The 273,192-nt window shown below is 44.2% G+C and overlaps 1 protein-coding gene across 1 annotated transcript; it reads left to right on the plus strand.

The window, feature by feature from the left end:
* Window positions 1-21,038: 21,038 nt before the first annotated feature.
* LOC121283872 (protocadherin Fat 4) lies at window positions 21,039-189,184 on the plus strand. The gene is made up of 16 exons (XM_041198674.1): window positions 21,039-21,101; window positions 23,006-23,237; window positions 24,611-24,958; window positions 32,708-33,618; window positions 42,219-42,393; window positions 69,534-69,714; window positions 81,727-81,977; window positions 84,866-88,990; window positions 90,706-90,810; window positions 92,064-92,371; window positions 109,969-110,054; window positions 110,191-110,370; window positions 136,299-136,423; window positions 151,922-152,145; window positions 162,157-162,418; window positions 187,401-189,184. The coding sequence occupies exons 1-16, from the start codon at window positions 21,039-21,041 to the stop codon at window positions 189,182-189,184; spliced, it is 9,360 nt and encodes a 3,119-aa protein (XP_041054608.1).
* The last annotated feature ends 84,008 nt before the right edge of the window (window positions 189,185-273,192 follow it).

Here is a 273,192-nt window from a genome sequence, read left to right on the forward strand (position 1 = left end):
TGTGCCCAGTGAACACCATTTAGAGCTCTAAGGATACCTGCGGTGCTCAAAGTACAGGCGCAAATCAGCCCAATTCCTCACAGGATGAGTTTAATGTCAAATTTCATCTGACTGAAACAGCTCAAGGACTTTTATCCGATAATGCTTTCACTGCATTTTAACCCATGATGTGCACATTCTAGTACTTGATAGCATCTGCCGATTGGTATTCTTTAAAAACAATTTGAAAAATCAGCTGACTGCTTTCTCCTATTGAATAAATCCACGCACAACCAACAGCCTATAAAATAGCAGGAATTCAAACTGTGCATTGTCCAACCTTATCAGAATTTGGGATTTGTATTACAGAAGTTGTGACAGAAATTTGCATTAGAATATAGGCAGAACATTAATCAAAGGGAGTTCCCATGGTCCAGACTGGTCTTGTGATTATCAGTGCAGATCAACCAAGTGAATAAGAAAAAAATGTTCCATAGACCACAGATAGCAAAACAGATAAGAGCTTTTTTCCAAAATCCAGTGAGTAGAGGTTTTGCCTGTTTAGTGTGGAGTAGTAACCTCCTCAAGTATACCCGAATGTGTGCAGCACTCAAATCCATTTGGTGATTATTTTTCAGACCTAAAAACTTCTGTGCTCTGAATAGCATCCTGATCACGCATCTGTTCAGTAGTGAATACTCGAATATGTAAATAAAGTGTCTGCATTCGTGGGAGGTATGCCATTCACTGAAAGAACTGTAACTGGACCCATGGATGCTGAATTCCTGTTACTGCTCACTATTACTGCCGTAGGATTGCATAGTCAGAGCAAACAGTTTATTTACTTTGGATTTACAGTGCGTTGTGCCTTGTGCCTTACTCTTTCAGCTATTACACAGGCTTATTCAGAACCACACCACTTGGCAGGATTAGACCCAGTGCAGAAGGAAATGGCACTCTCTGTAATAGTTCTGTATAATGACAGAAATTTTTAAGTGCACCGGAAAGCATGGTAGAGATGAACGGCTAGCTTGGAGCTTTGAACACAATCCTGTGTTCGTTCAACAGAACTAATGGATAGCTGGAGATGCTGTAGCATTAGTCTGTTAATTCTCATTCTAATGCTTTGCAAGGTGGGTACCCTCTTTATACATTGAAACAGCAGATTGCTTATTAGAAAACATTGGTAGAACTAAATTCTTATCTGTTAATGTCCTCCACCAATATATATAAATACCTTACCAATATGACAGGTACCTCTGCACACTAGCCCAGTTGTCTTAGCTCTTTTGTTTATTTTGTATCAGGCAGTTTTGTGCTTTGTCTGTTTAACTATAATTATTTACCATAAGCTGTTCATCAGGTCTGGTACAATCTTGCTATTAGTTGCAGGGAGCAGCTAATGAAGACCAAATATTTTTAAAGTGATTAAATGTTAAACTACTCTGGGGGCCTTGTTTTCAGAGTAAAGTGGTGCCTTAATTGTTCAAGCAATCTCCTTCGGATTTTGAATGTTTTGATGTATGAATATTTCAGATAAACGTTGTTGCAATAACTTTGGATAAAATTGAAGTAGATTGTAAACTGAAATACAAAAGAGAATGGGAATAATAAGAAGTTTTACATAGTCACACTTCATGTATGCTGTGATGATAGTTTTACTGTAGTTTCATGTTTGTTGATTCTCTTTGTCTCATTGCTGCCTTTTGTAGAAATTCAATTTGTTGATGGTTGCCATGGCTATCAAGCAGAATAAAATTAGCTGCTGTTATATAATGCTCATCAAACCCTGACCTGTTGGAACTAGTAAAATAATTTGGTCAAGCCTTAACACTTTGAGAGCTGCTAGCCTTCCACAGCTGATAGCAGAGCAACGCTAAGTTAAAATATTAGTTTAAAATATTGAAGATAATACCTTGCTAAAAGAATCAGGATAGTTCAAAGTGAATAGAATACATGTAACGATATTAGTAATATTATATGTATTATTTCTTTTTTAAATGGCTTTCAATTAAATAACCCTATATTAAAACCAATTCCAATTCCTGGATTGAAATAATAATGCTGGTTTTTAATGTTTTCTTTAAATGTATGTTTGTGTGGGGGGTATTTGAGGTAAGGCATGGGTGGTGCATATATGTTTAACTATGATAACACATACAATAATTAAAGGACAACCACAACCACAATTTCCCAAAAGGTAGTTTCTCAATATATATACGTGTTCTATAAAATCACTACACTCGTCCTGATAAAAATATAGAAAAAATAATTTGATGCTTTATCTCCATACTAACATTAATGGTGCTGAGAATTCTCAGAAAAATGTCATGCTCTGAAAGAAAATCTAATGATGTCGACTAATTGTTGCACAAAAACAGTAACTTCTCCTTTCTCACCAACTATAATTTCTGCTTGTAAACAGCGGCAAATGTCTCATAGCCATAAAGTTAGTTGAATGCAAACTTGATAGATAGCTGCAGGATGCCATTCCCGATAGTAAAACTCTGGATTTGGCTGGCTGATTAAACACATAACTCAAAGAGCTGCATAGCTTTACGAGTTTGTACCAATCCATGTTTATTGGAAGCTCAGATTAAGAAGTTTAGGAAAAGAGCTGTCTTTTAAAATATTCTGGCATTTATAAACTTTGAATGCAATAACCTCCCTTTTAGTCTGATTCAGTGAATAGTCGTCTTTTTTTATTATAAGACAAACAACATGACTCGGCTGGTTGATTAAAGGTGGCTATTTTCAGTTGATCTAAAGCTGCTGTGTTCCGTGCTTTCAGTTCAGACCAGGGAAAGGTCAATCCCATCATGGGGATGCTGATGTGGGCAAAAATGAGCCAATTTCAGGATTACAATCTTCTTTCACTGTTGGAATAACCTTTCTAATTAAATTCAAATGACCCTGCATTTAATTCAGTGGGGGTTCCAATTCTAAACAGTTCTGTTCTGCTGCTCGAAGAGATACCAATAATAATGTCGTGTTTGCTTCCTACAATGAATTAATATTAAATGCAGTGCTCAGTGTGGAACTGAGCTACACTGATGTGAAAGGTGCCAGATTTGATCCCAGTTTGCACTGAACTAGTTTATCTCAACCAAGGAGATAGCAAGGTGCTACAATCCCATCCTAGCCTAGAGAGGAAAAAACATGAATTTACCTACTCCATTTCACTGTCTAGTGACTGCTGGAAACTGAGGACACTGGGAGGTGACAATAATGGATTTAGTTGTGATGACTTTAATTATTGAACAGCTTTCAGGCGTTCAGTGATAAAGCACCCATGCAAACAAACCTCATCAGGAATCTGTATCATCAGGAAAGAAAGACAAGAATTGGAAGAAGGAAAAGTATTCTTAACTGAATGGGAGACTTCACTGAGAGACTAGCTGAAAAATGGACTGAATTTGAAACTGATGTTGATTTTAACCCTGAGCAGTTTTAGGGTAGGTGGGAGGTGAAGAGGGGCAAGTATGAAATGTGATCACTGGACCAAGTTTAAGGCTTAGGATATTTTAATTCACAATCCTCACTTAAATGTTCTGGTCAGGAAGAGGGGGGAGAACAGTTTCCAGCAGGGAAACATCAGGCTGTCCTTTGCCATACTCTGGCTTGCAGCTAACTGGCGAGGATGGCCTTTGGAAGGATACTGTGGGAGACAAGGAGGACAGGAGGTGCCCAATTTCTTTCAGAGGCCCAGGGGGAACTTTTGCTCCACCTGAACCTCGAAGGAAACTTTTACACCTTCACTGGTCATCCACTTCATCCTTCCCATGAATTGCCAACCTGCTTTAGCCTGTTGCAGCTTCCCTCTGCCTCCAGTTAAAATGCTTAGTGGCTAGAGGTAAGGTAGCATATATTACTGAACTAGAAATCCAGAGACCTGGACTATTTATCTGGAGATATGAATCCAAATTCTATTATGGCAACTGGCAAAAATATCATTCATTTGCAGCCTTCCATCTAAATGATGGTTTGCGTAATGCTGGTCAACTCTACATTAAGCATCTCCTGGGGGACTCAGGAGCTCCACTCTGGCATGGCAGTCTTTGTTGCAATTGCTGCAGATGAAGACAGTGGGCTGAGAGAGTGCATGATTTGTTGGCCTCTGTTTTTTCTGGACCCTCTTTTCGGCCAGCTGAGCTTTTCGTTTCTGTTCGTCTCTTCTTATGCCCTTCTAAACAGTCAGCCTCCAGAGGTCACAGCCCTCAGCGATTGTCTCTCAGTGTCAATATCTGCCATCTTGATATCTCGCTTGCAGGTATCCTTATAGTGGAGGTATGGTTGCGCAGCAGGTTGTGATGCAGTTCACCATACAGAAGGGTATATGGCTGTCATCTATCCAATGAATGGGGCCAAACCAGCGCAGATGTCATTGGCTTAGCAATGAATGTATGCTTATGGAATTAGCACACTCCAGGACCTCTGAGTTGGTCACCTTGTTCTGCCAAGAGAATCCCGTGACATCTTTGAGACAGCAAAGGTGCACACTGTTCAGCCTTTTCTCCTGCCTAGCATATGTTGTCCAGGTCTCACCCACTGTAAAGGAGTGCACTGAGGATGCAGGTTGGTAGACTCACAGTTTGGTGCTCTCAGTCAGGTTACTATTGTTCCACACCCCCTTACTCAGCTTGGACATAGCAGCTGCAAACTTTGTGAATAAATATATCTAAATAAAAAGCTAGTATCAGTAATAATGAAACTATTGGAATATCATAAAAACTTATCTAGTTCATAAATGTCCGTTAGCAAAGGAAAGCTACTGTCCTTGCTTGGTCTGACCTACATGTGACTCCAAATCCACAATGTGGTTGACTTTTAACTGCCCTCTGTAATGGCCTAGCAAGCCACTGAGTTGTATTTAAGAAAGCAGCTCACCACCACCTTCTCAAAGGCAGTTAGGGATGGTCAGCGTATGTTGGCCTTGCCAGTGACACCCATATCCCATGACTGAATAAGAATTGACATCTTTGGACACTGATCAACATTTAAGCAAAAGTCCGTTGGGCACCTGAGCTTCAGGCAAAAGCAACAGCATTAAAATCGAAGATTGATGAGAAGAAAGCACAAAGTAAACTCCCTCCATTTTAACTGTGAACTGGGAGAGTTAAAATCCCCTACATCAGTTGGAATCTTCTGGGCAAAATCATTGCACTTATCCAATCATTGAGATGAAGACTTGAGAACAGTAGTCAGTGACCTTCATGATAAATACCTTTTCTTGCATATCAGACAAAATTGAGCAATGAGCAATTGATATTTGACTTTTTTCCCCTTTCAACTGCAAGCAGTGCATGTTAGGTTTGAGTAAATTATTGGAAGTGCAGTGAGTGTTTAGATATAATTTATTTAAGATACCATCGTCTGTGGTACTTTGTGTGATGATATGTTTAACTCAGAATGGCTATACCTTCTAATTGGATTTCCTTCTTTGTCGAGTGGATTGAGGTCAAAGAAAATAAAATAGAATTTCACATTACTAATATATCCTTGCAAAAAGGCAGATCTTTTGTATTGCTCAGGTAAAGCCTGCTGACTAACACAGATAAAACAGGATTATCAGAACAGTAATGGTGTCCTTTTATGGCTGCACCCATAATGGTTAGTTACTGGAGGTGCAGCTCCCTGGAGAAATAGGGTATAATCAAATCTTGTCATAACCTAATTCTGTGGTTATGGTTCTTGATTACAGGCAATTGATAATGATCAGACAATGAACAAAATTAAGGATTTGTTGATAAGAAATGATGAAAAAAACTAGGCAGCTCCCTTGAGGCATTACAATCGCACAATTTGAAACAGAAAACGTTTAATTAGTCCACCATTGATTTATGAAATATCTAAAAATATATTTCACTAAGTCCTTTCTCCTTCAGTCACCATTTTTGCACAATTTATAAACTCTATTGTCATTCCTGAAGAGGAATTGACTTAGGCCTATTGAAACAAATGCAGGTCACCAACAAAAAGGTGTTTGCAATAAAATAATTACCTGAATGTGGAGACGAGCTGAGCCGCAGTCCTCCTCCCGAATCCATGATAAAACTTCGGGGTCACAGCTGGCCATCTCCAAAAGCACCCCATCCCCACTCTCTACCACCACTCAACAACCTCCCAACCTTCCCCTCATCTCCTCCCAACCTTCACCTCACACCCTCCCAACCTTCACCTCACACCCTCCCAACATTCACCTCACACCCTCCCAACCTTCACCTCACAACCTCCCAACCTTCACCTCATCCCCTCTGACACTTCACCTCATCCCCTCTCACACTTCACCTCACACCCTCCCAAACTTCACCTCACACCCTCCCAAACTTCACCTCGCACCCTCCCAAACTTCACCTCACCCCCTCCCAACCTTCCCCTCACCCATCCTAACCATCAGCTCACACCCTCCCAAACTTCACCTCATCCCCTCCCAACCTTCACCTCATCCCCGCTCACACTTCACCTCACACCCTCCCAAACTTCACCTCACCCCCTCCCAACTTTCACCTCATCCCCTCTGAACCTTCACCTTATCCCCTCACAACCTTCACCTCATCCCTTCTCAACTTTCACCTCATCCCCTCCCAACCTTTACCTCATCTCCTCCCAACCTTCACCTCATCCCTTCTCAACTTTCACCTCATCCCCTCTCAACCTTCACCTCATCTCCTCCCAACTACCTCCTCACCCCCTCCCAACCTTCACCTCATCCCCTCCCAACCTTCCCCTCACCCCCTCCCAACCTACACCTCACACCCTCCCAACCTTCACCTCACCCCCTCCCAAACTTCCCCTCACACCCTCCCAACCTTCCCCTCATACCCTCCCAACCTGCACCTCATCACCTCTCAAAATTCACCTCATCCCCTCCAACCTTCACCTCATCTGCTAAAAACCTTCACCTCAGCTCCTCTCAAACACCTTCTCATCCTCTCTCAAGCTACACTTCATCCCCTCCCAACATTCACCTCATCCCCTCCCAACATTCCCATCATCCCCTCCCAACATTCACCTCACCCCCTCCCAACACTCCCATCATCCCATCCCAACATTCCCCTCATAGCCTCCCAACCTTCACCTCATCCCCTCTCAACCACCTCCTCATCCTCTCCCAAACTTAACCTCATCCCTTCCCAACAATCACCTCACCCCCAACCAACTAGCTCCTCATCCCCTCCCAACCTTACCCTCACCACCCAACTTTCCCCCATTCCCTCCCAACCTTCACCCCATCCCCTAGCAACCTTCTCCTCATTGTCTCCCAACCTTCACCTCATCCCCTCCCAATCTTCCCCTCACCCCTCCCAAACTTCACCTCACATCCTCCCAACCTTCACCTCATCCCCTCTCAATCATCACCTCATCCCCTCTCAACCTTCACCTCATCTATTCCCAACATTCAACTCATCCCCTATCAACATTCACCTCATCCCCTCCAAACCTTCACCTCATCCCCTCCCAACCTTCACCTCATCCCTTCTCAACCTTCACCTCATCCCCTCCCAACCTTCACCTCATCCCCTATCAACCTTCACCTCATCCCCTCCAAACCTTCACCTCATCCCCCTCAACCTTCACCTCATCTCCTCCCAACAACCTCCTCATCCCCTCCCAACCTTCACTTCACCTCACTGCCTCCCAACTTTCACCTCACCCCCTCCCAACCTTCACCTCACCCCCTCCCAACCTTCCCCACACCCGCTCCCAACTTCCCCCTCATCCCCTATCAACCTTTACCTCATCTGCTATCAACATTCACCTCAACTCCTCTCAACCAACTCCTCATCCTCTCTCAACCTACACCTCATCCCCTCCCAACCTTCACCTCACCCCCTCCCAACATTCCCCTCATACCCTCCCAACCTTCACCTCATCCCCTCTCAACCTTCACCTCATCCCCTCCCAACCTACACCTCACCCCCTCCCAACATTCCCATCATCACTTCCCAACATTCCCCTCATACCCTCCCAACCTTCACCTCATACCCTCCCAACCTTCACCTCATCCCCTATCAACCTTCACCTCATTCCCTCTCAACCTTCACCTCATCCCCTCCCAACCTACACCTCATCCCCTCCCAACCTTCACCTCATCCCCTATTAAACTTCACCTCATCCCCTATCAACCTTCACCTCATACCCTCCCAACCTTCACCTCATCCCCTATCAACCTTCACCTCATCCCCTCTCACACTTCACCTCACACCCTCCCAAACTTCACCTCACACCCTCCCAAACTTCACCTCGCACCCTCCCAAACTTCACCTCACCCCCTCCCAACCTTCCCCTCACCCATCCTAACCATCAGCTCACACCCTCCCAAACTTCACCTCATCCCCTCCCAACCTTCACCTCATCCCCGCTCACACTTCACCTCACACCCTCCCAAACTTCACCTCACCCCCTCCCAACTTTCACCTCATCCCCTCTGAACCTTCACCTTATCCCCTCACAACCTTCACCTCATCCCTTCTCAACTTTCACCTCATCCCCTCCCAACCTTTACCTCATCTCCTCCCAACCTTCACCTCATCCCTTCTCAACTTTCACCTCATCCCCTCTCAACCTTCACCTCATCTCCTCCCAACTACCTCCTCACCCCCTCCCAACCTTCACCTCATCCCCTCCCAACCTTCCCCTCACCCCCTCCCAACCTACACCTCACACCCTCCCAACCTTCACCTCACCCCCTCCCAAACTTCCCCTCACACCCTCCCAACCTTCCCCTCATACCCTCCCAACCTGCACCTCATCACCTCTCAAAATTCACCTCATCCCCTCCAACCTTCACCTCATCTGCTAAAAACCTTCACCTCAGCTCCTCTCAAACACCTTCTCATCCTCTCTCAAGCTACACTTCATCCCCTCCCAACATTCACCTCATCCCCTCCCAACATTCCCATCATCCCCTCCCAACATTCACCTCACCCCCTCCCAACACTCCCATCATCCCATCCCAACATTCCCCTCATAGCCTCCCAACCTTCACCTCATCCCCTCTCAACCACCTCCTCATCCTCTCCCAAACTTAACCTCATCCCTTCCCAACAATCACCTCACCCCCAACCAACTAGCTCCTCATCCCCTCCCAACCTTACCCTCACCACCCAACTTTCCCCCATTCCCTCCCAACCTTCACCCCATCCCCTAGCAACCTTCTCCTCATTGTCTCCCAACCTTCACCTCATCCCCTCCCAATCTTCCCCTCACCCCTCCCAAACTTCACCTCACATCCTCCCAACCTTCACCTCATCCCCTCTCAATCATCACCTCATCCCCTCTCAACCTTCACCTCATCTATTCCCAACATTCAACTCATCCCCTATCAACATTCACCTCATCCCCTCCAAACCTTCACCTCATCCCCTCCCAACCTTCACCTCATCCCTTCTCAACCTTCACCTCATCCCCTCCCAACCTTCACCTCATCCCCTATCAACCTTCACCTCATCCCCTCCAAACCTTCACCTCATCCCCCTCAACCTTCACCTCATCTCCTCCCAACAACCTCCTCATCCCCTCCCAACCTTCACTTCACCTCACTGCCTCCCAACTTTCACCTCACCCCCTCCCAACCTTCACCTCACCCCCTCCCAACCTTCCCCACACCCGCTCCCAACTTCCCCCTCATCCCCTATCAACCTTTACCTCATCTGCTATCAACATTCACCTCAACTCCTCTCAACCAACTCCTCATCCTCTCTCAACCTACACCTCATCCCCTCCCAACCTTCACCTCACCCCCTCCCAACATTCCCCTCATACCCTCCCAACCTTCACCTCATCCCCTCTCAACCTTCACCTCATCCCCTCCCAACCTACACCTCACCCCCTCCCAACATTCCCATCATCACTTCCCAACATTCCCCTCATACCCTCCCAACCTTCACCTCATACCCTCCCAACCTTCACCTCATCCCCTATCAACCTTCACCTCATTCCCTCTCAACCTTCACCTCATCCCCTCCCAACCTACACCTCATCCCCTCCCAACCTTCACCTCATCCCCTATTAAACTTCACCTCATCCCCTATCAACCTTCACCTCATACCCTCCCAACCTTCACCTCATCCCCTATCAACCTTCACCTCATACCCTCCCAACCTTCACCTCATCCCCTATCAACCTTCACCTCATCCCCTATCAACCTTCACCTCATCCCCTCCCAACCTTCACCTCATCTCTTCCCAACTACCACCTCATCCCTTCCCAACAATCACCTCACCCCCACCCAACTACCTCCTCATCCCCTCCCAACCTTCACCTCACCCCCTCTCAACCTCCAACTCATCCCCTCTCAACCTTCGCCTCATCCCGTCCCAATCTTCCCCTCACCCCTCCCAACCTTCGCCTCAAACCCTCCCAAACTTCACCTTACCTCCTCCCAATCTTGCCCTCATCCCCTCCCAACATTCAACTCATCCCATCTCAACCATCACCTCAACCCCTCCTAACCTTCACCTCATCCCCTCCCAACATTCCCCTCACCCCTTCACAACCTTCACCTCACACCCTCCCAACCTTCCCCTCATCCCCTCCCAACCTTCACCTCATCCCCTGTCAACCTTCACCTCATCCTCTCCCAACCTTCACCTCATCCCCTCCCAACCTTCTCCACATCCCTTATCAACTTTCACCTAATCTCCTCTCAAACACCTCCTCATCCTCTCCCATACTTCACCTCATCCCCTCCGAACCTTCACCACATCCCCTCAACCTTCACCTCATCTCCTCCCAACTACCTCCTCATCCCGTCCCAACCTTCACCTCAGCCCCCTCCCAATCACCAGCGCATCACCTCCCAACCTTAACCTCATACCCTCCCAACTACTGCCTCATCCCCTCCCAACCTTCACCTCATCCCCTCCCAACTTTCACCTCATTCCCTCTCAGCCTTCACCTCATCCCCCCGAACCTTCACCTCATCCCCTCCCAACCTTCACCTCATCACCTCCCAACCAACACCTCATCCCCTCCCAACCTTCACCACATCCCCTATCAACCTTGACCTCATCTCGTCCCAACTACCTCCTCATCCCCTCCCAACCTTCACCTCATCTCCTCTCCACCACCTCCTTATCCCCTCCCAAACTTTACCTCATCCCCTCTCAACCTTCACCTCATCCCCTCTCAACCTTCACCTCATCTCCTCCCAACTACCTCCTCATCCCCTCCCGACCACCTCATCCCCTCTCAACCTTCACCTCATCCCCTCTCAACCTTCACCTCATCTCCTCCCAACTACCTCCTCATCCCCTCCCAAACACCACCACATCCCTTCCCAACAATCACCTCACATCCTCCCAACTACCTCCTCATCCCCTTTCAACCTTCATCTCATCCCCTCCCAACATTCACCTCATCCCCTCTCAACCTACACCTCACCCCTTCTCAACCTTCACCTCATCCCCTCCCAACCTTCACCTCATCCCCTCCCAAACTTCTCCTCATCCCCTATCAACTTTCACCTAATCTGCTCTCAAACACCTCCTCATCTCCTCCCAACCACCACCTCATCCCCTCCCAACCTTCACCTCATCCCCTATCAACCTTCACCTCATCTTGTCCCAACTACCTCCTCATCCCTTCCCAACCTTCACCTCATCTCCTCTCCACCATCTCCTTATCCCCTCCCAAACTTCACCTCATCCCCTCTCAACCTTCACCTCATCCCCTCTCAACCTTCACCTCATCTCCTCCCAACTACCTCCTCATCCCCTCCCAACCACCACCTCATCCCCTCCCAATCTTCACCTCACACCGTCCCAACTACCGCCTCATCCCTTCCCAACTAATTCCTCATCCCCTTTCAACCTTCACCTCATCCCCTCCAAACCTTCACCTCACCCCCTCCCAACATTCCCCTCATCTCCTCCCAACCTTCCCCTCATCCCCTCCCAACTTTCCCATCATCCCATCCCAACCTTCACCTCATCCTCTCCCAACCTTCTCCTCATCCCCTCCCCAACCTTCTACCCATCCTCTCCCAAACTTCATTTCACACGCACCCATCCTTCCCTTCATCCCCTCCCAACCTTCCCCTCATCCCCTCCCAACTTTCCCCTCATCCCCTCCCAACTTTCCCCTCATCCCCTCCCAACCTTCACCTCATCCCCTCCCAACCTTCACCTCATCTCCTATCAACTTTCACCTAATCTCCTCTCAAGCACCTCCTCATCCTCTCCCAACCTTCACCTCATCCCCTCCCAACATTCACCTCATCCCCCTCCCAACCACCACCTCATCCACTCCCAACATTCACCTCAGCCCCCTCCCAACCACCACCTCATCCACTCCCAACCTTCACCTCACCCCCTCCCAACTACTTCCTCATCCCCTCCCAACCTTCACCTCATCACCTCCCAACCTTCCCCTTACCCGCTCCCAACTTTCCCCTTATCCCCTCCCAACCTTCACCTCAACCCCTCACAACCTTCACCTCATCCCATATCAACCTTCACCTCATCACCTCCCAACCTTTTCCTCATCCCCTATCAACTTTCACCTAATCTCCTCTCAAACACCTCCTCATCCTCTCCCAACCTTCACCTCATCCCCTCCCAACCTTTAGCACATCCCCTCAACCTTCACCTCATCTCCTCCCAACTACCTCCTCATCCTCTCCCAACCTTCACCTCATACCCTCCCAACTACCCCCTCATCCCCTCCCTACCTTCACCTCATCCCCTCCCAACCTTCACCTCATTCCCTCTCAGCCTTCACCTCATCCCCTCCCAACCTTCCCCTCACCTGCCCCCAACCTGCACCTCACACCCTCCGAACCTTCACCTCATCCCCTCCCAACCTTCCCATCATCCCTCCCAACTTTCACCTCATCCCATCCCAACTACCTCCTCATCCCCTCCCAACCTTCACCTCATCTCCTCTCCACCATCTCCTTATCCCCTCCCAAACTTCACCTCATCCCCTCTCAACCTTCACCTCATCTCCTCCCAACTACCTCCTCATCCCCTCCCAACCACCACCTCATCCCCTCCCAATCTTCACCTCACACCATCCCAACTAGCGCCTCATCCCTTCCCAACAACCACCTCACCCCCTCCCAACTACTTCCTCATCCCCTTTCAACCTTCATCTCATCCCCTCCAAACCTTCACCTCACCCCCTCCCAAGATTCCCCTCATCTCCTCCCAACCTTCCCCTCATCCCCTCCCAACTTTCCCATCATCCCATCCCAACCTTCACCTCATCCTCTCCCAACCTTCTCCTCATCCCCTCCCCAACCTTCTACTCATCCCCTCCCAACCTTCATTTCACACGCACCCATCCTTCCCTTCATCCCCTCCCAACCTTCCCCTCATCCCCTCCCAACTTTCCCCTCATCCCCTCCCAACTTTCCCCTCATCCCCTCCCAACCTTCACCTCATCCCCTCCCAACCTTCACCTCATCTCCTATCAACTTTCACCTAATCTCCTCTCAAGCACCTCCTCATCCTCTCCCAACCTTCACCTCATCCCCTCCCAACATTCACCTCATCCCTCTCCCAACCACCACCTCATCCACTCCCAACCTTCACCTCAGCCCCCCCCCAACCACCACCTCATCCACTCCCAACCTTCACCTCACCCCCTCCCAACTACTTCCTCATCCCCTCCCAACCTTCACCTCATCACCTCCCAACCTTCCCCTTACCCGCTCCCAACTTTCCCCTTATCCTCTCCCAACCTTTTCCTCATCCCCTATTATCTTTCACCTAATCTCCTCTCAAACACCTCCTCATCCTCTCCCAACATTCACCTCATCCCCTCCCAACCTTTAGCACATCCCCTCAACCTTCACCTCATCTCCTCCCAACTACCTCCTCATCCTCTCCCAACCTTCACCTCATACCCTCCCAACTACCCCCTCATCCCCTCCCTACCTTCACCTCATCCCCTCCCAACCTTCCCCTCACCTGCCCCCAAACTGCACCTCACACCCTCCCAACCTTCCCATCATCCCTCCCAACTTTCACCTCATCCATCCCAACTACCTCCTCATCCCCTCCCAACCTTCACCTCATCTCCTCTCCACCACCTCCTTATCACCTCCCAAACTTCACCTCATCCCCTCTCAACCACTCATCCCCTCTCAACCTTCACCTCATCTCCTCCCAACTACCTCCTCATCCCCTCCCAACCACCACCTCATCCACTCCCAATCTTCACCTCACACCGTCCCAACTACTGCCTCATCCCTTCCCAACAATCACCTCACCCCCTCCCAACTACTTCCTCATCCCCTTTCAACCTTCACCTCACCCCTCCAAACCTTCACCTCACCCCCTCCCAACATTCCCCTCATCCCCTCCCAACTTTTCCCTCATCCCCTCCCAACCTTCACCTCATCCTCTCCCCAACGTTCTCCTCAACCCCTCCCCAACTTCTACTCATCCCCTCCCAAACTTCACTCCACATGCACCCATCCTTCCCCTCATCCCCACCCAACCTTCACCTCATCCTCTCCCAACCTTCACCTCATCCCCTCTCAACCTTTACCTCATCCCCTCCCAACCTTCACCTCATCCCCTCCCAACCTTCACCTCATCCCCTCAACCTTCACCTCATCACCTCCAAACTACCTCCTCATCCCCTCCCAACCTTCACCTCACCCCCTCCCAACTACTTCCTCATCCCCTCCCAACCTTCACCTCATCACCTCCCAACCTTCCCCTTACCTGGTCCCAACTTTCCCCTTATCACCTCCCAACCTTCACTTCATTCCCTCCCAACGTTCACCTCATCCCCTCTCGGCCTTCACCTAATCCCCTCCCAACCTTCCCCTCACCCCCTCCCATTTTCCCATCATCCCTTCCCAACATTCCCCTCATCCCTCCCAAACTTCACCTCATCGCCTCTCAACCTTCACCTCCCCTCCCAACTTTCACCTCATCCCCTATCAACTTTCACCTAATCTCCTCCCAACTACCTCCTCATCCCCTCCCAACCTTCCCCTCACCCGCTCCCAACCTTCCCCTCATCACCTCCCAACCTTCACCTCATTGCCTCCCAACATTCACCTCATCCCCTCTCAACCTTCACATCATCCCCACTCAACCTTCACCTCATCCCCTCCCAACCTTCACCTCATCCCCTCCCAACCTTCACCTCATCCCCTCTCGGCTTACACCTCATCCCCTCCCAACCTTCACCTCACACCCTCCGAACCTTCACCTCATCCCCTCTCAACCTTCACCTCATCCCCTCCCAACCTTCACCTCACCCCCTCCCATCTTCCCATCATCCCTTCCCAACCTTCACCTCATCCCCTCTCAACCTTCACCTCATCCCCTCCCAACCTTCACCTCACCCCCTCCCATCTTCCCATCATCCCTTCCCAACCTTCACCTCATCTCCTCTCAACCTTCACCTCATCTCCTCCCAACTACCTCCTCATCCCCTCCCAACCACCACCTCATCCCCTCCCAACCTTCACCTCACACCCTCCCAACTACCGCCTCATCCCTTCCCAACAATCACCTCACCCCCTCCCAACTACCTCCTCATCTCCTTTCAACCTTCACCTCACCCCATCCCAACTTTCCCCTCACCCCCTCCCAACCTTCACCTCATCCCCTCCCAACTTTCTCCTCATCCCCTCCCAACCTTCACCTCATCCCCTCCCAACCTTCTCCTCATCCCCTCCCTAACCTTCCCCTCATCCCCTCCCAACCTTCACCTTATCCTCTCCCAAACATCTCCTCATCCCCTCCCCAACCTTCTCCTCACCCCATCACAACCTTCACTTCACACGTCCCTACCTTCTCCTCATCCCCTCCCAACCTTCACTTCACACGCTCCCATCCTTCCCCTCATCCCCTCCCAACTTTCCCCTCATCCCCTCCCAACCTTCACCTCACCCCCTCCCAACAATCGCCTCATCTCATCTCATCCATCACCTCATCCCCTCCTAACCACCACTTCATTCCCTCCCAATCACCAGCTCATCCCCCCCCACCCCCAACTATCTCCTGGTCCCTGCCCATCTGTCTGTTTGGGTGGAATCTTATCAGCCGTTGTGGATGGCAGGGATTTCAGGAAATCCTGCATTGGAGTGACTCCCCAGTATGTCCCCCCACTTTGAGCACCATTCCTGTAGGTGTGACCTGAACTGCCCAGCAGCAGCAGTTAGCTAATTATCAGCAATTAAGTGGCCACTTAAGAGCAAAGTGGTGATGTCGCTGCGGGTCTTAAAGAAGCAGACCAGCACTGCACTCCACCCTCGCGCCCCTCCCCACCATTCCCCCACTGAGACCGAAGCCTGCTGGCTTTGCTGGTAGCCCATGGCATTTGGCATCCAAATTATCTGCCCCTTGCCTTTGGATGGGCTGCCCAAAAGGGGCCTGTAATTGGATGCCTCTGGAAAAATCATGCAAGCTGGTGAAAATGGTCCCAACCTTCATTTAAAACCTAAGGCATTAAGATTCTGCCCTTCAACCCCTCCCACCTGCTACCTTGTCTCTGCTGTAGCCACCAACTCAACTCCCCTGACAACCCTCTTCCAAATACCTGTGTGGCTGAGTGGCAGGAAGCAGAGGATGATGGTCGAGGGATGTTTTTGTGACTGGATGCCTATGTCCAGTGGGGTTCCACAGGGATCGATGTTGGGTCCCTTGCTGTTTGTGGTATATATAAACAATTTAGACTTGAATGTAAGAGGGTTGATCAGTAACTTCATGGATAACACAAAAATTGGTGGGGTGGTAAATAGTGAGGAGAATAGCCTTAGATTATAGGAGGATATAGATGGGCTGGTCAGATGGGCTGATCAGTGGCAAATGGAATTTAATCTGGATAAGTGTGAGGTGATGCACTTGGGCAGGACAAACAAGGCACGGGAATACACGATGAATGGCAGGACCCTGGAAAGTGCCAAGGATCAGTGAGACCATGGTGTGCATTTCCATCGGTTCCTTAAGGTAGCGGGACAGGTAGATAAGGTGGTTTAAGAAGGCATATGGGATACTTGCCTTTATTAGCCGAGGCATAAAATATAAGAGCAGGGAGGTTATGCTGGAACTGAATAAAATGCTGTTTAGGCCACAGTTCTGGAATCTGCATTATAGGAAGGATGTGATTGCACTAGAGAGAGTGCAGAGGAGATTTACCAGGATGTTGCCTGGGTTGGAGAATTTTAGTTATGAGGAGAGATTGGATAGACTGGGGTTATTTTCCCTGGAGCAGAGGAGATTGAGGGGGGACATGATTGAGGTGTATAAAATTATGAGGGGCATAGATAGGGTAGACAGGAAGGAACTTTTCTCCTTGGTGGAGGGATCAATAACCAGGGTGCATAGATTTAAGGTAAGGGGCAGGAGGTTTGGAGGGGATGTGAGGAAGAATTTTTTCACCCAGAGGGCGTTGGGAATCTGGAACTCACTGCCTGAAAGGGTGGTAGAGGCAGAAACCCTCATAACATTTAAGAAGTATTTGGATGTGCATTTGCGATGCCATTCCATACAAGGCTGGAAAATGGCCTAGTGCTAGAAAATGGTTAGAATAGTTAGGTACTTGTTTGACTGGTGCAGACTCGATGGGCTGAAGGGCCTTTTTCTATGACCCTATGACTGTATGACACCATCTAGACCACCTTGCCAACTGTCAACATGACCTCCCTTACAACCACCAGCTTGACCTCCTTCACAACCATGACCATAAGACCATAAGATATAGGAGGAGAAATTAGGCCATTCAGCCCATCAAGTCTGCTCCGCCATTCAATCATGGCTGATAAGTTTCTCACTCCCATTCTCCCACCTTCTCCCCATAACCTTTGATCCCCTTACCAATCAAGAACCTATCTATCTCGGTCTTAAATACACTCAATGACCTGGCCTCCACAGCCTTCTGTGGCAATGAATTCCATAGATTCACCACTCTCTGGCTAAAGAAGTTTCTCCTCATCTCTGTTCTAAAAGGTCTTCCCTTTACTCTGAGGCTGTTCCCTCGGGTCCTGGTCTCTCCTACCAATGGAAACATCTTCCCCAAGTCCACTCTATCCAGGCCTTTCAGTATTCTGTAAGTTTCAATCAGACCCCGCCCTCATCCTTCTAAATTCCATCGAGTATAGACCCAGAGTCCTCAAACGTTCCTCATACGTTAAGCCTTTCATTCCTGGGATCGTTCTTGTGAACCTCCTCTGGACCCTCTCCAGGGCCAGAACATCCTTCCTGAGATACGGGGCCCAACATTGCTCACAATATTCTAAATGTGGTCTGACCAGAGCCTTATAAAGCCTCAGCAGCACATCCCTGCTTTTATATTCTAGTCCTCTCGAAATAAATGCCAACATTGCATTTGCCTTCCTAACTACCAATTCAACCTGCAAGTTAACCTTAAGAGAATCCTGGACTAGGACTCACGAGTCCCTTTGCACTCCAAATTTCTGAATTCTCTACCCATTTAGAAAATAGTCTATGCCTCTATTCTTCCTACCAAAGTGCATGACCTCACACTTGCCCACGTTGTATTCCATGTGCCACTTCTTTACCCATTCTCCTAACCTGTCCAAATCCTTCTGCAGCCTCCCCACCTCCTCAATACTACCTGTCCCTCCACTTATCTTTGTATCATCTGCAAACTTAGCCAGGATACCCTCAGTTCCTTCATCTAGATCATTAATGTATAAGTGAAAAGTTGTGGTCCCTACACTGATCCCTGCGGAACTCCACTAGTCACCGGCCGCCATCCTGAGAAGGACCCCCTTATCCCCACTCTCTGCCTCCTGCCAGACAGCCAATCTTCTATCCATGCTAGCACCTTGCCTCTAACACCATGGGCTCTTATCTTACTGAGCAGCTTCCTGTGCGGCACCTTGTCAAAGGCCTTCTGGAAGTCCAAGTAGGTAACATCCATTGGCTCTCCTTTGTCTAACCTACTCATTACCTCCTCAAAGAATTCTAACAGATTTGTCAGGCATAACCTCCCCTTGATGAAACCATACTGACTTTGCCCGATTTTACCATGCATTTCCAAGTATTCTGAAATCTCATCCTTAATAATGGACTCTAAATTCTTACCAACGACCGAAGTCAGGCTAATCGGCCTGTAATTTCCCGTCTTTTGCCTCACTCCCTTCTTAAACAGGGGGGTTACATTAGTGATTTTCCAGTCCTCTGGGACCCTCCCTGACTCCAGTGATTCCTGAAAGATCACCACTAACACCTCCACTATCTCTTCAGCTATCTCCTTCAGAACTCTGGGGTGTAATCCATCTGGTCCAGGTGATTTATCCACTTTCAGACGTTTCAGTTTTCCTAGCACCTTCTCCTTGGTAATGGCCCCCCGACTCTCTTGAACTTTGGGGATGTCATTCGTGTCTTCCACTGTGAAGACTGAAGCAAAGTACCTATTCAGTTCCTCTGCCATTTCTTTGTTCCCCACTGCTACTTCTCCAGCGTCATTTTCCAGCGGCCCAATATCCTCTTTTGCCTCTCTCTTACCCTTTATATATCTAAAAAAACTCTTGCAATCTTCTTTTATATTACTGGCTAGTTTACACTCATATTTAATCTTCTCCTTCCTTATTTCTTTTTTAGTTGTCCTTGACCCCTTCCAACCATTATGTAGATCCCCTACTGAAGTCCTTATCCAACTCCATACCTAACTCCATCCCATTGGTCCCACCCCACACCAGATTCCCTGCATCTCATCCCAGGTGCATGAGTACCTTCTGGCCCAATTCCCGATTGCTTCCTATCTGGGTCACCCTCATTTTCTCACTTGCCTTCACTTTCATTATATCTCTCCCTTTCCCAGTCACAAATCCTCCCAATTACAACCCTTTTCCCATTAAGAACCTACCTGAGCTCCGTTGCCCAAAATTCAAAGCCTGTTGAGCAGTGTGCTGCCTTGAGGTGTCTGCAGCTCATTGACATTGTTTGAATGAGACAAAAGGCCCAATATCAGGTGCACCTTGGGTCTCCCCATTCAGGTACAGGGATTACTTCTGCCAGCTTGCAAGTTTCTAGTTCCATGATTTCTCCCAAGGCATAATACATTTACTAGCAAGGCCTGTTACTTCTGTCCATTGTTGCACTACATATATAAAATATAATTTTTCCTCTTCATATAAACTGTAGCATGGTTGTTAAGGGCCTGGATGATGCCACCAATGAGACCATACCCTTTTGGGAAAGCTAACCTTGGATGAAAGCACTGTCCTGTCTCATGTTACTGCCTCCTTTCCACGGGGGAAGTAGTGAAAGGGCTTCTCTACTGACAAAGCAAGTTTCAGCCATTTTTGATGCATGAGTGAAGATTGATCAAACTAGCAAAAATCCCCGTTAGTGTTGAAGGATCCAATCTCTTGGAAATATTATGCTGGAACTCAGGTGAAATCACAACTGTTTTGCTTTACTTGAAATAAAGTCTTTTTTGTTTTTCAAATCCACGTTGCCATGGTAATGCTCAAAGAAATTCCAGTGCTAAAAACTTGTTGACTGTCAGGGAAATAGTGTCTGTTAGTAAGACTGTTGTGGACATAGGATCATGAAAAACCAATTTTGTAATGCAAAAAGAAAGCTCCAACCAACTATAGTGTGATTGGGGAGCCATGTTCACAAGGTGCATGGGGTTGGTGATAGGGCCTAACCACCATATCACCAATTCTTGGACCTGCACTCATGATGCCCACTTGGATTGTGGAACTGCCCTTGAATAAATAAACTCCCAAAGGACAGAGATGCAAGTCCTAGAAACATCTGTTTTATACAGGCAAACAATGCAACATAAATGAGGTGAAAAAACAAAATCACTGACTTTGCCATGGTATCAATTTATATCATATGGTATAACATTTGAGTCCATAAAGAGGTTCCTCCACATCATTGTGAGGCTTCCAAAAGTGAAACTCGAAGTTTTGTTGAATGTGGAGTCTTGTAATTCCAGCATTCAGTCTTTCTCACCAGACTCAGTCAGGGATGTTTTTGGAATGCATGACTCTGCTCCCACAGAGCATCAGCTGAATCAAGCCTGTTGAATATTCCTAGGCACCCATGGAAATTTTCTTCTCCAATGTTTCTGTGACATAGTCTGAACTGTTCCTTTCATTTACCAAAATGTCAGATTGCGCCTTTGGTGTGAAGATCAAGAGCTGGATTTATCATCTGTTCATAGTTGATGTAAATAGCAGCATTGTTCCTTTGTGCTGAAGGAACTGTTTTTTTTTCTGGTTTAGGAATTCTTCCCAATACTTTTGTTTTGAGCTCATGGCAAGAAAACAGTTTTCATTAACACAACCAAGTTCTCTATAAACTGAAAGCTCTGCCTTTCTATGTATTGTGAGTGGGATAGCACACCATGGGATAACAATTACCCACTGGCTTTTCATATATCGTGCACCAGAGTTTGCGATGGATAAAAGGTCTGTCATAATTAAAATCATAAAGCATATATATTTTAATATCTGCAAGATGTGCTGGATCACTATATACAAGAGGGCATCCTGCCCCTAATCAACATTTTGTTTTTGCCAATTTATGCATTAAAAAAATGGGAATTTCTGACTTTGACATGATACAGTCCTTCCAATACTTTAATGAGAAAATACATCTTTCAGTGTGTGTTGAATTAAATGTGAACTGCGGTGGCCAATTGCTAATCAGCCACCAGATGCTCACCAGAAAACTCAGCTACTTCACATAAGTAGCTTTCAAATTGTAACCTCCACCACCATGAACAAGCCAGGGCAGCAGATACATGCAAACACCACCAACTGCAGGGTCCCCTCCAATTCACACACCATCCTGACTTGGAAATATATCACCATTCTTTCACTGTCACTGGGTCAAAATCCTGAACTCCCTCCCTATCAGCACTGTGGCTATACCTACATCATGTGGACTATAGTGGTTCAAGAAGACAGCTCACCACCACCTTCTCAAGGGCAATTAAGCATGGGCAAAAACTGGTGGCCAAGCCAGTTATACTCACATCCTATGAGTGGGGTTTCCATCAATCCTCCACTGGAGAACTCAGGAGAACCCTCAAGAAAATTCCCATTCATGGTTCCTGCTCCTGATCACTATCCTGTGGCCTGCTGGAAATCACATGTGAGCATGTCTGGTGAGGGCTTAGTTATGATGCTTTATACGAATAAATTGCCAGTAAGCACTCATTTGTTTGTGCACACACATGAAAAATGGTTGCTTGCACGAGGCATCAGAGGTCTGCACGCACTGGTGGAACCATTTCCCGGCAAGTGTCAGGTCCTACTCACCTATTTGCCCGGACGCTAATCAGGTGGAACACACCCTAAATGTGCTCTGTCCACCAAGAATTAAACACACCTGCATTTCTGGGGCAACTGTTTGCATCCACTGAGGCATTCCATTGTTGTAGGCTTGCTCTCTGGCAGGGCTTAGCTTCTGAAAATGGGGAAAGAAGTTTAACTGTTACTGTAGGCCTCAGAGGCCTGCAGCAATAATAATGACTGCTCAGTTCAGGGTTTTCCGAACTCAGTCCAAAACCAACAGTGAGGTGGTGTTCAGTCCCATTTCTCTGCCAGCACTTGACAAAGGAATTGCTTAACTTCAGCATCATCCCAACAGATGGCACTCAGGTTCTGTTCAGATCCTCCAACTTGCTCGGGACAGGCTCATTCCTCTCGGATGCTTTTCCAAATGAGTGTCTTCCCAGAGTCCCAAAACCCAAATGAGGTAGGAGACTTCTTTAGGGGTCTCCTGCCTCTTTTGCATTGGATGACCTGCTTATCCTGATGTGAATGTAGTGGTACTCAATACCTTAAGGAACTAAGAAGAAATCACTGTGCAATGCAAAGGGTGCAATGTACTGGGCCTCGGTTCCATTCTCCTTGTTTTCACCTCAGGCGTACAGCTGAAAAAATATTACCCTTATGTCTTCAAGGAAAGAGGAAAGAAAGAGGGATAAAAGTGTAGATAAATTGTGTAAAGCAACTAGGTTACAAGAATTGTTTTACAATGATGGTGGAGCATAACACACAAGATGAAGTGATATTGTTTTACAGAAGATAAACTATAATTGATAAATTATATATTTTAACCAGAGTTTGAATGTAGGTATAACAGTGGATGATAAAGCAGATGACATCTACACTGATTTTGCCAGTAAGGAAGATTTGGGAATCGCAGATCAAAACCAAGAACCTTATTCTGCCAACACCCACGTTGAGTCTTCACAAGCAGCGTCAAGCAATAACCTTGGGAATATCCATGACAACAGGCTGGTCTTTTCAAAAAGTGTTTACAGCTTTGACATCCCGGAAGATGTAACACCAGGTAATGCGATTAATTCCTCATGATTAGAGCTCTCTTCGATGAAATACTAATTTACTAACTTTTGCAGGGCATGAAATTGAAAACTCTCAGCAGAATTGTCCTGGATTTATTTGTTTCCTCAGCTCATGAAATAAATTTGTTTGAATATAAGTGAGAACATATTCAATTTACCCAGGTAGTATGGAAATGTTTGACTATTCTTCTTACTTTTCCATGGCTTATTCTTTCTCCCACTATACCCTTTCAGCTGCACTTACTATTAACTTTTATATGAAGCTGGTGAACCTTCATTGATCAATGATCTGGAGGAAAGTTCTAATACAGACTTGTGGTTTGGCTTCACTGTCTCCTGATTAGATGTAGACTAAGATGTAGTCTGTATGCATAAGAAATGAATTGCATTACCTGTAATTACTGACTATTACATATTTCAAATGATGATGGTGGAACCACATTTGAAATATTGAGTGAAGGATATCAATGTATTGGTGGGGAGTTCAGCAAAGAATGATGAAAATAACTCCAGGACCTAGGCTTTAAATTATTAAAGTAGATTAATTGAACTACACTTATTTTCATTAGAGAATGGACAATTGAGAGAGGACATATTCAGTTTGCCAGTAACGCTAAGAAAGAAATTCCAAATAAAGTAAGGAAACTATTAGACAAATTTATTAAAGGTCACAAGAATAAAATTAGCTAACTTCAAACAAGACTAAACATGAGAAGAATGCTGTTTTTCTAGAGTGATTGAAATGGACGCCCAGTAGCTAATAATGTCTGCTTCATAATGACTTATAAATCTGGTCAGATGCAATTGAAGGTTTTAGGGATAAGCAGAGGCAAAGAAAATCAAATACTCCAAGGAATGCAATGGTTCCCATATAGCTGTGGCCAAAGAATGTCACGTGTGAAAAGCACTTAGTCAGATTTTAATAATGGAGCTGATTGATGGACATTATGGAATTTTGCTCCATTTCTTTAATCCTGAGGGTGAAGAGTTGTATTCAGACAGTCATTTTATACAAGATTCCCTTAAGTGATTGATTACATATGTGCAACAGACTCCATTATATACCTGATTGTGCATGGCCTGTGGAAGGAGACTGTGGAATGCTTTTTGTCATTCCACAAATATTGCAATTTTCTGTCAATCCTAGCAGTATTTTGCAATTTACAGAAAGTATTAATAAAAAAAGGTTCAGATTTAATTTCAATTTTATATTAGGTTAAAATAGCGCTTACAAATGTAATCAATAATATGTGTGAAGCTCTTCAGTGTTTTGCTCAAATATGGGCTTTCGTAGTGAAGCAGATGAATGACTCTGTATCAGATGAAAGTATACATAACATTTTTCTTTTATTCAAACCAGGCACTGTGGTGGGCTTAGTAACAGCTTCTGCTCCAAATCAGGGAGTCGATGACAAGGTGTATGCAATACAAGAAGATGATGGGAATGGTCTCTTTGTTATTAATCCAGCTACCGGAAATTTTACACTGACACGTTCTTTAGACTTTGAGTCTGCAAAGTATTACATTCTCACTGTGAAAGCTGCTAATACAGATGGGCAATTCAGTGTGATTCGGGTTTACTTCAATGTGCTGGATATCAATGACAACCCTCCAGTGTTCAATCCTGATTCCTACAGTATTAACATAATGGAAAATGTCCCCATTGGCACCAGTGTTTTAACCCTGAATGTGACTGATGCTGATGAAGGTGAGATGTAGAGGTGTCTTTCCCAAAATGCTTAGTCTTTCTGATACATTTGCAATTAATATTTGTACCAGTATATCAAGGCAAATTTTACATGATGGTTGCAGCAAAGTTATTGAGGGAGGTCAATAACAGTAATATGTAATTGATGACACTTAAAAATATGCAGCATGTTTTGGATAATAAAAGTTAATGCACTGTCTTTCCACATGCACTGTGGTATGAATTAGATTCTATTTCACATTCCAAGGAGATGCCCATGCCCTCGTCTTCTGTTGAATTATTCACACGAGACATGTTAGACAGCGTGACAGGAGGAATTTCAGAAAAAGGCACACAAAGCAAATGAAACAATGTAACTTCTGTCCAACATATCTCCAGGAAATCACATAGAAATCCAGATGTTCATTGTACAAGACTCCCTTTGATTAATTAATTGGACTTTATTTGTCACACTGTGCTGTTTTGATGTCACACATTTAGTGATTGATCAATCAGTAAATGCGCAACATTCAGAGTCCACCTCAGAATGATTCTAACCAGTCAATCACATTTCCTTGTTTGAGAATACCATAATGGTAATATGTTAAACATTTACCCTCCTAAGCCTGCCTAGCAGTCCTGTAGAATTCTCTTCATATCGTGACATTACTTGATACATGGCTTTGAGGAAAGGTTTGTGCTTTCTTTTATTTTGTTAGATGGAAAATACAATTATTGCTGCGATGGAGCCATTTCCAGTGGATTCCATGGCAAAATAGAAAACATGTTCAGTGAAGTATGAGGGATGACTATTGACTATATCAGCACATCAAAAATCACATGGGCTGTGTCTTTTCTATTAAAGCAGTAATGCTTTATAATAATAGAGTAATAATTAAAACATGTGCAAAATGCATAACACATATACACTAGATAGTAATATAAGAAAAGTCAAATTAAACATGCTTACATTCTAAATTTACCTATTTCTTTAATTTTGTGGTAACAACCTTAAACATTGAGGAACATATTGAGATAGTGGCCTGAAAGATCCAGGAGGGTATAATATCAACATTTATGCCACGATTGTGCCCACCGTGGAATTCAGCTACTGACCCTGTTCAACCCTGTTAGTGGGTTTGTGTTCCACCTACTCCATTGGGAGAATGTTGTTGGTGACCAAACGCCCTCCTTTAAAGCTTCTTGGCCTCTTCAACAACAACAACAATAACTTGCATTTACATAGTGCCTTCAGCATAGTAAAAGGTCCCAACATTCTAGACAGGAGCAATAGCAAACAAAATATAAGGAGACACTGGGAGCGATAACAAAAAACCTGGTCAAAATGACAGATTCTAAGGAGCGCCTTAAATGTGGAATTCCAGTGCTTGAGGCCCAGGCAGCATAAGGCATTGCTGCCATTTGTGATGCAATTAAAATCAGAAATGCTTAAAAGACTAGAATTGAAGGAGCGTAGAGATCTCACAGGGTTGGGGAGCTGAAGGAAATTACAGAGATAGGATGGGTCAGACCAAGGAGGGATTTGAAAAAGAGCATGAGAATTTTAAAATCAAGGCATTGTTGGACATCAAGCCAATATAGGTCAGTGATCAAAGGGGTGATAGGAGAACAGGACTTGGTGAGAGTAAGGACATGGATGGCAGAGTTTTGGATGATGGAGATGGAGATAGGCAGTTTTGGTGATGGAGCGGACATTTTGACAGAAGCTGATCGCGAGGTCAAATACGGCACCAATATTGTGAACAATCTGGAGTTCAAACACTAACCCCAGACTAGATCCTACCGAATTCTGCAGGTGAGACCATGTGCACATGCGCAAATTACCAAGTCCTGACAGAGTGCCAGGGTGCAGGATCGCCTGACTTAGACAATCCTTAGTCACAGCCCTGTCTTGTTATGTAGAAGACCTTGTCAAGGAGGGTAGAGACATCCTAGAAACCTACTGGGCCCTGACGAAGTTTGCAGTGTTAGCTCAGTCCAATAGTAACACTGGGAAGAATTTTCTGGTCGGCGAGCGGGTGTGGGGCCAGCTTGCCAACACATAAAATGACAAGTGGTGATGTTGGCCAGGCGTCCCGACATCACCGCGTGTCATTTCGATTTTCAGTTCGACGGGTGTGCAGCCAACTCGGCTGCACGCCTGCCGAACTGTCTAGGGCCAGTTAAGATCTGTTAAAAGCTATTTAAAATAGTTAATTGAGCTGCCATCCAACCTTAAGGCCCTGACGGCCTTCGCATTTTTCATGAAACCTCATCCACAGGTTTCATGAAGTTTTTATAAATTAAATAAAGTTTTCCATTAATGTTCCTTGACATGTCCCCTCATGTGACCTGTCTCATGAGGGGACATGTCTTATAATATTTTCTTCTCTGTATTTAGCTTTTAAAAACTTTAACTAATTCCCCTGAGGCACCTCTGTCAGGGGCGCCGATCAGGTTCGTGCTCTCTCCCGCCCACCCCTGCACAACCCCCCCAACGGGTGGAAAATTCAGCCCACTGTCAAATTTGAATTGAACAATTCACTGGAGGGGTGAGAATACATTTTAGTGCAGCGCTGAGAGAATGCAGCTTGGTCAAAGTGCAAACCTTTGGATAAGACTTTAAACAATGGCATTACCTGCCTATTCAGGGGGGACTTAAAAGATCCCACGACACTATTCAAAGTACGATCATGAAATTTTCCCTGTGTCCTGGCCTATATTTATCCCTTAACCTGCACTTCCAGGATAGATTAACTGTTCATTTATCTCACTGCTGTCTGTGAGAGCTTGCTGTGCTTAAATCTGGCTGACATGTTTGGCTAAAAACCAATAGTGGCTTCAAAACCAATTTATTTGGTGCAAATGTCATGTCCTGAAGATGCAGAAGTTATTTTATAGAAGTGCAAGTTCTTCTGTTAAAGGCTGTGTGACTTTGGGGTCAAAGAGAAAGGCTGTGAATATTAAAAATCTGAACTGAAAATAGAAAATGCTGCAATATCTCAGCAGGATAGACAGCATCTGAAAGGGAAAGAGAGGTTAACATTTTGAATGTGAACTTTCACTGGAATTGGTGTGGTTGGAGCAGGAACAATGTTTTTAAGAGCAACGTGGAGAGAGGAGAGTAACAGACAGTGATTAAGAGTATAGGTACCACTTTGTAAATAGACAGGCACTGGGTTTAATAAACTGTCAATAGATTTTTAAAATGCAGGAAGGATTTATGAAGGAAAGTTAAATGGTTATGTCTGTCATGCAAGTGAAAAACCATGTAAAAAAAATGGTTTAATATCGATAAGCCCCTTTTAATTGTCTGCAAAAAAAAACTAGCTTTGTTCATTATGAACACTTACTTAAATTTTGTTTATATTTTTAAATATAAACTATTTATGTTAAAAATTAAACTATGAAACTAAATAGCTTCATAGTTTAATTAATTGAGTTTGTTTTTTAAAGTGAGTTTACCAGTGAATAGCTGAGTCAAAAACACAATAAAGGCCTGGGGTTTATGCTGAGCAAGTTGGCCTTCACTGAGGTAGCAGCAGAAGGGGTGTTATAATTGGCTACTTGCACGCTAGGTGAGGGAGTGAAACCCAACTAGGCTTTCCAATCCTGCCCTAATCCAATCACCACTGTTGGAAGAGCTTGTGTATCGATATAAGAACATAAGAATATAAGACATATGAGCAGGAGTAGAGCATGTGGCCCATTGAGCCTGCTTTGCCATTCTATACAAACATGGCTAATCTCGTATGAGGACGGTGCACTGGGCTCCATTGTGAATGTCCCTGCATATAAATACTGAAGCCTGCTGAGGCTCAATGTCAAAGCTTGATAATGGTCATTTGGCCAAGAAAGCCTACATCACTGGAATTGTACTCCAGCAAATATTTCATTAGTCTGAATTTTACGGGCCATCCACAGGCAGAAAAATAACCAGCCGGACCTGTAAATGAGGGCATGTGCTATTGCTGGCATATCGGCCATCAGTCTACCTGCCCCGCACCACCCCGCCCCCACCATGATTTTACGGGTGGCCAGGGAGGCATTGGGTGGGTTGCCCACTCGTGACCTAATTGAGGTCCTTAAGTGGGCAATTAATGACAAATTAAGAGCCGTCCCACTGATATAATAGGTGGTGGGAGAGATCTGTGCCCAACAAATGGCCAGTAAGTTTAACCCTGCAGGCTGAAAGGGAGGAGCCTTCTTCTCCATCCCCCTGTGTCAATCGGACGGCCCCCTCTCACAGTTTTGCTACCCTCAGCCCTTGCCCTGTCCAACATGCCCATACCTCCCATCCCCACCTCACCCCCACCAACCCCCGCACCTCAATGGGGCCTGTTAGCCTGGCCCCAGCAAGACCCCAGACTTCCCTGAAAGCCTGGTTCAATCACTGAACCTCCTTGGCCTACCTGCAGCACCAGCAGTGGCCACCAGTCCGACGCTGCCAGTGTGCATAGTTGCTGGTCCCCAAATGGCCTCATACTAGTTAAAAGGCTGTTGACCAAAAAATTAAAGTGGGTCGAGCTAGCTAAGCAGAGGCGGACTCACCCCCAACGTTTATGCTTGGGAGCCCGCCCTCAGTGTAAGCTCAAGCCCATTGTCTTCAGAAAAGGAAAGGGCAGAAAATTGGCAAGAGGAATTTTAATATTGTCATCCAACATGTTTAAAATTTAAATCCATTTAAAACACAGATTTTTTTCACTCAGGATCGTGGGCCTTTGGAGCTCTCTTCATGAAAAGGTGGTGGAAGCAGAGTCTGAATATTTTTAAGGCAGAGGTGGATAGACTCTTGGGAAGCAAGGGGGTGATAGATTATCAGGGATAGGCGGGATGCAGATTTCAGGTTACTATCAGATTAGCCATGATCTTATCCAATGGTGGAGCAGGCTCGAGGGGCTGAATGGCCTACTCCTGCTTCTTGTTCATATGTTCGTAACGTGGAACACCACATGATCTTGTCCCAGGGCCTGCCATTGTCGTTTTTGAGCTGGTCACTGAAAGGAACATAAGGATGATGCAGCAATGATTTTGTATTTTAATACTCTGGTGCATAGTCTGGCCTCTGCTCAGGCCTGCCCAACCCCCAACCCGCCCCCCTCTCTCTCATATTACATGGCAGTTCAGATTGGGTACTGGGCGGAATCACAGGCATTAAGCTGCTTTCTATCACTGTATGGTACAGCAGTTCAGTCTATTCCTGACCGCAGCATTAGTGCACCCATCTGTCCACTTCTTCAATTAAACAGTGAACTTTCCTCCCTCCAGAATAAGACTTTGGGAAACTGAAACATTTAGCAGGAGTATGCTCCCTTCACACTGACCTTAAAATGTATCAACTGAAATGGATAACAATGTCAATGCCTCCAACTCCTTTTCATGCTATTCCTATGAATGTTTAATGCTGCTATTGTTGCCTGTGCAGAGAGAACAAAATCTTTAACAGCATGTTGTGTCTTTCACTTTGGTTTATTCATGCTTGGATACTGCAATGAGTAACTCTATTCATTCAAGTTAAAAGGAAATCTGGCTTGCCTGACAGCTGCTGCTCTGACTCACTCCTCCTCCCTGGTCTTTGTACACTATTTTTACTGCAACTTTACGCATATTTTACGCATACACCTTCTAAGTGACATCATCACCATCACCATTTGCGCATGGAAATAATTGACTTGGGAAGAAAGAGTTGACTGCTATTGCTGTACTGCAGTAGTAAGGCATCAGTCAACAATGCAACCTAGTCACTTGGAAACAAGAGATGTGGAAATCATAGGGATGTACCTATATCTATTCTATAATGTGTCTAATTGGAATCTTTTCATACTTAATTTAATTTATTAAAAATTTCTACCATAGCCACAGAAGCACCAATTTTGCAAACATCTGAAATGAATCTTCCTGTTTTCAATTCAGATCTTACATATTGACCTACTTTTCTGCATGCCAGTGGAGCTGCTTACCAACGTGTATCTTAGGGATATATAACGTCCTGGAAAAACAATGAAAGTGTCCAATAAGTAGGAAACAAAACAGATGAAGGATAATTATAGTGAAAGCTGAACAGTCATTTTGAAAAGCCTGAGATTCAGTGTCTTGACCTGTAAAACAAAGTCTGAGCGAAATCCTTGTTTTCTCTTCATTTATTAAAATTTACGTCAGACTGTATCTAATCGATAGATTGAATGCAGCTGTTGTAGTCAAGCTTAAACTTGAGAAAAACAGTTTAATCATAATGGGATCAGGTTTTACAAAGTTCCATCAGTCATTATGTCATCGTAATGGTGATTTCAAAAGCACTTTAGCATTCCAATATCTATTAGTTGCTGTAAACGTTTTGAATTCACAAGGCACACATTGGGGAGAAAGCTAGGAATGCCTTTTTCACACTAACTTTAAAGCTCTACTGTACTTATTTATTCTGAATTACTTCCCAACTCCAGCCTACTTTCATAAATTAAAAATGAACTGACCAGTTATCTTTGAGCATGATATTAGAGCTGGTTTAGTAAACCATTAATAACTAGAGATTAAACAGTGAGAAACCATGTTAATTGTCTTTTTGACATGTGTTGAACTTATGCCAAAGTCTCGGAGTAAAGAGAACAGCATGTACTTAATTGTCCAAGGTAATTTTCAGACTGAGCAAGCTGATCAAAGCATTCAGGGTGAACATTCTGTAAGGTGTCAAATAGTTGTATAGAACAATCTATCATGTACAGAGAAATAATCTTCAAATCTTAGTATAGAGGTTACTTCCCTTGCATGGGGTTACCTGAACTTACCATAGCAACAAATATATTTTAAAACTGCTCAAAGGGCACTTGTCGAAGACTGCAATTTATAAAATTGGAGTAATCAACCCTCTATATGGCTTGATGGGTATTGCATTGCCCAATATCTTGCTAAATCCTGCAGAATATAAAGTTTCCAGTTTCTATCCCAGGTTTCTGCTGATTTAACTGATTTTAGCCAAAGTGGCAGTAAGGATGCTACACTGAAAGGGGGAAAAATTAATCAAAGTTCCCACTTCTAATTGATACTCAATGATTTATTCTGAGAAGTGGGTAAATTAGGACAGATTAGGACTTTCCTGTGATGTCCCATCATCAACCCTCATTTATTAGACTCACAACACTCACTGTCTAGATTGAAACATGATAAGTGGCCATCTGAGCTAAGTCCGGCTGGCACCCATGGAGATAAACATTAGCATGTGTTGTGTCTTCAAAAACAACAACTTACATTTATAAATCAAATGAGGTTACTTATTTTCCAAAGAGAGGAAGAAAATTTATTAAGATGAGAATAAAAGGTTGGGAAAAGTACTCTGATTCAGATTATAATGAAGTTCAATCTTGTCAGAACGGTGAATACTGTTTACTTTCTGAAGGAACTCCAGGATTATTGGGGGGAAAAAAGAGTGTAATTGTCTTTGGATTCATTTAACAGTTGGACAATGACAAACTCTCACTTTCCTATGTAAATGTTAATCAGTCATTCATATCTCATCTAGGGCCAGGGTTTTCCAGCCCCTGCCGCCGCTGGGATCTTCCGGTCCCGCTGAAAGTCCACGGCGGGCCTCACAATGACAGGGCCAGAAAATCCCGGCCAAGGAAATGACAAGAGTGGCATCAGTTGAGCAGAGACTGTTTGTGATGCTGATCTGCTGACTGTCTTGCAGGGAAAGTTGGCATAGATAGGAAATGCTCTGTGTAAGTCATGTATAAATGACCAAACATTATTTAATCTTGTGATTTGTCTGTTGTCCAGGTCTGACTGCTGCTTTGACATTCAAGATAATCTCAGGGGACCGCAATGGGCAGTTTACAGTTGACAGAAATGCTGTGCTTAGGGTCCAAAAGGCATTAGATCTGGAACACCAGTCTGTTTATACTTTAATTGTTCAAGCTACTGACCAAGCTCAATGTGATTCAGTACGTTTCACAAGTAGTACATGGATTACAGTGAAGCTCAATGATGTGAATGATAATGCCCCTGAGTTCAGAATTGCAAATACTGTCTACCTTCCAGAAGATACTTCCATTGCCACGGTGATAATGACAGTTAAAGCTGTGGATCTGGATAGTGGACTTAATGGCCACGTTGAATATTCTCTGCAGCAATTTACAAGGAACAAGTTTAGCATCAATGCAACAAGTGGGGATCTTAGTGTCATTGGAGATCTTGACAGAGAACTAGCGGAATGGGTTCCAATAGATGTGATTGCTTCAGACAAAGGACAGCCATCATTATCTTCTTCAATAAGCATTACAGTAATCATTACTGACATAAATGACAACAGTCCTGCCTTCACACAAAACACTTATAATGTCACAGTGGATGAAAATATACCTCGTGGTTCAGATTTACTCACAGTTTCAGCTACTGACCCCGATGAAGATAAAAACGGACAAGTTCGATATACTATTAACAGCAAGGACTTTTACATAGATTCAGTCACTGGATTAATCTCAGTGTCTGGAAATTTGGATCGTGAAAAAATCCCAGTGTATACTTTTGTGGTGTTTGCATTGGATGGTGGAGAGAGTCCCAGGTCAGGAACAGCCACTGTCAATGTTATACTCAGAGATTTCAATGACTTTGCACCAATCATCCAGCCCATGAGAATGACTTTACATCTCTTGGAGAACATAAATACAGTTCCACAAATTATATATCAGGTATTTAGGAGATTTGCTTTTTATTATATCTTCTCTACATGCTTTGACAGTTATTTTAATTGTTAATATACTTGACTTTTTTTCTATTTGATCAAGCCAGTGAAGAAGGTATGTAAGCTATGTAAAATCTACTTTATCATGGATTCTCAAGCAAATTTCTGTATTTCTGTGACCAACCCCATATCTTCCTTTGCTTCAAATGTCAGCCTGCTCTTCCTTTCAAAGATGCAGTGCGAGCTGCCTTAACTATTCCTTGTGGTAAAGCATTACATGCTCTAGCATCTCTGCAAAAAGAACTTTCTCCTTATGCTGAAAAAAGAGACATGTCAAAGCTTTTTGTCTTGCACTCATCAGGACTCTTTGCAATACCAATATACTATTTTGGATGAAACAAAAGTCAATTAATTAAAAAGAAATCAATAAATCATAGGCGGTAAACAGCCCCTGATGGGGAACTGTAACTAAAATAAACTGTCAAAGGAAACTTACAAAATCAAATTAAAAGAATACCAATATAAGAGGAAAACAATTTATACTGTATGAGAGAAGAATGCTGATTGGTTAGCAAGTGGACTCTGATTGGTAGAGTCATTGCCATGGAGGATGCACCAGTTGAAGGTGACTGACAGTTAACTGCCAAGCATTGTTTGAAATTTAAACCAGGCGGCTTGACCCTGATTGGTCAAGGCATTGTCCTGAAGAATGAATCCATGAATGGCCGTCACTTATTTTGTTTAGCTGAAACAGGTGCAACGTGTGCACATGTTCTTTCTGTCTGTAAAGAACAGGGCCCTGTGTATTAATATATGTAGCTTCCACTACTGGGCAACTTCTAATATTTTGTGGGTAGCTATTCTTCTAAGAGAATCAAAACCATCCAAACTGTCCGATTTAAATCAGAGTTTCGGCGGTGGGGGGGGGGTGGTTTCCAGGTGCAGGGTGATTGCCCATTGGAAATTGAAGCTTCCCGTGCAATTCCCGTGCAGTCCTTGTGTGGGCACTTCCGGGGGTCCCCCAGCACATCTTCTGGGGATGTCTTAGGTACGATACTCTGGGGAATGGAAGTTCTGGGCCTAAGTATCCATAAGTAACAATACTGAAGCAGGATTTCTAGAGGTCTTTAGGGTGACTGAAGATGGCTGTAAAAGGATAGAAAGGGTTATTTGGGTGAAAGTGTGAAAACAGGCACTAAATAGTGCGTTGTGTTAATAAGTGTGTTAGTAAGACACACTTGTTTGAAAGTCTGGTTTTAGCATGCAATTCTGGTCCTAATTGCTGATTACCATAATTTAAACTTGCCAGGTGGTGAACACTTGCTCTCAAGCATTTATTAATCACAGCGTTTGTGGAGCAGTATGTGTGGTATCCACACATTCACTCCAATGGAGCTGTGGAGTACACTGGCTGGATCACAACAGTAGGGTTCAGAATGGATCAAGCACCAAGTGAGCACATGTCCTTGGAGGTTCTGGTGGCCGGGAAGTCCAGAGGAGATCTTCAGGGGAGGAAGAGTTCTCCTTATGCTCTTGTCCTTCCACTCCCTCTCTCCAGCAGCTGGCGCTGCTCTTCCTACTCATGTCCTCCTCCCATTTCTCTTGCAGACCAAGAGGGACCCCTAGCAAGATGTAAATGACCAAGCACTTTTGTTCTCTTGGTGACTCCTATTAGGCATCAGTAGCACAGCACTCACTCTTTGTAGGTGAAGTCCTCAGAGAATTCCTGGAATAAATGTTGATAGTGTTGAAGCCTTGACAAAATTTCCCAGAAAATTTCCTGAAATGTTTAAAAAGTCAACTTCTACCCCCCAGCAGCACATGAACAGTAAATGGTGATATATTTTTAAGTAGCACTCGAAATCCGCAGCAACGCCTTATTTATTCCTGTCAGCTGGTCGCTGCTGGAAAGGGTCTTAGGTCAAGTACTATTCACTAAAATGCCATGCAGTCTCTTTCATGAGTGCTAGCAGGCAATTTAAGTGGCAACCAATCCCTTAATGATTCCTTGGATGGTCGTTCCGAGCACAAGCTTCAATGCCTTTACTAAAGTGGCACCTGGGGCTAAACTGATGTTTCAGACTAAGAGCCACCTTGGTCAACTTGGAGGCTTGTTAGCACCTGAAGGAGCTGTTGAAATTTTCCCCCTTGATGACAGGTTCTCATACTTTAATGAGGTGTGAACAACAGCTTTAATTGGCCAAAATAATCAATGCTTAATATGATTACTGTTGTAATATGCCTTTAAGGGATAGCAGCATGACATCACTAGCAGGGAAATGTGTCATGTGGTCCAGTCTTAGTTTCACTCTTGCTCCAAAGAGTACACACAGCTCTTATGTCTTCAAGCTTTATACCTACGTATAACCTGAAAACAGGTTATACATAGGTATAAATGAAACCACAGTGTGTTTACCCAATCCTTTATGAGCGATTGATGCCTGTGTCTCATACAACAAATAAGCCAAGGACTTATATCATTATCAGAACACAACAATTACCATCATTTCCTCTCTGTAAATGGGTGTAAGTGGTGGATTTATGTATGAGAAATGATAGTAATCACATTAAGCACTGACTATTTTGGCCAATTCAAGCTGCTATTTACTCCTCATTAAAATGTAAATACCTGTTATTAAGGGGGGCAATTTTCAACAGCTCCTTCAAGTGCTAAAGAAGCTTGGCCTAAATAGCCAAGTGGTTATGGTACTGGGCTTGCAACGCCAAGATCAAGAGTTCAAGTGCTAAAGAGTCTCCAAGGTGACCAAGCTGGGTCTTGAGCTGAAACATCTGTTTCATAAAGGGAGCTGTACCCCAAGTTTCTCTTCATAGCTACAGTTTCTTATAATGAAAAGAAATGCTTCCAGTTATGTAGCACCTTTTGTAATCTCAGAACATCCCAAAGTGCTTTACAGCCAATTGAGAACTTTTGAAGCATAGTCACTGCTGTAATGTAGAAAACATGGCAGCCAATTTAGCCCATAGCAAATTCCCACGTACAGCAATAAGATTTGTGACCAAATAATCTTTTAAGATGTTGCTTGACAATAAATCTTGGCTTGGACACAAGCTTTTCTTTGAATAGTGGGATTTTTTACATCCACCAGGGAGGGCAGATGGAGGCTTAGTTTACTGTCTCATCTGAAAGATGGCACAACTGACTGCACAGTGCTCCCTCAGTACTGAATGGATAGGCCAGCACAGAATGTCTGTACAAGTCTGGGAATGCTATTTGAACTTACAAGCTTCTGACAGAAATGAGCGCTACAATGGAACTAAGCTTGGTGAACACTGTATGCTCTTTATAGCTTTAACATCCTTTCTTTAATAAGACACCCAAAAAAGCACAAAGGACTCTATGATATAACCGTTGCCTTGTACAAGCCTTTTTATTTGACAGCTGTTAATTTTCAGCAAATGTCAACATCATGCTCCCTATATCCAACTCTAATTCAAAAGTGACTTCTGGAGACATTGGGTATTTTTAACCACCAAGAACGGGTGAGGTGAGATGTAAACATTTTTAAAACCCCAACCAGTCTCCAACATATCCAATTCCAGATTGAGTGGAGATTAGGCAGGAGGCAGGCATCCAATCCGTTCCCAGGAAGTGGATGAGGGTAGGACCTCACACTTAACCTGTGTTGCTGGACTAACCCTGGACAACCGGGTTTCCAGGGCCTCGAGAAACTCGGTAGTTCAAGGGAGGCGAGGAGAGCTTCAGGAGAATGGTGATTTACAGCACTGCTTCTGAGCCAAGAGGAATAGGAGTGCTTCCAACCAGCTCACATAGCTACTTTCTTCCCTCCTGTCAGACCACCCACAGCTCCGCTGCATCCCACTCCTATCCAAAGAGCCCCTCCCCAGAATGGGAATCGGATCTTCTTGGGATCATGGATCATGTTGCCACCTTGAAATCTGAACCCACCCCCTCGGGTTGGATCTCCAAATCTGAGGGCGGAATCATCACAGATTTGCACTAAGTGTGGTAGTTGGGGGGTAAAAGGACGTTTTACCTGCCAGCCGCAATGGTGATTTCTCATACCGTAACATCCCAATCCCAACATATTAATTATGCTTTCCTGTGAAACACACCATTTTGATGGCAGGCAGGCTCTCATTCACCCGCCACGCCATCACCTCGCCGCTTCATCACACCGGGGACCATATTCAAAGTGTAGCCGTGCACACACCTCTTAGTGCTTCCAGCCCAGGACTGCTGCATAGAAGACATGGCCCTGAAGGACGAAAAGACTGCAGCCCTTGGTTTAATGATGCATCCATCGACTGTCTTTTGGATGCAGTGGAGGCCCACCATGAAGTCCTCTACCCTCGCTTTGGCTGCAGGATGGCCAGCAACATTACCAATCCAGTGGTAATCAGTACTAATGTCCTGCAAAAGAGGACATCCAGCCAGTATCGCAAGAGGATGAATGACCTCCTCTGTTCCGCCAAGGTAAGCCACTCTTCTCATCACTCTCAACTCACACACTAACAAACCCATCACACATCCACACGGCCCTCACTCACTACCAGTGCAAGGGACATCACCATTCACTCTCTCACATACACCTTCATTGTCCTCATCCTGTCCATGGGGCCGCTCACCACCCACACAGGCCAGGCATACAAATCATCCGGCCTGACCAGCGAGGATCTGGACCGGTCCTGTGCTGATGGTGAGGTGGGCGCTGCTCTACCAAATGAGCAGTACAACATCCAACAAACAACCATGCTGTGAGTGATGTGTCCTCTTTCAAAGGCCACTGCCATTGCATTAATTATCTCTCCTTGCTTTTGCAGGGAAATCTGAGAAACAGCTGATGTTGTCCACAAACCAAGGCCTCTAATCAAGCCCTGAAAAAACTTCTGAAGAGGAATCTGAAGGCATCCTCCTTGAAGTCCCGTCACAGCGCTCACCCACACCCTCCATCAGCGCAGAGACATGCACCTCGGTGGGATCTAGCTTTAGAGTAGCCTCAGGATCACAATCTGGTGAACACATCACACTTTCTGATCCACAGCAGGCGGCAGCAGGGACTTCCCAGGTATCCGGCACTTGGAGGACTGTTGGAGGCCAGAAATTTGCTGAGTCCAAGTCAGATGACGATCCTCTGGACTCGGCCATGTGTCAGTTGCTGAAGCTGCAAAGCCAAGCTTGGGAACATCAGGATGGGATGTCCGCAGCACTCCTCAGATTACAAAGCACGATGGAGGAGTCCACCACCTTCAATCTGAGGTGATAGCACCGGCATGCCAGTGCACTGAGGCCAAAACTGGTAGGATGGCAGCCACCATGTCACTCAGATGTGAAACCTTTCTGCACAAGATAAAGGCAGGTGTCTCAGTCCAGGGCCTCTTCCCTGTGCTCTGTGCAGCCTTCAGACCAAAGTGATGGTCCAGCCTCACACTCTCTGGACACATCACTGATGCCTCTACCTCAATGGTGCTGGTCATTGCTGCCAGAATGTTGTGGGCAGGCACCACAGAGTTCCATCATTCTCTCTGTGTGCTCTCAACACCTTTAAGGTGGGGCTGGCCCCCATCTCGTCAGCATCTGTGACCATTGAGGCTGTGCTCCTGAAGGAGTCGGTGCTGAAGGCTGACAAAGCATCAGGTGCATTTAAAGTTTCACGGCTGCATTTCAATGATATGACCTTGATTACATATTACAAGCGAGCTGCCCTCAGCCAGAACGAGTCAGGCGTCCACAGAGGCTATGTGAAGATCTATGGAGTGTCCTCACTGCATGTCATCACCATCCTCCTGGAATTGAGTGACTATTAGTGCCTTCACTGCATCTCCATGACAGGACCATTCTCTCAGAGGGTATTTGCACTGCCATAAGCCAGACAGGAGTCAAATGTTCACAGATGCAAGGTGAGGATCTATGGTGTCTCCTCACTGCATGTTGTCATCATCCTCCTCAAATCTAATAGTTATGAGGGTCTCCCGAGTGCACCTGCCTCATCTGGCCAATGCGAGGGCCTCATTGCCATCATCATCGCCTTTGAGGACCTCCTCACCCCTGACATAGTTGACTGCTTGTTGTGATGGAGATCTGAGCGCCACGCGAGTGCAATTGTTGGCACCCTGCAGCCGTAGGAAACCCGAGATCAGGGCAAATCCAATCACTCTTACATCCTGGTTGTCCTGGTCCTGGGTGAAATGCACAAAGTTGTGTGTCTCATGAAGATGGCGTCTGTGACTTGATGGATGCATTTGTGGGTGGAGGCCCATATAGGTCACCTGTGGAGCCCTGAAAGGAGCCACTGGTGTAAAAATTGAGCACCGTGGTCACAATCATGGCCATTGGTAGTGGATGCCCTCCATGTCCCCATGGAATCCTGCAATGTGACCGACTAGTTCCCTTACATGCGCAGCCTTCGGCGACTCTGGTTCTTGGTCATCTGCAGCAGTGAAAGGCGTGTCTATAGACCCTGGATCTAGCTAGGCTCTGGCCAGCGACAGCTCACTGTGGCTCTCCAGCGGCGTGTGCAGGAGCCCCAGCTGCCCCTTCTTCCTGAGGGCACTGCTCCTCCCTCTGCGCAGTCACTCTCTTCTCTGTCGTCTTTGCTCTCTGTACACCATGAGGCATACAGTTAGTTCACCAGGCTCCATGCTCCTTATGCACTCCTCTTGCAGGATGAAAGAGAGAGCTGTGCAGCTTAGCATGGGTGTACTAAGAACCTCTCTTGGTTAAGCCTGAAAGCCCCTTAACACATCCTGGAGAGTGGTGGCCACCACTTGGATGGCCAGAGTTTAGTGTGCAGCATGGCTGCCCGAAACCCCACCCTCCTCTGCCTCAGTCCACCAGACTGATTGACAGCCATTGGACTGCATGCTGTGCTCTCAGTTCAGGTGCAGGCATTCTCCTAACCCGCACTGTAAGGCTGCACTGTTAGCTTGAACCATGGAGGAGACTGGTCCAAACCGGAATGATGACTTTGCAAGGAGTTGTGAGCGCCTCCACTAGTGAATGATGCATGGCCAGCTTTTGCAAGGAGATTGTACAATGTGCACAATTGTCCAACTGTTCTGCAGTCCACTAAAACACTCATTGGTTTGTAGTCTGTGGCTGAGGGATGAAAATCTCTGGAGCACTTCGTGGCACTTTCATGTCTCTGTGTTGCGTGAACGAGCAGAGGCCCGACTCCACACATGTTAATGTGGCTGTGCCTGAACTGTCTCAGCTGCAGAGGAATGGTTACTTTATACAAGGTTTCACTAATGCGTGGCCACTTCCTTCACCCCACCCTGCACATGCTTGTGCACTGCCTTCAACCATAGGACAGCCCTTGACCCGCACCCACCCCCCACACTCCCCAACTCGCCTCAAACACAGGGCAGGTGTTGCATCCCTCCCCACCAAATGGCCTCAATCTTGAAGTCCAACAGGAGATCCTTGCGAGCGCTGTATGTTAGTGTGCACTCACCTCTGAGTTCTCCTGAAAGTGCAGCCTGCCAAGTGTACGCCTTATATATGCTGTTGTGAAGCACGTCTGTGTGATTAGCAGATGATCCAGTGTGATGGGATGATTCAGGCAGGCTGGCCTTGTAACGAAATGCTGTTGTGTTACAGTAAGGCTCCCAATGTCCAACGGCAGGAAACGCAGACCGCCATTGACAGGCTGAGTGAACGATCGCAAACTGGCTTCATGACGTTGTGAAACCGATTTCTGGCCTTCTCATCATATTGCCCGCTTACGCCGCCGAACACACCCTACACTATCAGGCACGGAACATTCCACCCAAGGCCCCCCATTCCCACTCTCCCACAGACACAACAGCTAGTTCTTACCTGCTCCTGTAGCTGCAGCTCCCTCCAGAATGTTCGTCACACAACAGGGAGCCAAGCCTGCCAATCAGGTTGGCTTCCAGGTTGGAAAACCTGCTAAAAAAAAAGGTGCAACTATGGAGTCAAAATTCCATGGCATGTGGGGAAATATGATTCAGCGTATTTCTCAAGCAGTGCATGAAACCCTTTGAGGTGGATAATAATGTCGGGGTTCAGAGCTGAGTACTGTCAATCTTGCTATGGTTCATCCTCTGCCAGGGAACACAGCCATTTCTGAAATGAATTTATAACATAGGCATTACCCTGTTGAAAACTTTGCTGAATGAAGTGATTTTTAAATAGAAATTTTTTAATTCGCTTTTTTGTTGTTATTTTTGTTAAGGGAACAGGAAGAGGCTAAAGACTGATGTGTCATCTTGGTCACAATGACATTATCAACAGTACTTGATGTACCGGGACTTAGGTCAACACACCGTGTATTCAGTAGCAAATAAGATAAAGTTTGCACAACACTTTATATAAAGACACCTCCCCTTTAAAGGAGTCTTAGACCTATCAAAATACCACGAAATTAGCAGGATTGTCCAGTTACTCCAAATTAATTCAGTGCAATTCATCTTGAAACTGATATTCTAACACTAAACATTTTCTGATTAAACAGTAGATGGAAGGAACACAGCAATTCAAAATATTCAGAAAAATATTATAAGCAGTGGGTTTTCAAGATAAGTATATTGATCATGTGAAGAAACATTTATAAAATATTATAGGAAAACTATTACTTAGTTTGACCCTGCTGTGATTCCTAGGTACTGGGGCGTGATGATGACCTGGGTTCCAACAGTAAGCTGACCTATGAGATTAACCGTGGAAATGAAGATGGCAAGTTCTCAATCTCAGCAAATGGAGGAATCAGCCTAGTGCAGAGTCTAGACAGAGAAACTCGGGGAGAATACATGCTGTTGGTAACTGTCACAGATGCAGGTAATGCAGGGATACTTAGTGAAACATCTTAAAATGGAGATTTATGATTTATGCAATCAAAAACTTCTTAAAAAAATGTTTTTTACTTCAATCCCCCTATCGTCATGATTTTAACCACACCATCTTTCAGCTGCCTCTGGCAGAGTGGATCAGCAGCTATAGTTTAACCTGATATAAATCCAAGGCACAAAAGACGAAACTCAGGCCCACATTACTCTTCCTGCGATTAATTTTTGTTTCAGCCGCTGCTCGGACATTAGACAAGCGCTCAGTGAATTCAAGATATGGCCTGAACCATTTTGATGGTCAGCCCCCATCTGAAACCCATGGGTGAGTTTCCCACAGATTTCCAGTATTGACAGGAAGGTCGCTCAAAAGGAGGATGCGAATTTCTGGTGGACCCAGAGCCTATTTGAAGCGTTGAGGGGGGGTTTGATTGGTGAGCTGTGTGGTTGCTGCGACTGAACAGTCAGCGAGAGATGGTACTTGCAAGGGCAACCAGGATTTTAGATGCAATGGTGGAGGTCTTGCTGTGCCAGGTGACCCAGGGCAGTCACAGCCTCCTCTGCTGGAGTGCAGCATATTTCCTTGCACTAGAGAAGCTATTAAAATCAGCCCCATTGTTCTGTATTAAAGCACAAAACTACATTACTGAATGCTGCACACACATTCAGGGTTGAAGCACATTGTGGCCAGTACATAGAAATTGAAATAAAAGCAAAAAACTGCGGATGCTGGAAATCCAAAACAAAAACAAAAATACCCGGAAAAACTCAGCAGGTCTGGCAGCATCTGCGGAGAGGAGCACAGTTAACGTTTTGAGTCCGAATGACCCTTCAACAGAACTGAGTAAAAATAGAAGAGAGGTGAAACATAAGCCCCAAACCTCCCTGTCGCTTGCCATTTTAACACTCCACCCTGCTCTCTTGCCCACATGTCTGTCCTTGGCTTGCTGCATTGTTCCAGTGAAGCCCAACGCAAACTGGAGGAACAACACCTCATCTTCCGACTAGGGACTTTACAGCCTTCCGGACTGAATATTGAATTCAACAACTTTAGGTCGTGAGCTCCCTCCCCCATCCCCACCGCCTTTCTATTTCCCCCTTCCTTTTTTTTCCAATAAATTATAAAGATTTTCCTTTTCCCACCTATTTCCATTATTTAAAAAAAAAACCCCACTAGAGCTATACCTTGAGTGCCCTACCATCCATTCTTAATTAGCACATTTGTTTAGATAATATCACCAACTTTAACTTTAACACGTATGTGTTCTATTGTACTATTGTCGTTGACATCTTTTGCTTCTATCACTGCTTGTTTGTCCCTACAACCACACCCCCCCCTCCACCTCTCTCTCTCTCTATCTCTCTGCCCCCCACACACACACCTTAAACCAGCTTATATTTCAACTCTTTCTTGGACTCGAACTCAAGTTCTGTCGAAGGGTCATGAGGACTCGAAACGTCAACTCTTTTCTTCTCCGCCGATGCTGCCAGACCTGCTGAGTTTTTCCAGGTAATTCTGTTTTTGTTCTGGTTTAAGGGGGGTTGGGACAAGTAGAGCTGGATAGAGGGCCAGTGATAGGCGGAGATAACCAAAAGATGTCACAGACAAAAGGACAAAGAGGTGTTGAAGGTGGTGATATTATCTAAGGAATGTGCTAATTAAGGGTAGAAAGCAGAACAAGCAAGGTACAGATAGCCCTAGTTGGGGTGGGGTGGGGTGAAGGAATCAAAAAGGGCTAAAAGGTAGAGATAAAACAATGGATGGAAATACATTTAAAAATAATGGAAGTGGGTGGGAAAAGAAAAATCTATATAAATTATTGAAAAAAGTGGGGGGGGGAATCAGAAAGGGGTTGGGGATGGAGGAGAGAGTTCATGATCTAAAATTGTTGAACTCAATATTCAATCCAGAAGGCTGTAAAGTGCCTAGTCGGAAGATGAGGTGCTGTTCCTCCAGATTGCATTGAGCTTCACTGGAACAATGCAGCAAGCCAAGGACGGACATGTGGGCATGAGAGCAGGGTGAAGTGTTGAAATGGCAAGCGACAGGGAGGTCAGGATCATGCTTGTGGACAGACCGAAGGTGTTCTGCAAAGCGGTCACCCAGTCTGCATTTGGTCTCTCCAATATAGAGGAAACCGCATTGGGAGCAACGACTGCAGTAGACTAAATTGAGAGAAGTGCAAGTGAAATGCTGCTTCACTTGAAAGGAGTGTTTGGGCCCTTGGACGTGAGGAGAGGGGAAGTAAAGGGGCAGGTGTTGCACCTTCTGCGGTTGCATGGGAAGGTGCCATGGGAGGGGGCTGAGGTGTAGGGGGTGATGGAAGAGTGGAACATGGTGTCCCGGAGGGAACGATCCTTGCGGAATGCCGCCAGGAGGGTGAAGGAAGATGTGTTTGGTGGTGGCATCATGCTGGAGTTGGTGGAAATGGCGGAGGATGATCCTTTGAATGCGGAGGCTGGTGGGGTGATAAGTGAGGAAAAGGCGGACCCTGTCATGTTTCTGGGAGGGAGAAGAAGGTGTGAGGGCAGGAGATGGGCCGGACACGGTTGAGGGCCCTGTCAACCACCGTTGGTGGAAAACCTTGGTTAAGGAAGAAGGAGGACATGTCAGAAGAACTGTTTTTGAAAGTGGCATCATCAGAACAGATGCGACAGAGGCGAAGGAACTGAGAGAATGGGATGGAGTCCTTACAGGAAGCCGGGTGTGAGGAGCTGTAGTTGAGGTAGCTGTGGGAGTCGTAGGCTTGTAATGGATATTGGTGGACAGCCTATCACCAGAAATTGAGACAGAGAGGTCAAGAAAGGGAAGGGAAATGTCAGAGATGGACCATGTGAAAATGATGGCGGGGTGGAAATTGGAAGCAAAATTAATACATTTTTCCAGGTCCAGATGAGAGCATGAAGAATTTGAACCTATGACGATAATTTTTTGACTTTGACACCGGGGTGTCACCCGCTTCTTGTTCCATTGATATCAGGTGGGTGAGAAATCCACTTCACCAGATTACTTCCTAAGCAATAAAACCATGCACTGGATTTAATGCTTCTTCTACCAGTGGGTTTGAAGGCAGGGGGCACGTTAAATACAGTGGGGACCAGGCCCAACTGCCTGCCTCTGACGCCACCAAAACTTTACCAGTGGCCGGGGGGAGGCATTGATCTGTCCATGGGCCAATTGAGGCCCGTAAGTGGGCAATTAATACCCACTTGAGGGCCTCATCCCATTGTCACTGGTATTTAGCCACCAGGAGTAGAGGCCCACGCCAACTTTCCTTGAGCAGGCTGGTGGTGGACAAGGAGGGTGTACCCCCATTAACATGCCCCTCAGACCCATTGGAGGGCCCCACCCAAGATGCCAGCCCAGCCCAGCCCAGTTCCCCTCTGCACCCCACCACCCCCCCCCCAGACCTTTTTACCCTGGTCCCTAGCCCTCTCAGAAACATCCAACCCTAGTCCCCTATTGCCAGGACTTGCAAACTTGGCCCCAGTGAGATGCCGACACTTACTTCAAATCTCAGATCCAGTGCAGCGCACCTTCTCATGTATCTCACCGTAGTACCAGCAGTGGCCACCATTGCAGTGATGCTACCAGTGCGTTGAGCTGCTGGTCATTGATTGCCTGGCAGCTCCCTGAGGTGGGACATCCTGGTGATGGGGACGGAAGTCATTAAATGGCTGTTGGGGAGGTGTCCAGAGTGGGGATGGGCACCCACTGACTTTTAAAACTAGGGGCTAGAGGTGGGGTCTATGGTGCCCAATTAAATCAAGACCCATGGCTCTTGCAACTTAGGGCAGAATCATCCCAGATTTGCACTAAGTGCTGTAGCAGATGTTTTACCCGCCAGCTGCAATGGCGGCTTTTCACGTTGTGTCATCCCAAACCCACCATATTCTTTATGCAGTCCCAAGAAACACGCTGTTTCAATGGTGGGCGGGCTCTGATTCGCCTGCCATGCCATTGCCTTGTTGCTTCATCATGCTGGGCACCATATTTAAAGTCCAGCTACACGCACACATCTCAGTGCTTCCAGCCCACGACTGCTGCACAAAAGATAGGATGGCCCTGAAAGGCGAAAAGACTGCAGCCACCAGGTTTAGAGACGTGTCCCTCAAGCACCTTTTGGATGCTGTGGAGTCCCGCTGTGATGTCCTCTACCCCCGCTCTGGCCACAGGAGGGACAGTGGCATCACCAATCCAGCATGGGAGGCAGTGGCAATGGTGGTCAGCACCAATGCCCTGCAAAAGAGGACAGCCACCCAGTGCCACTGCAAGATGAAAGGTCTCATTCGTTCTGCCAAGATAACTCACTCTCCTGATCACTCTCAACTCACACACTCACAAACCCATCACACATCCACAGGGATCTCACAACTCCAGGGTCAACACCACTAACTCTCACATATACCTTCACATCTCCATCAGACTCATAACCTCTGGGGTTCGAGTCCTTATCCTGTCCATGGCTCCACTCACCACACAAACATTCCACACAGGGCCATGTGTCCTGTTCACACTCTTCATCTGTTTTCATGAAGGAGCAACTGGCTCACAACAGCAGGAAGAGGTCCCAGACCAGGGGTGGAGTGGCCCCCATTAGGCTCCTCACTCAGTTTGAGGAGTGTACTATCGCACTGACTGGTGAGAACGTGGACCGTGCCTGCGGTGACAGTGAGGTTGGCAGCAAACACCCAGGTGATTATTGTGCACCACATCATCCCTCTCTCAACGCAACTGTGAGTGCTCTCTCTCCTGCTTTTGACTTTCCTGCCATGCACTAATTATCTCTACTTTGGTTCACAGGGAGCTCTGCCAAGCGACTGACACCCTCAGCCAGCCAGTCTCTCAGCTCCATCCATGTCCTCACCTCCAATCAAGAGAACACCTCCTCCATTGAAGAGCTGGAAATGAGCAGCCTGGAAGACCCATCACAGTGCTTACCCACACCCTGCACCAGCACAGAGACACACACCTCAGTGGGACCTAGACCTAGAGCAGGTTTGGATTCACAATCTGGTGGTCTCCGCTCTGACACATGTCTGCAGCAGGAGGAGGAAGCTTTGGCCAAGCTCCCTCACTCGGACAACTGCTGGGGAAGAGGCATCTGTGAGATCCGAGAAATCCTGGAGAGTCAATGGAAGGCGTGGGAACATCATGCAGACCTGTTGGAAGCCCTCAAGAAGAGGCATACGAGTCTGAGGAGTGTGTTCTCCTGCTCTCTGATGAAATGGTGCCCACATGTGCATGTATGGAGGTCTCCATGGAGAGCAGAGCGAACTCCATGGAAATCCTGGGCCAGTAGAAATCAGAGGTGTGTAAAGACCTGCACTCCATTGCGGGAGCCATGGGTGAGTTCCTGCAGTGTCAACACAAGAGGGAAACAGGGCACCTCAACATCCCTCCAGGTGCTCCTTCCCCTCAAGGAGTCAGGCCGGGGCCCCCGGAAACCTAAAGAGAGAAGGAGCAGCAGCTGGACACCCCTGGGTCATCCATTCAGGAATCTCAGAGGCTGTCCGCTCTTTCCAAGTCCCCTATGTCTGTGACCTTTTCAACCCCGTCCTCTGTCACCGCAGAGGGAGCTGGCCAACGAGTGATTCTGGAGGGAGAAGTGTGTATGTGGCAGGACCTTTCGGAGCCTCGTGCAAGCACTCTCCCATGCACGTAGATCCTTCACTTATCACACCCACCTCAATGTCCTGAGCATTTTCAATGCTGCCTGCTGGGGTTTGCTTTCAGTTGTCCATCTGAGCTGACCTGCATCTCCATCCACACAATGATCACACTCCTATGCAGTACCTGATCTCGCCCACAATAACTGTCATTTAACTTTTGATTTGGACAGCATGGTCTCATTCACTTCTTCGTAAGCTCTCCCATCTTTTCCCCTCCCCCAGTCACCCATTTCCCTTGCTCCCATCACAGTTGACCCCCCTGGCATGACTTTCTACCTCCCCTCTGTGACCTACAGCCACAACCCTTTCCCTTCAGGGATGTCCAGGTGAACGTGGACATTCCCTTCATTCCCGAAAATCCCACCCCCATCCACACTCACCTTCAAGTCCCCACCAACCACCCTCACTGTCCCTTCTCCCACTACCGTCAAACCCTCACCCTCCCACTCTACCGCCTCACTCTGCCCTCAGTCATTCTCACCATTCCCTTATAACATGCCCACCCTCAGTTCACTCCTCAAGACGCAGTCATGGACACATCTGACCTTCCCTTGCATGTTCAGCTGGAGACCGCCCCACCAGACCCCTTCCCCCTCCAACCCCTCCCCTCCCACTGGAATCCCTTCCCCCTCTAGACCCCTTCCTCCCAGAACCCCTTCCCATCTCTGGACCCCTTTCCCCACCAAAACCCCTTCCCTCACTTAGTCCTCCCACCCCCTTTGCTTAGTCCTTCCCCCTTCCTGATTCCCTCAGAAACCCTTACTTCTTCCACCACCCTTATTCCTTCCCCCTCGCGACTCCTTCCTCCATGGTTACCTCTACCTCCAGCCTCACTTCTTCCTCCAGCCTTAACCCTACCCCCTTCCTGACACCCTCAGAGACCCTCACTTCTTCCTCCAGCTTTACCCCTTTCCCCTTCCTGACTCCTTCCTTCACCTTTACTTCCTCCTCCATCCTTACATCTTCCTCCACACTTACTCCTTCCCCTCAACGCACTCCTCCCTGCTCCAATCTCCATCGCTTATGATGTCGATGGTATAGTGATGTTGTCACTGGACTATTAACCCAGAGACCCTGGATAATCCTCTGGGGAAGGTTGTTCGAATCCCACCATGGCAGATGGTAGAATTTAAATTTAATAAAATTCTGGAATTAAAAAGCCTAATGATGACCATGAAACCATTGTTGATTGTTGTAAAAACCCATCTGGTTCATTAATGTCCTTTAGGGAAGGAAATCTGCCATCCTTACCTGGTCTGGCCTACATGTGACTCCAGACCCACAGCAATGTGGTTGACTCTTAAATGCCCTCTGAAATAGCCCAACAAGCCATTCAGTTGTATCAAACTGCTACAAAGTCTCAAAAAAGGAATGAAACTGGACAAACCAGCCAACATCAACCTTAGCACCTGAAACGATAACAGCAATCACAGCCCTGTCAGCCTTGCAAAATTCTCGTTACTAACAAGAGCTAGTACCAAAATTGGGACAGCTACCTCACAGACTAGTCAAGCAACAACCTGACATAATCATCCTCACGGGATCATATCTTACAGATAATGTCCCAGACACCACCATCACCATCCCTGGGTATGTCCTGTTCCATCGGCGAGACAGACCCAGCAGAGATGGTATACAGTCGGGAGGGAATTCCTCTGGGAGTCCTCAACATCAACTCCGGACCCCATGAAATCTCATGGCTTCAGTTCAAACATGGGCAAGGAAACTTCCTGCTTGATTACCATGTACCGCCCTCCCTCAGTTGATGAACCAGTGCTCCTCCATGTTGAACACCACTTGGAGGAAGCACTAGGGTGACAAGGGTGCAGACTGTACTCTGGATGGGGGACTTCATGTCCATCACCAAGAGTGGCTCAATAGCACCACTACAGACCAAGCTGGCCGGTTCCCAAAGGACATAGGTGCTAGGCTGGGTCTGTGGTAGATGGTGAGGGAACCAACAAGAGGGAAAATCATACTTGACCTCACCCTCACCAACCTGCCTGCCACAGATGCATCCGTCCATGACAGTATTGGTAGGAATGGCCATCGCACAGCCCTTGTGGAGACCAAGTCCCGCCCTCACACTGAGGATATCCTCCATCATGTTGTGTGGCACTACCACCATGCTAAATGGGATAGATTTCAAACAAATCTAGCAACTCAAGACTGGGCATCCATGAGGCGCTTGGGCCATCACCAGCAGCAGAATTGAACTCAAACACAATCTGTAACCGCATGGCCCGGCATATCCCGCACTCTACCATTACCATCAAGCCAGGGGATCAACCCTGATTCAATGATGAGTGCAGGAGGGCATGCCAGGAGCGGCATCAGGCATAGCTAAAAATGAGGTGTCAACCTGGTGAAGCTATTACACAGAACTAATTGTGTGTCAAACAGCATAAGCAACAAGTGATAGACAGAGCTAAGCGATCCCATGACCAATGGATCAGATCTAAACTCTGCAGTCCTGCCATATCCAGTCATGAATGGTGGTGGACAATTAAACAACACACTGGAGGAGGAGACTCCACAAATATCCCCAACCTCAGTGATGAGGGAGCCCAGCACATCCGTGGAAAAGATAAGGCTGAAGCATTTGCTAAAATCTTCAGCCAGAAGTGCCAAGTGGATGATCCATCTTGGCCTACTCCAGAGGTCCCCAGCATCACAGATGCCAGCCTTCAGCCAATCCAACTCACTCCACTTGCTGAAGGCACTGGATACTGCGAAGTCTGTGGGCCTGACAATATTCCAGTAATAGTACTGAAAACTTGTGCTCCAGAACTTGCCGTTTCCCTAGCCAAGCTGTTCCAGTACAGCTACAATACTGGCATCTACCCAGCTTTATGGAAAATTGCCCAGGTGTGTCCTGTACACAAAAAGTGACCAATTACTACTCAGCCAATTACTGCCCCATCAGTCTACTCTCAATCATCAGTAAAGTGATGGAAGACATCATCAACAGTGTTATCAAGCACCACTTGCTTAGCAATAACCTGCTCACTGATGCCCAATTTGGGTTCCGCCTGGGCCACTCAGCTCCTGACCTCATGACAGCCCTGGTCCAAACATGGACAAAAGAGCTGAACTCCAGAGATGAGATGAGAGTCACTGCCTTTGACCTCAAAGAGCCCTAGCAAAACTGGAGTCAATGGGAATCAGGGGAAAAACACTCCACTGGTTGAAGTCATACCTAGCATGAAGTAAGGTGGTTGCGGTTGTTGAGGTCAGTCATCTCAGCTCCAACCATCTTCAGCCGCTTCATCCATGACCTTCCTTCCATTATAGGGTCAGAAGTAGGGGTAAAAACAAAAAAACTGCGGATGCTGGAAATCCAAAACAAAAACAGAATTACCTGGAAAAACTCAGCAGGTCTGGCAGCATCGGTGGAGAAGAAAAGAGTTGACGTTTCAAGTCCTCATGAGCCTTCAACAGAACTTGAGTGAGTCCAAGAAAGGGGTGGAATATAAGCTGGTTTAAGGTGTGTGTGTGTGTGTGTGTGTGTGTGTGCGGCCAGGGGGCGTGGGGGGGGGTGGGGGGGGGTGCGGTTTGGGTTGGGGAAGAGAGAGAATCAGTGATGAGGGAGCCCAGCACATCCGTGGAAAAGATAAGGCTGAAGCATTTGCTACAATCTTCAGCCAGAAGTGCCAAGTGGATGATCCATCTTGGTCTACTCCAGAGGTCCCCAGCATCACAGATGCCAGCCTTCAGCCAATTCAACTCACTCCACTTGCTGAAGGCACTGGGTGCTGCAAAGTCTGTGGGCCTGACAATATTCCAGTAATAGTACTGAACTCTCTCTCTCTCCCCCCACCCAACACCACCCCCCCCAACACAACCTTAAACCAGCTTATATTTCACCCCTTTCTTGGACTCACTCAAGTTCTGTCGAAGGGTCATGAGGACTTGAAACGTCAACTCTTTTCTTCTCCGCCGATGCTGCTAGACCTGCTGAGTTTTTCCAGGTAATTCTGTCAGAAGTAGGGGTGTTCACTGATGATTGCACAATATTTAGCACCATTCATGACTCCTCAGATACTGAAGTGGTTCATGTCCAAATGCAGAAAGATTTGGACAGTATCCAGGCTTGGGCTGATAAGTGGCAAGTAACATTCACACCACACAAGTGTCAGGCAATGACCATCTCCAACAAGAGATTATCTAACCATCACCTCATGATGTTCAATGGCACTACCATCCCTGAATCGCCACTATCAACATCCTGAGGGTTGCCATTGACCAGAAACTGAGCTGGACTAGCCATATAAATACTGTGGCCACAAGAGCAGGTCAAAGACTAGGAATCCTGCGATGAGTAACTCATCTCTTGACTCCCCAAAGCCTGTCTACCACCTGCAAGACACAAGTCAGGATTGTGATGGAATACTCCCCACTTTCCTGGATATGTGTAGCTCCAACAACACTCAAGAAGCTTGACACCATCCAGGACAAAGCAATCCACTTGATTGGTGCCACATCCACAAATATTCCTCCATCACTCACACACAGTAGCAGCAGTGTGTACCACCTACAAGATGCACTGCAGGAATTCACCAAGGCTCCTTAGACAGCATCTTCCAAACCCACAACCACTACCATTTAGAAGGACAAGGGCAGCAGATTCTTGGGAACACCACCACCTGGAAGTTCCCCTCCAGGTCACTCACCACCCTGACTTGGAAACATATCACTGTCACTGGGCCAAAATCCTGGAACTCCCTCCCTAACAGCACTGCAGGTGTACCTACACCACATGGACTGCAGCGGTTCAAGAAGGCAGCTCACCAACACCTTCTCAAGGGCAATTAGGGATGGGCAATAAATGCTGACCTAGCCAGCGATCCCCACATCCTGTGAATGAACAAAATAAACAAAGCTTCACCTACATCCCCAGTTGCCATCTTCTCCCCCGTTACCTTCTCCTCTCCCCGTACTCCCTCCCCCCTCCCAACCTCACCCCCCCGACACCTTCATTCGCCTCCTCCCAACCTTAAGCCCACCTCAACACCATCATTACCCCCCTCCCAATCTCAACACCCCCCGCCCCCCAACACCTCTTCCTCTCCCAGTCGATCCTAGACCTTCTTCTCTCACCCCTCAACCATTATCCATTGTGACTTTCTAACTTCCGTGCGCTGCTTCGCAGCAGAGCCATGTCTATGAGAATCCACCTAGCACGCCATGGACATTCCGCCGGTGTGCCATTGCTGTCCAGTATCTTCTGCTCCTTGGATATCCGAGTTCTGAGCAAGGCCTTGGTGTTAAGTCCCGACTTCTGCACTCACAGTTGTTAAAATGTGTTCTGCACCGGTGTGTTTTCCTACCGACCTGGGCGGATGATCCGGGGCTGGGTGGGATGAGTCTGGAAGGCTGGCCTTATAATGATACGCTGATGTATTACAATGAAGTCCCTGACGTCCGATGGTGGGGAATGTGGTCTGCCATCAATGGGCTGAGTGGATGATCGCAAACTGGTTTCACAATGTCATGAAACCAATTTTTGGCCCTCTCGCAATATTGTCTGCTCACGTCACCGAACCGCCTGATGTCAGCAGGCACTGACGATTCGGCCCTTAGATAGGTTTTAGACATCACTGCTACCTTTGCTCCTAAACAGGGCAGGGGCCACATATCACTGCAGCCCTGTACCAAGGCGTCAGGGCTACAGAGCTGAGAAAGTTGTTTGGAAAAACTTAAACAAAGAGCGAGTCGTTCAAAAGTCCATTCAATTCAGAGGACTGTAAAATCCCCCCAATGTAAAATTCCGGTGAAAGTGTTTTTGTTTCTTGCAAATCTTCAGTAAAATTTTAGTTTAATCCCCAGACCTTTATAATTCTGGACACACATTTGTAGCATGTCTGAAAATATTAATATTCCATTAGAATACTTGTCCCATGTGTCCCTCAATGTTCCAGGAATAGGTACCTAAACTATGCTTAGGACAATTAACTAATTTGTTTTCCTGAAAAGACTAATTCAAAATGGAGTCTGCAGGCCTATCTCATCACCAGATTGCAGAAGATATAAAGGGACAGCTGTTTTGATGTGCCAGATACAAATGTGAACTAGCAGCTGCCATCTTGGTAGAGTATTGATGTTATCTGTTTACAGCCAATATACTCAGGAATTCACCAGCTCCTTTTCCTTCTTGGTGTTGAGGCAGCTCCACCCATCCCTCTGTCTGTGCCTCAGTCCTCACCTATTTCCCTGGATTAGGATTTATTAGGAATGCACATTGATGTTCCAGCTGTCAAGCAGGATGCTAGTCAGGAAACACCAGTGGCGGTGGAAGAACTGGTGAGAAACTTAACGTGATAACGTTGCCATTGAAGTTTGGTATGAGGACAGGGCCAGCTGCAGAGATATCTCCCTACTGTTTGCGTATATACAGCTGTCTCTCAGGGGCTCCTCCCATTCCAACATCACAACCTGAGGGAGTAGCAGCAGCGGTTGACAGAGAGAAGGGAATCCTGCTGGGCTCTGAGCCATGTCCTGCACCTCCCCGATTTGGCAGATAGGAAAGAAGCAGATCACAGTGTGGACAGGGGAATGGTAATCCCAGCTGGGCAATGAGGCTGTGATAGCTCCCATCAACCAAACAGAGTCGTAGGCTGGGATTTCCTGGCTCTGTCGTGTGACAGGACCCATCACAGGAAATGCAGCTGCCCAGCCAAACGTCCACTGACTTTCGATGGGACTGGATGATCCCGGTGGTGGGCAGGGCCGGAAAATTCCGCCCATAGTTATTGAGTTATCACAACACTATAGGAGACCATTCTGCCCATCAAGTCCAACACAAGCCTCTATATATAAATCCAAGCAGTCATGTTCCCCCTCTTTATCACTGGAGGCTCATCCAGTGTCCTTTTGAAATCATTCATCATCTCTGTTTACACCACCTCGTTTTCTGACACTTCCTGTTATGATCCTGCTTGATTTTGGGTGGGATAATGGGAGAGAATTCCCCCATTATGTCGGGAAATGTGAAGCTTATACTATCATTCCATGGATATTGCTACATTTGAGCCAACTTGTTGCCCGAGGGCATATATTTTATTATTTTTATCCCTTTAATTTTGACCCCTTCTCCAATGTGTTGATTCTTGCTGAGGTAGGGATCCACACACATCAGCTGCCCTCTGGTGCCTTTCCTAATAATTGTGCATGATCTTATACCAGGCGCATGGGCAGGCTAGTTGGTTATGGGGTGGTGGTGTGGGTTGGAATGGGGAATGGGAATAGTTTGCTGCTCCTTTTTAATTCTTTGTGCAGCCTCTAGTCACTCAAAAAGGGAGTTCACAAGGTATGGAGAAAGGGATCACAAAGGCAATCTGTGCACAAACATCTGTGAGCAGCCTCTGGAACATGAACCACTTCAGCCCTGAATGTGATTAGTTCCAAGACTATAATAATTAATTACCCAGTTAACTGGAATAACTTTGAAACCCCTAATCAGCAAATATGTATATCCTTGCAATGTAATTAATGGAAGCAAATAGAAACAAATCTACAGGGCGTCATCAGGAAGGTTTAATGTGTTGAAAGCCATTCAACTTGCAACCAAACACATTAAAATTTGCATAAAATACAATTTCATGGGTGAGGAAAAATTCATCAGGGAAGCAGATACTGATATTGGGGTCTTAAGTGCATTGCATTAAGGATAGGCTGTGATAATGGATCTAAAGTGTGTGCGTTCAGGGTAAACACCAGCACTTAATGATCCGTCTCAGCATTTGGGATCATTTTATTTTAAAAGCAGTATTGGTTCTGAAATGCAACTTCAGAACAGCTCCTGACAACTATGCCAGTGTTAGTACTCATTTCAATGCACACAGAAGAGTTAATTTGGATAACCCACCACCCCCCCACACACCACCCCCCGCCCACCCACACACCACCACCCCACCCCCGCCCCCACCACCACCCCCCCCCCACCCCACCCCCACTCCATCCCCCCCCGCCCCACAAAACAGGCGCGGAGACCGTGATGCAAGATTAACTCAAGTCCATTTATTGCAATGGAGACAGCAAGCCAAATTTGTGCTGCCTCCATTTTAAATGATTGCTGTGTATAGCTAGTATTCCTGTGCTGCATAAGAACATAGGACAGAGGAATATAGGAACAGGAGTAGGCCATTTAGCCCCTTCAGCCTGTTCTGCCATTCAATGAGATAGTAGCTGATCTGTGACCTACCCCCATATCCCTTAATAACTTTGGAGAACAAAAAGCTATTAATCTCAGGTTTAAAATTTAATTATAAAATATATGCCCTAGTGCGGTCGAGTAGCGCAGTACATCGATGAAGCAGCATCTTGCTTCAAGGAATATTCGTACTAAGCTTCACTTTCCCTACATAATGGGAACAGTTCCCATCAAGAATCAGGCAGGATCATGACAGAAAATGACATAAGATTTTGGCGATGAGGATCTAGAGATAGAGAGTTCCAAACTTCTGATGCTCTTTCTGTGCAGAAATCTTTCCTAATTTCACTCCTGAAGGGTCTGGCTCTAATTTTTAGAAAATGCTTTGGTCTTAAACCCCCCAGCCAGTGGAAATAGTTTCTCTCTAAGCACCCTATCGGTTTTCCTTAACATCTTGAAAATGTCTTTCAAATCACTCCTTTCTAAATTCCAGGAAATACTAGTTTGCGTAATCTTTCCTTGTAATTTATCCCTTGGAGCTCATGTTGCATCATCTGATATCATGAATGCCTAAACTAAAAGCAAAATTCTGTGGATGCTGGAGAATTGAAATAAAAACAGAACAGGGTTCCGAAGAAGAAACATACTGGACTTGAAACGTTAACTCTGTTTCTCCCTCCACAGATGCTGTCAGACCGGCTGAGTTTTTCCAACATTTTCTGTTTTTAATTAAAGAATGTCTAACTCTACTTAATGTCATCTTGTACATCATAAAGAGGAGGCATATTGTGGCTGGAATTGGTGCGAGAAGTCCTTTCAGAAGTGAAATTCTCTTATAAAGAGTGAAGAATAGCACCATGCTAGAGAGTGTGCACCAAAGCTTTCTGATAATGCACTGGAGGCCTTGATGGATGAGGTGGAATAAAGGAGAGAGATTCTGTGTCTGCAGGGCATGAGGCCCTCCAGGAACATACTCAGGATGCAGAATGTAGAAAAAGCAGTGGCATCAATACTAGGAATGTCACATGTCACTCCTTAAACATGAATGCAGTGCAGGAAGAAGATTAAAAATCAGACACAAATTGTCAAGGCGAGTGAGCTTAACTTCAAATGGCAACTGCAACATTAACCTCACCCACTGTTCAATTCACTATACCCACATCACTCACCTACCAACAATCTCTATCAATCAGGACTCATGTAACCTGCACACACTTGGAACTGCAATAAGCCTTGCAACCACAACTCACAGCTTGTGCACACTAGTAGAAATTAACCATGATAGTCACATCAACCAAATATATTGCACAACACTCACTGATACACTTCCCTCTATCTTGCAGGAGAAGGTGGCACATAACAGAAAGCAGTAGGAAAGGACTGAAGCATGGCTGCATATTGTAACCCGCTCCCCATGGAGGTGACAGTGTTGGTAATCATGGGAAGGGGACACGACTGAGGCTGTGGCCACTAGCAGCATTGAAGCAATCAATAATGAGGATATCTGCTACCAAACCCTCCTTCTCTCATTCCAATTCCCCTCATCTCTCAATCTCTGAATGAAAAGCCTCATTTCTTACTTTCTTCCGCACCCTCACCACAATCCAACCCTTAACCCATTTTCATTTCATATATCCAAAAACTGGAATCTCCAAAATTAATGGAGGAAGAGGAAGAAGAAAGTGAAGATGAAGAGACACTGTCACTTGCTCTTACACTGCAAGTCACCAGTTCAGATATTGATACTGCACGTATTTTAGAGGCTAGGATGGTCTATGGTGAGATACTAGGTTCCAGTGCACAGGTGCTGGCTTACCAGAGGGCGAGGTCACATACTAGTTCTGCTGTGGAAGACTCAGGTGAGACCTCTGATGGGCCAGGCTACAGAAGAAGGCTGTATGCCTGGTGCACTGAGAAGCCTGTCAGAAAGCCTGTGCTCAATGTTGAGGAGCATGCATGAGTCCAGCACTAACTTGGCCCAAGCCTTTCCAGTCTAGAATGAGTGGCTACTTCCATCAGCATGCCTGTGGAACCCATCATTCTTTTTTATTCTTTCATGGGATATGAGAATCGCTGGCAAGGCTAGCATTTGTTGCCTATCTCTAATAGTTCTTGAGAAGGTGGTGGTGAGTCACCTGCTTCAACTGCTGCAGTGTAGGCACACCCACAGTGCTGTTGGGGAGAGAGTTCCAAGATTTTATCCCAGCGACAGTGAAGGAATGGTGATATATTTCCAAGTCAGGATGGTGAGTGGCTTGGAGGAGAACTTCTAGGTGGTGGTGTTCCCATGTGTCAGCTGCCCTTGTCCTTTTAGATGGTGGAGGTCATCAGTTTGGAAGGTGCTGTCTAAGGGACCTTGATGAGTTGCTGCAGTGCACCTTGTAAATGGCAAACACTCCTGCCACTGTGCATTGGAGGTGGAGGGAGTGAATGTTTAAGGTGGTAGATGGAGTACTGAACAAGCGTGTTGCTTTGTCCTAGTTGGTTTCGAGCTTCTTGACAGTTGTTGGAGCTGCACTCAAACAGACAAGTAGAGAGTATTCCATCACATTCCTGACTTGTGCCTTGTAGGTGGTAGAGAGCTCTGGGGAGCCAGGAAGTGCAGTATTCTGAGCTACTGACTTGCTATTGCAGTCACTGTATTTATGTGGCTGGTCTAATTCAGTTTCTGGATAATGGTGACTCCAGGATGTTGATGGCGTAGTTTCAGCTATGATGTTATTCACTGTCAAAGGAGGTGGTTAGACTTGTGCTTATTGGACATGGTCATTACCTGGCACTTGACCAGTACAAAGGATACTTGCCACACTTATCGCCCAAGCCTGAATATTGTCCAGTTCTTGCTGCATGTGGGCATGGACTGCTTCGTTATCTGAGGATATGCAAATGATACCGAGCACTGTGCAATCATCAGCAAACATCCCCACTTCTGACTTTATGATGGAGGGAAGGTCATTGATATAACAGCTGAAGATGGTTGGGCCTAGGACACTACCCTGAGGAACTCCTGCAGTGATGTCCTGGGGCTGAGTTGATTGGCATTTAACAACCACAATAATCTTCCATTTGCAAGGTATGACTCCAACAAGAGGAGATTTCCTCCCCTTATTATGTTGCTGGGGTTCCTTGATGCCACACTTGGTCAAATGCAGCCTTGATATCAAAGGCAATCCCTCTCGTCTCATCTCTGGAATTCAGCTCCTATATCCTTATTTGGACCAAGGCTGTAATGAGACCTGGAGCCAAGATATTCTGGCAGAACCCAAACTGAGCATTGTGAGCATGTTAATTGTGAGTAAATGCTACTTGATAGCACTGATCCATTCCTTCATTTTGCATATGATTAAGCATAAGCTGATAGGCAATAATTAACTCGAATGGATTGTTTTTTTGTGGACAGGACATGCCTAGTCAATCTTCCACTTTGTCAGATTAATACCAGTGTTGTAGCTGTATTGGATCATCTTGGCTATGGGTGCCACCAGTTCTAGAGTACAAGTCTTCAGCACCACAGCAAGGATATTATCAGGGCCAAAGCCTTTAATACCTCCTGTGTGCTCAACCTTATCTTGATATCACACAAAGTGAATTGAATTGGCTGAAGACTGGCATCTGTAATGCTGGGGACCTCAATAGGAGGCAGTTCAAGAAGGCAGCTCACCACCACCTTCTCAAGGACAATTAGGGATGGGCAACAAATGCTGGCCAACGAACACCCACATCCTGTGAAAAGATTTTTTTTTTAAATGGATCATCCACTCAGCACTTCTGGCTGAAGATGGCTGCAAACACTTTGGCCTTGACTTATGCACTCATGTGCTGGGCTCTGTCATATTGAAGTTGGGGAGTTTTGGAGCCTCTTTCCTTTGGTTGCTTAATGATCCACCACCATTCACAACTGCATGTGGCAGAGCTTTGTTCTGATTCTTTGGCTGTGGGTTAGCTCTGTCTATAGCATGCTGCTTCCACTGCTTCATGTGAGATCATTGAACATTTTGCGGTGCTGCATTCAGGTTATTGGGCGAGACGCCTGACACTGACCACAGCAAATTTGTCTGTGACTCTTCTTGTCTCCCTGTGGATAGATGGCATCTTTTCTCCCCTTCACTTCCTGCACCAAGGCTTTCCAGTGCTGCCCGTTCTCACAATGGGCACAGGGTCATCCCACGTTGCAATCTTGCACCTGTTCTCAGGTCCTGTCTAATTTCACGATGGGGATTGTAGCAGAGGTAATCCACAGTTATGTGGTCCTGAGAAACAACAGTTAGAATGTTCTGCTCCCTTTCTGTATGCACACTTGTGCAGGCAAATGCGACCTGGAAGCAATCTGAGTGTTTTGAGTCTTCACGCACGCTGTGCACAAGGCTCATTAATGCAAACAAACACTCATTCCAATGCAAATGAAGCAGGACCCCACAAGACAATTTTCACACCAAACTGTGCCAGATACACAACATGCCCACATCAAACAGATGCACCATTAACTCTGAAGCTCCCCAAGGATCTATCTTTGGCCCTCCCTATTTTTTATCTACATGCTGACCGTCAGCAACATTAACAAAAAATACAATGCCAGTTTCCACATGTACACTGACAGCACCCTGTTCTACCTTACTGCCACCTCTCTCAACATTTCCACTGTCTCTAAATTGTCACACTGCTTGTATGACACTCAGTACTGGATGAGCAGAAATTTCCTCCAGCTAAATATTGGGAAGACCAAAGCCTTTGCTTTCAGTCCCTGCCACAAAATCTGTTCTCCAGCCATCAGCTCCAAGACTCTCCCTGGCAACTCTCTAAACCACACTATCTGCACGCTGGTGTGTATTTGATACTGAGATGAGCTTCCAACCATATATCTGTGCCATCACTAAGACCACCTACTTCCAGCTCAGAAACAGCACCCAATCCAACCCTGCTTGGCTCATCTGCTGCTGAAGTCTTCGCCCATGTCTTTTCTGCCTCTAGATTTGACTATTCCAATTCTGGCTGACCTTCCACATTCTACCCTTTGTAAATTTGAGGTCATTCAAAACTCTGCTGCCCATATTCTTACCAACACCAAGTCATCCACCACCGCAGTACTCGCTGAACTGCATTGGCTCCTGGTTGAGCAATATCTCGATTTCAAAGTTTTTATCCTTGTGTTCAAATCCTTCCATGGTTGCACTTCTTTCTATCTCTGTAATCTCCTCCAGCCTTGCAACCCTCTGAGATATAGGCATTCCTCCTGTTCTGGACTTTTGTGCATCCACTATTTTAATCACTTCACCATTTGTAGTCTTGCCTACAGCTACCCTCTGTCCTAAGTTCTGGGTCGGGATTTTACATGTGGAAACCGGAACTGCTGCTGTCCCGTGCATGAGTAAAATCCAGCATGAGGACATCAGGTCATGAATCTGATGGCAGCACACTGATTTCATGTATGGTGTCGAAATCGACAACTCACCTGCCATTTTTTAAAAGATCACTAACAGGCCATTAAACTTGTTAACAATTAAGCCAATTGCCCCAAATGTTACGCTGTCCACACCATAATGCAGTTAGTGTGGGCAGGTGGGCGAGAAGGGGGGTCCACTTTTTCACCATCGGAGGTGAAAAAGTGGGAAGGAGCTTGGTACATCCTTTGTGGGGTGTGCCCTATACACATTACAGGTAGCCCCCCTCACCCACCCAGAAGATACCCCCACACTTTTCAGTTCCCCACCTGGCCTCCTAACCACAACCTCCCTTTGCCCTCGCCACCTCCCTAGGGTGGTCGATCACTCCCAGCCCAAAAGTCCCAGACTTACATGAGTCCAGTATCCATTGCTGTCTTCATCATGGGATTGCTTGTAGTCTCAGCAGCACCCACTACTGAAATCTGGTGCTGTTGGGACTGCTAGAGCTGTTGACTAATCAAATGGCCCACGGCTCTTGAAGGCAGGACTTCCTGAAAATCCTACTAAGATCCCACTCTCTGGTTGTTTAGGCTGCCCGCTGCATGTTATTGCTGTGGGACGGCCTTTTTTAAAAGTTGGTTGGTTCGTGGCCTAATGGGGGGTTGTGATCAATAACCACCCTGTAAAATCCAGACCCTGGAATTCTTCCCGAAACCCACTTCTTTTTAAGAGGCTCCTTAAATTTACCTCTTTGACCAAGCTTTTGGTCATCTGCCTTAAAATCTCCATATGTTGCTTGGTGTCAAAATTGCTTGATAAACCTCCTGACAACACTCATGAAGAGATTTCAGAATAATTATTGATCAACAATTTCTACTTTGCTGAAAAAGGAGAATGCTGTTGAAGCTTTTTGTCTTGAACTCATCAGGACAGAATTCGCAAGAATACCAAATGTAAAGGAAGCAACAATTTATTTTGCCTGAGAAGAGAGTGCTGATTGGTTGACAAGTGGCAGGAGGTTTCTGTCAGGGACAGTCCCCAGTAATTGGGAAGGGACTAGACTTCAGATTAGATTCGAGGGAGAGGTCAGTGATAGCGATATTGGCCAAAGAGTGGCCACAATTGGCAGAACAAAGAACAAAGAACAAAGAAAAGCATAGCACAGGAACAGGCCCTTCGGCCCTCCAAGCCTGCGCCGATCATATTGCCCGTCAACTAAAACATTTTGCACTTCCGGTGTCCGTATCCCTCTATTCCCATCCTATTCATGTATTTGTCAAGCTGCCTCTTAAACACCACTATTGTACCTGCTTCCACCACCTCCTCTGGCAACGAATTCCAGACACTCACTACCCTCTGCATAAAAAACTTGCCCCGCACATCTCCTCTATAGTTTTCTCCTCTCACCTTAAATCTATGTCCCCTAGTAATTGACTCTTCCATCCTGGGAAAAAGCTTCTGACTATCTACTCTGTCCATGCCACTCATAATTTTGTAAACTTTTATCAGGTTGCCCCTCAATCTCCGTCACTCTAGTGAGAACAATCCAAGTTTCTCCAACCTCTCCTCATAGCTAATAACCTCCAGACCAGGCAGCATCCTGGTAAACCTCCTCTGCACGCTCTCCAACGCCTCCATATCCTTCTGATAATGTAGCGACCAGAATTGCATGCAATATTCCAAGTGTGGCCTAACCAAGGTTCTGTACAGCTGCAGCATGACTTCCCAGCTTTTATACTCAATACCCCTGCCAATGAAGGCAAGCATGCCATATGCCTTCCTGACTACCTTATCCACCTACGTTGCCACTTTCAGTGAACTGTGGACCTGTACACCCAGATCCCTCTGCCTGTCAATGCACTTAAGGGTTCTGCCATTTACTGTATAATTCCTGCCTGTATTAGACCTTCCAAAATGCATTACCTTGCATTTGTCCGGATTAAACTCCATCTGCCATTTCTCCACCCAAGTCCCCAACCGATCTATATCCCGTTGTACCCTTTGACAATCCTCTTCACTATCTTCAACTCTTCCAACCTTAGTGTCATCTGCAAACTTACTAATTAGCCCTGTTACATTTTCCTCCAAATCATTTTTGTATACTACAAACAGCAAAGGTCCCAGCACTGATCCCTGCGGAACTCCACAAGTCACAGCTCTCCATTCAGAAAAGCACACTTCCACTGCTACCCTCTGTCTTCTATGATCAAACCAATTCAGTATCCATCTTGCCAGCTCACCTCTGACCCTGTGCAACTTTACCTTCTGTACCAGTCTGCCATGAGGGATCTTGTCAAAGGCCTTACTGAAATCCATGTATATAACATCCATTGCCCTTCCATCGTCGATCATCTTTGTCACTTCCTCGAAAAACTCGATCAAGTTAGTGAGACACGACCTCCCCTTCACAAAACCATTCTGCCTCTCACTAATTCACCCATTTGCTTCCAAATGGTAGTAAATCCTGTCACGAAGAATCTTCTCCAATAATTTCCCTACCACTGAAGTAAGGCTCACCGGCCTGTAATTTCCTGGGTTATCCCGGCTACCCTTTTTAAACAATGGAACAACATTGGCCATTCTCCAGTCCTCTGGGACCTCACACGTAGCCAGTGAGGATACAAAGATTTCTGTCAAGAAGGGAGACAAAAGGCTGGCTTGAGAAACTGGAGGGAGCATTCTTGCTCCTCCAGACCGATGAGAAGTGTTATAAAAATCACTATCTCTCAGAAGCTTGCATCTTCCACCTCCCTGTTCCTGAACCCTGTGAAACTCAGGGCCAGAATTTTAAGTCCCATGGGCAGGTGTGAACCTAACCTGTCCAGCCGTGGAATAAGGTGAGATGGCGTCAGGTGGGCATCCCAATGTCATCGTGCACTCGCACGATATCTCGCTCGGTGGGCATGTGCGACAGTTGGAAGCGTGTCCACCAATAATTAAGCAGGCAATTAAGCCCATTAAGGAGGCACTTGAAAGCAATTTTTCATGGCTCGTCCACTTTGACAGGTGGCGGACGGGCCAATCGGCCAAGCTGCCTTTACATTTTTGCTCAAACCTCGATCCGGGGCGGGATGAAATCTCTGTGAGGAAATAATATAAAAAGAGATATCTGGGGATTTTTTTTATGAGGTATGCTATCAGGTGCTTGATTGTACTGCATAGACATATTTTGCAGCATTTTTGTGTTTCTTTTATTCTATGGAGGTCTGTAGCCCTCTGAGGCAGCTGTCTGCCTTCAGAGAGCTCACTGGAAGCGTTCACCAACACCGGTGGTGATGTCAGCGCCCGTTCTCTTCCCGCCCCCACCCCGGCAGTGCTGAGTCTTTCTCAGGGCGTGTGTCGTGCTGGCTAGCCATTAATTGGCCAGCCAGTGTGAAATCGCGGTTGGGGGCCTGTTTCCCATCTGTTCCCGGGCCTGCCAATCGTGACCGCCTGACGAACGACATGTTCAGGCTCAGGTGGCAGCAGTCACATTGAAATAAAGCTCCCTGTTGCACGGTGTTAGCCTGATTTTGATATGGTCATGAAGTATCCCACTTTTCCAAGACAGGGCACTCGCAAGCCTCACTTCTCCCTGATGCAAGAATAATGGGAGTCGCATATGTAGTGGATTGAGTTTATGTTTCCTTTTTTTTAGGGTTTAATTTCCCCTGACATCCTCCCACCCATCATGGGGATGATTACCATTGTGACCAATGACATTACCATAATGAACAATGTAATACTGCTTTGAGCGAAACCTTGGGCGAAAGCAAAGCATTTGTGAACATCTGAAGAAGCGAGGTGAATTATGTGGAATACACTCCCTCTACTAAAGGGAGAACAGCTGAGAAAAAGAATTAGGTTATTATTTAAAATTCTGTGGCTCTTTAGACTGTCTTTGATAAAATGATAGACTGACTAAAATGTTAAAAGGATTTGGCAGTTTAAAGGAATACAAAACCAAATGCCAGAAGTTCTCATTGTCATAGGTTCAAACTGTATTCACAATGCTTGTTCTTATCAATATAAATCTATAGACAGAGTATGAAACAAAATGAACTTGCGAGAAGGTAGAATCAGTAGATGGGAATTTCTTTTGGAAATGTAAACACTAAAAATTAAATTATTTACAGACAAAAATGGAAGAGGCTGGGCACAGTCTGTTGGTGAAAGTCCACGATATGGTGACCCCCTGACAGGAAGAGAAAATAATGTTATTGGAATTCATTGTAAAATAGTGGTATCTGTTTCTATATACATGTGTGTGTGTGCGTGTGTGTATGTGTGACTTAATTGGATTAAAGACAGCTGGTCCGAATGGCTTTGATGTGTCAGGAGGTAAGCTAGGTTTGAAATGTTTAGTAGGTAGATGTAAGAGGTAAAGTGAACATTTTCATTTTTAAGTAAACCAAACTAGATTGTGGATTGTGAGCAGCAGCGCTGAGCACTATCTGTACGGGCAGGGAGAGGAGGAAGAGTCGGGTCCATGCACGCGAAAGAGCACTTCAATCTCCCTGAGGCTCCCTGACTGTGTCACATCAGATGGGACATGTTTTTATTTTTCAAAGACACTTTTTATTTAATTCGTATCAGCTTTAGGAAACCTCATCCCGCTCGTGGATGAGGTCTCCCAAAAAATGTAAAAGCAGCTTGGCCTTTTCTCCTGCCCGCCAGCTGTAGGGTTGGATGGGCAGGGTAAAGTTATGGTTAATTACCTAGTTAATGGCCTTAATAGGCCTTTCAATTATCGGCAGGCACACAGCAAGATGGTGCAATGACATCGGGACACATGCTAGACGTCATCACGCATCATTTTACGTTCCAGCTTGTCAGGCCCGCCCCCACATGCTGAATGTAAAATTCTGGCCAGTGTGTTTATTTTTCCCAAAGTTACTGATAAAATTAGTGCTATGAGAGATTTTTATTATTAGAAAGATAAAGTCCAAAGGCATGAGGCAGAAATTTTTGCTCTGTGGGCGAGCGCACAACCCACCCACTCAAGCATGAAATGGCGCGAGGTGATGTCGGCTGAGTGTGCGGACTTCAAAGCGCGGTCGCGCAATAGTTCGGTCGGCGGGCAGATGGGATGAGGTTTCCAAAAGCAAATAAAAATAAAGTAAAATCTTTAATTTTTTCATTATTTACATGTCACTGCTCATGTGTTCATGCTCAGCCCATTCGCACTCCTCCCCACCCCGCACAGGCAGCGCCCAGTGCGGCCACTCGCGTTTCATGCTGGGTGGGCCTAAATTGGCCAGTTATCGTGAAATCGCGGTGTGGTGCCGATCGGGGGCAGTGGCTGGCTTCCCGACACCCCCGGTGAGCACCGTGGCCAAGGACAAAATTCTGCCCATAGTGAAACAATGGAAATTTGCATTCAAAGGGGAAATATGTATAAAAGAGTGAAGGCTGCGTGCAAGGATAGGCATTTTAAAATCTAAAAGATGTGAAAAGCCTTCAGCATTTACACCTCATACCGCTGCCTACAAAGAACTGAAGTTAAGGAAACTCACTTTGAATTGCTTGTTCAGGGTATCATGTTTCTTTGCCTGGGTCTTTTGAAATCTATATGTCTTAACTGTTGTCTTAACGGAGGTGTAACTAGGAGTTAAATTAATTAGGGGATTTAGAAGTTATTATAGTTTTAATTTGTAGACATATGTATGTCCTTAAAATCATTTCTCATATTAATAAATGTTCAATCTAGTTTTGTAAAAACCTATAATACTTGGTGGTCTTATTACTGAATTCAAAGCCTGCATCTTGAAACATACAAATTGAAAAATAGTTGTGGCAGTTGTCTCACGTTTCCCTCTGGGATTTGAACAACTCAGCATTTACCATCGGCTGTGCCATAACACGCCATCCTAGAAAGTTGTGAGTTTTAGGTTTGGAGCAACTTGTTTCTTTACCATGACTTTAAGCACTGGTTAAATAGTTCAAGCTTGTCATTTATCATTTTGACTTTTCATGGTTTACTTTGAGATTTAAAGTTTTTTTTATCTCAGTTGGTAGATGATACCGACAATGTCACATTTATTGTTCACCTTTATCTCCATTAAAAAGATGATGCTGGGCCTTCTCCTTGCCGCACTGTAATACTTATGCTGCTGATGGTGGTCCCAGCAGTGCTGTTAGGTGGAGAATTCCAGGATTTTGAAACTGTACTAAATAACTAATGGCGACTTAATTAAATGCTCTTTTATTTGTCTCAGCTTCAAAAGAACAATGGCCCATTTTGTCGACCCAGGCGTGTGTTTCAGAAGTCAAGATTGGCATTTTTGTCTCTGAGAGACAAGGGTGGGGAGGAGTCGAGTTTTACAAACCATGATGCAGTGCTTAAGGAATGTGGGTATGGAGGCAGGCTGGTTAGAAGGCCCACCTCGGTTCTCAGGGACATCAGTCCAGCTCCCTGTATACCCTCTATATGCCCTGTAAGCCCTCTATACTTCACCATTCACCCTCCCGCCCAACCCCCATGACCTCTCCATGCCTGCTCATACATCCCCATGCCCCCTCTATGTTCCCCATAACCCCCATTCTTTCTGATACTCCCTGTGCATCCTCCATAGCCGCTCAATGGCCCCATATGTCTTCCAAAGCAGACCTATGGGCAGACCTCAGGTGCCATGTCTTTGAAGTGTGTATTAAAAAATAAACCAACAATCTAATAGAGCTGTCAATTAAACACAACTCAGATTGAAAAAACTCTCATTCATAAAAGCCACTCAAAAAGATTTACATCCCAAGTTCTAAAAACAAACACTTATTCGCTTGCCACATCAAAACAGATAATCCTTGAATAGCTCCTTAAAACTGTCAATCAAATAGTGGACACAGCCCCTGCTTAAGTAAGTGGTTCTGGAGCTTTTGAGCCTCAGCCAAGCATTCATAATAACTCCAGCAATCAAATGTAAACAATGGACTTCATTGAAACTGAAAACCAGGTGATCTTTTTTCCATAAGCTACAGGTAATGTTTTTTCAATTTCAAATCAGATAGCCTGTCAATCAAGGGAGTTGAACAAATGGTTAGTCTTTTTTAGCTTTCAACATCAGGGCAATTTTTTTCAAAGCTGTAAATCTCTAGACATTAAAATCAGAAATCCTGAACCTTACAGGAGAGTTTCCCAGCACATTTTTGTACAGTTTTGAATGCATTATGGCATTTTTTTCAAAGAGAAAAGTACTCTAATGCATCTCAACAATTGAGCAATGCTGATCAAGGTAATGGTCAACTTAACTTTTCACTACAGAACCCTATGATGAATCACCAGAGTTTAAACACATCTACTTAAATGCAGCATCTAATAGTGGTCTCTAACCTGGCATAATATCACCTTATCAACTTTCTCTTAATCATCAGCAAAGTGATGGAAGGTGTCGTTAATAAAGCAATCAAATGAGACCTGCTCACCAGTAAATTGCTCACTGACATTCTGCTCAGGGTCCATGGGAACATCTCAATTCCAGATCTCACTGATCCAAGTCAGAGCTGTTTGGTTCAGTGGTATGATTTCCATCGGACCCAATATCCATCCCTCCCTTAGTACATTGTGGCTACAGTAGATACCTTCGGCAAGAGGCACTGCCCCAACTCACCTAGTTTACTTCAAGATCAGCTTCCTCCTCTCTGATCCCTAACACCAAATAGGATGAAAGGCACAATGTTAAGAGAACATAGTAATCTCCAATTTCCCTTCCAAGTCACATACCATCTTGACTTGGACATATATCATTGTTCCTTCAACATCGTTGGCTCAGAATGCTGAAATTCCATCAGCAGTTTGAGAAGAGGACCAAATCAAGACAATTAATTCTGAGAACAATTCTTTAAAAATTCAAAAATGGCAATTGTATTTGCTAATTATTTCTATACGTTAATATGTTTATTATCAGTAATGGGGTAATATATTGTATTCTTGATCCATATTTTTGAATTTTCTAGGTGTTCCACCACTTACTGGCTCTGGAACAATTAAAATCATTGTTGATGACCTCAACGATAACAGTCCTGCCTTTGAACAAAGTCAGTACACTGTAACAGTCAGTGAAGCTTCCCCCATTGGACTAACACTTTTAACAATCCATGCTGTTGATCCAGATGCTGGAGAGAATGGACAAATCAGGTACGATGCCATCACAGATTTGCTAACTGACACACAGATCCACCTGAGAAATATTTTCTGTTTGTTAAAATCTAAACTGTTCACATTATGTTACCTTCCATTCATCTTTCCATCCATTTGTTCATGTGTCAATATTAACTTCAATAATTAAAAAATCTTGAATGCTTTCTGCTTGTTAGAGGCTGGCAGCAGGATTTTACCCCTCCGATGGGGGTGAGCACAAAGGCAGGAGGGCCCGGAAGTCCATGCTGTCAGCTGGACTGATGGTTTGCTTGCTCCATCCTGGATTGGAGACAGCAGGGCTGCCTGCCCACAAGTGAAGGGTACCCACTTAATAATAGTTGAAAGCCAGTTAAGGTCTGTTGTTACTGGCAGCCCAGAATTTTCTAATTGGCCTCCATTGAGGCTCTCTCTCTCACCTGGAAAGGCAAGCTTTTGGTTCTGCAGTGTTGGAGGGCCTCCTATTGACCCTCCAGCCGCCCTCCGTCTGTAATTAGACAGCAAGCCACCCTCTGGCCACTTAATGGTCAACATGGGGAAGATCACTGCCAGGTTACTGTTTCCCCTGTTTGACCCTGACTTCAGGTTTTCAGAGCCCATGAGTAGAATATTATGCTGGGCATGTACCCGCACGCCCAACATGCCCTAGTTTAAATGATGCATGATGATGTCAGGCGTGCGTCCCGGCATTATTGCACAGTCTCGCGATATTTCATTCGGCGGGTGTGTGCCGGAGTTGGCTGCGCACCCACCAATAATTAGAAGGCCTATTAAGGCCATTAACAATCTAATTAAATTCAAATTTACGCTGCCCATCCAGCCTTACAATTGACGAGCAAAAAAGCCAAGCAGCCTTTACATTTTTTAGGAAACCTCATCCACTTGCGGGATGTAGTTTCCTAAACATTAAATAAAAACTAATATTTTTGAAATAAAAACATGTCCCATGTTTTATTAAATTCTTACTATCCTTATTAATTTTTTTAAAAAAACGTTTCAATCTCCCTGTGTCAGCTCTGTGCCTCAGGGAGACTGAAGTGCTCTTTCTCGCGCATAAGCGAACTGCACACTAGGCCCGGCTCCCCCTCCTCCCCCCCCCGCCCACACAGGCAGCGCTCACGCTGCCGCTCATGATTCATGCAGGTTGGGCCTTAATTGGTGCGCCTGTGTGAAATCACAGTGCAGAGCCAATCACGGGCGGCTTCCCAACCATCGATGCCCACTCCCGCTGAGCCTGCCCGACAAGGGAATAATTCTAGCCCATAGGCAAAATCCTGTCCTGGGTTTCATCTCAACAATTAACATAAGAAGCATTGTACCACCTTAAAATTATCGAAACACATCATTAGTTTTATATTTAAACAAGGGATGTGTCCTGACCCCATCTGCATCTGTCCAAAATATAAAACTACATGGAATCACCTACATATCTCACTGACGAATCTGTTAGAGGAGACATTTTGGAATTTTCATCAAGCTTAACATATGAGGCTGTATTTTATGTGCCCCTGCGGGGTGTGTTTTTGATGGGGGTTGGGGGTGGGGGGGGTGGGGGGGGGGTCATGTAAAATAGGATGGGTGCCCAGCCCACCACCTTCGCTCTCACCCTTGAGCTCACCCCCAGAACATGGTAGGTGGGTGGGCACCAATATCAGCAGCCAACCCGTCATATGTAGATAAATAATTGAAGGTCAATTGAGTTTGTTAACACGTCAGGTGGGAGTAGGCAGGCCATTTTTATAAAAATGTTTTTTAAAGGGCATGTAGGAAGTGGGTAGATACTATGTATAGGAGGTGCCCTTTACATATCAGGGGGAAGCCCCGCTAAGATAGTACCCCACTTTCTTCCTACCCACCTGCTCTCCAAAACCCACCACCCCCACCCTACTGCTCCCATCCCCCCCTCCCTAAGCTGGCCAAACACTCCCCACCCAATACGCCAGACATAGCTCACTCCAGTATCCATTGGGCCTTCTTCTTGGGCCTGCTTGCAGTCCTGGCAGTGGCCGTCAATGAGCTCTTGATGCTGCTGGAACTGCTGGATCTGATTGGCTGGCAGCTTCCAAGGGCGGGACCTCCTCCAGTGAGGGGTGGAAGCCCACTCTCCACCAATCTAGCCTACCCGTTGTTTCTTATGGCTGTGGGGCGAGCTGGCATGGAGCGACTGGCATCCAGCCAACTTTCCTTCCAGGGTTGACGGGGATGTTGGGGGGTGGGCCATCTGCCCCCCACACCCCCACCATAAAATGCAGTCTGTGGTTCCACTTCATAGCCCCTGGGCTCCTTTGGAAAGCTGAGCACCTGAGGAATACTATCTGTAAACACTTCCTAGTTGAGAAACAACTCGCATTCTAAATGCATGGGACAGAAAATTGCGCTCGTTGGGCAGGCATGCGCCTGAACTGAATGAGCATAAAATGACGCACGATGATGTTGGGCAAGTGCCCCAACATCATCGCGCAGTGGCACGATATTTCGGTCAGCGGGTGCCTGTGGGAGTCAGCAACGTGCCCGCCGACAATTAACAGGCCTGTTAAGGCCATTAAAGATCTAATTAAATGAAATTTTTCGCTGCCTATCCAACCTTCCAGTTGGTGAGCAGGCCAAAAGGCCAAATGGCCTTTGGATTTTTTGTGAAACCTCATCCACGGGCTGGTTGAGGCTTCGATCAGTGCTTTTTTTAAAAAATGAAAAATTTTCAAACTAATTTGTAACATGTCCCTGCTCAACAGAATCACATGAGGGGACCTGTTAGTAACATTCTTAAATTATTTGGGCTGAATTTTCCCCCCACTGGGGGGGAAGTTGATGGGTGGACGCGTTTGGGCACACTTCCGATCGGCGCCCCCAATTGGAGGTGCAGCGCCATTTTATGTGGGCCGGCCAGTTAAGGCCCACCCAGCGTGATGTCCGCACGGAAGTGCTATGCGCTCCTTGTGCAGGCAGGGGGGGATCCCAAAATCGAGAGTACGCTCTTTCACGTATGCGCACGCAAGAGCGCATTCATCTCCCTGAGGGAGATCGGCTGCACATGTAAAAAAGACAAAAATAGAAAAATAAAATTTCCCTTACATGGCCCCTCATGTGAACATGAGTTGGCACATGTCCATAATTTTTACAAAATCTTTATTAAAATTTTTTAAAGCCTACATGAAACCTCATCCCTGTGGATGAGGTTTCATGTTTTTTCTCATGCCCGCCGGGGCTCCTGGCCTGCTCGCCAACCTTAAGGTTGGATGGGCAGATCCTTTAATTACTTAATTGATCCTGTCAATGGGCTCAGTTGGCCACTGACAGGTCGGCGGGCAAGCAGCTGATTTTGCTGCGCCTCCGCCTTCCTGAAAATTTAAATCAGGCACAGTGACGTCAGGAGTTCCCCCTGACGTCACCGCACATCATTTTACGCATCAGCGAGCTGGCCCCACCCCCCGCTCACAGACTTGTAAAATTCTGCCTTTTATCTTTCATGTTCAAAAAGCGTCAACTCCCTGAAGCAGCTCTGTGCCTCAGGGAGCTTTTACTTCTTGCACCTGCGCGCAAGTGCAAACTTCCACGCTTGCCCTCTTCCCCCCCAATTAATTGGCCAGCCAGTGTGTGAAATGGCAGTAGTGGCCCAATCATGGGTGGCGGTCCGATTCACAGCCGCTCCGCTTGCCCCCACCAAGCCCGCCTGACAAGGCCAAAATTCTGCCCATAAAGAAGAAAGGAATAGAAGATAAAGCTGAGAGGGTGAGATCAAGAAGGGTGCAAAGAAACATGTTGGAGCATAAACACTGGTATATGGACCAGCTGGGCTGAATGGTTTCTGTGCTGTACATTCTATGTAGTTTTATGTAGTCACTTAAATATCAGACTTTGACTAAGCTTAATAGTGCACTTAGTATTGATAAGAATCCAATAGATTTTGATATTAAGGAAGCTGTTTCAATAAATTTATTTCTATAATTTTAGTCCAATTGAACTCTTATCATACTCCACATCTCAGCATTATTTCCTTTCAGTTGGTTGCTTAGCACATTTTTCAATGTTGTTTTGTTCAAGCCAACAAAAGATGTGCTTTGGAACTGGTCTCTTTGTTCATTTCTAAAGTGCGCACACACATGTACACACACTCCCTCAACCACATTCACTTAGCCTTTAATCCTTTTAGATTCAATCAACTGATTCAACTGTTCAACCTTCTGCTTACAGGCACCTGCTTTTTGTTGACTACTGCTTATTCATATTAAGAAAACATCTATTAATTCATGTAGTTAAATGTATCATTATTTTCTTAGGTAAAATTATGGTTTCATTACTTATGTTATATGAAAACATCACACATTGGGTGAATTTGCCATTTTGGAGACTAAGTGTTTTGGCGGGAACTCACGCCCGATTTCAAGCTTGGAAGCTAATTAATTATGCATCGGCGAGTAGCTCTCCAAATCATATGGTGGGGCAGGCAGTGATTTGTCCCTCCTGCTTAATGGGGTTGAAGGTTAGGGTGCCATATTTAAATGCCACCTGAACACACACATTCACTTTCTCCAGCCCAGCTGTGTGCAGGAAACTTCTTCATATGGTTACACCCAAGAAAAAAGCTGCTCCAGGGTTCAGCAATGGCTCCCTTGAGGCCCTCCTCAGTGGAGTCTGCCAGCACCTGGATCTCCTCTACCCGAGGGATGGCTCCAGGAGGCCCACCAGCCTCACCTCACCGGCCTGGGAGCAATTGCAAGGAAGGCCAGCTCATCAGGCACCGGCCTGAGAAACGCCATTGAGTGCAGGAAGAGGTGAAATGATTTCATCTGCTCAAACAGGGTAAGTCAACCTTCAGCTCACTCCAATCTCACACTCTCATAATGGCATCATGCACTCAAAGGGTTGGTTACACTGCTCAGGGATCTCGCACAATATTAGCAGAGGAGACATTAGCACTGACTGTCTCACGGACACTTTAACATCACTAGCATCTCATCTATTACGCTGCACAAACCCCACCTTCAACCCATACTGGGGAGGGCTCAGCACACAGAGTAGGCCTGCATGCTTCCCAATGCCTGCTCCAGCCACTCTCATCACATTTATCTTCCTGCAGGCCAAGCTTGCCCACAAGAGGGAGAGATCCCAGACTGGAGGAGGGACGGCCAACATCCAGTAGCACTCCAAATTCAAGGAGGATGCCACTGAGTTGGCAGGGGAGGACAGAGATCACTCCTGTGGTGAAGGCGAGATCAGCCTCTCCCAGCAAGCCAGTATGGATGAGCCCTCCTTGAGTTGGTCACATCCTGACGTTCACAGTGAGTGACATGCAGTGTTGTATTCAGCCTGTTCATGGACTAAATCTACCTTCTCTCTCTTACAGGCACCAACAGGTCCAGACAGACCTCAGAGACAACATAAGCCTCAGCCCCCAGCCCACCTCAGAGGAGGAAGCTGAAGAGCTATTGAAAGAAGACACATCACTGCTTTCACCTGCACCCTCCACCAGCACACAGTTCATGGTTCTAGATTAAGCTCAGGACATATTCTAGAAAATACCTCACAGACATATCTCCATAGCAGTCGAAGGCAATGACAGCCCAGGTCCCTGGCACTCGGAGGACTACTGGAGAACAAGCATCCTCTGAGTCCGAGTCAGATGCAAGCAGCTATCTCTAACATGCTTGAGATGCAACTACTAGCAGCAAAAAATCAGGTAGAATTGTGAGACGCCGTCAACAGATTAGAGTGAAGGATGGGGGAGTCTGCCTGCATCCTGACCAGTGCCATGGCTCCAACATGTGAGCACAACGGGAGACCCAAAGCAGGCTGGAGGCCTCCAGTTCTCAGGCCTTGAGAGGACGCACGCCAAAGTCATCAAAGACAGCAGGGTGTAGCAGTCAGCAGGCTACCTCCACCTCTTCTGTGGATGTCAGGGATGCACCTAGGCTTAGCAGTAGGGTTAGAAAAATTAAGAAACTTTGACATAACTCCTGGATCACAGATGTTTAGTCACCGTATATGTCATTCACCTTTGTAAATACATTTGTTGTTCATGACAATGACCTCATCATTTGAAAGTGTCAGGCATATGTATCTACATGTCCTCTTCATGCGAGGATGAGCCATGCTCCCACTCAGTGATCACCTCCCTTTCTGAGCCTCACATTCATGTGATGTGTAGCTTAGTCATGATAGTTACTCAATCCTTGTGTTGTCATGGAAATGTGTCAAACTCTTTACTGGAAGTGTTTGTAAAATGTGTTAATATCCTCTACTTCTTACAAAACAACATGGAGTTAGGCATTCTCAGTAGCCTTGGGGGGGTTAGCTGTACTTGTTTCTCTAAATGAGATGGCTGCCAACATTGGTGGTGCCAAAGCACAAGACCTGCAGCGATGATGCTCTCTCCAGCCATGCACGCATCTCAGTGTCTGCTAAAAGTTTCTCATTAAGGTGGTGATGACTGCCACAAGTCCTTTGATGCAGTGTTTGCACTGTTGTGCCGACTTTCACTTCCTAGAGCGCACGGATATGGGATTCGCTGCTGACATTTCCAAAGATTAGGGCCCAGTGAACCATGAGGGTTGAAGGGGCAAGTTCAAATGCTGAACTTGCTCTTGATGTCACTGGTTGTAAAGGCTTTTCAGTGCACTGGCATGGCACTAAGGGACAGGAGGAATGTGGCCGTGTCCCATTGCCTGTACCTTACCCGTCCTGGAATCATGTGGCTATCAGTGTGGCACGGGCACATCTTCCACGTTGTGCTCATTCGATGGCATCCTCATGTGGAAGCTGACCCTCATCTCCCAATTCAGATTCCTGTCCTCCCTGCTCTTCATCATCTGAGGAGCTCTCAGCCTCCTCCATGTCTCCCTCTGACAAGGGATTCCCCTGTTGAAGCACCAGGTTGTGAAGGGAGTAACAGACCATGATGATGCGTGGTCTGTGCACCCTCTGTGGAGAGTATTGCAGAGTCCCATCTGAGCGATCCAAACATCAGAAGCGCATGGTCAGGATGCCAATGGTCCACTTGATGGTGAATCATGTCGAGCTATGTGCCGCCTTGGAACTCTCCTCTGAGGCTCTCAGAGGACAATTGGTGTCATGAGCCATCGCTTGAGCAAGTCCCCCTTATACCCAAGCAGCCAGCCCTGTAATCACTGAGGCCCTTCGAATATGTGAGGCACCTGAGAGTGACTCAGGATGTAGGAGTCATGGGAACTCCCAGGGTACCTGGCACAAACGTGCACGATGTGCTTCTGAATATCACACACCAGTTAAACACTCAGGGAGTGGAACCCTTTCCTGTTAATGAACATCAGGGGCTGCTGCCATCGAGATCTCAAGGCCACACGTGTGCATACGATTGCACCCTGAACTCTAGGGAAGCCTGAGAGAGCTGCAAGCCCCAGAAATCTAGCAGCCTGGCTAGTTTCATCGAGTGTGAACTTTACATAATGACGAGCCTTACTGTAGAGGGCATCTGTCACCTCCCTGATCCATTTATATTTTGAGGACTGTGAGGTGCTACATAGGTCCCCTGTGGATACCCGGAACACAGGCAAAATAATTGAGCGCAGCAGTGACCTTCAGGGCCATGGGCAAGGGGTGTCCTCCCAGTCCACGGGGTGTTAGATCCTCCTGCAGAATGTGGCAGATACGATCCACCACATCTCTTGACAAGTGCAGACATGCACAGCACTGTCATTCGCTGATCTCCATATAGGAAAGTCTTCTTCAGTCGACCCTTGTTCATGCGAGTCGCCTCTGTGGTCTAACCTTCTCACCCTCTGAGTGTTGCTGGACTTCCCTGGACAATGGACCTCAGGCTGGGCCTCCTCTTGAATCTGTGCTAGGTGGTGCCGGGCCCTTCCTCTCCTCCTCAGTTGGATCACTGCCACCAAGAAGGCAGCATTGAGCACAGGCTCCATTATTCAATCCTCCTTCTCCCTGTGGACTGATAGAATCAACAAATTAATGAATACTGGGTAAATATAGTCAACCTCCCATTCACAAACAGAAAGCCACTGCCGTGCCCTAGAGCTGCATCTGCATTATTAGCTTTTCACTGATACAGCCTTGTAGCTGAGGCACACACTCACAGATCTAGGTGACCAAGACACCAACCCTGATACCTGACATCTCAATCCCACAGAGGCTGGAAGAGGTTTTGACACATTCCTGAAAAGTGCCACCTTACCAAAGGCTCTCCGGCAATCTCTGATCTGGTTTACTGATTAAACTCAACTTGTACTTTAGCAATGACTGGATGCCCTTTGGCCTGTTATCCACACCAATTGACGAAAGCACATTAGAGGCTTTCATTGATGATGTGGCAGAGATCCAGCAGCTGCTTCCTTAACAGTTGTCTGCATTTTCCATCCTCACATACCTCTCTGTTAAAGCTCAGATGGAGGGGCTGTATTGTGAAGCCTCTTGTTAAAGCACACCAAAAGGCAGTGGCTTCAATTGCATCTTCTCAAGGAAGTCTTGCCTTTTTCTCTCAGCTCTGACTCTATTTCAGTGCTGTGACTCTAAGCCCCCTGAAAGGGCCCCTTAGCCCTCCCGCATTGTCTCAGAACACTATTGTGCAGATTCTTTTCCAATTTCAATTTTAAACTGCACAATAACTTTGGGGTTTCAAGGTGGTGATGCTGCATTTTTATTTTGAGATCAGCTTCGACCCTCCCCCTCAATGTTCAGGTCCCTCCAATCTTCCTGGAACTCCGCAATGTGCAGGTAGAGCTCCCTTCGGTGATTCTCCAGCTTCCCCCAGTAACCCTGGATCCCATTGTTATTGTTGTGGACATTCCAGCCCTCCCCCCAGAATCCATCACTGTTGATGTCCCCATGCTCCATGTGGACCTCACCCCTCCCCAACTTGAGCTGTGTGCACAGTCACATGCAGAGAAGAACCCTCTTCCACCAACCGCACCCCCCCATTCCCCAGAGAGCTTCGAGTACCTCCCTCTTTATTACCTATTAACAGGCTGCAGATGCCTCCATTAACCATGACCATCCCACCTGTAGCCAGTACCGAGCCAGACAAGCCCAATGCCACTGACTAAGACCATGACCACACCCTGCACACCAAGCTATGCCTTGTCTCAGTTGAGCACACAGGCATTCCCCCTCCCTGGAGCGGGAATGTGCAAGCAATGAATAGCCCTGTTGCATTGCCCAGAAAGGCCAGGACTGCCTTTAATCTGACTGATGACAACACAGCTCCCCTTCCCCTCCTATCCAAGAGTCCATCTGCAACCCATCCCTCTAGTGCCACACTAACACAACGCCACCCCCACCCCGCCTTATATTCTGGATTTCGCCTCCTCTCCTCCCATTTATACATTTCAATTCCCATCCAACACCTCCTGTGTCTGTGTTCTAGTCTTCCATGTCAGACTCCAGCTCCCCCAGCCTCGGTCTCCCCTCTGCCTGCCATCGTCCCCCGAAGCCCCCAACAACTCCACCATACCCCATTGTCCCCCATGTCTCCGGCATCCTTCACCCTCCACCATCGTTCCCCCACCCCTTCCAACCCCACTGTACCTCATTGACCCTCATCTCTGTCATCCTTCCCCCACCACCCTGGTCGCAATGCTGGTCTCTGCTTCAGGGTGCAGCCCTGTCTGAGACCCGGACCACACACTAAGTATTGTCTTCCCGGAGTAAGGAGGTACCCACCGTCAGCAGACCAACCCTACACCCCAACCAGTGTGGCGTCACACTGCCATTGCTGAGAAATTGGAGCAGCAGTGTTGCACGAAGGCTTCGAATGTTGCCTTCACCTCGAAGTCATAAGCAAAGTGAGGGTGGACAGCTGCAGGCCACTTATATCCGAACATGATTTAGACTGGTCTAATTTTCTGCTGGTGCTACACAAGTCTGGGGCGGTGGTGGGGTGGGGTGGGAGGGAACATGATTCCAGCAAGTTGCATTTTTAATGAGTTTTCATGACATGGTAATGCATGCAAATTGCGTTCCCGACATGGATCAGCAGAAAACCCGACCTGCCATCAGCTGCCATGAAAGTGATGAGGGGGAAATTCTGAACTGATTTCCCACTGGCGGGAATCGATCTTTCACTTCTCTCTGAATCTTCTACTCCCACCAGCCACGACATCTACCGCTGGCAGAACCGGAAAATTCTGCCCATTGTGTCTTTACTGTGAAACCAAACTATGTGTTCTCCATGCATATAAACTGTGCTATTGTTGCTTTGATATCTTTTGTATAATGCTCTGTAATCCTACAGCTAACCCAAGCTTTCTATTCCCAACCGCAAATTTTAATAATGGCCAGGATTTTACGCTCCCTCTCCCAGTGGATTCTGTAGCATTGGGGTGGTGGGGGTGTGTGGGGGGAGCATAAAATTGCATGGATGTAATTCCCTCCGAGTTCCCTGACTTCACAGTAATGTTATGCTAGGGTGGGCAGGGCCTCGGACATGAAGCCTGCCCTTGCCCCAAATGAGACCCTTAAGTGGCCAATTACTGTCCCCTTTTGATTGAGGGCATCTTCCCCTAAGGCCTGGTGACCTCCGGACCTTCCTCCTACCCGGCCTATCCCCCAGACCCCAATCTCCCCCTTCGTGAACCCCCAGGCTTTCCCTACCTGGACCCCTGACACACCAGAGATAAAAACAAAAAACTGCGGATGCTGGAAATCCAAAACAAAAACAGAATTACCTGGAAAAACTCAGCAGGTCTGGCAGCATCGGCGGAGAAGAAAAGAGTTGACGTTTCGAGGCCTCATGACCCTTCGACAGAACTGCAGAGGACTCGAAACGTCAACTCTTTTCTTCTCTGCCGATGCTGCCAGACCTGCTGTGTTTTTCCAGGTAATTCTTTTTTTGCCCTGACACACCAGTTTCACTCAGTCTCAGGGAGCTCCGTGCAGTGCCTCTTCCAGCTGGAGGGACTGGAGAGCTGCCAGCCAATCAGGTTAGCTGGCAGCTCTCCAAGGCAGCACTTCCTCCTGAGTGAGAGGCGGAAGTCCCACCTTATGCCAATCAACACTCATTAGAGCATATAATGACATCAGGGCTGTCGGAGTCGGCGGGGATGTGTTCCCCGCCAACTCTTTGGATGGCGGGGGCTCGGCCAATGTAAATCCAGAGAGCAGACATGGAAAGTGAGCAGGAATTCTACTCTGCCAGAGCTCCATCCAATTTTTTACTCAGCCTGTTTTCCAACATCATTTTCCATTGGCTAGTGAAGCACCTGTGGCAGCTAAAGGCAAATTTGATATTTAATGGCATGATGATATCTTACATCAGATTTTCCATCTCACCTGCTTCAATTACATGTAGTCATACCTTGACCTACATAAACCCTGATGTCTAGACTATCTAGGCTCTAGATAAAAGGCAGAAATGAATTTAAATCACCCGCTTCTAGATTGGAATGGTTTTAGAATCCCTAAAGCTGTTTTAAGTTTGTTGTTTTCTTCTTGGGGTCATTAATCTTTAGCCTAGCACTGAGTTAACGCTTATGGGTAATTCGTTTGGCACTCATTGCCCTGATTACCCTCTGCTAGTGACCATCTCTCTTAGTTTCTTTTGTCAGTTCAAAAATGTTCTCCCTCCTCTCCCTAATCTCCTTAAGTAGCAGATTGGAATCTGCAAAGCAGGGGGTCTTTTCCCCATTAGCCTTGCTTCCCTGTATGTGGCTAGGAATCATAAAGATTCCTGCACTTAAAACAAATCAAGGATGCCTGGCCCTTTAAATCCATTCCTTATCCACCAATGATCAGGTTCTAAATCAGAGACAGTTACAATGCCTGCAGCAATTCCAAATTCCTTTGGACCACTGACTGTATGACAGACTTGAAATCAGTCCTGCCGTTCTCAGAACCCGCCCCACCCCCGCCCCCCCCCAATAATATCAGTGGGAATCATCCGCAGTAGAAAATCCAGGTGGTTACCTACAGGATATAAATTTGTATGAAAGTGTAACTTCTACTGAACACTTTAAGAGAACAGAAAAGCTATTTTAAATTGTAAATGTTACAGCTCATTTGTTCAGATTGTACTCATTTCTTTTCTAGTTACTCAATGGAAAGTGGAGAGTCTCCATTCTCTATTGAACCCATCAGTGGGCGAATTGTCACTACTTCTGATTTGGACAGAGAAGTCCAGGCAAGTTATACACTGATTATTCTAGCTACCGACAGAAATTACATAAAGCCATTGTCCAGTTCAACCTCAGTGTTCGTCATAATAGAGGATGTAAATGATGAGCCACCTCAATTCCTGAATGACCCATATGTCGCCAATGTCCCCGCAATTCTAAATGAAGGTAAGTTCCTGAAGTCAATCTACATATTCATATGAAACAAACATTTCCACAACTGATAGTTCCTTAATGATGCTTATGTGTGGCTTTGTGATATTAATCTCTTCCCAAAAGGAAATTAAGAATGAAAACTTGGATTTGTGTGATGATGCCTTTAACATAGAAAAAACTCATTTTAAGACATTTCCAAGACGTATAGTGAGAAACGAATGCTGACCCAAGAGAAACCAAGATCTAAAGGAAAGAGGGAGGTTTCTTAAAGGAGGAGCGGAAGATGAAGAGGCAGAGCAATTAGGGAGGGACTTCCAAAGATCAGGACCTAGCTGACTGAAACTGGGGTGGAAATGCTGTGGGGCTGGGTGCCCTGGTGGGTGGGTGGCAGAAAAAGTCAGAGAAAGAGAATCAGAGAACTCAGAAGCAATTGTAAGATGCAGGTAAGTCTATGGGGGACTTAAAAACATGGACACAAATTTTAAATTTGAGACATTTGTGGATTGAATACTGATTTATGTTAACAGGCATGGGATTGATGGGAGAGTGGAATATGGTACACCAGAGGATAAGAGACCAAAAGGAGAGCAATAAAGTAGTCAGGTCTGGAGATGACAAAGACAGCAGATAGACTGAGACAGGGTTGGCGATAAGAGATGTACATAGGTGGAAGTAGGCTTTCTTTTTAGTAGAGCAGATATGGGACAGAAGCACAGATCTAAGCCAAGTAGAACTCCAAGATCACAGCCTGGTTAAACTGAAACAATGGCCAGGGAAGTTGATAATCAGTGATTAGGTAATGGAGTTCATGGCAAGGGTCAAAGGCATATTTAGCTGGAGGATGTTAGTATCATTCAGAATAGGATGTAAGACAGAAAGTCTGACAGAATAGAGTCAGTGAGGGATCGCGATGTCATGGAGAGGTAAAAGTCGCTGATATCAGTCATCAGTGTGCATATAGAAGCTGCCCTCCATGACTTTAGATGATGTCACCAAGGGACATCATGTAGATAAGGAAAAGAAGCAATATAAATATGGATCCTTACGGCTCTCTGGATGTGACAGTGTACAGGTGAAAAGAGAAGCCATTTTTCAATATGTTTTGGCTACAAATGGATAATTAAGAATGGAGCCAAGAGAAAACATCCACGCTAAGAGAAATAATGGAGAAAAAGTGTTGGTGGACAATAATGTGGTTAACCATATTGAATGTTGAAGAGGGCTAGTAGAAATGTGCTTTAGTCATGGTCATTGACAATGGTTGGGATTTTCTGGCCCCATCATGGCGGGACCCGCCTCTGGAGATTTGGCGGCCCAGTCAAAAGTCCATTGACTTTCGGCAGGACTGGTCAAATCTGGCTGGGATGGGGGGAGGTGTGTGGGGGAATCCCACCCAATGTGATTCATGACTTGGCATAGGAGGAACAGGATTATGATTGAACCAATTTAAACAAGGGGTATACTCACACATGGGCTGCAGCAATTCAAGAAGGCAGCTCACCAGCACCTTCGTAAGGACAACTAGGGATAGAGAATAAATCTGAAAACACTGACTTGCTAAAGTTCATAGTGCCAGGATGAGATTCCGTGATTTGAAGTTTCACTCGAAATTGTAGCTAAACAATTCTATGTGAGGATATTGCCAAATTTGTTCCAGAAGAAAAAAAATTACCTTATTATGGGAGATACTTCAAAAATATTACAACAAAAAATCGTCCAGATCTAGAAGCCTGAACAAATACTCCAGACACATGGAGCTGTATACAATGGCTACAGCAGTTGCCCTTTACGTTGGCCAGACTAGAGCCAGTGAATACCCTGACATGGCCATTTACGGGAGCCTGATGGGATTAAACCCCATTGAGGCACTTACCTGCCCGCAGTCAGGGTTCCTGGGGCCTTCAGGACAAGGATCCCATCTCCAAGTGCCATAGGCCAGTCAGATGGCTGGTATCTCCTCAGACCCAGCAGTGTTACTGGAGCCGTGGCCTCTGCTAAAGGTGCAGAAGGCCCAGGACAAGGAGCAGCCATGGACTCCCCTGAGTGCAGGTGATTGGGGCAGCTTTGCTGGGGCCAGTCAGGCAGGCGCCAGTGAGGGGTGGGATGGGAGTTAGTGTGGAGGGCAGGGGGTGCCTAACTACAGGGTCAACCATGTTGGATGAAGGGTCAGTGGCGCTGTCCATGGGGCACAGGGTGCACAAACAGGAGACAACCCCCACACCCACCATGATCCCACATGCATGCCGTAGCATGGGCCTCTTCCTATGTTAGTAGGATAGTGGGAGCCGTGGGAAGAGGCCCTTAAGTGATCACTTAAGGGCTTCAATTGGCCTAGAGGGGCAGCGAGGCCAGCCTCGACCTTCCCCACCCTGACTTAATCAAGTGGAGTCGGGAAGGTAACAGGCTCTCCACCCTGTGCCTTCCTGCTCTGTTAAATAGCCCCTGCCTCACAGTCCACTCCCTGAGGGGTGGGTAGCATTACATTCTGCCCAGGAGTTCAAATCCCACCATGGCAGCTGGGGGCATTTAAATTCAATTAATAAATCTGGAATAAAATACTAGTCTCATTAATAATAATCATGTAACCACCCAATTATTGTAAAAACCCATTAGTTCACTATTACCCTTCCTTCAGGAGAGGACATCCTTTCCTCTTTCAGGGGAGGAAATCTGCTGTCACTACTTGGTTTAGCCTACAGGTGACTCCAGACCCACAGCAATGTGTTTGACTATTAACTGCCCCCTGATATGACCTAGCAAGCCACTTAGTTCAAGGGCAATTAGGGATGGACAATAAATGGTAGCCTTGCCAGCGATCTTCACATCCCAAGAATGAGTAATAAGAAATCATTATTATGGATATATTTTTACCGAATCTCTGCCTTTAACACTCTCCACAGGTTCCATTGTTTATGCCGTAACAGCAAAGGATGGAGATGCCGGGTTAAACGCCGACCTGCGCTTTTCTTTATCTGGTCCAAATGCAAACAAATTTGTTATCGATCCACTTAGGGGTGTGGTTTTTGCACAACAGTTATTGAAAGGACCAATGGATTTTACAATAAATGTTCATGTAACCGATATTGGAGAAGATCCTAAAATGGACAGCACGACTATTACAGTGCGGTTTCAGAGCACCAATGACTTCCCACAATTACTTGTCGATAAAAAAGTGCATGTCTACCCTGAAGATCAAGCAATAAATACTGTGATTTCTAAGGTCAGTGCTTTAGGCAAAGTGAAAGGAAATGCCAGATCTATTCTCTTTTATCTTGCAGCAGGCAACTTTGAAGATGTGTTTCAAGTCAACCAACTAACAGGAGAGTTGATTATAAAAAAAGCACTGGATTTTGAGATTGTAAAACATTACCAGCTTTGGATTGAAGCCAGGGATTCAGGTTCACCACCATTTTCTTCCTTTGCAAGAATAGACGTCAATGTTACAGATGTAAATGATAATTTTCCTATATTCAAGCAGAGCATCTACAGATGTGAAATATATGAGAATGTTTCAGCCAGAAAAGTTTGTAATGTGTCTGCAGCTGATCTGGATTCTGGTCTGAATGGATTCTTAGAATATAGTATTTTTGACGGAAATGCCAATGATGCATTTAAGATCAATAGTTCCAGTGGAGTCATAAGAACTGCTCGGATGTTAGACAGGGAACAGATGGCAATTTACACTTTAATTGTTGAAGCAAAAGACAAAGGAAGCAACTCTAAAACAGGCACAGCAACAGTCATCATCTCTGTTCTAGACAAAAATGACAATGCTCCTCGGTTTTTCCAAATCTTCCTTGCACACGTTGTAGAAAACGCTCCAGTGGGTTTTACCATTGTACAAATTACAACCACAGATGAAGATATTGGCATAAATGCTATTAGTACTTACAGTATTTCAGATCAGACAGCAAGTCTGCCATTTGGTGTGAATCAAAGTACTGGAGATTTAATTGTGACAAGGCCATTGGATAGAGAGACAACAGATTGGTACATTTTAAAGGTACATGCCAATGATTCAGCATGGGATGTAAACACAGATGTCACCATATTTGTCATTGATACAAATGACAATACACCACAGTTTACTGAGTCATTTTACAGTCTAACTATTCCAGAACCTAAAGAGAAAGAAATGTTTGTTCTGCAAGTATCTGCCACTGACCCTGACTTGGAAAGCAATGGAAACGTTTTCTACATCCTTCAGTCCCCAAATGAGTTCTTCAGAGTGAATGCAACTACTGGCGAGATCTTCACTAAGCAGTTCATTCCATTTAAAAATTCAGATAACCCTAGCTCTGACCAAAACAAAATTAAGTTTACTGTAATTGCCTCTGACCATGGTGAGCAACCAAATCTAGTTGAGACATCTGTGGCAATTACTATTGTAGCTCATAATGATTATTCACCTATGTTTTTGCCACACAAACAGTTGACTCCAGTTCCTGTGAATTTAGCATTTGGCACCAAGGTGGCCAAATTAACTGCAGTTGATGAAGATTTGTATTCAAATGGAAAAGTAGAATATTATATCACTGAAAATAATAGCTCATTTCTTTTTGGCATTGAGCAGAGTAGTGGTTGGATTTTTGTTGCTAACTCATTAGCTTCAAATCTGAATAAAATATTCACTGTGTCAGTAACAGCAATTGATGAAGGCACACCACCTCTTTCCTCCAATACGATAGCCAACTTTGTGATCACTGAAGAAAATAGATTTACCCCACAATTTTCTGCCCTACAAGTGAGCTTTTCTATTCCTGAAGACTGGCCTTCTGGTTCTGTTATTGGTGGCCTTACTGCCTCTGACGCTGACCGTGGGATAAATGGCCACATAACGTACTCTATAGTAGTGGGCAATGAGGGAGCATATTTTACTATTGGAAACACTTCTGGTGTGTTAACTTTAATTAGGAGTTTAGATTTTGAAATGGATTCTATTTACAGTCTTCTGATTTACGCCCAAGATGGTGGATGGATTTCGAAGACTGGTTCCATTAATGTTGTTATACAAGTTGAAGATGTCAATGACAATCCTCCAGCATTTTCTGGCAATGTGTTTTTTGCAACTGTGGCAGAGAACTCGCCATGTGGCACCACAGTCTTTAAAGTGAATGCAACAGACAATGACTCTGGAATCCATGCTGAGATAAATTATGCCATTGAGGATGGGCATACCGAAGTATTTTTTATAGATTCACAGACTGGAATAATAACTGTGCAAGAAATTTTAAATTTTGAGCTGCATCATTTGTATGAAGTTACAGTCAGAGCATTTAACACCCATGACGTTGATCAATTCAGTCTAGCTAAAGTGTATGTTAATGTCACAGGAGTGAATGAATACATTCCACGATTTGCTAAAACACTGTATAATTTTTCCATTTCAGAGAATGCGCTTGAAGGAACTATTGTAGGCTGCGTGACTGCAACTGATTGCGATCTTGGTTCAGATGGCATGGTCAACTACTTACTTATAGGAAAAAGCAAAGAGAGAGGCTTTCAGATTAATGAAAACACTGGGGAGCTGGTTGTCTCTGGTAACACCAAACAGCACAGGGGCAGTCATGTTCTTCTTCGAGTGCTTGCTAAAAATGCTGGGAGAATACGTGGCTTTGATGTGGATGAAGCAATAATTAATATTACTGTCCTTGATGATAATGCTGTCCCAATTTTTAAATCTGCTGTCTATCAGACCCATGTTAGAGAAGATGCACTTGTTGGCACTTCAATCATAGCTCTGATGGCTGATGACTCAGGCACTATTCCAGAATGGAATCAGTTTGAGATTAAAATTAAAGATGGAAATAAAAATAACTCATTTTCTATAAATTCTCGAACCAGTGAAGTATTTGTTGCATCTGCACTTGACAGGGAGGCCATACCATTTTATAACATGACCATCATTGCATTTGATAGTGGGGCCAGCCCAGCAATAGGTAACACACAATTGGTTATCACAGTTGATGATGTTAATGATAATGGTCCCACTCTTGTTAATACTGAAGGATATGTAATGGAGAACCAACCTCCTGGCACACAATTTATTTTCCTTAATGCCACAGATCTGGACTTACCCCCCAATCAGGGGCCATTCAGTTACCAGCTAGCAGACAATAATGCCAGTAGTTTTGTTACATTGTCTCCAGCTGGTGTTTTGTCCACTAAGAAAATGATTGACAGAGAAGTTATTAGTGAGTTTCATTTATCTATAATCGTGCATGATTCTGGAACCCCATCAATGTCTTCAATGAGTATTTTTCATGTCCTTATTCTGGATCAAAATGACAACCCTCCTCAGCCTAGAAACCTTTATATTCAAGTCAATTACTATGGTAAATATTTTCCTGGTGGCAGGGTAGGTAGTGTGAAGCCAGAAGATCCAGATGTGTCAGGTATATTCAACTGCAGCATAGTAACCAATTCCACCACCAGTTTTACTATAGCAGCAGGAACCTGTGAACTGCAATCTGGAAAACAGCTACATGAAGAGGACTTCAATCTCACAGTTAAGGCAAATGATGGTGTTCACAGTACTGTCTCCAGCAATATTTATATAAAATACAGACATTTTAACAATGCCACAATTGACAACAGTATCCTTCTTCTAATCACTCTCTCCATTAAGGAGTTTCTAGATAAAAAGTATCTACATTTGGTCAAGACTATTGATGACCTCCTAAGCAAAAATTCCACAAAACTACATATATTTGAAATGATGCCAATGAGTGACCACGTTCTCTTGATGACAGCTATTAAAAATAATGATGGGCAGCATCTACCTAGAAGCACTCTAATAGACTTTTTCACAGCTCATAAAGAATGGCTTAGGACTCATATTGGAATCACAATTTCTGCAGTTGCTTATGATCCTTGTGCAACAAACCCTTGTCACCATGGTGCTGTCTGCACAAAGCAAACTGGCGTCAAATCAGAGACTATAGTTCTAGAAGGTTCATCTGTCATTTTTCTGAGTCACAGTCCAATGAGGCCTTTCAACTGTATCTGCCCAAATGGATACATTGGTCAGTTGTGTGCGTTGGACATTGATGAATGTCAAGCTGTCCTTTGTAGTAATTACAGAATCTGCTTGAACTACCCAGGAAGATTCTTTTGCTCTTGTCCTGAAGGTAGAGCTGGCCCCCTTTGTGGAACAGATATAAATGAATGCCAACAAAATCTGTGCCAGAATGGAGCTACTTGCCTGAATTTGCCTGGAGCCTTTCTATGTACATGTCCTCCAGGTTATACAGGTAATAATCACAATAACTTAGCTTTTTTAAATAAAGACAACCAAAGCTATATACACAAAATAATTACTGATGAAATTATGTGATATGATAATTTTGTTTATGGAATATAATTTTGCACAGTGGTAAGTTCAGGCTTTGACCATAATGAAATATATTCAAATCTGATTATATTATATTATATTATATTCAAACATGATATTTTTCTATTGTGCCTCTTTCTTTGCATGTACAATTTCATCCTATTGTGCTTAATTTAACATTATGCTCAGATGCAAATAGTATATAAATGTCACATAGATTATCTCGGATCACTTCCTTAACTTTCCCTCCACCTACATCCACCTTCTCTCCTTGTACTCCAATGGAAAACACTCTCCCCAGGTGCTTTGCAACCTCATGCCTGGATTATTAATTCCTTCATCTTGTAATGGTACCTCCACTGTTGTTGACTTACTCAAGTACTTCCTCGTCTATGTATTCAAAGCCTCTGTTCCCAGTGAAACAATCACTGTTGCTCTATTCTATTATGTCCCTGGTACCCTCATCTTCACTCTCTCAAGTCACAGCAAACTCAAACATGCCTGTCACACAACTGACCTTGCCATTCATTGCCAGGTCTGGCTTGACCATGTTAAAAGCTGCTCTACCCCATTCTTCCTGTTCATATTCATATGCTATTTCAGGATCACACTGAGCAAGCTCTTTGCTCTATGACACACAATATAAATCTCTCTCTCTTTTGTTCATCCATCTTCACCACAAATACAAAGTGTGAGGGGCTAATGAATTCCTTCATTATCAAGATAGAGACCATACATACAGATCACTCAATTTTGTTTGTTCCTTTATCTTGTCCTAAGCCCCTGGCTCATCTCCCAACCACTTCAGTGCTGACATCCTATCTTCCTATACTTTCTCCCCCATCTGACCCTACCTTCAGAAAGGTCATGGGATTCATCTCTGAGTCTCTTTATGCTCTTGTCAAGCAATTCCCGATCAATCAGTTTGCCTTCCTGGCCCTAATTTCAGTTGATGTTTTCAATGATTCCCCATTTTTAGCCACTGTCAATCTCCTCTTTAAAAACAAAATCTTCAACTCTTTTTCTTCATAAATGCAATTCCCCATCCAAGAAGGTCGGCCTTAATGCTACTCTTGAGCTACCCGCTATGAATTCTGAAAGTGTGGTCTGAGCATTTGTTTTCTGGGCTTCTTTTCCCTTTCTTTATACATTCTCATCTTCCATCAACAATTGTGAGGAGGTTTATCCTGACCAGAAATTTAGTGTATGGTGTTTCATAGTCATGAACTTATATCTTATAACTTCCACGCACCGCACATTAGTGTTTCACAATAGTTCTGTAGTTTCAAGAAGGTTCACTTTCGATATTGTATTCTCGTCAACATGTTAAAGTTATTTAAGAAAAATGTATTTAGTGAATTGGACTATATTGTACTACAATAATAATATAACAGAGGTTTGTTACAGGTAAATTGTGCCAAATCACTTTGAACTACTGTATAAAGTCACCTTGCCTGAACCATGGAACGTGTGTCAACCTTCCCAATGGATATAGTTGCAGATGCCCATTTGGTAAGTGCTGTCTTACACCAAAATTATCTTCATCTGAAATTGTAAAGCAATGAGTTGTAGATATTGTCAGAAGTAACATTATCACACATGACAGAAGGTCATTCAGCCCATTATGCTTCTTTTAGCCCACAGGCTGGAATTAACTCCAGAAGACATTGTTCCATTTCCTGTCTGAGTGAGATTTCAAACAAAGTGTCAGTCTTATATTGTGGGTTACTGGGAAGTGGTTAAAAAGCCCCAAACTCATTTTCAGTAGAATCCTCATTTTTATGTTGTGGGAAGTAGTGCACTGGTAAAACAGTATTTATTGCTCAATCCTATTTGTCTTGAGGTCATGAAGATTCAGTCACATAGCCTGAGACTGGAGTCATACATAGGCCAAATCATATAGGATATTAGTGAATAAGTTGATTTTTTACAGTAATCCATCAGCATTCATGGTCACCACTGCTAATGTACAAATTATTGGATTTAATTCCACAAGTACTATGATGGTTACGCCAATTTAACCATGGCCTTCTAATTTTGGTTAGAGCAGACTATTATCTTACCTGGCTGAGTTGGTTTTGAACCCTGTACCCTGAACTGATGGGCAAGTATTTGACACATTCATCACCCAATGTGCTATATAGCTACGAAAGTTCCTGAAACATTTGGTTAATTACTTAATTGAGATATCGATTGATACTTCAAGAGATACGTCAAGTGAAAGACATTTCTACTTGAACTGCATGATGTTGGCACACTGTTATGAATTTCACTAAACACTGTTGAACACCAAAATGTTTTGTTACAGAGTACTTATATGACCAGCTTCCAGTCTCGGTGCTGCACAGCCCAGCCTGTATACATTGAAAGTTGCATTATACAGCAGCCAATTCCACTGTAAAATAACTGAGCATATAGGCAGTTCCACAAAATTTCAACTCGAATGGGATGGTAAAATCATCATCACAATATATTTGTGCCATACAATTTTGTGCATGACAGCATTCAAGATTATTTACTTATTGGTACCAAGCCTTTAACAAATGCTTGGGGTCTGTAGAGGCCAATCACACCAAACCACTTAGCCTATATTGGTAGGTTATTGTTTTCAAGTTCCAAGCCAAGATTGCTTAAGCATTAAAAACCCACTATATATTGAAATACTTGTGTTTCCAATACATCAACATAAACATTTGCCCATTACCAATGTAAATAATTGGATGGCTTTGTCCTTCTATATATTTTTCCCCTCTATTCCCATACAGGTACAAGTGGGAATGAATGTGACGGGAGCAGCCTTGGGTTTGAAGAGCTCTCCTACATGGAACTCCCTTCTCTTGATCCTAGAAACAATATGATTTATGTCGAATTTGCCACAATGAAAGAAAATTCCCTGCTCCTATATAACTACGACAACAAAGAAGGTGCAGGGGGTGATTTTCTTGCACTGGAAATAGTAAATGGCAAAATAGAATTTTCTTATAATCTTGGAAGTGGAATTGTTCGGCTGGTAACTGATCAGCAAGTAGCAGATGGAGAGTTTCACAAGATTTTTGCAACTAGAATGGGGACGGTAAGAATATTTTCACAATATGATACATCTATCTACCTCTATCTTACCAAAACAATCTTACCTCTGCACTTGCTTCCTGTATGAACCTCTTGACTGCAGTTCTCAGGTTTATGTCATACCTCTTCGGACCATTTTCCCCATTATATATCCCTACATGTACATGTATAATGAGGCTTTAAATATATAAATTATCACGCTGTAATTGTACAATTTGGCTACTGAGTGAATTTGTTGGTAATACCTGAACTATTCCTCTGAGATTTGAGGGTTTGAGAGATTTTGCACCTCACTTAAGTGTGTTCTCAACTTTAAAGTTTTAATTTTCTATTTTAAATATTTACAATTAGTTTATTTCTTTCCTTCTTTTTAGGCTCTAGACACCTTTCAGCTTCCCCTGTAAAATTTAACATGACTATGGCATCCAGCCTGCTCCTGCTGATGCTGATCTTGGCCCATTTCCTGGAGCCACATGTAGCTGTGATTGACCATAATATATTTTGTGCTGCATTGACATGACTACCATCAAAATGAGTTGTTGTATTGCAAAAGAATTATACCATCAATGTAAAGAAAATTCCGGTAACAAAAACAATGCTTCTGTTCAACTGTCTTCTCCGCAGTTCCTGGTTATATATTCCAATTTTTGTTGTTTACTCAAAATTACACAAAACAGGATGAGCACCAAAGTCAAGTTTTGAATTTATTTAATTTTGGAGAAATACAAGTGGCTGGTGTCAAATGAAGAGGATGGGAATTTATTTTCAATCCTGATGTTACTCTTGCTGGTGGAGTTGTTGTCTAGCTTTCCAGCTAGAAAGAATGCCCCCAAAGTTCAGCTTGGTCTGATGTAAAGTGTGATGAGTTTCTTGATCTCTAGCGGTTGAGGAATTCAAAATCTCAAACCCAGATTAATCCAAATTTTGGCTTTAAATTGTATTGTGGCTAATAGTTGAACAAAGGGCTATATCAATACTTGAACTGACTTAAGCTTTTGTGTTGCTGATTCCCAGAAGCGATGAATGGGTTTAATTGCAAACAAACAGATTATTTAAAAAAAAACAGAAAGAGGTGAAAACCAATGGATGGCTTACAATGGTCACCTCAGTTATGGGGTGGTGAAAAAGCACTCAAAGAACAAAAAGGTATAAAAATATTGAGAAGAACTGATGAACAAAAAAAATGGCAAAAATAGACAACAACAAAAAGAAAATGATCAAGGAAGAAACGGATTAAAAAGTGGGAGACAGCAAAAATTTGAAGTAGGTAAAGTCAGTATTCAAACCAAGAGACTGTCAAGGTTACTGGTGAGAAACTGGGGGAAAAACTGGATAGCCCTCGAAAATGGTCATGGGATTATGATGTATGATTATCCTGTGTCCATTCCTCCCGATGCAGGCAGCACACAATGGTCATGCTGCCTGCTGATTAAGACGATTGTTGCCTGTAGCCCAGTCCTAAGTACATCATTTTATGGCTGTATGCCTTAACAGAAACTCAAATTCGTGCGAAACAAACATCACTTGAAGCCAACGGTGAGGTGCATCCTGGCTGGAACAGGTGCTGGAAGTGGCTGGTCAAGACATTCTGAACAGGAAAAACAGTGAGTAATGGGGGAAAATGGCAGAGAGTGTGCTCCAAGCTTCCTTGACACAGCACTAGAGGCCTTGGTGTAGGAAGTGATGAGGAAGAGAGAGGTCCTCTATCCACTGGAGGCGAGGAGACCCTTTGGAAAAACTCTGAAAAGACAATGCAAGTAGCCTAGAGGACCTGGATGCAATGCCAAAAGAAGTTTAATGATCTCATCCAGTGGTCAAAGTCAGTGAATTCATCCTCAAATTCCATGTTCTTACAACTGACTCTCTAGCCTCATTCACTGCTTAATTCACTACTTGTCCTTAACTCGCTTCCCAACAACTTTCATCAACCATGATTCATACCTCACATTCATTACTTTGACAAACCTTCACGCGCTTAGCACTGCTGCAAGCTCACATCCACATTGCACAGCTTGGACACATTGCCAGCTATTCAACCATGACAGCCACATCACTGTACCACATTCACTATACACTTCCTTGTCCCTTGTAGGATGAGGTGGCACATAACTAGAGATAACAGCAACCAGCAGGGACAGGCATGGCTGCATGTCCTTATCCGTGCAGAGGAGATGGTGCTCTCTCTCAATGGCGTGGTCATCACTAAGGCCGTGGCCAGAAGTGGGGTTGGATCAATTGAAGATAGTCGTATCCTCATATTTAAACTTCCTTCTTATGTACCACCTCCCCCTCATTGCACAATCTCTTCTAACTTACAAGCTACAGATGGTGTAAGCATGCACTTCTGGCTTTCCCCCTTCCCTTAACACAAACTTACCTCTGTGCCTTTCTCCCTTCAGGTACCCAAGAACTCTGATCTGGTAAGGGAGTGTTGGAAGAGCAAGAGATGGAAGAGCATGAAGACAATGATAATGAAGAAACAGCATCTCTCATGCTCACATTGGTTCACTAGCTCTGATACTGATACTATGTGTGCATCTGAAGGTTGCTTAGAGATGGGTTCCACTTGTAGTGAGACACCCAGCAGAAGCAAGCTGCTGCCATGGCAGGGGACAAGAGCAGTGCAGCTGCCAGGTGGCCTGAAAGCGAGGTTGTGATTTGTGCACAGTCACTGTTACCCTGCGCCGTGGGGAGGCCTACATTCCTCACAAAGCCATGTGCTCACTCCATCTTCTTCTACATGGAAAGCGAGAATTAAATGTATTCAGCTTTCTTCAGAGCCTCAGTGTCCTTCCTGGTGCAACAGTGGACAACGAACCAGCAGAGGTTGCAAATATCTCCAGCCTGGAAGGAACCCAATGTGTAAAAGTTCATGGCCACAGTTGCCTTCACAACCGTTAGCAATACCATCCTAGTCCTGCTCTAAGGCTAGAGTTCTGGCTGCAAGAGGTGGCAGATTTCAATGAGGGCCTGCTTAGTGAAGTGGAGTCCTCTGATTGTGCCTCACTGATGTTGAGATAGAGAATTGCTCCCTAAAGACCCTGGGTAGATATGGTCTTCTGCTGTATATCCTTCTCAACCACCCCTGCTCCTCACTCTCAGAGCAGCTTTACCTCCTCTGTATTGAGTTTGCTCATTCTTCCTGTCAAGCTAAGAGGTACCTAACCCTCCTACACACTCAGCAACAACCTTGTTACAACCAGGTGAGGAGCAATAGATAGCTTTCCTTTTTTCCCACTCCCTGTTTTGTTATAACACAGGTTTTGAATTTCAACATGATGCTGCATTGTCAATTCAGTGTGTGCTTAACTGTGTGCAGTTTGTAAGAATTAAGCCAGACAGGTATTCTTGAGTTAAACGCATGAGGGGTTAGTTTTATTTTGCTAAAACCCAGGCAGGTAAAAATATTAAAAATGTACTAAAACCTGCTACTTCCCACTAACAGGCACAAACACACACTCAAACCCCAAGGGCAGCATTTTCCCGACGTCACCGCACGTCATTTAGATTTTCAGTTCGGCGGGCGCGCAGACATCCGCTGAACTGTCAAAGGCCTATTAAGGCCATTTAAAGCCTAATTAACTCAATTTAATGAGCTGCCCATCCAACCTTAAGGTTGTCGAGCAGGCGAAGAGCCCAGGGTGGGATGAGGTTTCACGAACTGTTTTAAAATCTAATAAAAATTTATTCTTTGACAAGTCCCAGCTCACGTGATAATGTCACATGAGGGGACATTTTGTAAAAGTTTTAAAATCTTTTATTTAAAAGTTTAACACTGAAACAAATCTCCCTGAGGCACCTCCATGCCCCAAGGGAGATATCCGTGCTCTTTCGCGTACATGCATGAAAGAGCACAGGGAGCCACTCAGAGAAACACCCCCCCACCCGCACAGGGAGTGCTTAGCGCTTCCGGGCGCGCGTCATGATGGGCGGGCCTTAATTGGCCCACCCACATAAAATGGCACTGCGGACCCAATCAGGGGCGCCGATTGGGTTCACGCCTGCCCCTGCCCCCACCCGCTCCCACCCAAACCCCCAATGGGGGGAAATTTCTGGCCCAAGTATGTGGAAAAACTTTACACAGTATTAGATGTTAAACTTGGCCAAGTTAATGTGCTGATTTAAAAAAAAGGAAAGTCAATAAAGATTCACTGACTGTATCCAGAGGCATAGGTTCCTCAGCTGAGGTCATTGATTGAAAGTCATGGCTGGTATGTCCCCTTTTCTCCTGGAAACATTTTTGTAGAAATCCAATGGTTTTAAGGAGAGAGTCTCTGGGCTGCATTATACACGCCCCCACCAGGTGTGTTTTCAGCAGGTGGGGGGCTGGGAAAGTAGGGTGTGTCCACCCCACCACGTTCCCACCCTTCCCACCCACCCCCGCACTCACCCCCATGATACCAAAATCTGCCCGCCATATTTAAATAAATAATCAAGGGTCAATTAGACATGTTAGCAAGCCAATTGACCCCAGTGATATGCTGCCCACACCATAAAATTGTTGGCATTTGCAGTCGGATGGGAGTGACGTAGCCCAATTTTTAAAAAAAGAATTCATCAAGGGAGAGAAGAAATGGAGGGCTTCTGTCTTTGGGGGCTGCTCTTTGTGGATTGGGGGGCAGTCCCCATAAGATAGAACCCCACCTTTCTTCCTACCCGCCCTACTGCCTTAAACCTACCACCCCCAGCCCCCTGTCCCCCTCCCTAAGCTGCCTAACCAACACCCCCCCCTCCACCCAACACTCCAGACTTACCTGTTTCCAGGGATACATTGAGCCTTCTTCTGCTTCCTCATTGCAGTCCCAGAACCACTCATTAATGCACTCTTGGAGCTGCCAGGACTGATGGAGCTGCCAACCAATCGGATTGGCTTGATGATCCCTTGAAATAGAGCTAGTGTTTGTGCCTTCCTGCTGTTGATTGTATATTGAGCTGTGTGAGGTCAAGATAGGCCATTGCCTGGAGCATTTTGGTTGAAAATAGCGCCTTGTGGGCCAGCTGCTCCCTCTGCGGTGACAGAGGACGAGGTTGAGGGGGTCACAGGCAAAGTGGACTCAGAGGAAGCGGACAGCCTCTGAGATTCCTGAGTGGATGACCCAGGGTGTCCAGCTGCCGCTCCTCTTCCCTTCGGGTGCCCGAGGGCCCCGGCCTGACTACTTGAGGGAAGGAGTACCTGGAAGGACATCTAGATGCTCTGTTCCACTCTCACGTTGCCGCTGCAGGAACTCACCTATGGCTACTGCAATGAAGTGCAGGTCTGCGTGCATCTCCATATTCCGCTGGACCATGGTCTCCATGGCGTCCACCATCCTCCCCATGGAGACCTCCATATACGCACATGTGGACACCACTTCATTAGACAGCAGGCGGATGCACTCCCCTGACTCGTGTGCCACTCTGTTGAGGGCTTCCAAAAGTTCTGCGTGATGTTCCCCTGCCTTCTGTTGACTCTCCACAATGAGTTGGAAGGCCAGATCCAGAGGCTTATCATCTGACTGGGACCTCACAGATGACTCTCCCCTTGCAGTCCTCCAAGTGCTAGGAGCTTGACTGAACCTGTTACCTCCTGCTGCTGACACATGTCCATGCGGTGACCACCAGATTGTGGACCCGAGCCTGCGTTAGATCTAGGTCCCACCAAGGTGTGTGTCTCTGCGCTGGTGCAGGGTGTGGGTAAGCGCTGGGATGGGTCTTCCAGGTTGCTCATTTCCAGCTCTTCAATGGAGGAGGTGGCTTCTTGGCTGGAGGTGAGGGAGTGAATGGGGCTGAGGGCTTGACTGGCTAAGGGTGTCGGTCGCTTGGCAGAGCTCCCTGTGAACCAAAGTAGAGATAATTAGTGCATGGCAGCAGAGTCAAAAGCAGGTGAGAGAGAAACTCACAGTTGCTTTGACAGAGGGATGATGGGGTTCAGGATCTTTACCTGGGTGTTCGGTGCCGATCTCACCATCGCCACAGGCACGGTCCACGTCCTCACTAGTCAGCGCGATGGCACACTCCTCAAAGTGAGTGAGGGGGCTAGGACCTCTCCCTGCTGCTGTGAGCCAACTTCTCCTGCATGGAAACAGATGGAGAGAGTGTGAGCCAGACGCATGGCCCTGCTTGGAATGTTTGTGTGGTGAGTGGAGACATGGACGGGATGAGGATGTGAGATCCAGAGGATATGAGCCTGATGGAGGTTTGAGGGTATGTGTGAGAGTTAGTGGTTTTGGTAGGTCCTTGAGGTATGAGATCCCTGTGGATGTTTGATGGGATTGTGCGTGTGAGTTGAGAGTGATGAGGTTGTTGACTTACCTTGGTGGAACGGATGAGAGTATTCATCCTCTTCCTGCACTGGGTGGCTGACCTCCTCTGTGCTCTGGTGACTCTGGTGGACCTCTTGCAGCCAGAGATAGAGGATATTGCGGCCACCTTCCACCATGCCCAGCAGACACCCCAGAGAGGCGTCACTAGATTTGGGGGCTGCCATCTTCTTTGCTTTCGGAGCCATCTGGAGTGGTCCTGGTCTGTAGACATGAAGTAGGCTGCATTCTGTGTGCTTTAAATATGGCGCCCGGAGCGAGGGAGCGCTGAGGTCACGGGGTAGAGGGCAAATCTGAGCCTGCCTGCCAGCGATCCAGCGTGTTTCTTGTGAATGCATTATTAATGAGGCGTGACACTCTGGGAAGGAGACAATACAGTGCAAAAACCCACCATTGTGGCCAATGGGTAAAACATTTTTCTTCACACCCACTACCGCACTTAGTGCAAACCTGGGACAATTCCCTGCACCCCCATCTGCTCTCCCCAGCAATTAGGGTGTTTCTGCCAAATCTGAAATTTGAGCATCGACACAAAAACTCGTAGCACGTGAACTTTCTGCATGTTGGTTGTGTATTCTAAAAGAAAGTTGATCAGTCTGCATCAGGCACAGCTCCTCATAGACATTGTGATAGTCAAGGTGATTAACTTTTAACGTTTCAGTAATTAACTCCTGAATAGTTCATTCTTCCATTTCTATGAGATAGGAAGGAACCTTTTCACAGCTCCAGGGAGGTCATCGTCTGCTGGGGCCTCTGTAGATTCTACAGCTCCGGGAAATGAAATGCGGCTACAGAGATGCAAATTGGCAGCCACTTTAAGTCAGTGTCTTTGTGTTCCAGTGAAATGTCCCTTTTTAAACCGTTTTAACATGTGAAACCAGCCAATGAGATATCAAATAAATATTCCATAAAGCACATCTTCATGACAACCTGTAGAAATTAATCAGCAACTAACCTCAAAGTGGTTGATGATCCCTTGAAATAGAGCTAGTGTTTGTGCCTTCCTGCTGTTGATTGCATATTGAGCTGTGTGAGGTCAAGATAGGCCATTGCCTGGAGCATTTTGGTTGAAAATAGCGCTGCTGGTGTCAAACCAGTGTTACACACGTTAATGACATTACAACATAGCTATCCTGCATACTTCTGGTGCACACTGCCTCCAGCCACCAACTGTCCTCATCAAAATGGTGTTAACGTTTTGAGTCCGTATAACTCTCAGAAGAGTCAGACAGATTTGAAACATTAACTCTGTTTTTCTCTCCACAGATGCTGTTAGACCTACTGAGTTTTTCCAGCACTTTCTGTTTGTGTTTCAGATTTCCAGCCTCTGCAGTATTTTGCTTTTATCACCAAAATGGTGTCTGATGCAACCAGCATCACAGTGTTCACATGCATAATGTATTTCATTTCAACTCGATACAACACCTACAGTGTTCAAAGTACAGGTGTTCCACAGCTTAATTTTGTGCCCATTGTTTATGCTGATAGATATGGTTTATATTTCCAACAATTTCTTATTTTATTTCAGATTTCCAAAATATGGAGTTTTTCCCCTTTTAATCTATGTAGACAATCCTCATAAGTGGAATTTTTATTTGTCCAATATGGAGTGCACACACCCTCCCAATAGAAGCGCATCCCATTTTCCTAAATTTAGGTGCAATCTGGGAACATCCATATCTTAGATGCTCCAGGTATTGCTGGGACTCTTCTAGAATCAAATTGTGCAGCTTACTAACAATGGTGAGCATCCATTATCCTGTTAGGACTAGCCTACCCATTACAGTGTTGCCCTGATGAGTTATCTGAAGCTTATTAAGGGAACACCATCCCTGTTGACAGATCATACCCTTCCAATTCTAATTAATGAGCCAGGGTAACTGGTCATTCTTCAGCATTTGCCTGGAGTTTGTAGGCTTGCCTGGTTCATGTGTCAAAGAATTTTGTAATATGTGGACTAGTGCCAGAAATGGCTATGAAGGTGGTTAGATTATCATAAAAACCCAACCAATTCACTCATGCTCTTCAAGGAAGGTAACTTGCCAGTTCTACTTTTTCTGGCCTGCATATGTCACATCCAGTCCCACACTGTGCAGTTGAGACTTAATGTGTCCAGTTCAACTAATGTCAGGCAGTAAGTACTGGCTTGCCAGTACATCCCAAGAATAATTTTCCTTTTAATTCTATAACAGAGAGTTCATGAAGTTCCAATCAACTATAACAGTGTTTGCCACTTAACCTGCAGAAAATGCATCCCCAAAGAGACCCATTTTATCCCCAGTGAAGGAAAGGGGATGATCAGGGTAACTGATTGACCAACCTGAGGTATAAGGCTGATCCAGCCCAGATTTTCTCCCCCACCCTTCCCCTACTCCTGCACTGGCTGACATCATGTAATTTAGCACAGGCAGATCAGAACCTCAGGCTTTCTTCAGTAAATATAATCCTGTCAACGAGAAACAGAACACCACTAATTACTAGGAGATTATTTATGACATTATTTGATCACACACTGACATGTATCACAGTGTAAATTTCAACGGTGTCCTCATTTAGAAAACATGGCCTTCTTAAGCACCAAGTGATTAAGGTCATTTTTCAGATTGTCAGAACAGTAATATTGTTGTGGATTACAAGGTAACTCCTGAGCCAAATGAAAATGGAATGTTTGCATTCAGGCTTAAATTGGAGGCTAAACCATGGGAATAAAGTTTACAGCTGGTCTTCTCCCGTTCACTAATTTTGTATGTTCATATCTTCATCTCAATTGTGATTTTTCCAGAATTATCAAATTTATTGCAACAAAGTAATAAATTTTAACTTTTGGGGGCTGATTGGAGGAGTACACTGACTGACCAACTGCTCTGGAACAAAGGGCCCATTTTAAGATCTGCATTGACAAGCTGCAGTCATCCAGGTCAGGCATTGTCATGCATAGGAACATAGAAAATAGGAGCAGGAGTAGGTCATTCAGTCCTTTGAGCCTGCTCCGCCATTCAATATGATCATGGCCAATCCTCTATCTCAATGCTGTATTCCTGTGCTCTCTCCATACTCCTTGATGCCTTTAGAGTCCAGAAATCTATCTGTTTCCTTCTAACATATATTCAGTGACTTAGCCTCCACAGTCTTCTGTGGAAGAGAATTCCACAGGTTCACCACCCTCTGAATGAAGAAGTTTCTCCTCACCTCAGTCCTAAATGGCCTACCCTGTATCCTGAGACTCTGACCCCTTGTTCTAGACCCTCCAGCCAGAGGAAATATCATCCCTGCATCCTGTCTGTCCATCCCTGTCAGAATTTTATACATTTCTATGAGATCTCTTCTCATTCTTCTAAACTCCAGTGAATACAGGCCTAGTCAGCCCAATCTTTCCTCATACTCCAATTCTGCCATCCCAGGAATCAGCCTGATGAACCTTCGCTGCACTCCCTCTATGGCAAGTATATTCTTTCTTAGGTAAGGAGACCAAAACTGCACACAATACCACAGGGGTTGCCTGAATGCAGGCCAATCTAGTATTGGTTGACCCAGAGGCCAGAGAGAAAACAGCAGAGTAAGACCTGGGGGAGAGGGGCATTCACAATAACTAGGCAGCCTAGTTTACAATTCTGTTCCTCTTGTCCCCACCAAAATAATTTAAACTTAACTCTTACAAGAACACAAGAAATAGAAACAGGAGAGGGCCACATGATCTGTCAACCCTGTTCTGCCATTCCATAAAATCATGGCTGATCTTCTGCCTCAACTCTATTTTCCTGCCCACTCCGCATATCCCTTAATTCCCTGGGAGACCAAAGATCTGTCTGTCACAACCTTAAATATTTTCAATGATGGAGCATCCATAACCTTCTTGGGTAGAGAATTCCAAAGACTCAAAACCCTCAGAATGAAGAAATTTCTCTTCATCTCTGCCCTAAGTGATCAACCGCCAATCCTGAGACTGTGCCCATGTGTTTTAGATTCTGCAGCCAATGGAAACAATCTCTCAGCATCTACCCTGTCAAGCCCCTTCAGAACCTTGTATGTTTCAATAAGATCACCTCTCATCCTTCTAAACTCCATATAGTTTCAACCCAATTTATTCAGCCTCTCATCATAGGACAATGCTTATCGCCGGGACCAATCTAGTGAACATTTGCTGTACCACCTCCAATGCAAATATATTCTTCCTTAAATATAGATACCAAAACTGCACACAGTATTCTAGATGCGGTCTCACCAAAGCCCAGTACAATTGTAGCAAGACTTCTTTATTCTTATACTCCAATCCCCTTGCAATAAAGGCCTGCATTCCATTTGCCTTCCTAATTACATTCTTTATCTGCATGCTAACTGCCTGTGTTCCTTGTACGAGCACACCCAAGTCTCTCTGAACATCAACATTTACATGCTTCACCCCTTTTAAAAAATATTCTGCTTTCCTATTCTTATGACCAAAGTGAATAATCTCACATTTCCTCACATTATACTCCACCTGGCAACTTGTCCACTCACCTAACCTGTCTATATCTCTGCAGCCTCTGTGTCCTCCTCACAGCTTACATTTCCACAAAGCTTCGTATCGTCAGCAAACATAGACACAGTACTCTCGGTTTCTTCGACTAAGTCATTAATATACATTGTAAATAGCTGAGGCACCCACAAACCTACCTTCACTGGTCAATAAATGCGTTGGGCTGTAAGATTGGCCTTATCAGAAACCTTGTAAATAGGGTTCGAGCCATTGGCTTACCATGCAAGCTTGATGTTGAAATAGGGTGAATCAAAGCCATCCTGCAGGATAATGGCTACCTTGATCAGATTATTGTTTACTGTATACCGTGCAAAGTCACAAATGGGCCTAAGGCCTCCACTTTTGATCCTGAAAAGTGCCCAGTCTATCTCAGATTACCCTGGGAGGGCGAGGTGTTTCAAAATTTGAGCAACAGTTGAAGCTAGCTGTTTCACGCTGGTACCATACAGCAGCAACATGAGTGGTATTCTCCATTAGTAGGATGCTGCCGTCAAGCAAAAATAAGTTCTGCCTATCACACAAATGAGCGATATGGTATATGAATTTCAGTGTCATTCTGATGCCAGGTATGTAGGCCATACATCCCAATGACAGGCAGATCGTATCAAACAACACGTACCTTCAGCTGCTTGCAACAGGGAAAGTACTGACCATACCCACCAGCCCGTGCTTGCAAACTCAAAACATAATGTCCAACATTAAATATGATTCCACAATTGGACAACACTTGCTAAACAATCCTGATTGTACTAAGAATTACACTGAAAACATATTCAAGATTATCAGTCGGACTTGCAGCAGGCCCACTTACACAGGCTGGAAGCCACTTACAGGGCCCTGTCCTTTGCAGACAGAAGGAACATGTCCATGCATTGCTCCTTTTTCAACTAAACAAAAGTTTAGGGACAGTCATTCTCTGGTTCATTCCCCATGGTGATGCCTTGACCAATTAGTTGACCTGCCTGTTTTGAATTTGAACAAAAGCTAGGCAGTTAACTGTTCCCTGCTGCATTCTCCATGGCAATGCCTCTGCCAATCAGAGTCCACTTGCCAACCAATCAGCACTCCCTTCTCATGCAGTATAAATTGTTGTTCCCTTTTCTGTTGGTAATCTTACAAATCTGCCCTGATGAGTGCATGACAAAAAGCTTAGACACCATGGGTGGAATTCTCCCATCCAGGACTAAGTCCTGTGGTGGGGTAGGGATGGGGAATGTTTCTGCCACGGAGGCCACAGGTAAGTAGAGCCATAACCCTGGCCTCATTAATTAAGGTGGGGGTTCCCTGACTTTTCACATCAGAGCATTACTGACACATTGCTGAAGAAAGAAGATGGACCTCCTGAAGAAAGAAGATGGACCTCCTGCATCTGAAGCTGGAAAATCCACCTGATAGATGCTCCTCCCTGCTGATTCTACCAGGGTTCACGGACATTGGAAGCTTCCATCCCAAACATCTGGAGGCAGCCCCGAGCCTTCGTCAGGTATGTGCCGATACTTACGCACCACGTTGGTCTAGACATGTTTTCCCATGGTGGCACGGACAAACGGGCATAGGGGGTGATTCTGACTGGGCCTTCATCTGCATCCTATTAGCAAATCGGTTTCATGCCGGCACCTGGCGGGAATTGCAACCTGCCATGACTAACGTAAACGGATGATCTGGGTGTAAAACCAATTTTTAGACCTTCCGCCAGCCATTAAATCCATCATGGTGAGCATGAGAGAATTTTGCCTCATGACTTTTTTTCAGCTATACTTAGACTTAGCGCCTCCAGTCCTATATCACAGTATTTTTTGGGACAATGGACAACAAGATTCCGCCCCAGCCCTGGTCCATCACAATCTCTTTCGCCCCAGCCCAGGCAGTGTCCGGCTGTTAAATGTCTTCCTTCAGTATACTTTGCTAGGTTGTCTTTGGCCAGCCCCGTCTTCTTCTTGCATGCTGGTGTCCATTCTACTGCCACTCTGGTGGGGCATTCAGCCAGGAGACAAAATACATGCCCTGCCAGCTTCAGTCATCTCTCTGTCACTATGTTCCGCAGGCAGCTTTGACCAGTCCTCTGTAGCACTTCTTCATTGGCAATGCTGTCTCTCCATGTGATGCCCAAGACCTCATGTAGGCAGCATTGCAAAAAGATGCCCAACTTATGTGATACCTTTGCTGTTCTCTTTCACGTTTCTCTGGCATAGATTGCAGTTGGTGCTACTATGGACATGTCGAGACGCAGATTCATGGCTCTGTTGATGGTGTCGAATGCCCAGACCACGTGGAGCTAATGGAAGACCTATGCTGCTTTGCCGAATCTTGTGTGGAAGTCGATCTCTACATCACGCTCACTGCATATGTTACTTCCTAGGTAACGGAAGTGGTCGATGTCCTCGACGTTCTGATGCCTGATGGTGATGGGAGGGTCTTGTTGCCATTTAGTCATCAGTGTCTTGATCTTCTCGCAGCTGATGAGTAGACCAGCCTTGGCACTGATATTCTCAAGACTGGTACTCATGGCTGGAATTTTCCACTCCATTGGCAGTTGGGCGTGTTTGGCTGTGTGAGTGGACAATAAGGCGAGAAGGCAAAAAATTGGCTTTACGCCATCACGAAACCAGATTGAGATCATCCGCTCCGCCCGTCAATGGCAGGCCACATTTCCTGCCATTGCACATCCGGAACCTAATTTCATGCTTTAGCATCTCATTATAAGCCCTGCTCACTGAAGTCATCCTCCCATGCTGCATCATCTGGGCACGTCGATGTGATTGCTCGCTGACGTCTTTCACAACTGTACATAAGCAATGTGCACCTGGCAAGCTGCACTTCGCTCAAGGCTTCGGCGTTTATTTGCCTACCTTGCTTCGGGCAGCACTAGCAGTCATCAGCGCCAGGCTTCACAGCACCACATCACTTTTAGGGGGGTTCACGGGCAGGTCTCTACCTACTAGACCTGCTGTAAGGCGCGGTTGGCTTTTCAACAGCTGCAGGGCTAGGGCTTACTTGGGAAAGAGGCCCTCAGGCAAGGGAAGAGGCTGGAGGGCAAGGGCTGTACCGGGGAAGGAGGATACCCCAGGATGCGTGTGGGGGCACATGTTGATCTGTGCAAATTGCCTCAAGATGGTGAGGGCTGAGGAGGCAGTCTCCAGAGGAGATGAGGCCAGATGGAGATGTGAGGCTATGTGTGTGAGAATGGGTGGTGATGTCCCTTGAGCTGGCAGTGAGTGAGATCCCAGTGAATGTGTGATGGCCTTGTGACTGTGAGTTTAGAATGATAAGATAGTTGGCTTACCCTGGGTGAGATCATTCATCCTCTATCTGCACTGGATGGCCAATCTCTTCTGTGGAGTGTTGGCACCACCTCTCAAACCGGAGTGGTGAGATGGCTTGGCCTCCTGCTGCCAGAGCTGGGGTGGAGGACGTCACAGTGGGCCTCCAAAAGGTATTCTAGTGACGGGTCACTGAACTCTTCCTGGCATTCAGGGCCATATCTTCACCGGAGCAGTCCTGGGCTGCAAGCTTTGAGAACTGTGTGCATGGCTGCATTTTAGATATGGCACCCAGAGTGAGGAAACGGTGAGGTAACAGCATGGTGGTCAATTCAGAGGCCGCCTGCCAGTGAGACGGCATGGTTCTCGTGGCTGCATAATTAATGAGAGGGAAAGCAGACAATACGGCGCAAAAATTCCACCATTGCGGCCAACAGGTAAAACATCGTTTTTCACGCTCACCACTGCAACTCGTGCAATTCTGGGCTGATTCTGTCCCATGTCTTGGAGCGTGCAATTCTTCAGTTTAGAACAGCAGGTTAAAATGGAAGATTGGAGAAAGAATGGACATTGTCAGGTACATTTCCTGGGTGATATTAACTGCTTTGCCTGACTGGTTCTCACTGATTAATCACCCCTTAACAAACACATCATCTTTTTGTCATACATATAAAAATGAAAGACAGCTGCCCTCGACTATTTAAATTATCAGCATTACTGATTGCTTCACAAATTACATCCTCCCCTCCAAATCCTGCCTTGCCTTTCCTTCTCACAAGGTCTCACATAGATTTCAGTTGAGCAGGTGAATGAGCCACAGCTGTTTCTATGACTTTGCAGCCATGCTTATTTATTTGAGAGATGCAGAAATTATTCACATAACCCACCATGATGCCAACCAGAAAGAGGCCAGGAGATGGGCGTGGAGTAGTGCAAACACTTGACTGCTTACAGCCCAGTCATAAGTTGACAGCTTCAATTCCCAGATCAATTGTCACTCAGATGTATCTGTCTCCACTCAGGATATTATGTCAGTTCACGGCCGTTTGGATCTATTCAATGCTTCATAATGACACAGCTTACAAAAGAAAGATGATAGTACCATGTCTCTCACAAAATAAGTCTTTAACACCAGTATATGTATTTCTATACATTTTTATAGAGATAACCTAGGGAGCCAGTAAAATCTGTTTTCTGCACTCATAGGGTTAAATGCCTATTGTTAAATGTTAAATAAAAAGGTAAGATTAATAAAAACTGGATAATCATCCTCATGAATCTGAGGCTGTACACATTATTGCCTGTACTGCAGGCAGCTGACAGAGCTGCTGGTGTTCTATACCTCTCAGGTTTGTGTTTGTTTCATAACAAGTCAGACCTGGCATAAATTAAACATGAGGCTTTCCTCTCATTGCACAGATTTTTCTACATATTAATCAATCCCACATTGTACTGTGGTTTACCCTGAGTTAAATTGTGTTGATTCTCAGGTTTTAGTTCACTGGGATCCTGCAACATATTTTCATAAGTGCATGGCAGCATATTAGTTCTGCTTTGTACATAACACAGGTTTTGTAATCGCACTCTATGGATCTCCACAGGATCACAAGATTTAGCTAACATAATCTCATGAGATTTGGTCTTTTTAAATGATTATGGCAGACAAATTTGCAGTGTTTTAATCGCATGATACAACAATATTTTTAATCACTGTAAAATGCAATTCTATTCATGAGGATTTTTCAGCTTATTGAAATATAACAATTAATGCAAAATGTTAATGCAATGCCTATAAGGCAGAGTAATGAAGCTGTGACTTGATGCATGGATGTTCTGAGATGGAATAGTAGAACATGAGTTCACTCCTGTGATTTGCCACGTAATGAGTTCCCAGTCTTTTGGGAAAGTATTGAGTGGAGGCCAGACACTTCTCAACATGAACATAAGTCCTCATGAGACTCCCCTTAGTGACCAATTACAGAGCAGCACAAGTCAAGGAAAATCAGAGGGTGAGTCATTCTGATGTGCTCTCATACATCCCTCTGGAAAAAGTTGCAGTGCATTATATAACAAAGGAGGTGTTAATATCAGAGATGGCTTACTGATAGATGCTCACACACCCCTGTGAGAAATGATAGAAGGATATCTGAAAGTCTTTGGCATAGTGCAACTTCTTTCATCTGGTGGAAGGATGGTACAGGTCTGAACAGAAAGAAGCTCCAAACTTAAAAAAATGCATTTACTGTTTAGAGAATAAAATTCATTTCTAATGGACATCTCAATATTCTTAAAACATCAAACCTCACAAATAAAGAGCTTTACAGAAGCACAGTTGTTACAATAATAGGAAGCAAAAAGAATGGTGGTAATAACCATGAGTCCCTTCTGGGCTATTCCTAAATAAACATCAGAAAGTATTATTTCTGTACTACCTTTATAGATTGTGATAATCACATTTCTTATGGGAAAATCTGACACACCTCTTTATTTATTTAGTTGTAATATCATGCTTTTAGATAGTGTTTATTTCAGAGTAAACGACAATAGCGTGGCATAAATTTAAGTAGCATATATTAAGATATAAATGGATAATAAGCCAGTTACACAACTGTCTAAATGATTGGTATTAGTCATAGTTGAAACACATTTTGTGCTCTGCTCAGTTGAGATCGTTAACGTTAACTGAGTAAACCTTAAGGCTGTGTACAATAAAGACTAAATGCAATAATCATAATGTTAACAACCAGATAATTTATTTATCGTAGAGACAAAGGGATTAGCTTTCAAAGGGTTATAATAATGCAAATCATATTTTACATTACTCTGGGAAGTTTCATTTTGCATCCTGCTTGTCTGTTATTTATAAATGTATTTGAATCAGTTCTGAGTTTCAGGTATAAAAATGAAAAAAAAAAACAGAAATGGTGTTTTCCAGTGTAAAATACCTCCTTACTATTTTATAATGGGCTCAATTTGAGCTTTCTTGGCATTGACATGCCCTCCTATTGGGTGCAATATAAACAAACAACATATAGAACAGAAGATTTAGTTACAATGACTGCAGAGGAGTTAAAGAGCTCAACAACACTGGGCTTTCGTTTTTGGGGCCTGAGCTGTAATCCAGCCAATCTGATGGAACTTAACTGTTTTATGACTCTGTGGATGTCAGATGTTGCAATCCTGTTTTTAATGGCCCTGAACCCACAGCAGAAAAATAGCAATAAGTTGCCAGTCTCAGTCAAAAAGGCCAATTGTGGAAAATTAAAGGCCACAAAGAGACATTTTATAAATGCTGTCTGTCAACATTTTGCTCACAGCACAGTTTGTGAAAATTTAGGCCAGAATGTTCTAAACACTCACAGTCTGCTTTTGTTCTTTACTATAACTCAGAGGAGAAGGATTTCTGTGTCTGAACATGGTGGTAGGGGCAGGGTGGTGAGGGGGGTGATGGTACAAGATACTTGCTTCATTGGTATTGTTCTTGAAGTGAGCAGCAACCAGTTTGTTCTTTTGCCTACATTTGCAGACTGGATCCCTGACAGTGGATAATTGCACCAACGATCAGCCAGCGCAGTTCTGCTTTGCAAACACTCCAGGCATAGGCACAGAGAGGTATCAGTGCATATCCTGATTTATGCTGTACAAAAATTCTTATTCTGTTCATCTAGCCTTAAGAAAATAATGTCATATTATGTGATTCAAAGATAATTCTGCAAATTTATACACTCTTACCTTATCTTACCCTTAGAACTCTGGATTTGGATAAAAATAGTATCACATTTGGAGGAATCAAATCAATTGACCCCATACTCCTTCGTCCTGATCAAGCAAAAACACATGACTTCATTGGTTGCATTAAGGAACTTAAACTGAACAATGTTCCTATTGAATTTGCTGAGGCACTATCTTCAAATAACATCCTCACCAGGTACTGTGTTTCACATAATACTGCTCTGCCATTTTATTAATAGTACAGAAAAGCAAGCACTTTTACAGCATTTTACCTTATATGGGAGATGATGGTAATTTCATCAATTATTTCCAGGAATTTTTTTGCCAGTAGTCAACAAAATAATTTATTTAGACTTTTAGACATTGTGGTGAACAATTCCTGAAATCTGTATATGTCACGTACTATCTATCTATACATGCAAGTCAAATGATGGTGTGGAGCTTGTTATAATCCTTGGCCAGACTCCCAATTTGTTGGTAGAATCTGGTTAGGGACTGATAACATTTTGTTTAAAGTAGACAAAGTTTGAGATCGAAGATACTTGCTCAGCGAAGAAAGTCACAAGATTCTATGGGTTTTGAACAGACAAAAATAGAATTGACTATACAAGGTCAGGAAGATAAAATAATTTACAATATCTATCTAATACTCTAATATTCAGGGTAAGTATGAGGTACATGTGAATTAACAAGCCAACTGTGGTCGAACACCCCACACTGCACAATAAATGGCAGATGTAACCAAGACAGAGTCCATTAATTTTTCAACAACCCACCCAGACATTAGTCACACTGTGTGTCAACCAATCTCACTGAAACTCTGTCTCTCTCACAAGGGTTTCCAATCTTCACCTTCGAAGATCTCGACTTGGAATTCTCTCCAAAAGTTATTCCAACTTGGACGGCTTCAATGGCAGCCTATCTTCCAGGGTTTCAATCTCATCTCCCGAGATTCCGTTCCCCTGGACTCCTGAGTACAACTCACAAGCACAATTTCAGCTCTTTGGCCATGCCAAGCAGAACAATACTGCTTCAAAGGTACCTTTGCTCCAGTAGGCTGCAGCACAAAATCACCAACCTTTGGCTGCCTCCTTGGATCTTCAGTGTTTCTCTTGAGCCCTCTTCAATTAGCAAACTTGATGACACCTTGCAGGGATTCAGTCTGGTCTTCCAAGATCCCATTCCCCTTGGTTCCCAAGTATTCATTCAAGCACCAAATTACAGGCACAACTTCAGATCTTTGGCTGTGCTGAGCAGAACACTACTGCTGCAAAAGGGTACCTTTTCCCCAATCACCCTCTTCAATTACCAGGGCTTCTCCTGAGCCTTCTTTACTTAATGTCTGCTCCCCCTTAGCACTTTCTCTACCTTGGAGCCTGTACTCTGTTCCCTTCTTTTTTCTTTACTTAACTGGGACCTGTTTCTGTCCCCTTACTTTGGACTTCCTTTTGGGGCCCCTCCCTGTCCCCTCTTCACTGTTTGTAACCTCCCCTTTGTACCCTGCCTGGGACACTTGCTGGGGCTATTGGACCCGGCCACCTGACCCGCGTTTTTCGCGCCCTTCGTCTTTTTTCTTCATGCGCATGCCCGAAGAACATAAAGATGCAGAACTGCGCATGTGCAGCCCGCTCCCGGCCTGCACATGCACCGGAAGTCCGAAGACTGTCGGGATTTGGAGACCTCGACCTTCGACCTCCAACCTCAACACTAAGGTAAGTTTGGGTTTTGTAACAAACTCTTAAATCTTAATTACTCACCATATGATAGGATGTGTTCCTGGGCTAACAATTCTCCTGATCTGAATCCTACTAGTGTAAACATGTGTCAATTGAAGATTTGGTATCACTCCAAAAAAAGGGAAGAAAAGAACTACAGAACCCTTGAAAGTGACCAATAAAATTTGTTTTGGGTGGTTGTACAAATTGGCCTGTTGGAATAAAAACAAAAAAACTGCGGATGCTGGAAATCCAAAACAAAAACAGAATTACCTGGAAAAACTCAGCAGGTCTGGCAGCATCGGCGGAGAAGAAAAAGAGTTGACGTTTCGAGTCCTCATGACCCTTCGACAGAACTTGAGTTCGAGTCCAAGAAAGATTTGAAATATAAGACCTGCGGTCTGTCCGCAAGAATGACCCAAACCTCCCTGTCGCTTGCCATTTTAACACTCCACCCTGCTCTCTTGCCCACATGTCTGTCCTTGGCTTGCTGCATTGTTCCAGTGAAGCCCAACGCAAACTGGAGGAACAACACCTCATCTTCCGACTAGGCACTTTACAGCCATCCGGACTGAATATTGAATTCAACAACTTTAGATCGTGAGCTCCCTCCCCCATCCCCACCCCCTTTCTGTTTCCCCCTTCCCTTTTTTTTCCAATAAATTATAAAGATTTTCCTTTTCCCACCTATTTCCATTATATAATAAAAAACCCCCACTAGAGCTTTACCTTGAGTGCCCTACCATCCATTCTTAATTAGCACATTCGTTTAGATAATATCACCAACTTTAACTCTAACACCTATGTTTTCTATTGTACTATTGTCGTTGACATCTTTTGATGATCTGCTTCTATCACTGCTTGTTTGTCCTTACAACCACCCCCCACCCTCCATCTCTCTGTCTCTCTATCTCTCCGCCCCCCACACACACACCTTAAACCAGCTTATATTTCAAATCTTTCTTGGACTCGAACTCAAGTTCTGTCGAAGGGTCATGAGGACTCGAAACGTCAACTCTTTTTCTTCTCCGCCGATGCTGCCACACCTGCTGAGTTTTTCCAGGTAATTCTGTTTTTGTTTTGGCCTGTTGGAAGCCTGTTTTATATCCAGCCTGGTATTCTTTTCCATTGATTGCACTGAAAAAGAAAATCCAACTGTATAAAATGGGCTGTTGATTCACTAACGCCTCTTTTGCATCATTTATGAACAACTTCACTCCCAATACTTTTTGGACAGTTCTATGTTAATGCGGATCTTTCTCTTGCTGTCTGGAAGCTGGGATAATCATGCCTCTGAATTGCATAACATTCCTTTGACCTTCTTTTGTTGATGGGCAAGAAATAATGAGGAAATAGCACTAAATCTCAAGCCAGGAAACAGACAGCAAATACTTGTGAGATGGGATAAGGTCTGTGAGCTGAGGCCCTGTTGCACATGGGGCGGCAAGTCTGCCAAGGTTCACAGGTGACGGAAAAGGCAACTGAAAATGGCCCTTTGGCAATATTATACACACAAACTCCTGACTTATGAAATTATTACTATATTTCAGAGAGACTCACCTCAAATGATTAAGCAGAGACATGGCTTCAAAGGTTATATGATAAATACAAGTTGCCAGTCATTCAGCTTTACATGTGTCATGTGAGTTTTGCCAGTTTCAGGTTGTCTTATGTGGTATGTCCAATGAAATATTCTAGACAGACCAAAAAAGTGGCACAGCCTAACTTGAGTTTACCTCCAGCTGATTGCTCTTGTGTTGCAGTGGAAGTTGCCATGGAAATAACCATAACTCGGACCATCTCACTTTTCCTGTGAATACACTACTGTAGACAAGTGATAACTGAAGTGGAAAATATCAATATATATGCCTATAGAATAATATGCAATATGTTTTTGTGGTATCACAGTGCAGATTATAGGATACACAAAATAAAATTAATAGATTTGCCAATAATGTAAGTGTTTAATATTTTCTTGTTCAAAGTCTCGGACTGCTCGTGGTTCCAAAAGATTCAAACTTTCCCAGCAGTTCAGACACTGTAATGCTTCCTCAAACCTTATTATTACAATTAGTCAGCTATCAGTAGTAGCTTTACAACTGCAATATTAATATTGTGGAACTAAAATTAATGCTTGAAAACTAAATAAAAAGTCTTAAACACTACATTTTTTTTTCTCAAATTTCTCATATTTTCTTTCATTCCCTTTCTGTCTCGATCTTTCATAGAAAGGTAGGAACTGCTGGATGAAAAAAAGACCAAGATCCAGTCAGTTCACCTTTCACCACCCTGGCATTCACATAATGCAGTGATATCACCCTCTCACAGTCTCTTTACAATGCAGAAAAAGCCATTCAGCCCATCAAGTCTGCACTGGCTCTCACATCATAGCTACTCCTTCCATGGCTGTAAATATTTTTATACCAACAGATTGGGTGGTTCATTCTATATGACAGGAGGGTTTTTGGGGGTCCCATAACCCACACAATGAGTGTAGGGCCACCCATACCCACCAGACCCAAGAATCCAGTTGGATGTCAATGCATAATTCGCAGCTGGAGCTCCAGGTTCCACTTGCTGGGAATGTTTGCAGAAGTGTTTAAATGCTGCACCTTCCAATTCAGAGGCAGGAGTGCTATCATGCAGGCAAAAAGGCTTGCTCTTTTTTTTGTTATTGATGCTATATGAATTGAAGTTATTATAAATTGTGACAGCAACCCAATGGCACAGATATACATGTTGGCTTGAGTGATCTTTATGCTACAACAGTTCCAAGCATTTTATACTTTACATGGTAGGACATGGAAGAATGCATGCCAGGGTGATTTTCACCCTTCAAAGCCTCTTTAGCCACTCTGACCAAGAAGCTACAACCACAGGCAGTTTCACACTTACATGGCAATAACTGTGGATGGTATGGGTCAGTACAGTCAGGTGCCTTGTGCTGTCCGGAGAGCTGCTGCTGGCAGGAATTTATAATGTTGGCACAGCCATTGACAGAATTTGCCAACTGAGGCCTCAACTTTATTTTATCTGTCAATCCTCTGCTCCTTCAACCTTGGGCAAGGGCTGTTAGTAGTTTGAGATACCCTTTGGCCTGTCTAAATGCTTTCAAAAGGCTTGTTCCCTTCCCACTCCCACCACTCCCCTATTGTGACACTAGTTTATAATTGACCCCATTCTTATAAATTTCATTTACATACAATTATCCATGCTCACCTTTAGTGTGTTCCTTACACTTGCACCTGGACCTGTGAACAATGATGCATTGTGTTCACCGAGAAAATTTGAGCATTTTACAATGCAGGTAGGATTGCAGCAGTTCTTAACTTTTTTTTAACACATAATTTGCACTAATTGAGGAAACATGTCCCAAGTGTATGAAACATTATGATTACATACCTGCCGCTCCACAGGAACAATGCTGAAAAATCATCTTAAAACCTTATCCTCAAGTATGAGCCGACCAGCTGTCACTTCTCCCAAACAACTTCTCAACTCTGTAGTTTTTTTGCAATAATCCCTCTGGGTCTTGCAAGACTCTCTCCTCCCTTTTTGATTTGTTTCTGTCAATAGCCTCTCTGTCTTTTCTCAGGCTTTGAATCTCTTCTTAATCTGCATATCTCGCCATCTGTACAATAATCTTTTTGTCTGTTTTTACTCAGCCATAAATTACCAGAGTTGTTTTTTTAGATCCTCCTTCATACTGTCTGAAGACAAAATGCCCTTGTCTTTAACATCTACTGTGATCTTGATCTGGATCTCTGATCCAGGGTAGTTCAATAGTCTCTGTGTGAAATTGAGGTCCAAATTTTAAAAATTGATGTTAAAGGTCTTTATTACCTCTCTGCTCAAAGTGTCATCTCACTCTACGCCCACAGCTCTGAACTATATATTATTAGGTACAAAATTCCCATGGTATCATTGTACATCATTGTACTGCTGGAAGTGTGGTGGGGCCCAGGTCAGAACAAAGGAAGAAATGCCTGTTGTGTTGTGCATTGTTGGGTCCTTCATTAGACCAACATTCAAACAAGTGGGCACCCAGTGATGAAAACAGACTTTGAAGATCAGTTTTTCTCCTTAAAAGCTCAATAACTATTAATATGGCCAATCAAAAATGCAACTAACAAACGTATACGAACATATGATTTGGGAGTAGAGGTAGGCCACTCGGCTCCTCGAGCCTGTTCCACCATTCAATAAGATCATGGCTGATCTGATTGTAACCTCAACCCCACATTCCCACCTACCTCCGATAACCCCCATCCCCTTCCTTTCAAGAATCTATCTACCTCTGCCTTAAAAATGTTCAAAGACTCTGAGCAGAATTTTCCCAGATTTGCACCAAGTGCAGTAGCAGGCGGGGAGAAGAACATTTTACCTGCTGGCTGAAATGGTGGCTTTTCACACCATCTCATCCCAATCCCGCCTCATTAACCATGCATTCGGAAACATGCTGATCGTTGGTGGGGCGGCCTCTCATTTGTCCGGCCCGTCGACACATCAGGCCTTCAGTAAACCAGGTGCCATATTTAAAGGCCATCCCTGCAAAGAGCTAGCGCTCTTCAAGGGATAGGGAGCTGCTGTGAATTGATCGCTGCCAAAGGGAGGAAACATGCGGCCCCCAAATTTAGTGACGCCTCCCTCAGGCGCCTACTGGAGAACCACGCAGTGGAGGACCGCCGCATAGTCCTCTAGCCTCGCTTTGTGCGAAGGTCAGTAAGCAAGGTCACCAATCCAGCATGGGAGATGGTGGCAGCAGTCGTCAGCACCAGTGCCCTGCAAAAGAGAACAACCACCCAGTGCAGGAAGAGGCTGAATGGGCTCATCCAGTTCCACCAGGGTAAGTCACTCTTCATATCACTCTCAACTCACACACTCTCAAATCCATCACACATCCACAGGGATCTCACACCTCAAGGGACAACACCACTAACTCCCACACTCACCCTCACATCTCCATGAGGCTCATATCCTCTCAAACTCGGGTCCTCACCCCATCCATGCCTCCGCTCACCACACAAACATTCCACACAGTGCCATGTGTCCTGCTCACGCTCTCGCCAGCTGTTTTCTTGCAGGAGAAGCTGACTCTCAGCAGCAGGGAGAGGTCCCAGACCATGGGTGGAATGGCCCACATTAGGCCCTTCAGTCACTTTGAGGAGGGTGCCATAGCACTGACTGGTGAGGATGTGGACTGGGTGGCACGTGAGTTGGTGGACTGCATCCACCTGCTCTCTGATGAAATGGTGCCCACGTGATTATGTATGCAGGTCTCAATGGGAAAGATGGCGGACACCATGGAGACCCTGCTCTAGGAGAACGCGGAGATGCGCACAGACCTGCACTCCATCATGGTAGCCATGGGCGAGTTCCTGCAGTGGCAGTGCAAGAGGGAAATGGGGCACTCCAATGTCCCTCCAGGTGCTCCTTCCCCTCAAGGAGTCAGGCCAGGGCCCTCGGGCACCTGAAGGTGAGCAGCAGCTAGAAACCTCTGGTCATCCACTCAGGAATCTCAGAGGCTGTCCTCTCCCTCCGACTCCCCTTTACCTGTGATCCCCTCAACCTCATCCTCTGTCACCGCAGAGGGAGCAGTTGGCCCACAAGATAGCCAAAGAAAGTGTCAAGGCCTTGGCTCTCCTGACGACTCATGCAAAAGTCATCAGAGGCAACAGAGCCAACCATTGCACAGGCTTTCTCCACTGCTGCTTCAGATGTCAGGGCAGCACTTGAAAGAAGGGGTAGGCCTAGAAATGTTACGAATTTCTGATGCAAGTGGTTGCACAGATGAACACATTTTGTCACTTGATAATCTGAAAATACATTCACTTTCACTGAATAATGTGTAATGCTGTCTTTGAGTTTCATTTACATGTTTTGCGAGTCCTCCCCTTGCATCCATCGCCTCACAAGCAGTTCAGATGCACGCAGCTGGCCCGTGTGTACGTGTGGCTGGGGTTCGCTTTCAGTTGTCCATCTGAGCTGACCGACATCTCCATCCACCCACTGAGCACACTCCCATGCAGCACCTATTCCTGCCCAACACAAGGCTCCAGGCACTTTTGATTTAACAAGCATGGTACTGGTAAATTTTGCCTTCAGCTGCCCTGCCCTTTCCCCTCTCCCAGTCACCAATGTCCTTTTCCCCCATCACTGTTGAGCCCCTTGACATCACCTTCCACCTGTCCACCATCACCGAGCCAAACCCTTGTCATCCCAGGATGCCCAGATGAACATGCACGTTCCCTACCTTCCTGAGCTTCCCACCCCCATCCACACTGACCTCCCCGACCTTCCCCTTCCCACCCCCAGGGTCCATGTCGGCCTCTGAGTCTCCACCAACTACCCTCGCCGACCGTTCTACAGATACCGTTGCACCCTCCCACTCTACCGGCTCACTCTGCCCGCTCTCATTCTCACCATTCCCTCCTACCACATCCATCCTCATTTCCCTCCCCAGGAGGCAGTCACTGACTCCACAGATGCCCCTCTTGCATGTTCACCTGGACGTCCTCCCTTTACTCCTTCCTCCACCATTACTACTTCATCCTCCCGAACTCCTTCCTCCCCCGAACTCCTTCTTCGCCCCGAACTCCTTCTTCGCCCCGAACTCCTTCTTCGCCCCGAACTCCTTCTTCGCCCCGAACTCCTTCTTCGCCCCGAGCTCCTTCTTCGCCCCGAGCTCCTTCTTCGCCCCGAGCTCCTTCTTCGCCCCGAGCTCCTTCTTCGCCCCGAGCTCCTTCTTCGCCCCGAGCTCCTTCTTCGCCCCGAGCTCCTTCTTCGCCCCGAGCTCCTTCTTCGCCCCGAGCTCCTTCTTCGCCCCGAGCTCCTTCTTCGCCCCGAGCTCCTTCTTCGCCCCGAGCTCCTTCTTCGCCCCGAAATCCTCCTCCCCCCTGAACTCCTTCTTCCCCCCGAACTCTTTCTTCCACCCAAAGTCCTTCCCCCCTCTGAATTCTTTCCTCCCCTCTGAACTCCTTCCCCCACCAAACTCATTTCCTTACACCTACCTCCCCAGTTGCTGCATTCTCCCACGTTTCAGCCTCCTCCCCCCCATACTCCCTCCCCCCCCATCCTCACTACCTCGATACCATCATTCCCCCCACTCCCAACTTCACTCCCCCCAGTACGCCCGCCTCTCCCAATCAAACCTAGACCTCCACCCCCTAGACGATCATCCATTGCAGAACATGGCCAAGACACTGATCCTGAAGCAGACCCTCAACAGTGACCTTCCACCTTCCAGAGCCATGTCCGTGAGAATCCACCCAGCACGCGATGCACATTCCTCCAGGGTCACATTGCTGTGGGGCTGTAGTATCTTCTGCTCCTTGAATGTCTGCAAAGTGAGCAAGGCCCTAACAGTAAATCCCAACTTCTGCATGTCTCATTTGTGAAGACGTGTTTTGGCCACCGTGTTTTGCTACCGACGTGGGCGGTAAATTTGACATGGGGAGATAATTCCAGTGAGCAGAGTTTATAGTGATATGCAGATATGTAAATGGACATCGCCTGCCATTGATGGGTGGAGTAGACTATCGCAAACTGGTTTCACCACGTTGTGAAACTGATTTTTGGCCTTTCTGCCATATTATTCACTCACGCCCACCATGACGCCCAACACCAACAGGCACGGAAAATTCTACCCTCTGCTTCCACCGCCTTTTGAGGAAGAGAATTCCAAAGACTCACCACCCTCTGAGAGAAAAAATTACTCTCCATCTCTGTCCTAATTGGGCGACCCTTAATTTTAAACAACGACCCCTAGTTCTAGATTCTCCTCTAAGAGAAAACATCCTTTCCGCATCCACCTAGTCAAGACTCATCAGGATCTTATATCCCAGGGCTAAAAATATTAAAGCCTTGTTCTATCATTTCTAATGCCTAATGTATCAAATTTTAACATCTAACTTTCCAGTGTTCAGAGTCCCTGGCAGCTTTTCATCTCATGAGATGATGGTTTGCGCCTTGATGGTCAACTCTGTATTAAACCTAGGAGCCCTACTCTGGCATGACGGTTTCGGCCACACTTACTACAGGTGAAGGCAGTGGGCTGAGAAGGTACACAACTCACAGAGATTTCCATTGCTCCTCGTTTCTTCTGATGTGCCTTTGAACAATCAGCTTCCAGAGGTCACAGCCATCGGCAACTGTCTCCCAGTTGTTTGTGTCAATTTCCACTTGCTTCATATCTCACTTGCAGTTATCCTTGTAGTGGACGTATCGATATCTGGGCGGTCATGGCCCAGTGGTCAATTCACTCTACAGATGGTCTTTGGGTATACAGCCATCTTTCATCCAATGAATGCGGCCAAGCCATTGCAGACGTCATTGGCTTAGCAATGAGCATGTGCTGATGGAGTTAGCATGATCCAGGACCACTGAGTTGGTGACCTTGTCCTGCCAAGAGCTGCCAAGGATACACCTGAGACTGTAAGGTGAAAACTATTCGGCCTTTCTCCTGCCTATTATATGTTGTCCAGTTTTGTAGAGGAGTGCTTTGAGGACACAAGCTTGTTAGACTCACAGTTTAGTGTTCTCAGACAGGTTGCTGTTACTCTCTGGCTCTTTTTGGACATAACAGCTGCAGCTTTTGCAATACACATGTTGATTCCAGCATCAAGTGACAGATTGTTGGTGATTGTGGAGTTTAGATATGTGAAGCTATCAATAATCTCCAGTATCACATTGTCAATGCTGATAGATGGCAATATCCTAGACCACGAAATTTGTGTTCCTGACACAAATGGTTAATCCAAACTCATTACAGCCATGAGAGAGTCTTCATTTACCGCCGAACGTGTTCCTCGGTATGGAATGTTAGTGTGGCATCATCAGCATAGAGCAGCTCTCTGATGAGGACTTGATGCACTTTTGGATTTTAGACAAGCAAGGCTGAACAGCTTTCTGTCAGATCTGGTGTTCTGGTCTATCCTTCTGGCCCCATTACTGTCACAGTAGACTCTCTGTAGATGACCTGAAGGCATATGGTAGCAGTAAAGAGAAGAATCTGCCAATACCAGAATGCAACCTTGTTGACCTCGCATTTATTGACAAATACCTTCTCACTGCTGGAAAAGATTAAAGCCACAATTAGAATCTGGATTAATCATTTTTAAACCCTAATGTATTAAATTTTAATATCTAACTTTCAACTGTGTGCTCAGAGTGCCAATCCTATTACCAAAGAACATCATCCCCCTACATTAATAAGTCCAAACAAATGTTACAGTTATAGAATTGCTCGAGCTTAAACAATGAAGCTCTCCCCATTGCCCGTGAAATGATCTAATGCCTTGTTGTCTGTCCTCAGGCAAAATAAAAGATTTGTTGCTAATTGAAGAAATATTACTTGTTCACCAATAGCTAACTAATTATAGGATGATAAAAGGCTGTGCATTTCTGTCCCATTCATTATGCTGTGAATATAAACTGAAAAATTCTGCTTTGTCACAAAGGAATTGGCTCATGTTCCATCAGACTGGTTTTATTAATGATGCGCCATGTGCCTGCAGCAGTGTAAATGATGCAACAAACAATATTTTTAAACATTGTAATCTTTATTTTGCTCATGGTCTTTATACATTCTTTAGATGTTTCGTTGTTTTGTACACCAGACTTATAGACCCAGTTGTTATAAATTAATTGGCACAGTGCCAGTAGATGTTCTGGCTAGATTATGGCATGCATGAGTTGTTTTACCTCTGAGATAACTTTCCATGACTGTTAAGGGTGGAGTAGGAAAGTATTATCATTACTGCATTACTGAAAATGATCGTAAATTTAGACATAAAACCTCACTAATTACAAATGCATGAAATCACCCTGAACAGTGTGGTGGTTTTGTTAAGTTATATATTGCATTCTTTGAAATCTCGGACTCGGTTCACCTGCTTGATCCCACCTGAAGTAGGATGGGATAACTGTGTATAATGAAACAAAATCGTGCAGTGAGGACTATATTCCCCTCCCCCACCACCCTCACTGGGACTGTGATTGACTATCATTATGCCACCAACCACAAGCAAATGCTGCTACAAAGATGTGGCCTGGGGTTCTGGTCCATCCTTCTGGCCCCGTTACTGTCACAGGTATCAGTAGTAGTAATGCCAAAGTAATAAAATGGAGGAAGATGGCAAGGGAAAGACTTCCTCTCCGTCCATGTAAACAGTCATTCACCCATCAGAGTAGGCTTCAGTTTCTGCCAAGGCCTACACTGCAACTTCTCTGATACTTTGTGTTCTCCTACCCTTTAAATGCTTGTCCCCCTCTCCCGCTGCAGCACTGTCAAGATTTTATGGTCGGACTCCCTCTTGGCTGCAGGAATGCCATCTGGATCCCACTATGCATATTCAGTGACACCTGGGAAATCAGTCAGGCCTGGGATGGAATCAAACAGTCAAAGTCCTGCCCTGCTGCTACCTCCACTCTGAAGAGAAGAAGAAAGAACACAGTGGTAATGCTATACTAGTAATCCAGAGGCCTGGACTAATCCTCTGGAGACATGGGTTCGCATCCCACCGAAGCAGCTGGTGGAATTTAGATTCAATTCATTAATAAATCTGGAATAAAAAGCTAATCTCAGTAATGAAGATCATAAAATGACTGGATTGTTATAAAAACTTATCTGGTTCACTAGTCCTTCGGGGTGGAAATCTGCCGTCCTTACCCAGTTTGGCCTACATGTGTGACCAGACCCATGCCAATGTGGTTGATTCTTAACTGCCCTCTGTAATGGCCCAGCAAGACACTCACTCAATCTGCCATGGGAAGACCATGGGTGTGCGTACACCACATAGACTACTGTGGTTCAAGAAGGCAGCTCACCATCACCTCAAGGGCAATCTGGGATGGGCAATGATTGTCGGCCTTATCAGTGATGCTTGCATCCTATGAACGAATATTTGAAAAAATGAGCCACTTAATCCATCTAGTATTATAAGGAGTGACGTTATTAATAATCAGTGATTCATTGATGCCTATTAACAAATTTATTAGACATTTTCCAGATGTCATGATTTGTTAATTGTTAATCCATTACTGTGTCTAAAAATAACAATGCGCCATTGCAAACATTTGAGTGCAAGAAAAATTAGAGTTTTATGGTGTTTTGATTAGTTTTTAACAATTAAGAATATCACAGCCAGATAAGATCCCACAAAACTTACAGCCCCATCGTCACTACTGATCCAGCCACCACCATTTTGAACTGGGCCCAGACATAGGCGTCCAGTGTGCCTACCTGAAACATGTGTTGAACTCTCAGTGCTGGATATGCACAATAAATGGATGTTTCCTGAACAATTTATATGGGGACACTAACTAGCATTTAAAAAATCAGATCATTGGAATGTATCTAGCAAACAAAGGGAGTTCTCTGTCTTAATTATTAATTGTTGCATTTTTGATCAATTTAACTATTTTCTTAGCACAGTGAAGTACTTTTCCTATGGCAAAATACTTTATTAGTTGTAGAACATGGAGGAAAAGGAAAGCGGCAGCAACAGGAGAGGAGAACTTCCAAGATTAGCATGGTCCTGCAAGGAATCCAGCAAGAGGAGTCTTGTTTTAAGGTGGTCTTATCCTATTCTAAAATCTACAAACACAATCTGAACTATTTGAACCTCAGTGAGAAGCAAGGTTTGGAGAAGATTGCAATTCTTGCAAGGCATCATCACATCAATTTGCAATAGACTACAGCTAGGAATTTGCCTGTAGCAGATAAGGTCAGCACAGGTGTGATGTCTCAGCGGAGCAGACAGGGTTCATCAAAAAGCTCCGCCCCCCGCAGATCGCCCCGCACTAAAAATTCACTGGCTGGAGCCATGCAGTACATCACATGACCCCTGATTGACAGAAGAGAGGGATTATACCCCCCTGTTACCAGATTTCCTCCCCCTTTAGTTTTTTACAATTTCTATTTATAAGAAGACATTTAAACAATCCAACAAATGTATTTACAATTTCAGGTGATTATAAATCAAGTCTCTGAGGTGTCCTTCTTATATGACCAGAGCGGCGTAGCTCTACCACTGAAGGTTCCTGAATGGGATCGACAGTGTCTGGAACTGCAGTGTGTGACACATCATCGGAACATGACAGTTCAGAATTTGATAACTCTTCAGAGAAATTGGGCATGTCTATTCTAAGTCCATCAGACACCTCAGGAATTGACGGTTCGATGTTAATCACAGGCGGATCAGTTGATTGTTGGCATGTCTCTCTGGCACAAATATGATCTAAGTGCTTTCAGAGTATTCTATCTCCCACTTGTACTTGGTAGGATACTGGACCAGCCTCAGAGTCAATGGCTCCAGGAGCCCAACAGGTCCACTGCCGAAAGACTGTACATACACCGGTTCACCTACGCTGAATGTGCGAGCTTTACAGAGTATGTCATGGTTAAACTTCTGATTACTCTGGTTCTGCACCACCTTCCCCTCTCAGTTTGGAAAGATGAGATGTAAGCATGTATTCAGAGCTGTTTCATTAATAACTCTGATGGTGTTGAATCTGTAGTCAAATGTGGTGTGGTGTTGTACGATAACTGAAAAGAAACCAGGAAAGTCGAGATTCCAGAGTGCCTTCCAATAGCTTTTTCATACCTGGCTTAAAAGTTTGTACTGCCCTCTCGGCTAGGCCATTCTATGAGGGATGGTAAGGGGCTGTTTTAGTATGTCGGATTCCATTTAGGTCCATAAATTTCTGAAACTTTGTGCTAGTAAAAGCGGTGCCATTATCTGAAACAACAATTTCAGGTAGGCCATGCATGCTGAAACTGTGACGTAGCTTCTTGATAGTTGCCTTTGATGTTGGCAACTTGACTTCTTATACATTCATCCATTTGGAATATGCATCTACAATTAACAAGAACATGGTACCCAACTATGGCCCTATGTATTCGATATGTAATTAAACCCAGGGTCAACCAGGCCACTCCCACGGATGCAGGAGAGCCAGAATAGGCAACTTCTGTTGTTGCTGACAGTGGAGACAATGCTTGGCCAGGTTTTCAATATCTCCATCAATGCCTGGCCACCATAAATTGCTTTGTGCAAGCATTTTTATTTTTGATATACCCGGATGAGCACTATGGAATTCTGTCAAGAGTGGCTCTCTGCCTAGTGGTGGGACCACCACTCTTGACCCCCACAAGAAATTCCCACCTTGGCAGCTTAATTCCATCTGTCTGACATGAAATGGCTTCAACTCTTCAGATACAGGCAAGTTTGGCCATCTTTTTAAGACAAAGTCTCTGACTTTCGATAATGTTGGATCTCTGTCCAATTTCTAATCTGTTTCACACACACAGGTGAAGAATCGAAGAAGTTCAATAATAGCACTAATTCCTGCAGATCAGGAGTATGCACAATACTGTCTGGCAACAGGAGACGACTGAGTGCATCTGCATTTGCATTGTGTAGGCCAGGACAGTACATAAAAGTATACTTGTGCGCAGATAATATCAGAGCCTATCATTGTATCCTTGCTGATGCTATTGGTGGGGTGGCCTTGTCCTCACTGAATAAACCCATTAATGGTTTATGGCCTGACACAATGATGAAAGGCGACCATGCAGGTACTGGTGGAATTTTTTTTATCTTGAATACCCCTGATAAACCTTCCTTTTCTAGCTGGGAATAGAACTTCTCGGCTGTGGAGAGGGTTCTTGAGGCATAGCCAATGGGTCTTCCAGGCATATTTTCCATTTTATGGGATAACACAGCTCCATAGGGAAAGGCGTCACATGTTAATATCAGCTCTTTTGATGGGTCATAGTGTACCAATAGACACGACGAATGCAACAATTCCTTTGCTTTCGCGAAGGCTTCTTCCTGTCGTGGCCCCCAAAGCCAATGGTGGTTCTTTATTAATAACGAGTGTAACGGTGCCAACACAGTTGATAGATTTAGCAAGAAGCGGCTATAGTAGTTGATCATGCCCCAGGAGGACTTGAGTTCTGTTACGTTGGATGGCGATGGCGCATCTTTTATTGCCTGAACTTTATCTTCTACCATGGCTCTCCATTGTTCTCAGGAAGATAGCACACTCCAACAAAACCCTGAAAGGTAAATGGGTGTACTCATGGAGACCCTTGTGTCTGTTTTCGGTTACGTACTCCATCAATGTGTTATCCAACTCTAGTTGCTGGTAAGTGTGGCTCATATCCAAATTCCTATAGGACTTGCCCAGCCAGTTTGGCATATGAGTCACCCTTGGGATAGGGTGTTTGTCTAGTTTGTCTGCCTTACTTACGGTTAATTTATAGTCTCCACAGAAATGTATGGTGCAGTCAGGCTTAATCACTGGAGCTATGGGTACAGCTCATTCCGAGAATTGAACAGGCTGGATAATGTTCAGCTTTTCTAACTGGCACAGCTCCACATCAACCTTTTCTTTCAATGTATAAGGCAAAAGTCATGCCTTAAAGAAGCGAGGTGTTGCCTGTGGCTCCACATATATCTTGGTCTGCATACCTTTTAACTTCCCTAGTTCATCCTGAAAAACCATGTTGTATTTTCTTAGAAGTTCTGAACTCCACCTGACTTTAGGTGAAATATCTCAGACCAGTTGAGTTTGATTTTCTGTAGCCAGTCTCAAAGACTGGGTCCTTCTCCTTTCACAATTATTATAGGCAGCTGGGCTGTCTATTGCTTGTAAGAGACTGGGACTGAGGCGATGCCCTTTGCCTGAATGGATTCTCCCGTGTATGTCCTCAATTTAGCGGTTGTTCACTCCAGGTTTATTGGCTGTCTTTCTTCATTGAGGTACCTGAAAATGTGCTCTCCCACCACCATGGCCGAGGCACCATGTCCACTTCCATTTTCAGTTGCTTTTCATTTACTTGTAATGTTACAGTAATAGGTTCAGTCTTCACAGCAGTCACATTATATAAGGAGTAAACGTCAGGAGCAGCAGCTTCAGCTGCTGTTGTGCCCGTTACTTCTATTGTGTTTGTTTGCTGTTTTGCAGACTGTTTCAGCTTTGTCCAGCATTGCCTAACCACGTGACCCTTCTTATGACAATAATGGCATTCTGCCTCCTTGAATTTACAGGCGTCTGCTCCATGGTCACCCCCACATCTATAACAACTTTGTCTTGAAGTTGCTGCTGAAACATTTCATCCAGGCTTTTTAATGTTTCTCATGGCAGATGTTGAACCGTGCTTCAATTCTGGCTTTCACGACATACTTGGTGGTAGTTTCCCACCACACAAGAAGAACAGCGCCATGTTTTATGTGTTGCAAAGCCTGTGAGTCTGTCACAGCACTTTCCATGGTGAGGGAGATTTCTTGGGCGTGCTTAAAGTCGATGTTGAAGTTGGTGAGTAAACAGCGCTGAAGGGTGTTGTCCTAAACTCCTCAACATAGGTTGCGATGGACTCCCCCTGGGTCCTAACTCATGAATTAAATTTAAAACGCTGCATTATTACAAATGGCTTTGGCTGGAAGTGTGCTTTCGCGAAGTCCACTAATTCATTATAGGTCTTAGAATTGGGCGTGCCTGGGACCGTCAGGTTGTGAATGAGGTTGTACGTTTTGCTGCCACATACACTCAAGAGGATCACTTTCTGCTTTTCTTTTGCGGTAATCTCATTTGCTACAAAGTAAAATCCAAGGCGCTCTACAAACTGGCTCCAGTCTTCCATAGTCGCATAATATTGATCAATTCTGCTGAAGAGTGGCATGACTGGTGAGTAGTTTTTTTTTAAAAATTCGATGTACTCACAGTAACGGGGCGAGGTACAGAGTCAGAGCTGATCTTACCCTTGTCGCCATTTGTGATGACATGACAGAGCAGACCGGTTTCATCAAGAAAGAGTTGACTTTATTACAGAGAGATTTACAGATGCTTTTATGCTTGACCAGGATGCTTGTCAGGAGGCTTCACCCCCCCAGATTGCCCACACTGAAAGCTCACTGGTTGGAGTCCCACAATACATCACGTCACACCCGACTGACAGAAGGGAGGGACTATACCCCCAGTTACCACAACAGCCCTGAACTTTTATGAAAGTAAAATACTGCTGATGCTGGAGATCTGAAATAAAAACAGAAAATTCAGTTCCTACAGTCATATCAGATTTGAAACGTTAACTCTGTTTCTCTCTCCACAGATGCTGTCAGATCTGCTAAGTTTTTCCAGCATTTTCTGTTTTAATTTCTGAAGTGTAATGCACCAGGGTCATTTCAGGCTTCCACTGGAGATGGGCGTAGCACCAGTTAGTCTGCAATGCATGGCTGTATCAAGCTGGTCACAAACACCCTGTCTTCTGGGGGGAATGATTTCCTCATATTGCCTAGGAAACAGAGGAAAAGCTGCTATGGACTTTGCAGCTGTTGTAGTCCTCCCAGAACTGTAGGGTGTCATCCAATTCACACATGTGACCAGCAGGCTTCCTGTCAACAAGACTGACCCCTTCATGTACTGCCAAAGGTTTCACTTCCTTAATGCCCTTTAGTGATTCATAGGTGCTGGCCACTTTCCAGGCAGCTCCCATGATACTGCCTAGTAATCAAAGAAAATACATGGTAACAAGACCAAAGTAGCACAAATGATTGAGGTGTTGTGTTGAGGGATATATGTTGGCCAGGGCACCAGGTGAACGCCACAGCTCTTCTTCAAATAGTGCCATGCAATATCACCCACTTGAGAGTTTAACATTTCATCGCAAGTGTAACACTCCCTAAACACCACACAGATGTGTCATGCTATGTGCTTGCATCTTTGGATTGGGCTTTGAACTCATGATCTCTGACTCAGGCACGAGTGCTATTGCTAATCCATGGCTGACACGTTGATGGTAGTCCTTCAGGGAATTCCACTCTGGTAAAAGAAAAAGGAAGAACAGAAGCAGAAGCAGCAGTTGGAGGAATGGAGAAGAAAGAGCTACAGCCACATAGAGAGTAAATGGAGCCAGTCATGCTTGCGAGAATCTTTACCCTCTGAGCAGACCACATGGGCCAAGGACAATATACCTGCAGTTCCCTGAGCAGTGTACATGAAAGCTACAATCTCTAGAGAGGCTGTCAAAGACTCTGTTGCTACAAGGCAGGTTTGGAGTGAGGCAAAGCTGGAATATTGCTCTTCACTGTGTCTGTGCATCACAATGCTCATTCACATGAGTTCACATTAAAGCCTCAATGTTGAAGTAGAGGTATTTGCCATGTCTCACACCATAGTTGTGGCATGCAGATGTGACCCTTCCCTTGGAGCTCAATGGAAAAGCCAGGTTACTCTCCTTGCCGGAGCGCAGCAGGTCATTGAACCTTTTCCTGCACTGAATCAATGAGCACTGATGGTCTCCTGGTACACTTACCACAGCTGCTATTTGAATCCAGACCTTCTTGGTTGCTGCTTTATGCCATCCAGCAGGGTAGAGGACTGGTCTCCTCTTCTGGACTTCTGCCAAAACATGAAGGTCCTGATCAGAAAAGCATGGGGCAGCTGGACCCATCCCTTCCCCCATGTCTCCTATGTAAGGCGAGAAGCACCATTAGTCATTCAGATTACAATGCTTTCATTCACGTTTCTGTGCTTACATGAACGAACCATTCTCACCACATCATCAGTGATTACTGGTAAGGTTTGGTGGAGAAAGTGGCTCTGCACAAATGCTTGGTGCCATGTATGTTGTGGCTGTGACTCTAAGGTGGCAAGCTGAGCTCCGTGACCACTGACAGCCCTACTGGCTTTCTCCCTCTTAGTCACATTGTTCTGCAGTGACAGTGTGAACCTGTGAGGGACCTGGTCAAGGGTTAACAGTGTGGGCATATCCTGATAGATGGGGGGGCAAGAGGGCAAGTGGATGGGATAATGTGTGACACTGTTCACCATTCATCAACCTACTGTGTCTTGGCAGCTAACTACATGACTGCATACTATCTGTACCAAGTAGTGGTGGAAGACAATGCCATCTCCATGGCTTTGAATTGAGAATCCACTCCATGCTTTCAGTGGTTCAGTAGAGTACACTTTGAATAGGCAGTAACAATGACAATTCTCCCATTGCAAAAGCCCATGATGAGCCATCTGACCCAGGATCAGCTAACAGCAATGTTTCCAGCTTTGACACTCCCTGACAAGGTAATGACATCCCCTCTTAGGCACAGGGAATTATTGACGACCTACTTCAAAATGGGCCTTTACGAAGACCCGCTTTTTAATCTGCAACTTAGTCACCCAACCTGCGCTGAGCGCACCTCTGACCCCTTACCGTTTCCGGGGTTGCCCCACCCAACTCCTATTCTAGCCTGCACCATACACCAAACCCACCCCCCCCCCCCCCATCCTCCAGAATGAAATTCCGAAATTTAGGCAGCCATTTTTAGAGGTTGGGTTCCCAGAGCTAGAAATTCTCTTGTCACTGTGCATTCAACCTGGGAGCAAAAGCCTGGGCCTAAGTCAGTAATTACTTGCTCTTGCAATTTGTGGTGACATAAAGAGTAATCCTAATATTTAGCAGTTGCTGTTGATTGTCATGTGGAAGGGCTGGGCCAGGTGTGGGACATGATTGTTAATGCAGGGGTGCATGGATTGGTCAGCTGAAGTTCCCTTCAACTAGCTTCTGCCAAACAGAGCGTTGGACCTCTCCCACTTCACCCGATATACTTAGGGAGAATATGACCCGAGGATCAACGTCCATCTGTCCTCAGACCTCTTGCTTTCAGCGTGCGCTGGCCAATGAAAGCAGGACCTGACTAATTTCCACCCCATCTCTTTGTATCCTCTTTCTACTACAGCCAAATAGACCATAAATTCCAATTATAAAGGACAGAAGTTTGTGATATTTGTGTGTTGGAAAAGGCAATATTTTCAACAACTTAACTATCAGTCATTTAATAGCTTTCCCTATGGGGAGGGTGTCCAGGCCTAGGATATCCTACCTTGTGTGGGAGTATCAGTGCCGAAGGTGACTGAGGCCAAACCATGAGGTGGTGACAGACCGCATGGTCCAGCAGCAACTCAAGCCACAATCCATCGATCCCTGTGCCCTGCCAATGGCTGTGAAGATAACCGTCACTCTCCACTTCCATGCCTCAGGAATTTCAGGGATCATCAGGAGAATACTTAATAGTACCACATTATAATAGATGTTGACTATATAATTTACGGGTAATAACCTGCAAATTATTTCTCAATAAATATAGTAATTATGTAATGACTGATAGTTAAGTTGTTGAAAATATTGCCTTTTCCAACATATAAATCTTGCAAACTTCTGTCCTTTATAATTGGAATTTATGGTCTATTTGGCTGTAGTAGAAAGGGGATACAAAGAGATGGGGTGGAAATTAATCAGGTCCTGCTTTCATTGGCCAGCGCACGCTGAAAGCAAGAGGTCTGAGGACAGATGGACATTGACCATCAGGTCATATTCAGCATGAGCTGCTGGTGATGGTCAGACCTGGGTGAAGGTTTCAATTTCAGGCTGCCTGGTTTGCTGGCAATATCCCTTGGGTAAGTGTTGTTGGGGGTTGAAGTTTGGAATGTGTTATGGGGGAATGGCCATTCACCACTCCAGTCAGTGGAGCATTCCAGCACACAGGGACATTTCTTTTAATTAAAATTTTTTCAAAGCCTACCTTAGATTGGTGGCCACCAGGGCCACTGAAGAATTCTGAACAGTGCAGCTGATGGGTCCTGGTCCACTCATTGGAGACTAATTTCCAAGCAGGATTAGTTATTATGCTTCTCACTTATTCAACCTCTTTAGGTATCCTGGGACTCCTAGAAAATGGACCCCACGAATATAGCAGTGGGACCTACACCCATGCAAATAGTTGCAAACGATCTCATTGCTAAATTGATAAAATACCCATCTTACACTCGCAAACCAGGGGCAGTGCACAACAATTTCTACCTCAATGGTTCAGATTTGAGGACACATTTTGTGGCTTCTTCTACAGAAGTCCACAGGAAGTATCATCATGTGCTGCAGGCTACATAACTTTGTTCTCCAACAAGATCAGCACGTGGAACAACTGTTGGAAGAGACCCTTCATCATGAGATTCACTGTGAGATTCACATTCCTGTGATGTCAACCTCAGTTGAACTAGTCTCCACGCCCCTTGTGTGATGTCAGGGAGATGTGTTTAAATATTTATTGGAAGTGTGTGATGAAAGCGTTTCTAACCCTTCTTCCTCAAGGAACATTATTGAGTTAGAGTAGCTCATCAGCATTGATATTCCAGCAGCATTTGTGTCTCCTCAGTGGTAGTGGCAGCAGAAAAGACAAGCACGGGAGGAGGAGATCCCTGGGCGTGTCCACATCTCAGTCACAGCAGTGTCTGCATCATTAGAAGGCAGCGAAGACTTCAAGTCTTCTCTTACATCACTCTTGTTCCTAAGTGGACTCTCAGTTCCCAGAGTGAGCTCACTCACAGGACACCACAGACCAAAGCAAAGATCATGGCCTGGCGATTCATGAGGTCAGAACGCGCAAGTGTGAATGCCGGACTCGTTCTCGCTGCAAGTAGGTGGACGTCCCCTGAATTGAAAGAAAATGGCATTGAGGCTAGGAGAGATGTGGCCATATGCCCTCACTTAACTTTACTCTTCCTGGAACCTGTCAGCAATTAACGTACCGCGGGCACGTCTCCTATGTCTTCCTTCCTCCATGGCGTGATAGCACTCATACTGACCCTCAGCAGCCTCCTGAGGTTCCTGGGCCTCCAGATCTTCATCCTCCGATGAGCTCTCATCCTCCTACAGCTCATTCTCTGGCAGTGGCTCACCTTTTTGCATTGCCAGATTGTGAAGGGCATAACACACTGCGATGATGCAGGAAACCCTATTGGGAGCGTATTGAAGTGAGCCATCTGAGCGGTCCAAGCATCTGAAGTGCATCTTCAGAAGCCCTGTGGTCTGCTCTATAAGGGAGCGTGTGGAGGTGGCTATCTTCGTCCAGAGCAAACCTGATATAATGATGGGGCTTCCTGTAAAGTGCATCTGTGACCTCCTCCATGCGTCTATGTGGTGTGGACTGAGAGATGCTCACAGGTCCTTTGTTGATCCTTGGAAAGAACCGATCAAAGAAATTTTGTGCTGCAGTCACCTTCAAAGCTACTGACAGGGGATACCCGCCAACTCCACATGGCATCAGATCTTCATGAAGAATGTGGCATATGTGATGTACCAGAGCTCGGGACAAGCGCAGATGTGCACAGCATTGCCTCTCAATCGCTTGTAAATAGGAAACTCTTCTACAATAAACCCTAGATCTGGCGAGTCACCCCCTTGTCTGGATCTCTCCTCCTGACCCTCCTGTTCATGCTCTGGCTCCACTTGACGACATCCCTCCTGTTGGAGCTGCACGCAGAGTTGCCTCTCCCTCCTTCACCTCCTCCATTGCATTAGGACCCTGACAAAGACAGCATTGAGCCCTGGATCTATTTCTGCTTTTTCCTTCTCTCTGAAAGGAAACATTGAAGATATTAATGATTCAAGGGGCAAGAAAGTGAAACTCAGAAGATGAAACATATGGAAATTGTAAGGGTCCATATTGTTTCCTGCCCTACTTGCATGGTGGCTGATGCCACCTTGTCCCTAAGACACTAACACACATTGAGGTGACCAAGATGGCATCGCAGATGTGTAACATCATGAGTCCTGTGTGGGTTGCTAAAATTTAAGAGGTGAGTGACCCAACCTAGCTCTGTGCTTTTTAATTCATTTACGGATGTGAGTGTTGCTGGCTAGGACAGCGTTTATTGTCCATCCATAATTGCCCTTGAGAAGGTGGTGGTGAGCTGCCTTCTTGAACTGCTGCAGTCCCTGTGGTATGGTGGAAGGGAGTTCCAGGATTTTGACCCAGTGACAGTAAAGGAATGATGATATATTTCCAAGTCAGGATGGTCAATGGCTAGGAGGGGAACTTCCACGTGGTGGTGTTTCCATGTGTCTGATGTGAGTGGATGCCCTTTGGCTCATTAGAAGTGTCAATTCTGGTGAACAGGTGACAAGCCTTCATTGATGAATGCTATATATGATACAGCGGTGCCTCCTTCACTATTGCCTGCATTCCCAAATTCTACATTCCTACGTGTTTCTCTTGAGATGCAGCAACTGTGATGTGAAGCCACTGAGTTCTGAGTAGCCCTTTAACATTGGCTTTCAATGGCTTTCATTGCAAGGAGGTCTTCCTCCTTTCTTTCTAAGCAGACTCCTGTTCACTCCTGCGGCCACAAGAAGTTCGAGGTGACCCCAGAAAGGCCCCCCTTGTGTTCAGCCTTCCCTCTCACTGCCATTCCATAACCCTCCGTCCCCATTGCCCCCTTCGTATTTGCCCTTCCCCCTCACTGCCATTTTACAGCCTTCCCTCCCTGTTGACCCCCTCGTGTTCACCCTTCCTCCTCACTGCCAGTTCACAGCCTTCCTTCCCCATTGCCCACCTTGCGTTCAGCAACCCCGCTCTTGCCTCCCAGCCCAGCCCTGGTTGAAGTGCTTATTTCTGAAAGTGGAGGACTGCATGAGTACCACAGCACAGTGGTGTTCTTTGGGACAAAATAGGCAAAGAGGAGGAGCAGACCAACCCTGAAGCCCCAGCAGAATGACGTTCATTGCAACAAAACTGGCGCAGCACTATGGCTGGTAGGCAATCACCTCAAAGTTACCAGTGACCTGAGGTCTGACTCCTGCACACCACCCCTTTTCAAATGGGTTTGAGGCCAACGTAATTTCCTGCTGGCCTGACGCAAGATTGGAAGGCGTGACAAGATTCCAGCGAGCAGGGGAACTGCCATAAACCCACCATCGGGAGAGTTGCAAGCTGTTTTCATATCGACGGACTTCTGACTTCTTGCCTGCTGCTGGATTCTCCACTCTGCCCGCCACATAACCTGCCACAGGTGGGATGGGAAAATTCCACCTCTGGAGTCTGGGTTTCTGTTCCCTCTGACAGAGTTAGGACGTGAGCTGACCCTTCCTTAGCTCTTCACAAGTCATCTGCTTCTGCTTATTTGTGCACATCCCTTACATAAAGGACTTGAGCTGGATGGAACTCATGCTAATGTTCCGAGGGAAGTCAAGGATATGTTGGCAGACCACTGGCAAAATATATTCTGAAATTTGTTAGACAAGGTATGGTACAAGAAGACTGGACAATGAGAAGGGATCCAGGGAAAGATTGACTAGTTAGCCTCACATCAATTGATTCCAGGATTTTTCCTGGTACTAACAATTAAGGATGTCAAGTTCAGGATTTCCATGACCCCACACCACTGGTTTGTCCTTGTGCACAACAGGCAGCTTGTAGGAAAACCACAGGTGCATTTCTCTCAGTTTTGCATACATTGATATTAATGGAGTAAAATCATGAACAGTTAACCTGCAGTTTTTTGCTAAATCCCTCATGACATGTAAGATCCTGCCAGTGGTGCTGGGCCTCAGAAAATTTCTGCCATAAATTTATTGGTAAGAGTCAACACAGATTTACAAAAAGGGGACCATTTGAAGCTAATACCTAGGGATATACTTAGGGAGAACAATGTAAATGTGGTTTGTTTGAATTTTAAGTGAAGTTTTTCATTAGGTCTCTTTAAGGAAATTAGTAGGCATGTTATCGGCAGCATATGCTTATCGTTGGTTAATAGGTAGCAGAGGGCCTGTGCAAATGATGAGCACTCTGGGTAGAGTGTTTTGATGAACGAGGCCTTGCAGTATTAAGTGTTTTGGACCTATTCTTCAACATTTTCCTAAATGACCTGGAATAAAGTGTTGGGACCTTCACTTCAAAGTTTATGATTACAGCAATATAAGCTTAAGGTTAAATCATATCATAGTAGACAGATGGCTTCAAACATCAAGTTAAAAGTGTTGTCAACAAAGTAATTGAAATGTTGCCACATTTAAAAATTATATAACGTGTAGATGTTATGGAGCGTAGGTCAGCATATGGAGTATTATGTGCCGCTTTGAATCTTCACTACATAAATATAATAGCAGAGCTGAAAAGGTGGAGAGAAGAGCTACTGGAATGATGAGGGAAAGAGAGAATACAACGCATCAGTCACAGAATTGGGTAGGAGAAGATTGAAAAGGGTTAGGATTGAAGGATTCAGAATAATGAGTCTCCGGAATGCAGAAAATCAGTTTGATTCAGGAGCGATGTAATGAGCATTAATTCACTGAGAAGATAGTGGAAGGAGAGTCTTTGAATATTTTTAAGGCAGAGGTAGATAGATTCTTGATAAGCAAGGTGGTGAAAGGTTATCGGGGGTGGGCAGGCATGTGGAGTTGAGGTTACAATCCGATCAGCCAGGTCAGTTGTAGAGGTGAGTAGCTTCCATCTTTTCAAGGTCAAATTAGACAATGTCCTGATTTCTAGGACAGTAAAAGGCAGACAACCCAAACCTTTGGACTTTTCCAGCTTTGAGGTTTTCAATGTTTCTACCTATCTTTCTACAGTTGTCCTCGTTTGGACAGAGTTTGTCAGGATAAAACGTGCCTCAATGGAGGAGTTTGCCTGGACCGTTGGTCTTTCCACTTGTGCCAGTGCCCAGAAGGTTTTACTGGACCCCACTGTGAAAAAGGTATGTTTTTTTTCTAACTATTCCAACAGCAATACTTAAAAACAGCATGTTGTAATGACATCTATAATAATACCTATAACACCACATTTACTATAGTAATATATTAATGCATAACATTCATTTTTAAAGAATCTTTTGCCAGGTAGAACAGGTAAGGAGATGGTGAAAAGTTGGATAACAGCAAGAGGATCTAAAGTATTTGTTTTAGCTACATAAGTAGTAGGCAAAACTTCAGAATGGCTAAATGAGATTTTCAACGGTGCAATTATGTTGTCACACTCACACTAATGCAAAATTAACTTGATGGGGACAATTTTAACCTAACCCACAAGACAGGCAATAGGCAGCTTCAATTCAAACCCTCATCTTGCACACCATTCAATTTTACTCTCCATTTCTCACCCAACAGGCTGGGTTAAAAATTACCACCTATGGCTGTGGAGTCAGATCCTGTTCTGGTGTTAAAGCAATTAAAGAGACCTACTGCTCAGGTTTGACATTGCTTGGAGTATAACTGCAATGTGGTAACAAGCCTGATTAAGAAGTACTCGGGAGAACCTTGATTGAAGACAGTTGGTACAGAACCAACAAGATCCCTAAGCAAGTCAACCAACAACACTATGAAAAGAAATGCTACATTTATTTTTGAAGTGCCTGGTTCGGACGCTCCACAGCCATTTGGTACATTATCATGGATGAAGATAAGTGATCACAAAGGGAGAAGCCATTCAAACTATTCAGCTTAGGCTGGAAGCCTACAATTCACCACCACATCATACAGCTAGTTCTTGAATAACTTCAGGCTTTTGCCTCCATTACCCTACCCAGAAGGTCATCCCCAATACTAATCATTCTGAGGAAAAAAGTACTTCCTGACAGTCCTGGAAATCTCTTTTACTAGTTTGTACATATGTTCCTCTGTCCTGCAGTAAGACTCAACTTGAACAAATATTTAGGGTTACTCTTCTACCTTAAAATCCCCTCTTATTCACCTTCTTTCAAGGCAAAAGAGTCCAATTTTTTTGAGCTTTTCACTTAACTTTATCTTTTGATAATACTAATTAGGCTTGTCACAACTGCATCACTTTAATAAAAACAAAAAACTGCGGATGCTGGAAAACCAAAACAAAAACAGAATTACCTGGAAAAACTCAGCAGGTCTGGCAGCATCGGCGGAGAAGAAAAGAGTTGATGTTTCGAGTCCTCGTGACTTCTGTCGAAGGGTCATGAAGACTCGAAACGTCAACTCTTTTCTTCTCCGCCGATGCTGCCAGACCTACTGAGTTTTTCCAGGTAATTCTGTTTTTGTTTTGCATCACTTTAATGTTTCCTTGTGCCTGAGGGACCTGAACTGAAAGGAATTTTGCAGGGTTGGCATACCAAAACACTACATGATGGCCTCAGAGTTAAACTTTACAGATCTGGCAATAAGGGAGTAATATGGCAACTTTGCACTCCTGTTGGATAGGATCGTGAACTGAGAGCGCATATTAGAAATCCTGACACTGGGTGCACATGATTTTCCAATATCCAATGACCTGCATCAAATTTCATCTGCCATAATTCTGCCCACTTGGAAGTATTATCTATTTCATCTTGAATTAAGCCGCTTCAACAGTTGACGTTGATATCCCCTGCCCCACCACCAAGTTTAATATGGCCTGCAATTTTTTTCAATTTACATTTCATTTCTGCATGCAAGTTATTTACATAGACCAGAAATAACAGGCATCAGTTCCTGTAGTACTCGACTCCGTACATCTTGCTTGCCCAACATCTTTTTCTTAATTGCTTCCTTTCCTTCAGATAATTATTTATCCACCTCTTAGTAATGTGGCTAGCTTAACAAGTGGAATGAGAGATTTTAGAATTTAGAGAGATTTGGACTATTTAAGTGGATGGAAATGGCAAATTGACTTGTAAGGATATAAATAAGAGGTAATGAACACGAGAAAAGAATGTAATGAACACGAGAAAAGAATGTATGAAGCACCGTCGGCAGCAGTAAAACAGGAAAGGGATTTGGGTGTGATTATTGATTGGCCACTGATATTTCCTGTTCGTGTGAAGCTGTATTCAGAAAGATTAGCCAAGTCTTCGATACATCTTAACTGCAAGATGCAGCAATAATATCCTAACCTCTCATAAGACATTCCTGAGGTCATGTTTGGAATGTTGTGTGCAGCTTTGGCAACCAAGCTTCAAAAGGACATGGTTACATTTGAATAACTCAGAGAGGAGAGACCAAGAGTCCGTTTTCAGTCTTCAAGTATATAAATCAGTACTATTTTGCTTAGCATTACTCTTAAGACATGTCTGAATCTTCATCATACAGTTTAATCTTATCTGCATAATTATTCACAACTCTTGGTGCACTCTCAGGTGGGTCTAGAGATGGCATTACTAGTAGCAGAGGGCAATTGCATGTAAATTAATGTTAAAAAGGTGGGAACAAATGGCTGTGGTTATTGGGCCAATTGAAATTTTCAAGACTGGGATTGATAGATTTTTGTTAGATAAGGAGAAGGGATGTGGAAAAAAGGCAGGTAAATGGAGTTGAGGTACAAATCAGCCATTATTTAATAGAATGGTGTTATGACCACAGCAGATGTTAATTGCTAAGCAAACCAAATCCCAGACAGAAACTGACTTAGGGGCCATACCCTTTTTTGCCTTCTGAAAAGGGAAGAAAGCTTACTGATCTCAGCAGCAAGAAGTCCAGTAACACTTTAGGGATTTTAAAAATTGAAAGTAAAACTTTTGTTAACAAGAAGAAAAGAAAACTTAAGCACACAAGGTTACAATTAGACAGTTAAAATTAGTCTTACAAAACATTCCCCAAAAGATTCCCTACTTGGCCAGACTCACAAGTAAACACCTTCCAGGCAACACTCCCATATAAATGTTTAACTATAAAAATACAATATTATTATCCAAGTCAAACTGTTGTAGCTTTAATAAAGGCATACCATGCAACCACTTAAGCTCTCTTCCACTCTGCTGTGGAAATCCAAGACTTCAGAACAAGACTGCTGTTCCCAGTCCAAGACTTTTCTGGCATGACTGAATGGCTGATTCAAACTGTTACTTTCTCCCAGCCTAGAGCTGTTTCCAGAAGATCTTCCTCACACAACCAACAGCCAACATTACCTCTAAAATACCTTTCTCCCCCTTTGATCTCAGGTTCCATTGTTCTCATAGCTCTTTGAAACTCAAATCCTGCCAAATATAATATCTTTCGTGTTTCTATTTTGTCTCTGCTTTTGAGTCAATAAAATGTAATATACTCTCTTCTGTTTACCCATGGAACTCCTGTAAGATGCAAAAATGTTTCTTATAACCTCTGACTTCCCTTTGATATTCAGATGAACTCTCAACTTATCTAAAAATGCAAATGTTAGATCCAACTTATTTACTTGTACCTCCAACTCACCATAATATCTGATTACAAATGCACACCTAACGCGTCTATCCCTTCATGTCTTAACCTCCCAGACAACCTGCCTCTAGTAACGTTTCCGCAGCTTAATTAAATCATTCATATATTGTGTGTGTGTGTATGTATGTATATATATATATATATATATAGCCTTCTTCACAGAATAACACTATTTCCCAAAAATATTTTTAAATTAGCATCCATTCTCACAATAGGGAAACAAATTAAAGGGGCTGAATGGCTGATCCTTGTTCCTAAATTCCATTCATGGCCTAACTCAATATCTACAGATCATATGCAGCATGAGTTGCTAGATAGCAATCATAAGCCTAAGACCCGCCTGATTTTGGCACTCTAGCTTGGGGTAATGTAAACCTCACTGAACTCAGTTAATTCAGGAAAGAGCCAGAACAAATCCTGATGTTATGATCATTTTTGTTGGTGACATATGAGTGACGTAACTTTACCCCCACAAAAATTCAGGAATTCCATTCTTTCTGACTGATATCCACAACGACATTTGGTTGCTTATTTGACCAAAGGATTTATCCCAATAAATGCCCATGGTGCTCGCAACAATATCTTGCATTTATTTAGTGCCTTTAACAAAGTAGCATGTCCCAAGCTGCTCCACAGGAGTATTATTGGACAATATTGATATCAAACCACATAAGGAGATATTAGATTACATGATCAAAAGCTTTAAGGAGCATTTTAAAGGGAAGAGAAGTGGAGAGGATTAGGAGGGAATTCCAGAGCTTAGGGCCTAGGGAGCTGAAGGCACAGCTGCCAAAGGAGGAACAATGAAAATTGTGGATGTGCAACAGACCAGAATTGGAGGATTGCAGAGTTCTGGCAGTTTAGGGATGGAGGAAAAGGTACTGAGAAATGGAGGGGTGAGATGATGGAGAGATTTAAAAACAAGGATGAAAATTTTAAATTTCAGGTATCACTGGCTGAGAGCCAATAAAGTAAATACGATCAGAGAGTTGAATGCGTGGCTCAAAGATTGGCGTAGGAGAAATGTTTTCCAATTCACTGGAAACAGCACTGGGGAAAGATGAAGCTGTACCATTGGGAACATCTACCTGAACTGCACTGGGACCAATGTCCTGGCGAATCATATGACCAGGGCTATGGAGAGGGCTTTAAACTAACTAGTGGTGGGGAGGGCTCACGTGAGGAGAGATTTAGAAAGTTAAAGAGAAAGGATAAGGCAATAGTGCAGGATAACCAGATGAATAATGATAACCAGAGTGTAACAGGAAGGGACAGAGTGTACAAACATAAGGGTACACCAGCAAATAACGTAGAGTAGGAAAAAATAGTAAAAATGACAGAATTAAGGGATCTTTATCTGAATGTACGCAACATTCATAACAAATTCATAATGCTAGATGTCATTATTAAGGAACTATTAACTATTCAGAAAATCATAGTCCAATCAGGCAGAGTCAACATGGTTTTATGATAAGAAATTTGTGCTTGAAAAATTGAGTTCTTTGAAGATGTAACGAAGCAGAGTGGATGAAGGGGAACCAATAGATATAGTGTATTTAAATTTCCAAAAGGCATTCAATAAGATGCCACATAAGATTACTACACAAGATAAAAGCTCACAGTTTTGGGGGTAAGATATCAGCATGGATAAAGGCAAAAGCTAAAAGCAAAAAACTGCAGATGCTGGAAATCCAAAACAAAAACAAAAATAAAAATACCTGGAAAAATTCAGCAGGTCTGACAGCATCTCCGGAGAGGAATACAGTTAACGTTTCGAGTCCATATGACTCTTCAACAGAACTCTGTTGAAATTTCTGCGAGAGATTCGCAGGCTTTACAGAGTGTGCAACATAGCGCTGTTCTTCAGTTGGGGCAGGAACCTACTGCTGAGCGTGGCACGAAAACCAGAGACACAGCAGCAGCGAAGGAAGAGACAGTCTTTACTGCTAGAAAAATGAAAAGGCCTATTGAAAGCATTTCAGCAGCGATTCCAAAGTTAATCTATTACAGATGTGGGGGTAACCATGTACCAGAAACCTAGGGCAGAATTTTCCCGTTGGTGTGCGAGGGTGGGACCCACACGCCAACATGTAAAATGTGTGCACGCCACCGTGCGTCATCATATTTCATTGGGCAGGCACGCGATGATTTCCGATGTGCGCCCTCCTTAATTAATGGGCCACTTAAGGCCCTTGAGGCACCAATTGACGGTGATTTTTTGGCACCCGTGTGATCTTTGGGTCGGCACATGGGCACAATGGACAGGTGGGTAGGACACATTTGTATAAACCTCATCCACGGGCGGGATAAGAGGGTTCAGTGGGGTCGCGAGTGTGCTCTGTCAAATATTTAATTTGCAAACTTGCTGATACTTGCCTGTGTAATGTGCAATACTTCAAAACGCACACCAGCTGTTTGATCTGGACTCACAAACTTCAGGTCAGCGCTCTGCAGTGAGGAATCTTTTTTGGGCCTGCAGGTTTCAGAAAGCCTCTACTGAACTCTCTACTGGAGGCACCTCCTCTGAGGAGGAAGGAGGGCCAGAAGGGGAAGGAGGCCAGGAGTGCACATTCTGCCTCCAGGGGAGCCACCTTTGGGAGGAGAGGTGCAGGCACAAGGGGTGCAGGGCCAAGAGGTTGTCTAAGGTGGAAGGGACCGCAGAAGATGCCACTATCCTGCTGTCAGGGTATACAGGCAGCAAAGCAGCTACCTCAATATGTCTGAGGTGCGGTTCTGAACGAGGCTCCATCTCTCGTGAGACAGTCAGCTATATCTGTCAGTTGATTGGGCCTGAGATCTCCATGAACTGTGTGGGTGGACACCCCATGCCAGTGGCTCTAAAGGTATAGGCTGCCCTCAACTTCTATGTCTCTAGCTTCTTCCAGGGGTCAATGGGTGACCTTTGCGGTGTCTCCCAAAATCAGCTTCTCCACACTTGTGTCAAGCAGATTACAGATGCTCTGTTCAGCCGTGCATTGACCTTCATCCACTTCCGCTGTGACAGGCAAGCCAGACACAGTAAGCCAGAGGCTTCGCGGCCATTGCTGGCTTCCTCTGCGTCCAGGGTGCAATAGACTATACACATGTGGCCATCAAGGTGCCAGCAGGTGAGCCCAGTGCCGTAGTCAACAGGAAGGGCTTCCACTCCATGAACGTGCAGATAGTGTGTGATCACAGGATGCAGATTCTACAAGTCTGTACAAGGCAGCTCCCACGACGCCTACTTCCTCAGACATTCCCAGGTGCTGGGGCTCTTCAGTGCTCCAGCCCAGCTTGATGGATGGCTGCTGAGTGACGAGGGCTATCCCCTCAGAAGGTGGCTCATGATGCCTCTCTGCCATCCAAGAACAGAGACTCAGCAGCGGTACAATAGGAGTCACGGCACCACAAGGGCTGTGGCGGAGAGAACCATCGGTCTTCTCAAGATGCGCATCTGATGCCTGGACTGCTCAGGGGGCGCACTCCAGAACCCCCCAGATCACGTGTCACTGATAGTGGTTGCATGCTGTGCTCTCCACAATCTTGCGCTGGAAATGGGGGATGCAGTGGATGACGAAGATGTAGATGCAGTGGCTGCGGCTGCACACGATGAGTCCAGCAGTGAGTCCGAGGATGAGCACGCACAGGGAAATGTTGAGGGGGTAGGCGCTGACCCAGCCTTACTCCAGGGAGGCAGGGACACCTGGGAGACTTTAATCCAAAGAACCTTCAGCTAGCAGACCACATATGGACCACCAGGACAAGCCTGGGGTGTGTGCTCCATACTTGTTACCTAAGTGCAAAATCTGCCTGGATAAGAACACTAACTAACTAAGAGCCTTTATAATAAAGCTGAAAGCCCCACCAATCACTCATAACACTATTGGTAACTATCCACCTGTGGAAGAAAACAGGCACCTTCAGCCATGATGACATGTCCGAATTTAATATTACAACCAAAGGAACTTAAGAAATCAAAATGACAAAGGTGTTAAACATCACACCAACTCATAAAGATCTCATTGTGGGCCAACACAAAAGCACCAGCGATAAACCCGTGATGTGTCTAAGGTGCCTTATTTTTACATTTTTGGGTGCTACGTCTTGGTGCTGCTCCCTCGCGGGGAGAGGCATCTATGACAGCCTGCTCACTGTGCTATTCTGTTGGCCTCGATGACCTTGGCGGCCATCCTCTGGCCTGTGGAGCTTGTGCTGGCCCCACCTGGGAGGGATCTGCCAGTTCCGCAGCTGGCATCTCCCCAGCCGTCGCAGCCTCATCGAATGCAACGGTAACTGGCAGAGGGGCAGAGGAGTTGCAGCCCTCATCCGGAGCACCCTGAGAGCAGCCCACGGAGACGACAGGCAGCTGCTGTGCCGACGTGAGATCGCTTCAGACCTCCCTGCTCACCAAGTAATGGATGGGCACTCAGCTGGGAAACTTGGTGCCCAGACCATCTCCCACACTGGCACTGACCAGATGAGGTCAATGCCAATGTGAAGGCTTGCAGGTCCGAGCGCATCCCTAGGAAGCCCTGATTGGTCTCCTGGAGGAGCCTCTCCACGAGAGTTGCCACTCTCTCCATGGAGGACGCATGGCGCTCAGCCATGAGGCTCATTGCATCGGCGACAATCTCCGTAGACTCCTTCACCACAGACACTAAGTGAAGCATGGCTTCATGTATCACACCCAGATGCTCCCACACACCCGGCCGCATTTCCTGCACCTGCTGCATTGCGAACGACTCCAGGGGCACGTCGTCAGGCAACGACTGAGCATGTGCCTGATCCCCTGCAGTCCTCCATCTGCTGGCACCATGGGCACTCTCTGTCTCTGCCAACCTCTCCAGTGACTGTGCAATGCTCTCACCGCTGTGCCTCGGGACACTAGCTGATGTTCTAATTCCCACTGAGATGTTAGTACCTGCACGGGTGCCTGCCTCTGCTGCTCTTCCTCCAGGCCCTGCTCCGCTGATGCTGAAAGGAAGAATAAGGACATTGGATCAGTTAACGTGGAGACAATGTCAATGTGCATCCCTGGTCCCTCGGATCATTATATGCTCATCCTTCCATAAGCAATGGTCAAGCCATGTTGCAAACTTCAATCACTGAACCTTCAGCACTGCCATGGCTGCTGGGAGAACAATGGTGAGCTCACTGCTGGGCATACATACCCACCCGTGGCACCCCAGCCTCACCAACACCAGTGGACCTGGGTACATGGCGCGTCTCCAAATCTAGGCCCTCCGCCAGTCCTCACCTGCTTGGCAGCATTATGTACATTCTTCTCCTGCAAAGGAGAGAAGAGCATTGATTGGTGTTACTTGTACCTGAACTCTCTTCGCGGACGGCTCACCCCAACCAGAGTGGGACGCATCTGGGCTCCAGTGTCTCCTCACCCCACTGCTGCCGAACACTCACAGAAGGATGCTAGGCCTGTTCCGTCCCCCCACCCACCCCCTTGGCCAAATGCTGCCTACATCACATTAGGCACCACACAGTCTAACCTTCCATAGCAAGGAGGCGCAAGCACGTGGAGTGCAAAGGGCAGCAAATTGATCAGTGCGAACGCCACCTTGAAGCTCCCCTCCCAGCATGTCATCACCCTGGCTTTGACATGTCCTGGAGTTCCAGCACTGCGCCTAGGTGCAGCTCCTCAGGTTGCCCCCAAAACAGTAATGTGGGTCTCAGTGTACCACATGCTGCGGGTGCAGAACCCATCTCTTCACCACCCTCTCAGGGTGATCTTGGCATGGTCAATATCTGCTGGCCCACACAGCAAAGGACACATGCCGTCAATGATTCATTGCAATCACTACCCTCAGACTTGGGGGGCTGTGGGCACCAAGAGTGAAAGCCTACCTGCTGGGTTAAGTGACTAGTGCCAACATGGTACTCACCCTTCCTGAGCACAACAGGTCGTTGAAACGCTTACGGCACTGGATCCAGATGCGCCACGCCACGTCAAAGGAGTTCACCATCTCTGCCACCTCCTCCCAGGCACATTTGGTCATGCGGGGGGTGTGGGGGCATCCTCCTCCCATCCTGGGGTATGAGCATCTCCCGTCGTGCTGCCACCTCCTCGAAGGCAGCAAAGCAATCGTCAGAAAAACGAGAGGCACAGTGCCCCACTGCCCTACCCTCCTGCCTGGCCTGCTCACCAACAGCACTCTGGGGAGCCCTTCCACTGGCCACAATTCACAGCCTTTGCAAGGCTGCAGCAGCTTTTTGAAACAGGCCGCTGGATCGCCATTGGACCTGGCAGTCATTGCAGTTCCACCGCTGCCCATCCACTCCCGCTGTCCTCGGGAGCCAGGATTCATGCTGCGCAGGCCTTAATTGGCCCACCCGCGGAAAATGGTGGCACGAACCCGATCGCGAGTGGCAATCGGGTTCACACCCACCTGTGCCAGCTCCCACACCATCCACCCGACACGCAGAAAATTTTGCCCCTGCAGATTCAAGGAGGCAGAATGCCATTACTGCCATAAAAAGGTTGCATAATAAAGCAGTACAGTGTGAAATTGGGGCAAACCATAAGACAGCATACCAAAATGATTGAAGTGAATAATATAACAGTACCTAAAGCTGCCAATTATGATATCTATTCCCTGTACAAAGTCAAAGCAGTAAAAACTGAACATATAACTGTCACAATCCAAATGAATGGGAAGACACTAGTAATGGAGGTAGTTACGGGAACCTCAACCACAGTGATGGGAGAGCACACATTTAAATGCTTAAATATAGGTATCTAGCCACTGAATCTGGAGCGAACCATGGCTCAATTGATGACATATACTGGAGAATCCATACAGGTTTTTTTTTTATTCATTCATGGGATGTGGGATTCACTGGCTGGGCCAGCATGTATTGCTTATCCCTAGTTGCCCTTGAGAAGGTGGTGGTGAGCTGCCTTCTTGAACCACTGCAGTCCATGTGATATAGGTACACCCACAGTGCTGTTAGGAAGGGAGTTCCAGGATTTTGACCCAGTGACAGTGAAGGAATGGCAATATATTTCCAAGTCAGGATGGTGAGTAACTTGGAGGGGAACTTCCAGGTGGTGGTGTTCCCATCTACCTGCTGCCCTTGTCCTTCTAGATGGTAGTGGTCGTGGATTTGGAAGGTGCTGCCGAAGGAGCCTTGGTGAATTCCTGCAGTGCATCTTGTAGATGGTATACACTGCTGCTACTGTGCATTGGTGGTGGAAGGAGTGAATGTTTGTGAATGTGGTGCCAATCAAGCAGGCTGCTTTGTCCTGGATGGTGTTAAGCTTCTTGAGTGTTGTAGAAGCTGCACTCATCCAGCCAAGTGGGGAGTATTCCATCACACTCCTGGCTTGTGCCTTGAAGATGATGCACAGGCTTTGGGGAGTCAGTAGGTGAGTTACTTGTCACAGGATTCCTAGCTTCTGACCTGCTCTTGTAGCCACAGTATTTATATAGTTAGTCCAGTTCAGTTTCTGGTCAATGGTAACCCCGGGATGTTGATAGTGGGAGATTCAGTGATGGTCATGCCATTGAACATCAAGGGGCGATGGGTGGATTCTCTCTTGTTGGAGATGGTTATTGCCTGACACTTGTGTGGCGTGAATGTTACTTGCCACCTGTGAGCCCAAGCCTGGATATTGTCCAGGTCTTGTTGCATTTGGACAAGGGTAGAAGGCATCACCACAGTACCTGTGTCCAATGGGCAACAGACAGCCCAGCTTCCATTGATCATAGTGACAGGCAAAGGACCTAGCCTTCTAGGCTGAAGGGTTACAAAAAATTAAGCTCAACTGGTCTGAAATATTTTGCTTGAGAACAGGAGGAGTTCATAAGCTGCTAAGGGAATGTGACATTGTATTTCAAAATGAGTTAGGAGAATCGAAGGACCTTCACAAGATGCAAGGATCCATCAGGTCAGAGTTGGTTCCTGGAGAATCATGTAAAGAAACAAAATGAATTTAGTGCCATTCTGAAAAAACTGAAGAAACAGTTGCCAGAGAAGACTCAACAATGTTCAATATTCCAGGAGGAAGGCAAGAGATACAAGAAAGAGACTGAAGAGATGAAGGATCAGCTGAATGAAACATAAGAGGCATTAGAAGGAAAAGCCGTGGAACTTTCAAAGATGCAAGTGGATAATGAAGCCATGGGTAGTTCAACTACCAAACTGAGCCAAGTTAAGATTTCACCAGGGAGAAATTTGGTTGTCTGTGAAATCAAAATGAAGGACAAGACGAAACACTGTGGTAAACAAAAAAGAAAGGACAGAAATCAATTCAGAAAGGCCAATTGGCTATGTCTACAGAACCTTCTCTGCAGCCGAGAAAGGTTATTCCCAACTTGGAAAGGAAGGTTTATCAGTAACATTTGGAGTGAAGAAATTCCACTTGTATCTGCATGGATGACATTTCACAATAGTTTCGGACCATAAACCATTCATGGGTTTATTCAATGAGGATAAAGCCATTCCGCTAATAGCCTCAGTAAGAATTCAACACTGGGCATCAATTTTATCTTCGTATGAGTATACCTTTATGCACTTTATAATTTATGCACTGCATTGCAGATGCGGATGCACTCAGTCATCCCCCATTACCAGATAGCATTGTAAATGCCCCAGTGCCACAAGAAGTTGTGCTTGTACTGAATTCCTTGGACTCCTGTGTGTGTGAAGCAAATAGGGAATTGGATGAACAGAGATCCAATTTTGTCGAAAGTCCAAGACCTTGCATTGGAAGGGTGGTCGAATTCACCAGTATCTGAAGAGATAAGACCATTCCGTGCCCATAAAACAGAGTTAAGCTGTCAAGATGGAATCTTATTGTGGGGATGAAGAGTCGTCATCCCTTCGCAAGGAAGAGAACCACTCTTGACAGAGCTTCACAGTGCGCACCCAGGCATATCAAAGATGAATTTGCTTGCACGAAGTTATGCCTGATGGCCAGGCATAGACAGTGACATTGAAAGCATGGTCGAGCACTGTCTCCAGTGTCAGCAACAAAAGAAGTTGCCTGTTTCAGCTCAACTGCAGCAGTAGGAGTAGCCTGGTTGACCCTGGGTTAGACTACATGTTGATTGTGTAGGGCCATTCTTAGATACCAGGGGCAGAATTTTCTGCTCATCGGGCAGGTACACACCCGACCCGAATGAGCGTAAAATGGCCCGTGTTGACGTCGGCCGAGCGTCCCGACTTCATTGCGTACTCGCGGTCAGTGGTCGCGCGCAGGAATTGGCAGTGTGCCCGCCAACGATTAACAGGCCTGTTAAGGCGATGAAGACTCTAATTGAATTAAATTTCTCGCTGCCCATCCAACCTTACGGTAGGCGGCCAGAGGAAAAGGCCAAGCGGTCTTATGAATTTTTTTTATTTTTTTTAATGACGGATTGAAACAACGTCTCACCCATGGATGAAGTTTCGCAAAAAATGCAACTAATTTCCAACATGTCCCTGCTCATATGTCAGAGTCACATGAGGGGGCATGTTTTTTAACACCTTAAAATTCTTTATTTTAATTTTTTTATATCTTCATCTCCCTGAGGCAGCTCTGTGCCTTAGGGAGATTTTCCTGCACGCATGCGCAGACTTGCCCTCTCGCCCTCCTCCTTCTCTCCCCTCCACCCCCCCTCCCCTCCACCTAGCCCTCACACACAGGCAGTGCTGCAGCGCCTGTTTCATGCTGGTCAGGCCTTAATTGGCCACCAGTGTGAAATCGTGGTCACAGCCTGATCACGGGTGGTGGTCGGCTTCCCGGCTGCTCCCGCTCCCATCCACCCCTGCCAAGCCTGCCCGTCAATGGCAAAATCCTGGCCCATGTTTTTATTGATCATAGATGCGCATTCTAAGTGATGGATGTGTATGAAGTCAGATTACCAACATCGAGTGCAACTATTGAAAAGCTGCATCAATGTTTTAGAATACATGGCCTACCGGAAGTCATCATTCCGGATAACAGTACAGTCTTTACTAGTACAGAATTTCAAGATTCATTTAGCTAAATAGAATCAAACATATTAAAACAGCACTGTATCATCCCTCATCAAATGATTTAACTGAAAGAGCTGTGCAAACTTACAAAACTGGAATGAAGAGGTTTCCGAGGGTACCCTAGAAACTCGACTTTCCCGTTTTCTTCTCAATTATTGTACGATGTCTCATTCAACCACGGTCTGAATTATTGATGAAACGCCGCCTAGGTATAAGGTTAAGTCTGGTGTTTCCAAACTTAGAGGAGAAGGTAGAGAAGAATCAGAGTAATCAAAAATAGAATCACAATATTCATAGCAAAGCTCAAAGATTTACAATAGGAGATACAGTTTTTGTGAGGAATTTGGAAGTGGACCTTGTTGGATTCCTGGTATAATTGTGTCAGAAACTGGTCCCTTGTCCTTTCAGGTAGAAGTGGAAGACCAAATTGTTCAAAAACATGTGGGTCATCTTAGGAATAGAGGGGCATTCCAACAAACAGCTATTCTGCCTGTGATTAATGCCAAACCACTAATCCTTGAGGTGATAGATTGACCTAGAATAGACATACCCAATGTCCCTGTAGAGTTGCCCAGCCCTGAACTGCCACTTTCTAATGATGTACCTGATGCTGCAGTTCCTGATCATGTCGATGAGCAATGACGCTCTAACCGAATAAGGAAACCACCCCAGAGAATTCATCTTTAATCACCTGACCTGTATATATGTATATGTTGTGGATTAAAATGTTCTTTGTAAATAGGAAATGTAAATAACCTAAGGGGGAGGAAATGTAGTGATTGAAGCTATCGCCTTCCCCCCCTGCCTATCAGGAGTCACATGATTGTCCATGTGGACTCTAACAAATGTGTCCTAAGTGGGGGTAATCAGAGGGCATGGCTTTCAAGTCGAGGACATGGTTCAAGCATGTAGCTTCTGAAGGGCTCTCTGTAATAAAGATATCTGTTTCAAGTAGAAACCTGCCTGGTATGTCAAATCATTACAGGGGGCTTGACAGGGTAGATGCTGAGTGGATATTTTCCCTTGCGGAGGAATCTAGAACTAAAGGCACAATTTAAAAATAGGGGCTCTCCCCATTTAAGATGAAGATGAGGAGGAATTTCTTTCCTCAGATGTTCTTTAATCTTTGAAATTCTCTTCCCCAAAGTGCAGTGGAGGCTGGGTCATCAAATGTATTCAAGGCTGAGTTAGACAGAGTATTGATCAAGGGAGTCAAGGGTTATGGGATTAGGGTGGCGGGAAAGTGGAGTTAAGGCCACAATCAGATCAGCCATGTTATTATTGAATGGTGAAGTAGGCTAAATGGCCTACAACTGCCCCTATTTCTGGCAAGAGTGGGGTAATGGGTGACTGGTACTTTGTGCAACTCATGACACAGGCACCAGAGCTTCAGGTGAGCTGTACGGATGATAAAAGATGGGAGGTCAGCTTAAGACCATTGGAATAGTCGAGGTTGGAAGTGACAAAAGCATGAATGAAGGCTTCAGTAGCAGATGGGCTGAGACAGGGACAGAGATCGGTGAGACTTTCGCATTTTCCTGTTCTTAAAATTCTTGAGCTTATTTCCTTATATTAAAAATATCACCTTATAAAATTAGTTTTATGTACATTTACAAACCTGTAACACAGAGAAAGTTTATGAGAAGGGGAAATATTTTGCTATTATTTTATACAGGAGAATATGAAACAGACATGATGGGTTGAATGGCCTCCTTCCATGCTATATAATTCTATGAATAGAATGAATTCAGACAGTTATCTGTAGCTCACTGGTAGAAATGTTGACAACTGATGGGCAATAGGGACTGGAGAACTGCACAGGAAAGTCTTGGAACTAGGATCCCAGTTTATACAAGTCTGGAGGTAAAAGAACAAATGTTGGACCAGCAGGAATACAAGTGAGGCAGTCAGGATAAGAATGTGAATTTCTAGATCCTGGAAAAGTGACTCCCGAACCGAAGGATAACTGGAGAATATGATCTGAGGGTCAAGGCAATGCTGACGTGTACCCTTTGTGGTTGAGAGAATGTCGTTTGTGCTGGGGTGATTGTACTTATGGTTACAGGGCCACTATGGTGAATTTAACTATTTATCCTCAAATGCAGCTACTTCTCCAGATACAGCAATAAATCTCGATGGACAATTTCATCTTGACTATTTCATTAAAGAAAGTTATAAACGTGGACAACTATTGAAGAACCACATAAAGAGAAAACAAAATCAAAAAGGAAATGGGAGTACCAGTAGCATTGAAATACAGTTCAGAACACGCTCATCAGAAGGAATGCTGCTACACATACAAGGAAGTATAAACTATATCGCTGTCAAGGTAAATTTGTTTTCAGTATTGTAATCAATAAAATCAACTAAATAATACATTATTTCCTTCAGAGACTTTAATTGCAGATGAACTCACATTACGAGTACTAAGCACTATTAATGAATTGCAGCATAATCCTTTTTTGCTTTATCCATGTCCAAAAATATTTTTCATGTGATTTAGTTCATCAATCTGGTGTCATATATGCTGTAATTTTCCAAAACAACAATAATTAACATTAATGTCGTGCCAGAGGCATAATCAGAAATAAATGAACAAAAGGAGACATTTGGAGCGATAACAAAAGGCTTAATCAAAGAGGTCTGTTTAGAGAAAGGTTTTAAATAAGGAGAGGGAGCTGGGAAAAATTAGGAAGGGAATTCCAGAGTGTGAGGCTTAGATGGCTGAAGACACAACTGGTGTGGTGAAGAGAATAGGGCACAGAAGTTCAGAATCAGATGAACAGAGGATTCTGCAGGGAGGGTTGGAGGAAATTACAGAGATATGCATGTATGAGGCCATGACAGAATTTAATCAACAGAAAGAGTCGGGAGACTAGGAGCCAATGTAAGTCAGCAATGACATGGGTAATAGAGGTGCAGTGCTTTCTTCAGGTTTGGTTGGATAGCAGAGTTTTGGAAGGATGGAAGGCAGTCCAGGAGAGCATTGAATCATGCTCATGCCTGGTTATTCTTACCTATCCAGATGTAGCCAGTGAATTTTCTGCAATTGCTTCTCTTTGCGCTTGACCATTACCTCTGGATCTATCAAAGCCTGACCTTGGCCCCTCCTATTTTGCATATAAGTGCTGCCACTTGATAATGTCATCCAAAAATACAATCTTAGGTTCCACATGTATGCTAACAACACCCAATACCCCTCTCAACCCCTTCATTGCCTTGCTAATTTCGGACTGCTTATCTGATCTCCAGTCCTGGCTGAGATAAAATTAAATATTGAGGAGACTGAGGCTATTGCCTTAAGTCCCCACCACAAACTAAGTTCCTTTGCTACTGATTCCATCCAATCCCTGGCCTGCATGTCAGAGTGAACCAGACTGTTTACAACTTTGGCATCCAATTTGGCCCTGCGTGAGCTTCTGACTCATATCCTATCTGATGTTCCCTTTAAAATTTAGTTGTTGTGTACAGCCTGTTTTTTTATATGGCCATGAGGATGTTTTATTTATCCCAGAACAAGGTCTGTGTGGTATCTTTCAGTCCTTTTTGGCCACAGACTCATGCAGCTCAACATCAAGGAACATTGATCCTATCCAAAAACCAAGACCTTCTACTTCCATATTATTGCCCTTCTCCATTTCTGCCCCAGTCTATCTGCTCCTGAAACCCAGATTCATGCTTGTGTTACTCTTTAAGGAAACCTTGCGGTGGGATTTTTCGCTGAGTGGGCCGGTGCGCGCAGGACCCGCTCGAACGTAAAATGACATGAGCAAGCGTCCCGACTTCATTGCACACTCGTATGATATTTTGGTCGGTGGGTGCGCACGGGAGTTGGCAGCATACCCGCCAACAATTAAAAGGCCTGTTAAGGCCAGTAACAATGTAATTGAATTAAATCTTTTGCTGCCCATCCAACCTTACGGTTGGCAGGCAGGGGTAAAGGCCAAGCAGCCTTTGCATTTTTTGCAAAACCTCATCCATGGGCGGGATGAGGTTTCGATCCGTCATTTAAAAAAAACATTTTTCATTTCATCCTAACTTCTAACATGTCCCTGCTCATGTGACAGAGACCATGAGACATAGGAGCAGAAGTAGTTCATTTGCGCCATCGAGTCCTCTCTGCCATTCAATGAGATCATGGCTGATCTGATAATCCTCAACTCCACTTTCCTGCCTTTTCCCCATAACCCTTGATTCCTTTACTGTTTAAAAATCTGTCTATCTTGAATATACTTAACAACCCAGCCCCTACAGATTGACTACCTTCTGAGAGAAGAAATTCCTCCTCATCTCTGTCTTAAATGGACAACCCCTCACTCTGAGATTATGGCCTCTGGTCCTAGACTCTCCCACAAGGGGAAACAACCTCTCAGCATCTACCCTGTCAAGCCCCCTAAGAATCTTATATGTTTTAATAAGCTCGCCTCTCACTCTTCTAAACTCTCAATGAGTACAGGTCCAACCTAATCAACCCTTCCTAATAAGAAAATCCCTCCATACCCAGGATCAACCAAGTGAACATTCTCTGGACTGCCTCCAATGCCAGTATATCTTTCCTCAGATAAGGGGACCAAAACTGTTCACAGTATTCTAGGTGTGGTCTAACTGGTGCCTTGTATAGTTTTAGCAAGACATTCCTATTTTTATACTCCATTCCCTTTGAAAAAAGGCCAACGTTCCATTTGCCTTCCCTATTACCTGTTGAACTTGTACGCTAACTTTTTGGGATTCACGCATGATGACCCCCAAATCCCTCTGTGCTGCAGCTCTCTTCAATCTTTCTCCATTTAAGTAATATTCGGCTCCTGTATTCTTCCTGCCAAAGTGCATAACCTTACATTTTCCCACATTATATTCCATCTGCCAAGTTTTTTCCCACCCACTTAATCTGTCTATATCCCTCTGTAGACTCTTTGTGTCATCCTCACCACTTGCCTTCTCACCTATTTATGTGTCATCCGCAAACTTGGCGATAGTACATTCATTTCCCTCATCCAAGTCATTAATATATATTGTAAATAATTGTGCACCCAGCACTGATCCCTGTGGCAATCCACTAGTTACCAGTTGCTCACCTGAAAATGCCCCGGTTCTCAACTCTCTATCTTCTATTAGTTAGTCAATCCTCTATCCATGCTAATATACTACCCTCAGCACCATCTTATTAAGTAGTCTTGGATGGTGCCTTGTCAAATGCCTTTTGGAAATCCTAATATATTACATCTACTGGTTGCCCTATATCTATCCTGCTTGTTACCTCCTCAAAGAATTCTAATAAATTTATCAGGTACAATTTCCCCTTCATGAAGCCATGCTGACTCTGCTTGATTATATTATACATTTCTAAATGCTCTGCTATTTCATCCTTTATAATAGACTCTAACATTTTCCCAATGACAGATGTTAAGCTAACTGGCCTATAGTTATCCGTTTTTTGTCTCCCTCCCTTTTTGAATAAGGATGTTACAATGGCAGTTTTCCAATCCTCTGGGACTTTTTCAGAATCTAAGGATTCTTGGATGATTACCTCCACTGCATCCACATTTTCTGCAGCTATTTCCTTTAATATCCTAGGATACAACCAATCAGGTCCAGGTGACTTATCGGCCTTTAGCCCCATTAGTTTCCCTAGTACTTTTTCTCTAGTGATAGTTATTGTATTTGTTATTGTATTTATTTCCTACACCACCTTTTGCCACTTGATTATTTAGTATTTTTGGTATGCAATTAGTGTCTTCTACCATGAAGATTGATACAAAGTATTTATTCAACTCCTCTGCCATTTCCTGGTTCCCATTATTATTTCCCCAGCCTCATTCTCTAAGGGCCCTATATTGACTTTCACCTCTCTCTTCCTTTTTATATAGGCCAGGATTTCCCGGTCAGTGAGCAAGACCCGCTCACCAACATGTAAAATGACACGGGATGATGTTGGGCGGAATTCCTGACGTCACCCCGCCTCATTTCAATTTTCAGGTGGGCGGGGGCTCAGCAGAATAAGCTGTGCGCCCGCCGACCTGTCAATGGCAAATTGAGGCCATTGACAAAGTAATTAACGTACTTAATGGACCTGCCCGTCCAGCCTTAAGGTTGGCGGGCAGGCCAGGAGCCCTGGCAGGCATTGGAAAAAGCAAGAAACCTCATCCACCGGCGAGATGAGGTTTCATGAAGGTTTTTGTTTTTAAATTTTTAATAAAAGCATTAATAAAAGTGATGGACATGTCCCAACTCATGTGATAGTGTCACAAGAGGGGACATGTTAGGGGATTTTTTTTTCTTTTGCTAACATTTTAAATTTGGCACCAAGCTCCCTGAGGCAACACTTAGCCTCAGGGAGATGAGTGTGCTCTTTCGTGTGTATGTGCAACAGAGCACACTCTCGGTTTAGGGATTTACCCCACCCCCCCACCGCCCGCACAGGGAGCACAGTGTTTCCTTGCGGACGTCATGCTGGGCTGGCTTCAATTAGTCTGCCCACATAAAATGGCAGCGTGCCCCCGTTTGGGGGTGCCAATCGGAGGCGCGCCTCCACGTGCCCACTCCTCAACTTCCCCCCCAGTGGGAGGAAAATTCTAGCCATAAAGAAGCTCTTACTGTGTGTTGTTTTATTACTTGCTAGCTTACCCTCAAAGCTTATTTTCTTTCTCTTTATTATTTTTCTGGTCATCTTCTGTTGGTTTTTAAAACTCTCCCAACCTCTGGCTCACCACTAATCTTTGCCACATTGGATGTTTTTTCTTTCACTTTAATACTATCCTTAACTCCCTTGTTAACCATGGTTGATTTATCCCCTTACTACAATCCTTCTTCCTCACTGGGATATATCTTTGTTTTGAGTCATGAACTATTTTATTAAACGTCTGCCTTTGTTCATCAGCTGTCTTTTGTGCCAAACTCCTTTCCCAGTCCACTCCAGCCAACTCTGCCCTCATTCCTTTGTAATTACCATTATTTAAGTTTAGCACAGTTGTTTCACTCTCAAATTGAATGCTAAATTCCACCATGCTATGATCAGTGTTTCCTAGGGGAACTTTTACTCTGAGATCCTTTATTAAACCTGCCTCATTACACATTACTAGATCCAAATAGCCTGATCCCTGATTGGATCCACAACATATTGTTCTAGGAAACTTTCCCAAATACACTCCATGGATTCTTGCTCATGGCTACCTCTGCCAATTTGATTTCCCCAATCTACATGAAGATTAAAGTCACCCATGATTAATATACAGCCGATTTTACATGCCCTCATTATCTCCTGATTTATCCTCTGTCCTACAGCATAGCTACTGTTAGGGGGCCTTTAGACTACTCCCACCAGTGTCTTCTTCTCCTTGTTATTCCCTGCCTCTACCCATATGGATTCCACATCTTCCAATCCAAGATCATTTCTTGCTAATATACTTATTCCATCGCCTACTAACAAAGCTACCCCACCACACTTTTCTTCCTGCCTGTACTTTCGAAAAGTCACATATCTCTGAATATTTAGTTCCCAGCTTTGATCTCCTTGTAACCATGTTCTCTTAATGGCTATAAGATCATATTCATTAACCTCTATTTGTGCTGTTAATTAATTTATTTTGTTCCAAATACTACGTGCATTTAAGTAAAGAGTCATTAATTTTGCCTTTTTACCACTTTTTCCCTCTTTGACCCTATCTGCTGCTGTTTTTTTATGTTTGTACACTCTGTCCCTTCCTGCCACGCTCTGGGTATCATTATCAAAGTAGCTGTCCTGCAAGGCTGCCATATCTTTCTGCTTTGTAAGCCTAGTTGTCCCCTCTCCAGAACACCCTCTATTTAGTCAGGTGAGGGGACATGTTTTTTAACATTTTAAAAATCTTTATTTTTAATTTGCAAAACTCTTCATGTTCCTGAGGCAGCTCTGTGCGCATTTGCAAACTTACGCTCTCTCCCTCCACCACCAACCCCCCAACCCTCACATAGGCAGCGCTGAGCACTGAAGCACGTGTTTCATGCTGGTTGGGCTTTAACTGGACCGCCAGTGTGAAATCGTGGTCCGGCCTGATCGCGGGCAGCGGTCAGCTTCCTGACCGCTCCCGTCTGTCCCCACCGAGACCGCCCGACAAGGGGAAAATCCCGGCTCAGAAGTTCTCATTTGTTTTATTTATTGTGAATATACTAATCACTATTTTATTTTTCCTATTGTGCATAAACCATGTTTTTTGAGCTTATCATAGCGATGACGTTCAAACAGTCTGTTAGTTTTAAGCCCTAAAGGCTCCCCATTGTCTTCAGGCAGCAACAAGCACCAAAAAAGGAAATGGTGGCTGAATTTTAACAGGGGAGTGTTTTGTAGACAGAGAACGCAGAGTTTTGGTTGGAAAACCCGGAAGTCTGCATTTCCCCACATGCTGTTGGGCTTTAACTCCACAAGATGTGTTTTTCCTCCTTGCCAGACTCCTCACCTGAATGTCAGTCTGATCGTCAGGCTTGACTTCCAGTCAGGCAGTGCGGACTTTGGAGCAGGCTGCTAGCACATGTTGGTTAGACCTATGGCCCCGGGAGTCTGATCCCTAGCCTGGGTGTCTTTGATTTGAGGGCAGGAGGGCTTGGTGAGGAGTCTGATGGAGGGGAGCTTGAAGAGTCAAGAGGAAGCACTCCTGCTCCCCCTGGTCCACTGGCAATCCTGTAAAGATCTTTACCTTTTCCCCAAAGTTGTCCTCGTCTCACTTCAGCTTCCAGGTTTCCTGAGGCCAACCACTGTTAAACAAGAACAACTTATATTTATACAGTGCCTTTAACATAATAAGACATTTCAAGGAAATTTCTCAGTTGCATTATAAATCAAAATATGGGCTGAATTTCCCCCCCCCCCCCCCTTCAGGGGTGAAGTTGAAGGATGGGCGCGCACAGGCACGCTTCCAATCAGCGCCCCCAATTGGGGGCGCAGCGCCATTTTACGTGGGTGGGCTAATTAAGATCCTGTGTGCTCCCTGTGATGGTGGGGGGAATCCCAAAATTGAGAGTGCGCTCTTTCGCGCATGCGCACAAATGAGTGCACTCATTTCCTTGAGGCTAAGTACAGCCTCAGGGAGATTGGCTCTAAATGTTAAAAATCTAATAATAGAAAAATAAAGTTTCCCTAATATGTCCCCTCATGTGACAATGTCACATGAATTGGGACATGTCCATAATTTTTACAAAAACTTAATTAAAATTTTTTAAAACCTTCTTGAAACCTCATCCCGCCGGTGGATGAGGTTTCATGTTTTTTCTAGTTCCCACCGGGGCTCCTGGCCTGCTCGCCAACCTTAAGGTTGGACAGGCTGGTCCTTTATTTACTTAATTGACTCTGTCAATGGCCTCATTTGGCCATTGAGAGGTCAGCGGGCGCAGAGCTGATTTCACTATGCCCCCGCCTACCTGAAAATTTAAATGAGGTGCAGTGACGTCGGGAGTTCCGCCCAACGTCACTGCGCGTTATTTTGTGTGTTAGCGAGCGGGCCCTGCCCCTGCTTGCCGACGTGTAAAATCCTGCCCAAGGAGATATTAGCTTAGCTGACCAAAAGGCTTGGTCAAAGAGGTATGTTTTAAGGAGTGTTTTAAAGAGGAAGGTGAAGCAGAATGGTGGAGAGCTATAGAGAGGGAATTGCAGAACTTAAGGCCTAGGCAGGTGATGGCACAACTACCAATGGTGGAGCAGTTAAAATTGGGGATACTCAAAGGCCAGAATTAGAGTGCAGTTATTTCAGAGTTGGAAAAGATTAAAGATCGGGAAGGATAAGACCATAAATGGAATTTGAAAACAAGGATGAGAATTTTAAATTCAAGACCTTGCTTGACTGGGAACCAATGTAGGTCAGTAAACACAGTGGAGATAGGTGAATGGGACTAGGTGCAAGTTAGGAGATAAGCAACAGAGTTTTGGCTGATCTCAAGTTTACGTAAGATAGAATGTGGGAGACCAGCCAGATGTGCATCAGAATAGTCAAGTCTAGAGGTAATGAAAACCTGAGTGATTGTCCCAACAGCACATGAGCTGAGATGGGCAATGTTGGACAAAGTTACAGAGGCAGAAATAGACAGTCTTAGTGATGGCATCAATATGAGGTCTGAAGCTATTTTTAGGGTAAAATGTAACACCAAAATTACAAACAAATTTAATCTCAGACTGTTCCCAGGAGGAGGGATGGAATCAACAACTAGGGAACAGAGGTTTGAGCAGTGACTGATAACAATGGTCTCAAATCTTCCCAGTATTTAATCGGAGGAAATTTCTGCTCATCCAGTACTGGATTGTGGATAAACACTCTGATAGTTTAGCAACAGTGGAAGAGTTGAGAGCGGTGTTGGTAAAATATCACTGGGTGTCATCAGCATACGTGTGAAAACTAATGCTGTGCTTTTGCATGATATCATGGAGGGACAGCATGTAGATGAGAAGTAGAAGGTGACGAAGGAGAAATCCTTGGGGTGATACCAGAGGTAATGTTGCAGGAGCGGGAAGAGAAACCATTGCAAGTGATTCTCCAGCTACAATTAGATAGATAAGAATAGAACCAGGTGAGAGCAGCCCCACCCAGCTGGACAATCATGGAGAGGCATAGGAGGAGGAGGATGTGGTCAAACATGACAAAGGCTGCAGGCAAGTCGAGAAGAAAGAGGAGGGAAAGTTTGCCTTTGTCACAGTCACATAGGATCTCATTTGTGACATAGATAAGCGCAGATTAAATTAGATGTTGCGAGTTTCAATTAAAATATTTAAAATGCCAACCTCCTGGGTTAGTTGCTTGTCTCTTGCCCTGTGTGGTAACTCTGGTTTTGTGTAATTTGTAGCATACCTTTAAGAAGGATGTTATAATGGAAGCTCACATGATCTTGTGTAATCAATAGTGGAGTTGCATGGGCTAACTCTGTAATTAGTTAGTAGTTAGTTGGAAGTCAGTAGTCTGGCAGTGAGCAGCAGAAGGAGGTAGATAGAGTTTGGTGTAGAAACACACATGTAGCTGCTGAGTACCTTGTAAATAAACAGAATGTGTTCCACCTAAGAAGTGTCTGCAGAACTACTGTATCTAAAGTACCAACTCAGTCACCCTGCAACAAGTGTGCAAGTATGATTCACAAGTCACCATAAACTAACGACTGAGTCACAACACCCTGCTTCCATGCAACCCGGAAGTGGATGGGCTAGGAGTCAGATTTGAGATTTAAGAATTTTTTAGAATGAAGAGTTTGATAAATTTACTGCAAAAATGAACTATTACCCAAGGACATTTTACAATGCAAATTTATATTAGACAAAATGCATAAGATGGAGCAGCACAGTGTGACCCTGTAGATAAGGCACCTATGGGATGTAGATTTGAATCCAGCCTATACCAAGAGGATGAAAATCTCCTCTACCTGACTGTTGTAAAGGCCCTACGTAAAATGACTTTGGACACATTGAATCCTGTTCCTAACGGGTACAGGCTCATAGCACAAAAATGACCTGTAAAAGTGTAGCACCCATAGTGTTCTGAAGTTGAGGATTATTGTTATTGCAGAGTAGAGGCAGTATTTCAAATATTGATACCAAGTTGCCAAATTATATCCACAACAGAGTTCTGTGACATACGAATGATTTTCATTCTCATTTTCATGTCAAAACACTTTTCTTCAACTCTCATTTGACTATAAATGGTAGCTTAATTAACCATTTTTAAAGATTGTTTTCTTTGCATTGTCCCTTTTCTTCTCCCCATTGTATGCAACCAAAAATGTGCTACCAGGTATCTGCCAACACCAGCACTTATTGAGGAGGTACATGAAAGTGAAGTGCAGGTTCATTCTCTGACAACTGTGGCCTAACAAGGACTAGGATCTCATCTTGAGAAAGGCAATTGACCAAGAATGTGTGCAATATGTTATCATGCAACTGACTAAAAATGCACAAAAATATAATTCCTCATGTTGATTAAAATTCACTAAAAAGAACCTTGAATTTGAAAACAAAGACAGCTTTAATGAATATGAAGTTAAGTAGGGCTGTGGAATGCAACCTCCAAAACAGATGGCAATGGTTTAAATCCTGGGATTACCTCTACTTGAGACCATCTGGCATGTTTGGTACCATGCGCCATCATCTACACATTGGAACCCAAGTATTTAAATAGAGAAAATAGAAATCCCGGCATATTTGTTGCAGTAAATGTGAGTGCTTCCATTAACCAGTCATGGATCAGAATAGCAGTGAATTCAGAGCAGCCCACTCTATAACCCAAAGGAGGAGGATTGGTATTAAAGACTTCTTATGGCAACATGCATAGCATTTAAAATTAAACACAAAAATAAAGACATTTGAAATCTAATGCTTTTTATCATTTATTTTTAGATTATGGATGGATGGATAAACTACATTTCTGATGCTGGCTCAAAAGGCGACATTGAGCACCATTTAGCAGATATCTCAGTTTCTGATGGAAAATGGCATACATTCAAAATGGAGAGCAATGACTTAGTCACTAGACTGATTCTTGACAAAAAACACCTCAAAAACATCACACATCCCACTCATAAAGTGGGTGGGATTGAGTTTTCCACCTTCTCTTTGGGGCGAGCACTGGTATCACAGTTTGATAATCCAAATGAACTAGGTAATGTATTGTTGATATATGATTTTTTAAAATTTTATAAACTAAGTATGATGTTGTCAACAAAACAAATTTAAATCCTGTTGATATAAAGCAACATTCATTAGGGAACAATTGAACTTCACCCTATTATTTGTGAGATAATGCATCTCCCTCACTATTGAAATTAGACATATAGGGCAGAATTTTGCCCTAGGTTGGCAGGTGGGCTCCACCGGCTTGGCGGCGGGCGAGCAGCCTAACTCTGCCTCTGAAGCGGGCCCCACCGCTATTTTAAATGGGCGGGCCAATTAAGGCCCGTCCAGCAGTCTTCCCAATGGGAAGCGCTATGCACATCCTGTGCGGGGCGGGGGGGGGGGAGGGATTTCCCACCTGTCAAAGTGCACTCTTTCGCGCATGTGCACGGAAGAGCGCACTGCTCCCTGAGACTAAGTGCTGTCTCAGGGAGATCAGTGAAAGTGCTTCAAAGCATCAAAATAGAGAAATAAAAAAAATATTAACATGTACCCCTCATGTGACAATGTCACACGAGATGGGACATGTTAATAAATCTCACATAAAGTTTATTTAAGATTTTTAAAACGGACTTGAAACCTCATCCTGCCAGTAGATGAGGTTTCATGTTTTTTCAGAAGCCCGCTGGGGCTCCTGTCCTGCCCGCTAGCCTTAAGGTTGGACGGGCAGTGCCTTTAATTACCTTAATTATTCTGTCAATGGCCTCAATTGGCCATTGACAGGTTGGCGGGCAGACAGTTGATTTCGCTGTCCACACGCCTTCCTGAATATTTAAATGGGGCGGGATGATGTTGGGCGTTCTTCCTGCATCATTTTCACATCGGTGAGCATGCCCCGCCCCCAAATCACTGACGGGAAAATTCAGGCCATAGTTGTTTTTTATGTGTTGGGACTTTTTAAAAAGCCGCATTTGTTTTCTTTAATTTTAATAAGTATCAATTTATAGAAAGAATGTGCAAGGGTACGGGGAAAAAGCAGGAGAATAGCACTAAGTCATAATGCTCATTTGGTGAGCTGGTGCAGACAGGATGGGCCGAATGGCCGTCTGCGCCGTAACAATTCTGAGAGTCTGATCATAGCAAGTATGAAAGGTACTTCAATGGTGTCCACTATATCATATCATTTCTCTACAAAATAGATTAGCTACCAGTTTGAAAGTTCTTGCAAATTGCATTGTGGTAAATTAACAGAGGCATTTATTTAGTTCTAAATTTTAATTGGTTATGAGTGGGAGACCTAGTCTAAATATTTAACTCTGTGATTTGTTGCCAATTAGAAAAGATAGAGTATATTTTCAAACTTACAATCAAAGCTGTTTTGAGTACAAACCAAACTACGTGCATTTCCACAGTATGTGAGGGAGAACTGAATTGGAGGTTATGCCTATAGGGTTAGATGAAGTCAGGTGTGAGGTGGCTCGTGTGGAGTATTAAACCTCAGCATAGACTAATTGGTCTAAATGTCCTGTTTTCATACTGTAAGTTCTATGTAATGCTATGGTCTTCATATGTAAGAAGACTTTTGATGGCACTTAACAGTAAGAATACAAATGAGATTAAAGGTGTAAGCAAGAGGAGAAAAGGGGAAATGAGATGCGGGAGTAGTAGAAAGAGAAAGATTTCAAAAATAGGGAGCGAAGTAGCAAATCAGAGGGAATTGGTTAGGGACTTAGAAGCATTAGTGTAATGGCTGAACAAGCAGTCACCAATTGCATGCGGAAAGGAGAAAGCTGATATTGGAGGAGTGATGGTTCTACAGGAATATAAGGCAGGTGAAAATCACTAAGATAGGGCAGGGTAAGGTCATAGAGAGATTTGAGTGCAAGAATTTTTACTTAACGGGACAGAGGGAGCCAGTGGAGCTTGGAGAGGATATGATGATGGAAATGGTGAACTTTATGCAGGTGAGGGAAAAGGCAGCAGTGTTTTGGATCAGTTGAAGTTTATTTAGGGTTAAGGCAGCAAAACTAACTACAAAAGCATTAGAGATATCATAAATAAAAACAGAAAATGCTGGAAAAGCTCAAGTCTGGGAGCATCCGTAGAGAGAGAAACCCAGCCAACATTCAAGTCCATCTGACTCTCCTTCAGGCAGGGCTTAGAGATTAGAGATGTCAGACATCCAAGAAATGAATTCAGGGGCTAGGATTTCCATGGCAGCAGAGGGATGGGGAAGAGAGGAAGTTAGAAGAAGAGGCAGAAAATATTACCAAGTTGAAAGAACGTTGCCAGTACTGCTTCGCTCTAAATATTACTGTTATAAATGATGAAATGGGAGAAGAAACAATTAAGATTGCAAGACTATCATTGCCCCTGCTTGGGATAGAAAGGCTGCTGATTAAGAAAGAAAGCATATCAAGGACATGCATGCAAATTCTACTACCTCAGGTTAGAGTATTTGCAAGACCTTGTGAAAGAAAACCAACTAAAATTAGCTTTGTTATTTTACGATAATCTTGTAATTTGTATAATTTGTGCTGGAGGAACTACTGCAATTAAGCCATGGTTGTCTTCTTAGGTAGCACAGTGGTGGCTTGTAATAATAGTAATTAAAGCAACAAGTGAAAAATAGATTAGTAGGAGGAAGTCCAACTGATAGGCACACTTTACATTATAAGTGATGGAAGGAAAATTTGAGCAGTTTGTAAATAATATAGGAATTTAAGATAGCTTCTGAAAGCAGTCTTTATTCAATACCATATGTATTTTGTTATGACATGGCAGATGATGTGTGCCAGGTGGACCAAATCCATAAGGGAAACTTGGCCACACGATCACAATGGTTTTGCAATTGTATTTATTATGAGAAGATGTGTGCACTGAATTCAGAAGTAATCAGATCACCAAGACCTTTAGAGATTTTAAAAATTAAGTTAGAATATTTATTAACAAAATACAATATTTCAAACACATACATAAGGCTACAAATTACTTAATCTTATAACAACTAATATTCCTAATTAACCTGATTCCAGTTACACACTCCCTTTAAGGCAACAGTCCAAAGTAGATTTTAGATTTAAAACTAAATCTGCAAGTCAGCACAGTACCTACTTGATAGTGGAATTCCAAATGACTTCCTCAACTTCAATTGCTTTACATAGCAGGCTTATGCGCAGATGGTTGTAGCTTCTTGAAGGCTGTTTCACACACCCCTGTTAGATCTTACATGGCCCTCTCCTTGCATAGCCTTTCATTTGCTTTTATATATGTTTCTCTCTCTTTAATATATAAATTCTATTGTTCCATATGTCTTTGAAACTGTACCTTCCTCATAATATAAAAACTTTCATGTCGCCAATATTGTCAGTAACCTTTGGGAAAAATAAACATACTTGTTATGGCACAGCCACTGGTAAATGTTGAGTTGCTCAAATTCCAAAGGGAAACTTGAAACAACTGCCACAACTGTTAGGCAATTTGTATAAATTTCAAGATGCATGCCTTGAATTCAGTAGCAATAAGACGACCGTGTCTTATAGGTTTCTTACAAAACTTTATTAATATAAGAAATGATTTAAGCACACAGATCTACAAATTACTACTATGATAACTTTTAAATCCCATACTTAATCTAACTTCCAGTTACACTTTCATTAAGGCAATAGTAAGACGCATAGATTTTAAAAGAAATAAGAATAGAAACACAATACCCTGAACAATCCAATTCAAAGTGAGTTTTCTTAACTTCAGTTCTTTGTAGACAGCAGCTTGAGGCTTCGATGCTGGAGGTTTTTTCACATTTTTAAATCTTAGAATGCCTTCTCTTACATACAGCCTTCTCTGCTTTATCCATATCTTCCCCTTTGAATGCAAATTACCATTGTTTAACTGTCTTCGGATTTTACCTCTCTAGTAAAAAAACTCATATTCCCAATTGTACCAATAATCTTTGGGAAAAATAAACACACTGTTTCTTAACTTCTCTGGGCTAAGTGAAACATTTCACCCCTCCTTTGAAATCAATCTAGTCTGGTTTATTTAAAAATGCAAATGTTCCCTTTATCCCTATGTTTACCTACTTAACATATCAAACCTACCTTATCTTCTGTAACACCAAAGCTTTCAGACCAGCTGCCTTTAAATCAATTAGGACCCCCCGCCAACATACGCACACATACAAACACACACACATAGACACAGACCTCACTATTACTCTACTTTACAATAAATTCCAATAACATTATGAAAATAATTATATCTTCCTGACGCACTCCTTGGCCTTGCTTATCAGGATAGTGGAAAACAGACTAATATACCTTTGAAGTCCAAACAATCGCTTAATTTACCTAAAAAATAAATGCAAACTCACTTCACACCTTACATGTTAAACCAGCATCCATGTTTACTCATTAGCATTTCAAGAACATTTCTACACCTACCTTCTTTTGATGATTCCAAGCTTGCAATCTACTTGACTCCAAATGTAATTAAATCACACAAAGACACCTATACCGACACCAGTAAACCTACTTCACAATAAACCAGAAAATATTCTGAAAATTATTATACTTCCGTCTCAATTTTCCATATTTTGTAGAGACAAAAAAAGGAAAAGATGCATAGACATTCCTGGAATCACTCTGCCACTTTACATTTAAAGTTAAAATCTAACTTTTATCATTCTAATAATTCAATTAGCACATGGTTTAAACACTATATGTGACAAGGAAAAGAAAAAAAACTGCAGATGCTGGAAATTTGAAACAATAACAAAATATTGGAAATGCTCAACAGATCAGGCAGAAAATGTGATCGATTTAAGTCTTATATTCCACTTGTGGATCAACATGATAAGCTAAGCATGGTCAGTAAACAAGTGAGAAATAGATCATAGCCCACAGCTTTGCCTTGTGCAGTCCACTTAAACCATAAATTAGATAATTAATTGCAATTAAAATTTTAGAAGTTCAACTCTTAATAATTTATTTGTAAATAAATAAACGTGTAGACTGCTTAGTGGTTGTGATGACATCAGTGTGAAAATGCTTATTCCCCTAGCTCTTGGTATTCTCTCCTTATATAAAATGTATCTTTAAGATTTAAAAAATGGCTGTCTTCACACTACAACAAATGTGCTGGAGTTTTGAGGTTAATGCTGTGTGATGCAGAAGAGCGGGTATAGCACTGATTCTGATAATCAAACTAAACTATCACTGAAGGCAGGGTGCTTTGAAGCATTGTTTCTTTTTGCATAATTTTTCTTATTAATATATAGCAAAAATTATTATGGAACGCAGGTAAAATTATTACTCTTCATTCAAACTATATTTTGTCCCCCAGAGTTACAAATGTAAGTACTTAAGAGGCAAGTAAAATAGTGAAACAAATCATTAAAATGGGCTGGAGTTCATTTTCTTTGTCAAGACAGTTGTCCAGCTTATGAAAAAAAACTGCCTTAATGTTGAAAGTATCTAAATGGCTTACTGTGTCTTAAAAAAAAATCAGGTTAATTCAAATGCTTTTGCTTCTTCATTTATAAATAAAAATAAATATAGACAGGGAGAAGCTGTTCCCACTCATAAAAGGATCAAGAATGAGAGAGCACAGATTCAAAGTGATTTGCAAAAGAAGCAAACATGACATGACAAAAAACTTTTACACAGCGTGTGGTTTGGGCCTGGAATGCACTGCCTGGAAGTGTGTTGGAGGCAGGTTCAACTGAGGCATTCAAGAGAGCATTAGATAATTATTTGAATAGAAACAATGTGCAAGGGTACAGGGAAAATGCAGGGCAATGGCACTAGGTCATAATGCTCATTTGGAGAACCGTGCAGACATGATGGGCCGAATGGCCTCCTTCTGTGCCGTTAAAATTCTGTGACTCTGTGATAAAAAAAACTCAAAACACCTAGGCGACACTCCATAGGAACAAAGATGTGTAATTTTCAGAACATGAGCATTAGGAATGAGTACATGCCCTAAGTGAATACTTAATAACCAAGCTGTGTCTCTCCTTGCTGCTACTCTTTTGAGTACAAATAGTTATAGTTCTCAAGGACATCATCCAGACATGTTGAATGAGCAGCCTTTGAAAGCTATCTAACCCAAGGCTACTTATACAGTATCTGAATTGCCATTTTTGACAAGTGCATTTTTGCTTTCAAGAAGAAAGTGTCCTGTATGTCCCCAGAGTTGACAGTAACCACAAAGAACTATAATTTATGTGGGTTGAAACAGTCTTGCATATTTAGATTTCTGTTTACAGAAATCTAAAGTTATTGTAATAATGTTCAGCTGAGATGCAGTGAGAAGGAAGCTACTTTACAAAATATAAAATATAAAACATTTTAAAAGACTGAAAATAAGAAAATAATACAATATTCATCATTATAGCACCAAAATTGCTGCTGATATGCTATTTAGATGCTAACTATGGTTACTAACAGTATTTGAGAGAATTTATTCCTCATAGTTTACACAAAATGTTGTTAATTTTAGTCTGTCTGCTAAAATGTGGTCTTTCTCTCCTAAACAGAGTGCCTGCCAATGAAAAGGGAGCAGCATTAATCCTCTAATTCAGCTGTGATCTGCAATTAGGGAGGCAGTTAAACACTTCAAATAGAATTGGAAAAGCTAAGCCAACAGTTTATTCTGTGAAATGGCCATGGAATTGATTGTGCTGGGTGAGGCAAGCAAGCTATTCTACACAGGCTTAGAAGAGGAGGAGGCACACAATTTCTATTTATTTGGTTAATTTATTTGTTCTTGAGATGTGGGTAACACCACAGTCCATTCCTTGTTGCCCTGAGAGGTAGGTGATGGTCATTCTTCTTGAATTGCTTTAATCCTTGTGCTGATTGTGCTCCCATGGTGGTACTAGGTAGGGAATTCCACAATTTTGACCCAATTTATAGGTGGTATGTACTTCAATGAACTAATGGTGGAGAAGGTGGATATGTAGTCCAGACATAGGTGCAGATCAGGCAGATTGCTGTGTCCTGGATGGGGGCAATCTTCCTGAGGGATGTTGATGATGCACCCATCCAGGCAAGTGGTGTGTATGTTTTTGCACTCCTGATTTCAGCCGTGTAGATGCTGGAAAGGTTTTGAAGTGCAACTCATCAGAGGGTATTCAGCTTTTGGCCTGATTTTGTAGCCATGGCTGGTCCAATTAAGCTTTTGCTCAATTGTGATGCCAAGATGTTAATAGTGGGCCAGTGAAGATTGGGGGAGATAGTGGGACTTTCACTTATTGGAGCTGATCATTATTTGTGTTACAATCTTTGTAGAGACCAATAACCTTTAAAAAGATAAATACAACTTCCAGCTAATAGCTGAAAGGATGACATGATAAGATTGCATGCTTTAAGACTTTTACTGTAACAAACAGACTAAAAGCCATATTAACCAAACACTCTTTTTATAGGTAACTTAACCCTTCAACTACAGAATAGAACCTTCCCATTTTACTTTTAACGCAACTGGAAAATCCCACTTCATAGACATATTTGACACTTGTCGCTTAGGTTCAATTTTCCCAGACCCAGTCCAAAGTGATTCTTAGCTCCTGAGGGTTTACTTTTGATGCTTTCCTTTCCCAGCCTGGCAACTTTTAACCCCAGAACTGAGTTTCAGGATAAGGATTTTTCCTAGAGATTCTCCCCCTATTCCCCTAACCCTTCCAGCCTTGTTTCAAATTTTCACGAATTTGGTCTTTTCAATCCAAGCAGGAACTCCCACCTTTTTTCATGTTCAGTGACCCATAGGGACTCTCAACCTCTGGCTGCTCTCTCTCTCTCCTAGATCCTGGCAGACTAATCTGTCTGTGAGTTTGTGATTTTCTTTTTAGGAAAGCTTGCAACCTGATCGTACAATGGCTTTGTAAGGACTCTTCCCCTCTCAAAGTCCATCTCCATGACAGTGTAAATCCAGGTAGAAATGCCAATTAGCTATCCGTTAGATCCCAACTCAATTCTATCTTGAAAATAAATGGACAGTTTAAAGCATAACTGTTTACAACAGGCATTCTTAACACCTTCCTGAGACTTTGGAGACTAGCAGTCCAATGATTGTAAGCATAGATGCTGGTGCCATTGTTTCCAAGTCTGAACACCTTCCAATTTCTCTCTCCAACAAAACAACCCAGTCCTCCCTTTACTCTTTAACAACCACATTACCCTGTTGTTAGGCAGACTTCAGAAAAAGTCATATATGCCCCTTCATTTTAACCTAAATTAAATACACAGCCCTGAAACATAACAATCTTAGAAACATCATATTTGTAGCACTTGCCACTTCTTATGATGGAAAAATTATCTTTCACTTCTCAGTCCAAGGCAAAGGCTCCTAAGTCCTAATTTAGTCATGGGGGCTGCTTTGGTATCAGAGGAGTTATGAATAGAGCTAAACACTGTAGAGTTATCAGTGAACAGTATCCTGTGGCTTTGTGACAGAGGGGAGATTATTGATCATCAGTTGAAGATAGTTAAGTAAATAACCAAATGTCCTGGGCTACAATGATTGGCTTCCAACTACCACAACCATCTTTTGTGTTAGCTACAAGTTCAGCCATTAGCTGGCACTTATAAACCTATTAATCTCAGCTTTGCTAGAGGCCCTTGATTTTGAAATATTAAGTTGAATGTTGCTGTAGATGTTAACAGCATAGATAGAGACCGTTTAGTCTTTTGCATGCTTATCAGCTGTTGCTAAAATATTCCCAAATTAAGCAACGGTCCTTTTCTCTACCCATAGATTTAAATCTTTGTCTGCTTAAAAGATGTAACCAATATTCCCTTAAAATATGAAATGGCCTCTATTTCATCCACGCCCTATGGCTAAGATTTCATGCTCCTACAATCCTCTACATAAAGAAATTTCTCCTAATAACACATTTCACCCTTTTGGTAATAATTTTAAATTGATGACCCGTCTCCACTGAAGGCTAAACCAAAAGAAATAATCTTTCCCTAATCTCTCTCTTTCAAAGCTTTTATAATTTTAAAAACCTCCATTAAATCTCCCTTTAGCCTTTTCTACTCCAGTAGACATGGTCATAGTATTTTAAGTCTCTCGTCATAACTAGTTTCCTATTATGGTATATTCCCCCTCCAAATCACACACCAGCCTGACTTGATCATACTGCCATTGCTTCATTATTGGATTAAAATCCTGAAATTCCTTCTCTAACACCACTATGGAAGCATGATCACCACAGCGATTATAGTGTATCGAGGAGAAGGATCACAACCAACCTCTCATGGCAACAAAGGATAGGCATCAAATATAGTTTCCCACATCCAAGGAACAATGATAATTGTGTGCTTCCTCCTTTTGGCCACTGCAGAGTAGCAATGCTAGTCCTGCTCAACAGAACTGGAGAAGGCCTCATTCTCAGTAGCAGTGTCTCCTGAGCTACCCCTCACATCAACTCCTACACCAGTACTCTATTGTTAGGTATATCATTATCTGTAGCCTCTTCTACATCACTCTTTACTCCAGCCTTGTGCTTGAGAGTAATTGAGAAATGATGGTGCTTCCTCAGAAAGGACTCTCCTCCTCTGAGGTTTCTTCAGGGGTCTGTGGCTGTTTGAGCAGAAAAGTGTTTAGTGGTTCAGGGAAGCTGCACAGTTAGAGAAGCTATGCATCATGTTGTAATTTGATGTAGTCAAACTGACTGAGTGTGTTTTTAGTACTTAATGAGGGGTACAAATAATTATCGGAAACCAGATTCAGTGCAGCCCCAGTCTCAAAATAACTGATGTACACATTTCCAACAATTTCTGTAGCTCGCCCTTCCAGTTTGTTGAGGATCATAAGATTTAATGGTCGTCCCTGGGTCTTTCTCCTCCCTCACTAATTTTGCACCATTCTGTCCTGCAGAAGGAGGGGGTGAGAGATGGTGAATGGCTACTGAAACGAGAGTGAGATGTGTGGAATTTATGCTGATAGTGCATATACTCAGAAGAAGAAGCAACATTCATGCAGGATGGGGACATATTGAATAGGAAGAAAGTGTGAAGGGGGTGAAATAGGGAAGGAGTCCTGAGAGAAGCTTGTGATTGTGTAAAGGCAAGCAAAGGAAAGGAGAAAGTTGCTAGTGAGTGGCATATGAAGGAAGCAAAGAAGTGTATGCAGTGTTACAATTTGGCTAGTGACTGTTAAGGTTGAAAAACAAATCTGAATACCTCAATTTAACCAATAGATCTATGCTGTAAGACCACTCATGTTTAACAAAACACAGACTTTATTGTATATAAAACATGTAAACAAAACAAGCACTATTAACTTAACACTATGGTTTATAACTACGTATGTTATGCACTCCGATTTCTTCTTACTTCGCCCAAGAATTCTCTTATAAGATACATCAATCTTAAAGTTACTTCTGTAGGGACTGTCCATAAAGAATTCTCCTCAGCTCCACCTATTCTGAGGTAAAATTTTAATTTAGCATCCCTCGACTGTGGCTCCCTCAGTCCCTTGTCCTGGTTATTTTTCAATACTTCCAATCTGATCTGCTTGTGCTCTCTTTGCCATAAGATTCTGTGAGACCCACTACAGATTCTTACACTAGTTTCAAACTTGGCAATTTTCCAGCTTCTGTTCCTTCTTAAAATTCAAACTTAGATTAAGCCCCACCCACATTCCATGCAATAAATGATGAAGTTAATTTTTTTTAACTTCCCTTATAGTGCAGGCCTAGCTAATTATCATTTACTTTGGCTATCTCTTAGTGAGCTGCAAATCGCACAAGGTCCAAACTGCAACTAACTATCTCAGAAAAATCACACAGGTAAATTGAAATTGAGAACTTCCCTATGCTCCACCCATCCCCATAATGACATAGCCTGCTCTGGGCTGTCCTCAGACTAACCTTTGGGTTAATTATCCATCATTTATAATTTTTTCTTTGATCTGATGAATTAAATTGTTTTTACATCTTTTCATGGTTTCCTGAGAGCTTTTACATTTATTTAGCTCTAACTCCCAAAACAAAAACATTTCTCTGGACTGCCATTACTCCAAGGGTACAGACACCATGGGTGGAATTTTCCATTTCGAAGGCTGAGTGCGATGGTGGGCGGGATTAGCAGCGAGTTTCCCGCTGATTGCCAGGTCAGGCTCTCATGTCCAATCTCCGACTTGAAACCTTATTAATTATGCATAGACAAGCTGCTCACTGAATCATGTGGCAGGGTGGGCACTGATTCGTCTGCCCACTGTCACCTCATGGGGTCAAATTTCCTCTGAGGTGCCATATTTAAACGCCACCTGGACACACAATTACTCTCTGCAGCCCAGCTGTGTGGTCGAATGTTTCAGAAGTGGGCGCAAGGAGCAAAAAGAGTACGCCAAGGTTTAGCCATGCCTCCCTGGAGGCTTTAATTAGAGGTGCCCACCAGCTTTGGATGGTTATTTTCCTAAGGGATCAATCTAGGAGGTCCACCAACCTCACCTCACCAGTCTGGGAGGGGATTGTGAAGGAGATCAGTGCCATGGGCAACCACCAGAGAAATACCATCAAGTGCAGGAAGAGGATGAATGATCTCATCCGCTCCACCAGGGTAAGTCAACTTTCAACTCACTCCAAATTCACATTCTCATAATGGCATTATGCACTCAAAACATCACACAACTTAGGGATTTCACAGAATATTAGCGGGGAATATATCAGCATTAGACGCCTGTTCACCAGTATCTCATCTATCATGCTGCACAAACAGCATCTTCAGCCCTTACTGGAGGGGGGATCAGCGCACACAGTAAGCCTGCATACTTTCCAATCTCTGTTCCATCCCTTCTCATCACATTCCATCCATTTGTCTTCAAACAGGCCAAGCTTTCCCACAACAAGCAGGAGAGATCCGAGACTGGAGGAGGGACAGCCAACATCCAGGAAGTCTCCAAGTTTGAGGAGGATGCCACCAATTTGGTAGGGGAGGACAGAGATCGCTCATGTGGTGAAGACAAGATTGGCCTCTCCCAGCAAGCCAGTACGGATGAGCCTTCCATGAGTTGATCACATCCTGACGTTCACAGTGAGTGACATGCAGTGTTGCATTCAACTTGTTCATTAACTAAATCTATCTTCTCTTTCTTACAGGGAGCAACAGGTCCAGGCAGACCAGCACAGGCAACATAAGCCCCAGTCCCAAGCCTGCCTCAGAGGAGGATGCTGAGGAGCTAGTTGAAGAAGGCCCGTCACTGCGTTTACCTGCACCCTCCACCACTGCAGTGGCACACACCCTGGTGGGTTACACATCTAGATTAGGCTCAGGATCATATTCAGGGGAACACTTCACTGACATGTCTCCACTGCAGTTGGAGGCTGTAACAGCCCAGAACATCAGGTAGTGTTGCGAGAGGCATCCAATAGACTAGAACGAAGGATGGAGGAGTCTGTCTGTGTTCTGTCAGATGACGTGTCTCCAACATGCGAGAGCCTCGAGGATACTGTGGGAAGGGCAGAGGTCACCTTGGAGATCTTGGCCCAGCAAGCTCTGCTGGATTTCCGCTTGGACCTACACTCCATCGCTCCAGGCATAAATGCAATCCATCAGTGGCTAGGTGAGAGGGGGGCAGAGCACCTCAACCTCACTTCTCCTCATGGAGTCAGCAGGGGCCCTCGGGCACCCGTAGGGTGAAGGACAATCAGCTGGACACCCCAGGACCATCCACTCAGTTGACTCCGAATGTATCCAGCTGACCCCAAGCCCCTCTGCCTGTGACCTCCTCACCTCCAGCTACACAGGTCAAGGAGGTTGCATCTGCCCCACATCAAGACACCCAATATGAGGCAGGACCCTCCAGGCCTCGATCCTTCAGAGGACACCCGCCAAAGTCATCAAAGACAACAAGGTGTCGCATTCAGCAGGCTGCCTCCACCTCTGCAGTGAATATTAGGGATGCACCAAGGCAGGGTTAGAAAGATTAAGAAACATTGATATCACTTCTGGCTAATGGGTGTTCACTCATTGTTTATATCATATACCTTTGGAAATACATTTGTTGCTCCCGACAATGGTCTCGTCATTTGAATGCATCATTCATATGCATCTATGTGCTCTCTTATTACGAGATTGACCTAAGCTCCCACTCCTTGATCATTTCCTTTTATGAACCTCACATTTATTTGATGTTTTGCTGACTCATTTAAGTTACCTGCCCAATGTATAATGTGTGGGAGATGTGTCAAGTTCTTTATTGAAAGTGACTGCAAATTGCATCATGAACTTTTATTCCTTACAAGACACCACAGAGTTATGTGTACTCAATTGCCTTGAAGGGTTACCAGTAATGTTGACTGATCTTCAAATAGCTGTCTTCACTGTTGGTGCCAGTGCACAGGACCTGCAGCCATGATGGTCTCTCCATCCATGTCCGCATCTCTGTGGCCACAAGAAGTGTCTCATTCAGGAGGCCACGATTGCATCAAGTTCAGTTGACACAGGGTTTGTGCTGATGAGCTGCCTTTCAGAGTGGCTAACTGCAGCTTTGGCTGCTGACCTTCTCAAAGATTAGGGCCTGGTGAAACCTGACAGCTGGAGATCCAAGGCCAAAAGCTGAACTTGCTCTCGACATGAGCGGTTGTAAAGGCCTTTCAGATCACTGGCCTGCCACTAAGGGACTGGGGAAATGCGCTCAGGTCCTCTTGTCTGCACCTTACTCCTCCTGGCTATCAGTGTCTCACAGGGGTGTCTTCCACATCGAGCTCTCGTGGAAGCTCACCACCATCTTCCTCCTCAGCTTCATGCCATTCCAGGTCTTCAATATCTGATGAGTTCTCAGTCTTCTCCACATCTCCCTCTGCAAGTCATCTCTCTTTTGAAATGCCAGCTTGTGCAGGACGCAACACACCTTAATTATGTGGGATACCCTCGGTGGAGAATATTGCGGAGCCCCACCTGAGTGGTCCAAGCATCGGAAGCGCATCTTTAGGATCCCGATGGTCTGCTGTATGTTGGATCTTGTCGAGTTACGCACGGCCGTTGTATCTCACCTCCAAGGCACTTTGAGGACATGTACCCTTTATCAACCAGCCGCTAGCCCTGTGAATGCTGCCGCCCTTCAAACATCTGAGGCACTTGGGAGTGACTCAGGATGTAGGAGCCGAGAAACTACCAGGGTACCTGGCACAGGCATACATGATGTGCTTCTGATGATCACACACCAGCTGAACATATATGGAGTGGAACCCTTTCCTGTTCATGAACATCAGGGGCTGCTGCCCTGGAGCTCTCAAAATCACATGTGTGCAGTCAATTGCACCCTGTACTCTAGGGAAGCCTGACCCCAGAAACCTAGCAGCCTGGCTAGTTTCATCGAGTGTGAACTTCACATAATGATAAGCCCTACTGTAGAGTGCACCTGTCATCTCCTTGATACATTTATGTGTTAAAGACTGAGAATGCCACATAGGTCCCCCGTGGATCCCTGGAAAGTCCTGCTGGCATAAAATTTGAGTGAGTGGTGACCTTCAGGGGCAGTGGATGTCCTCCCACAGAATGTGGCAGATATAATCCACCATAAGAACATAAGAAATAGGAGCAGGAGTAGGCCATTTGGCCCCTCAATCCTTCCCCGCCATTCAATAAGATCATGGCTGATCTGCCCCAGGCTTCAACTCCTCTTCCGTGCCAGCTCCTCATAGGCCTCAACTCCCTGATATTTCAAAAATCTATCTATCTCCTCTTTAAATACTTTCACTGATCTAGCCTCCGCAACTCTGGGGTAGAGCATTCCAGACATTCACTACCTTCTGAGAGAAGAAACTCCTTCGCATCTCAGTTTTAAATGAGTATCCCCTTATTCTGTAACTACGTCCCCTAGTTTGAGATTCCCCCACTAGTGGAAACATCTTCTCAATATCTACCCTGTTATGACTCCTCAGAATCTTGTATGTTTCAATAAGATCACCCCTCATTCTTCTAAACTCTAATGAATAAAGGCCCAACCTGTTTAGCCGTTCTTGATAAGTCAACCCCTTCATCCCAGGGATCAGCTGAGTGAATCTCTTTTGAACTGCCTCCAATGCCAGTATAAACTTTCTTAAATATGGGGATCAAAACTGTACACGGTACCCCAGGTGTAGCCTCACCAACACCCTGTACAGTTGTAACAAGACTTCCCTATTTTTAAACTCCAACCCCCTAGCAATACAGGCCAAAATTCCATTTGCCTCCTTAATTACTTGCTGCACCTGCATGCTAACTTATGGTGTTTCATGCAGAAGAACACCCAGATCCTTCTGTGCTGCACTTTCTTGGGGTCTCTCTCCATTTAAATAATAGTCTGCCTTGTGATTTTTCCCACCAAAGTGCATGAATTCACACTTTCCTGCATTAAACTCCATCTGTCAAGTTTTTGTCCATTCACTCAACCTGTCTATATCCCCTTGCAGATTCCTTATGTCCTCATCACAACATGCCGTCCCACCTATTTTTGTATCATGTGCAAATTTGGATACATTACACCCTGCCCCCTCCTCCAAGTCATAAATATAGATTGTAAATAATTGAGCTCTAAGACTGATCCTTTTGGCACTCCATTAGTTACGTCTTTCCAACCTGAAAAAGACTCATTAATCCCGACTCTGTCTTCTGTGTGATAACCAACCATCAATCCATGCTAATACATTACCCCCAATACCATGAGCTCCTATCTTGTGCGATAGTCTTTTATGTGGCATCTTATTGAATGCCTTCTGGGCACATTTCTTGACAAATTTAGACACGTGCGGCACTGTCTCCTGCTCACCTCCAGATAGGAAAGGTGGCTTTAGTAGATCCTTGGTCGTGCGAGTCACCTCTGTGGGATGGGTCTGACTTCCTCATCCCCTGGGTGTTATTGGGGGTCCCCTGGACCTCAGGCCTGGCCTCTTTTCGAAGCTGTGCTAGGCAGCTCTGGGCTCTACTGCTCCTCCTCAGTTGGATCACTGTTATCAAGAAGGCAGCATTGAGCACAGGCTCCATCATTAAACCCTCCTCCTCCCTGTGGACTGATAGATGCAAGAGATTAATAAATACCAGGCAAATATAGTAGACCTCCCACGTGCAAATAGAAAGCCACTGTCGTGCCCGAGAACCGTGTCTGTGTTACTTGCCTTTCTGTGATCCAGCATTCAAGCTGAGGCGCTACCTCACAGATCTAGGTGACCAAGATGCTCCCCCGATACTTGACATCTCAATCCCTAAGAGGTTGGAAGAAACTTCAGCACATCCATGATAGGTTCTACCTTACCTAATGCACTCCTGTGTCTGATCTGGTATACTGATTATGCCTAACCTGCACTTTTGGAATGACTGGGTGACCTTTGGCCCGTTAGTCATGCCAATTGCAGAAAGCACCTTAGAGACTTTCATTGGTCATCTTGCAGATTTCCAGCAGCTGTGCTCCCTTCATGGTTGGCTGCATCTTCCATTCTCACATTCCTCTCTGTTAATGCTCAAATTGATCTACTTTATTGTGACCTCAATGAGTCCTGCACTCTCAAGTTAAAGCGCTCCAAATGTCAGTGCTTCCAATTGCACCTTCTCAAAACACTCTTCCAGACATCTATCAGCTCAAAGTTCATTTCACTGTTGTTACTCTAAACAGCTTAAGGGTGTCCCATGAAAGGGCCCCTGAGTCAGCCATGGGCTCCTCCCACACTGCCTCAGATATCCCTATCATGCAGTTTCTTTTCCAGTTTTGAGTTCAAACTGCATCATAGCTTTGAGGTCTCAGGATGGTGGTGCGCCATTTTTACTTTGAGACCAGCTTCGACCCTCCCCAGTCAGTGTCTGGGCTCCTGATCTTCCTTAAACCTCACAGTATGCTGGTAGAACTCCAGTGATTCTCCAGCCTCCCCCAGTAACCCTGAACTCCATAGTTATTGCTGTGGACCTTCCAGTCCTCCCCACTGAATCCAACACTGGACATTCCCATGCCCCACATGGACCTCACCTCTCCTCATCTTGAGGCTGTGTGCATGGTCAAACACAGAGGCAACCCCCCCAAAATGAGCTTCAAGTACTGCCCCCCCACCCCTTCATTATGTTTTCCCCATTTACAGTCTGTAGATGCCTCCCCTGACTGTGACATCCCATCTGCAGACCAGTACTGACTGTCACCCCCGAGTGTGAAACAATGACCATGTCTTGCACACCAAGCTGTGCCTAATCCCCATTAAGCACACAGGCCTTGTCCCAGCCTGGTGAGGGAAGATGACGTACATGTCATACATCGCCCTGTAATATGGCCAGCGAAGCCCCAGAACTGCGTTTAATCTCTCATCCCGACTAAGTGGTCCACAGTTAGTCCAGGGACTTTAACTGTCTTTCACTCAGCTCTCCGGTTCCCACAGGACTGGGCACAAGACTGTTTCCCCTCTGAGCCTCTGTGCAACCTGTCCATCTTGTGCAAGCCTCTCCCCAACCCCGCCCCCCCGAACACTGCTCATGGGTCTATGTGCAACTCTTGCCTTACGTGCCACACTAACCCCTTACCTTTCCTACTCCAGATCCTGCGTGCATCCCCTTTCATTCACGCAGTCCGGATCCCACTCACACCCCTTCTGTATCTGCATTCCAGTATTCCATATTGGGCTGCAGCTTCCCCATCCGCAATTTTCCCTCTGCCCTTGTGCTCCCTACCCACCCACCCACCAAACACCACCATATCCCTTCACTCTCATTGATTAGTCTTCTTCTCTGCCCCCCTCCAACGTCATCATACCCCCTCCACCCTCATTTCTTAGTCTTCTCTGCACTCCCCCAACCCCACCATACCCACTTCATCCTCATGTCTCCATCATCCATGGCACCCACCATGACCAGTCCAGCTCAACGCCCACAGCACCCGCCATGAGCATTGTAGCTCAACACCTGTGCCCCCCACCCCACCCCATGAGCAGCCCAGCTCAATACCCACAGCACCCACCATGACCAGCCCAAACATAAGCCCCCACCAGTGTGCGCTACAATGGCATCGCTGAGGACCCAGAGCAGCGCTATTGCAGGTAGACTCCGGATGTTACACTCACCTCAAAGTCACAAGTGAAGTGAGAGTGGACAGCTGCAGGTTGTGAATGACAGCAGTCCAATTTCCCACTGGCTGATGATGCACTGCAGAAACTCATCAAGGCTCCCTAGGCAGCACCTTCTAAGCCCACGACTGCTACCTACTAGAAGAGCAAGGGCAGCAGATAGATGGGAGCATCACCATCTGGAAGTTCCCCTCCAAGACACTCACCATCCTGACTTGGAAATATATCACTGTTCCTTCACTGTCGCTGGCTCAAAATCCTGGAACTCCCTTCCTGACAGTACTGTGGGTGTACCTACATCACATGGACTGCAGCAGTTCAAAAAGGCAGCCACCATCTTCTCAAGGGCAATTAGGGATGGGCAATAAATGCTGGCCTAGCCAGTGGTGCCCACATCCCATAAAATAATTTTTAAAAATTGGGAGGGGCAACATGATTGTGGCGAGTAGTGTTTTTAATGACATGGTAATGCATGCCGATGTGGTTCCCATCATGGATCAGCTGGAAATCTGTCCTGCACTCAGCCCAGCAGGAAAGTAGTGAGGGGAAATTCCTGACTTGTTTTCCTGTCAGTGGGATTCCAACTTGTGGCCTCTCTTCGAATTTTCTGCTCCCGCCCACACAAGACCCGCTGCTGGTGAGACCAGAAAATTCCGCCCCATCTCTCCAGTTCCCCAGTTAACTAAGTCCATTTGCTGTTTTATGATTTTGTCTTTCTAGCTGTTAACCTCTAAAGTAAACATGGCCCCAATCTTTTAAGTGTAATATACTTTAAACTTGCGTTGATTGCATTTATCCCATGTTTTATAGTTAAGATTTTAATTCCCAAAACCAAAAGCTATATTCTAAAACAGAGGAGCAATTAACTAAATATTTGCAACAGCATTTTTAATGAGAATAATGGGTGTGCCTTTCATCACATCTCAGGCTGAAAGGACCAACACTTGAATTCACAGATTTAACTGCAAGAATATCATCATTTAATCTGCCCAGCTGGTTAACTCCCTAACATGTGCTCTCTGACCTCCAACACCTCCAGGTCAGGTGACCCCAAACGTAGGAGAGAGTGTACCTTGCAGTATCTTATCCAAGTACCGTACAGTATCTAATATTCAATCCACACACACAGTCATCATGACATCATTGTGCCAGGTGGTGAAGGAAGGGTGTTGCTGAATCTGGTGGAGAAGGATATTGAAGGAATGTTGATATGTGTTGAGGGAGAGGGCAATCAATGAAGAGCAGTACTCAGACTTGCAACTTTAACCAGGTCATTGGACTTCCCACCTTGTATCCAGGTCCTGGAGTGGATGAAATCTGAAATCTTTCTCCATACCAAACGGACAACATATTTAGCAGCAACTACAACCCCTGCACCCCACCCTCCACCCCTTTGGCTGAAAAACAGGAGTTCCTTTCTCATCTCTTCCATAATCATCTCCAGGGAAGCGTCAGAAAATGTAGGGCTGGCTTGCAATTCATTTCTGACCAAATGTTTTTTTTCTCAGCAACAAAACAGCAGAGCGAACTAACTAAGAGAGGCTTGAAGAGGCATGTTCCCATTCAAAGTAGGCCTCTAGCTGACCTGCTGGAAAATGCTGCCAGGAAATGGAGGAGTGGGGAGGGGGTGGTTTCTGATCAGGTCAGCCAATTCAGTGGGAAACTCACTGCTGAGATGTAGCAGTTAAGGAAACCAGTGTCTGGTTTTGGCAGATGAATTTCAAACTGAAACGGAAATTCACCTGCTGTCAACAATCAGAGTTAATACTGGGGCCTCTGCATTGCCTTATATGATTCTGTATTGGTGGTCACATGACATGTCAAACTGAGACCTAAAAATCCCTTTTGAACCTGGGTCAGATATTTGACTCTGAGTCAGGTGAGCAGAGTCGGAAAAATTCCTAACTCCCCAAACCCGACTCAGGAGAAACTTCCCCGAGTGATGTGATAATGTTGGCTTGTGGAAGCAGCCAAGCAGCAGTAATAGTATCATGTCAACCCTAAGGGTTCTGTGAAAAAAATCTACTGGAATTGCAAGCACTGATTTTTTTTCAACTGCAGGCTGTTGTTTTCCAAACTTTAAAGAGCAGGGGATTTAAATGACTTGGTAGCTTGACAGTTCCACAGACCTTATCTGTTTTTTATGCACTTTCATGCCTGCTCTTAACAATTCTAAAGGGGTACCTGAACCTCTCCAAAGGCATACCTGACCTCTCCAAAGAGTTCTGATGGGTTTAGACCTTGTCCTCAAATTTGAATTCCCACAGAAAGTGTTTTAGAAATTTCATTGATGAAAATTGCTTCCAACTGAAAGCAGCTGCCCTTTTAAACGTGCTGCTGCCTCCATGCACCACAGATGTGTGAAATGCATCCCTCCTCCATTCTCCCCGGCGAAAATGGTGGGCGACATGTTCAGGAGCAGGACTTCTGTAATTCTGGCTCTGGCACTATTTTGGCTAAGACACGGAGCCCTTCCGACTTTGCAAAAATTTGGACCTCATACAACATAGATTTGTGTGTAAAGACCAAATGGCAACTTTGACACAACTGATAATATTTGGGACTGTGAGAAAGACAGTTCTGCAAAGTTGTATTGCTCTCTCACATTGCTAATGTTGGTGATGGTGTAAGTAATGCATCGTATTTTATTGCATGGGCAGGATTTCATGTCTGTCTGGCAGGCGCGCGCCGGTCTGTATCGGGTGTAAAACCTCGCACGATGACATTGGGCGAGCACCCCGACGTCATCGTACGGTCTCGCAATCTTTCAGTCAGTGGGTGCGCAAGAGTCTTGGCAATGTGCCTGCCGACAACTAAGAGGCCTATTAAAGCCCTTGAAGTATTAATTAAGTTGTATTTTTTGCTGCCCGTGCAACCGTTCAATTGGCGGGCAGCCGAAGAAGCCAGGTGGCCTTTGCATTTTTTACGAAACCTCATCCTCGGGTGGGATGAGGTTATCAACGATAAGTGAAAAAACTCAAACAAATTTTTCCACTTCATTTTAAACATGTCCCTCTTCATGTGACTGAGTCACATGTGGATACATGTTTATATCATTTATTAAAGCTTTATTTTCCTTTGTCCAAATCTTCAGCTCCCTGAAGTGCCTCTGTGCCCTCGGGAGCAGTCAGCGCGCACTTCCCCGCGCATGCGCAGACTTCCGGCCAGCCAGTGTGAAATCGCAGCCGGGGCCCGATCGCAGACTGTGGTCCATTTCATGGCTGCTCCCAGGCACGCCCACCATGCCTGCCCGACAAGGGAAAGTCCTGCCCCATGTATGGGAAACAAATTGGTTGTCATTACACATGACCTGAGGGGTACCCTGAAGGGAACTTGACATATAACATCTTAGCCAAAAGCAAAAAACAGTGAATGCTGGAAATCTGAAATAAAAACAGAAAATGCAGATCAGGCAGCATCTGTGGAAAGAGAAACAGTTAACGTTTCACTTCAGTGACTTTTTATTCATTCACGGGCTGTAGGCTTTGCTGGTTGGGCCAGCATTTATTGCCCATCCCTAATTGCCCTTGAGAAGGTCGTGGTGAGCTGCCTTCTTGAACCGCTGCAGTCGTTGGTGTAGATACACCCACAGTGCTGTTAGGAAGAGAGTTCCGGGATTTTGACCCAGCGACAGTGAGGGAAAGCGATATATTTCCAAGTCAGGATGGTGAGTGTCTTGGAGAGGAACTTCCAGGTGGTGGTGTCCCCATCTATCTGCTGCCCTTGTCCTTCTAGATGGCAGATTAGTAGGAGAGACTCGGACCCGAGGGCACAGCCTCAGAGTAAAAGGAAGACCTTTTAGAACAGAGATGAGGAGAAACTTCTTTAGCCAGAGAGTGATGAATCTATGGAATTCATTGCCACAGAAGGCTGTGGAGGCCAGATCATTGAGTGTATTTAAAACTGAGATAGATAGGTTCTTGATTGGTAAGGGGATCAATGGTTACGGGGAGAAGACGGGAGAATGGGGTTGAGAAACTTATCAGCCATGATTGAATGGCGGAGCAGACTCGATGGGCCGAATGGCATAATTTCTGCTCCTATATCTTATGGTCTTATGGCAGTGATCATGGGTTTGGAAGGTGCTGCCGAAGGACCCTTGGTGAATTCCTGCAGTGCATCTTGGACACACTGCTGCTACTGTGTGTCGGTGGTGGAGGGACTGAATGTTTGTGGATGCGGTGCCAATCAAGTGGGCTGCTTTGTCCTGGAGGTTGTTGAGCTTCTTGAGTGTTGTGGGAGCTGCACTCACCCAGGTAAGTGGGGAGTATTATGCCTTGTAGATGGTGGACAGCCTTGGGGGAGACAGGAGTGAGTCACTCGTTGCAGGATTCCTATCTCTGACCTGCTCTTGTAGCCTCAGTATTTATATGGCTAGTCCAGTTCAGTTTCTGGTCAATGGTAACCCCCAGGATGTTGATATTTGGGGGGTTCAGTGATGATAATGCCATTGAACATCAAAGGGCGATGGTTGGATTCTGGCTTGTTGGAAATGGTCATTGCCTGACACTTGTGTGGCACATATGTTACTTGCCACTTGTCAGCCCAAGCCTGGATATTGTCCAAGTCTTGCTGCATTTGGACATGGACTGTTTCAGTATCTGAGGAGTCACAAACAGTGCTGAACATTGTACAATCATCAGCGAACATCCCCACTTCTGACTTTATGATGGACGCAAGGTCATTGATGAAGATGGTTGGGCTAAGGACATTACCCTGAGGAACTCCTGCATTGATGTCCTGGAGCTGAGATAACAGACCTCCAATAACCACAACCATCTTCCTTTGTGCTGGATATGACTCCAACCTACGGAGAGTTTTCCCCCTGATTCCCATTGACCCCAGTTTTGTTAGGACTCCTTGATACTCTCAAATGCTGCCTTGATGTCAAGGGCAGTCACTCTCACCTCACCTTTGGAGTTCAGCCCTTTTGTCCATGCTTGAAACTAGGCTGTAACGTTGTCAGGAACTGAGTGGCCTTGGCGGAATCCAAACTGGGTGTCAGTGAACAGGTTGTTGCTAAGCAATTGCTGCTTGATAGCACTGTTGATGACCCCTTCCATTACTTTGCTGATGATGGAGAGTAGGCTGGTGGGACGGTAACTGATTGGGTTGAATTTGTCCTGCTTTTTGTGTACTGGACATACCTGGGCAATTTTCCACATAGCCGGGTAGATACCAATGTTGTATCTGGACTAGAACAGCTTGGCTAGGGGCGCAGCAAGTTCTGGAGCACATGTCCTCAATTCCATTGCCTGAATATAGTCAGGGCCCATAGCCTTTGCAGTATCCAGTTCCTTCAGCCGCTTTTTGATATCACTTGAATTGAATCGAATTGGCTGAAGACTAGCATCTGTGATGCTGGGGACCTCCGCAGGAGGCTGAGATAGATCATCCACTCGGCACCTCTGGCTGAAGATTGTAGCAAATGCTTCAGCCTTATCTTTTCCACTGATGTGCTGGGCTCCTCCATCATTGAGGATGGGGATATTTGTGGAGTCTCCTCCTCCAGTGAGTTGTTTAATTGTCCACCACCATTCATGACTGGACCTGGCAGAACTGCAGAGCTTAGATCTGATCCATTGGTTGTGGGACCACTTAGCCTGTCCATTACTTGCTGCTTATGATGTTTGGTGTGCAAGTAGCCCTGTTTTATAGCTTTGCTGGTTGACACCTCATTTTTAGGTATGCCTGGCGCTGCTTCTGGCAAGTCCTCCTACACTCTTCATTGAACCAGGGCTAATCCTTTAACTTGATGGTAATGGTAGAGTGGGGGATATGCTGGGCCATGAGGTTACATATTGTGTTTGAGTACAATTCTGCTGCTGCTGATGGCCCATAGCATCATGGATGCCCATTCTTGAGTTGCTAGATCTGTTCAAAGTCTATCCTATTTAGCACAGTGGTAGTGCCACACAACACGATGGAGGGTATCCTCAATGTGAAGACAGGGCATAGTCTGCACAATGACTTTGCTGTGGTCAATCCCACTGATACTGTCATGAATAGATGCATCTGCAGCAGGCAGAACTTCATCAGAACTTCCATCATACTTTGGCTATTATTGACAATGTTAAACCAATGTTACACCCTATTTGGAAATCTTCCTGCTAAACTAAAGCCTCTTTAAACACTTCTCTACTGTCATGGCCAAGTAGCTGTGCCAATTCCACGAGATCCATAATGCAGGCAGCCACTACACCTAATGATATGTCAATTGTGCCCCCTGTCAGCATAGGTAGCCCTTTCCTGCTCTGCTGTCTTCCTCTGCCAAGTTTGTGGAGCACTGAATGCAGTTCTCCATATTTTGGAAGAACCTAGACAGTATAAAGAAAGTTTGAATCTATTTACCTTTAAGTGAACACTCTGAGTTTGTCATTGCAATCACTCCCTTAATACCTGCTCCATTTGATCAAGATTAATCCTTTAATTACCTTAATGCTTGATTTGAAGGCATTTGTGCTCATATGCCATCAGTACTTTCCAAAGATCTCTTTAGTGTCAGCACATGTATGGTAATCCAACTTGCATCATGCTTAAGACATCAATTTCTGGGCTCGTATATTCTTGTTATTATGGCATTTAAATCTGTATTTTCTTCACATGCGCAGGTTTGCGCAATAAGGTTGGGTTCTGACTATAAAGTTTACTCAAGTCAGATAAGTTAACCATTAGCTGAATGCTTGGGTCAAAGATTGGTCTGACAACATGCTGTACGTGGTACCAACTATATAATTGCAAATACAAAAAGTTGTTTTAAATGAACCTTAAATTGATTGCATAACACATGACTCAGGAATGTGTCAAAAGTGGGTCATGGAAGTGAACATGGACAGGACAATTAATTCGTCATTCTTTTTAAGAATTGAATTTGGTAATAAGTTTAATGAATGCTACAAACTTTAACTGAATCCTGATCAAGCTAAACCTCGAGATTTTGCGTAATGCACGATCTCCTATTAGTTGTACAATCTGTTGATTTCTTTTTCTTTTATTATAGGTTTTAAAGGGTGCATCAAAATATTCAAATACAATAATCAGGTGATGCCCTTTACTGGATCGAATGACTTAGTCGACGTACGACCAAGTGATGTCTCAGTACAGATTGGATGCAGATGGCCTAATGCCTGTTTAAGCAACCCATGTCCAACTGGAATGAAGTGCATTGATTTATGGTTTGCATATGAGTGTCTCCCAGTTGCCTGTTTTCCTGACCCTTGTAAGCATGGTGGTACATGTCTTTCTTCTTCAGACGGCACATATCATTGCGTTTGCACACCAGATTTTACCGGATCTTTTTGTGACTTCTGCACATCAATAATTAATGACCATTCAGCCTGCCAGGAAGGCAAAATTCAATTGCCACAATGGAGCATAGCGGTGATTATACTTGTTACTCTAGTAGTAATTCCTCTGATAGGTGTGTTCATCAAATATCAATGTATTACTTTGAAAAACAAGCGAACAAAAATGATTGCACTGCTCCAAAAAGGCACTGAGAACAAAGCTTTTGATGATCATGATGTTGACGGCACAAAACATTCCAGTCCTGACAATGCTGAAAAGCAGCCAGATATCCTCAAGGCAGAAAAAAATTATCACATTATGGACGAAACATTTATTAATGCCACAGCCAACATGGTGCAGTATAAGAAATGTTATGGCCAATCCTATGACTTGGAGGTCGGTGACATTGATAATGCAAGCAGTTTAGCTTCTTCCGATATTGATGCCATTCAGTACCACACACAGTTCCAGATCAACAATGATCATTATACAAATATAATTCTCCCCAGAGGTATGCATAATAAATCTCAACCATTTATGCCCATTGTGAATCAAAGAAACACCCAATCTCCTGTACAAATAACTCCCAGTCAACAAAGTGTTCTATGTAAAAATCAAGTAGCAAAAGGTGGATTTGCAAATCAACAATGCCCTCAAACATGCTCATCAGAATGGTTCCCTTCATCAGTTTTATTTACAGAGCGCAAGCATTTAATAAATGATCTTTACATGATTGGCTATGAAACAGAGCTTTCACGTCATGGTCATTTTAACACCAACAACTCAAGTGAAGGAGGTTTTGATAATTTGACTTTTTATGGAGGTGATGAGATTGAAAGGTTGCCTGATGCATCAATACTTATGCCCCGTTCCAGACCCAACAGCAGAATGAAACAGATAATCGAGAGACTTCCACTTGGCCTGACTGTGGAAGAGGTAAAAAAACTGAATGCTCCAACAATACAGAAATCTGTCAAGAACACCGCTCAAAGAATTTCACTGTCACAAGTTTCACAAAGAACGTCAGCCCAGGCAGGCCCCCCAGGCTTCCTTCCTTCCACAGATACTTCATCTGATAGTGATTCCCATAGTTCTTTCACTTGTTCTGAGTATAACTATGAAAGGAAACTTTCCACATTTAGTCGTTCGTCTGTGCACAAATGTAATCAACAGGATTCAGAGAGTAATATTGTCGAGGATGATAAGATTCTAAATGAATGGGAGATTAGATTACAAGAACATGAAAAGAGGTATACATCCAACTCATGTTTAATGGACACTGAAATTATTCCTGATGAGGATTCAGATAACAATATGATACAGTGCAATGATTCCCCTGGCAATAGAACACATAATTGGGATAATATTTTAAACTTAGGACCAAATTTTGAAATATATGTTGAAATTTTCAAAGACCTTGCTGAACTTCCAAGTGAACCACAGAATGAAGATCAATTTTCTGTTGCTGAAGGAAGTGATCACGAAGAACTTCTGTGATACTTAGCCTGTAAATCACTTTATGGAGCAATTTCTAATATTTTAGTTCTTCTCCTGTATACATTTACTAAAAGTGGAATGTTCATTGAATAATTTTACATATACACTTTTTTATGATTTTGTGCGTAAGTTTTGTGCGTTAAGGAACAGTAACATTTCCGTTTCCAAAGTAAAGCCAATTCCTGTATAATCAACTGTTATTTACTCCATTATCAAGTTTAACCCACTTTGAGTATAATATTCACTTGTTACCTAACCTTCTTCCATCTCAGACAAATGGTAAAATATACAGAGAAGCTATGGATTTTAATATTTTAAGAAACATGCCATTTTGTCACCAACATGAAGGATCACAAGAACAAATTACATCATTTTTTGTACATTTCCTCAACAATGACTGAACATCAGCCCATTACTAAGATAACTGTTCATATCATTGGTATGTCTAACTAATCCTAAAACTCCTCATGGAATGCTTGTTTAAAAGAGCATTTTGAGATTTATAACATGTACACACTACAGCAATGTTAAGGTAGTAAGGTTGACATTCCATCCCATTCTCAGTGGGATTTTTTAAGTGCAATATCAGGACAAGTACTTTTCCTGGTCAGCAGCTTGGGGTGGAAGCCATTTCTGCCAGCTTATCATCCCAAAGTAGATCCTACTGAATTTCCTAACAAGAATTGGCCTTTCCTGTAATGCACCCACCAAGACCTCAGCTACCTATATGTGAATCATCATCTCTCCTGCTCGTCGTCCTCCTATATAACAATAACACACAATGGTATGCCCAGACTGAATGACACACCTGCTTCTGAAACAGCCTCGTTGTGTAAGGAAGGGAAGGGTCTCATAACCATAGGCAAACAGAAGCAAGTTCGTGACTGTGTAGGCTAAATACAAAAAACAAAAATGCAGCACAACTCAAATTTCCTGTTTTACACTGACAATGTTTTAAGGTAAATTTAAATGCCAGAATCATCTAAGACAGGCAGAAGTGAAGAGCTTTAGTAGTGATTACTGAAACTGGAAATGTGTTTTTTTGGGCAATTTTCTACCCTATACGTCCTTGTTATTGTAAGCACTGAGCTCCTTTGATTATGTAGAGGTATTAATAGCATCTTGTTTTGTCTAGTATATGGTGAAGTAACAATGTAAATAATTAGAGGGCAAGTATCTTTAATAATATTTCTACTTCTACTCAAGAAAGATTTGGAGATCATCTCACTTCTGTTGTTCTTTGTATTGCATTTGTCCATATTTTGCCCCTGTTTGTGGCAGAGCATCCAGTGGAAGACATTATTGAAAAGCAGAATAAAATGACAAGAGCTGTCTAGTGCAGCTTCCTAACAGTGAAATTTCCAACTTACCAGTATTCTTTCACAGGATGTGGATATTGCTGGCTAGGTCAGCATTTATTGCCCATCCCTAATCGCCCTCGAGCAGGTGGTGGTGAGCCGCCATCTTAAACCGCTGCAGTCCACATGGTGTAGGTATGCCCACAGTGCTATTAGGGAGGGAGTTCCAGGATTTTGACCCAGCGACAGTAAAGAAACGGCGATATAGTTCCAAGACAAGTAGGTGTTTGTCTTGGTGGGAAACCTGCAGGTGGTGGTGTTGCCATGTATCTGCCGCCCTTGTCCTACTAGTTGGTAGAGGTTGCAGGTTTGGAAGGTCCAGTCGAAGGATCCTTGGCGAGTTGCTGCAGTGCATCTTGTAGATAGTACACACTCGCTGCCACTGTACGTCAGTGGTAGAGGGAGTGAATGTTTAAGGTGGTGGATGGGCTGCCAATCAAGCGGGCTGTTTTGTCCTGGATGGTGTCGAGCTTCTTGAGTATTGTGGGAGCTGCACTCATCCTGGGAAGTGGGGAGTAGTCCATCAGATAGCTGACTTATCAGACCAGACCTGAATGTTGTCCAGATCTTGCTGCAAATGGACATGGACTGCTATTTTAAACGTAATGCGTGCTAGAGATCCTCCCAATATTTATGCAAAAAAGCTCATATCCAAAGTTCTGATGATTTAGTGTGTTTGGTCCTGAAGCATTGGCACAAATATGGCACGAAATGCAGCATGAAGATTTGCGTAGAGAAATATTCACCCTGCAGGACTTCCAAAGTTTACTGCCTTCAGTGTGCTCCTTACAAAAATCAGGAAGGTCCTAGGCTGTGCTATGTGAGATGATCTCAACTGTAGTGGTAATTTGGGGTGTTTCAAGTGGCTTCAATGCCCTGATGAAGGGAAAGAAAAATCAGCCGGGATGCTACTCCTGATTGCTAGAATATGAATAGAATCCCTGCTAGGATATGAATGCACTTGGTTGTCAAGTAAGATATGACCCAGGGTCAAATAGTCTGCCGACAAGCATAAGAGAAGAATGGCTACATTACTGAAATAGTAGACAGTTGCCAGGAGCACTTCTTGAGTTAGCATCTTCAGGAGGAATGTTCAAAGGTTTTACTAAAGCTTGGGAAGCAAGAAATGATTTATCATGTTTTCAGGTGTTTTGAAGGCATTCTCCTGTAACTGTCCTTTTGTATAATATGTTCATAATTATAAGGCTGCCTATATAATGGGAAACCAGTATTAGCTGGATAATGGAGGCTAAGACTAAGAGGCGACTTCCTTGTTCTTGTAAACACTGATCTATTTTGATTACCTTGAGGAGATTTAATAGCATAATGTTTTGTCTCCTTTTTATAAATAAACCTTTTTTTCATGCAAATGAATACTCACTAAACTTCTTGACCTAAGTTATAATCAACTGCAAGGGAGGATAACAGCATTTTGGAATAAGCTGTTTAATATAAAGACATTACTGAGCCGGCTAAAGTATTTTGGAGGAGCAGCGTTGTCATCGGGCAGATTTTTGTGCAGAAAACAAATCTCTGATGTTGTTGTATTATCAGTCTTACCAGCTGATAATTTTAATTAAAAGTAGTTACACGCAAAATAGTTTCCAACTGCTTGAACTACAGTAGGTACCATTTTTTTGTATTCATCAAAATAATTGGCTGACTTTTAGCTAAATAGTTGGAGCAGGATACCCACTACTGGATTCTCCATGAACCATGTGCTTGAAAACTTCCTAATCTGGTGACAAAAAGCCCCAATTGTCTTAATTTCAAAGCACACCCAGGTAACTCCTTTCATTTTCATCACTGAAAACAGCATTTCCAACCATGTACCTTGCTGACTATGCTGATAGACTTAGTAAGATCCAGTAACACTACCTAAGGCTGCCTAACACCACCACCTGGAAGTTCCCCTCCAAGCCACTCACCATCCTGACTTGGAAATATATCTCTGTTCCTTCATTGTCGCTGCGTCAAAATCCAGAAACTCCCTTCCTTACAGGGACTGCAGCGGTTCAAGAAGGCAACTCACTACCACCTTCTCAAGGACAATTAGGGATGGGCAATAAACGCTGGCCTAGCCAGCAATGCCCACATCCCATGAATGAATAAAATGAAACAAAACTGTGAAAGTGCCATCACTGCAAGGACTACAACAGATCGAGAAAGTGCCCACCACAACATCCTCAGGGCAACTAGGGATGGGCAGTAAATGTGGTCTTGCCAGTGTTGGCCACATTCCAGAAGCAAATGAATGAAAAGATTCGCTCTTGCTATGGCTGGTAAATTCTGAACTTAAAGGATATGTCATCTATTAGTGCATAAAACAGTACATATCCTTCAGACGCTACATAATTAAACATTCATGTTTAGATGAATTATAAATGACCATTTTGTGTAAGTTCCTGACTTGTGGCCATTTTATTCATTTGCAAATTGACCTGTGGGGTCACTGAAGTAGCCAAGCATTAGTTTTCATTTAGATATTTCTCAAAATTTTCACAGACCCAGATTAATCATTCTGGGTTTATGTCTTAATGTTTTTTTTTGTCCCAATTAAATACAGATTTTTGAATAGAGATTCAGTAGAATTTGGCATAACCTCCACAGTTGCTTATCAGTATCAGTGGAAAATGTGACTGATTTTAAAAAAACATAGATACTGGAAATCTAAAATATAAACGAGAATATAAAAAATTGCTTGGCAGGTCCATCAACATCTCAAAAGTGAAAATATAGGTTGATGTGTCAAGTAAAAACTCTGCCTGAGAAACATTCAGATCTGCTAATGTTAATTGTCGCAAAATTCAATAGGATCCAAAAATGGGCCCAGGAATTGTGATACAAGATTACCACGGGCCAGTTGTTTCTGATGCAGGCAGTATGTTGCCTGCTCATTTAAGTTATTACAGGGTGCATTCAATGCCAAGTGCACTGTCGAGTGGGTGCATGTCTGACTTGGGGGCACAAAATTGTGAGAGGCTATCACGAATTCAAGCTAAGCTGCATACTTAAAGCCAGCTTGCAGATCTTAAAAGAGAGGTACATTGGACTGAATTTTACAGGACGCCATGGTCCTCACCTCCACCAGTTAAAATGTTGGAGGAAGTATGATCACAGTGCTGACGGCGGCCCTGCAGCAATTTAACACTGAGCAGTGTTAATTGCTTTAAGGCCAGACCTCCTCCCCTTATCTCTGGAGGAAGTTCCGCCTTAGAGAGCTGCCGACCAATCAAAAACAAAAATAGATGGAAAAACTCAGCAGGTCTGACAGCATCTGGGGAGAGGAACACAGTTAACGTTTTGAGTCCGTATGACTCTTCATCAGAACTAAGGAAAAATAGAAATGAGGTGAAATATAAGCTGTTTGAGGGGGTGGGACAGGTGGAGCTGGATAGAGGGCCAGTGACAGGTGGAGGCAAAGAAGAGATTGCCAAAGATGTCATAGACAAAAGGACAAAGGGGTGTTGACGGTGCTGATATTAGCTAAGGAATGTGCTAATGGTGATATTAAGGGTAGAAAGCAGGATGAGCAAGTGACAGATGGCCCTAGTGGGGGTGGGGGTGGGGTGGGGGGAAGGGATTGAAATAGGCTAAAAGGTAGAGATAAAACAATGGATGGAAATACATTTAAAAATAATGGAAATAGGTGGGAAAAGAAAAATATATATAACTTATTGGAAAAAGGGGGATCAGAAAGGGGGTGGGGATGGAGGAGAGAGACCAATCAGTTTGGCCGACAGCTGTTTAGTCCCAGCAGTGCCACATGAGCATGGTGGCCACTGCTGGAACTACAAGCAGTCCCACCAAGAAGAGGAGCCCAGGTAAGTCGGGAGTCTCGGCGAGGTGGGTGAGGGGGTAGGGGCAGTTTTAAGAGACCAGTAGGGAGCGTTAAAAGGTGGGGGTATGACATTGTGATGGGGGTGCCTTCAATGGGTACAGGGGGCTCCCGAGTGAGGTTCCCCCTCTTTCCCACAGCAGCCCACACAGCTAAAGTTGCTGGGTTTCTCACGTTGGGTGGAAATTTTCACTCCCGCCGGGGGCAGGAATCGTGGCAGGTGGGGGAGCAAGCACTGGCAGGAGGCCAAAATTCAGTTTCCTGATGGCGGGAAATTAGTTTGGAATCTTGTTCTCCCAACTTTCAATGCGGCTTAAAGGCTGATTGAACGTCCCACAGAGTGATGCTGGCAACCTTATTTGCATCTCATGAACGCTCATTAAAAGACCACAAGCCGTAATCTTGTACCCCGTCCAAATTAAGCGCCCCACCAGCAAGAATTTAGAACTTTCTGTTTCACGACTGCACATAAGTAGTGTACACCTGGTGAGGTAGCCATTCTCCTGGACTTTCAGGTCAGCCAATGCTGTTTTTGCCTTCCTGGGGACTGCTCACGGGTGCCAGTAATCAAAGTTGCACCAAGGCTGGAAAAAGTACCCAGGCGATGTGGGTGGAAAAGTGGCATGCAGGCAGAGAGGGGAGACAGGCAAGGGGGTGGAAGGGTGGCAAGGTGGCAAGGAGGGGACAGAGGCAAAGGCTGGAAGGAGGTGGAAGGGTGGAGTAGATGCTGGGCAGGGGAGGGTGGAGGGGTGGAGCAGAGACTGAGCAGGGGAGGGTGGAGGGGTGGAGCAGAGGCTGGGCAGGGGAGGGTGGAGGGGTGGAGCAGAGACTGGGCAGGGGAGGGTGGAGGGGTGGAGCAGAGACTGAGCAGGGGAGGGTGGAGGGGTGGAGCAAAGGCTGGGCAGGGGAGGGTGGAGGGCTGGAGCAGAGGCTGGGCAGGGGAGGCAGGTGAAGGCTGGAAGGGGTGGAGCAGAGGCTGGGCAGGGGAGACAGGCAACACGGGGAAGGGTGAGAGAATGTCTGGGGAAAGGGGGGGAAAGATTGTGTCTGGGAAAGGCGGGTGGGAATATGTTAGAGGGTGAGGTTGTGATGTTGATGGTGGGGTCCTGAGGAGAGAACCCAAGGTACAGGTGGTAGGGGGAACAGTGACATTCAGAGGGGGAAGTGGGATGCAGTAGGGTGGCAGGTTCAGCATCTGTGTCTGGCAGGCATAGATGTCATTGGGTGGGCCACAGAGGACAAGGAAGGTGGCATGGATAATGGGAGGGGGCAGGGTCAGGGTGGGCATGGGTAACGGGTGTGGGCTCTGAGAGGAGGAAAGGCATGTGAAGGTGGATGGTGATAGGGTCCAGGGTAACAGGGGGAGTTTCAAGGGTGACAGAGGGGAGAGGAATGGTGAAATTGGGTGGGTCAGTGGTGAAGGGGGGAAGTTGGTGGGTGACAGGAGGAGAGTAAAAGGTGGTGGAGTAAGTCTGGAATGATACCCGCACCATTTTTACAGCAGCAGCAAGCAATCCCCGCAATGTAAAACTGCGATACATGGAAGTGGGAGGAAGATCTTTACAGGTAGGTGGAGTTCAAGGTCAGCATATTTGGCCAACTAAAGGGACACCCTAATAATCATGAGGAAACTGTTTGAGAACAATGCTCACACGGCCACAGGTTTCTTTCTGAATCATGAGTCTCAGGACATTAAGATCCCAGCAAGGTGTGAACCTGCCATTCAGTCTGAGCTATTTGCCATCAGCTGCAGTCAGACACAGGGATGAAGGGAGGGTGGGAGGTGTTTGCCTACAAGGGTCATGGCTGGTGGGGCCCATCCAATTCTCAACTCCAAACCTCCATCCTCTCTTTTGAAGGGTCATGGCTGACAAGGGATTATGCAGTTAGTCTTCTGTGCTGCCGAGGTGGAGCATAGAGTTTTGAGGGTAATGGAGACGAATGGAGAAGCGACTGAGTAAAGCTGCTTGTACAAGGCTCTCATCACCCTGGTCAAAGAAGAATGTCTCCATGTGCACTCATTTGTGAACAGGAGGAACACCCATCTCTGGTCCTCCAGGATGTCCTTTATCTGGAAAGAGTGACTGCAGCAGGATAACTAACAAGCCTGATGAGCGATGCCCTTGCGCCACATGATGTCTGCCTGAGATTTAAGAGTGACAGGTGTATTGGCCAGCCATCATGGTCACATGTTATGTGCCTTTGCTGAGGGGGCAGATGTGGAAGTAAAGGCTACTCACTGTGGTAAGATCATGTGGGAAGCAATGCAACTGAAGATTATTTGGGGAGGAAACATGTTTGACCCCTGAATGCACACAGAATGTTGCATCACTTGAATATCAATTGAATCCATGAGACTTGGAGAAGGAATAAAGTAGAATATATTTACAAAAGTGCAAAGTACAAGGGGTGAACATCCATGCCACCAGTGTGAATTCTTAATTTTTCTTACCCTGCCGCTATGTCTATGAGCATCAATGACATACACAGCAGAGGTGGAGGCAGCCTGCTGACTGCTATTGCCCGGTTGCCTGTGATGACTTAGGCGGTTGTCCTCTGGTGGCCGAAGACCTGGAGGGCCCTGGCCTGCTCAGGGTCTCCTGCTCTGGGGCAGCTGCACCCTCCTCAGCCTGACCTGATGGAGGCAATGGAGTCACAGGCAGAGGGGAGGTGGAGTGGCAGGGCACCTTTGGAGTTTGCTGGGTGGAAGCCCCAAGGGTGCCTGACTGGCACTTCTCCTCCCTATGGATGCCTGATGGCCCCGCTTGAAGAGAAGGGGCACCTGGAGGAATGTTCAGGTGCCCCAACCCCCTCTTGCCTAGCCACTGCTGGATCCCACTCATGTCTAGAACGATTGAGTGCAGGTCCAAGTGCAAATGTGGCAGAAGTTGTGTGTTCTGCTGGGCCTGGGTTTCCAAGGCAGCCTCCACCCTTCCCATGGAGACTTTGATGCAATCACATTCCAAAGACATGGCATCAGAGAGAACGCAGATGGATTCCTCCATCCCTCATCCCATTCTGCTGTTGATCTTCTGACAAATTTGCCTGATGTTCCCCTGCCTCTCTATGTATCTTCAACATTTGCCATAGGGCTAATTCAAGAGGCTTGTCATTGGACTCAGACTACACAGGGGCCAGGACTCTAGCAGTCCTCTGAGTGTGAGAGACCTCGGCTCTCACTGCCTCTGCCTGATGTGCACCTGTGTCTGTGTGGTGATCATCAGATTGTGAACCTGAGCCTGCTCTAGAACTCGGACCCACCGAGTTGTGTGTATCTACACTGGTGGATGCTGCAGGTGAATACCCTACAGGTGCGAGACGCTCGCTTACCTCCTCCAAGGTGGCCTGGGGCTGGGGCTTCCTCTTGCTGGGACCTAGAGTGGAGGGAAGAGAGAATTAGTGAATGACTAGGCAGGCTCAATCATAACACATCACTCAGAGTCATTGTCCACATGTTGTCATGGTATAATTAGGGATAACAATGAATGCTTCCTCACTGGGTTTTTGGGGGAATCCAATCTCACCTTTCGCGCAGGCACAGTCAGTGTCCTCCCCTGCTAGCTCCACAGTTCGCTCCTCGAATGGGGTGAGGGTCCTGAACTCCAGGGTCCCACTTCGGGTCTGGGATCTCTCCTTCTTGCTGTGGGCAATCTAGTCCTGCATAAAGGCAGATGGATTGAGTGTGAGCACAATGGACGAAAGAGCTGTTCAGAAGCTTGCACTCCTGTTGTGCGTGTGCTGAGCCCTCTCGGGTAAGGAGTCAAGACATGTTTTGTGCAGCACTTTACATGAGCTATGAGTGGCTATGAGATATTGAGAGCTGAAGAGCCATCTGCTGATAGTGTGTGATATCCTTATAGACTGTCACCCTTAGATTGCTTGATGCCCTTATGAGAGTGTGGGTTTGCACTGTGTAGAAGTTTGACTTAGCCTGGCGGAGCAGATGAGATCATTCATCTGTTTCCTGCACTGCAAGGCAGTCCTCTTTGGACCCCATGGTCGTTCACCACCCTGGTGACCTCCTCCCAGGCCGCCATGGCCAGGCGGGGAGGGATTGCGGCTTACATCCCTCAGAAAGGTGACTGTCTCCCATTTTTCCTCGACCGCCTAGAGGAGAATCTCCGGCATTGAACTGTGGGGCTGAAGGTTGCTGTCTACTCCTGGGCATTTTTTTATGTAATTCAGTCGTCCGGACCTGCAGTAAGTGAATGGCTGTCCAGGTGCTGTTTAAATATGGCACCCAGATGTTGAAGCCAATGAGGTGATGGTGGGGTGGACAAATCACTGCCTGCCCAGCCATGAGATTCGACATGCTCCTCGTTAATGTATAACTAATGAACTGAAAGGCAGAAGATTGGGTGCGAAAATCCACCCCACTGCCCAGTGGGAATCATGCCGATTTTCCCGCCCGCCACTGCACTTAGTCTCCAAAGCAGAAAATTCCACCTGACGTGGGCCTTCCTCTTTGCAGGTAAAAACACTGGCAGTAGTGGGATGAGGCCCTTAAGTGGCCATTAATTAGCTATTTAAGGGCCTCAATAGGCTCAAGGGCAAGCAGGCCGTCCGATGCTTCCTCCACCGCCCCGTAAAATTTCAGACAGGTCGTGGGCAGCTAGGTGACCCACCGGATTTTACAAGCCCCTCCTTCTTCTAAGACTGTGACACTGTGCTCTAAATTTCCCAGCTAGGTGAAATTTCCCCAGCATCTACTCTGGAAAGCCTCTGAAGAATATGTTTCAATTAGATCAGCTCTCATTGTTCTTAACCCCAGGGTATATAGGTCTAGTCGATTCAATCTCTCCTCATAAGTAATAAGAGTTCTTTAATCTTATCACAGAATTGCAACAGTGCAGAAGGAAGCCATTCAGCCCACTGTGTCTGTACCAGCTCTCCAAATGAGCAATTCATCTCACGCCATTCCCTTGCCTTCTCTCTGTGACTCTGCACATTCTTCCTTTTCAGATAACAATCCAATTCCCTCTTAAATGTCTCAGTTGAACCTGCCTCCACCACACTTTCAGTACGTTCCAGATCCTAACCACTCGCTGCAGGATAAAGTTTTCCCTCATGTCTCCATCGCTTCTTTTGCCAATTACCTTAAATCTGGGTCCGCTGAGCTGAAGTTGCTCAAGCTGCAGGCACTTCCTGCAGATATGGTTCCTGGAATTGCAATCCTCTCCAAAAACTCTCGCATGCTGTAGTTACAGCACATTACCTATGCTGCCATGTCTATCCAACCTCATTTATTTATATATTTGATTAGTTGACTAATTACTAATTGAATAAAGCAATAGCAAGCCACAGATCCCTAGCTTAGAGACAAAGGAAAATCACTCAACAGCAACTGGAGGTAAAAAGAAAGAATAAAAAGCAGCACCTCCTTCCCTCTCTGGACCAAATTCCCACTTGCACTGAATTCCTGACTTTAGCACTCCTTTAAAGAAGCCCTCATTTCTGTGATCATTTTGTGCTCCACACTCTCACAATTTTTCACAACCATGGGACGGCCAAAAACCCTATACAATCAATGAAATATCCTTGAAGTATTATAATATTGGAAACACAGCAGCCAAGTTACATACAGCAAGGTTCCATGAAAAGCCATGTTATAATGATAAGATAGTCCGTTTTAGCAATGGTGGTTGAAAGCTAGATATTCACCAGGGCACTAACAAGCTCCTATGCTCTTCTTCAAATTGTGTCCTGCGAAATATTACATCCACCTGAGATGACAGACAGGACCTCGGTTCACATCTTATCTGAGAGCTGGTACCTCTGGCAATGCAACCCTCCCTATCAGTACGACACAGGGGTGTCAGTCTAGATTTAGTAGTCAAGTCTCTTAGAGTGAGACTTGAACCCAAATCCCTCTGATTCAGAATAGGACAAGGTATTTTTTTAAGAAGCAATGTGGCAACATCCACAGGTAGTCGGAGGTTATATGAGAACACAAGTGTTATGCCAAATACCAAGCACACAAACATCAATGCTGGGGGCAATCTTAGGGACACTATTTATTCATATACAGGATGTAAACATCACTGGCTTGGCCAGAATTTATTGCCCATCCCTAGTTGCCCTTGAGAAGCTGGTGGAGAGCTACCTTCTTGAACCGTTGCAGTCCCTGTGTTGTAGGTACACCCACAGTGCTGTTAGGGAGGGAATTCCAGGATTTTGACCCAGCAACAGTGAAGGAACGGCAATTTACTTCCAAGTCAGGATGGTGAGTGCCTTGGAAGGGTACTTGCAGGTAGTGGTGTTCCCATGTATCTGCTGTCCTTGTGTTTCTAGTGGTCATGCTGCCGAAGGGGCCTTGGTGAGTTTCTGCAGTACATTTTGTAGGTGGCACACACTGCTGCCACTGTGCGTCACTGGTGGAGGAGGTGAATGTTTGCGGATGGGGTGCCAATCAAACAGATTGCTTTGTCCTGGATAGTGTCAAGCTTCTTGAGTGTTGTTAGAGCTGCACTTATCCAGGCAAGCGGAGAATATTCCATCACACTCCTGACTTGTGACTTGGAGGCTCTGGGGAGTCAAGAGAGGAATTACTTGCCACAGGCTTCCCAGCCTTTGACCTGCTCTTGTTGGCAAGTTGTGGAGCACAAGTCTTCAACACTATTGCCGGAATATTGTCAGGACCCATTTTTATGACACAGCCAATGGTAAAGGCTGAGTTGTTCAAATCCCAGAGGGAAACTTGAAACAATTGTCATAACCCATTTTAGCAATTTGTATGTTTCGAGATGCAGGCTTTGAATTCAGTAGTAATAAGATCACCGAGTCTCAAGAGGTTTTTTTATAAAACTATATTAAATAATTATTAATACAAGAAAGATTGTAAGCATATATATATGTCTGCAAAATTTCTACTATAATAACTACAAAAATCCCCTAATTAATCTGACTCCCAGTTAGATCTCCGTTAAGGCAACAGTAAAACACATAGATTTAAACAGACCCCTAGCAAAGCAAACACTGCACAGTTGCATTCAAAATGAGTTTCTTTCAGCTCTGGGTTCTTGCAGGCAGACTTGAGGCTTACAGGCTGGAAGCTTTAGATCTTAGAATCCCTCCTCCTTTTACCAACAGCATTCTCTTCCTCTGTATATATTTTCCTCTTTGAGTGCAATTTCTCATTGTTACTAGGTTTTTTTAAATTTTAAATCTACTAACAATAAACCCCTTTCATAATACCCACTTTACTAGTAAGTTTAAAAAAATAAATACTTTGTTTCTGAGCTTCACCTAGTTAGGTGTAACATTTCACCTGCTCTTTTGAGTGGTCCATTTAAAAATGCAAATTTCCCCCTTTACACCTCACCTTCTATTTCCCTGTGTTTATCTAATTACCATTTCAAACCTACTTCTCTTCTATACAACAAAGACTCTAGACCAGCTGGCTTTAATCCAATTAAGGCACATAACCATAAACACACAAAGACACAGACACAAGTAAACTCTAATTTAAAATAATTTCCAATAACATTATAGACATTATTATATTTTCTTGACACCCATAGCCTTTGCACTATCCAGTGCCTTCAACTGGCTCAGGCCCTATTTACCAGGTTGCCGGTAAGATCAATCTTATAGCATGTGGAACAGTAAGAATCCCAATGCATATCTTGACCAGTGAAGGTAGGCTTGCGATAGACGTGGGTAGAGAACCCCCGGCAGATTTTTCAACTAGTACATCAAGGAGAGGGAGTTCAGTTGACTGCTCCATTTCAAAGGTGAATTTGAGCACAGGATGGAGCCCATTAAGACAAATAAGGAAATTATTACATGCAGCTGTGAATTTCAATGGAGCAAACGTATCATCCACATATTGGAAATATGCGAGAGGTAGGAGGATATGTGTCATTCCTTCGAAGACACGTTTTTCATGGAACCCAACAAAGACGTTTGTGAGAGCTAGACCTAGAGAGGATCCCATGGCGAAACTATCTAATTGAGTATACATGGTGTCGTTAAAACTGAACTCAACTGCACGAGTTACTGAGTTCATAAGTTCAATGAATACTGATTCATGCAATGCTGGCAGGTCTAGATCGCCATGATATAGTGCAGCACGCAAGTATCTATGGCTCCTCAAGTGGAACATTGGTGAATAGACTAGCAATGTCAAATGAGCACATGGAGAGAACATTGCTAGCGATACGCAAGTCCTGTATGGCCTTCACAAATGTGAAAGAATTATTCACCATGTATCTGGAAAACTTGGTCAATACTGGTTGTAATAAATCGCCCAACCATTCGGCCAATTCATATTGTGCAGAACCAGTCATAGATATGATAGGTCATAAAAGGGGGTCACTTTGTGTGTCTGCATACATATGCAGACATAGCGAACTGTGAGAACGAACCGGGTCATACATATCACAAGCAGCTCATCACTCTTACACAAGTCCAGCTAGCGTTTTTTTAGCTTAATTTCAAGCAAGGCTGTCCAGTCATGTTGAGCAACAGGTCCAATGGATACAAATTTGGACGTGTCATTAAGAACTGTGTGCATTTTGTTGATATATTTACACTTAAGGATGGCCATTCCTGTCCCTTTGTCAGGTTTACTGATGTGTATGTCTGGGTTGGTCTTAAAGCCATACACCACTGTTAAGCATCCACATTGCATATGAAAGTCAGACAGGCTGTTCAGAATCTCGCAATATGTGTGCGCTGGATCAGCTTGGCGTGCTTTCAAGGATTCAGCATCTTCAGTGGACGCTGGTTTGTGGCAGGATAGTTTGGAGTAGAGGAGTTTGAACTCAGCAAATACCTCCTCCTGTTTGATTAGGGACGAAGGTACACCAAAATTGAAACCATGTGCAAGGACAAGCGCCTCACTTTCTGAGAGTACATGGTCAGAGAGATTTTTTACAAGTTTAGTATCATCATTAATTGTGTTGCCAAAGCACTTCTGCTTAAGTGAGTTTATGGTGCAGATGTGTATCAAGCAGGTACTGTTTATGATGCGGTCATCCATTGAAGCAATATAGCAGCATAAACGGATCAAATTGAAAGAAATTTGCGCACAGTGTAGGGCACGGTGTAAATTAGTAACCCTATAACCAATCTGTTCAATCTCATTTCTCATAGACACTCACTCAATCATGGAATTATGTCTCAGTTTAGCATTACTGATATGTTTGGAAATGAAAACTGGCACAACCTTGGGTTTAATACAGGCTTGGAGAAATTCAAAGATAACTTACCTGTTCTTAACTTACCTGTAAGTCAAACTATGTTGTTGATACCCTGGATTTGGTCTTTGTTGTACCTCTGTCTCAAGCATACAGGGTAGGTGGTGGCATAGTGCTATTTTCACTGGGCAGGGATCAAGGTTAATGCTTTGGGGATCCAGGTTTGAATCCCATCATGGCAGAAGGTGAAATTTTAATTCAATAAAACCTGGAATTAAAAATCTGATGATGACCATGAAACCACTGCTGATTGTTGTAAAAACCCATCTGGTTCACTAATGTTCTTTAGGGGAGGAAATCCGCTGTCCTTACCTGGTCTGGCTTACGTGTGACTCCAGACCCACAGCAATGTGATTGCCTCTTAAATGCCCTCTGAACAAGAGCAATTAGGGATGGGCAATAAATGCTGGCCTAGCCAGTGACAGCCACATCCCATGAATGAATAAAAAAATACAGATAGTTGTTTGGTAATACAGGACGTGAGTATTGCTGAGAAAAGAGACATGTCAAAGCTTGTCATCTTGCACTCATCAGGACACTTTACAAGTATACCAATATAAGGGGAAAACAACAATTTATACTGTATGTGAAGATAGTGCTGATTGGTTGCCCAGTTTGCAAAATAACCATCCTGAGAAGCAAAACTGACCGCAAACTGAGATCTTTTTTAAAAAAAGATGTGGAGGCCTGCTCCATACAACTACACTTAGGAAGACAGCTGAACACAATGGCCACAAAAGTGGAACCACTGCATTGGGACTATTCAAGGAACAACTAACCGTATTCTCCTCTGTTTTACTTTTCATGAAGTAAAAAAAATCCTATGAGCCTACCTTCTTACCCTGCTACCTGTACTGGTGTGTGTGTGTGTGTGTGTGTGTATGGGCCCCGACAAATGTGTGTGACCATGTGAATGGTGGTTGCGTTTTACCTAGTTTATTTTTACTCAGGGAATAGTTTCAATAAACCTATCTTGTTCTTTGTTTAACCTAAGAAAACCCGTCTGAATAATTTGTTACAACCTCAAAGTGCAAATAGTGGGACACTTAGAGAATTGCTGAAGCACACCCTCTCTAAATTCTCTAAAAGACCCTGTTATAGTCAAACCTGGAGTGGGAGAATAGAGAAGTCAATTCACCCCACCTCACTTGGTTGTAACAGATAAAATTAAGACTAACATTTCTTAGTGGTAGCGAGGGAATATTATACTGTTAGATAAAAAATCTTTCCGGTGAGAAGTTAAACTGAGGCACCATCAGCAGTCTCAGTTGGATGTAAAAGATCCAACTGTAATATTTGAAGAAGAGCAGAATAGGTGTCCTGGCCAAAATTCATCCTTAGACCAACAGCATTAAAGATTATTATCTGGTCATTTATCTCAATGCTATTTGCTGGATCTTGCTGTTCACAAATTAGCTGCTCTATTTGCCTATGTTAGGAGGGGAAACTATCTCAGTGGGTGAGATAGAAAAACTTTTCTAGTGGTTGGGGAGATAATAAAAATTACCTTGTGATGGAATTGGAAAAGTACCTCAGTGGCAGAGAAACCCCACATTTTAGAAAATAACCTGTTTTGTCAACGACACAAAGAATCTAGATTTTTCATTTGTGAAGAGATTAGTTTTTAAATATTTGTTCTGATTTTTTAGAAGCATATAGAAGTTCGGATTTTATTAATTTGCTTAGGTTTTTGTAATAACATTCACATGAAATGCTTAGAGATCTTTTATCACATCAAAGCCATTACATAAATGCAAGTTGTTGTTGTCACCTCTTTTTTTCAACCCTTTACTGTTCCAAGGTTTTGTTGCTCCTCATTTTTTTCTAGCCCTATTCTATGTAAATAAGAATGTATAAGGGGTTAGACTGTCAGATAACATTAACTCACAAACAAGTTTCTTAACATTATGAACCTCTATCACAGTTCCCCTACAGGTATGGCATGTCCATATGCAGCAAGACCTGGACAACATCCAGGCTTGGGCTGATAAGTGGCAGGTAACATTCATTCCACACAAGTGCCAGCCACTGACCATCTCCTACAAGAAAGAATCTAACCACCTCCCCTAGATATTCAATGGCATTACCATCATTGAATCCCGCACTATCAACATCCTGGGTTTTACCACTGACCAGAAATTGAACTGGACTAGCCATATAAATACTGTGGCTACAAGAACAGGTCAGGGGCTAGGGATCCTGTGGAGAGTAACTCACCTCCTGACTCCCCAAGGCCTGTCCACCTGTCCACAAAGCACAAGTCAGGAGTATGATGGAATACTCTCCACCTGCCTGGATGAATGCAGTTCCAACAACACTGAAGAAGCTCGACACCATCCAGGACAAACCACCTCACTTGATGGCACCCCATCCACCATCTTAAGCACTCGGTCCATAACCGATGCACAGTGGCAGCAGCGTGTACCATCTACAAGATGCATTTCAGCATCTCACCAAGCCTCCTTCGACAGCACCTTCCAAACCCATGATCTCTATGACCTGGAAGGACAAGGGTAGCAGATGCATAGGAACATCACCACCTGAAAGTTCCCTCCAAGCCACATACCATCCTGACATGATTTACTGTCACTGGGTCAAAATTCTGGAACTCCGTTCCTGACACCACTGTGTCACCTATGCCACATGGAGTGGAGCGCTTCAAGAAGGCAGCTCAAATGCTGCCCTCACATTTGAAAAATATTGAAAAATTGTGAAAAATGCTTTTTAAAAAGGTTTTGCAGATGAATTGAACGCTTTTAAAATTCAAAAAAATGTTACCAAGAGCAGTTCACACAGTGATCTGCAATGCATTTCGCAAAATAGTTTTGTGATCTAACCATCAATCTTAATGTGCAACTGGTTGATTTCTCATGGTATTGTAAAGACAAAATAAAATATTCAGATCAAGCAGATTGCCATGGATAACTAACTGAACTCCAACAGAGGAGGGACAAGTTATAGAGGGAGGGAGATGAAGTGGGGGAAGAGATGAGGGCAGAGTTTGAGGATGAGAGAGGAAAAGGGAAAGCGGGGAAGAGGAAAGTTGTCAAACTGTCAGCACAAGTGGTTGTAGTGTACATTCGCATAGTGTCTGATTTAAGCTCATTAAGGAAACTGGAGAGTGTATTAAATTCCCCTTAGCCCCACCTTTTTGATGAGTACTGGAGGGGTTGTCAGCCTACATGCCCATGGGTGTGATTATTTTCTCAGTGTGTAGTAGTGAATTATCATGCTACCTCCCCATAAGCCTGAATAAAAACTCAGTGGTGGGTGTTTATGTTGACCTGGGCAGAATTTTGCCCTTGTCAGGCGGGCTCAGCAGGGATGGGCGGGAGCGGCTGGGAAGCTGACCGCCATCCACAAAGGGCTGGACCACAATTTCATACTGAAAGTCGGCTGGAGGACCTCCAAGAAGACCCCAGGGAGGCTGCCCGCATCAAAGTTGCAGCAGCGACATGGCAGCAAATGACAATGCAGCGACCAGGCAGGAGGGCAGGTCAGGTTGGGCACTCAGTCCCACGTCTTTCCGTCAAGTGCCTCGCCGCCCTCCTGGAAAAGGTGACTGCCAGAAGGGACACTCTTGTGCCCAGAGACGAGAGGAGGAGGCCACCACACCTCACAAAGAGCGGTATGGAAGGAGGTGGCAGCCTGGGTGAGCGGCCACGACATGGTGCGGCGCACCTGGGTGCAGTGCTGGAAGCGCTTCAATGGCCTGCTGTGCTCAGGGAGGGTGAGTACCCTGTTGGCATGGGTCAGTATGTTGAATTGTTTTGGACTAGCCATCCCCCGTGGAGCTCAGGGGTGTTAGAGTCCGAGTGCCAACTGTCAATCACACTGGCATTGGCCAAGGGGCTAAGCCCTTCCTGCACTGACTGAGTGCCTTGCGCCTCGAGGTCCACAACTCAGATCTGCCCTGCAAGGCACTCCTCAGCTGGGGTTGGCCTGGCTGCAATGCCGCTGTGGGTAGAGAGTGGTCTAATCAACGCTTCTCTGTTCTTTCAGGAGAAAACATCCCATAACAATATTGAGAGGTCGCGAATTGTCGGAGGGCCCCCACACTTCCTCATTCTCTCCTGGTACAAGCAGGAGGCCTTGGAGCTCAAGAGGGGCCATGCATCTCGGTCAGCTGGCCACGGAGAGGCTGGGTTGTCTGATGAAGGTAGCAGTGCAGTGCACAGAGTTGAGAGTTTCAGATTGTGCAACCATCCTAGTGTAGTCTCTTCATTGATGGGAGCCTCGAACCTGAAGTCCCCATTGATCATTGAAAGATGATGTCACCATAATGCAGATCTCCATTGTCTCACCAGAGTGCCTGGCATGCACAGCGACAGTGTGATGAATTTAACTAATGGCATGTCCTTCTTCTCCCTTTTAGGTTCACCAGCAGGTGTTTGCTCTCTGGACCCGGAGGACCACCATGCTCCCCAAGCACCTGCATCACACCCACACTCTGAACCAGATACCAGCACCTCGGTGGGCATTAGTTTGGCGGATAGTATCTCGGTGCTCATTGGTGAGGGCAATTCACTTGAGGTGGAGGTGGAGACAGAGTGCCCAGGGCATTGGCAGACAAAGGACTGCAGGAGACCAGGACGATGCTGAGTCGAAGGCTAATGATGGACCTCTGGAGTCATTCATTAGGCAGCAGATGCTGGACATCCAGCAGGATATGTGGGAAGATCTGGCAGAGATGCATGAGGGTCTCCATTGTGGAGGAGTCCCTGAGGAGCATGAGCATCGTGTTGACCCTCGTGGCCAAGCGCAATGCCTCCTCCAAGGAGAGAGAGGCAACTCTCTTGGAGAAGCTGCTCCAGAAACAGAATCAGGGATTCCTGGGGTTGCACTTGGACCTGCAAGCCTCACACAGGCACTGACCTCAGCTGGTCAGTGTCCATGTGTGAGGTGGATGGGGCACCCAGTATCCCAGCTAGGTGCCCACCCATCAATGGTGAGAAGGGAGGTCCACAGCGACCTCACATTGGCGCACGAGCTGTTTGTCATGTCTGCGGGTGCCTCTCAGGGCGCTCTGGAAGTCGGCAGCAGCTCCTCTCCCCTTGCCAGTGGTCATGGCATCTGATGAGGCTACAGCAACTGGGGAGATGCCAGTGGCACTGGCTGCTCCCTCCCAGGTGGGGCCAGCATGGCCTCCACTGGCCAGAGAATGACTGCAAAGGTCATCAAAGCCAACAGGACAGCAGAGTTAGCAGGCTAGCTCCAATGCCAGTGCCAGCAAGAGGGGAGCACCCAGACTTAGCACCCGTAAACATAAGTTTACAGCACTTTAAGCACAAGACGGACTGGTCACGGGTGATCTTTGTTCCCCTATTTTGTTTTCCTTTTTTTAATGGTGTGACTACCAACATCGGATATTGTTCCGTTCAATACTATGTGAGTTCTAGCATTAAATTACATTTGCTTTTGTGTTATTGGCCTGAGTGTGCTTCATTTGTTTTGTAGATGCAGGGTAGCCAGTATGTAATGCTGGAAGTGGGTGGCTCAAAACTTTATTGCACAGACACTGAGTGCATCTTGGGGGCCAAGGAAAGGGTCATTTCTGTGATCCAGGTGGAGGCGGCAGCCCTGGCATGAGGTGGTAGTTCTTATTTGGCAGCCTAGCTGGAGGACCATTGGATCAAGGTGTCCCTGGTGTCCCTGCCTCCCAGAATGTTACCGAGGTCTGGCTCCAAGCCCTCAGCATTCTCCTCACCGTGCTTCTCTTCTGACTCACTACTGGATTCATCCTCTGGGGTCTGTGCAGCTGCATCAAATCCTCTTCCTCCAGTGGGTCCCCCCTTTCTAGTTCCAGATTGTGGAGAGCACAGCCTGCAGCCATCAGTGACACCCACTCTGCGGGGCCTTGCAGTGCACCCCCTGAACAATCCAGGCATCAGAAGTGCATCTTGAGAGGACCAATGGTTCTCTCTACCTTTGTGGAGCCATGGCTAACCCTAACCCTAACCCTAATTGCTGCTCGGCCTCTGTTCTTGGGTGGCAGAGAGGCGTCATGAACCACCTTGTCACCCAGCAGCCATCCATCCAGTCAGGCGGGAGCACTGAAGAGCCTCGGCACCTGGGAGTGTCTCAGGATGTATGCGTCATTGGAGCTGCCAAGGTATCTTGCACAGACTTACAGAACCTGCATCCTGTGGAAACACACTGTCTGCATGTTCATGGAGTGGAATCCCTTCCTGTTAACGAAGGCACCCGGCTGACCCGCTGGCGCCTTGATGGCCACGTGTATCCGGTCGATAGCATCCTCGATGCAGGGGAGCCCAGCGATCACTGCAAAACCCCTGATTCACTCAGCCTGGCTGGCCTCGTCCATACAGTACTGAATGAAAGTCAATGCACACCTGAACAGAGCTTCTGTCACCAGCTTGATGCAACTATGGACAGCTGATTGGAAGACTCCACACAGACCCCCCATTGACCCCTGGAAAGAGCTAGAGGCAGAGACGTGTAGGCCTGTAGCAATGCTTTATCTTAAAAAAATTTTTCTCCAAAGACTCCAATTCTGTGACTGGTCTGGGCCATGGGTGAACCCCGTGAAGCTGGAAGTGTGGGACTGTAGATTTTGAAGATTTTCAAAAGTGTAGGCACAGCTTTAAGACATTACAGACTTCCAAGGTGGCTTTACCATTCACTGCTGAACAATGAATCTTCTGGTTTTTGGCGACTTTCCAAAAGGGTGGGGCCACACTTCTGCCTGAAGAAGAAGGGGCCGCAATGGCTGTGAGGGGCAACCAGTTGCCGACTTAATTTAATCAGCAGTATACCAGTGTGTGCCGGGATGCGCAGAAAAGAACCACAGACTTGATGTTTCAGAAATCGGATGGCCGCAACATACCCGAAATAGAAGAAATTAATTATCATTTAAATTTTTTTCTTTGCTGACCTCTGGAGCCACCTTGTTGAGACTTGGAGTTGGGGACTGGGATTAGTGACAGGTTTCTCTCAAACAGCGCTCCTGACTAAGTGAATGAAAATGTGTTTATCAGGACTGGCTGGCCTGGAATTTTTTTAAAAATCATCTCCCCCTTGCAGGCTGTGAGCTGTGCTTGCTGAAGCTGGACTTCCAGAGGAAATTCAGTGGAGTCTTATAGTGGACTAAAACTTCCATCTTTTCTCTTCCAGATTCTTCTCTCTGGAGCTTTCTCTTTTTGGTGAATTTTCTGCACGTCTGTAGCTTCAGTTGGGAGTTTGTTTCAGTTCCGAATCTGTTGAAAGTGTACATTTCCTTAGTTTTTCTGCATTCTTGTCAGGGTGAGGGCTTGTGGTCCGGATGCTGCTACCTGCCTCGGACACCATGAAATAGGCTTCGTCGTCTTGAGTATATTAACAGCAAGCCTTTATTAACAACTCACAACAATATAGATATCAAGAAGATGTGGAGCTGAATCCATCCTAGGTCATTACACATCTCTGTCCATCTCAAGACTGACACTGGCTCTGGGTCATGTCCCTTCTTACATCACTGTGTGCACAGTACTGTACTCAGTCCCACATTAACCCGGTATATACTAGACCCTACTACTACAGTTAACAAGCTATGCTCCCCAGATGCAATATTCTGCTTGGTAAGAGGCTAGAGGAGGCTACATTGTTTCAGACCTGATTATTCTTTCATGGATGCTAGGAAGGGGAAATATTGGGACTGCTTGCTTTATTATTTTCTAGTTGGAAATGGACAGTCTCTATTGTTGATGATGAATTGCTGAATGTGCCTTGCTCGATTGAGGATTGACACAGCACAAAATTTATTTTATTTTCAAGATGGTCAGCATGACAAGGTTAAAATAGTTTTGGATTGTTTCAGGTTGGTTAAAGGGAAATTGTCTGGGCCTTGTGGCATGTGATTGTTTTCTGTCTGGGAGCAATAATTTGTTGCATCAAACAGTGGACATGACAATGATGACAGCATAGACTGATAGATGAGAATGTATTTTATGATAAATTCTGTCTTTAGTTCGAGTTTCTGCAGCGATAAAATTTGATTTACAATTATACTTCAGGAAGAAAATATTGGACATGGCACATCATAATCTGAATTTCAGGATAGTGATCACAATTTGCTGCAGAGTCAACATACTGCAATCCTATGCAAAACTCTTGCCTTTTCCTGATATTTCTATGACAGACATTTCATACTGTAACTACCAATCACTGTGCCATCGACACCTATAACAGCTAACATGTAAATCGATTTTTCCATCAACCAAGTGTCATGAACACTGAAGTTCATGTTTTGAAATGTACCTTTAACTCAAAGTAAAACAGAGAATTTCAGATTAACATCTCAGTTTGGAGCCATGCCCAGGTGATCTGGTTGCCATTGGGAGAGAAACTCACTGAAGTGTCAAGTGTCAATTTTAACACTTTTTCACCATAGCTCACAGAAAAAGGACAGCTGTTGTTTTGAGAGACAGAAACAAAGAGCTACTGTTGTGGGAAAGCAGGGTGAATGGTTTTAACAACCAAGTTGGATGCTTGTGAGCGTTCAGTTTCTGTTCAAAAGAAAGGAAACAGAACAGATGAGGCACTTGGAGATTTAAGGAATGGGGAGATGCTGAGAGGTACTTTGCTGGTGACAATCAGATCCAGAAAAGTCGAACAGGGTGTGGAACAATTTTTGAAGGGGAATGGAAGTTTTGGCCTGGCATGATGGGGAGAAGTGAACTTACACTGTCAAGCTGGGTGCAACTTTGGGACTGTTTCTTTAATACTACATATATGCCAGAAGTGTGCCATACTATAAAAGGGTTTTGCAAGGCATATTTCGGTTGTGTAAGCTAGTGACTACAAAACTTACCTTTTTCTTTAGTATGATGTATTCGTTACCTCACTAATTAATGTTTGACAAATATGTTGGTTTTAGTTTGTTTGTTACAGCAAAAGTCTTAAAACATGAAATCTTATCCTTTGGTTCATTCCCTTGGTCATTGGGAAATTCATCATAGGTCTTTATGGGGGTCTCAACAAAAGTTTGACATAAGAATCTTCAATTCAGTTTGAGACCATATTGCAACCCACTCATTTTTTAAAAAAAATATATGCAATGTATTATAAATTTCTTTAAAGGTTTGGCATAAGTTGATGTAACAAGTTTGTATTTTAACATATGCATAAAACAAGCCAACTCCTACATGCATAGAATGGGAAACTAGGGACCAAGGTGACATGAGCATTGGAGCTAAAACTGCAGAAGCCATTACATTTTATTGATTCATATTTCTAATTTACAGTTATTTTAGATTTACTAATGAGTCTCCTGTCATTGATCAAGATAAGCTGAAGGACACAATGTTTTATAAGGACAGTACCATTATATCAAGAAGTCCATAAATATTATTCTGTTTCTAATGTAGTTCTGTTCCTTTAAGCTACATTATCTAATTCATGGTGCCATATCCTGAGGTCAGCTAAGAACTGACAGTAATTTACTTAAATCTCTCAGACTCCTCCATAACCCAGAAAAAACACTAAGAAATGCCTAATTTTATTTTTCAATGTACTGTTTTGAAAAGATTTAAGGTGTGATACTGAAGTATGATGAATGCAAGCTACATGCTCGATTTTGATATAAGATGTTAAAAATCTTACACACGCATGTCTCTCTCCTCTGCTCAACTTGACTTTTTAAAATTTGTTCATGGAGTGTGAGCATCATGAGCAAGGCCAGCATTTGTTGCTCATCCCTAATTGTTCCAAAGAAGGTGGTAGCGAGCTGCCTTGTTGAACAACTGAAGTCCATGTGGTGTAGGTACACCCACAGTGTTGTTAGGGTGGGAATTCTAAGATTTTGATCCAGTACTGATGAAGCATCTGAGATATAGTTACCAGTCAAAATGGCGTGTAGCTTTGAGGGAAACTAGCAGTTGGTGGTGTTTTTACGCATCTGCTGCCTTTGTCCTCCTGGGTGATAGCGATCCCTAGCTTGGAAGCTGCTGTCAAAGGATGCTTGGTGAGTTGCTGCAGTGCATATTGTATATGGTTCGCACTGCTGCTACTTAGCACCAGTGGTGGAGGGAGTGAATGTTTAAGGTGGTGGTTGGGATGACGATCATGCTGATTGCTTTGTCCTAGATAGTATTAAGTTTCTGGAGTGTCATTGGAGCTGCATGCATCCAGGCAAATGGAGAGTATTCCATCACACTCCTGACTTGTGCCTTGTAGATGGTAGACAGGCTTTGGAGAGTCAAGGGATGAGTTAATCACTGCAGAATTCCCAGCCTCTGACCTGCCCTTGTAGCCCCAGTGTTTATATGACTAGTCCAGCTAAGTTTCTGGTTAATGGTTATTCCCAAAATGTTGATGGCGAGGGGTCCAGTGATGGGGTTCCTGTCGAATGTCAATGGGAGATGGTCAGATTCTTTCTTGCTGGAGATGGTCATTGCCTGGCACTTGTGTGGTGCGCATGTCACTTGACACTTATAATCCCAAGCTTGAATTTTGTCCAGGTGTTGCTGCATGCGGGCACCGACCACTTCAATATCTGAGGAGTTGCGAATGCTACACAATAATGTGCAATTATCAGCGAATATCTTCACTTCTGACCTTATGATGGAAGGCAGGTCATCGATGAAGCAGCTGAAAAGGGTTGAGCCAAGGACACTACCCTGAGGAACTCCTGCAGTGGTGTCCAGAGGTTGAGATGATTGACCTCCAACAGCCACAACCATCTTCCTTTGTGCTGGGTATGTCTCCAACCGGCAGAGAGTTTTCCCCCTGATTCCCATTGACTCCAGTTTTTCTAGGGCTCCTTGATGCCACACTCAGTCAAATGCTGCCTTGGTGTCAAGGGCAGTCAGTGTCACCTCACCTCTTAAACTCAGCTCTTTTGTCCATAAGTCTGGAGCGGGGTGGCCCTGGCACAATGAAAACTGAGCATTGGTGAGGAGGTTATTGCTGAGTAAGTGCTGTTTAATTGCACTGTCAATGACACCTTTTATTGCTTTACTGATGATCGAGAGTAGACTAATGGGGTAGTATTTGGCTGCATGGGACTTATCCTGCTTTTGTGAACAGGAAATACCTGGGTGATTTTCCAAATTGTTGGGTACATTCTGGTGTTGTAGCTATACTGGAAAAACTTGGCCAGGGGCACAGCTAGTTCAGTGCCTTTGCCAGGATGTTGCCAGGGCCTTTGCAATTTCCAGTGCCTACAGCCATTTCTTGATATCGTGTGGAGTGAATTGAATTGCCTAAAGACTGGAATCCATGGGCTGGATTTTACAGGGCGTATATTGGCCGTTGATAGACAAGAGGCGGGACTGCCCGCCAATCAGTGCCACCAGGAGCAGTGGCCACTGCTGGTACTGTACTCAAGGCTTGAGGAAGTGTTCGGCACTGGTTTGGGACCTGGTAAGTGTTTGGAGGTCTTGCCGGAGCCATGCTGGCTGGCCCCAGTGAGGGAGATGGGGGTGCTTACAAGAGAGGCTCTGGAGAGAGGGGAACCTGGGCTGGATCCTCTGATGGGCATCAAAGATAGATCCCCTCTCCTGCCCACCACCAGCCCTCACATGGAGAGAGAGGAACCTGGGTGTGTTCACTGATGGGCATCAAGAGTAGACCCACCCACCCCCTGCCCACCACCACCCCTCACATGGGGAGAGGGGAACCTGGGGTTGGTCCCCTGATAGACATCAAGGATAGAATCCCTCTCCCATGACACCACCAGTCTTCACAGAGAAACCTACCAGGTTGGATGCTTGGCATGGTCCCTCTCCCACCGCCTGTTAAGTCCCAGCAGTGAAGGGATAAGGCCCTTACATGGGAATAGATTGGCCACTTAAGGGCCTCGATAGGCCCACTGGCAGGTGGGATGCCCAATGCTACTCCTGCCTCTGGTTAAATTGCAGTAGGGACAGGGGCCACCCACTGGATTTTATGAATCCCCCACCTTCAAATCTGCCAGCAGGGGAGCATAAAATCCATGCCTGTGATGCTGGGGCCACAGGATAGAGTTGTCTTGCTGCTGAAAGATGGCACAGGGGTGATGAAATGAAGGGTAAAGGGAGTGTTCAATAAAAGGAACAGAGAGTGTCAGTAGCTGCAGAACAAGTCTCAATGAAGCATGTCGCTATGATGAGAGGAAAGTGAAAGGAAGCAGAGCTGGAAAGACCTGTGAGTGCTGGGGCTACAGTTGGTGCAGGACTACCTGGAGGGTCAGAGAAATGTGAATAGGATTCTTATCTTAGCTGCTGCAATAAGATCATTGAATATCCTGCAACCAGGTCCAGGGTACATTGACCTGTTCCGCCACCCATATCAATTGGTGCTGCATAACTTGCCTAGGCAGTGCCCTTTTGCCATCTGAAGGAAACAGCAACCCCATCCTCCTGGTCACCTCTTCAACTAGCACCTTGAAAGCAGCATTAAAAAACAGTGGAAAGGGTTAGGCTGTCCTCCCTGCAGTACTTTTGTCTATCATTTCTCTTGCACAACTTAAATTCAAGTCAATGCAATCAAATTGCTTCTCCCCTTTAAAAAGCGGAGGCTGCCTTTAAATTATGTCATTGATGCCCCATTTCCAACCCCTGACAGGTAAGCTATAATCTTACAGCACAAGTAGCGCTGGCAGCATGCCAATTTTAATCAAATGAAGACAATTTCACTCATGCATTTTCTCCATACAATTGGTGCAACTCAACTATCTCCTCCATTAAGCCAGTCAAGAAAGGAGACTATTACAACAGAACCATAGAATCTTAGAATGGTTACAGCTCAGAAGGGGGCCCTTCAACCTTTTGTATCTGTGCCAGGTCTCTGCAAGAGTAACTCAGTTAATTCCACTCTTCCGTCCTTTTCCCAAATATTTTCTCCTCTGATAATTTTCCAATTTCTTTTTGAAAGCCACAATTGAATCTACCTCCACCACACTCTCAGACAGTGCATTCCAGATCCTAACCACCCATTATGTAAAAATATTTTTCCTCATATCACCTTTGGCATTTTGACCAATCATTGGTGCTCTCTGGTTCTTGGTCCTTTCACCAATAGGAACAGTTTCTCCCTATCTAATCTGTTCAAACCCCTTATAATTTTGAGCAACTGTATCAAATCTCCTCACAATCTTCCCTCCTAAGTAGAGCAGACTCAATTTCTTCAATCTATCCATGTAACTGAAATCCCTCACATCCAGGACCATACTTGTAAATCTTTTCTGAACACTTTCTAATGTTTTCACATCCTTCAAAAGGATGGTGCCCAGAATTTGACACAATGCTCCAGTTCAGGCCAAACCAGGATTTTAAAGAGGTTCGCCATAACTTCCTTGCATTTGTACTTTATACCTATTTATAAAGCCCAGGATCTCAAGCTGCCCTTCCACCTTCAACAGTTTATGCACATATAGCCCCAGGTTCCTCTGCTCTCACACCCCCTTTAGAAATATAGCCTTTATTTTATATTGCCGCTCTTTGTTCTTTCTATCTAAACCTGTAAATTCATGCTTTAGCTTGCACATTTCATCAGCCTATGCCCTCTTGAAGTCTATCACTATCTTCTTCACAGTCAACAATATTCTCAACTTTTGTGTCATCCACAAATTTTGAAATTGTGCTTTGCACACCCAAGCCTAGGTAATCAATATAGATAAAGAACAGCAGTGGTCCTCATACCAATCCTTGGGGAACGCCACAATATTTTTTTTAATTCATTCACGGGATGTGGGCTTCACTGGCTGGGCCAACATTTATTGCTCATCCTTAGTTGCCCTTGAGAAAGTGGTGGTGAGCTGCCTTCTTGAATCGCTACAGTCCATGTGAGGTAGGTACACCCACAGTGCCATTAGGAAGGGAGTTCCAGGATTTTGATCCGGCGACAGTGAAGGAACAGCAATATATTTCCAAGTAAGGATGGTGAGTGACTTGGAGGGGAACTTCCAAGTGGTGGTGTTCCCATCTATCTGCTGCCCTTGTCCTTCTAGATGGTAGCGGTCACGGGTTTGGAAGGTGCTGTCTAAGGAGGCTCAGTGAATTCCTGCAGTGCATCTTGTAGATGGTACAAACTGCTGCAACTGTGCATTGGTGGTGGACGGAGTAACTATTTGTGGATGTGGTGCCAATCAAGTGGGCTGCTTTGTCCTGGATGGTGTCAAGTTTCTTGAGTGTTGTGGGAGCCGCACTCATCCAGGCAAGTGGGGAGTATTCCATCACACTCCTGACTTGTGCCTTGTAGATGGTGTACAAGCTTTGGGGAGTCAGGAGGTGAGTTACTCGCCACAGGATTCCTAGAATTTGACTTGCTTTTGTAGCCACAGTATTTATATGGCTAGTCCAGTTCAGGTTCTGGTCAATGGTAGCCCCCAGGATGTTGACACTGGGGGAATTCAATGTTGGTAATGCCATTGAACATCAAGGGACGATGGTTAGATTCTCTCTTGTTGGAGATGGTCATTGCCTGGCACTTGTGTGGCATGAATGTTACTTGCCACTTGTCAGCCCAAGCCTGGATATTGTCCAAGTCTTGCTGCATTTGGACATGGACTGCTTCATCCAGCATGAAATATAACCATTCAATACTATTCCGTTTCCTGTCACTCAGTCAACTTTTTATGTAGCCTGTCACTCTCCCTTTTATTCCACGGGCTTTAACTTTGCAGACAAGGCTGTTGTGCAGTACTTAATCAAATGAAAATCCATGTAAACCACTCAGTGGCATTTCCCTCAACCACTCTGTTACCTCATCAAAAACCTCAACCAAATTAGTTAACACAATTTGCCATTACACAAGGTTTTGTCATTCTCTAGTCTACTCTGGACTCTATTCGTAATATATATTTATTACACGTATTATGATACATTTTAACAGATATATATTAGGGTATGTGCAAATATTTAGTGGGAGGAAAGGGTTTAGTAAACTAGCTTATTATCATATCTATATTCATGAATTATTGCTTACCTATGTAACTGAAGCAAGAAATCCAAAATTGATTCTGCACAAGTTATGCAGCCTTCCTTCAGATCCATGGCATCTATTGATTTAAAACTATGACACTGAATCATGGTTTTGACTACTGCCAAGAAAGTGGTTGAGTTGCTGCCCGGGTTACTGACCAACTTGAGCTAATGACAAAGCGGTCTTTCAGTCAGGTTTAAGCTTGTACCAGGGATGCATCTAAATTTTGTTGGAGTCAGGGGACCTTGATTCTATTCTTCTGCATGGATGCATTACGATGCTGAAATGTAATGAGGATTCTATTGTGTGGATGTCATGACAGATTTCCACCAGTAATTAGCAAGAACTGGAGAAGCAAAGAAAGCATCTAGTTTCAATTCTGCATCCCATAGGACTCACAATAACCATACTCTCATGCAAAATATACTGTACTGGTTTGGTAGACAGTGTTATACTTTGCTACCACCTATTTGGATTGAATCCCACTGGCAAGAAAAACGACTATTCCACATTATCACAACTTGGACTGATATCAAACAGAGCTCTAGCTCAATGGTTCTTAAGTTTTGTTGATTGAAGAATCCCTTTCAAATGAGTTTGTATTCACAGAACCTTCATCTAAATTATAATATGACATCACACTCATAACATCAAAGTGTTGCATGTAAAGCTTTCAGGAAAACAGAGGCTGGATTTTCAATCCAGGATCGTAAACCAGACACTGGGTCATTTCCGTGTCCCAATCCCGCACTGCATCAGTGTCAGTGACATGACATGATTTTCATATGCAAAGGCCCTAATTGGCCTGGAGGCAAGCTTGGCACCCAATTGATGCTGCCTGGTGCTGCCTGGAGGCAGAAACTCACTCTGGGGGGTGATTCTCAGAGGCAGATAGCAGCCATGATTGGTTTGCTGTTAGCTGGATGCATGAAGCAGGCAAGAGAGCAGAGAGCCAGCAGCCTGATGATCCAAACAAGTGCTGAACTGCTCACTCATCCACTCTGCTCAAGTAATGGCAACTCGGTGCCATGGCATGTGTACCTCAATTTGACTATCTGTTTTTTTCAAGATTTTAAATCAGCAGCCATATTAAATAATGGCTCTTTGGTATGGCCCCAACAGCCATGCACTAACATGCCCCAGACCATTTGCTTTTCCCATTATTAACTTTGAAATTTTAATTTTATCCCTCTCCAACTCGTTAACAAGCTCTTCAAAGAGCTTAGGAGCTAGTTAAGGGGAGTCGTGTGGGTTGCTGCCTCCCCTGCCCTCCCTTTGAAAATTGCAGCGCATCATGGAGGTGTCAGAAGGCCACATGCCATCCAAGTGCGCTATTTTCAAAGCACACCTGATCTCGCCCCCACAGGTGATTTACTTACAGATATCAGTTAGATTGGTGCGAACACTTCTCATTGCAGAGTCTGTCTATTGTTGGCATGCTGTTTGCCACACTTCAGTCCCGCTTCCCAACTCACACCATCACTTTACACATCATTTCTCGACCACTGCTCTAGATAATATCCAAAAGGTGGTCACATGAAAGAACATTCACAGGTACATCGAGTGGCTACCAATATTAGCCTGCAGCAGTATACACTTTAGCAGATCTGCACTCAGTTGAATACTGGGCCTGATACATGCTTGTCCTGTAAACAACACTAGTTTGGAAAAATTATCCTAATAGGTACTGGGTGAAAAATAAAAATACATTAAATGCTTTAGTTGTAATAGTCATCATTTTCTGCATTAAATTATCTTGTACAAGGTATTCTTCCTATTTTTCTTCTGCACTTTGATCTGGGAATTTTTCATGACTTCAATGTGTTCAGTTTAATATATATATGTTGTTCCTTTTATTGCACATTTTCATCATTCTGTCACACCATTAGTTTTTGTTGTATGGATAAGGTGCTAAGTCTGCTGTCAAGTGGTATAAATCTGGGTAAAGACAACAGTATGGAAGCAGGGTAATAAGGAAAGGAAGCAAAGAAGGCAGAAAAAACCTGAAATATGAGGGTATTTGACATCAAGAAAGGAAAAAAAATGATCTACAAGTTCCACAGAAAAAAATATTCTTTACCCAACTTCCTTAAAGTGTGTTTTATTTTTGTATGGAAGTGAGCTAATGCATCAAGGTTTGAAATTATACAGTGTGAATATTAATTTACATAAAGGCCAACACCAAAGGACTTTGGTACAAATGTTTAATACATTTCTAGCCTTAGATTCACACAACATAATTTCAAAGGGGAAAACAAATGAACCCTGATAATGGAGTGAATTTTTAGATGCAGGAGCGCGTGGATTTCGGGAGAGGGTGGCGAGAGGGAACGGTTAAAGGCGCCAACATAGACAGCATATCGGGAAGTTGGCTCCAACCCAGTGCCTTCCTCTTTTAGCTGCGACGTGTTAGATCGCATGTGAGCAAGCCCCTCGGGAGAGACGGATTAATTTCAATATGTTAATAGCTCAAGAAGAGTCATTTTAAAATGGATTTTGGAACGTAACTGTTGGTGCATGGGTTTCCCAAAGGAAACAAAGCAAGAGCCCACGGGCTATTGAGGGGGCTGAAAAAATGACCAGTCAAAAATTCCTACAAGTAGTGAAACCTTAGTTTATTTCTTGAATCTCTGAAAGGCTGTTGTTTATTTGTTCTGAGAGGTAACTCTCACTACTTTGGAGTAGTTTGTGCATCTAATCTCCCACTTTGCAGCTGTGGTCAGGTCAGTATGGGTGGTGCTTACGCTGCATTAGCTTGGAACTCAGGCGAGGAGAAAGATGACCAGCAGTATCAGCAGTAACAGCAGGAAGAGCACCAGCGGGCATACCAGCCGCAGGAGCACCATCAGCCTTCCACTTCACAGACTTGCCACTCCACAGGAGGCAGGGGATGAGCAGAGAGGTGCAGCTCGCAGGAGGCGTAACCAGCAACACAGGCTTTTTATAGGCAGAGGATCAGCTTCTTGGACATATCAGAACATCAGTGTCTCAGGAGGCTGCGGGTCTGTGCTCAGGTCACGGCAGACATTTGCAGCCTACTGGAACGATAAACTGAATCGTGCGCATTGTCATTGGTTGGGGAACCTGCAAATACAGTGGTTCAATAAGTCAGTGACTTTTTGACGGTTTCCCGCGGGCTAACAGACACACCCCTACCCCTAACTTCCAGCGTGTGTTCAAGTTAAAATTCTCCGCGACATTTCTGTTCACCGCTTTTTTGTCCCTTTTGAAATCCAACTGACTTAGAAAATAAAACTATTTTGTAGTTTATAAAAGTAAATTCTCATGTAGACAACTTCATTTGAAGTTTTTATTGTCGTTGACATCTTTTGATGATCTGCTTCTATCACTGCTTGTTTGTCCCTACAACCACACCACCCCCCCACCTCTCTCTCTCTCTATCTCTATCTCTCCGCCCCCCCCCCCCCCCCCCCCACACACACACACACACACACACACCTTAAACCAGCTTATATTTCAACTCTTTCTTGGACTCGAACTCAAGTTCTGTCGAAGGGTCATGAGGACTCGAAACGTCAACTCTTTTCTTCTCCGCCGATGTTGCCAGACCTGCTGAGTTTTTCCAGGTAATTCTGTTTTTGTTTTCAACTTCATTTGAAGTTGTGTTTATATTGTACATGAGGGAAAGTTTCCAGTTCCAATCCTAGCAGCTTATAATATCAAAGTCCACACAAAGTTTTACATTTTCTAAACTAATCACATTTTCCAAACCATTAGAATCTCTGTAGGACAGTATTTGAGTCCATAAAATAGCTGTCAGGGTAATATGAAATGTTATCCTTTTCAATGATTTAGCGATTACCTCATAGCAATAAAGAAACTCCTAGCTGTTATGCAGAAACAGAGTGCAGAGAAATATCCCCAAAGGAGTTCCATTAAACAGTTTAAATATGCTGCTTCCTTAGTAGTGCTGATCTTAGTGGCAAAATGATTGCACTGGGAGCTCGGTCCATGAAAAGAACCTAGCAAGGCCATCCTTTGAGAATTAATAGATTGAAAACAGGAAACAACTAAATGGCTAGATATGAAGCAGAAGTCTGAAGAGCAGACTGAGCCTGTACTGTTTCCAGGAAATGATGACTGAATTATTTTTACATAGCTAAGAAAGTCATGAATCTGCTCACATTTTGAGGAATAACAACTCAGATTGTGGGCTTCTATCTTCACTCATTCCCAAAATCCTGTCTCTACCCTTACAGGCTTTTAAAGTGACAGATTATTGCAGCAGGAAATATATGTGAAAATGTAGAGACTATACAGTGATTTTCATTTCCATTAAACTAATTATGAATGCACCGTAGTTTTATTATTGTCAAGCGGCATCAATTATTTTATTAATTCCTGTTAGCACAGCTAAGTCAGTGGATACTTTGTAGGAAATTACATGTTAATGATCTGGAGCAGACACAATGTCAAATAAATAATTATGGATAATTTTCTTAGCTTTCTTCCTCGCTCTGATATCTGACCTTTAACCCTTTTTAAATAGCTCACCAAACAGAATCCTTTCTAATCAATCACTCTGAGCTGCACTCTTAAATAAATGAAGTGGAGCTATAAATCATGAACTAAATTGGAAATTAACACTTCACTAGACTAGACCTGGACCTGCCTAGCACAGAAGAAAGCAACTTCAGCTATAGATACTTCTACCCTTTCTTGCCAATTTCCAGAATTTTTAAATCAACAGTTTGTGTGTGAAAATAAATGACATTTCTTGAAAATCATAACACAACAGCTAGAATATTTATTTAAGTAGTGGAATGCTTGCTCACAGTAAATTGCAGGATGTGTTTTCTGTCTGATGTATTTGTGTTACTGATCATCTTTCCCTCAGTTTCTGGGTCTCTGTCACTTCTTGTTCTTTTCTGATTGTCTATTTGTCCACATGTTTGTCTTTCTTTGTTTTCTTGTTCTTTTACTGCCCTGTTCTCTCACTCCTTTGTTCTTTTGCTGCTGGGAGGCATTGGTGCCATTCAGTGGTAGGTACAGGCAGTTCAGGAGAGGAATTTGACCAATGTCACAGGCTGGTTTTGGGATGAAAGGTTTGGGGGTTGCAGCATTACACGGCAGTAGTGGAAAGCAACATGGAGGTTGTATGGTTTTTCGAGTGAGGTGTAGAGCAAATGTTATATTCTCAAGGCATTGTAGTTGTGTAGGACAGGCTGGGTGGATGTGTGGGTCTTTTCCTGTCCTTCATTGACCACATGTTCATATGTTCAAATGAAGGGAATGGCTCTTGCCTGTCTCCCAGCCTCAGATCCCATCTCCACCTTTCTTACGAGAATCCCTACCCTTGCCCCAACGAACTCAGCATGTGTGTTTCTGTCATCCCTTTTTCCACCACTATCTCCTCCAATTCATTACATCCCCTCAACACATGCCCCTCCCTTCCTTTGCTGTTTTCTTCCCTCTTCCCCTCCTCATCTTGCCCTCCAAACCCCTCCCAAGCACAATCTGTCCTTATCAGTAACCCCATAGCCTCTGCCACCCCTACCACATTCATTTCTCCCCATCCCTAAGGCCTTACACCTCCTCATCATTTTTAAAGTGTTATTGTGCTTGTGAGGGTTTCAATGAATGGAAAATTGCAAACAGCCTACTAGCGATTTTCTGATAGGTGGCATTTGTGTGGTTTCTTGCAAATTTTATCTTATAGATTTTATATACCCATCAATGTATCATATACATCTGCCAAGTTATGGGCAGTGTAATTCTGAGGCAGGTTCTCTTCTTTAGAAAACTTTCTGTTTCTTCTTCTGGAATGGGCTTATCAGAAATCATGTGTGAAGAGATAAAAATGTCCATATATTAAAATTAAAGGAAGAAAAATCATGAGCATCATTGATCCGCTTTTCCCCTTTGTGCTCCTGCCGTGTAAAGTTTAGTGCCAAAATCACTAAAGACAAAAAAAGTTACCCATCTGTTAGTAGCTTTAAGGGCATATTTAAAACCAGCCTTTGATGAGTCACTTTCCACTTATTGTCCCTCCTTCTCTGGAAGAAATGCCTCCCCTCTGTTTTTTTAATTTACTTATGGGATGAAGGCGTCACTGGCTGGGCCAGCATTTATTGCACATCTCTAATTGCCCTTGAGAAGTTGATGGTGAGCTGCCTTCTTGAACTGTTGCAGTCCATGTGGTGTAGGTGCTCCCACAATGCTGTTAGGGAAGGAAGTGCAGCCTGTCACTGAAGGTGAGATGAGAATCCATGTGCCAAATCATATACACAGTCCCAACTTCAATCAAAAGTGTGCAGCATTGTATTACTATACTAACATGCTGTGTCATTGTATAGCCTTAAATTTGAATATTCTGATTTTATTATGTACCATGTGGTGAGGAAATAATAGTATTTTGTTCATAAAATGTGGTTAACTAGAATTAATGCATCATTTCATTATATCAAGCTCAGAAACAAGAAGCAGGATGATGGAAATGTTCCTATTCATTTGCATTGCATCGCAAATTTGTTTGCTTCAAATTTCAAAATGCAAATGCATTACACCACAATGTAAATGCAAATTCATTGAGTTATTGTGGACCCTTAATCCATTTGATATGGCATATCTTATGGTATTAATACCAAACAATATTCTATTGATTTTAGGATGGTTTCGTGGCATCAGGTATCTAATGTAGAAAATAAACTTTTTCTTTTTTAATACCAAAGGTATTGGCTTTTATATTACATGAAGGAAATTACCTCAGACTTTTATGATGAACTGCATGAAGCCATTTCATCCCCCAAATTCCTACATAATTCTGCAATGCTGATAGAAAAATAATAATGGGTTAACATTTTAATTGATTAATTAAAATTCATGCATGGCCGTGATTCAATCTGATAAATAAAATAAACAAAAGTTCATTGATGACAATGATCACTTCAACTCTGCAGATCCTAATTTTTAATTTGTCCTAAATTTTAAAATGTAACTTTTCTTGTGCTCTTTGCAGCTATTTTTGATCAGGAGCCTCTTTTCTGGAAATTTCCTTGTTTTTTTCCTCTGATTTTCTTCTCTTATCCCTCTTCTCTATATTGATGACTCATACTAGAGTATGGCTCCAGAGACACTGGCTGTCCTCCAATACCTCATTCAAGCAGCTATTTATCATGTGCACAATCTTAGACAGTGAACGCCAGTAAGCTATAAAAGCAAAGAACTGTGGATGCTGGAAATCCAAAACAAAAACAAAAACAGAAATACCTGGAAAAACTCAGCAGGTCTGTCAGCATCGGTGGAGAAGAGCACAGTTGACATTTCGAGTCCTCATGACTCTTCAACAACCAGTAAGCTATTTGGTACTGAGCAATGCCCTTTCCCAGCAGGGGTCACTGATCAGTGTCAAGATTTCCTCTCTGTGGCCCAGCGACACAAGATGATTTTAGCAACCACACAGATGGTGCATCTGAGATCAGCACAGACTGAGGATACTTCAAACCATTTCATATTTTTCTTTCCCTTTTTCTCTTGCTTTTACCTGCTCCCTTCCTATATGCTATCTATATGCTGTCCTTTGGCAACAACATCCATTAAATTCATTTTCACATGTATGCTGATGACACTCAGCTCTAATTCGCTACCACCTCTCTTGACTCCTCCATTGTTTCTAGATTGTCAGACTGCTTATGGATATGCAGAATTTCCTCCAATTAACTACTGGGAAAACCAAAACCATTGTCTTCACTCCCAACCACAAACTTTGGTAGAAATTGACTCCATCTCGCTCCCTGGCAACTGTCTGGTGCTGAACCAGACTGTTCACAGCCTTTGATGACTTTTCAATCACATATCCTCACTGTTACTAAGACCATCTATTTCACCTCCATGACATTACCCAACCCTAAATTTCTATTCTAATGGCCGACCTTTTGAGTTCATCCAAAACCCTTTCATCCATTTCCCTTGTGTTTGCTGATATTCACTGGTTTTCAGTTAAGCAAGGCCTTGATTTTGAAATTTTCATCCTTGTTTCAAATCCATCCTGGCCTCCCCATCCCTATCTCTGTAATTACCTCCAGCCCTACAACCCTCGGTGGTATCTGCACATCTCCAATTCCAGTCTCTTGATCATCCCCGATTTTAATTTCTCCACCATTGGTGGCCTTGCCTTCAATTGCCTATGCCCTAAACTCTAGAATTCCCTCCCTAAACCTCTCCACCCCTCTGTCTCATTTTCCTCCTTTAAGATACTTCTTCAAGCCTACCTCTTTTACCAAGCTTTGGTCATCTGTCCTGATATCTCCTTAAATGGCTCGGTACCATATTTTGTTTATAATGCTACCGTAAAGTGGTTAAATTATGTTTCATTATGTTGTTTTTCTTCCCAGTTTACTTTATTAACTTACCTTTCCATTTTTCAGCCATTTCTGCCTTTTCGAACATAGGAAATAGGAGCAGGAGAAGGCCTTTTGGCCCTCGAGCCTGCTCCTCCATTCAACAAGATCATGGTTCATCTTCTACCTCAACTCCATTTTCCTACACTATTCCCATATCCCTTGATATTTTTAATATCTAGAAATCTATTGATCTTTGTCTTGGATATACCCAATGACTGAGCCTCCACACCCCTCAGGGGTGGAGAATTCTAAAGATTCACTTCTGAGTAGGGTTGCCAATCCTCCAGGATTAGCCTGGAGTCTCCAGGAGTTGAAGATCAATTTCCAGGACACTGCTGTTTGCAGCCCTGGAAAAAAAATCATTGGAACATTAAAAAGATTGGGTTTTTTGTTGTTTTTTAAAGTAATTATCTTCACCTGATATAAAAATGTTGAAAACAGGAAAAAGGCTGTTTGGCTGACAGGCAAGCATCATCCAATTGCATCTGAGTCTCTTTGCTTTCCAATCTGTGTAGGAAGTAATGCATCTCTAGGATGGGTGAGTTGGCTGGCTTATGGCTGGATTGTGGGGGCAAGTTATGTGATGAAACCTCCAGGGATATATTTAATCACAGTTGGCAACATCTCTGAGTGAGGAACTTCCTCCTCATCTCAGCCCTAAGTTCTGAGACTGTGTCCCTTGCTTCTAGACCCTTCCAGCCAGGGGAAACATCCTCCCTGCAAATACCCTGTCAAGCCATATAAGAATTTTGTATATTTCAATGCAATTACCTCTCATTTTTCTAAACTCTAGAGAATATAGTCCCAGTCTCCTTAATCTTTCCCCACAGGACAAGCCGCCATCCCAGGAATTTGTCTGGTGAACCTTTGTTACACTTCCTCTATGGCAAGTATATTCTTCCTAACATAAGGAGGCGACCAAAAACGTACATAATACTCCAGATACACTCTCACCAAGGCTCTGTATAATTGCAACAAGAGTTCTTTACTCCTGTATTCAGATCTTCTTGCAATAAAGGGCAACATATAATTTGGTGTCCCCATTGCTGCATCTGCACGTTAGCTTTCAGTGACTCATGAACAAGGACACCCAAGTCCTTATGGACATCAATACTTTCAAATCTCTTACCATTTAAGAAATACTCTGCAATTCTGTTTTTCCTACAAAGTGGATAACTTCACATTTTTCCACATTATATTCCAGCTGCCATGTTCTTGTCCACTCACTTAGTCCATCTAAATCCCCTTGAGGCCTCTTTACATCCTCCTTGTAACTCGGCATTCCCACCTAGTTTTGTGTCATCAGCAAACTTGGAAATATTACATTTGGTCCACATGTCCAATTCATTGATATAGATTGTGAACAGCTGGGGCCCAAGCACTGATCCTTGAGCTATCCCACTAGCCTGCCAACCTGAGAATGACCCATTTATTTCTACTGTTTCCAGTCCATTAACCAATTCTTAATCCATGCCAGTATATTACCCCCAATCCCATTTGCTCTAGTTTTGCTTACTAACCTTCCTGTGTGGGACCTTTTTGAAAACCCTCTGAAAAACCAAATACACCACATCCTCTGGTTCCCCCTTTTCCATTCTGCTAGCTACATTCTCAAAAAATTCTAACAGGTTTGTCAAACATGACTTCTCTTTCATAAATCCAGTTGACCCTGCCCAATTCTAATATTATTTTCAAAGTGTCTAGATATCACATTCTTTATAATAGATTATAGCATTTTCCCTATTGGTGTCAGGCTAATAGGTCTGTAGATCAATTTTCTCTCTCCCTCCTTTCTTAAATAGTGGGGTTACATTTGCTGCCTTCTAATCTCAGGACCTGCTCCAGAGCCTATAGAATTTTGGAAGATGACCACCAACACATCCATTATCTCTCTAGTCACCTCGTTCAACACTCTGGGATGTAGATCATCAGGTCCACGGGATTTATCAACTTTCAGTCCCATTAATTTCTCCATTACTACCTTTTTACTAATTCTAATTTCTTTCAGTTCCTCATTCTCATTAGTCCCTTGGTTCTCTAGCATTCCTGTGATGTTTCTTGTATCTTTCTCTTGTATTTATTTACTTTCTCTGCCATTTCCTTATTTCCCCATAAATTCTCTTGTCTCTGCCAGTAATGTTTTTGCTAATCTTTTCCTTTTTACACATCTACTTTCTTGGTCCCCTTTTGCTGAAGTCTAAAATGTTCTCAATCCTCAGGCTTACAATTTTTTTGGCAACTTTATAAGCTTCTTCCTTTGATCTAATACAATCTTTAACTTTTCTTGTTAGCCATGGTTGGATCACCTTTTCTGATGGTTTTTGTGTGTCAAAGGAATGTAAATTTGTTGTAAACAATGTATTAATTCTTTAAATGCTAGCCATTACCTGTCTACCATCATACCATTTATTGTAGTTTCCAAATCTACTACAGCAAATTTGCCCTTTATACCATCGTACTTTCCTTTGTTTAGATTTAAGACCATAGTTTCGGATAAACTACATCACTATCAAATTTAATATAAAATTCTATCATATTATGGTCACTCTTCCCTAGGGGTTCCTTTACAATGAAAGTATTCATTAGCCATTTCTCATTGCACAATATTAGATCTAATATAGCCCATTCTCTAGTTAGTTCCTCAATATACTGTTGTAGAAAACCACCTCATATACATTCCAGGAATTTGTCCTCCATAGCATTAGTGCCAATTAGGTTACCCAGTCTATATGTAGATTGAAATCCCCCATGATTACTGTATCACCTTTGTTACATGCACCTTTAATTTCTTGATCTATTCCATGCCATACATTACCACTACTGTCTGGTGGTCCATAAACAACTCCCATGAATGATTGCTGCCCCTTGTTGTTTCTTAGCTCCACCCAAACTGATTCTACAACTTGATTCTTCCAATCCAGGATCTTCTCTCACTGATGTACTGATCTCATTCTTTATTAATAGCACTACCTCACCTCCTTTTCCATTTTTCCTCTCCTATCCTGTTTGCTTCCATTTGTGCCATCAGTTCATCTATCTTGTTGCAAATGCTGCATGCTTTCAGATAGAGTGCCTTTAATTCTGCCTTTAATATTTTTTCAACCTCTAGTATTATCTGCTGATGCACTCTTAAGTTTGTACATTCCATCCCTTCTTCAGATTATCAATTCCCTTATTGCTACCTTGATGTCTTCCCTTGTCCTCTCTCTTTAATTTAATTTATTACACCTTCTCTCACTTGACCCCTCCCATCCATTATTTAGTTTAAAGCCCTCTCTAGCTACAGGACTCACTAGAACATTGGTCCCAGCACAGTTCAGGTGAAGACCATACCAATTGTTTAACTCCCACTTTCCCCAGTACTGGTGCCAGCGCCCCATGAATAGAAACCCATTTCTCCTACACCAAACTTTGAGGCAGGCATTTAGCAGTCTAATCTTATTTATCCTACACCAATTTGACCATGGCTCAGATAATAATTCAGAGATTATCACCCCTAAGGTTCTGCCTTTTAATTTAGCCCCCAGCTTCTCATACTCTCCAAGCAGAACCTCTTTCCTATTCCTACCTACATCATTGGTACCTACAGGGACCACAACAATAGGATCCCACCCGCCCCCCCCTCCCCACCCCTGCGCTGCAAGTTTCTCTTCAGTCCAGAGCAGATGTTCCAAACCCTGGCACCAGGCAGGCAGCACAGCCTTCAGGACTCACCAGATCAGATGATCCTAACCTAAGGGGCATGACTGCCTCCTGGAACAAAGTAACAAGGTAACTTTCCCCATCCCTAATGTGTTGCAGTGTCTGCAGTTCAGCTTCCAGTTCAATGACTCTAGGCTGAAATTTCCCCCAGCTGCAGACCCTTACAGCAGATGAGTTTGCTTTGGTTCACACATGTGTCCATTATATCCCACATTCTGCAGGCGCCATAAATCACCTGCCCTGCCAACTTTATAACGTTTAATTAATTAATTAATTTACTGATTACATTTTGATTAATGTCACTAGTCCCGCCTGTGCTTATATTCTTATTATTTCAAAGCATGTTCTACTTACCCTGAAATTCCCTAGTTAAGATAAATAGGAAATACTCACTTGCCAATCTAATAAGCTTTACTGATATTATTAAACCTTACTACTGCTAATAAAATCTTACAATTATTAAAATTACCCAAGTTTCGAAAGCTAAATGAGAAAAATACTCACTAAGCCTGCTTTCCTGTGACATCACACTTTGAATTTTCTCAGAACATGGTTGGTCTGCGCTGGAGGCATGGGTTGGACTGGACTGGATAGCTCTTTTAGGTGCTGCTGTCTTCTCTGGATCCTCTTCTCTCCCACTGCTTTCTCTTTCTCTATCATAATTCATTTTTTTTTGTTTCTCTTTAATTTTTACACTACTATGCAAGTGTAAATGCCAAGTAAACACCATAATCACATATTCACATAGGACTGAGGAGCAGTGAAAAACACAAAACTCTCAGGTCGCACATGTATGAAGGCATGTTGTGAGCTAAAGTCCAACTCAAGGATCAAAACTCTGGTAGTGAAGCCTGAATTCCCTGATGTGCAAGGAAGATATTGGAAGATAAGATTTATTGATTTGTTTTACATTTTTTATATCAATAATATGCCATAATGATTCTATAGTGACTCCAAATGTTATTGTTGAGGTATTGTCAGTAAGAAAGCAGTCAGTCAGAATCACACACACACACACACACAAACCCCTTTACTGAACCACACTCTGCTGGGTAAAAGACTTTGAAAAATATTTCCAAGGATGTGATTTATTCTTTTTTGTGAGTGGGAATTTTTGGGGGATTAGTGAAGTATACAGTATGGAGATAATTTTAACCTACACCAGCCAGCCACTGACAGGATCAAGAGATGGTCTGTTTTAATCTCCACCTGCTTTTTCTTTCTAATTGTAAAATTGGGCAATGTGTAAAACAACAGTAGACCCAGTTCTGCCACTTTCCTACTGGTTGGGCTTGGGTTAAAATTATCCTTACGTGTTTATTAGATAATGAAGCAGCCCATGCCAGAAGAACTTGGACAACATCCAAGCTTGAGTCAAAAGTGGCAGGTAACATTCATACCACCTGAGTGTCAGGCATTGAGCATCTCCAATAAAAAAGGCCAACCATTGTCCTTTGATCTTCAATTGCACTACCATCCCCAGATCCCCCATCAATAACATCTTGGCAATCACTGCTAACCAAAAGCTTAACTGAAACAGCTGTATCAGCAGTGTGGCTGCAAGGGCCAGGCAGAGGCTGAGCATTGATCAATGAGTGACTCATCCCAAGACCATTTAAAGCTATCTACAAGGTCCAAGTCAATAATGTGTTGAAATACTCATGTGGATGGGGTGCAGCCGCAACAACATAAACAAAACTCAAAACCTTCCAAGACAAAGCAGTGTTAATACTCCAATAATAGGACTTAATATCCACCCCTTCAACCACAAGCACTTTGTTAATGCAGTATGGACTATCTCATGATGCAATGAAGCAACTCGCCAAACTTACCTCAAAAGAACTTCCTAGCCCTAAACATCTGCTCTGGGAAAGACAAAAATCATTGGAAAACAATCACTTCTAAAATCCCCTTCAATTCACACACTATCCTGAGTTGGACAAAAATTGACATTCTTCACTGTTGAAATCCTGGAATTTTCTATGTAACACCATTGTGGTGTACAGTTTAAGGAGGCCCATCAGCATGTTTTCAGGGCAATTAGAAAGAGCAATAAATGAGCCTAATATGCAATCAAATTCCAATAACAAATTAAAAATGTATACTTTCTAATTGGTTGTATTATTGTGAAAATGATATGTTTCACGTCTTATGGATTAATTAAATATTTCAACTCTAATAGATATGTACCAGATGCAAAATTCAATTTATTTTGGTAATATTGCATGTGTAAGTAGTACACAGAATACCTTTTGCTACACATACTGCTTGGGACATTATTGTACATTTAATATCTCCTTTAATCTGATTTGGAAAATTCCTGTATTCCTCCCAGAGTTCTTCCTCTTCTATTTCTAGGAAGCTCTATCAGATAAGACAGTAATCCAAGGACCCATCCACCCTCTCAGGTGGACATAAATGATCTCATGGCATTATTTCAAAAGAGAACAGAGGATTCCTCCACAGTGTCAACCAACAGATTAACTGGTCATTATCACATTTTTTTTATTCACCCATGGGACATGGGCGTCACTGGCTAGGCCAGCATTTATTGCCTATCCCTGACTGCCCTTGAGAACTGAGCTAAGCCATTTCAGAGGGCATTTAAGAGTCAACCACATTGCTGTGGGTCTGAAGTCATCTGTAGGCCAGACCAGGTAAAGACAGCAGATTTCCTTCCCTAAAGGACACTTGTGAACCAGATGGATTTTTACAATAATCAACAATGGTTTCATGATCATCATTGGACTTCTAATTCCATATTTTTTATTGAATTCAAATTTCACCATTAGTTTACTCACTAGCATTTCAAATGTCTTTTTACACCTAACTTCTTTTGATAATGTCAATCTTGCAGTCCATCTGACTCTAATTCAATTAAATCAGTTACACAGGCAGAACCATCCACACTCACACTCATAAACCTACAATCATATTATGAAAAATATGAAAGTTTTGTGACAGTGGAGGCCTACAGAACCCCTCACCCTCCCATCACAACCCAGCACACCCACACCCACCTCACCCCATCCCCTGGAAACAAATAAGCAGCTGATACCTGCCATTTATACATTTCTCTCTTCTGCCAGTCTCCTGCCAGAATTATAATGGGAGAACCCTACAGAATGTCAAGGCCCATTGTTTAGTATTGCTTGGGCATTTCAACATAAAATTTAAAATGTTTTCAACTTTGCTCATCTAAGATCATTTCCAACAATAAGATCCTATTATTTTCCTTTAATGCACTGCTGATGCCTTTGAAAATTGTTTATTTTAAAGAAATAGGGCCTGGGTTCCACAAGGTCATTTAAGTTGTTGTTACGCAATTCAGCTAGGATGCTCCTTTGCTGATGCTTTTCAGTACTGCAAGCAAATAAGTAAAAACTATGCTTAGACAGAAGCGGAAGCCATAGGTACCAACAAAGACAAATCCTATTTGCTGTTAACAGGAGTGTGCTATGTTCAGGAGGGGGTTTAATTTAAACAGTCCTGATTTTTCCACTCGCTACCCATCCGTAAACAGAAAGGTATTTTTGATTTTTGATTTCTCCCTTTATAAGCGGTGGTATATTTTCCCCAACCCTTCGGTTTTGGAGTGATTCAATCCTGTATTGAAAACCCCACAGTAAACTTGATATAGGGTAAAAGTAAAGGGTTAGTTTATTTTACATACACACTCAACATGCGGGCAGGGGATAAGGGGGGGGGTTCACAATGTCTGCCCCTTTTTGCATTCATACAATGAAAAAGGGATAAGGGAAAGAAATGGGTTCAGGGCAAAGACCACAAACAAAAAATAAGAATTATAGCTTCACATGAGTCCAGAGTCAAGAATCAAAAAGTCCAATGGTGTATTCCTTCAGAAGGTAGCAGGCTAAAACTGTTGCAGGGTGATTCACTTTTCCAGAAGCGATGACTTCCACAATGGAAGAAAGAACATAGAGATCAATTAGTCTTGTAGGCGCAGATACAGAAGTTCAAATGTTCCAGTAGAACATAGTGTAGATGAAGGCCAGGCAATTTAAAGATGGGCAAAGCTCTTTCTGTTGTTACCTGTTAGGTGGTAAATGGTCGATGGAGGTAGGCTGCTAGCCTGAAGTTCTGCTTCTCTTCTGAGGCTAAACAGTGACTGACGATATAACACAAAAGCTGTGTAATTAAAGTAATTTAAACAGCTTCAAGTCTCAGTCATGTGATAGAGTGGTTTCAGGTCAAGCTATTCAGCTAATGAGGCCCCCTTGTTAAAATCCATTGTGTTTTGAGCAGATAACTATAGAACCATTAGCACAATGTTGAAGATGAGGAGTCCCTATAGCTCTGACTTTGTCTGGTGCTGGCTGGTGCAGATGCCTTATCTACCAGCCGTATGTGCTGGCTTGGCTGTAATGTTTATACAATGCAAGGAGTGTTACATTTCAGGAATTTGATGGGTTAGCCTTTGTCCAATTTTAAACTGCTCAGAAACTTCCAGAACTACCCTCATGTGGTCAGCTAAGGCCATTTTATCAGTCCAGCCATTCGTCCATTCTTAAAAAACTAATACGTTTATAAAGTAGTCAGGATGATATAGATGTGTATTTTTTCCATCTTGTTCCACTGCATGATGAACATATCCCATTTGAAAACATGAAGGTCACACCAGACTACCTCAGCAATGGCTTTGAGATTACTCATGACCCATTTGGCTCAGGGACAAAAAAACATTATCATCACAGATTGTTCATTCAGATATTGCAACATCCACTGGGCAACCTAAATATCCAATAAAGATATGATGAGGAAAGAGCTGAAACACAAATTGATCTGCAAACAAAACATAGTTAAATTATACCAGATCGATAGAGGCACAGAAACACCAGTGATCACCTCGCCACAAAAATCGCAATTACCCCTTGATTTCAAAATAACTTAATGAGCATAACATGCACTCAAGTATTCAAGAATTTATTTTTATTTTTTCACAGGATGCGGGCACCGCTAACTAGGCCAGTATTTATTGTCCATCCATAGTTGCCCTTCAGAAGGTGCCTTCTTGAACCTCTGCAGTCCATGTGGTGTAGGTACACCCACAGTGCTGTTAGGGAGGGAATTCCAGGTTTTTAACACAGCGACAGTGAAGGAACGGCGATATATTTCCAAATCAGGATGGTGTATATCTTGGAGGGGAACTTATAGATGGTGGTGTTCCCATATGTCCCCTGTCCTCGTGCTTCTAGATGGTAGAGTTCACGAGTTTGGAAGGTGCTGTTGAAGAAGCCTTGGTGAGCTGCTGAAGTGCATCTTGTAGATAGCACACATTTCTGGCACTGTGCATCAGTGGTGGAGCTAATGAATGTTAAGGGCAGTTGCTGGGGTGCCAATCAAATGAGCTGTTTTTTCCTGGATGGTGTCAAACTTCTTGAGTGTTGTTGGAGCTACACTCATCCAGGCAAGTGGAAGTATTGCATCAAACTCCCAATTTGAGCCTTGTAAATGGCGGACAGGCTTAGATCAGTTTCTGATCAATGATAACCCTCATGTTATTGATAGTGGGGGGTATTCAGTGACGGTAGTGCCATTGAATGTCAAAAGGAGATGGTAGATTCTCACTTGTTGGAGAGGGTCATTGCCCAGCAATTGGTGGCATGTATTTACCTGCCACTTATCAGCCCAAGTCTGAATTTGTCCAGGTATTGCTGCATATGGACACTGTTTCAGTATCTGAGGAGTCGCAAATGGTACTGAACATTATGCAATTATCAACAAGCATCCCTAGTTTTGACCTTATGATGGAAGGAAGCAGTTGAAGATGGAGGCGCCTAACACACTACCCTGAGGAACTCCTGCAGCAATGTCTCAGGATTGAGATGATTGACATCCAACAACCACAACCATCGTCTTTTGCTAGATATGACTCCAAAAACTCACTTTTCCAGAACCACTTTATCCAATTCAGGGTTGCAGAGAGTCAGAGCAGATCCTGACAGGCAAAGGGCACTAGGCGAGGTACACCCAGGATGGGATGCCAGTCCATCACAGGGCACACACTCACGCACACAGACACACACACTAAGGGCCAATTTATCATAGCCAATCCACTTAACCAGCACATCTTTGGACAGTGGGAGGAAACCAGAGCACCCGGAGGAAACCCACGTGGACATGAGGAGAATGTGCAAACTGCACACAGATAGACACCCGAGGCAGGATCGAACCCATGTGCCTGGAGCTATGAGTCATGACTCCAAACAGTGAAGAGTTTTCACATTGATTCCCATTGATTCCAGTGTCACTAGGGCTCCTTGATGCCACACTCGGTCAAATGCTGCCTTGATGTCAAGGGCAGTCACTCTCACCTCAGAGACAGTTCAGCACTTCTATCCATGTTTGAAACAAGGTTGTAATGAGGTCAGTAGCTGAGTGGCCTGCATTTGTTAACAAATACTCTGACAGTTCCAAACAATAATGATGGGTTTGGCACACTACGAGACAGCATAGAATCAGTTTAGACAGCAATATGAGCAGCTATCCGAAAATCTACAGACATTTTCAAGGGACCAAATGCCACAAGTGATGTCCATTATTGATCCTGCTGTGACTTTCAGGACCAGCTCATTTACATGTTCCCTAATGATGCATTAATGCAAATTTTGTGTAACATGAGAGCAATATTCAGGAGGAGCTTGGAAATTACCAGTGCAGCCTTTAACAAGTCAGGAATAGCTGAATATTGCAGAAGCAGCCTGAAGGAACTGCAGTTAAGTAGTAAACTATTTGCCAAACTGAGGTAAAAGTATATGTTATTAAAGGCGCATGTGAACATGAGCATGTTTTCAAGAATTTGGCACAGAAACACAATGAAGAGAGCAGGGTGTTGCAAAGAGGTACAGAAGAAGAGCCAAAAAATTCAGAGCATAGCTTACAGCCCTCTTAGATGAGATGCAGCCAAGAAAAGACAGATTGCTGTGTGCCCATGGGAGGAACCATGTGGAGGGAGGTAGTAGTGGTGCTGTGTGCTAACGCAGTCACAGAATTGCCAACCATTGAAAGAAAGACTTCCATTCATTTAGCATCTTTCATGACTGCAGGACATACCAAAGCATTTTACAGCCAGTTAAATCCTTTTGAAATGTAGTCACTGTTGTAGGAAACATGGCAGCCAATTTTTGCACAGCAAGGAGCCCTAAACAGCAGTGATAATGAGTAGATCATGTGCTTTATGGTGATGCTGGGTACAGGATAAATATTGACCAGGACACTGGAAGAACTGCCCTGTTTCTCCTTAAGGATCTTGGAGGATGGGCTAGGCTTCGGTTTAATGTCTCATCCAAAAGAAAGTTCGCCCAACTGTGCAGCACTCCCTCTCTTATGCAGTGAAGTTTCAAATAAGTCAGATTTTTAAATTTAAGTCTGCATTAGGGACTTGAACCCACAACTTTCTGACTCAGAGCAAAGAGTGGTACTACTAAGACAAGGCTAACACTTTTCTGGATCAAGTTTGATGAGCTGTCAAGGGCAAGCAGTGTAGTACACTGGTCATCAAAGCATTGAGTATTGGAACTACTCAGTGGTCTGGCAGCATCTGTGGAGAAATAAGCAGAGTCAATGTTTCACATCAATAACCTTCATCAGAGCTCAGTTCATCAGAACATTATTTTCTGATGGAAGCTCACTGACCTGAAAAGTTAACTTTGTTTTTCTCTCCAGACCTGCCAGACCTGCTGAGTAGTTCCAACATGTCATATTTTCATTTCAGAATTTCAACATTCACAGTATTCACTGATCATTTTCCCTTGTCTTTCCTGGAGATCAACACACACTGGCCACCAACAAACATTAATCACTGCACGACAAACCCTTCATGATGGTTCCAGAGAGCACTCACTCAGGATTTTAAAGTGAGTGTTTTCATTGCACCTAACCATCCATTATTGTATGCAGAACTTTAAAAGCCCTTCCTCCACATGAACAGGGATCTAATGTTTCAGCTGTCTGATGCCACTTTTGGGGAGATGTACCTCAAATGCCAATCAAAACCTATTGAGTCATTCTTGTCCTTTCAGATACACAAGCACTGCAGCCTGGCCTGGTAGTGGAGCTATAACAAGAAGAGAGTGATAATGAAATGGCCCTGGTGAAGCACTATCACATGATTTCATACTTGCAGCCACAAACTCAGATACTGACACTATACGTACCTTACAGGATAAATTACAGGCAGAATCTGCAAATGGCACGAGTGAGGTCCAGCCAGGGCAGGGGACATGGATGGTACTGGTGCCAGCTCAGCAGAGGGAGTGCTCACACACGGTGCTATTGCAGAGGACTCCAATGAGGATTTTGAAGGCCACCCATAGCAGAAGAATATTAATGCATATGCACAATGAAATGCTTTGTGCTTTGGAAAACCTGTCAGATAACCTTTGTTTAATGTTAAGAGCATGGAGGAGTCTAGCACCAACTTACACAGAAAATTGAGTCCATTTTTTCTAGAATAGAATTGGTGGGCAGATCCATTCCCATAACTGTGGGCACAAGCCATGATGCCAACATCACAATTTCTGCAGCCGCCCGAAGTCTGAGTGCTGCAGTGGAAGATCAGCTGTTGCCTTACACGGCCACCTTGCTGCCATCATAGGTGTGGATCACAGTGTGCAAAGGGGCTTGCAGGGTTCACAGCAGTCTGTCCTCCAGCAGATTGTTAGGATCGCTGAGGAACTGCCCTGAGATGTGTCAATGGCTCCATGGAGGACAAACTGCTGATCCACTCTCTGGGTGACAGGATTCATGCTTCCATGCCTGCCACTCTGCCAATGCTCTTGCTGTTGCCTGTCAAGCAGCCAGTCCAGACTGCTGCCGCATATGCTGAGGTGGTGCAGTCCAAAGCCAGGCTATTTTTAAATTATTTCCCAAGATGTGTGCATCACAGGCCAACATTTATTGCCCACCCCTAATTGCCTTTGAAAAGGTGGTGGTGAACTGCCATCTTGAATCACTCAGTCTATGTGGTCTAGGTATACCCACAGTGCTGTTAGGAAGGAAGTTCCAGAATTTTGATTCCAGGAGAGTGAAGGAACAGGGAAATACTTCCAGGTCAAGCTGGTGTGTGGTTTGGAGGGGAACGTACAGGTGGTAGTGTTCCCTTTTTCCTGCTGTCCTTATCTTTCTAGGTGGTAGAGGTCACAGGTTTGGAAGGTGCTGTTCAAGAAGCCATGGTGAGCTGCTGCAGTACATCTTTTAGATAGTGCACACTGCATCACTGTGCATCAGTGGTGGAGCATGTGAATGCAGAAGGTGGTGGATGGGGTGCCAATCAAGTGGGCTGCTTTATCCTGGATGGAATCAAGCTTCTTGTGTGTTGTTGGAACTGCACTCATCCAGGCAAGTGGAGAATATTCCATCACATTCCTCACTTGTTGGAGAGGCTTTGAAAAGTCACATGTGAGCTACTCACCATAGAATACCCAGCCCAGATTCCTCTGATCTCGTTCAGTTTCTGGTGACTCCCAGATGGGGTTGATGGTGGGGACTTAGTGATAGGATGCCATTGAATGTCAAGGGGAAATGGTTAGATTTGCTCTTGTTGGAAAATAGACATTGCCAGACACCCATGTGGCACAAATGATACTTACCACTTATCAGCCCAAGTCTGGATGTTGTCCATGTCTTGCTGTATGCAGGCAAGGATTGCTTTATTATCTCAGCAATTACAAGTAGAGCTAAACACTGTGCAGTCATTAGGTGATTTAATGAAGCAGCTGAAAATAGTTTAGCCCAGGATTCTGCCCGAAAGAACTCCTTCAATATTGTTCCAGGGCTGACATGATTAGTCTCTAAAAACCACAGTCATTTTTCATTGTCCCAGGTATGATTTCAGCTGCTGGAGAGATTTCCCCTAAATCACCATTGGCTTCTATTTTACTAGAATTCCTTGCTACTATACTTGGTCTTATGCTGCTTTGATGCCAGCATCATTTCTCCCCTGATCTCCGGAACTCAACTCATGTCTCTATGTTTGCACCAAGATTTTAATGAGGCCCAGAACGCTGTTGGAATCCAGACACTTAGCATTGGTGAACAGGTTATTGAGCAGATAATTGGCACTTGATAGCATGGTTCACAACTCCTTTCATCATTTTGCTGATTATTGGGAGGAGATTGATAGGCTGGCAATTGGCCAAGTTGAATTTTTCTTGATTTTTGTGGACAACACACACTTGGACCATTTTCTTTGTTGTCAGGTTTATGTCAGTATTATAGCTATATTACTACAGCTTAGTCAAGGGTACTGCCAACACCACAGCCAGGATGTGTCACGACCCGTAACCTTAATACATTCAGCCATTCTGGAAGTCACATGGGGTGAATCAAAAGGGCTGAAGATTGGCAGCTGTGATGGTCGGGAACTCAGGAGGAGGCTGAGAGTGATTATCCATGTGACACTTCTGCCTGAATATGGTTGCAAACTCTTCAGCTTTATCTTTTGCACTCACATGTTGGGCCCCAGCCACCACCTCCCTCTTGAGGATAAGGATGTTCATGGAGCTTCCTTTGCCCATTGTTTAATTTTCCACCACAATTCGCAACTGGATGTGGAAGGACTTGCAGAGCTTTTGTCTGATTCCTTGGTTGCAGGGTCGCATATCTCTGTCTATATCATGCTGCTTTTGCTGTCTAGCATGCATGTAGTCCTGTATTGTAACTTTACCAAATTGACACCTCACTTTTCAATATTTCTGGTGCTGATTCTGGCATGGTCTTCTGAATTTTTCATTGAACCAGGATTGGTCCCCTGGCTTGATGGTAATGATAGAGTGAGGGATGTATCAGGCTATCAGGTGGTATACAATTCTCCTGCTGATGGTGTTCCAGAGCACCTTATGAATGCTCAGTTTTCTGCAGTAAATCTGTTTTTAATGCACTTCACTTAGCACAGTGGTAATGCCAAATGACCCAGTGCAGAATATCCTCTGTGTAAAGACAGGCCTTGGTCACGCGTGCCAATGCTGTCATGGTCAGAAGCATGGGTGACAGGTAGATTGATGAGGATGAGCTCAAGCAAGTATCTCCCTTGTTGGTTCTCTCACCACCTGCTGCAAGCCCAGTCTGGCAGCTATTGTCCTTCAGGACTTAGTCGTGTTGCTACCTTTTATCTCTTGAGTCTAGGAGTTCACTATTTGAGTAAACTCGAATTGCACACCTTCATATACACTTGTTAGCTGATGCTCGCTATCAATAACAGAGAGAGACCAACATAAGAACAACTGTGATTTTTTATAGCAACAGAAGGCAGAGCACTAAATCCTTTTGTGCTCTCACAACCACCTCCAGCTCTAGACTTCCAGTTAACCAGTAGTCCACACAGTACATTGATTGGTCAGTACTGTCACATGGTTAGTCCACTTGCATTCTTTTAAAGGTACATGGTATTCCACTTTACCACATCCCTCCCCTTTACTTAAAAATAGAGTTGACAAAGTTAATAACTGTAAACTATTTACAGTAATAACTATTTACAAATCAAGTCTCTCAGGAGGCTTTCTTGATGCTGAGCATTTTAGTCCCTCACCCAGAGTAAATTCTGTGACCTTACTTCCTAAAAGCAGTGTTCAAAATGAAGGAGTACTGGTTCATTAGCTGTGGGAAAGGGGTAGGTGGTAATCAAGAGATGACTTCCTCGCATATGTTTTACCTAATGCTATGAGACTTCATGGGATTTGGCGTCAATGTTTAGGACTCCCATGGCTACTCCCCTACTCCCTCCCAGCTGTATAGCACTGTGCCCCATTCTGGGAAGGTGTATCCTTCCCATGAAAAAGGGCATACCCAGGGAAGGTGATGGTGGAATCTGGGCATTGTCTAATGGGTATAATTTTGTGATAACGTAAGGTTATTTTATGACCAGTCAGTTGGACAGCTCTCCTAATCTTAGCACCAGTATCCAGATGATAGTGATCAGGAATTTACAGGATCAGCTGGGCCAAGTGTGGCTTTGTCATGTCCTGATTCGATGCCGAGTTCACAGTGGAGTGACCCACACAGTTTCATTCTTGCTTCTCTTTTCGAGCAGTCTGATACACTTCATAGAGCAGTTAAAAGCTAACCATGTGATAGTGAAAATTGAGTCATACATAAGCCAGACTAGGTTAGGAGGTAGGTTCCCTGAAGGGCACTAATGAACCAGATGAGTTTATAACAATCCAACAGCTTTATGGTCACTTACCAGCATCAGCTTTTTATTTACAGAGTTATTTATTTTTTAAAAACTGAACTCAAATTCTCAAACTACTTTGGCAGGATTTGAACTCATGCTGTCTGGGATATTAGTAACACTACACTAACGTAACTGTGACTTTTACAGCATGTATATTTTTTTAGGCTAGAGGTTTAAAAAAAAGTGCAAACAGTGCAAATAGCTCAAATAAAAACAGAAACTATTTTAAGTATAAGACCAACAGCATTGAAAAAAGAGAACAAATATGCTAACATTTTGGTAATGGTTTCTTTGGGAAATCTGAGTCGGACAAATGGCCAGCATCCAAAATACTAGCTTTTTTCTTTGTTTCAGATGCTGATGAACCTGTTATGCATTTCCAATGTAATGTCTGTTCTTTGTATCATTTTTACTCAAAAAGATTTTCTGTTGAACACACAAAATTTAAAGGTACGATTTCTGATAATAACCAGACAGTATACAAATGCACAATAAGTGTGGGGGGAATTAAAATTAGACGAGTCTAGACTGCAAGCCTGACTATTGTCCAAGTCCATTTCTGATTGTTTGATCTTTACTGGTGGGATCTCACACAAGGCATGTGGGAGGGACACAAATTCTTGTGCTTTTCCTGGGAGTATACCAACAGCATTGTAAAAATGGTGCTACACTCTGTCCATATTCATCCTAAAAATCTAATTTTCTTTGCCTTTCATCACTGAAAACAAAAATTCAAGCAGTATTTTTAATATCTGTATAATCCACAATCCTTTTTCTTTACATTTAGTAATCCAACTAATTTTACGAAGGTGTCAATTGACTAGAATTACCTGTAAGAGCCCGTTCCACACTTCCACTGTGCTATGGTGAAATGTCTTCCCCTTATTAGCTCTCAAGGCAACAGGACTCACACACCATATTGGCCTATTTGGTGCAACTGGAAGCTGTACTCTTTTTGTAAATCATGAGGCTGACTACATTCTATTGATAGACCTAGGTGAATGACCATGTTCTTAAGTACAGACCATCATGCAGGTGGAAAAAGCATGGGAGAGAAGATGAATTAAATCATCCAGAATGAATAGAATGATGCCAATCATAAGATAAAAAGTCTGTAGATTGTAGGAATAAGAAAAGACAGAATTAATGTAAGTTGTGTTACAATTTGAGCCTTCCCATTTTTATCTAGTTCATCCATCTTAGGGTGTTCATAACTAGACTGTGACTGATTGGGACAATGCCCGAAGAAATTCTCAGCAGGATAATTTTGTGTTCCTTACAAAGAATTCCACACTTTTTAGTTTTCGGCAACGAATCAATCAAAGCGGCAAAAGCAGAATGTATCTTAATTTCAACAAAATGAGATGCAAGGAGGAGGAAAGCAGACATTGTCTCTTACAAAAGCTACATCTTTAATCTCTGCCATTTATGGTTTCCTGTTGTGCATGGGCTAGTATAGCTCAGGTATAACAATTAGCCTAGAATTACTGGAAATTACCCTCAAGCTTATCCCATATTCTCTGATGGCAGAAAAACACCGTACTGCTAGACCACTACTTCTCTCCAAGGGTCATTAGTCTGTGGAATTCTTTTTCCCAGAGAGAAGTAGAGGCAGGGTTCATTGAATATGTTTAGGGCTGAGTCAGACGGATTCTTGGCTAACAAGGGAGGCAAAGGATATAGGAGGCAGACAGGAAAATAGAAGCCACAATGAGCAGGCTGGAGGGGCCAAATGGCCTACTCTTGCCTCTAACTTATATGTTCGTAAATTTATATGTACCACTGTATAACTATTAGTCAAGAGTTATTTGCCATTAAAATGATATACAAATCAGCAAGATAAGGCAATACTTAAGGAATGAATGAAAACCAGTCCACAAGTTACTACATCCTTATTCTGGCAGCTATTTTTTTTAATTCTCCGGCAAGCAATGACAGGTTTGAATGAAACAGATGGGTCATTTTCCCTCCTTTGGAAATGTCACATTTGCACGTGCTCTTAGAACCTGGAAATATTTTGCCAGAGCTAAAGCCTAGCAATCAGAACTGTGATTTCATTCAAGGAACTTCTTTCATTTAGATTCATTTACTTTGAAGTAAACAAGCAACAATGACGTAAACAGTCTTTGCACCCTGGCAAAGTGGGAACAATTTGCATTTGCTGGCCTCCTTCACATACTAGAACTAGATTGAGCTTCACATCAGATCTGTTTGTCTAGCTGTGCACAGCAACATTTCAATTAGGCCTTTCTAGTTAACAAAGTGACACTGTCTTTGCTTATATGTGAACGTTGCCCCATTATTAGCACACTGACCATTTCCTGCCTTCTATTTTTGAAGCTTAGCAGAAATAAAGTTGCTTTTTTTTAACTCCATTTATTTTCAGAAAACCCCATAAAATAAAGACAAATGTTGGGAACTTTCTCAGGACTTCTCCCAATTGGCTACTGTCACTTTGGTGGAAGTTTAATGGAATCCCCAGATAAACTACATAAATGAAGTTTCCATTAATCATCTTCTAAGATGGTCAATCAGGCGAATCTGTATCCATGCTCCACCAACCTCACCCCCTCCCCTCCCCCACCCCCATCCCAACTGATCCACACACTAAGGATATTACCAGTGGAAAAGTCTTGTGTTAATTATAAACAATGCCAAAGCTTTCAAGTTCTCAGAGAGAATCAAACAGAGTAGGAGAAAGTGGAATAAGTCTTAAGTTCATCAAAATGAAAGGCAAGGAGGTAGAAAGGTGAAGTTGGCACGTAATTAAATAGCACATGACAATTTTGGAGTTTAGGTGGAACTTGACAAGAAAGCTCAGGGACAGTATCTGAACAAAGGCAGCATAGGATCTAGGAAAGGTCATTAAATGACCAGGAATTTGATGAATAGGCAATCAATGAAGTAAGTCTCACAGAAGAGACAAGCTTCAAGGGGGCAAATGTTAAGGTGAGAAAGGGCAGAAATTTATCTAAATGGACCCAACCCCAGTGGGGGAGATGGCAGCAGGTTGGGAGCCCATATTATTTAAATGGAGAGAGATTGCAGAACTCCGAGGTACAGAGGGATCTGGGTGTGATGGTACATGAATCAGAAAAAGTTAGGATGCAAGTGCAGCAAGTGATTGGGAAGGCAAATGGAATGTTGTCATTTAGTGCATGGTGAATGGAATATAAAAGTAGGGATATTTTGATATAGTTGTACAGGGCTTTGGTGAGACCACGTCTATATTACAGTGTAAGGTTTGGTCTCCTTAATTAAGAAATTGTATAAATTCGTTGGAGACAGTTCAGAGAAGTTTCACTCAACTGATACCTGGGATGGGGAAGGGGATAAGTTTACAAGGAAAGACGGGTTGGGATTGTATTGATTGAAGTTTAGAAGATTGAGAGGTGATCTGACTGAAACATATACAATCCTGAGGGGACTTGACAGCGTGGATACAAAAAGGATGTTTCCCCTTAAGAGAGAAATTAGAACTAGGTACAAAGCTTAAAAATAAGGGGTTTCCCATTTAAGATGGAGATGAGAAGAATTTTTTTTCTCTCAGAAGGTTGTGAACCTTTGGAACACTCTGCCCCAGAGAGTGGTGGAGGTAGGGTAATTAATATTTTTAAGGCAGATGTAGATAGATTCTTGACTAACAAGGGAGTTAAAGGTTATAGGGGATAGGCGGAACGTGGAGTTGAGACCGCAATCAAATCCGCCATGATCTTACTGAATGGCAGAGCAGGTTTGAGGGGCCGAATGGCCTATTCCTGCTTCTAATTCGTACGTTCATATGTTTTATCAATGGCCTTTACTATAGCTCTTTAACTCAGTGACAGCATTAACAACCCCTTCTGGGTTTCCTGACCAATCATAGAGGGTGTCAGGATAATGGCCCACAATTGTCAAAGGAAAAATTTCTAGTTAAAGGGCAAGGGTCAGAATGGCTTCCTGAGGCATCAATATCCACAAGAACAGAAAGGAGGTGTTGGAAGACTGACCTCCACCACCACCAACCCAGGCCTCTGACTCTTCCGTGGAGGTCCTGAAATGAAGTGCTGTAACACAAGGATGGGAGTAAGAAGGCCAGCCTCCCAAACCAAGCAGACATAAATAGAAGAGGCTGAGGAAGTGAGCAGCAAGAGTGTGGTTCCTGGAACCAGGGGACAGAGGTTCAATGACCTTATGAGGCTAGGAAAGGTGAGATGTCAACTTTGAATTGCCCAGCATTTACCAGCACAGCACCCCTCAGACCAACAAATCTTGCAGTTGCTCTTATCTCTCTGTTCACTCCACTCCTTAAATTGTCCCAGGATATTGGTTTGAGAATACTATACTAAGGAAGGTGGGGGGCTGTTAGCTCAGTTGTTTAGATGGCTAGTATTTGGATCCAATAATGCCAGTAGCACAGGGTTCAATCCCTGTTCTGGCTGAGGTAGACTCAGGGTCTACCTCCTCACCCTATCCATAGTTTAAAAAAAATCACAGTACTTTGACACAGTTCAGCAAATAATTTACCAGGTCCTGCCTTCAAGCAGAGACCTGAAAAAGATCACATGAAATAATGCTTTGTTTCAAATGGCACATAGGTTACCTGGATATTGATTCAGATATTCATTACAACATCTCCTTAACTCAATTATCAAAGGATGGAAAATTTATGAATGCACTTTTGTTAGAACAGTTTATTTTTCCCACTCCATTCTTTAAGCTAATGACTTGTAGAATTCCAAGGGCATTAATTAATACCTCACCAAATTGATTATTCTTCATTAGTAAGCTTAAATGAGTTAGTTTGTTGGAGGGTGGGGTGGGAGGGGGGGGAGGCAGCATTACAGCCTATATCAATCCTAACCTTTCAATACCAGATCATTGGATAGTGATCAAGAACCCACTTGTTTCCTCTATTCTTGTAAAGTTTTCTGAACATTGGAAGCACCATAAAATTGTAAGAAATTGTCATGGAAAGAGAACCCTGACTAACTCTTCGTCAGGGGCACTAGCATAATTTATTGTTCTCCACTACTGCTACATCTCAGCACAGACAGGGAAACACTGGCTTCTTATCTGTACCATTTCAGGCATTTACCTATGTCATCGCTCCTACAGTGTTTTTGTAGTGACATATGACTACATACCAATAAACAAAACAGCAGCTTTACATTGTAAAGGTTGAATCTTTCATTCTATGCATTTTTACTTGATTATTTATTAATCAAGAAATGACTATGTAGTAATTATACAGGATGCAACAATCCCAGTATATGTTTTAAGGCAAGAGTAATAATATACAACCCTTTAAACTAAGAATGGAGTTTGAAATATTATTTATATATAAAGCCTCTGACCAATTTATTGAAATTAGAAGAGGACAGGGAGCATATTTTATGGCTGGAAATTTCAAAATTTCTTTGGTGAATTTATAACATTAAGATAATTTAACACTAAGAGCAATTCCACTGTAGGAATGAAAAAGAACATGCACTAAAGAGTGGATGGATTATTGTGTAAAATAACCTAACCGATCATTTTAAATAACATAAATAGGTGATAATCAAAATTGCGGTGTAAGTCTGATCTTGGAGTTTGTTACAGATTTTCCTTGCAGTCTTAGCACCTAGACTGTTTCATTAAATGCATGAGTGAAAGTATTTGTCGCACTGAAAAATGTTTTATTGTTTGCAAAAATGATACTTACTGTAAAAGTGTTTACAGTGCTTCTATTAAATAAATTATAGATTTATACAAATAAAACAATAATTAGTGTTGGCGATGACATTTCTCAGAATCTTGCCAACATGCGGCATCATTTTGTTCAGTCTCTTTCTATACAAAGTCACTGCAATTCTTCTCAGTTTCCTTGTTCTAGCATCATGTTCAATCTTATTGCCCCCAAAACTTGTACCAAGTCCTTCTAAATCACTTTCATCTAAATGCTGCTATCAATTGTCCTGATAAAATGTTCCATTCAGTGGGATATAAATGAACATCCGTTTTTTTAATTCCTTTATGGGATTTGGGCTTCGCTGGCTAGGCCAGCATTTATTACCCACCCTTAATTGCCCTTGAGAAGGTGGTAGTGAGCTGCCTTCTTGAACTGCTGCACTTCACGTGGTGTAGGTATAGCCACAGTGTTGGTGGTATCCTTGTTTTTCTAGCTACTGCTTTGTTTACTTCATTTACAAATTCTTCATTCACTTTTTTCGGCCTCTTTAGGTTCCACAGTTTTCTGTGTATTCCACATTGTATCTTCTTCAGCTGGAAAACTGTTTCCATTTTCACAAGATTATGATCTGAGTCTGCATCAGTTCCTGGCTAAGCCTTCGAGTTCCTTATACTATTCCTGCATCTTTTTCTCACTATTATATAGTCCAGTTGAAATCTTGCTGTATTGCCAAACATTTTCCATGCATATTGCCTTCTTTTATGATGCCTAATCCATGTATTTGTTATCATGAGTCCTGTTCTTCTGCAAAATCTACCAGTTTTTGGCCTCGCTCATTTCTTTTCCCACGACCATATGATCCAACTTCTTTGTTTTCTCCTTTTCCTCCAAAAACCCTGTTCCAATCTCCCACAATATTCACATAGCTCTTTCCATTCTCCTATTCAATTAGTTTCTCAATTCTATCATACGTTATATCAACTTCTTCATCTGGATGTTCACTTGTGGGCACATATACTTGAATGATGATAATGTCCTTTGGTCATTCCTTTAGTTTCATTAGCTTCATTCTATCTGACTCGCACTTCACTTCACTCACAAGTTTGGAAGCTTCCTTGTCTAGCACTACTGCCACTCCCTGTTCCCTTTCTTCTCCTCCTGAGTATACCATTCTCACTTCATTACTCATGAAGTCGACTTCTCCTGTCCACCGTACTTCACATACTTCTAGGATGTTTAATTTTTCCTTTTCCATTTCTTGCTTCAGGTTCTCTAGCTTCCCTGAATAGAGTTTTTAAGAGGAAAAAGGAGAAAGAAACCATGGGTTATGACTACAATGTTTCAAAAGATGGGAGAATATCAATACTGAAGAAGGCAAGCTGAAACGCAGCTGCTTGAATAACGAGTTAAGAAGAGGATTGGAAAAGGCACCAGAACAACGGTATCTCTTACACTTCCCTTCCCTTCCTTGACCTCTCTGTCTCAATCTATGGTGATAGACTGTCCACCAATATCCATTACAAACCCACCGACTCCCACAGCTATCTCGACTACAGCTCCTCACACCCCGCTTCCTGTAAGGACTCCATCCCATTCTCGCAGTTCCTTCGCCTCCGTCACATCTCTTCTGATGATGCTACCTTCAAAAACAGTTCCTCTGACATGTCCTCCTTCTTCCTTAACTGAGGTTTTCCACCCACGGTCGTTGACAGGGCCCTCAACTGTGTCCGGCCCATCTCCCGCGCATCCGCCCTCATGCCTTCTCCTCCCTCCCAGAAACATGATAGGGTCCCCCTTGTCCTCACTTATCACCCCACCAGCCTCCGCATTCAAAGGATCATCCTCCGCCATTTCCGCCAACTCCAGCATGATGCCACCACCAAACACATCTTCCCTTCACCCCCCCTATCGGCATTCCGTAGGGATCGCTCCCTCCGGGACACCCTGGTCCACTCCTCCATCACCCCCTACTCCTCAACCCCCTCCTATGGCACTACCCCATGCCCACGCAAAATACCTGCCCCTTCACTTCCTCTGTCCTCACCGTCCAAGGACCCAAACACTCCTTTCAAGTGAAGCAGCATTTCACTTGCATTTCCCCCAACTTAGTCTACTGCATTCGTTGCTCCCAATGTGGTCTCCTCTATATTGGAGAGACCAAACATAAACTGGGCGACCGCTTTGCAGAACACCTGCGGTCTGTCTGCAAGAATGACCCAAACCTCCCTGTCGCTTGCCATTTTAACACTCCACCCTGCTCTCTTGCCCACATGTCTGTCCTTGGCTTGCTGCATTGTTCCAGTGAAGCCCAACGCAAACTGGAGGAACAAAACCTCATCTTCCGACTAGGCACTTTACAACCATCCGGACTGAATATTGAATTCAACAACTTTAGGTCGTGAGCTCCCTCCCCCATCCCCACCCCCTTTCTGTTTCCCCCTTCCTTTTCTTTTTTTTCCAATAAATTATATAGATTTTCCTTTTCCCACCTATTTCCATTATAAAAAGAGAAAAAGAAAAAAAAATATTTATTTATTTATTTATTTATTTACATCTTTTATGCTTCCCCCACCCCCACTAGAGCTATACCTTGAGTGCCCTACCATCCATTCTTAATTAGCACATTCGTTTAGATAATATCACCAACTTTAACTTTAACACCTATGTGTTCTTTTGTATTATTGTTGTTGACATCTTTTGATGATCTGCTTCTATCACTGCTTGTTTGTCCCTACAACCACACCCCCACTCCACCTCTCTCTCTCTCTCTCTCTCTCTCTGCCCCCCACACACACACCTTAAACCAGCTTATATTTCAACTCTTTCTTGGACTCGAACTCAAGTTCTGTCGAAGGGTCATGAAGACTCGAAACGTCAACTCTTTTCTTCTCCGCCAATGCTGCCAGATCTGCTGAGTTTTTCCAGGTAATTCTGTTTTTGTTTTGGTTAAAACAGCAATGTGATTTGCTTGAAGAATTGGATCGGCTAGGATGGGTAGACCTTATGTATGTAAAAGCAAAGGAGATTAATAGCAATCAGCATAAAGAACTGAAAACAATAGCAATAGAGAGTAGGGAAGGTGGTTAATTAACAAATCCCAATGAAATAAGAAAACGATGGAATGAATATATCGAAGAACTATATGCAAAAAAATGAAAAACCAGAAACAATTAAACGAGAAGAGTAATGTTGACATTGATTTTGTTGGAGAGTGAGAGAAGAGCAACAATAAATGAGATAAAAAAACTTGAAAAGTGGCTGGAATAGATAAAACACCTACAAAATAAATTAAAAACATGGGAATGAACTTAACTTCAATGTTTACTAAGCAGTGCAAAGATATACACTTATCAGGAGAACTGGCCGAGGACTTCATGCATACAATAATGATCACCTTAAGAAAGAAGCCAAAGGCATGCCAATGTTCTGTCTTTCATACAATTAGTCTGATTGCCCATGCATCAAAGGTTGCGTTGAGAATTGTAACAAAGGGAGCATGTGGGAAGGCAAATTATATCAGAGATGACAAGTTTGGATTCTAGGGAGGAAAAGGGACAAGAAAAGCAATTGGCATTATAAGATTAATAATGTGAGCACAGTTTAGAGTTTGGATCGGAATTATATGTTTATAGTCATTTAATAGTACAGAACTTGAGTACTTGAGTGTTACTGAAAAAAAGACATGCTATCTAAGCTTTTCTTCTTGCACTTCTGTCAGGATAGCTCACAAGAAATGATCAAACTGTAACAGGGGAACAACAACTTATGCTGCAGGAGAAGAGATTGCTGATTGGTTGGCAAGTGAACTCTGATTGGTGGAGGCATTGCTGTTGATGTGGTGTACATGAATATTCAAAAGGCACTGATACAGTGCCATACAACAGATTTGTGAGAAAAGTTATTTCTCATGGAATAAAAGGGACAGTAGCAACGTGGATACAAAATTAGCTGAAAAATAGGAAGCAGACCGTAATGATCAATGGATATTTTGCGGGCTGGAGGAAGATTTGTAGTAGAGTTCCCTATTGGTTGGTATTGGGACCCTTGCTTTTCCTGATATATATTAATGATCTAGATCTTGGTGTGCAGCAGACAATTTCAAAGTTTGCAGATGATACAAAGCTTGGAAGTGCTGTAAACTGCGAGGAGGACAGTGTAGAACTTCAATAGGACATAGACAAGTTGGTGGAGTGGGCAGATAGGTGGCAGATGAAGTTCAATGTGGAGAAGTGTGAGGTGATGCATTTTGGTAGGACAGACAATATAAAATAATGGCTGAAATTTTGAAGGGGGTGCAGGAGCAGAAAGACCTGGGTGTATGTGTCATTATGTGTCAGAGATCATTGAAGGTGACAGGACATGGTGGAGAGAGTGGTTAATAAAGCATATAGTATCCTGGGCTTTATTAATAGGGGCATAAAGTACAACAGCAAGAAAGTTATGCTGAATTTTGATAAGACGCTCATTAGACCTCAGCTGGAACATTGTGTACAGTTCTAGGTGCCACATTATAGAAAGGATGTGAACACATTGGAAAGAGTGCAGAAGATATTTACAAGAATGATTCCAGGGATGAGAAACTTGAGTTACGAAGATAGATTGGAGGGTTTGGGACTGTCCTCCCTGTAGAGAAGAAGGCTAAGAGAAGATTTGATAGAGATATTCAAAATCATGAGGGGGCTGGACAGAGTAGATAGGAAGAAGCTGTTCCCGCTTATAAAAGGATCAAGAGTGAGAGGGCATAGATTTAAAGTGATTTATAAAAGAAACAAATCTAACATGAGAAAAAACTTTTTCACACAATGAGTGGTTCGGGTCTGGAATGCACTTCCTGGAAGTGTGGTGGAAGCAGGTTCAATCGAGGCATTCAAGAGAGCATTGGATGATTATTTGAATAGGAACAATGTGCGGCGGAAAAGGCAGGGCAATGGTACTAGGTCACAATGCACATTTGGAGAGCCGGTGCGGACAAGGTGGGCCGAATAGCCTTCTTCTTTGGTCTTAAAATTCTGTGAAATAACAAAATACAATTATATTTCATTTATGGATCAATTAATTATATCTGTCTAGTCAATTGCAAAAAAAAAAATTCCCCAAGGACTCCAAGATCAGGAACTGCTACAACTGGGTTTTCAGACAAAAGGTTATTTCATCCAGACTCTGAGTTAAGATGATGCTGTAGGGATTTCTGAGATTAGGGGTTGCTACTTCTGAACCCTGAGATTAGATGATTGAACCATTTTTCTAATAGAGGCACCTTTCTAAATACACTATAAAATAATACTGGAGTGAAACAACTGTACGACAAGTAATCTGACAATAACTAATTTATATCACGACCGCATGTTTCAATTAGAATGATGCAATCATTCAAAAGGAATGGAACGATGGAACAGGGATTGAACATCACACTGACAGAAGGAAAATTGGAGGCCAAGCTGTCCTGGTTTGCCCTCATGAAGTGCTGAAATTCTTAGCACTTTGCTCCAGTGCTATTGGTAAATGCATGTGAACAAGTTATCTGCTGGGTTTCATGAACAGAGAACTGTGCTGACCTAAAAAAGTTAAGATCAAAAGACATTCTAAAATTGTACAAAATAAACAGATTTGTATTTAGAACTAAGTATAAACAGTACAATACAGCACATGAGAACTGGAAAATTAATTTTCCTATTAATTTATAAGTTTCTCTCTTCTCTTTCTCACATTGGTAAAGTTCAGTTAAATGTAGGTTTTAAGTTGAGTATCATTCTAACTGAAAAATACATATATTCAAATAATGTTTAATTTGAAGAGGCAAATAAGAAAAATAGGAAAAGAATGATGTGATAATGTTTTGACTCCTGACATTTTGAAATGAGAGCTCAATATCTCAATGAAGGAAGGCTGGGGCAAAATGAATACTGCACCAGGCTTGCTTGAAAAATATTATTTACACAATCTATAACATTCTAAATAAATGATGTAAAATAAATGTTTTAGTTCAGTAATTATATATAAACATTATAAGAGATATATTTAAATACATCGGTGACCTAGGATAATGTCTGGCCTACATAATGCTGCATTGCATGGGTATTTCAACACGTTGTGCCATGGTGTAGTAGGATATGGATTCTACCAAGTATTCCTGTCTTATCAATTTTCCAATGTTGTTATGAATGTGAGGTTTAATAAGTTGATTATATTTTGGGACTTTTTTAAATTCAAGGCAAAATGAGGTCATGAAGAAACTCATGTGATCTGCTAAGAACTCTGCCTAGCAACAGGCCAGGTGGCCTGGTAACTGTGGAGACCGGGGCCCAGTTGATTTACTGAGAGATGTTCACACCTGAAAACAAAGACAGAGCAACTGTGCTGACTGTGGATAGACTTTCAGTCTCCAAGCTTTTGGACAGAAAAGGAGAGAGAGAAACAGGGGTCTCGTAGTGAGACAGAGGAACAGCAGTTGCTGTAGTTTGCAGAGGGAAATGCTGCTCTCCCTGTTAATTGGGGAAATACTGGAGAAAGCTTGTCCGCTGGTCAAAGGGAAGGAGCCTGAAATAATTTAAGGATACTAGAGGATTTTCTCTGGCAAAGGCAGGAGAAGAAATTGCTGGAGTGGGCCTAGCTTACTGGTATCCATTTTGGGACCTCTCCAAAAACTGAGAGAAGTGCATTTTGACAGTCACGTGACATTACAACTTGGTGAATTAGGGAGAAGCAAATCTCTTGGAGGCCGGGAGTGATGTTGGACTGGCTCTTGTGAAAATTATCATTCTGCGGAGAGAGGGATGTAAAGTATTACTTTGTAATAGTTAATTATTACTGTGGTGTGGGTTTTTGGTCATGTTAAAAGTAAAACTAACTGCTAATATCATAGTTTAGTTGATGTTATTTTCAGTTTGTTTGTTACAGTAAAAGTCTTAAAATTTGAAATCTTATCATGATGCTCCCTCAAGTTGGTCACTGGGAATTCAAATGTCTTTATAAAAGTTATCAGTCTCTACAGGGTTTGTAACAATGTCACATGTAGTGTTAGGAGGAGGATTCAAGCAGAAAGATGGTGTTTAAGATCAGAATGTTTGCTATTAAGTTACAGCAAAGCCATTCTGCTATAGTGACTAGTTCAAAAACAGGTTGCCTATCCAATTTCTCATTGGCCAAGAAGATGTAGAAATGGGATTGAAATTCAGATGAATTTTAAAAAGCAGGAAATACCTCCTGGGTGTGTGATCACTTGTACAGCACTAACAGAATTTGAGAAATGAGTGTTCAATAATTAGACAGTCAGCTACTACAAACAATAAATAGAAACAAGCCAGAATATGCCAGAGCAAACCAAACAACAAGAAAATTACACAAAACTATAAACTCTGAAGAGTCTGACAGAAGCAGCAAAAGGCAACAGAAGCAGACAAGTGACTGGGATAATGTCGAGCAACAAACTTGCAAAACAGTGGTGCTTGCAAGCCTGTGCCAACAGTGGCAAATGTATGATTCTGTCACAGCAGTAATGCTTTCCAGGATGGTAAAGGAGTTCCAGTTCTATCCATTGATTCACTTGGGTAGAAACATTAACACATGACCTGCCATGATGCTGTTAAAATTAAGTTCAGACCAGACAAAACATGTCATTAATATTGATCAAGAAATATTTGGGAATGAACAGGAATGGTGATTCACTGCAGTTTTTTTTAAGTAAAAATGTGAGCAAATTCATAAAAGAGTCTAATGAAAACAAAAAATACATGATAGAAATTCATGTGTTGCCAAAGACTAAATCAAACATTTTTATATTAAAAACTAACATTTGAATTCACATGTTAATTTGTACTAGCTGAAATCTACTGGTAGAAAGGAAAGGAGTGAAAACAGGTCTCACCCACCATTTAAGATGAAAACAATAAGAATAAATCAACTTGTGGTGCAATAGGTCAGAATTTTTCTGATCTTGCACTTGGGTTCAAATGGAGCACAAACTAGTAACTTAATAGTTATTTGACACTTTGATGCAAGAATGAGGGAGTGCTGTAACTGTTGGAGATGTGTCTTTGAGGTGAGCTGTTAGGCTCCCTCTGCCCTCCCAAATGAATGTGGAAGATCCCATGGCACTATGGGAAGAAGAGACAGGGAACGTGAAGTTCAGTTATTGGCTGCAATGAAGAACAATGCAAAACTGATGAAGAAACACAAAGTTTGTTAATGACAATCCAGAGTAAAGGTATCAAATCAAAAATGCACAGATGATCCACAATTAAACTTCTAAGAATCATCTCATCAGAGAAACAGAGGGGCCCAAACAAAGCAGAAATTTTTTATCCAGACTAAAACAATGATGTTGCCACTAATGGTACAGATTATAAGCTTTGGCATTTCTGCCATTTCTGTTCCTGTCTTATGGCCCAATCTAATGGCAAAATTCAAGATCTGGCAGTGACCAACCTCCCACCAAATGTAAAGAATGTGGATTTTCCTCTGGAGGTGCGAAATCACAATTTTTCTATGTTGCTTTTATACAGAAAGTTTGAAATGACAAAGTTCTGAAGTGGTGCTGGCTGCTTTATTCCGAGTCCACTGGGGAGTTTTTTCAGTTTCTGTTAGAAACTCTTTAGCTTAAATCCAAAATCATCCCTAGCATTTGAGCATTCAAATGATTAAATGCACGTCTCAAATTCTCGTGTATCATGAAGAGTTGCTGATTTAATTCAATTCCTATCGAAGGTGGGTGGAAGCAGGGCGAAGGATGAATCAGGATAATTGCATCAACATGGGGTTTCAACATATGATTAAACAAGAGACAAAGCAATGGGACATCGTTCTATAGCTTATGACAATAATACTTTATCTTTCTAAAAATAACATAGCTTTCCAAGGCCTTTCTGACAAGCTCTTCACATTGAACAATGAGAACCTGCTGGATTTAGTGGAGGTAATAGGAAAGTATGGTAAAGTAATTAAAAAACGCTTGCGATAATACTTCCCAAGGAGATGAATAAACAGTACTGCAGAAAAAAATCCAGAATGAAATAATTGAATCAGTGGCAAAGAAAGTGCTGCAACACATTCTCATAAGATGATATTGGACTGCACTCCAGATGTGAACCATTCTGAAAAGATGTCTATCCCTGTTAGATTTCTTCAGAAGTTGGCTGGCAAAGTGACCATTCAGGAACAATAATTGGTTTTAAATGAGTGGACAAGTCCATAGGGGAAGGATTAATTTACACTATACTTACTGTTCTGAAGGAATGTAATGTTAATATTCAAGAATGTCAGGGTTATGACAAAGGTAAAAACATGAATGGAAAACTAGGGTGTACAGATAAGGGTCCTTAATCAAAACACAAGCACATTGTTCAATCCATGTGCATGACACACGCACAATCTCATGGTTGGGGATGCTGTGAGATCTTCAATGGCATCCACATTTCTCTGCAGCTTTCTGCAAAGTAAGTATATTTAGTTTTCGCCCTATATAGTTGAATGATTCCCACAGATCATATCAAGGGGCAGAATTTTCCCATCCCTCCCGCAGCAGGTTTCGTGGCGGGCAGGAACAGAGAATCCAGCAGCAGGCAAAAAGTCAGAAATCCTGCGGGGTAAAAACAGTTTGTAATTCTCCAGATGGTAGGTTAATGACAGGTCAGTTATCCTGCCGACTAGTGGCGTGAATACCATTTGCATTCATTAACACCTCATAAATGCTCATTAAAACAGCGGGTCACTGGAATCTGGTCATGGATTCCAATCTTGTGTCACGCCAGCGGGAAATTAGGTCAGCCTCAAACCCGTTTGAAAAGGGGCAGTGTGCATGAGTCAGACCTCAGTTCACTTGTAATTTCAAGGTGAGTGCAACATACATAGCCTACCTGCCATAGCACTGCGCCAGTCTTGTTGCGATGAGCACCACACTGCAGGGGCTATAGGATTGGTCTGCTTCTGCTCTTTTCCTATTTTGTCCCAAGGAACACCACTGTGCTGTGGTACTCATGAAGGCCTCCACTTTCAGAAACTAGCAATTCAGCCGGGGGTGGGCTGTGAGGCAAGAGTGGGGTTGATGAACACAAGGTGGGCAACGGGGAGGGAAGGCTGCGCAATGGCAGTCAGGGGGAAGGTGAACATGAAGGGGGCCTTTCTGGGGTCATCCACTAACTTCTTGTTGCCGCAGGAGTGAGCAGGAATCTGCTTGGAAAGAAAGGAGGAAGATCTCCTTGCGATGAAAGCCGCTGAGAGCCAATGGCTTCCTTAGCACTGTTAAAGGGCTACTCGGAACTCAGGGGCTTCACATCACAGTTGCTGCATATCAAGAGTAACACATAAGAATGTAGAATTTGGGAATGCAGGCAATAGTGAAGGAGGCACCGCTGTATCATATATGGCATTCCATCAATGAAGGCCTGTCACCTGTTCACCAGAATTGACACTTCTAATGAGCCAAAGGGCATCCACTCACATCGGACACATGGGAACACCACCACATGGAAGTTCCCCTCCTAGCCACTAACCATCCTGATTTGGAAATATATCACTGTTCCTTTACTGTCACTGGGTCAAAATCCTGGAACTCCCTCCCTAACAGCACTGTGGGTGTACTTACATTACATGGACTGTGGCAGTTCAAGAAGGCAGCTTACCATCACCTTCTCAAGGGCAATTACGGATTGGCAATAAATGCTGTCCTAGCCAGCGATACCAGCATCCCACAAATGAATTGAAAAAAAACTGATTGTCATTAATATGTCACACCAGAGATTGGAACACAGAGCTAGGTTGGGTCACTCATCTCAATTAAGCTTTAGCATCCCACACAGGACTCAAGATGTTACATATCTGCAAGGCCATCTTGGTCACTTTGATGTGTGTTAGTGTCTCAGAGACAAGGCGACATCAGCCACCGTGCAAGTAGGGCAGGAGAAAGTATGGAGAAAATATGAAAATACGGTTTCCATACATCTCATCTTCTGAGTTTCACTTTCTTGCCTCTTGAATTATTAATGTCTTCAATGTTTCCTTTCAGAGAGAAGGCAAAAGCACATATGGATCCAGGGCTCTTTTGTCAGGATCTTAATGCAATGGAGGACATGAAGGATGGAGAGGCGACTCCTTGTGCAGCTCCAGCAGGAGAAACATGGTCAAGCAGAGCCAAAGGATGAACAGGAGGGTCAGGAGGAGAGACCCAGACAGCGGGGGCAACCTGCCAGACCTAGAGTTTATTGTAGAAGAGTTTCCTATTTACAAATGAGTTAGAGGCAATGCCATGCACATCTGCACTTGTCCCGAGCTCTGGTACATCACATATACCACATCCTTCATGAAGACCTGACTCCACGTGGAGTTGGAAGGTATCCCTGCCAGTGGCTTTGAAGGTGACCACAGCGCTCAACTTCTTTGCCTCTAGTTCTTTCCAAGGATCAACAGGGGGCCTGTGTAGCATCTCTCAGTCCACAACACATCGATGCATAGAGGAGGTCACAGGTGCCCTTTACAGGAAGGCCCATCATTATGTCAGGTTTGTTCTGGACGAAGATAGCTGGGCTGTGAGATTCACCAGCTTCACCGCCATCCCAGGTAAGGGTGCAGGGTGCAATAGACTGCACTCGTGGCTACATGGGCTCCATTGCAGGAGGCCCTAGTGTTTATAAACTGCAAGGGCTATCATTTCATCAATGTACAACTGGTGTGTGATCACCGGAAGCACATACTGCATATTTGTGCACGGTACCCTTGGAATTGCCATGACTCCTTCATCCTGTGTCACTCCCAAGTGCCTGAGAATTTTGAGGGGCCATCATGGCTGCAGGACTGGCTGCTTGAGGATAAGGGGCACCCACTGAAATGCTGGCTGATGACACCGGTATGTCACCTTCAGAGTCATTCTGAGGAGAGGTACAACACCGCTCATAGCTCCACACGCTCCCTTATGGAGCAGACCATAGGGCTTCTGAAGATGCGCTTCAGATACTTGGGCCGCTCAAGTGGCTCACTACAATACACTCTCGACAGGGTTTCCCACATCATCTCAGTGTGTTGTGTGCTTCATAATCTGGCAATGCAAAGAAGTGAACCCCTGCTGGAGAATGAACTGGAGGGGGATGAGAGCTTATTGGAGGATGAAGGAACCTCATGAGGCTCCTGAGGATCAGTATGTTCGCGATCACACCATGAAGGAAGGAAGACATGGGCGACGTGTGCCTGTGATACGGTAATTGCTGACAGGTTCCAGGAAGAGTAAAGTTAAATGAGGGCAAATGGCCACATCTCTCCTAGCCCTCAATGCCATTCTCTTTCATTTCAGGGGATGTCCAACCACTCGCAGTGAGAACGAGTCCCACATTCACATTTGCATGTTCTGGCCTCATGAATTGCCAGGCCACAATCTTTGCTTTGGTCTGTGGTGCCCTGTGAGTGAGCTCGCTCTGGGAATTGAGAGTCTACTTAGGAACAAGAGCCATGTGAGAGAAGACTTGAAGCCTTCACTGCCATCTAATGATGCAGACATTGCTGTGACTGGGATGTGGACACGCCCAGGGATCTCCTTCTCCTGTGCTTGTCTTTTCTTCTGCCACTATCACTGAGGAGAGACAAATGCCGCAAGAATATCGATGCTGATGACCTGCCCTCACTTACTGGTGTTCCTTGAGGAAGAAGGGTTAGAAATGCTTACGTCATACACTTCCAATAAAGAGTTAAACACATATCCCTGACATCACACAAGGGGCGTGGAGACTAGTTCAACTGAGTTTGACATCACAGGAATGTGAATCTCACAGTGGGACACTGTCACTGAGTGTGAGGATGGCTAAACCTCGAAATAAGAGGATTCCAAAGTACAAAATCACAACACCTTCAATTGCCTAAAACATTCACATAACCATCAAATGTGTTCAAAAAAGTGCAATTTCTTTACATGTCTTGCATGCCCGTGACATCAATTTTTCTTAACTTTCCTAACTCTACCACTACACCTGGGTGCAGCCCCAACATCCGCAGCAGTAGTGGAGGCAGCCTGCTGACTGCTATGCCCTGATGTCTATGATGACTTTGGCGGACATCCTCTGGTGTCCTGAGGCCTGGAGGTCCCCAGCCTAATAAGGGTCACTGGCTCAGGGGCAGAAGTGCTCTCGGCGGCCCGAGAACTGGAGTAGATGAGCTCACAGGCAGAGGGGGCTGTGAGCGGCTGCACACCCTTGGAGTGTCCTGAGAGGAGGCCTCCAGTGTGATGCTCATCCTCCCTGTAGGTGCCCGAGGACCCCGCCCTGAATCCTGCAGGAGATGGTGCACCTGAAGGGTGGTCATGTCGTCGACATCTTGATGGTGCCCACCAGGGTGTGTGGCCATGGAGTGCAGGGCCGAGCGCAAATCTGGCAAGACCTGCTGGACAAAGGTCTCCATGGTGGTCACCAGCATTCGCATGTCAGAGCCACGACATCAGTCAGAACGCGAATGGACTCCTTCATCGATCACTCTAGTCCGCTGAATGACTGTTGAATCTCTGCCAGATGTTGCATTTCCAGCATTGAGTTGGCAGCCGCTTCCAGGGGCCCATCATCTGACTCAGACTGAGCGGGTGGCTGGTCTCCAGCAACCCTCCGAATGCCAGAGTCCCTGCCTCCGACTGCTGTGAGGATGTGTCAGTGAGGTGCTCCCCAGAAAGTGAGCACGAGCTTAACATACACGAACATCTGTGTCTCTGAGCTGGTGGAGGGTGCGTGTCAGCGCCGTGACGGTTCTTCCAGATCTTTCTCTTTGGACGTGGTCTAGGGGCTCGCACTAGTGCTCGGCTGACTTGGGGGCCTCGATCTGCTGGTGCCTAGAAAATAGATAATAGAGTTTCAGTTAACGAGCATGAGCTAGATAAAACTGCATGTGACTCACTGTGAATGTCAGGATTTGATGAGGTGATGGAGCTGTGATCCGTACTAGGTTGTTGGGAGGGGCCGATCTCCCCTTCCCCACTGGAGCGATCGCTGTCCTCCTCCGCCAGCTCGGCTGCAGCCTCCTCAAACGCAGTGAGGGCAATGATGTCGGCCATCCCTCCCCCGATCTATGCTCACTTGTGCTTTTTGTGTGCCAGCTTGGCCTGAACGAGGAAGAAAGAAAGGCATGTGAAGAGAAGGGAGGGAACAGATGTTGGGTGAGAAGCATGTCCTCTGTGTGCGGTGGGCCCTCCCCAGAAGGGCCAGAGGATGGAGCGTGAGCAACATGATAGATGGGATGGTGGTGATGTGAAAGGCTCCGTCAGAGAATGAATGTTGATGTGCGTCTCCCGCTATTGGTGGTGTGAGATCCCTGAAGAGAATAGCCATTTGAGTGCATGATGCCATGATAAGAGTTCCATACTCGAGGGCATTGAAGGATGACTTACCCTGGAGGAGCAGGTGAGATCATTCAAACTCTTCCTGCACTGGATGGCATTTCAGGTGCAGTTGCCAGTCACACTGACCTGCTCTGTGACAGCGTCCCAGGCCAGAGAGGTGAGGCTGCTCTGCTTCCTGAAGCCATCCCTGAGATACAGAACATGCCTGTGCACCTGCACCCCTCTGATCAAGGCCTGGAGGGCCTGGTGGATAAAATGGGCGTGCTGCTTCTTCTTCAGGTTCTCGGCCATCTTCGTCTGGCTGCAAGACATCTCTGCACGTGTCCACAAGTCAGGTGGGCTGGAGAGAGTGATGATGTGTTGGGTTGGTGTTTAAATGTGGCGCCTGGACCTTGAACAATACCAGCTGACAGCGGGCAGATGAATCAGCTCCCGATCTGCCAGTTGATCCAGCCCAATACTAACCTGTGTATAATGAATGACCCTCCAAGCACGGAATTGGGCGTGAGTTCCCACCATTCCGGCCATCAGGTTGGGCGCCACTAAAACCACCCACATCCTGCACTTATCCCATAAATGGAAAATTCCGCCCAATGTTTCTGTGAAGCCAGTATGCGATGCACACTGGAGTGTAGAATTGACAGTGTTAAAACTGTTCAATAACAAACAGTTGGAAAGTCCATGATGCATTCAATGTTTTGGTTGAATTGGAGCAAGCAGACACTGGTATCTGTCATGGTGCACACATCCTGGCATGTCAACTCAGCAAAATCAAGTTTCTTGTTTCCATTGTGGTGTGGTATGATATCATTTTCATGTCAATATAGTGAGTAAAAACATGCAAAGCAACAACAATAAAAGAGCAACTTATATTTATATGGTCACAAGGCACTTCACAGGAACATTATAAAACAAAGCATGAGCCATGTAAGAAGGTTTAGGTCAAAATCTTCATCAAAGAGGTAGGTTTCAAGGAGTACCTTAAAGGAGGAAAGCAATGTGGAGAGGGGGAAAGCATGTAGTGAGGGAATACCAGAGCTTAGGGCCTAGGCAACTGAGACACAACCACCAATGGTGGACCAATTAAAATTGGGCTTGCACAAGAGGCCAGAATTAGATGAGCGGAGATGGCTCAGAGTTCTGTGGGGCTGGAGGAGATTATACAGATGTGGAGGGGTGAGATATTGAAAGGATTTAAAAACAAGGATGAAAAGTTTAAAATCAAGACATTACTTGACCAAGAACCAGTGTAGGTGATAGGGGAATGGGAGGGTAACCAGCCTGAGTTTCATTGGAATAGTCAAATCTTGAGGTAACAAAGGCAGATTATCTAACGGGTGAAGTTGGGCGATGTTACAAAGGTGGAAATAGATCCATCTTAAGGATAGCTGAGTATGAGGTCAGAAGCTCATCTCAATATCAAATGTGGCACCAAGGTTGTGAACAGGCCAGCATAATTGCAGACTGTTGCAGGGAGAGGAAGAGAGTCAGTAGCTCAGAATGAAGTTTAGAGTGGGGGCTGAAAACAATGGCTTCAGTCTTCCCAATATTTAACTGGAGGAATTTTCTGCTCATCCAGTACTGGATGTCAGGTAAGCAGTCTGATGGTTTAGCAATTGTGGTGAAGCAGAGAAATGTGGTGGTGATTTAGAGCTGGGTGTTGTTATATTACTTGTGAGAACTACCGCAATATTTTCAGATGATGTCGCTGAAGTGCAGTATGTAGATGAGAAATAGGAGGGGGCCAAAGATAGATCCTTTGAGCACACCAGAGGTTACACATTGCCTTCATCTGCCAAAACCCTCAACTCAGGAATACTCTCCCTACACCTCCCTGCCTGTCCAGCTCTATATCCACCATTACGACACTGCTTAAAATCTACCTCTTTGACCAAGGTTTTGATCACTGGTCTGAATATCTTTTGATGTAGCTTGATGCCACATTTTGTATGATAATGATCCTGTGAAGCTTCTTAGGATGTTTACTACATTAAGGGTGGTATACAAATGCAAGTTATTGTTGTTGATTGACACATGGGGGAGTTTTGACTTATTGACCCTCTGGGAGTGGGGGCACAAGGATGGTGTTGGGGCATCTGCTGCAGCAGAGGAAACTGCTCCGCAGCATGCGACTTTTGGTTATGATGGGATCCCCACCCAGAAGCCAGCCTAATTGATAGACTTGGTTTCTAGCTGGGAGGGGGAACACTTAGGAGGGGAGCACTCAGGAGTAAACCACAGAAACAGGAGGATCTGATTCCTGACCTTGGAGAGGGGTACTATTCCCCACCCCCCTGGAGTGATGGGGTGGTCTGATTTCTAATCCCAAGGAGAATCATGGTAGGGGAGTTTTGTATTAGGCAGGGGTCTGATGCTTGGGGAGCTTGGTTGGGGGTGGCAGGTGTGAGGAAGAATTCCTGCTCCTTCTCGCCCACAAAGAATGCTCTCCACTGGTGTCCTCACCTTACTGCAGCTGGCAGTTAAAGCTGTAAATCAGGATTTCCAGCTCATTAACATATTTAAAATGCCAACATGCCACCTTGAAGCAGATTTGCTCCCCAACCCTACCACCACCCCCCCCCCCCCACCCCGCCCTTCTCATGACTCATGAAAAACCCAGATGTTGGATGGTTGGAGGCAGTTTGCCTCCACACTTGAAAATTTTGCCCATTTAACGCCCTCACCCGCACCCAAGTCCTCCCCCTCCCCCATGTTAAAATACCCCCAGTAATCTTGAACATCTCTTTATGAAAAGTGCCAATTGATTTTCATGGCAGCTCTGCCAGCGCTGCGGTGTTCCTGCTATCAGCTACCATGGAACCGACCATTTAAAACTTTGCATTTGCCATAACAATGCAGTGCACATTGAACAGTTCTCTGTGACTAATGGTGTGTAGTTACTGTCAAGCCATTAACACTGATTTTTTACACTGAAAGTTTGTGAGAGAAACAGTTTGGTCATTTACAGTGAGTTTGAAAGAAACAGCAGGGCCATTTACAGCGAGTTTGAGAGAAACAGCAGGGCCATTTACAGTGACAGAGTATGAGAAAAACAGCGTGATCATTTACAATGAGAGATTGTGAGAGAAACAGCATGTCATTTACAGTGAGAGAGTGAAAGAGAAACAGCGTGGTCATTTAAAGGGTGAGAGTGTGAGAGAAGCAGCGTGGCCATTTACAGGGAGCGAGTGCAAGAGGAGCAGGGTCTTTAACAGTGAGAGAGTGAGAGAAGAGTGTGAGACCATTAAAGAGCATGAAAGGGAAAAAAGCGCGGAGAGCAGCTGATTGGTGAGTAGGATTGGTGAGTATTTCTAATCTTTAAAGTAAAGTGAGGTCTTTAGTTCGTGTTTACATCTCTGGTCTTTTTCTCTCTTTTTCTTAAAGATAGCTTGTTAAGTATAAGATGGATACTGGTGTGTATGAAAAATAATTATAATAAAGTGTAAAGAGTGGGGATACTAGAGTAACTAATTAATATATTGAATAAAATACGATAGCGATGGCAGGATGGGTGATGTGTTGCTGCTGCAGCATGTCGAAGCTGCTGAACACCAAGGTGATCCAGAGCGAACTCATCTGTATCAAATGTTTGCAGCTCGAGGAACTTTGGATCCGAGTTAAGGAGCTGGAGTCCAAGCTGCAGACATTGTACCACATCAGGGAGGGGGAAAGTTAACTCCAGGTAACTCTGGTCCAGGAGGTGGTCACACCCCTCAGATTAGGTAATTCAAATTTGGTCTGTGATCAGAGGCAGGAGGGTATGGCTGCAGGTGAAGCAGATTTGGGGACCCAGGGGGTAGCGTTCGAGGAGCCTCGGCCCTTGCAACTGTCCAATAGTTACAAGGTTCTTGCAAGCTGTGTGAATGGGGGCAGGGATTGCAGGGAGGATGATCGAACTGACCATGGCGCCATGGTACAGGAAGCCATTCAAGTGGGGGGAGGAAATGGGAATGTAGCAGTTGTAGGGCACAGTATAATTCGAAGGTGGATAGTGTTCTCTGCAGCCGTGAGCATGAGTCCCAAAGGCTGTGCTGCCTGCCCGGTGCAAGGGTTAAGGACATCTCCGCAGGGCTGGAGAGGAATTTGGAATGGGAAAGGAGGGATCCAGTTGTTGTCTTCCATGTTGGTACCAATGACATTGATAGGATTAGAAAGGAGGTTCTGCTGAAAGAATTTGAACAGTCAGGAGGTAAACTAAAAAGCAGAACCTCCAAGGTAATAATTTCGGGATAGCTACCTGAGCCAAGGGAAAACTGACATAGGCTAAATAAAATCAAGGAGTTAAATGTGTGGCTCAGAGATTGGTGTGGGAGGAATGGGTTTCAGTTCATGGGGCACTGGCACCGGTACTGGGGTAGAAGGGAGCTGTTCCGGTGAGACGGGCTTCACTTGAACCATGCTGGGACCAGTGTCCTGGTGAACCAAATATCTTGGCCTGTAGAGAGGGCTTTATACTAAATAGTGGGGTGGGGGGAGGGTTGTGGAAAGGCAATATGTAGGTTTACGAAGCAAAAGGACATGGCAGCCTTGCAGTGCAGCTATTTAGGTAATAATACCTAGAGTGTGACAGGAAGAAACAAAGTGTGCAAACATAAAAAAACAGCAGCAAATAGAGTCAAAAAGGGAAAAAATGGTAAAAAGGCAGAATTAATGGCTCTTTATTTAAATGCACATAGTACTCAGAACAAAATTAATTAATTAACGGCACAAATAGAGGTTAATGGATATGATCTTATAGTCATTACAGAGACACGTTTACAAGGAGATCAAAGCTGGGAACTAAGTATTCAGGGTATGTGACTTTTCAAAAGGACAGGCAGGAAGGAAAAGGTGATGGGGTAGCTTTGTTAGTACGAGATGGAATAAGTATGGTAGCAAGAAAGGATCTTAGATCGGAAGATGTAGAATCCATATGGGTGAAGGAAAAATAGGGGGAAGAAGACACTGGTGGGAGTATTCTATAGGCCCCCTAACAGTAACTATACTGTAGGACAGAAAATAAATCAGGAGATAATGAGGGCATGTAAAAAAGGCTGTTCATTAATCATGGGTGACTTTAATCTTCATGTAGATTGGGAAAATCAAATTGGCAGAGGTAGACAAAAGCAAGAATTCATAGAGTGTATTCGGGACATTATCTTAGAACAATATGTTGTGAATCCAACCAGGGATCAAGCTATTTTGGATCTAGTAATGTGTAGTGAGGCAGGTTTAATAAATTATCTCAGAGTAAAGGATCCCCTATGAAACAGTGACCTTAATATGGTAGAATTTAGCATTCAGTTTGGGAGTGAGAAACTTGGGTTGGAAACAACTGTGCTAAAATTAATTAAGCGTAATTACAATAGAATGAGGGCAGGGTTGCTTGGAGTGGACTGGGAAATCAGTTTAGTAGAAAAGACGGTTGATAAACAATGGCAGACATTTAAGAAAATAGTTCATGATTCTCAACAAAGATATATCCCAATGAGGAAGAAGGATTCAAGGAAGGGGAATAAACCAAACATGGTTAACCAAGGAAATTAAGGATAGTATCAAATTGAAAGAAAAAACATACAATATGGCAAAGATTAGTGGTAAACCAGAAGATTGGGAAAGTTTTAAAAACCAACAAAAGATGACTGAAAAATAATAAAGAGGGAGAAAATAAACTTTGAGGGTAAACTAGCAAGTAATATAAAAATTGACAGTAAGAGCTTCTTTAAATATATAACAAGAAAGGGAGAGGCCAAAGTGAACATAGGCCAATTAGAGAATTAGGCTGGGGAAATAATAATGGGGAACCAGGAAATGGCTGAGGAGTTGAATAAGTACTTTGCATCAGTCTTCATGGTAGAAGACACTAATAGCATTTCAAAAATCCTAAATAATCAAGGGGCAAAAGTGGGGGAGGAAATAAATACAATAACTATCACTAGAGAAAAAGTACTAGGGAAACTAATGGGTCTAAAGACCAATAAATCCCCTGGACCTAATGGGTTGCATCCTAGAATATTAAAGGAAGTGGCTACACAGATAGTGGATGCACTGGTAGTAATCTTCCAAGAATCCTTAGATTCTGGAAAAGTCCCAGAGGATTGGAGAACAGCCAATGTAACACCCTTATTCAAAAAGGGAGAGAGACAAAAAACAGGTAACTATAGGCCAGTTAGCTTAACATCTGTCATTGGGAAAATATTGGAGTCTATTATAAAGGATGTAATAGCAGAGCATTTAGAAATACATAATCTAATCAAGCAGAGTCTGCATGGCTTCATGAAGGGGAGATCGTGCCTAACAAATTTATTAGATTTCTTTGAGGCGGTAACTAGCAGGGTAGATAAAGGGGAACCAGTAATACTGTGAACCAGTAATATATTTGGATTTCCAAAAGGTGTTCGATAAGATATTGCACATAAGGCTACTTAATAAGATAAGAGCCCATGATGTTGGGGGTAATATATTAGCATGAATAGAGGATTGGCTAACTAATAGAAGGCAGAGAGTTGGGATAAGTGGGGCATTTTCAGGATGGCAACCTGTAACCAATGGAGTGCCATAGGGATCAGTGCTTAGGCCTCAATTATTTACAATCTATATTTGACTTGGATGTGGGAAGTGAATGTACTGTTGCCAAGTTTGTGGATGACACAGAACTAGGAGGGAAGGAAAGTGGTGAGGATGACACAAGGAATCTACAAACGGATATATACAGGTTAAGTGTGCAGGCAAAAACTTGGCAGATGAAACATAATGTGGGAAAATGTGAGGTTGTGCGCTTTGGCATGGAGAATAGAGGACCTGAATATTATTTAAATGGAGAAAGACTGCAGAAGACTGCAGCAGTCCATGTGCATGAATCCCAAAAAGCTATCATACAAGTTCAACAGGTAATAGGGAAGGCAAATGAAATGTTGGCCTTTATTTCAAAGGGAATGGAATATAAAAATAGGGAGGTCTTGCTAAAACTATACAAGGCACTAGTTAGACCACACCTAGAATACTGTGAACAATTTTGGTCCCCTTATCTAAGGAGCGATATACTGGCATTGGAGGTAGTCCAGAGAAGGTTCACTAAATTGATCCCGCGTATAGAGGATTTTTAAATTCAAGTCTAAGATAGACAGATTTTTAATCATTAAGAGAATCAAGGGTTATGGGGAAAAGGCAGGAAAATTGAGTTGAGGATTATCAGATCAGCCATGATCTCATTGAATGGCAGAGCAGACTCGATGGGCTGAATGGCCTACTTCTGCTCCTACATCTTATGGTCTTATGGTGAAGTGGTGCTCATGCTCATATTTTCTTCTCTTACTGCACCAAACCCACTGCTATATACAAACAATACCTTGTTTGAGAGTGGAATCAGATGGAATTCACACTATTCAATCAGCAAGAAATATACATTTGTATCTAGGAAACATCACTTGGTTCACAAGTTTCCAGACAAATTGACTCATTAGCTAAGATGTAATCAAACACCTAGATAAACACACAAATATTTATTCAGATTGCATGAAACTCCTAATATTTATCTTGATATAGTATGGAAATTTAAATCAGAAAACCAAATAGATTCGAAGGCTAACTTCCTTAATTAACAATGGTACAAAGAAAAATTCAAAATTCATGACATTGATCTAACAGGAAGAAGAAAACAATATCTCATAAGACAAATTGAAGGATGTGCAAATGGACAGACAGTCAAGTGAAGGGAGCAACAATATAGTAACAAAAGGCAAAATGAACAATATAAAAGGCAAAAATAGTACGAGGAAATATTGATCATAAAATGTGATATTGCTACCATAAGACCATTAGTAACCATTAGCATGAAAGTAACCAAGAATGAATATTCTTCCCAGAACAGAATGCAAACAAAGAATAAGATAAATAGCTAACACCTACTGTTTCTAAAGTAGGTGAAAGTAAATCCATAAACTTAGTCCAGTTAGTAGCATCTTCACTTTTGAGTCAGAAGATCATGCATGGACTCAAGCATCAATACAAGAATTAAGCACATACACTAGGTTAGTACTTCAGTGCACTACTGAAGGAATATTGGTTTGTAGGAAGTGCCACCTTTTCTGGCACCAGACTTAAGGATGTCAAGGGCTGAGAGAGCACAGAAGAAATGTATTGGAATAATGCCAGGAATGAGGCACTTCAGTTATTTGAAGAGACTGGAAGAGCCAGGGATTGCACTTCTTAGAGCAAAGGAGGTTAAGAGGAGATTTGATAGGGGTGTCCAAACTCATGAACAGTATTGATGGAGAAAGTTAGGAGAATCTACTTCCAGTGGCAGAATGGTCAGTAGCCAGAATTTATTGATTTAAGGTAATTGGGAAAAGAACCAAAGTCAATGGGTGGAAATGTTTCAGGCACAGCACGTTTTTGTGATCTGGGATGCACTGCCTGAAAGGGTGATGGAAGCAGATTTAATAGTGGCTTTCAAAAGAAAATTGGATAAATATTTGAAGGGAAAGAAAGTACTGTGTTAATTGGGAAGAGCAATTGAGCAGGACTAATACCAAAGTGGCAGCATTGGCATAATGGACCAAATGGCTTCCTTTTGGGCTGTATAATTCTATGATCCATTAAACTGTCTACCTATTCAGGTAGTCATAAATGCCACCGTTGCACTATTTAAAAAAAAAGCCAAAAATTCTCCTGGAGTAGAATTTCTCATCCAACAAACATCAGTAAAAAATGATTAACTGGTCATCTCATCTGCACTTTGTGGGACCTTGTTCTGCATAATTATCTGCCTACATAACAAAGAACCTGTAATAAAATAAATAATGAGGAAATTGTAAGGTATTATATAATGTTTGCTTTCTTTCTTTCGAACAACTATCAAAACATATGAAGAGTAGAAATTCGCCTCTAGTGGTGCCGCCCGTTATAGGCGGCCAATCCGATAGCGCCCATTTTGCGCCACCGCCAGATAAGTTTTTAAAAACACAATGTTCAGAAAAGCCTGGCTGAATTGTATTATTTTGAAACAAGAAAATTGTAGGAAACTGGGGATTAGAAAGATGTATATTAAAACTGACAGACAAAAATACACATTGGACAGTTCGCTGGGAAGAATAAACAAAAACAGAATTACCTGGAAAAACTCAGCAGGTCTGGCAGCATCGGCGGAGAAGAAAAGAGTTGACGTTTCGAGTCCTCATGACCCTTCGACAGAACTTGAGTTCGAGTCCAGGAAAGAGCTGAAATATAAGCTGGTTTAAGGTGTGTGTGTGGGGGGCGGAGAGATAGAGAGACAGAGAGGTGGAGGGGGTTGGTGTGGTTGTAGCGACAAACAAGCAGTGATAGAAGCAGAATATCAAAAGATGTCAACAACAATAGTACAATAGAACACATAGGTGTTAAAGATAAAGTTGGTGATATTATCTAAACGAATGTGCTAATTAAGAATGGATGGTAGGGCACTCAAGGTATAGTTCTAGTGGGTTTTTTTTATTTTATATAATGGAAATAGGTGGGAAAAGGAAAATCTTTATAATTTATTGGGAAAAAAAAAAAAAGAGAAGGGGGAAACAGAAAGGGGGTGAGGATGGGGGAGGGGACTCACGACCTAAAGTTGTTGAATTCAATATTCAGTCCGGAAGGCTGTAAAGTCCCTAGTCGGAAGATGAGGTGTTGTTCCTCCAGTTTGCGTTGGGCTTCACTGGAACAATGCAGCAAGCCAAGGACAGACATGTGGGCAAGAGAGCAGGGTGGAGTGTTAAAATGGCAAGCGACAGGGAGGTTTGGGTCATTCTTGCGGACAGACCGCAGGTGTTCTGCAAAGCGGTCGCCCAGTTTACGTTTGGTCTCTCCAATGTAGAGGAGACCACATTGGGAGCAACGAATGCAGTAGACTAAGTTGGGGGAAATGCAAGTGAAATGCTGCTTCACTTGAAAGGAGTGTTTGGGTCCTTGGACGGTGAGGAGAGAGGAAGTGAAGGGGCAGGTGTTGCATCTTTTGCGTGGGCAAGGGGTTGTGCCATAGGAGGGGGTTGAGGAGTAGGGGGTGATGGAGGAGTGGACCAGGGTGTCCCGGAGGGAGCGATCCCTACGGAATGCCGATAAGGGGGGTGAAGGGAAGATGTGTTTGGTAGTGGCATCATGCTGGAGTTGGCGGAAATGGCGGAGGATGATCCTTTGAATGCGGAGGCTGGTGGGGTGATAAGTGAGGACAAGGGGGACCCTATCATGTTTCTGGGAGGGAGGAGAAGGAGTGAGGGCGGATGCGCGGGAGATGGGCCGGACACGGTTGAGGGCCCTGTCAACGACCGTGGGTGGAAAACCTCGGTTAAGGAAGAAGGAGGACATGTCAGAGGAACTGTTTTTGAATGTAGCATCATCGGAACAGATGCGACGGAGGCGAAGGAACTGAGAGAATGGGATGGAGTCCTTACAGGAAGTGGGGTGTGAGGAGCTGTAGTCGAGATAGCTGTGGGTGTCGGTGGGTTTGTAATGGATATTGGTGGACAGTCTATCACCAGAGATTGAGACAGAGAGGTCAAGG

This window comes from Carcharodon carcharias, chromosome 11, assembly GCF_017639515.1.
Source record: "Carcharodon carcharias isolate sCarCar2 chromosome 11, sCarCar2.pri, whole genome shotgun sequence".
NCBI lineage: Eukaryota > Metazoa > Chordata > Chondrichthyes > Lamniformes > Lamnidae > Carcharodon > Carcharodon carcharias.

Excerpts from the sequence above, each read along its gene's own strand:
- LOC121283872 (XM_041198674.1), top strand. The coding sequence starts at position 21,039 with ATGTCAGATTGCGCCTTTGGTGTGAAGATCAAGAGCTGGATTTATCAT. Across the intron at positions 69,715-81,726 it reads GGAGAGAATGGACAAATCAG|TTACTCAATGGAAAGTGGAG; the intron begins GTACGATGCCAT and ends TTTCTTTTCTAG. Across the intron at positions 152,146-162,156 it reads TAAACTATATCGCTGTCAAG|ATTATGGATGGATGGATAAA; the intron begins GTAAATTTGTTT and ends ATTTATTTTTAG.